At 52.8% G+C, this 286,209-nt stretch overlaps 2 protein-coding genes across 5 annotated transcripts; one reads left to right on the top strand and one right to left on the bottom strand.

Annotated features, from left to right (window-relative positions):
* The first annotated feature begins 17,104 nt into the window (after positions 1-17,104).
* On the top strand, positions 17,105-25,377 carry MYL10 (myosin light chain 10). Its single transcript, XM_087449222.1, has 6 exons — positions 17,105-17,197; positions 17,633-17,708; positions 18,617-18,721; positions 22,528-22,606; positions 24,820-24,868; positions 25,166-25,377. Exons 1-6 carry the CDS (start codon positions 17,162-17,164, stop codon positions 25,262-25,264), a joined length of 444 nt encoding a protein of 147 aa, XP_087305348.1. The 5' UTR covers positions 17,105-17,161; the 3' UTR covers positions 25,265-25,377.
* Positions 25,378-79,020: 53,643 nt separating this feature from the next.
* COL26A1 (collagen type XXVI alpha 1 chain) lies at positions 79,021-260,222 on the bottom strand. Of its 4 annotated transcripts, none has more exons than XM_087417689.1 (13): positions 259,927-260,216; positions 213,781-213,903; positions 183,614-183,717; positions 101,140-101,201; positions 93,910-94,066; positions 91,654-91,752; positions 90,867-91,019; positions 88,857-88,940; positions 87,626-87,678; positions 83,889-83,924; positions 82,544-82,594; positions 80,605-80,689; positions 79,021-79,754 (listed from the first exon to the last, which is right to left on the bottom strand). In XM_087417689.1, exons 1-13 carry the CDS (start codon positions 260,082-260,084, stop codon positions 79,594-79,596), a joined length of 1,326 nt encoding a protein of 441 aa, XP_087273815.1. In that variant the 5' UTR covers positions 260,085-260,216; the 3' UTR covers positions 79,021-79,593. The 4 variants fall into 4 exon arrangements, with proteins under 4 accessions (XP_087273815.1, XP_087273816.1, XP_087273817.1 ...); XM_004442174.3 differs by having other exon boundaries at positions 79,022-79,754; positions 183,614-183,711; positions 259,927-260,215; XM_087417690.1 differs by lacking the exon at positions 90,867-91,019 and having other exon boundaries at positions 259,927-260,218.
* Between the last annotated feature and the right edge of the window lie 25,987 nt (positions 260,223-286,209).

Below are 286,209 nucleotides of genomic sequence, written 5' to 3'. Positions count from 1 at the left end.
AGGGGAGCAGGAATTGACCAGTGACTGGTGGTAGCCAGGGGACAGGGCAGGTGGTGAACAGAGATGAGCCTCCTCTTGGACCTGCTCTGGGCTACTGGGTCCTGGCTGCAGGTTCCAACTGGCCCACTGGAGATAGGGGCCTCTATGCTCCATGTGCTGATGGAATGTGGAGAGCAGGGAGCGGGAGGAGTTGGGGCTGGTCCCAGCTCGCTGGCTTGGAAGGTTGGAAGGACGGTTCTCAGTGTTGAAGATGAGGTGGGAGCCCCTGACTCCCCAGTCTGGCTTTGAGGGGCTTCCAGGAGAGAGGTGTGGGCTGGGGAGTGGTCTGGGGTCCATCTGGAGGCGGAGAGTCTGCAAGGTGAGGCTGCCCCTCAAGGGATGGATGCCGGGGAGGCCTCTGAGGGCCTCGTTTACCAGCCTCCAAGCTGCAGGCAGGGCAGACGCCACGGAGCTGGGGGAGCAGCGCAGTGGTCACTTGCCCAGGGCCTGGAGCGTCTCCCTTACCAGCTGGGTGACCTCAGGAAGTCACTTAGCCGCCTCTGTAAATCAGGACCCCAACAGACCCCTTCCTAGGGTCAGGGGGGAGGTGAAGGGACCCAGCCCCGGGAAAGCACTCAACACAGTGCCCGGTCCATCCCAAGCCCCGGTGAGGCTGGGCCACCAGAAGGTAAGGCCTGGGGGGGGTGTGCTTGTCTCTTGTCCACTGCCGCACCCCAAGCACCCAGCGTGCCCTAGGAGGCGCTCAACAGATATTTGTGAAGTTAACAAAAAGGGAGCCACAGGCCAGCTTCCCCTGTCTCTCCATTGAGGTTACATCCTGCAGAGGATGTTGGGGTGCCCCTGAGTTAGAGGGAGTGGCCCCCTCGTCTGGGCCAGTCCAGTAATCCCTCCATTCTTGCCAGGCAGGGTGGAGGGCTGTGGGGCGGGGCCCCTCCTGCCCCCTGGGGGGCCGTGCCACTGGATCTCTGCCGACTTCTCACCGTTGGGCTTTGGGGAGGGGAGCTGTGGCCCCGCTTGACCCTGTGCTCCTGACTCACACCAGCTTCTGAGCCCACCCAGAACGACTTCCCAACCGTCGGGTCCTGCGCCAGGCCAGGGCCTGCCCCCATGGTTTACTCTTGGCAGATGAGACCTTCCTGTTTCTAAGAAAATGGCTTTAATTGGTAATTATCTCATGTCTTTATATCGCGTCTTTCATCCAGTTGCCTGCAGCACCCAGCTTGTTAAACGGAATCCTTAGAAGGTGCTGGGACTTCAAACAGGGCCCCGGTCCACTGGGGCGCCTTGCAGGCTCCCCACAGCGTGAGCACCCTGAGGTCAGCTCAGGGCATCTGCTGCACCTCTGCACCCCAAGATCAGGTGGGAGCAGGAGCGTGACCTTAGGAGCTTCCCTGAGAATCCCACTCTGCTCAGCACTGCGGGGGTGTCTGAGGTGGGGCAGAGGGAGGGAGACCCTTTTCTCCTCTCTGTCCTTGGAGAGTTCAGTTCTTGTTCCTCCCGCAGAGCTGGAGACCCCTCTGCAACCCTCATTCACTCACCATTCATCTGATGATATTTATTGAGCACTTACTGGGTGCTTGTGGAAGCGATGGGGAGCTCACTATCTTGCATTCCTTCCTAGGTGGGATGGAAGTCTGACTGCTCCCTCTGCCCCAGGCCAGCCCAGGCTCACCTGATTCCTGTAACTTTTCCTCCTACAATGCCTGGCCAGCTCCCCCGTCAGTCCCTGTATTGGTCAAGGTTCTCCAGGGAGAGAGAGAGATTTTAAAGAACTGGCTCACGCGATTGTGGAGGTACAAGTCCAAAATCTGCAGGGCAGGCCAGCAGCTGGAGACCCAGGGAAGGGCTGCAGCCCAGGTCCAAAGGCCATCTGCTGGCAGAATTTCCTCTTGCTGGAGGGAGGTCAGGCTTTGTTCTATGAAGGCCTTCAACTGATTGGATGAGGCCCACCCAACTTATGGAGAGCGATCTGCTTTACTCAAAGTCTACTGATTTAAATGTTAATCTCATCCAAAATACACATTCACAGAAACATCTAGAATAATGTTTCACCAAATATCTGGGCAGGTCTAGCCAAGTTGACACATAGAATTAACCATCACAGTCCCCAGGCAGGTGGATGGCGAGATGGGGACAAGCAGGCCAGAGACCCCCGCTGAGGCCACGGACTCTGGATGCAGGGCAGTGTGGAGGGAAGAAACAGAAAACACAGGAAACCCTGCACGGTTTGTCATAGGTAGAGACGTTTCCTCCGTGGGGAGGGCCCTGCTCCCGCCCTCCCTCTCCCTGTTCCCCTGTCCCCGGCAGCCTCCCTACCCCCTCATCGGGGTGTCTCATACATCCTGGCCCCTGCCTCCCTGTCTTGGACACTCCTCTTCGCCCCTCTGGAGAAAGAAATGCCCATCCTCTTGATTCTAGACCTGACATGGCGCAAGTGATGGCCTAGAGGGTCCTTAGCTCCCCCACCAATCTCTACAGGTGCCTTCCCTCCCAGCCCCACCTCAACCACCTGAAAGAGACAGTACAAATAAATCAGGGCATTTTTTATACGGCTGTAACTTCAGTGCAAATCCCCAAGTCCTTCCTTCCACTAGATCGTTGCTCCTAAGCTTCTCTGATAGAGAAATTCCAACCCTCTTCATCTGCCCCCTGCCCCCACCCTGTTCTGGTGCCTTGCTCGGAATGAAGATGGGCGCCCAGACCCAGCTCACGACCCTCCCAGAGAGGCCTAGGGGACCACCCTCATAAGACAAGAGCTCTGCACTTCTCACCAAGGTGAGCACCGTTTTCATGATTTCTTTCTCAGAGGTAACACAGGCCAATTTCACATCAAGGTGAAATACTTCTCTTGGCAGTACGCCCTTCGCCTGGCTCCCTTCCGAAGGGCGAATCTGCAGGTGAGAGCCCGGCTTGATCACAATAGAACCTGCTCTAGCAGTCAAGGGCTGTCTTCTTTTCCTGGCAGGGAATGGACCCAGCTTGAATTATTTAATTTTTATTCCAAGTCTGGGCCTAATAAAAGGTAGGGAGGTTTCAGTTCATCCAATACGTACAAAAATAGAACCATGCAGAATATTTTGCCACTTGCTATTTTTACTTATTATAATGTGAATATCTTTTTATATCATCGTATCCACCTGAATACGATTTTTAACTGCAGTATAGCGTTTCATCGTGGGAATTTGACATATTCAACTTCTCCCTGTTATAGAACGTTTAGTACTCAGTTGGTATTGGTGTCATTTGCTATTAATAAAGAAACCCCAAGAAACACCAAACCTCAAACAAAAGATGGAGAAATTTGGCTACATTAAAATTGAGAAATTTACCAATCAAAAGACATACTAAAGACAATAAAAAGACAAGGTACAAACTGGGAGATAATGAGAAAAAATCCAATAGAAAAACAGCCAAACACCAGAATAGGCATTTCACACAAGAAGAAAAAAGAAGACCAATACACCTAAGAGCATACGTTGGACCTCACTACATAATCAGGTAAGTACGAATCAAGACCCTTGTGTGTGCTGGTTCCCAGGGGCTGCCGTACCAGCGCCAGCACTGGGGGTCTTCAACAACTGGAATTTGTGGGCTCACGGTTCTGGAGGCTGGAAGTCCGAGATCAAGGTGTGGGCAGGGCTGGTTCCTTCTGAGGCCGTGAAGGAGAATCTGTTCCAGACGTCTCTCCCAACTCCTGGTAGCCGCGGGCGTCCCTCGGCTTGTAGATGGCATTCTCTCTGTGTCTTCACCTGTCTTCCCTCTGTGCACGTCTCTGTGCCAAATTCCCCCTTTCATAAGGACATCAGTCATATCAGATTAGAGTCCACCCTAATGACCTCCTGTTAACTTGCTCACCTCTGTGAAGACCCATCTCCACTTAAGGCCACAGTCTGAGGTCCTGGGGGTTGGGACTCCAACATACCTTTCTGGGGGGAACACAATTCCCCCACACACCATGAGATACCAGTTAGAACCCCTGAATGGGCAAGAATGGACGAGTCTGAGGGCGGGTGTCAGAGAAGATGTGATCAACGGGGTCTCGTATACAGCTGAGAGGGAAAATTCATCCAGCCACTTGGAAAAGCAACTTGACACTATCTTGTGAGGTTGAATACGTGCATTTCTACTTCAAGTTATGTTCCCAACAGGTATTCTTGCACGCACGTTCTAAGAGACATTTATAAGAGTGTGCAAGGCAGCACTGCTCCTGAAAGCAAAAGGGCACCCATCAACAGAGAACCTGACACGTGAGTGATGCTGTAGTCACACGGTCGAGAATAAACCACGCATAGCCTTGTGTGTCAACATAGGTGAACTTGGGTGTAACCGTTAGCTATTGCCGCGGTGATGGGGCAGAACGAATTACCCCAGGTCTCCTGTGGGGAAAGCAACTATGTTAATTCTCAGGGATCTTCAGCCTGGCTGTGGCTCGACTGATCCAGACTGTGCTTGGCCGGTGCCCCTGCCTCAGCTGCTCTGCTCCAAGACATCAGGAGATACTTGGATTTTTAGGCCTTACAATGACATCGCCAAGCTCCAAGTCTGGGGAAGGGGCCCAGTCTGCCTGTGACAAGGCCGTGGCGAGGGTGCCGTCCTGGGGGCGGGAAGGACTGGAGCCGGTCATTCTGTTTCCTGTGCTTACTAACATAATGTCGAGTGAGAAAGGCAGGCTCAGAGACCTTGGCTGCCCCTTTGTATTAAAGTTTAAAAATAAGCAAAGCCAAACAAAATATTATCTAAGCACACATGAACGTGTAACACAATAAAAATAAACAAGAGAATGATAAACACCAAATTCAGGCTGGTTGTTTCCTGGCTTGGAGGAGGACGGGGTATAGCAAGGTAGAAGTGATGTGAGTTATTGGTGATGGTCTAGTTATTGGTTGTAGGGTGCGTTCACGGGTGTTCATTGTACCAGCCAATCAAGCAAATGGAGAAAAGGAAAAGGCCAAGCATGGGCCAGTGATGAGGGGATCCCGTCAACCAAAGTTCACAATTAATCCAATTCTCTACACTTGAGGTCCAAGCAGTTCTGCTGGGCCATCTGCTGACCACAGGCCGCAGCCAGACCTGGACAGTGTGGGTCTGGGTCCTCACCATCTCCCGAGTTCCTGGAATCTCTCCTTCAGCGTATCTGTTCCTCTCCAAGCAGGCCCAGAACTGTACTCACAACTCGAGGATAGCACCCAGCCAGAAGAGAGGAGAAGAGGGGGTCCTCCCCTGCTTCACAGAGCACATCTTCCTTCCGGGATTATAGTCTCACAGGAGAGGGCAGCTGGGTGCCTGGTCCTGTGCTCCAGGACATGTATCATATTTAGTTGAGGGAAGAAATTGAGAATCTGTGCCTTGGAGAAGGGTTGCCAGGGACAGCTATTCAGGTTGTGCACTGCTCAACTGCAGTGCTGAGGCTACCATTTCCATTTTGGCCAGGCTCTAGGTCATCTCAGTATTTGCGAGTGGCCCCCCTGGAGCTATGCCTGGCGGCCCTGCCTCAGTGACCGGCTCTGGAGTTGTGGGATTCAAAACTGAAACATGAGGGTCCCTGTGGGCCGTGTCTGAGGAACCCCAGTCTCCTGCAGCAAGGCAACATTCAGAATCACTGGACACCTGGGAGTCTAGATCAAGAGGACTGGCCAGACGGAGGCATGGAGCCAGACAGAGGCCAAGAGGGGAAGCCAGGGCTCCAGCAAAGTCAGGAGGGAGGAGAGAGGTAAAGGGCTGGAGCCTGGCAGAAACAAGGCCTGACAAGCCCCTTGGCCTCCTCTCCTGCCCCCTTCCCACAGCTGGAGCTCTGCACAAATGCAACACCCCTCATCCCTTGAAAGTGGCAGGGACAGAGAGGGAGAGAATCAGGCGTAAGGAAGCAGCTCCTCGCTGGACTGGAGGCCCCACTGAGGGGAGCCAGGCGGCCCAACTCCCTAAGCTGGGCTTCGCCCCAGGCTGGCCCAGTAGTGGGGGGTGCGGTGGGGGCCTTTCTGGGGACATCAAGCAGAGCCCCAGCTTTCAGGGGCCCCCTGGCACTGCGGGCCCCATCTACCCAGGAGCCGTGTGGACTGCCGTGTGGGAGAGCGAGGCGTGAGGCCCGGTCTCCCCTGTGGAGCCGCGGTGCGGAGGGTTTGGAGGGCTGCGGTGGCCCCTGGCCCCCGGAACAGCCCTTGGGGCCAGGCGGGCCAAAGGTCCAGCCTTCGGTGCTCAGACGGGTGAGTGGACAGGCCCCGGAGTGAGGCCGGGCCCTGCTGCCCTTCCCAACCAGGGCTGTCGCAGGCCGAGGGCAGCCTGCCCCCATCCCCCGCAGGGCCCCCGAGAGAAGGGAGACGGAGGCGACTCAACAGTACATACTTCTTGTTTAACTTGAATTTGTCAGACTTCAGCACGCACCGCGGTTCGAGTCTGTAGTGAGAGCTGCGTGGTTACAGTGACACAGGGCTTGTCCCTCCTCCCGCCCCATTTCTCCCCTGCCTCAGAGGCAACGACTCCGTTCTCGCCGGTCCTTTCCGTGGCTCCCTCCATAGCACTACATAACAGGCTGGCACTGCTGTTAGTCGGCCTCTCCGTGCCGGCGTTTTCTGTGGATTTCCCACGACGGGGGTGGCCTTGAGCCCCCACGCGCCCCGACCTGCATTTCCCGCCCGCCATCCCCCGATGTCCCCGCGCTCCGTTCAGTCGAAGATGGCGGCACTGCCTCATCTCACCAGCAGGCATCAACGAACAGCTTCCCACAACTGGGTCGAGCTGGAGCTCATCGGATTCTTGAACAGAGGCCGCGCGGGCCTGGCCTCTGCGGGTGAGCCGGTGCTTGTGGAAGGAAGCAACTGGAAACACAGTCCACACAGGTTGGTGGTGGAGCGGCTGCTGTTCCCTGCTGTGCTCGGGAGCGGGCCGTCCTGGGGGGAAGCAGGCCCAGTCAGCGTTCCCGTAACGCCCCATCTGGAAGTACAGCGACGTGGCCCTTATGGGCGCTGGGCACCCCCCGCTGGGATGGGTGGGCCATGTGGTCTGGAAACTGGGGGCGACCTTGTCGCTGACAGCCATGTCCCCTGCCAATGACCAGACCGGGTTTGTAGCCACAGTTATAAGCACCAATTGCTTTCCAGGCACTAGCCTCTGATCCTCATAACAAATGTTTGAAGGCGACATGACCAGCTCCGTGGTACGGGTGGAGAATCGGAGACCTTGGGGAGAACAGGGGATTTGCAAGGTCACGGAGCAGGCAGGCCTGTGGGACTCGAACCCAGGTCTGTCTGATTCCGTGTTCCTTCTCTAGTCTTTCCACAGCCCCAGAGCTGTGGGACGCAGACTGTGGCCTCGCTGCGGATAAGCCCACGGATCTGGGCACCAGGGAGGGATGCCTTCCAGGGAGGGCCGTCCTTTGTCCCCTCCGCTGCGGGTGCCCTGGCCTGTGGGGCGGGTGGGGTTCTGGCTCCGAGATCTCCCTCCGAGCGTGGTTGAGGTTCGGCTGGGGCCCGGGGCGACTAGCTGGGGAAGAAGCCCCGTCTGCAGGCTCATTTCAGGGGGAAGGGTTGTGGCGGGTTTAAAAAGTGCCCCCCCCCATCCCAGCTTCTGATTGACCCGACCCCTAGCCAGGCTGGGGTGGAAGCTGCTGGATGCTGAGCAACCTGGCTAATTGCTAAGCCAGGGTGGCAGGGTGTGGCTTGACGTAATTACGGCTTGTTCTGTCACCGCTGGCCCGGCTCACGAGGGGAGGGTGAGGCAGCTCCGGGCGCAGAAAGCGCCCAATAGCACAGCAAATCGAGCTTGTTCAGCATCCTCCAGGCCCCTGGGTGCCCCGAGTCCAGAGGCTGCCTTAGCCACCCTCTGCTGCCAGGACGCCCCGCGTCTCGGGGGAGGCCCATCGGGACCTCCCTGCTGCTCGGCTCCCAGGTGTCCCTTTGGGAAGGGGTGTAACTCTTAGAGTGGCACCTTGAGCCAGCCCTTCCCGACTCTGGGCCTCAGTTTCCACATCTGTCCAGTGGGATGAGGGTTGCCTGTCTCTTGGGGGAAAGAAAGGGATGTGCTTTGTGAGCTAGGGAGCCTGGCCCCCACCATCCACCATGGCCCTGCTTGTTCCCTGTCGCCTCTGTCAGGCTGACCTCCTGGACTCTTCCCACTGCAGGCTTCTCTTCTGCTCCAGGGCCCCACTGAAACGCCCCCTGAGACCTGGGGGGCTGCGTGTACCTGAGCTCCACATTCCTCTCCCGTCGCCCTGTTTGTGGACAGCAGGGGTCTGACACACAGAAAGAGCAAGGGGCTGGGAGCAGCTGGAGGTTGGTGCACTGCCAGCCGAACACTCCTTAACCTCTCTGAGCTCAGTTTCCCAACCGTCGAGGACAGTGGGGTGAGAGGAGGCAGCATCCAGGGGCTCGGGGAAGGGCAGATGGGGACGCCAAGATGCAGAGAGTGAAGTCCAGGTCCAGGCCGAGTGGGGGGCTGGCAGAGGATGAAGGCTGGGCCCACCCCGAAGGGGCCTGACCTCCGTCTCTGCTCTGGCCCCTTTCCCAACTCAGGCCTCCCTGGCTGCGGAGAGAGAGTGACCACCTGCCACGCTGCCCAGCCCCAGGGGAGCTTCCCGGCCTCCTGGGCTCACGCACCTGCCTGTGGGACAGAGTCCCTTGGGCCTGGATCTGAATTCTGGCTCCTCTACCCACCAGGTCTGTGACCTGAGGCCACTTTCCGAGCTCCCAGAGCGCAGGCTGGGTGGGAGTGGCGGCTGTAAGATGTGTCAGTGAATTCTTTGCCACACCCTGTCGAGAGGCAGGGTCTGTGTCATCTCTCCTGGCCACCGGGCAGGCCTCAGTGACACCTCTGATCAGGAGAGTGGGGTAGAAGTGCTCCTACGTGACTCCTGAGCCTGGTCACGAGAAGCCGTGGAACTCTCACCTTACGTGCTGGGCTGTTTGCGCCGGGGCCGCGAGCCGCCACGGTAGAGGCCTGACTGCCATGGCACCGCCGTGCTGGGAGGAGCCCGGGTCACAGGGAGAGGCCGCGCGTGGGCGTCTGGTCAGCCGTCCTCGACTGTGAGTCTTCCCAGCCGGGACCCCAAACACGCGGGTGGTCAAGCCTCCCGGTGACTCCGGCACCAGCTGTCCAGCGACCCTCAGCGTCCAGTCTTCCCAGCTGAGGTCCCAGACGTTACTGAGTGGAGACGAGCCATCCTTGATGTGCCCTTCCGGGATTGCTGACCATAGAACTCGCCAGCGCACTGCGACGTTTGGGGTGATTCTTTAACAACGCTAATAACCCAAACAGTGGGATTTAAATGGGGCAACAGAGGGAAGGCTTTTCCCAAGGGGCCGAGCTTGGAGAGGGGCCGTGAGCCTGGCTGCCAACACCAAGAGAAAGGAAGATGGTGGCTACAGAGCTCAGTGCTGGTCCCAGTTGGGTAGAGATACAGACCCTGGCCCAGCTGCCACAGCTGCCACAATTATGCTCCCCAACAAGGCTGCTCCTCTCTAGCTGACAGCTCCCAACCCCTTAGCCACAATTCATAGGACTAAATGCTGCTATCCTCCAAAACGCCTTCTGCACAGAGCACAGTACTAGGACCAAGCATAAGTCTTCTGTTGTTTGTGTAGGTCAGCAGAAGATAGACTTGTCACCTCTCTGGATTGAGGACCTAGACCTCTGTTAATGCAACCCAAGAATACATTCACTTTTGCAACTACGTGTCTGAGTTGAGGTCAATCCCTGGCTGCTCCTGTGCTGCTGAGCCCTTGCAAGTCCTCAGCACAAGCTGGTGCTGGGTCCTATCTGGCTTGTGGCTACTGTGGCTGGGAAGACAAGTCACCATCACTCTCTGGGGAGTGATGCTGCACTGTGACGCCCCCACCCCCACTTCCACCCCCAGACCCCTGGACTGTGGGGTGGTCTGCCCCAGACTCCTGGCTGTGGCCTGGCCACCAAGCCAGCCCTGTCCACCTCTGCAGCCACTAGGCTCTGAGGAGGGCGATGTGAACATGTGGGAAGGCTCTCCCCGGGGGTCTGGAGAGGGAAGTTAAGCCAGGGGTCAGGAAGTCTGGGTTCTGATGCCGGTTCTCACCATCCCCCAACTCCCCATTGCTTTCTCAGTAATGAGATCAGAGACTGGGCCAAGGGGCAGGTCCCCTCCCCCAGGAGGCTCCCCAAATAAGCCCTGGGAGGCGGGGCCCTAATACCAGGGAGATGCCTACTCCCTGAGGACCACCCTGCCCACTCAGAATGCAGACCAATAAATCTGGCATTGAGCCGAGGGACATCCAATGTGTGCCACTGGCACAGTGTCCCCCGTGCTCGTGGTGAGAGGTCCCCCACTCCCAAGGGACCAGGGTCCAGAGTGCGGGTCAGCCAGAGCAGCCCCCACCCTGCGGTTAATATCAGGCAGAGCCCAGACTAGACCCAGCTAGCCTTTTTCTCCCTCTTACCCCAAAGGAAATTGCCTTTTGCGTCCAAGTCTCTAAGCACCAGATGGGACGACCGAGATTTTGAGGACAATTACGGGAGGTCTGTCTTTTCCCAAACTCCCCAGTGTCCCCTCCTCCACAAGCCCGCCCTGTCTGGAGCCTTCCTTTAATTTGGAGCCACTTAGAAAAGACGAGGAAACCTTTAAAGCTGAGAAGAATGTCTCCCGCCTGTTTTATAGCTGCGCTGCTGACAGAGCTGGCGGGCGTGCTCGTTCTGCAGGAGCACGAGAGACACGCCTGTTCAAGGGGCCTGTGGCCGCAGCATCTTGCTATAAAAATAGCTGCGGGTTTGACGGCTGGAGGAGGACAAAGGGCAGGATTCGTCTGCTCAGCGGGCCAAGAGTAGCCCTAAACCAGGAGAAGAGGGAGCCCCCAAGCCGGGTCTGGGAACTCTGTGCTGGGTTCCGCTTGGTCACCTTTGAGGTCTTCAAGGTCACCCCTCGATGGTTCGGATGCCGCATCCTGTCCCTTCTGCTCCCCTCTCCTGCCTGACCCTGGTCCCTCACACTGTGTGACTTCGTATCTGAGCCGCTCTGCGGGTGCCCCGGGACATCTTCTTCCTCCTTCAAGGCCGGGTCTGTTGGACGCAGCCCACAAGGCCCCCTCTGAGCAGGTGGTGGCGCTTTCCGTCTGGGTCCCCTCACTCTTGCAGCCACGGTTGTTTTGCACAGCACTGTGTCTGCAGTGCCCAGTGCTCAGAAGGACTCCATAAACATCTGATGAGTGAACGAACTCAGCACATGTTGTCTAAATTTCTAAAATGGTCCAAACCCAGGCATTGTCAAGACGAATTCTTAGTCCCCAGAACACCCAGTGTAGGGCCACAGCAGACAATCAATGAACATTTGCCAATGTGAGTTGCCTTTGCTGGAGAAGTGATGAGCTCCCCACCACAGGTGGTATGTAAGCCAGGGCCACTTGATGGAGAGGCTGAAAAGGACACTCAGCATCTAGCAGGGCTGGACTCAGAGGGCTGATGGATTCCACTGGGCTTCTGAGATCCCTCTGGCCGGAAAGTCTGTAACAACGATTCCGCATATGGAGGGCGTGTATGAACAAGTCCCTGGGAGCCTGCATTTCTGAGGCCCCTCTGTGGTCCCGGAGGCCAGGTGGGTGGAGGCCGAGGGGCAAAGGTGGTGAGACCCCAAGGTCAAGAGAAAGGCACGCGGTCTTTGCTCTGCAGAGTGGAGGTCGGAGGGAGGTGGTGATTCCAGTGGGAGAGGGACGCCAGGGAAGGCTTCTGGGAGGAGGTGAGAGGTGACGGAAGGTGGAGGGATGGGGCGTGAAGAGGGAGGGAGCATGTGACGTGGGCAAAGGCTTGGAGGAAGGACAGTGGACAACAGTGGTGGTCAAGGTGGAGGCCGGTGGGCTGTGGGTCTGGGAGGCAGGTGACTACCTGCTGACCATGAGGGGTTAGAGGCCGAGGTTAGGGGTGAGGCTGGGGAGTGTGGCCACGTCCTAAGGCAACTGGTCTCTTTCAAGCTCCCTTCCTGGCTTGGTCACCCCAAGACCTCAGGTTGCCCTCTGGACAGTGGGTGCTGTTCACAAGGGGCTAGGTACTCCTCTGAATCACCCTGGCTGACCTGGAATTCCAGTTCTGAGGCTACTTGCTCCCGGGACCCCTGACTGGGAGCACAGACCCCTCAGGGCTCTCTCTGACCCTAAGGACTGGCCTCACCTGTGGTCAGTTGACCCAGACTCACAGCAGCCCCTTCTGGCTGATAAGGGATCGTAGCTTGCAGAGGCTGTGAGTTTTGTCAAGGACCCCATCCACGTTGGGCGTCTGCCCTCCAAACCCAGGCTGGTGACCACCACGGCTCTTTCCCACGGCACTGGGCTGCTCGATGGCAGCTTCCAGGGGGCTGGGCTGCTGGCACCACATCTCAGATGGGGAAAACTGCGAGTCTGTGCGTTGCTGAGCGAGGGTCCCACAGCAAGGGCAGAACTCAGAGCTTCCCCCGCTCAGGGCCATTGCAGCCTCCCCGCACCCACACAGCCTGCCCTCCAGGGAAACAAAGTTTTCCCAACCCTCTTTCCTGGGGGTTTCCATGGTCTCCACCAGATTTCTGACTAGCTCTTCCTGCCTTCGTCATCCCAAGGAGAAGGAGCCAGGGAAGGAAACCGGCGGGACTCATTTGCTAAGCCCTTGTAAGCTCTGTTGTGACTCACCCGGCTCTCTCCCTGAAACCCCCTCACATCCCCCTCTTCAGGGCAGGCTGGGAGGCTCTCCTGGCCCTCAGGAGCCCTTCCGTGGTCCTGGGCGGTGATCCCCCGAGGCAGAAGCTTAGGGGCACCCAGTCCTTCCAGGAGGAGGCCCCCGGCCAGCAGGAAGGAGGTGCTAAAGTCCCAGATGGTATACGTCTCCCTGCTCAGCAAGCCCAGAGCCAGGAGGCCCCAGGGCCAGGCTCGTGGACTGGGCCAGGAAAGCCTGCTCCCCGGGGCTGGTGCGCAGTGGCCACCTGCCCTTCCACACGGGCCCAGAAAGGGGCAGGTACCTGCCACACCCACACAGCCTGTCTCCCGCAGCAAGTCGAGGGGGTGCTGGGACTGGAACCCAGGGCTCCTGCCCCCCAAGCCAGTTCCCCTTCACCCTGGCCTGCTGAAGACCTACGGAGCATGTGGCTGGTCCCTGCTGGGGCTACAGCATGGTAGGGCCTGGCCCCACCTCAGGGCGGAGGGTTCTATCACAGGTCTCAGAGGGGTGGGAGACAGCTAGTCAGTGATGGCTGGGGGGTGGGGGCGCGGAGTACTACGGGAGGGGAGCATTTGGATTGGCAGAACCTTCTGGAAGCTTCCTTCTGGAATCACTAGCAAGAGGGGCTCTCATCCTGGCACCATCACTTATCAGCCTTGAGCGAGTGACTTAACCCACATGTGCCTTAGTTTCCCTACCTGGAAAATGGGGTCAGGATTGACCGTGAGGACACACGTCTTAGAACACAGCCTGACTTTCTACGTTTTACAAATGTTAGCTACTCTTCTTCTTGTTATCATCATCACATTCCCTCCCCCAGGCAGGGATCAGCCGTTCCGGGGCCCGGAGGCCTGAGGCCAGCTCCGGGGACAGTTAAGCTGTCCTGCGCCTGGGGTGGACTCACTGCCTGAGCCCAGCACTGCCGGCCCTGGCAGCCGATCAGACGTGGTGGGCCCCGGGCGGGGGCGACTGGCTGGATGGACGGGGCAGCCGGGCTGCACTGGACACACAAGAGGCCTGCCAGGGGCAGGTGCGGGCCCGGCTTGGCACATGTCCTGGAGAATTCTGGGGCTAGGCTGGGCCTGGTGGGGACGGGCCACGTCCGGGTGTGTGTGTGGCCGGAGTGGGATGGGGCTCTGAGTCTTCAGTTCTCCTTCAGCAGAGTCACCTCCATCGTTCTCTTGTTTGTGTCTTTGCTTTTTCAACTCCCTGGGCATTTCCAACGGCCTGCGGGCCCCTGGCTGGGTGGATAATGGTGGCGTTGATAACCACAGAGCAGTAGTCGTATTGGTTGAGGGGCCCCGGGGGGCCGGGCTGGTGCAGAAACCCTGTCCACGAGCTGACCGGGGGTATCACGTGCTCCCCATTTTTATAGGAGAGGACTGAGCCTTCTGGAGGATGGTGTCCCACCCAGAGTCACCCAACTCGAGGGGTCGGGCCACGTTGCCGCCCTGAGTTTCCCTAGCTGGCGGGGTGGCCCTGCCTTGGGAGCTTTTCTGACCTTGCATGGCCCAAGGCCAAGTCTTCCCAGCTGGTTCCAGGCCTCAACTTGCTGCATCCTCAGCCAGGAGCCCCATCCTGTGCCGCGGTCCCTTGGCTACAGAGATCCGGTTGGCCCAGGACCGGGGGAAATGCTTGCGGCTCAGACAGGCTCTGAATCCCACAACCCCACCCACGCTGAAGGGCCCCAGACAGGTGCCTGGCAGGGAGGCCTCCATCCCGTCCTTTGACACCTTCCGAACTCTTGTCCGGACCTGGAGCACTATTTAAAGAGCTGTCCCTCAGCTCCCCCAGCCCTGCTGCAGCGCGAGGGAGCATCCAGACCATGGTAGGCTGGGGCTGCCCTGCCTCCTGCCCCTGACCTCATCCCGCGGCCTTGACTTCGTTTGTGACTCTGACCTTCACCTCATTGCCTGAACTCACCCTGACCTTGACCTCGCTCCTCTCACTGACATCCTTGACCTTGACCTGATGTCCCTGGTCCCGATCTTTTCTTCCCCCTTGGTGTCGTCCCCGCACCTGGGCCCCCTGGGCTGCCCTTATGGGTGGCCAGTCCGTCCGTGTGGGTCCTGATTTGGGTCTCTGCTTTCCTGGACTCGGTGGAGGCTGCTGAGCGGGGCGGGGGTGGGGTCGGTATTCCAGGGCAGCGTGTTCCCATGGCACCGGGCCTGGGGCCTGCCCTGCTCTCTCCCCTTGCGCCTGGGCTCCGTGGCTCTCCCTGCAGGCTCTCAATGGCGGCAGCGCTGCACTGCTAGTTTATGCCTCTGTCTCACACGCCCTCGCCAGTCCCTCCTGGCCTGAGAGCCCGGACTCAGTGTCAAGCCTCAGCTCAGAAGCTGCCTCCTCCGGGAGGTCTGCCCTGAGTGCCCCAATGGCAGAGGGGCTTCTCTGTGTTCTCAGCGCCCATCCCTCCCCCATCACTCTCTACTGACCGTCCGTCTCTCAGCTGGACCGTGAGCTCCTTGGCGACAAGGATGGGGCTTGATTCAGCCCTGGGTCCCCGGGACTGGGCATAGGGCCTGGCTGGATGTCAGCAGGTCCCTAATAAATGTCCTGATGCTTTGAGGTAGGCATTCTCTTGGTTTACAAATGGGGAAACTGAGGCTCAGAGCAGGCAACTGATTTTCTTAACATCACAGAGGCCGTGAGCGCTCGGGTCTGGGTGACCCCCTTCTGCCCTGAGGTGTTCTTTTGGGGGGATTTTTATTTTTTAGGGGCACGTTATAAAAGGGAATTTCCAAGACAGCTGGGCTGGAAAGAGTACTGACTGGGAGATCAGACGCCTGGCCAGGACCCTGGGCCTCAGGGTCCCCTGTGTAGTCAGAGAAAACAGTCTTTCCTCCCTTGCAGGTTTCTGGAACAGGGCCTGGCACACCGTAGGCGATGATTCACCAGATGGACGTGAAAGGCTGGGTCGAGGCAGGGATGGGGACACGGAGGCCGAGGGCAGGTCTGAGGAGAGAAAGGGCAGAATATCCCACAGACAGAAGCGATTGTTTTTACTAATCGGAGGGAAATGCGTATGTAATTATGTGAGATGAACTCTGCGGGGAGGTTCTTTTCTTTATGATGTCTGGAGGGATTTATAAATATTACAGAGGTTTTACAGCATCATAACGTCCCGGCTGCCCTGCCAGCCCCTTTCAAAGGATTAGTGGAGACAAAGCACTCAGGAAAAGCTAATTATAAGTCGACTGGGTGCTGTTGCTCCTGAAATGAGCCTGGGAGCCGGAGGGCAGTGGGGGCGAGTGCGGGGGTGGGGGAAGCTGGGGTAGGGGACAGAGGTGAGCTGCGGGGAGGGGAGACCACACAGGCACTGTGTGGGGGGCAGGGGAAGCCCATTCTCTGGGGTGGGGTAGACAGGGGCTTGGCAAAGAGGGTGGTGCAGGCAGAAATGGAGGCCGGAGCTGGGGGTGGGGGTTCGGCAGTGGGGAGCCCGTCCGCATCTGTTCCACCCCTCCACCTCTCTGAGCCAATTCTGGGACTCCTTGCGCATGGGGTCCCTAGTGATGGCCACTGAGGAAAAGGTCCCTCGGGGGGTCTCGGGGACCCAGAGCTTTCAGCGAAGGCCCAACAGTGGACTCCTGGGCACCATGACATCGTCAAAGAAACGTGAGGCAGGCAGGCTGGCCAGAGGCCCCAGAGTCAGTCCCCGTGGGTGGTCGCCTGCTCCACCTGCTGAGGAGTGCCCCGAGCTCTGGGCAGCTATGTTCAGACTGACCCCCAGTCTGAGCCAGGCCCAGGTCGGGGGGCAGGGAGGTCGGGCAGGGGAGCCCAAGGGTGGGACGGACACAGGGAGATATGGAGGGCAGTACAGGGAGTGCTAGGGGGTGTGGCTGCCCAAGACCGGTGGGGAGGGGGGAGTGGGGAGGAGCCCTAAGCTGGCCTGGGGGTCAGGGAAGGCTTCTCAGAGGAGGCAGCAGAGGAGTTGAGCCTGAAGGATGAGGATTCTTCCAGAAGGAAGGCAGGGAAGGCATTCCAGGTAGTGGGAAGGGCAGGAGCAGATGTTGGGAGAGAAGGAAGCTCAGGTTTGGGGCAGAGTGGGGGACCCAGGTGGGTGGGGGTGGGAGCTCTGGGAGAGGGACAAAGGACAGAGCTCGCAGGCTGAGGGGCCCAGATGTTATCCTGAGAACACTGGGGAGGGTGGTAGGAGAGGAAGGGGCCCCACGCAGGGTCTGATGCTAGAAAAGATGCCCCTCTCTGCTCCACAGCCTGGGCGCAGACCACCCGCCTTCCGGAGCCCCGGGGCCCAGGTCAGGAAGCAGCTGTCTGGCCCTGTGGGGTGGGCTGGGAAACCCCTCTGCTTATCTGCAAGGCTTCGTTAGGAGCCTGTCTGTCTGCTGCGGGCCCTGAGGGAGGGCAGTGTCACTCAGGACGGTGACGCTGTGGGAGGTGAGGCATGAGGGTTGGGGCGGTGGGATGGCTGACCTCCCGAGGGCAGGGCTTCTGCAAGGCCTCACCTGGCCCCTCACAGGCGCCGAGAAGAGCCCGGAAAAGAGCAGAAGGTGGAGCCAGCTCCAACGTCTTCTCCATGTTCGATCAGTCCCAGATCCAGGAGTTTAAAGAGGTTCGTCAGTGTCCCCGGGACCCCTGGGGGGATTAATGTCATGCACGGAGAGCACTCAGGAGCCCGCAAGGCGTGGGGTCAGCCCTCAGCCCCGGGGGGCCGTGCTGTCACCCGTGCTCCTCAGGACCTGCCTGGGCAGCCCCGCCCCTCTCTACCGGAGCCTTTGCTAGCTGTGTGACCCTCTCTGTAAAATGGGGCTGCTGTGAGCATGAAATGGGGGACAACTGTGAAGCCCCAGCAGCGTGTTGGTGCACAGTAGGCGCTCAGGGAGGGTCAGCCATCACTCTCACGCTGCTGTCATGCTGGGCGGAGTACCCGGGTGGCCAGAGGGGCCTGCACTGCTGTGCAGGCAGCAGTTCGCAGGAGGACAGCCCCTTGGGACGGGGGCTGGGCTTGAGCAGGTGGGTGGCCGCTCAGAGCCCGTGTCTCTGCCAGGCCTTCACCATCATGGACCAGAATCGAGATGGCTTCATCGACAAGGAGGACCTGAGGGACACCTTTGCTGCCCTGGGTGGGTGACGAGCAGCAGGGGAGGCTTGGGGCTTGGGGCAGAGTCGAGCCCAGGCCATCCAGACAGAGCAGGCGGTTGGGGCAGGCCAGGGCAGTAGACGCAGTGGCTGTGAAGGGCTTGTGTGCTGTGGGGGGCAGGAAAGGGGCGGCCACTGCCCGGAAGATCAGGGGAAGGCTTCTGGGTGTTAGAGGAGGACTCACCAGGGAAGGCGAGAGGGCATTTTAGGAGCAGGAATGGCCTGTGCAAAGGTGTGGAGGGCCAGGCTGGGGTGAGGGGTCGAGAGAGCGGGGAGATGCCGGGTTTGGTGAGGGGAGGAGGCTGGAGATGTCTCGAGGGTAGAAGGCTTTGGCTGCAGGGGGAGGCTTGTGCGTTCTCTAAGGCCCAGGGAGGGGCCTTAAGGCACAGGGTAGGGGTAGGGGTGAGGTCGGGGGAAGGGGGCATAAGCAAGTCATGTCTGGACTGAGCTTTGAGCCTCTGGAAACCTGTTGTCCACTGGGACCACGCGGAGTCCCGGAGTGCCCCCTCCAGGCAGCCAGCTGACCCCTCCTGGGGTGTGTGAGCCCCGAGGCCCAGGTCCCCCAGGCTCTGCACCTCAGCTGCTCTTCTTTGAGCCCATTTCCTCATCTGTAGAACGAGGACAACAACCAACTTGCTCTCCCTCCCAGGGAGGCCGAGGTGCTGGCTGGGGCGGGGAGGCTGGGGCAGCCCCATGCTGACTGCATTTGCCCCTCCCGAGGTCCCCAGCAGGTGGGCAGGGCCTCAGGGCCGCGTGGGGGCAGGTGTGGCAGTGGAGCTGGGCCATGGCAGGACGCTTTGTGGTCCGAGCTCTGCTCTCCTGGGCCCCGCCGGCAGGGTCCCCTCTGACCCCTATCTGGATCCCTGGTGTCCCCGCCTCTCTCCTCCCCCAGGCCGCATCAATGTGAAGAACGAGGAGCTGGAGGCCATGGTGAAGGAGGCCCCCGGGCCCATCAACTTCACCGTCTTCCTGACCATGTTTGGGGAGAAGCTGAAGGGTGAGTGAGGCCCTGGGGAGCGGATGGGTGAGCGGGAGTGCGAGTGCGCAGGCTGCGCCCCATGTGCAGACGTGCCCCCCACCGATGCACACCACAGCTGGGAGTGTGGTGTCTCCCCCAGACACCAGCCCCCAGGTGCACACACCTTCCCGGGCCTTGCTTTAGTTTCCCTCTACACCACAGAGGGGGAGTAACTGTGAGAACTTCCTCCTTGTAGGGCTGTGAGGGGCCCGGTGGGACGATTTGTGTGAAAGCCCTTTGTACACCATCAGGACGATGCCCCAGCCCCACCTTCCTGCCCCTTGGCGTATCTTCCCTGCTCTGCCTTACTGCCCACTGCTGATGGGAGGAGGTGGTACCGGGAAGGGGGTTCTAGAAGCTACTGTGGCTGGCCCCACTGCAGGCCGGGTTACTCACACAGCCTCCAGGGAAAGCATGGAGGGGCCTCGTTCATGAGTGAGGAGACTCGGGCTCAGAGGGATCCCCACACCTGCCCCAGGTGCCCCATCAACAAAGTGACAGGGATGGAACCCTAACCCAGACTCCTGGCTCTAACCATTGTGCCTCCTGAGACCCAGCATCACCCCCACGGGGGTGGGCGGGGCTTAGGGTAACTCTGTCCGGTTCTCTCTGAGCCCTGAGGAGCTCTCCCCTCCCCCTGGGCTCGAGGTTTCCATGGTCAGAGGGAAGGGCCAGCCTGGGCTGCGACTGCCCTGGGAGGTGGGCCTCCTTGTCACCCTGCCCTGAAGCTGCCCCGGCCTGATGCCCTCCCTTGGCCTCGGCTAGATCTGGGTTCAAGACTTGGCCTCCCACTCGCCCCCAGGGTGACCTTGGGCGAGGCTTGCCTGCTCCCTGCACCTCAGCTTTTTCGTCTGTACAAGGAGGGTTGTGCTAGTTTCCCAAGGCTGCTGTACAAATGACCACAGGCCTGGCTCAAACAACCAGCCATGTGTTCTCTCAGTTCTGGAGTCTGGAAGTCCCAAATTGGGCAGGTCGTGCTCTCTCAGAGGCTCCGAAGGAGAACTGTTCTCTGCCTCTTCCAGCTTCTGGTGCCGTGTGGCTCCCGTCTCCACCGCTGTGGTCCACTGGCCCCCCTCTGTCTGTCTCTCTCCCCCGCCTCACTCGTATGAGGACACTTGTCATCGGATTTAGGGGCTACCTGGATAGTCAGGAGGCTCTCCCTGTCTCAAGATCCTTTCCTTACATCTACAAAGGCCTTTCTCTGACTGAGGTGGCATTTCCAGGTTCTGGGGATGAGGACATGGGCCTATCTTTAGGGGGCCACCATTGCACCTATGACAAGCAGGATCCTACCTGACGTCACAGAGTTTATTTGGTGAGAAATCATAATCCTCTCATGGGTCGTGACCTGCTGGAAAGTACAATAGCCTCACGCACACTGTCCTGGCCAATCCCAGAGCCAGAGGGAGGCCAATGACTGACCTATGACCAAATAGCCCCGCCCTCCGCATTAGAGAGGAGGAAACCGAGGGCCTGAGAGGGGGCAGGCTGGGAGCCGGGGGCTGTCAGGCTGACTCAGCAGTGCCATTGGGCCCCCTCCGGGCAGCTGTTAGGGGTTCTTCCCGGGACCCTGGCCACCTCCTCAAAGAGCTCAGAAGCTCAGGGGGTGCACCCCCGGGGACAGACACGTGTGCTTCAGCCAGTGACTTTAAGGGGAGGCCCAAGTCCGTGGCTGAGCTAAGTGCTATGACCCAGGACCAGGCGGGGCCCACAGGGCTGCAGCTTTTTCTCATTTTTTCGGGGACTGGGTCTCCAGCTGAGCCTGTCATGAGAACTTGGTTGAGCCTGCATGCTCGGCCTGCGGTGGGGATAGGACCCAGGGCTGGGGCAGGCACCGCCTCACCCTCTATTGGGATGAGGACACTTTGTCATGAGATTCCCAATGGGGGTGCGGAGGAGCAGCCACTCAGTAGCCCACGTGACGAGGTTGGCTGCCCGCAGAGCAGAGGCGCTCTCTGGGAGGAGAGAGGGGAGGGCTGGGCTGTGGTGAATGTCCTACCCTGGGCCTGAGCCCAGGGCTGCTGGTCCACGTGCAGCTGGTCCTCAGGAAGGTGGCTGGAGCCAGCCTGCCCCAGCAGTGAGGCCTCTTCAAAGACCCTGGGAGGCTGAGACCACGCACCAGCCTCCCCACCATAATCCCTTGGCCATCTTCTCTGCCTGCAAGGCCAGCTGTGAGGGCCAGAGCTCTGCCCCAGCTGGACCCTGGGCTGAGCCTCTGGGCTCCCTGGTGCTCTGCCCAGAGGAAGCCCATGGCTCTGCCCTCCAGCTCCCAGGCCGGTGGGGCCAGTACTGTGCCAGGCTTGGTCACTCTGGGCCAGCCTCAGAGATGCCGGGTGACTCAGACACTATCCTGTCCTGGATGAGCTCCCAGTCTGATGGGGGAGATACAGGTGGCCTTGACTCAGTCTGATGAGGGAGACACAGCTGGCCTTGACCCAGTCTGATGGGGGAGACACAGCTGGCCCTGACCCAGTCTGATGGGGGAGACACAGCTGGCCCTGACCCAGTCTGATGGGGGAGACACAGCTGGCCCTGACCCACTCTGATGGGGGAGACACAGCTGGCCCTGACCCAGTCTGATGGGGGAGACACAGCTGGCCCTGACCCAGTCTGATGGGCAGGAGCACAGAGTAACAGAACAAGCAGGGGACTCTGGAGGTCCAAAGAGTTGGCTTCAAACCCTTCCTCCCCTTATTAGTAGAGAGCCTCTCTGAGCCTCAGTTTCCTCTTTGACAAACTGGGGACATCAGTATCCACACATGGGATGTTCTGGGGGTTCCATGGGATACAACAGTGAAGCTGCAGGCTGGAGCCTGGCACAGATCATGCAGCTGTGTTTGCGGCCGTGATGAATTAACGATGCTTGAGACCCTCACCATCAACGACCTGCTATCTTTACTGATCCGGGAGGCGGGCAGCCATCAGCACCGTTGTCTCCATTTCACCGATGATACCGCTGGCCCTGAAGCAGGAGGGGGACACCCTGGTCCACAGTGAGCAGGGGCAGTGTGACAGAGGGGCAAGAGCACCAGGTCACCTGCTGTCATTCACACAGTCTGTGCAGCCGTGGGTGAGACCCTTCCTCTCTCTGGGCCTCATTTTCCCCATCTGTACAACCTGGGGGCTGGGTATTCAACCCTGTTGTGGGAGTAGAACCATTTCTTCTCATGACAGCTTTCCCACAGCTCGCGCTATGAAAGTGATAAAACCAGAAAGGCTCTGGCTGCGCTGCCCCCACCACTGCCCCCACCCCGCAGCCTGTTGGCCTGCCTGCCTGCCCTGCCTCTGGCCTGGACAACCTTGCACACCCCTCCAACGCCACTACCCGAGCCCCGGTCTTCAGCCCCTGTGTGCGAAGCTCTTTGTCCTCCACCCACAGCCTCTCATGCACATCTTGGGTGACAAGAGCCCCCGAGTTGCCCCCCAACCTCACTAATCACACAGCAGCAGCAGCTGCAAGAACTTGGACAAGTCAACCTCTCTGAGCCTCAGTTTCTTTGTCTGTAAACTTGGGCCGATCATCAGGAGGCTTAAGCACATAGTAAGTGCTTAGTCGGGGTCTCCATGGACAGTTGTGCAGGTTGTTCATAACTATACACAGCGCCCTTGGCTATCACTGCTCTTCCTTGTTTCTCTGAAACCTCCAAGTGGGCTCGGCCCTCACCGTGGAGTGGAAGTTGAGGAGGAAGCTCCCCAAGCCATTGCCCTCCGCAGGGCCCTGGGACCCACTCCTGTCTGTCCTCTTCATCCTGGCACTCTCCCTGCCTTGTGTGTGCTGCTTCTAGGCACAGACCCGGAGGAGACCATTCTCCATGCCTTCAAGGTGTTTGACACTGAAGGGAAAGGTTTCGTCAAGGCTGATTTGTAAGTGCCCCCTGCCCCTCATTTTGGTTTTTCTTTCCACAAAGTCTCAGGGAATAATGAGTGGGGGTGGGGTCAGGCTGGGTGGCAGCCCAGCCTCCTCTCCCACCCAGAACTCAGCCATCGCTTGACATCCCTTCCCCTTTCTGGACCTCGGAGTCCCTGTCTCTGTGTGGAAGCGTACCAGGAGAGTGCGGTCACCAGGGCCGGGCTTCCCAGTGGTGGGGGTGGGGTGAGGTAAAGGTGGGCCTTGAAGGATGACTAAGGGTTGCCTGGGCTGGGGCAGGGAACATTCTAGATTCAGGAACTTAGCGAGTGAAGGGCCAGGGCTTGGAGTGCGTGGTGTTGGTGAGGAGGAGTGGGCTTTGGCTGGAGGGTGTGGGCGGATATGGGTGGGGTGAGCACAGAGAGTAGGCAGGGTGTGCCCTGGGGGCATGGGAGAGCCCAAGAAAGAGTTAGGCAGGGGCAGCACGAAGGCTGAAGGAGGAGGAGAAGAGAGGCTTGCAGCCTCCATGAGGGGATGACCATCAGGATGGAGGGGAGTGGATGGATACATGAAGCCCCAGGGGCCAGCGCCCGTGGATCCAGGGTTTGGGGGAGAGAGATGGGCCAGATGTTAGCCAGAGCCTTGAGTGGATACCGGGATGGAGGCGGGGCCCCGGGAAGGGAGCGGCTCAGCTGGGGATGCATAGAGAGTGAGGTGGCTGTGGGCAGCTGTCTGGCAGGCGACTGGGCTGGCACTATGGCCACCTAGGCCTGCTATGCCTGAGAGTCTCGGCCCAGCGAGAGCACTGGGCAGAGGGCCACGGGGTGCAGGCAGGGGCGGGCAGGGCGGTGGCAGCCTGCCCAGGGGCCCGGACCCAGTAACTCTGATGCTTCAGGCCTCGGCTTTGAGGCCAGCTTTTGCTGCCTGTTAGAATCATCGTGCAGTGGAGGTGGGCGCAAGAGGGCCGGCAGGCAGGGGGAGTGGGGAGGGTCTGTCTTGCCTCTCCGATGTCCTCACCGTCTCCCACCCCCAAAGTTGTCAGTCACACTCTCCCCAGGGGTAGGGAGGGGCTGCTGAGAGTTTCTCCTGGCTGCAGCCCTCTCCCACTTCACCCCTCCCTCGGGGTCCATGGCTCCCACCTCTATCTTGGGGATCCGGGAGGCACCCCCTGGAATGGCCTGAACCAAGCCCTCTTCTGCCACCCACCTTCTCGCCCACTAGTGTAAGGCAACGGCTGGGAGGAACTCTTTGGGGACCCAGTTTGGGAACCGAGGGTGCCGCTCCCGGGATGTGGGACCTGGAAGACACGGCTGCCCGCCAGGCAGGCCACAGAGCAGGCTCTGGTTGAAACAGAGTCTTGTGAAAAGTCCCCAGCTTGGAGAGTTGGAAACTGTGACTGTCCTGCAGTAACGTAAATAATGGAAAATACGCGTCGGTCCTCAGCGGGGCCAGCCGCTGCTGGCGCCACGGGACACTCTGGGTGCTCAGGGCCCTGCTCAGCCCTCAGATCCCATCCCGGCCCACTGCGCCCCCTGAGAGCCCTTCGGGGCCCTTGGAGCTCCTGGGGGTGTTGGTCCCTCCCACGAAGCCTCGAATGCAGCATCCACGCCCCACCTCTGGCCGCTTCTCCGGGCCCAGGCAGCTCTAGCCCCTGTGGGCAGCTGCTCTCCTGGACCACCCAGGGGGCAGACCCCACCCTGCCACTGCAAATCATTACCCTTCCTGAACCTCAGTTTCCCTCTCTGTAAAGAGGGTAATAGTACTCACTTCCTGGGGCCGTGGAGAGCCAGTAAGACCTGCAGGCCCAGGAGGACGCGGACCTGAGTAGGGGACTTCCTGTCCTGTGGCTGAGTGCAAGCAGCTTGCTCCCTGTAAAGCACTGTACAGACGTCAGAAAACCACAAGCTAAGACAGCAGTGCTTCTAGAACTGAGGCAGTGACCTCCCCTCACTGACCAGGAGGCCGATTATTAGTGCATGCTGGGAAATCAGAGTCCCCCAAGGTCATTTCATTTGGACCCCGCCTGATGCTGGGAGGAGAGTCCACGTCACAAAGGAGGAAACTGAGGCTGAGTGCTGAAGCGGCCTCCCGGGGCCGGAGGGCCAGTCTCCGGGTACTGTTCTCCTGGGACAGGCCTTCAACCTCCACCTGCGCTCATCACCCCTGGGATCTGCGTGTCCACGTGGGGTAGCCCTTCCCCTGAACACGACCGTTTCTCTCCCTTGCGCAGCATCAAAGAGAAGCTCATGACGCAGGCTGACCGGTTCAGCGAGGAGGAGGTGAGGGCCGGCTTTTCGGGGTATGGCCAGCACTGACAGTCCTCCAGGGAGGCGCAGGCCTGCCCTTCTCAGCCCCCATAACTCTTCTTTAGATGACGTCCCCCTTGACTCCTTGGATGGGAACATGGATGGGGAGTGGCTGTGGGACCCTGGCCTGCTGGCCTGGCCTCTGTGCCCTCCCTCCTGATGCCTTCATCTGCAAAGAGGGGGAAAACGTTCTGCCTGACAGCCTTGGGTGACCCCTGCTCCGGCCTCCACTCGGCCCAGGTCCTGGCTGACTCCCTGCTCCCTCCCCAGGTCAAGCAGATGTTTGCTGCTTTCCCGCCAGATGTGAGTGGCAACCTGGACTACAGGAACCTGTGCTACGTCATCACACATGGCGAAGAGAAGGACTAGGAGGAGACCGCAGATCCCCCCACATTCAGAGCCAGCAAACACGGGGGTGGGGGCAACTGTCGGGGAGCTCTGCTCCCCTCGCCCTGTGTGTTGGGGGCGAAACAAGAATAAATAATGCTAACGAGGTCTGAGTCTTGGTGATGAATGCTCTGGCTGGGGAGAAAGCTGAACATTCCTATGTTGTTGGTTTTTCCGAAACTTTTTACTTCCCTGGCTTTGCTCAAATGTTCCTGATGAGCTGGTGTTTAGAACTAATTGACAGTTTTAATGATCCCCAGCTGGGCCCCAGGACACGGCCTTCATTTATCAAGGTTTTATTGAGCATCTAATTCGTGCCAGACCTGGTGCCAGGCCCGGGGACACGGAGACGAGCTAGCCCGGCCCCTGGGTGGGAAGATCATGCAGTGAGAAGGACAAGACCTGGGGAGGAGGGAGGAGCAGCCAGGAGACACCTGGCAGCTAGGAGCTGGGCAGAGGCAAAGAAGGTGGAGAGGAGGGGCGGCTTCAAGGGATGTTTAAGGAGCAGGTGAAGATTTCTCAAACAGGACACACATAGCACCAAACATAAAAAGTGAATAAATTGGACTTCGTCAAGGCAATGTGCAGGGCTGGAAAAGATATTGGCAACACTAGATCTTGATGAAGATTTTATATCCAGAATATAGTTTTTAAAAACCCTACATATCAATAAAGGAAAGATAACAACCAAAAAAAAAAAAATCAGGTAAGTGACAAAAAGGATATCCACATGGCCAATAAAGACCTGAAAAGATGCCCAACCTCATGCTTCATAAGGAAAATGCAAACGGAAACTGCCATAAGGTGCACACCTGCCCCCAGGATGGCTAAAGTGGAGAAGATTGACAATACCAAGTGTCAGCGAGGATGTGGAACAAAGAGAACTCTTAGATTTTGGTAGCAGGAGTGTAAACTTGTCATCCACTTTGGAAAACTGTTTGGCAGTGTCTACTAAAGTTAAAATATATGTTCAAATATTAAGTTAAATATCAAGTTAAAATAAGTTGACCCAGCCATTCCACTCCTAGGTATACACCACCAGAGATGTCCATCATCTATCCTTCCAAAGATTTGTATAAGAATTGACAGATTTATGAGTCCCAAATTGGAAACAAGACAAAAGTCCATCAAGAAGAGAATTGATAAATAGAGGATAATACGCTCCTGCACTGGGACGCTACACAGCAATAACAATAAACTACTGATACACACCACACATGGTGACGCTCACGTATATTACATTGCATGGAAGACAGACACACAAGAGAGCATACTTTCAAAAAACTTTTTATTGAGATATAATTCACAGACCATAAAATTCACCATTTTAAAGAATACAATTCAGTGGCTTTTAGTACATTCACAGTTATGCAACCATCACCACTATCTATATCCAGAACATTTTTATCAACCCAAAAAGAAATCCATCAGCAGTCAGTCCCCACCCTTCTCTCCTCAGCCCTAGGCAACCACTAATCTACTTTCCAACCCTATGGATTTGTGTATTGCAGACATTTCATAACCATGGAATCATACAATATACGGCCTTTTGTGTCTGGCTTCCTAGTACAATGTTTCACCATTGGTCTGTGTCATAGTACTTTATTTCTTTTTATAGCTGAATAATATTCCATTGTATGGCTACGCCACATTTTGTTTATCCATTCCTCTCTTGATGGACATTCGGGATGCTCCCCCTTTTTGGCTATTATGAATAATGCTGCTATGAACATTCATGCACAAGTTTTTGTGAGAACATGTTTTTGATTCTCTTGGGCATATACCTAAGAGTGGAATTACTGGGTCATATGGTAACTCTATGTTGAACTTTTTGAGGAATTAGCAAACTGCTTTTCAAAGCATTTTTTCTTTCTTTCTTTTTTAATTTTTTGCTGAGGAAGATTCGCCCTGAACTAACATCTGTGCCAGTCTTCCTCTATGTTGTCTGTGGGACACCGCCACAGCATGGCTGATGAGTTGAGTAGATCTGCGCCTGGGATCCAAACCTGTGAACTCAGGCTGCTGAAGTGGAAGGCACCAAACTTAACAACTACGTATGGGCCCGGCCCCCGCAAAACATTTTTTCAAAGCGACTGCAACTTTTTACATTTCCACCAGCAATGTTCAAGGGTTTAATATCTTCCTATCCTCGCTAACACTGGTTATTTTCTGGGTTTTATTTTTCTTTATTATAGCCATCCTACTGGGTGTGAAGTGGTATCTCATTTTGGATATGATTTGCATTTCCCTAAGAATTAGCGATATTGAGCATCTTATCATGTTATTATTGGCCATTTGTATATCTTCTTCAGAGAAATGTTTATTCAGGTTCTTTGCCCATTTTTAAATTGGGTTTTTTGTCTTTTTGTTGTTGAGTCATAAGAGTACTTTATATAATCTAGATACTGGACTCTTTTTAGTTATATCATTTGTAAATATTTTCTCCCATTCTGTGGGTTCTCTTTTCACTTTCTTGATAGTGTTCTTTTATGCCTACGTTTTCTTCTGAGAGTTTCATAGTTTTAGCTTTCACACTTAGGACTTTGAGCCACCTTGAGTTATTTTTCTGTATATGGTGTGGGGTAGGGATCGAACTTCATTCTTTGCTGTAGATATCCAGGTCTCCCAGTACCATTTGTTGATAAGACTATTTTCCTCCCATTGGATGGTCTTGGCATCCTTGTTGAAAGTCCATTGATCATAGATGTATGGGTTTATTTCCAGACTTTCATTTCTAGTCCATTGATCTCTATGTCTAAGAGAGCATGCTTTTTGATTCCAGTTATGTGGAGTTCAAAACCAGGCAAAACTAATTTATGAAGTTAGAAGGCAGAATAATGGTTACTTCTGGGGTGGGGAAGGGCCATGAGAGAAACATGGGAGCTGGAAAGGCCTTGTGTCTTGATCTGGGTGGTGGTATTCAGGTGTGAACATATATGAAAGATGATCGAGCTGCACCATCAGGATTCATGCACTTTATGCACTTTACTATATTTATGTTATAGCCCAATAGAAAGGAAGGGAGGAAGAAAAAGAAAGAAGGAAAGAAGGAAAGAGATAGAGAAAAGATGGCACAGTCAGGAGGTAGGAGGGTGGAGATTGGTGGGTGTGGAGGAGAGTTGTGGGGACTCTGCTTTGGTGACTGATGGCACAGCGCCCTGAGGTGGAGAACTCGGAGAATAGCCTCTGGGGAGAGAGGCCGAGTTTGGTTTGGGGTCTGTTGAGCATGAGGTGGCGCAGTCCAGGAGGCAGTGGATGCTATGTCTATGGCTCTAGGGGGCAGCGGCCGTTGCGGGATGGAGAGCCAGGCGTGGGTGAGCCTGCGCAGGGAGAGCACGCAGTGGGACAAGAAGAGGCGGTGAGCCAGCCCCGAGCACTGGAGCAGGAGGGGTAGCAGGCAGAGATGGGTGGGCCGCCAGGCCGGGAGGTAGGAAATGAGGGCTGGAGGATGTGAGGAGGCTGGAGATCAGGTGGAGCAATGTCGACAACACTGCATCCCAAGCGCCAGGCCCAGGCTAGGGCTGTGTGTGCTCTTATTCATCCCATCCCTGTGAGTACAGAGAGGAGACTGAGGCACAGAGCTTGCCCAAGGTCACTGGGGAGCTAGGAGTGGAATCCAGGCAGCCTGGCTCTGAGCCTGCACCCGTAAGCCCTACCCCACACGGCGACCCAGTGCAGCGGGACCTGGGGGCGGGGACTGAGTTTAGGGTCATCACAAGGAGTTCCCTTTCCTTGTCCCTTGTGCTCCTGAGCTCCTTGCTCCCTTTGGGGGAGGTGGGGAGAGCGGAGTCGCCTCAGCCTGGAGCCCTGGCTCAGGACACAGGGCGCAAGATCAGCGAGCAGGGGCTGGGGGAGGCCGGAGGCCGGGTGGTGGGAGGGGGAGAGTATTCCGAAGGAGCCCTCCGTCTGCCTGCTGGGCCCTGCTCTCTCTGCTCTCTAAGAGTCTGGCCTTCCTGGAAATCAAGGACTCAGCTGCTGAGGAACTTGTCAGACCTGTTTGTGTCCACAGGAACCAGGTCAGAGCCAAACTGGAGGGAGTGGGCACCACAGGCACCTGCTCGCTACGTGGCAGCTCCAGGCTGCCCTGCTCCACGACACCCGGGTCTGCCTGCCCTGCAGTGGCCTGGCTCCATGAGGACACGGCGGCCAGTGGGGAAGGCCAGAGGGGCTCCATGTGGCTCAGGAGAGGAGACTGGGACCATTTCTTGGCTCATTCATTCCTTCGTCCTTCAGTCATCCATCTACTTACACCTCCTTTGTTCCAGGGCCCAGAGACGATCAATAACGCCAGTAACAGCCACCTCGGTCGTCAAGGGGCTCTGGGTGAGGGCTGTGGGGGAGGAGCACAGGCACGAGAGTGACCTGGCTCCAGTGGCCTGGGAAAAAGAAGGCGGGAGGTGAGTGGTGGCCCAGTTATGAGGCTGCTGGTGGGTCCTAGGCCCTGACCTCTGCGTCTCTTGGCGTCTCCCCAGCACTGCTTGCTCATGGCCCCTCTCCTCCAGCTGTGGTTCACTGGTGGTCTTGGCTACACCTGACCCAGGCCCACCACCAGCTACCTTCAGTCTCCATGACTCTCCCTCCACTTCTCAAGGGACACGTGAGGCTCCACACGACCCTCATATGGGTTCCCCGGGTCCTCCTCTGGTCCAGGCTGTTGGGTGGTCTACAGAGCTGCCCCTTCCAGGGGTGGGGACTGAAGCTCCTGAGAGCCAGAGAGAAATTGGGAGGAGCACACGTGTTGATGGACATATCAGCTCTCCTGAGCATATCTGGAATCACCTTTTTAAAGATACAAGATCTCCTTGTGACCTCCCCAACCTCCTCCTGTGTCACCATCCTCTTGGCTCTGGGCTCCAGCTGCACAGCTTCATTCCACTCCTTGAGTGCCCTACATTTCCTCCTGCCACAGGGCCTTTGTATCCCCTTTTCCTTCTGCCTGGAACTCTCTCCCACCCAGCACCACCCCCTCCTTTGCTTAATTACCCACTCTTCAGCTCTCAGCTCTGCGTCACGTCCCCAGGCCCCTTCTGTGCACTTTCATGGCGCCAAGCACTTTTGCTGGGGAAGTCTGAGTGGTCTTTGTCTTCCCTACAGGCTGGAAGCCTGGGAGCAGCTTAGATTTTGCCCATCACTGTACCCCCAGCCCCTTGACCAGGGCCTGGCACATCAGGACTCTTGGGAAACACTGAAATGACTCCAGGAGGCCTGGAGAGCTAACCCTGAACCGCACGAGGCCTATGGAGGCAGCTTCCGTGGCCGGCCGCTGCAGGCTCTGGGCCTCCAAGAGGACATTATGGGCCGGAGGCTGAGGCCAGTCCAGAGCCGTCCCTGGGACTCCCTAGGGCTGCCCTGTGTGTCTGGGCCTTAATCTCCCCACAAGCAGAGCGGGACCTTGTGGCTCTCAGAGTCCCTGGGCAGCAGCAAACACCGAGGCCGTGGCCATCCCTGGGCCTGTCTGGCTGTGCTGTACCAGAGGTGACCTGTCTCGTGAGCGGCCAGACTGGGCTGTCCTGGAACTCTTGGTGGCCCCAGCCCGGGCCTGGTAGGTGACGGGCAGGAAGCCCAGGCACGGCTGTGGCAGGCCTTCCTATCCCCAGGGAGCCAGCTGCAGGGATCCGGCCCCACCCAGCCCCGCCGGCTCCCCAGGCCAGCTGGGTCTCATTGAGGGTAATTGGCCCAGCATTTTCCACTGTGATCCGTCAGCGGGGGCCTTCGGACAGTGGCCCCCGTATAAATCACCACGGGGTCCCTGTTAAGAGAAACGGCAAATTCCTTCCACTCGTGTGGCTGACTAAATTGACTCTGAGAGCAGATTCCCTCCTGGCGCTCACTCAAGAATGGCCGAGTCCTTTGAAGGCCCTTCCAGGACGGACCCCAGGGGCCTGGAGCCGGCTGGGCGGGAATCTCCCTGGAGCCTCTGCTGACCGCGGCGGGGCGGGGCCCCTCCAGGACGGCTGGCTGAAACCCTGCCTGACGCTGCTCCACCAGCGCTCTGCGTCTCTGTGGCAACCTGGGGGTGACTCTGCACCTTTTTCACAGCCAGGAAGTGGCTGGAGTGGGGTGTGGGGGAGCCGATGGTGTCCTCTGCCAGGGACACCAGACCTCAGAGCAATAAAACGTCCTGGTGGAATTTCAGGCCTCAGGGTGGTGAAGGCCTGCGACGAGGTTCTCAGGAGGTGCCCCAGCAGCCAGAGTCTGTTTGGTGAGAAATTCTACTCCGTTCCTGCTGCGAGCTGAGCCCTGGGCTGGGCCAAGACTGCAGTCTGGCCGAGGGTTCGTCTGGGCCTCCAGGACCCCCAAGTGCCTGTCTGTGTCTGTTTCTTTCCGTCTGTCTCCTGCATAAAGCTCACACTTGACAAAAGCAGAGAAAAATCCTGCAAGGGAGCCGGTTGAGGGTAGGTGTGACCTGTGCTGGCTCTGGCGCCCCGAGGCCTGAATTTGCACCGGACTGCACCACTTCTAGGCGGGTCACCCTGGGTGGTCACTAACCTCGCTGTGACTCAGTTTCCCCATCTGTAAAATGAAGATCATGGTGGTGCTAACCTCACAGGATGGCTCCTTCTTTTGTGCGGGCCAGGCTGGGGATCCAATGGTGGACAGACAGACGTCATCCGGGCCCCACTGAGCCTACATCCAGGGGAAGGCGGGCATCATGACCAACGACGACATCATGACGCAAGGACTCCAGCCAGTAGAAAGGTGGATGGGCCGGGGGGAGGGGGAGGGAGTGGACCACCCGTGTAGGCCGTGGTAAAGTTTTGTCCCAGGAGTGGGGACACTTCCATTCCATTGGGAGTGGCATGATCAAAAATGCAATTTAATAATCCAGGGTGACAAGTACAAAGTCCGGAAAGGCCTATGGAACTGAGGAAGCCCAAAGGAGATGTCCAATCCAGGCTGGAAGGCTTCCTGGAGGAGGTGATCACCTGAAGAATGGGTGGGAGAAATGCAGACAAGGAGGCGATGATGATGGACCTCCAGGTGGAAGATGGAGAAAAGGAGTCTTCTTCCAGAAAAGTCCATTCCTGATTACATCAAGGGAGAGGCTCAGTTTGGTGCCAGTGGGTCTCTGGCCAGCCCATCACCCTTTTTAACAATCAGGGAGCAGACCACAGGCCGAGAGCCTTTCTTTGGCCACAGTAGCCAGTTTGACTTGAACAGCATTGTTTTCACTGTATAAATTTTTATGGTCATCTTCTGTTTGTGGCACGTGGGACTAGCTTTTCATTTTTGGTAGTGAAGTTTTTATAAAAGCTTTCTTTAAAATAAATGTAGGTACATGAGTTGATTTAAGGAAACAGATTAATGTAAGTAATATTTAGGGGCAAAAATCAAGAAGGTGGGATGGGAATCACTGACGTTTGGGAAAAGCTGAATTCTAGGGAAGAGTCTCTGAGAGATGATTCTGAAGGGGAATGTTCCAAAATCCCTATGCTGAAATCATCAGCTTTCAGTCTTAAGTCCAAATTCCCTTGAACAAAGAAGCTCCATCTTGGACCCCAAACCAGTAGGGTGGGGCCAAGGGAATGTGGCTGCTAGCTGACAGACAGACAGACAGACAGGCTCCCAGCCATATGACAGTTTGTTGCTGGGCACGCACACAAGCTCAGAATTGATCATCATGAGGCCAAACTCCCTGGATGATTCAGGTGCCAGCTCAGTCCTGGCATCCAGGGCCTGCCCAGGGTGGCGCCTGTGGCCCCCACTCCACTGCCCCCTCTGCCCCAGCCTGCCGCAGCTTCACGAGGATGGAGCAGATGGGATGTCAGACCTTTGTTCTTGGTTCACTTGAGACCACCCAGCCTCTCCTTGGGGTCAGCAGGCCTCAATGACCAGAGGCTGAGGTCATTCAGCAGGGGGCTGTGGCAGCCAGAGGGGCTCTCAGCATCCGTGGCTGCATTCATGGAGTGGCCTCAGCCCACATGCAGGAGGGGATGGTCCTGCTCACCCCAGGAGGGCTGGTCCCCCACTCTCTGGGGGGCAAAGACAGGGCAAGCCCAAGCAAGGAGGCCGGGATGGAGCAGGGGGAGGAAGCTGGGGACAGTGTCCTGTGAGCCTATCTTCAAATCCCTGTCCTGGGGCAGAGGGAGGGACTGGCTTAGGTGCCCCAGAGGGCAGAGCGGAGCAGGTAGCTGGGAGTGACAGGGACTCAGTCCTTGGACTGCCCTGAGGAAGGACTTTCTGTCAGCCTGAGCCATCATGGGGACAAGTGCCTCGGTTCAGAGTGAACAGTGACTGGAGGAACGCAAGCCAGGACTAGTGATCACGTGGCAGAGATGGGGCAGGCTAGCTTTTAGAACCCGAGTTGCTCCTGGGGGCAGAAAGATAGGGGCGCGTAAAGCACGCAGCCTGTTGCCTGACACACAGTGGGTCTCCCTCCCCTACCTTCCCACACCTGCTTGGCCTCAGTGTGGCCCAAGCAGCATCAAAGAGCCCATGGCAGACTGAGCCAGAAGGACCCTCCGGGGTCCCTGGGTGCCAAGTGCTCTGTGAACAGACGAGGGAGCTCACCCTCCCCAGCTCCGGACCATCCACATTCCTCCCCTCTTCCCATTGGTCCCGCACCCCCGAGCATGCTCAGGAACACACTTCCATCCAAGACCTGTTACTGGGGTGATGGATGCTAAGCAAGCATGTCGCTGGGCCAGGCGGAGACAACATGTTGACACACGGCCTCTTGGGGGAGGACAGGGCTGGGGGCTGTGGGGCAGGATTTCAGGCCCCTGGCATGTCCTGGAGGGACTTGGGGCTCCTCAGTTAGCAGGGAGAGGGCTTCCTGAAGAGGGCTGTGTCTTGCTGAGCAGGTCTTTCCCTCTCTGGGCCCCAGACCTCTTTGTGCCACGAGGACACTGGACTGGAGGGGGGCCGTGGGCGTGGGCCTGGCGACGGGCTGGGAGGGACAGGCCAGCCTGGAGCCGCCCTAATCTGGGGCTTAGCTCTGACTTCAAAGCCGGCGGCTTCAGCTTCGTTGGAATGTCCAGCCATGGTGGGGGCAGAGGGGGGACGCCTGGTTCCCATCAAGCTCCAGAGAATAACTGTGGCCTCTTGGGGGCCGTGAGGGTGGGGTGGGTGGCATGAGGGCAGGGCTGGGATCTCAGTGGGGCATCTGGGGTGGGAAAGCCCCAGCCCCTTATGGCTGTGTGACCTCGGGCCAGTGGCTTAACCTCTCTGGGCCCTCGTATTCCTCATCAGAGAAACAGGCGAGTGGTACCTCCCTCCCAGGGCAGCACCTAGTGTAGAGTCTGGCCCTGGCGTAGGGGGACACCAGTCTGTGCGTGACCTAGTGTGTGAGCACACGCTTTGCTGTGAGGGGGGCCCTTGTGGCCCCACAGTGCCACCTACTGACGGCTGAGCAGCTGCGCCTGGCTCCAGCTTCCCCAAGGCCTCCCTGGCCTGGGCATCTTCTGGGCAGCCGTGGGCACAAGGCTAAAAGCGCAGTTTAGGGGCAGACAAGACTGAATGTGAGTCCCAGCTGCCTCAATTTCCGGCTGAACGGCCGGGCAAGCTCCTTAACCTCTTTGAGTTTCAGTTTCCTGTATAAGACAGCCTCAGGCACTTAGAGAGGGTCACCGCGCCTCAGAGGCTGTACTTTATATGCATCCACACTCATACTTCTCCTAACAACTGCATGAAGGGGAGCTTATTACTATCCCTTTTTCACAGATGGGGAAACTGAGACCAGAGAGGGTAAGACACTGGCCCTAGGCTGCACAGCCAGTAAGTAGCAAAGCTGGGATTTGAATCCAGGCAGTCTGACTCCCCAGCCCTTGCTTGTCATCACCAGGCCACGTACGACACAGCTGGTGCAGCTGCCTTGCAGGGTTGCAGGTAAGAGTGACTCCTGGTAATTCAGCTGAAATATCTTGGCTCAAGGTGGTATGTTCCGGTGACTCCAGCACGGGGTTTGCGGTTGCTCTGGGTTTGCATCCTGGGTCCTCTACTTACTAGCTGTGAGACCTGGGCAAGCCACCCAAAGCTTGGTGCCCCAGCGTCTCATGGATGGCTTGGGGCAACGGTCACAGATGAAGAATGGAAGGGACGCCCGGCGCCTGGCGACAGTGAACTCCTTATTCTCACGTATCGGCGATGTCCTTGCTCTGAGCAGATGGTCAGCTCTGACCTGCTGGTCCCTGTGTGCCTGGAGATGGTCCAGGAAGCAATCCTCATGCTGCCACAGTCCTGCATCCCTGGGGCACGAGAAGGCCAGCAACTGGGGAGGGCGCTGGATGTCCAGAGGGAGGGACGTTCGTCCTGGTTCCCATGTCAGGGGAGGGACTGAGGCTGCCTGAGCCCTGGGTCCTCAAGTGGAGGGAGAAACAGCCGCGCAGGGGCCTCGCCTGTCGGAGCCTGGTTCACATCTTCCTCCACGTTTGTGGGGAGAAGCTTTCCTCTCTATGTGGGCCTCCAGTGGGTCTCTTTGTGGGCACTCAGGAATCTGGGGGTCTCCCAGGACAAGGACCGGGTGGGAGGAGATGGCTGCCACCCCCTGTGTGACCCGCTCTGCGATCCTGTGTTTTCTGCTCTCAAATGGGGTTACACTGTACCTCTAGCCACTTCCAGCTCTAAAACCCCTCCGACCTTTCCCTTCCTCACCCAGCGTGCCCGTCAGGGTGTTGGCCTAGCCATGGACACGGGTCCTAGGCCACCGACACCTCCACTGGGGAGGGACTTGTCTGGGGAGTTTGACAGCTGAGAGGGCGAAGCAAGCTTCCCGGCCACCATAGTTGGGGTGGAAGGGCCACGGATGAGGCCACAGGCTCTGGCTCCTGGGACGGTCGTCCCGGGTCCAGCCTGCCCCCTTTCCACGTGGGCCTCCTGCTCAGATCACTGAGCCCTCCCGGGACTGTCCTCAGCGGCTGTGTGATTCCTGGCCTGCCTCCAAGCTTCATCAAGAGTTTGCCCGCAGACAAGAGTCTGCTGAGCAGGCTGGAGGCCTGGGCTGGCTTGAGCACATCCAAATAAAAGGAAAGGGAAGCGGGCCCCCAGAAACCCGCCGTCCAGCTTGGGAGACTTTGAGATGGGACCGCAGATCAAGCCGGGCCCCGAGGAGCCTGGCTGGACCATCATCCAGGGAGGTACTCCTGGAGGGCGGCTGTCTCTACGCAAACCTGCCAGTGAGTGGGGGAGCTCTCCACCACCGAGGGCTGGGGGGCCTGGGCCACCTGCTACATAGCCCTTGACAATCTCCACGGCACTGGGACCTCCACTCTGAGGGTCAGACCTCCACTGGGAGGTGGGCCAGGCAGGCAGGAGGCCCATGTTACAGATGCGGAAGCTGAGGCCCAGAGAGGAAAAGCAGCTTGCCTTGGGACACAGAGGTAGGAGGTGGCAGAGTGGAGCCCAGAAGCTGAGGATGAGGACTCCGGGCCCAGGGCTCTCCCCATTGCCTGCCCTGGGGGTCCAGCCCCTGGCTCTGGTCTGTGTCCTGGCGGCTGGGCAGAGAGGACGTGGGTTCCTGAAGAGCGCTCACGGTTGGGGCTGTTGTGGCTTGGGAATGGGGCTGGTCCTGGGCCCCGAGGCCGATACCCGGGGCAGAGGGCAGGCCTGGGAGGAAAGGGCATTTTAGATGGTCTGGGGATGGAGCAGAGAGGTGGCCCCTGAGCGGCAGGCGGTGGGAGATGCCCGGAGCTGGAGGGGACTGCCCCCTTTGGAGCACCCGTGTGTCGGGGCCTGTGCCTTGGACTTCCTGTGGTTGGTCTCTCTGAAACCTTCCTCCAGCCCTGTGTGGGGTTGCAATAGGTCTTGACAAAGAGCTCACACCCTGAATATACTTTTAAAGAATCCTACGTATCAATGGAAAGATAACAACCAAAAACCCAAAAAACAAAAAAAACAAACCAGATGGGTGGCAAAAAAGGATACCCAAATGGCCAATAAAGGCCTGAAAAGATGTTCAACCTCATTCCTCACAAGGAAAATGCAAATTAAAAATTCAGTAAGGTACCCTCCTACCAGCATGGCTAAAATGAAAGGATGGGAGCTAATTATGCCCACGCTGCAGTGGGGGAAACTGAGGCTCAGAGAAGCTAAGATACTTGTCCAGTGGCCAAGGACGCCCAGGGCCATCTGTCCTCCCTGCTGCCATCTTTCTGCTCTGAGAGTGTGGTCAGGCTGCCTTCCGCTGACCAGAAACTTCCCGAATGCATCAGTTTCTTTGCAGACCACTGGTGGCGCCTCCTTTGGCCAGGCCTGTGCTGGGCACGGGGAGTCAGGGCCAGCTCGCCCCAGCCTCTGTTCCTGAGCAGCTGTGTCCAGAGAGCAGGGGCACATCCGCAAACAGCCCGTGGCAGGGGCTACGCAGAGTCTTGGGGGGCCCAGAGGAGGGAGGAACCCTCGCTGCCAGGGGAGGAGGGAGCAGCCTGGGCTCCGAGGTGCTGGGCTTGCCAGAGCAGAAGGAGCTCTAGGAGGCAGCAGACAGCCAAGCTCGGCGGGTGGTCTGGAGGCGGCCCAGGGCCAAGAGTGCCCTCCGGGGCAGGGCCAGGGCCTTGGCTCCAGCCAGAGCTGGGTGGTGATCCTGAGGGCACAGGGAGCCACCCTCCAGGGCTTGGGGGCCCACATGGGCACTGCGGCATAGCCTTCCCTGCAGGAAATGAATGAAAGGCCCGTGCTGCTGGCCACAAAGGTGACGACAGAGGCCACTGCTAGACACGAGGCCGGGCACAATGAGAGGGGTGTGCATCGTCCTGGACTCCTGCCCTAGGAGTACTTGGAGAAGCTAGAGGCTGCTGCCCCGTCTTTGTGGCAGAGCCAAGAATGCATGCCAGGAGGGCAGAGGGCAGCGGCTTCTCTGGCCCTCTGAGGTCCATTTCCTCTGGTCGGTTTTGGCTCCTAGGCCATGTCCCGTGAGCTCATGGAGAAGTAGGCCCTCCTGTGAACGGCAGGCCCAGGAGTTCTGGCTGATTCCATCCAAGATGGAGCCAGCTGCTCCCGCTGGCTGGGCCCTTCCCGAAGTGAGCTGCCAGCCATCGGGGGACAAAGCCCAGGCCCAAAGTCCCTTTAGCTCCAGCGCCAGCTGGGCCCAGTGTGACGAGGCCACTGATCTGGGGCGGTGTATGTCTGCCTGGTGTCACCAGTCAGCTGTGCCAAAGCCAACTGACAGAACAAACGGGCTGCCATGTCCCGGGGGAGCAGAGGCCAACGGGGCTGGGCTGCCCGTGGGGTCTGGGCCCCAGTCGGGCCTGGGCTGGCAGTCCAGGGTGGACACCATGCTGTCTGCCCACGCACCGTGTGGTCCCACCCATCTGCACCCCTCTCAGGACTCAGCCGTTGGTTCACGGCCGGGGTGTCGGCCAGGCCCGGGAGCCTGCGGGCCTGTGACTCGTGTCCCTCACACTGGGTCATCGAGGCCTTTATGAGGCCCTCCGGCAGCCCCCCGGGTTTCCGTGAGGTGAGATCACGCACCTGAAAGTGGGGCCCGCCCGCCTGTGCCCCGAATGGGCTTCTTGTTCTCCGGGACCCAGGGGCAGCGCCCGGCTCGTCAGTGGGAGGTGGCTGCCGCGGCCGCTCCTGCCCGGCCACAGGCCCTGCCAGAGGCCAGGCGAGGGTGGAGGCAGCTCAGACTCGGCCCTGAACGTGCCCGCCGGTAGGGGGGGCCTGCTCCTCTGCACTGCTGGTCCTGGTGGGCGGGAGTAGGGGGGGGTGCCAGATCAGAGGCCTGCACCGTCCGGCCCACTCAGCATCCTTGGATTTTCTGATACCCAAGCGCTCAGTAGGGGCTGTGGGGTTCCTTCACTCAGTGGGTGGGCTCTGATGCCTCTCCTGGGGCCCAGCCACTACCCTCGAGGTGCTTCCAGCCCGGGGAACGGAAGGACGAGTAGGTGGGTCTCGACATTATAACATGGCAAGTGGGATCTTAGAGGGATGTGCATGGAGAAGCCTGTGACGGATGCGGGGTGGAGCAGGCAGGACGGACGATGACGGACTTCCAGGCAGAGAAAGGGGCCTGGGAGGGCAAAGGGAGGGGTGAGGGAATCTGCGCAGGACCGAGGTGTGAGGGGCCTGGAGCACCGGCCAGGAGTGGGGGGGAAGGAGGCTGCAGGGCTGCAGCACTGGCCTTAGGGGGCGTCCCCGTCCAGCTGGGTCTCCTGGCCAGACCTTACTCTCTTTCTTCAAAACCCTCAGGTCTCCCCATCATTGGGAAGTTTCAATTTGATCTCTCCTTGAATGCTTTCCTGGCATTCCTCCCACAATCTGAAATTTTTGCACAGTTTGGCCATTTTTTAGACTTCTTAAAACTTTCAAACTTTTAACTCAATAAACAAATAAATAAGCAGAAAAGTCCACAATGTTTTTTTTGTTTTTTTTTTCTTAGTAGACTAAGTAAATAAATGCTCAGAAACACATACAAACCCTTTCATGCAGTGATTTAAGTTCAAAATGGTGATACACATTTAATGCTTTGCAGCAGGGATTGGAAACTTCCTGTAAAGGGCCAGAGAGTAAATCTTTTAGTCTCTGCAGCCGTATGGTCTTTGTTGCAACCACACAAGTCGGCCCTTGTCGTGCGAAAGCAGCCGTGGACCGTACGTCGTCGAATGAGCGTGCCTGCATCCCAAAGGCACTTTATTTATGGAGACCAAAATCTGAATTTCATATCATTTTCACACAAGGGTCACCGAATAATATTCTTTCAATTTTTTTTCCAGCCACTTAAAAATGTAAAAACCATTCTTACCTTCCAGGCTGTACGAAAACAGGCAGCTGGCTCTTTTCCATAGTTTTTTAACTTCCGTTTCATAGCATAGACAGGCTAATCTTTTAAAAATAGTAAATAAATACTTAGGAATGCATGTACATCTCATGAATGGGTACACCATCTATTTTGGTTCCCACTGCTGCTTAATAAACTGCCCCAAAACTTAGTGGCTTAACACAACAACCATGTTACTAAGTCTCACTATTCTGTGGGTTGACTGTGCCCAGCTGGGAGGTTCTTCTGCTGCATGGATGTTCGCAGGGCTGCAGCCATCTGGGGGCTCGACATGCTGTGGAGCGTGGTGGCTGGCTTCTGAGAGGGAGTGCTCCCAGAGGGAGGAAACAGAAGCTGCCAGTCTTCTCCAAGGCCAGGACTGGAACGGGCACAGCATCCCTTCCATTGCATTCTGTGGGTTAAGCAACCACGAGGCCAGTCTAGACTTGAGGGGAGAGGAAGTAGACCCCTTGAAGGGAGTGACAAGTCATCTGTGGCCATCTTTCATCCACCATGCCACTTGTCAAGGTCAACATGTGGATGGATGACCCGGTGTGGATTTCATGTAATGGCCAGATGCTCAGATGTTCCTGGACTACACACAGCCAGCCGGACAGTGGGGACATGTTCCTAGCCAGGTAATGGCTAACATTTATTGGGTACCTACGATGGGCTCCTTGAAAGTATGATATTGTTATATCTCGTAATACCCTGTGAAGCAGAAACTGCCATTACTCTAGTCTCACAGATGACAAAATAGGGACTTAGAGAGTTCCACGTGGGACATGCTAAGCCGCAGCGTCTGTGGGACACCTCATGACGAAGCCCAGGTGGCAGGGGATGCAGGCTCTGCGGCTCAGAGGGAGATCAGGGCTGGGGGAGGCAGCATGGTTTAGATGGTGGGAAGTGACCTGTCCAAGGTCACCCCCAGCATCGTGAGAGGAGCTGAGACCAGAACTGGGGCTCCTGCCTCAGGACCCCAGCCCAGCAGGGGCTCACTCTGCGTCACTCCCGGGACACAGTGGGGAGAGCTCTGCATTTTCATTCAAGCTTGCAAGGTGGACCAGTCAACTTCTCTGAGCTTCGGGTTCCTCACCAGCAAATAGAGCAGGTAATGGCTTCCTCTCAGAGCTACGCAGAAGGTCACCACCGCTGTCATTTTGGAGTGCTGAGGCTGGGTCCTTGGGGCTGGGCAGATGGGGAGGACTCACTTGGCATTCCAGGCCCTGTAGTTTTCTCATCTATAGAATGCGCCCAGGCGTTGTGAGGATTAGGTGAGATAATGTGTGTAGTGCACAGAGCAAACACCCCCACCCCCAAGCTGGTAGAGGACAGCAGCTCTGTCCCATTGCTACGTCTCCGGCACAGTGCCTGACAGATAGTAGCATTTGACATATGTTGAACACGTGAAGGAATGAAGGCCCCCTTGAATCCCTGCAGCTCCTAGAAGAATACAGAGGAGGAGAGCGTGCGCACAGAGGAGAGGCTGGCAATGGGAAAGTCCCCTGAGGATCCCTGTCTGCCTCTTGGGAGGCTTAGGGTCTCTGAGGTCAGGCAGACCCAGGACTCTCCCCCCATGGGGGCTACAAGACTCTGGAAAGAGGAAAAATGAAGGGCAGATTTAGTTGTGTGCTCGAAAATGTGGGGAAAAGCCCCAATATGTAGCATTTACCAATTCCCCTGGTATAAATACTCTCACTGTGGCTGATTTCAGGATATCATCATGACATCAACTGGCTTGCAACATACTGAGAAATTAACAATCTGGAGCTGGCATGAGCAGGTTCCAGGACCACTGGGTGAGTTTTCTCCCCATCCTCCCGCTCCATGGAGCAGGGTAGAGCGAGGTGGGTGTGCATGGAGGTCCGTGGTGTGTATAACGGGAGGAGGAGGCTAGCGACCACGAGGGAGAAAGGATCCAGATGTGGCCATCCCCTGAAACTTAGGAGGGCTGGCTCGTTGCTTTATTTATTTATCTCTACTCTCCCCAAAATAGAATCCAGGCATTTTACAGCAATGAAGACAAAGCAATAAGATGGAGCCATTAAAGAGGATTGGGAGGCTGATAAAAGCTAATGTTTGGGAGGAGTAGAGCAAGGTCAGGGATGAGGTTAAGACCCCAAATTAATGTCACAAGGTACTTTCCTTCCTCTGATCTCCTGGGCTGCCTGGCCCCAGTGATGCACTTGGCCTTCCATGCCAGACTGACAGCTGGGAGGTGAGAGGGTCTCAGGGGAGGCGGGAGGGGGTCCCTGGCCGGGGAAGAGAAGGCTCAGGGATACCACTGCTATCTTCAAGTTTCTGCAGGGACATTCTGGGACAGCAGGAGTGTACAGGTCCAGAGGACAGAACGAGGGTCAGTACGGACCTCCGTCCGAGAAAGAGCATTTCACAGTCAGAGCTGTTCACAGCTCTGTTCCCAGCCGGGGCCTGGGAAGTGGTGAGCTTCTTGTCAGGGGAAGTGTGTAAGCAGATGCTGGACTGCCGCTGACTGGAGGCTTTCTGGGCACTTGACTTGAGGGCCCGTTAGTGCAGGCTGTTATCAGCCAGTACAACGCAGAGGTGAAGAGCGTGGCTCTGGGCCCATGGCCCAGTTCAGCAGCTTCCTAGTCACGTAGTTAGATTTCTTAACTTCTCTGTGCCTGGCTTTCCCCATCTCCTCACCTCCACCTCCACGTCCACGCCTGCAGGTACTGCCCTAACCGGGCTCCTGGTGGAAATGTTCCTGGTCTCCCAGGGTTCCCAAAGCAAGCTGAGCACCAGAGGAGCAGCGCATTAGCTGCAGTAAGAAGGAGCAGCGCTCTGGGGCTGCACTCTGAGACTGTGGGCTCAGCCTTCCCCCCTCAGCTCCTGCCTGTGCCTGTCTGCTGCCACTGATGGCCTCTCCCTGGGAGGGGGGTCCTGGAGGCAGGTCCTGCTTCTGACCCCTCTCTCTCCCCCAGATCTCAATGCAGACCTGGCACATAGGAGGCCTCATGAGTGGTTGTTAAATGAATGGACAAGAGAATGGATGGATGGGTGGGTGGATAGATGGGTGGGTGGATGGATGGATGGTAGACGGATGGATGGGTGGATAATTAGATGGGTGAACGGATGTGAGTGGATGGATGGACGGATGAAGAAAGGAAGGGAGGGAGGGGTAGTACATGGCCCTTCAATACAGTTGCAAAGCATTCTCAACTCCTTTATTTTGTTTTATCCTCACGACTCTGTTTTGAAGGCAGGGCTGGAACTATTAATCCCATCTACAGAACCGAACACTGAGCAAAGAACTGGTAATGCGACTTGTTCCTTGTCACATGAAGAGGAAGTGACTGACGCACGTGTCGAGGTGAGTCTCTTGACACTTTGTTCCTGGTGCCTTTTCCAATGAGCTCCACACACTCCCTCATTCATTCATTCATTCATTCATTCAGGCAGTCATTGTCCCCAGGTGTCATTCATTCAAGCAGAAGTGTGCTGGGGACCACTCAGTGCTGGGGACCCGGGGATGAAGCCTACCTGCTCCCTGGCCTTGAGGAACTCTTAGGGAGCAGGGCCATGGATGGTTTGATGGGCTCGGGGCAGAGCCTGGGCTAAGTGGTGGGGCACCACCAGCTCTGGAAGGTGGAATTGGAGTCAGCGTTTCTGAGGAGGTGAGGCAGGGCTGGACCTGGGAGGAGAGGCAGGAGTTGGCCAGGTCGAGAAAGATAAGGCCATTGACTTTAGGCCAAGGCTGTGCAGGACCCTGGGTCACAGCAGCTGGGCTCCCGTCCACGACAAGCCAGGCATCCTAGGCAGCTGAAGAGGGGGATGAGGGTGGAGGGGGCAGGGACAAGGCCAGGGAAGCTGGCAGGGATGGATCTGTGGGGCTTTGAGTGCCGGGCTGCGGAGCTGGGACCTGGTCTGAGGCAGTGGGGAGCTGCCGAAGGGAGAGGTGTGAGGGGGTCTCCCCGCTGAGAGAGAGCAAGGGCCTCCCCCGCCAGGCTTGCCCTCGACACCATGCGCCCCCACTGTGACCTCAGCCAGGCCTGGGCCCCAGTGCCGCCCCCTCAGGCAGCGGAAAAGCCAGCCAGGGCAGAGGCCCACCCACGACTGCACACCCCGGGAGCGCGGCCCTCGCGCCCGCCGCCCTGGAAGCCCCCGGGGCGGGGTCTGGGGTTGCGGCGCCTGCGCAGCCGCCTCCGCGCGGCCGCGACGCCAGGTGCGCCAGGGGGCTTGTTAGGCCGCGGTGCGCGGCGGCTCTCGGAGTCTCCCCGACAATCCCCGGAGAAGAAAGGAATCAAGGCCGGGGATTGAAAAACAGGGATGGGAGATATAAAACAAGATTTCTATCGGACTAATTTCTTCTAATTGCTGGTAAGAGACATTCATTCGCTTTTGAAGCTCCCCGCGGCCCCGGGCGCCTCGGGACGTGCCAAGATGGCAGCCCGTCTAGCCGGCTGAGCTCCCGCCCGCCCGCAGGCCTGGCCGGGCGCCCACCGCGGGGCGGCGGCGGGCTGGGGAGCCCGGGTGGGGAGCCCGGGTGTGCTGCGCTGAGGGTGGAGTACAGGGGCCTTGGCGGCTCTGCGGCCCGGGCAGGCCTGCTGACCTCACTCCACCCGGGGACAGGTGAGCCCATGGCGTGGACCCTGCGATGGACACGGGAGTGTGGGGGCCTAGGAGGCTGCGCCCCTCTTCAGTGCTGTGGAACCGCTGGGCCGAGGCGAAGGGGACTCATTCTGCCCTCTCCTGCGCCTGACTTTGGCCCCCTCGGTGGACAGAGCCAGGTGAGGCCAGCATGGGTGAGGCCGGGCCGGGAGAGGCCGGAGCCAGGCCCCGCCTGTCCACAGATCCTCACTGCTCTCCTGGGGGAAGGAGGCCTCATGATGATGCCCGTTTTACAGATAAGGGTGTTGAGTTTCACGTCCGGGTCTAGGTCCACTGTAAGAGGGAGGCTGAATGGAGCTTCTGTCCCCAAACCCCGGTCCTCAGGTAGCCACGGGGAAAGGGCAGGGGAAAATCCAGATTCTTCAGCGGTGCCTTCAAGGCGGTCCTCATCTGTCCCCAGCTCTCTCATCTGGTCTTTCTCTAATTGTCCCTTGCCCTGTTCCCTCCATCGGCTGGGCTAGAGGCCTCCTCTGAGTTCCCCCAGCCCCGGGCTTTCTCTCACAGCACTGGTCACAGCGACTGCCACGGCCCCTCGCTGGCTGGTGCTCCCTCCTGCCTGCAAGGACCCCCGGGGTGTGGGCTGCGTGTGGGCCGCCTCTGTGTCCCACGCCCAGCCTGGGGCCCGCACCCATCAGGGCGCACAGGGGACACTGGGTGGAAGGAAGGCCCCACAGCCCAAGGCAGCCGCGTGGGTGTGTCAGCTGGGGATGAACTCACACTGTCTTCTACCCTGAGAGGTTTTTCCTTCCCTTTTGATCCCTTGCAATTTATGAAAAATAGAACGCATGTGCTCCTGATTAATTTCTACAAAATCACGGAAATGTTGACTTTTTTAAAGAGTCATTTTATGTGGAGGCTCCTTTTAGATTCTTTCAAGACTTCCTTTGCTGGGAAAATTGAGTTTGGGGAGGAGAAGGACCACCCCGCGACCTCTAACTTCCCATCAACACAAGGAGAAGCGGCACTGTCACACAGGGTGTCCCAGGGTGTCCCCAGCTCACTTACATTCCTCCTTGGCTCCCTGTGGCCTTCAGGATAAAGTCCAAGCTCCTTAGCCTGGCATTCAAGGCCTCCAAAACCCAGCCCTCCTGGTCTCTCAGGGCCCTTGCCTCCTCCCTAATATCCAGTCTTGTCAAACTTCTGGTTGCTTCCAGAACATGCCAGTCCATCCCTCTCTCTATCCCTTTGCACATTCCCTCTGCTAGGAATGCTCTTGCCTCACTTTTTTCACCTGACAGACTTCTACTCAGCCTTCAAAGCCCAGGCCCAGTGTCTCCTCATCTGATCAGCATTCGCTGCCTCCCCCAGGCGGCCCCTGTGCTTCCCCAGCATTCCAAGAAGCAAGTCCTTATTTGACCAAAGAGGCCTGGACACACCACCGCTGGCCTGCCTCCCGGGGTCACTGCCCCAGGCACGCAAAGATGAAAGGCTGGTATGTCGTGGTAGTAAGTCGTAAAAAAAAGGAAAGACAAACCCTCCCCAAATGAAAGCCATGCACGGCGTTTATTTTTGGTATTTTATGGGGTGCTTTTGAGGATGGGCGATGGAGAGGGGGAGTTCCACGGGGACAATAAGCAGATTTCACCCTTGGGGCAGGAGGAAGGAGAGAGGAGGAACGGGCCCTCTGGTCTAGTGCTGACCTCTGGGTCCCGCCTGATTCCAGAGGAGCCGGAGTGGCGGCCGCAGCCCAGAGCTGGTCACAGGCGGGATTTCAGATGCTAGCAGAGGGTCCCTCTGGCTCTCACACGCTCCACCCCCACACCGAGCCCCTTCTCCAGTGCTTTCTAGCTAACCTTAGAAGACAGGCAGGATGAACATGATCCCCATTTTACAGATAAGCAAGCTGAGGCCCAGGCATGAAAGGGTTGACTTAAGGCTACATGCTAACTTAGCAGCCAGGCAAGGACTAGAACTTGGGGCGTCTGCCCCTACAGTTCAGGCTGGCTCGCTCTACCTAGCTGTCTCCAGCCATGGGAGAAGGACCCCAGGGGTCTCCGACCTCCTGCTCTGATAGCAGAGGGCACCATATCAGTCGGTTTTCTCCAGCCACACCAGGCCCTGCCCTCCTGGACTTCCTGCTTGCCTACCTTATTGTGAGCTGCTGCTTCTGTGTTTGAAGAGGAGGGCAGACCATGCGTGTGGAGTTCCAGCCGTGAAACCACATGGCCCGGCTGTTCAGTGCGCGGGCGGGCCCCGGAAACAAGGGAGGCCTTCATATGCCAGATTGCCTCCTCATCATCCAGCCACAGTCCAGAGGATCGCCAGCAGCCTACTCTCTCCCCATACTCACAAGAGCCAGGGAAATCCCAGAGGGCTTCCTGCAGGCAGGGCCCGGCTGTGGGCGGGAACCTGCCTCTTGTCCTCTTGAGTAATGGGCGCCTGAAGCCACAACAGAGACTGGGAGGAGCCAAGGGCTAGAAAGGCCATGGGTGCTGCTAGATGCCAGCCCAAGGGAGGGATGGGTGGTGGGAGCGTGAAGGGGAGAGAGCCCAGCCCTCAGGGAGCATGCTCGTTGTATCACGGAAAATGCCGTGGCCTTGAATGACCCCCACTTCCTGAGCACCCCTTAGAAACCCGGCTCTGAGCCCTTTATAAGCATCACAGAATTCTCATAGTGACATCATTGGCCCCATTTTATATAGAAGAAAACTCAGAGGGCTGGGAAGGGTCCACGGCCCACCTCGGGCACAGAGTGAGCCAATAGCAGATCTGGGACTTGAACCCACGTCTACCTGACCCCAGAGCCTGTGCTGTGACCCACAGGAATGGCTCTGAGTGGTAGGAGCCTCCCAGGGCCCTCCCCATTGGCCAAGGTTGGGGGAGAGGTTGCTGACCTGGCCCAAAGAGGCGTCCCAGGTTTGTGGCCTTGTGCCGCCCCAGCCGGGCCCCACAGGAGGCATGATGGCAAATGCTCTGGCCCTGAGCAGGGACCACCATTTTGCAAGGGAGTTGGGTGTAAATCAGCCGATCCTGATCTAGATTCATCTCTGACATCACACGGCTCCGCTGGAGCCCTTCCTGCCCTCTCCTGTGAATTGCATTTAATTAAACACTCACCACCACCCTGGCAGGGATGTACATGCTCCCCAGTTAGCCGTGTGCCTCTCTGTTTCCCAGCATCCTTTGTGATTAGCCCAGGCCACATGACTAGTTCTGGCTGATAGGATGTGAGCAGAGGTGACCCGCATCACTTCCCAACTGAAGTGGTTACCCGGCCATGAGCTCTCTCCGTCTGTCTCTCCTGCTGCAGCAGTCTTGGAGGGACACGCTTTCCAGATAATAAAACTACAAGAGGAGGAAGGCCTCCATGTCAGACTTTGGGGGGGCAAAACTTAAACTTGGTGTTGGGTTAAGCAGCTGAGCTTTGAGGCTTTCTCTAATGTTGATTACCTGAATATTATTACTCTGAGTAATACAATCCTGGGAAATAAGAATTATGGTCTCCATCCTGCAGATGAGCACGCTGGGGTCCAGAGAAAGCTGAAATCTTGAGTTACAGAGCCACTTCAGCTCACGGTGCCCGACTCCAGCCCCTGTGAGGTTTCCCCTGCCCCTTGCATTCTTGGCCTGCTGCAAATAGCCTCAGAGACACAGGCCCAGGAGGGGAGAGAAAGGAGCGGCTACAGCCTGCTTATAAAAAGTTGCGTGTTGTTAAAACCTCTTCAGACTCATGCAAACCATGCTATGCAGGGCGGCTGCTGTTTAGAAGAGCACAAAGGAGGACTAAAATGGGACAGACTTCTGGGTCCCCCAGGACGGTGGCGGGATGTGTGAGGGGCCTAAGGGCAGCATGTGGGGCCAGCTGTCAGACGCTCCACCTGCAGTGTAATGGATGGCAGGTAGGGGCTGCCAGGGTGACAGAGAGGAAGGCGGAGATAGGGCCTGATTTACAGGCGCCAGGGAAGAAAATGCAGCCAAGATTTATGGGGGCTCAAGTGACTCGTTGGAGCCAAGTTTATTACCCATCATGTGCATCTGAATGTGTATTTATGGCTTTCCAGATGATCCTGTCTCGTTGCAAATTATGTCCAAAGAACATGAACAGCAGTTCTTCTGCTTTGAGAAGGGCTGGTCCAGAGTGGAGTTCAAGACGGCTCTCCTAGCTGTGCAGGGAGGCCTGGGGCTGGTCTCATTTGTGTGTGCACAGGTTCGAGAAGGGGACGCAGGCCAGTGGACACTCTGGCCAGGCCCTGCACTGGAGCAGCATGCAGAGAGGCACCCATCTCACGGGGCCTTGCCTGCACCCCACTGTGCCAGGCACTGAGCCGGGTGCGGATCTCACAGGCACACTAGGAGGCAGCCCAGAGGGAGGGTGAGAATACTAACTCTGTTGCTGAACTGCTGAGTAACTCTGGGCAAGTTGCTTGCCCTTTCTGAGCCTCAGTTTCCTCATCAAAAAAAATGAAAGTAACAATGATGAGTACTCCAGAGAGTAATTAGGAGACATTCAAGATACTGCATGTAAAGTGCTTAGCACAGCTCCTGGCATTCAGTAAGTGCTCATAAATGTTTTTTTCTGTTATCCTCGTGATTATTACTCTAAGCATCATACATGTTTGGCACAACCTGACCATCAAATCAAACAAAACGACAAATTTCTGGCTGAAGCCCATTTGGTAAAAGAATGACCACTTACCTGCTTTGCACACACTGGATTCCAGGGAGGCAGGCCCAGCCAGTCAGATAACCACCTAAAAGGGGCTTTTATCTTGGAACTTTGTGAATACATGGAAGAACTGGTTGTGAATGACTTAACCTGCTCAGGTCTCAGACCTGTAGATACTTAACAAAGCCCTGAACTTTGACATAATTGGAAACAAGAGCTGACATTCCGCCAGTACGTGCTAGTATGACCATCCCTTCCAGATGTGTCGGTAAATAGCAGCCACCCTCAACAGTGGAAGTGCCTCTCCTGCTGCCCCGGCCATCCTCGCCCCTCAACCAGGACCTCCTGATTAAGGGATGTCTTAATTTGGATTGTCCCCAAAGCAGAACCGAAGACAAGGTCTTAGGAGTTGGGAGTTTATTTGGGAGATATCTTAGGAAATAAGTGAAGGAGTAAGGGGTGTGTTAAGGAGAAAGATGAAAAGCCAGTGTCAGGATGTGTTATTGTGGTCACTGCTCTCAGAAATGGGGGCTTGGTTCTGTAGGGACCCTTAAGAAGATTACAGAATTCCAGAATTGTCCTTCTGGAAGAATGAGGATCATGCACTTTTCCACTGTCTCCTGTGCCCCAGTGGCTGAGAGTTTCCCTTGGGAGGATTGACTCTCCCACACTTCTGCGTAGTGCTTGCTCATAGACCGAGCAGGCCCTTGTTGTTGGAGAAGATCCTGAGCCAGAAGGGAAAGACACACGTCACATGCCTGACATGGGACTCTATCACTGTGCCTGAGTTCATCTATAACTGTCCACCCCAGCTGCTGATGAAATCAGAGGGAAGCTGAGGGAACGTGACATGGGGCACCAAAAAGCATCTGCTACAGTCCACCCCTTGCAACACTTGGGTCTGTTTGTGCCCACAGTAAGTCCACTGTGATACTGAGCCTTCAAGTGGTGTACAGACATAATCTGTAAGAAAATATGGGATTCTAGAAAGATGGTGGAGTAAGAAGCACCAGGAATCTATCTCTCCACCTAGACAACAATTGCATTGGCAAAATTTGTCTGATCTAACTATTTTGGAGCTATGGAATCTATTGAAGGCTTGCAACTTCCAGGGCAAGGCTTAGACAGTAAATTGCAGTTGATTTCAGCTCTTAGCACAGTAGCAGCTACCCACCCCTCACCCCCAGCCACATGGCAGGCAGCTGTGCACACGTTCCTGGAGCAGCTTGCACACAACTGGTGAGAGCCAGAGTGGCCAACTGTTGAGGATCTGTGTTGTCATTGCTGACTGCTGCTTCCGATCACAGACATGCAGGCAGAGAGGTGGGCGGCCGTTCTTGTTGCTCCTCGCATATTCTTGCAAGCCCCTCCTCCTCCAGCTGACGTGACTTCCAGGAAATTTAAGGAGCTGGCACTCCTTATGCCCTCTTCATTTTTTGCTTTTTTCCCCACTGGGGAGACAGACATTAAAGAATAAGACATTCAGAAACAACCACATGTACTGGGAAAATTAGAAAGTGACCATGCAGGCCCAGGGAAAGGCTCAGAAAAGACCAGAGAAGACTTTAAGTTTACACCTCAGGCTGATCCTCAGCACAGAGACAGCCTACAACAATTAAACAAACAAACAAACAAACAATAACAGAAAACAGCAAACCCTGAAAAGAGGAAGAATATGATTTCCAGAGTTACCACATAATTAAATTCAAGTGTCCAATTTTCAACAACAACAAAAAAACACAAGGCCTACAAAGAAACAGGCAAGTATGGCTCATTCAAAGGAAAAAAATAATTCAACAGAAACTGTCCCTGTTAAAAGACCTCATGACAGATATACTAGACAAAGACTTTAAAACAACAGTCTTAAATATGCCAAAGAATTAAAAGAAGATGTGGAGAAAGTGAAGAAAAACGACTTGTGAGCAAAATGTAAATAATAGAGAGACAGAAAACCTAAAAAGAAACCAAAAAGGAATTCTGGAGCTGAAAAGTACCCTAACCAAAATAAAAATTCACTAGAGGGATTTAAAGGAGATTAGAGCAGGCAGAAAAAAGAATCAGTGAACTTGAAGACAGGAAAATAGAAACTAGCAAGGCTGAAGAACAGGAAGAAAAATGATTGAAGAAAAGTGAACAGAGCCTAAGAGACCTGTGGGACACCATCAAAAGGACCAACATACACATCATGGGAATGCCAGAAAGAGAGAGAGAGAAAGGGGCAGAGAGAATATTTGAAGAAATAATGGTTAAAAACTTCCCAAATTTGATGAAAGACATGAATATAAACATCCAAGAAGCTCAACGAATTCCAAGTAAGGTAAACTCAAAGAGCCCCACCCCAAGACACATTATAATCAAACTTTCAAAAGACAAAAACAAAAGGAGAATCTTGAAAGCAGCGAGAGAGAAATGAATCATCACACATAGGGATCTTCAGTAAGATTTTCAGCAGATTTCTCATCAAAAACTTTGGAGGCCAGAAGGCAGCAGGCCAATATATTCAAAGAGCCAAAAGAATAAAACCATCAACCAAGAATCCTGTGTCTGGCAAAACTGTCCTTCAAAAATGAGGGAGAAATGAAGACATTCCCAGATAAACAAAAGTTGAGAGTCTGTGACCACGAAGCCTACCCCACAAGAAATGCTCAAGGGAGTCCTGCAGGGTGAGATGAAAGGACGCCGGACAGTAACTTGAAGATGTGTGGAGAAATAAAGATCTCAGTAAAGGTGACTACACGGGCAATTATAAAAGCTAGTAGTGTTGTAACAATGGTTTGTCATTGTACTTTTTGTTTGTTTTCTACATGATTTAAGAGACTAATATATTTAAAGAAAAAACCCACCTATTAGTGTAAAGCTTATTGTTACTGTAACCTTGGTTTGTAACTCCAAATCTTGTTTTCTACATAATTCAGGAAACTGATGCTTTTAAAAGAATTACAAGTTTATGTTTTTGGCAACACAAGGTATAAAGATGTAGTTTTCTGATGTCAGCAGCTGAAAGGGGTGGGGACAGAGCTGTAAAGAAGAGTTTTTGTATGCTGTTGAAGTTAAGCTGGTATGAATTCAAATTAGAGTGTTATAACTTTAGGATGTTAAATGTAATCCCCATGGTAACAACAAAGAAAATAGCTATAGAATATACACAAAAGGAAATGAGAACAGAATTTAAACATTTCACACAAAAAATTAACTAAACACAAAAGAAGACAGTAATATAGGAATGAGGGACAAAAAAACTATAATGCATATAGAAAACAAATAGAAAAATGACAGAAGTTAAGTTCCTCCTTATCAGTAATTACTTTAAATTAAAATGGATTAAACTTTCCAGTCAAAAGACGGAGATTGGCAGAATGCATAGAAACATGTGATCCAACTATGCGCTGTCTGCAAGACACTCACTTTAGATCCAAAGACACAAATAGATTGAAAGTTAAAGGATGGGAAAAGGTATTCCATGCAAATAGTAACCAGAAGAGACCAGGAGTGGCTATACTAATATCAGACAAAATAGATTTTAAATCAAAAAAGTTTATGAGAGACAAAGAAGGACATTATATATCAATAAAAGGTTCAATACAGCAAGAAGATATAACAATTATAAACATTTATGCACCTAACGACAGACCAGCAAAATATATGAAGCAAAACTGACAGAATTGAAGGGAGAAATAGACAGTTCTACAATAATAGTTGGAGACTTCGATACTCCATCACAAGAATGGATAGAACACCCATTCAGAAGTTAGGTAACAAAACAGAGGACTTAGCACAATAAACCAACTGGATCTAATAGACATATATCTACCACCACCAACAGCATACACATTCTTCTCAAGTGCATATGAGATATTTTCCAGGATAGACTTTATGTTAGGCTGCAAATTAAGTCTCAACAGATTTTAAAAGATAGACATCATACAAAATATCTTCTCTAACCACAACAAGATGAAGTTAGAAATCACTAAGAGAAGGAAAACTGGAAAATTCACAAAATTGTGGAAATTATACAACATATTTTTAAGCAACCAATGGATGAAAGAAGAAATCACAAGGGAAATTAGAAAATACTTAGAGACAAATGAAAATAAAAACACAATACACTAAAACTTATAGGATGAAAAGAAAGTGATGCTAAGGGGGAAATTTATAGTTGTAAACACATTAAAAAACAAGAAAGATCTCAAATCAACAACCTGACTTTACAACTTAAGGAACTAGAAAAAGAACAAACTAAACTCACAGCTAGCAAAAGGAAGGAAATAATAAAGATTAGAGCAGAGATCGATGTAATAGAAAATAGAAAAACAATAGAGAAAATCAATGAAACCAAAAGTTGGTTCTTTGAAAAGATCAACTAAATTGAAAAACCTTCAGCTAGATAGACTAAGAAAAAAAGGGGGAAGATTCAAGTTACTAAAATCAGAAATGAAAGTTGGGACATTACTCCTGATTCTACAGAAATAAAAATGGTTGTAAGAGAGTACTATGAACAACTGTGTGCCAACAAATTAGATAACCTAGATAAAATGGAAAAATTCCTAGAAACAAAGTGTACCAAGACTAAATTACAAAGAAATAGAAAATCTGAATAAACCTATAACTAGTAATGAGACTGAATCAGTAATCAACAATCTCCCAACAAAGAAAAGCCCTGGACCTGATGGCTTCACTGGTGAATTCTACTAAACATTTAAAGAACTAATACCAATCCTTCTCAAACTTTTCCAAAAAGAGGAAAAAACACTTCCTAACTCACTCTATGAAGCCAGCATTACCCTGATATGAAAGTCAGACAGAGACACTAAAAGAAAAGAAAACTACATGTTGATATCTCTTATGAACATTGGAGCAAACATCCTTAACAAGATACTAGCCAACCAAATGTAGCAGCATATGAAAAGAACTATACACCATGACCAAGTGGGATTTATTCCTAGAATGCAAAGATGATTCAACACACGAAAATTGGTTAGTGTAATACACCACAGTAACAGAATGAAGGCAACAAAACCCACATGATCATCTCAACTGATGCAGGAGAAGCATTTGACAAAATTCAATACCTTTTCATGATAAAAATACTCAAATAACTAGGAATAGAAGAAATTACCTCAACATAATAAAAGTTATATATGAAAAACCCACAGCAAACATCATACTCAATGGTGAAAGGCTAAAAGTGTTCTTTTCTAAGATCAGGAACAGGGCAAGGATGCCGGCTTTCACCACTTCTGTTCAACATGGTACTAGAAGTTCTAGCCAGAGCAATTAGGCAAGAAAAAGAAATAAAAGGTATCTAAATTGGAAAGGAAGAAGTAAAATTATCTCTGTTTGCAGATATGGTCTTACACGTAGAAAACCCCAAAGATTCCACACACACAAAAAAACCCTGTTAGAACTAATAAATGAATTCAACAAGGTAGCAGAATACAAAGTCAACACACAAAAATCAGTTGTGTTTCTATACACTAACAATGAACAATCTTGAAATTACAAACACAATTCCGTTTACAATAACATCAAGAAGAATAAAATACTTAAAAATTAACTTAACCCAGGAGGTAAAATACTTGTACAATGAAAACTTCAAAACATTGCTGAAAGAAATTAAAGAGGATGTAAATGATGGAAACACATCTAATGTTCATGAATTTGAAGACTTAATATTGTTAAAATGTCGATAGTACCCAAAGTGATCTACAAATTCAATGCAATCTCTATAAAAGTCCCAGTGACTTTTTTTGCAGAAATAGAAAAACCCATCCCCAAATCCATATGGAGTCTTAAGGGACTGAAATAGCCAAAACAGTCTTGAAAAAGAAAAAACTGGAGGACTCACACTTCCTGATTTCCAGACTTACTACAAAGCTACAGTAATCAAAACAGTGTGATCCTGGAATAAAGACAGATGTATAGACCAATGGCATATAATAGAGAGTCCAGAAATAAACCCTTGCAAATATGGTTGAATGATTTTTGACAAGAGTGTTATTGCCATTCAAGGTGGGAAAGGACAGTCTGTTCAACAAATGGTGCTGGGAAAACTGGACATCCACACAGAAAAGAATGGAGTTGGGCACTTGCCTAACACCATACGCAGAAATTAACTCAGAATGAATCAAAGGCCTAAATGTAAGACCTAAAATAATAAAACTCTTAGAAGAAAACATAGGACAAAGTTTCAATACGTTGGATTGGGCCATGATTTCTTGGATATGACACCAAAGGCACAGGTAACAAAAGAAAAAATAGACAAATTTGAATTTATGAAAATTTAAAAACTTTATGCATCAAAAGACATTATTAACAGAGTAATAAGGCAACCCATAGAATGGGAGAAAATATTTGCAAATCGTATATCTGATAAGGGATTAATATCTAAAATTTATAGAGAACTCCTAAAACTCAACCACAGAAGAACAAACAACCTCATTAAAAAATGAGCAAAGGACTTGAACAGACATTTCTCCAAAGATATATGAATGGCCAATAAGCACATAAAAAGATGCTCAACATCGCAAATCAAAACTACAGTGAGATACCACTTCACACCCAGGAGGATGGCTATAAAAAAACTACTGTTAAAAAAACTATTTACACAGCAATAAAAATATAATGACGTATACCTGAAATTTATGTAATGTTATAAACCAATGTTACTGCAATAAAAAAGAAAAGAAAAAAAAACTATTAAAAAAAAAACACCCAGAAAGTACTGTTTCCGCTATAAAAGAAAAAAAAAAACACAGAAAACAACAAGTGTTGATGAGGATGTGGCGAAATTGGAACTCTTGTGCACTGATGGTGGGAATGTAAAATGGTACAGCTGCTTTGGAAAATAGTATTGTGGTTCCTTAAAAAATTAAAAATAGGACCAGCCCCAGTGGCCTAGTGGTTAAGTTCAGCATGCTTCACTTCAGCAGCCTGGGTTTGGTTCCAGGCACGGACCTACACCACTTGTCTGTCAGAGGCCATGCTGTGGCAGTGGCTCACATACAAAGAGAGGAAGATTGGCAGTGGATGTTAGCTCAGGGCAAATCTTCCTCAGGAAAAAAAAATTAAAAATAGGATTACCATATGATCCAGTAATTCCACTTCTGGATATATACCCAAAAGAATTGAAAGCAGAGTCTTGAAGAGATATTTACACACCCATGTTCATAGCAGTATTATTCGCAATAGCTGAAATGTGAAAGCAACCCAAGTGCCCATCAACCAATGAATGGATAAGCAAAATGTGGTATATATGTACAGTAGAATATTTTTCAGCCTTAAAGAAGGAGATTCTGTAATATGCTACAACACGGATGAACCTTGAGGACACTATGCTGAGTGAAATAAGCCAGTCACAAAAAGACAAATACTGTGTGGCTCCACTTATATGAGGTCCCTAGAGTAGTCAAAATCATAGAGACAGAGAGTAGAATGGTGATTGCCAGCGACTGGAGGGAGGGGGGAATGGGGAGTTAGTGTCTAAAGGGCATAGAATTTCAATTTTACATGATGAAAAGAGTTATGGAGATGGATGGTGGTAATGGTTGCACAATATTATAAATGTATTTAATATCACTGAGATGTACACTTAAAAATGGTTAAGATGGTAAATTTTATGTTACATGTATTTTACCACAATAAAAATATTTGGAAAAATCCCACTTTAGTACAGAGGTTTATTGGAACAAGCTGCATGCTTTGCTGCTGCAGCTGGTCACCAGTTCATAATCAAAATTCATCATCCGTCGTCTCCAGCACCCGTGCAAGATTTCCTGCATGCTTGGCCGACACTGCAGCAGTCCATGTTGCTTGCCTGCTGGGGTGACCCCAGCCCTCATCCCTGAGGGATCTGAGCCTTTAATTGCTTTGCCTTTGTCAGGCCATGATTGCCACCTGTGCACCGTATCACCAGGCATCGATGCCCCAGTGAAACCTCAAGTTCCAGACACACTCCCCACCTGCCCCACTTTGTGTGGAACCCAGCTTCCTCACAATAATCAATGATTTCCCCCATCAGCGTGATAACTCCTTCCTTTGCCTGCTATTCCACTAGCTTGAGAAACCCAAAGTGACAGATGACATTTATAGATGCAGGTTCAGTGGAACTTATAGTGGGTTTGCTAGTGAAAATATCTCCCCAAACCCTGGGAACAGGGCCCCAGGTCTGGTGCAGCACAAATTCCACTACAGTCACTGGGAATGTGAGAGGGATTGATCCTTGGTTCCTGAATGTCTGAATTCTAGCTATCGTGGTACAGCATGTCAGTTGTTGGTTCAATGCGTGTACACTCATGTGCTGCATAATGATGTTTTTGTCAACGATGGAGAGCGTATACAGTAGTGGTCCCATAAGATTAGTACCATATAGCATAGGTGTGTGGTAGGCCATACCATCTAGGTTTGTGTGAGTACATTCTGTGTTGTTCACACAATGACAAAATCTCCTAAAGAAGCACTTAGAACATATCCCAGTCATTAAGCAATGCATGACTGTACCACGTTATGGAGGACAGCTTGGTATCAATCATATTTTTTATTTTCTGTATTTTATGAATGTTTGACATCTTAGGGCCTTGCTAATCTTAGAGAGACTGCCCCTCCCAGGACTAGCTAATTCCTAGAGATAGTAAATGGTTTGCCTTTGAGCACACTGTTGCTATGCAAACCAACCAATCCACAGCCTGTGCTCTGAACCACCCCCTCTGTCTGGCTTTTACACTCCACAAGCCCTAATCCTCCCAGGACCAGGCATCAGGCAAGTAGGGGCGGCCCTGACACCCCAGACCCCTCTAAAATTATTTAAACTAGACAATCTCAAACCTAGTCAGCCCATTCCCCCTGCCTCACCCTGTGCTTCTCTTGAAAACCACAATAAGGCCTTTTGCCCACGTTTCCCCTGTTCTTTCTGCCTCCCGACCAACCCAGGTGCTTCTCCATGTGGCCCTGCATGGTGTGCCATGCTTCCTGTTTCTAAAAACTTCTTCCTTCATGGCAGTCTTCTCCTGCTCTGTTGGCCTCACCATACCTGATTAAAACAAATCTTGAAAAATTTTAACACAAGCTGCCAATCCCACAAGACATCATCCTTGAACTGGCACTTTACTGGAGCCTTAAATAGGCAATTCCAATGATCAACTAGGCTGGCTGCTTCCAGGTGATGTGGTAGTTGGTAGGAACAATGGGTCCCATTGTCATGTGTCCGTTCTACTGTAAAAGAGGCCTCTTGGTCCAAGGCAAGGTTGTGCAGGTTCCAGGTTGGGAAATCGGTCACTGTACAAGCCTATGTGTGGTGCTGGCATGCCGGCAAAGATGGCAAACACATATCTGGAGTAGATGGATGCCTGCCTTCTCTTGCCCTTGGACATCGGAGCTCCTGGTTCTCAGGCTGTTGGACTTGGACTGAATTATACCACTGGCTGCCCTGGGTCTCCAGCTTGCAGATGGCAGATTGTGGGACTTCTCAGCCTCCATAGCCACATGAGCCAGTTTCTATAATAAATCTCCTCCTATCTATATCTAGATATCCTATTGCTTCTCTTTCCCTGGAGAACCCTGACTGCTTCCACTGATTGTCCTTCCCCTTGAGAATTATTGAAATTTTCCTGGTTCTTTGTATATTGAGTAACTTTGGATTTTATCCCAGAATTTTGAAATTCTGGGTCCTATTAAAATATTCTGATAAACGTTGATTTTTTTAAAAGAAGAAAATCATTGTGACTAGGTTCAGACCCCAAGTCAAGATCCTCCTTCTTTGAGCTGTGATTCCAATGCAAGTTACATTTTTAAACCCTTTGCAGTGTTATTCTGGTCCATCTCATGGTGCACTACCCAGAGGCCAGTTTGAGAGCTTGACAGTGGTCCACACTAGAGGTTGGCAACTACAGTCCACAAGCCCAATCCAGACTGTGCATTGTTTTTGTAATGGCCCCATGCAATAAAACTGATTTTTATATTTGTAACACGTTGTAAAAAGAAAAAAGAAAAAATATGTGACAGAGAACATATGTTACCCACAAAGCCTAAAATACTTGCTGCCTGGCCCTTCACAGAGAATTTTCTGACCTCAGTTCTCAAAGCCGTTGCTACACTGTTTCGGGTCAGTTCTATGCACGCACAACTCAAGACTTACTACTTCTTTTCACACATTTAAAGAATCCTTTCTGCCAGCTCCCACCTCTCCCAGACTTCCCCCACAATCTCCATCTCTCCAATCTTCTTTTTCTAGGGTTAGTCTCTCTGTGCTGTCACGCATGTCCTACAACTGGGTCCATCTCAGGGAGACATGGCAAGAGAAAAAAGAGAAAAATACGGATTCCCCACCGGCTTCAACTCACAGGAGCCACTTGCCCAGTGTCCCAGATGAGAGAGGAATTTTTCTCTCAGAGTTTATGTGCATGTGGGACTGCTACCACCCCAGGACCGCAGATTCATGCCTGGGGCTTGCCTCGGGACGGGGACAGTTAAAAGTGAAAGAAAAGTCAGGATTTCCCACCATGTTCTCTGTCCCACAAAATACCTCATTCCTCCTGGTTCTCTGGCCAAAAAGACAGGGTTTTTCTTAAAGCTTATTCTGTTTCCATCCACTTCACAGTTCCAGGATTTGGTCTGCGCTCTAGTTTAACCCAGGAGTTGTGGAGGAAAACAGGCAAACCACAGAACTCACAGCTATTTCCGTCATTTTTTTAGCTAATTGGGCAGAAACTTCAGTGGCTAAACACAACGAAGAACACAGACTTTGCAGAATTAGTCCAGGAAAGCCACTAAAGAAACCAACAGGAGCAGTAGCAGCAACAACAATGAATAACAGTAATAACAAACTCTTGAGAAGTGGGTTAGGGGGTGAGGAATCTGATTTCCAGACTTGCCACATTATATTATTTCAAATATCCAGTTTTCAATGAAATTTTATGAAACATGCAAAGAAACAAGAAGGTATGGCCCATTTACAGGAAGCTGTTCCTGAGGAAGTCCAAACACTGGACTTACTGGACAAAGACTTTAAATACACTGTTATAAATATGTACAAAGAACTAAAGGAGGGGCAAGCCTGGTGGTGTAGTGGTTAAGTTCACATGCTCCGCTTTGGTGGCACGGGGTTTGCAGGTTCGGATCCCAGGCATGGACCTACGTACTGCTTATCAAGCCATACTGTGGCAGGGGTCCCACATACAAAGTAGAGGAAGGTGAGCACAAATGTTAGTCCAGAGCAAATCTTCCTCAGCAAAAAGAGGAAGATTGGCAGCAGATGTTAGCTCAGGGCTAATATTCCTTACCAAAAAAACAAATGAATAAATAAATAATTTAAAAAAAAAAGATTTCTTCGGGCAGACCTGGTGATGTAGTGGTTAAGATCACATGCTCTGCTTCAGCGGCCTGGGGTTCACAGCTTCGGATTCTGGGCGAGGACCTATGCACTGCTTGTCAAGCCACGCTGTGGCAGGTGTCCCACATATAAAGTAGAGGAAGATGGTCACGGATGTTAGCCCAGGGCCAATCTTCCTCAGCAAAAAGGGGAAGATTGGCAACAGATGTCAGCTAAGGGCTAATCATCTTCACACATGAAAAAAAAAGAACTAAAGGAAACTGTGTCTAAAGAATTAAAGGAACAACACTAGTAACCAACTGAACCTAAACAGACATCTACAGAGGACTCCATCCAACATCAGAATGCATATTCTTCTCAAGTGCACATGGGACATTCTGCAGTATATACCACATGTTAGGCAATAAAGCAAGACTCAATAGATTTAAAAGGATTGAAGTCATGCAGTGTATGTTCTCTGGTCTCCACAAAATGAAATTAGAAGTCAATAACTAAAGGAGATTTGGAGTATTCACAAATATGTTGAAATTAAACAACAGATTCCTAAATAATTAATGGGTCAAAGAAGAAATCACAAGGAAATTAGAAAATACTTTGAGATAAATAAAAGTAAAAACACAGCATACCCAAACTTGTGGGATGCAGCTAAAGCAGTGCTTAGCGGGAGCTTTACAGCTGTAATTACCTGTATTAAAAAAGAATAAAGATATCAAATTAATAACCTAAATTTCTACCTTAAGGAAATCAGAAAAGAAGAGTAAACTAAACCCAACACAAGCTGAAGAAAAGAAATAATGAAGATTAGAATGGAATAAATGAAATAGAGAATAGAAACACAATAGAGAAAAAACAAAACACAAAAGTTGGTTTTTGGAAAAGATCAACAAATTTAACAAACCATTAGGTAGAGTGACCAAGAAAAAAAGAGAGACGACTCAAATTACTAAAATCAGGAATGAAAGTGGGGACATTACTACTGACTTTACAAAAATAAAGATTATAAGAGAATACCAGGGACAATTGTATGCCAAAAAATTATATAACCTAGATGAAATGGACAAATTCCTAACAAGACATAAACTACCAAAACTGACTCAAGAAGAAATAGATCATCTGAATAGACCTATAACAAGTAAAGGGATTGAATTGGTAATCAAAAACCTTCCCACAAAGAAAAGCCCAGGCCCACATGGCCTCACTGGTGAATTCTACCAAAAATTTAAGGGAGAATTAACTCCTAATCTTCACAAAATTTCCAGAAAATATAGGAGAATGGAATACTTCCCAACTCATTCTATGAGACCAGAGTTACTCTGATAACAAAACTAGACAAAGACATCACCAGAAAAGACCAGTATCATTTATGAACGTAGACAAAAATCCTCCACAAAATACTGGAAAATCAAATCCAGCAACATATAAAAGGATTATATACCATCACCATGTGGGATTTATCCCAAGAATGCAAGGTTGGTTTAACATCTGAAAATCAATCAATGTAATACAACATATTAATAGAATAAAGGATAAAACACATATGACCATCTCAATAGATGCGTAAAAACCATTTGACAAAATCCAACTCTGTATTAAAATAAAAATACTCAACAAACCACGAATATAAGGGAACCTCTTTAATCTGATAAAGGGCACCTATAAAAACCCCACAGTTAATATCATACTTAATGGAGAAAGACTGAATGCTTTCCCCCTAAGATCAGGAACAAAACTAGGATGTCCTCTCTCACCACTTATATTCAACCTTGTACTGGAGGTTCTACCCAGAGTAATTAGACAATGATAATAAATAAAGGCACCCAGATTGGAAAGAAAGAAGTAGAACTATTTCTATTCACAGATGATATGACAAAATCCTAAGGAATACACACACACACACACACACACACACACACGCAAACTTATTAGACTAACAATAGGTTCAGCAAGGTTTCAGAATACAAGATCAGCATAAAAAATCAATTTTACTTCTGTACACTAGCAATGGACAATTTGAAAATGAAGTTAAAAACAAGTGCATTTACAATAGCACTAAAAAAGAGAAAATACTTGGGAATACTTAGAAAATACTTGGGAATGACTTTAACAAAAGAAATGTGAGACGTACAGTGAAAACTACAAAACATTGCTGAAAGAAATGAAAGAAGAAATAAATGGAAAGACATCTCATGCTCATGGATTGAAAGAGTTAATATTGTTAAGATAACAATACTCTACAAATTGATCGATTTGTGTCAAAATTCCATTTGGCGCTTTTTTTTTTTTGCAGAAATTGACAAGCTGATCCTGAAATTCATATGAAAAGTCAAGGAACTCAGAATAGTCAAAACAATCTTGGAAAAGAAGAACAAAGTTAGAGGGCGCATTCTTTCTCATTTCAAAACTTACTATTAAGATGTCATATTTAAAACAGTGTGAACCTGGCATAATGACAGAGATGGATCAATGAAATGGAATTGAAAGTCCAAATATAAACTTATGGTCAGTTGATTTTCAATAAGGGTGTCAAGTCCATTCCGTGGGGAAACAATAGTCTTGTCAACAAACGGTGCTGGGACAGTTGGATATCCACATGCAAAGAAATGAAGTACACCCTGTATTAGTTTCCTTTGGCTGCCATAACAAATTACCATGAACGGGGTCGCTTAAAACAAAAGAAATTTGTTGTCACATAGTTCTGGAGGCAAGAAGTCCAAAATCAAAGTGTCATGGCAGGGCCATGCTCTTTCTGAAGACTCAAGAAGGATGTTTCCTTGCCTTTTTCTAGCTTCTGGCGGTTGCTGGCAATCCTTGGCTTGTAGATGTATCACTCCAATTTCTGCCTCTGTCATTGTCACAGGTGTTCAATGAGGGTTCTCCCTGTGTGTCTTTGTGCCCCTGTGTCTTCATATGGTATTCTTATAAAGACATCAGTCATTGGATTTAGGTCCCACCCTAATCCAGTATGACCTCACCTTATCTTGATTACATCTGCAAAAATTCTATTTCCAAATAAAGTCACATTCACAGATATTAGGAGTTAGGAATTCAACATATCTTTTGAGGGGACACAATTCAACCCACAACAGACCCCTACCTCTCACCATATAAAAAAATTAACTCAAGATGGATTATAAACCTAAATATAAACCTAAATATAACCTAAATATAAATTTAGCTCTAAATATAAGAGCTAAACCTATAAAAATGTTAGAAGAAAACATAGGTATAAGTCTTTGTGACCCTGGATTAGGCAATGGTTTCTTTGGTATGATGCCTCAAGCAAAAGCAACAACCAAAAAATAGATAAATTGGACTTCCTCAAAATTAAAAGTTGTTCATCAAAAGATACGATTAGGCCATCCTGGTGGCATAGTGGTTAGGTTCACGTGCTCCACCTCAGTGGCCTGGAGTTTGCAGGTTCAGATCCCAGGTGTGGCCCTACGTGCCACTCATCAAGCCATGCTGTGGCAGCATCCCACATGCAAAATAGAGGAAAATTGGCACAGATATTAGCTCAGGGACAATCTTCCTCACCAAAAAAAAAAAAAAAAAAAAGGAAAAAGATACTATCAAAGAGTGAAAAGACAGGCTGCAGAATGGGAGAAAATATTTGCAAATCATATATCTGATTAGGGAGTAGTATCCAGAATATATAAAGAACTCTTATAACTCAACAGTAAAAATGTAAACATCCCAATTAAAAATGGGTGAAGGATTCCAATAGGCATATCTTCATAAATATACAATGGCCAATAAGCAATGAAAAGATGCTCATTATCATTAGCTATTGGAGAAACACAATGAGCTGCCACTTCACATCTACTAGAATGGCTATAATAAAAAAGACAGACAATAACAAGTATTGATGAGGATGCAGAGAAATTGGAATCCTCCTATATTGTTGGTGGGATTGTAAAATGGTGCAGCCACTTTGGAAAATAATTTGGCAGTTTCTCTAAAAGTTAAACAGAGTTACCGTATGACCCCACAATTCCTCTCCTAGATCTGCATCCAAGAGAATTGAAAACGTGTCAACACAAAAATGTACTTGTGCAAAAAACGTACTTGTACAAAAATGTACATAGTACATTGTACATAGTAGCATTATTCATGATAGCCAAAAAGTGGAAACAACTCAAATGTCCATCAATTGATGAATGAATTTAAAAAATCTGGTATATCTATATAGTGGAATATTCATTCAACTATAAAAATGAATGAAGTACTGATACATACTACGACGTGGATAATCTTTAAAACATGCTAAATGAAAGAAGCCAGACACAAAAGGACGTACATTGTATGATTCCATTTATATGAAATGTCCAGAATAGACAAATCCATACAGACAGAAAACAGATTAGTGGCTTCCAGGGGCTGAGGGGAGAGGATAATGGGAGAATAACTCTAATGGTATAGGTTTTGGGGAAGAGTGATGAAAATGTTTTACAATTAGATAGTGAATTAGAAGATTGCACAACTCTGAATATACTAAAAACCACTGAATTGGAGCTTTAAAGGGTTGGATTTTACGGTATGTGAATTACATCTCAATAAAGCTGTTATTGAAAAAGACAAACAGGCAGGAGCCAGCTTTGGGCCATGGGCAGTAGTTTGCTGACCCTCACATCAGTGTTGTCTAGGGCCTCCAGTACAAGGTGGAGTGGAAGTGGATGAGTCTATATCCTTGTCTTTTCCCAACCACAGGGGAAAGGCATTCACTAGATCACCAGTAAGTTTGATGTCAGCTGTAGTTTTTTTATATACTCTTCATCAGGTAAGGAAGATTCCTTATATTCCTAGTCCAACACCATAAATAAATGTTGAATTTTACCAAATGTTTTATCTACATCTTGGGGATAATTCTATTTTTGTGTGTTTTGGTTTTTTTTTTTTTTTTTTTTTGAGTTGGATGAGAATTCTTTGGTTAGATGACAACTCTTTATCATGTTTATTCTGTTATGGGGAATTATGTCAACTGATTTTCAGATGTTAAACTAACCTTGCAGTCCTGGGATATGATATATTATCTTTCTGATATATCACTGAATTCAATTTGTTAATAACTTGTTTCATATTTTTGCATCTATATTCACAAGGGATATTCATCTATCATTTTCTTTTATTGTAATGTTTTGGTCAGGCTTTGGTATCAGTTTTATGCTGACTTTATAAAACAAATTGGGAATGTTCTCTCTTTTTCTATTCTCTGGAAAAGTTTGTGTGAGATACGTAATGTTTCTTCCTTAAGTATTTGGTAGAATTCACCAGTTATTTGAGGCTGGAGTTTTCTTTGTGGGAGTGTTTCTAATTATGGATTAATTTCTTTAACAGATATAGGGCTATACAGATGTTCTATTTTTTCTTATGACAATTTTGATAAATTGTGTTTTTCAATGAATTTATCTGTTTCATCTAAAAATTGAAATTATTGGCATAAAGTTGTTCATGATATCCTCTCATTATCTTCTTAAAGTCTTGAGGCTCTCTTGTGACACCCACTAACAGTGATAATTTATATTTTTCTTTTCCTTGATCAATCTAAGGATTTATCAATTTTATTGATCTTAATCTTTCAAAATATCAATTTAAAATTTTCTTTATACTTTTGCTTTCTATTTTATTGGTTTCTGCTCTCATTTTTTGTTATTTTCTTTATTTTTCTTCTAATTTCATTTGCTGTTCTTTTTCTGGGTTCTTGAGTGTTATGGGCTGAATTGTGTCCCCCCAAATTCATATGTTGAAGTTCTAACCTCTAGTACCTTGGAATGTGACTGTATTTGGAGGTAGGACCTTTAAAAAAGTTAAAATGAGGTCATTAGGGTGCGCCGTAATACAATATGATTGATGTCCTTATAAGAAGAGGAGATTAGGACACAGACACAGGCAGAGAGAAGATCATGTGAGGACACAGCAAGAAGGGGGCCCTCTACAAGACGAGGGGAGAGCCCTCAGGAGAAACCAACCCTGTCGATACCCTGATTTTTGGACTTCCAGCCTCCAGAACTGTGAGAAAATAAGTTCTGTTGTGTAAGCCACCCAGTCTGTGGTACTTTGTTATGGCAGCCTTGGCAAACTAATACATTGAGATAGAAGCATAGAATATTTTTTTCTACCTTTTTTCTAATATATTCTTTTAGATTTGTAAATTTCCTTCTGAGAGCTGAACTAGCTGCATCTCACAATTTTTGTATGTCATGTGCTTATTTTCATTAATTCAGAATACTTTCTAATTTCTATCGTGATTTCTTCTTTGACCTATGGATTATCTAAGAGCATGGCTTAATTTCCAAGTATTTGGATATTTTCTATTGTTTCATTGTTATTGATTTCTAGCTTAATTTCAATGCAGGCAGAAAAGATACTCTCTATCATTTTTTTTTAAAGGTTCAGTGCATGGTTGTGTATCCTAGTTGTTACTTTTAATTCTTTATGTGAGCCGCCGCCACAGTATGACAACTGACAGACGGGTGGTGTGGTTCCACGACCAGGAAAGGAACCTGGGCCACGGTGGTGAGAGCGCTGAATCTTAACCACTAGCCCACCAGGGCTGGCTCTGTATGATTTTAAGCATTTGAAATTTGTTGGAATTTCTTAATTTGGTTAGCATCTGGTCTATTTTGGGAAATGTTCCATGTGCACCTTAAAAGAACAGGTATTCTGTAATCAGTAGGGGCGTGTTCTGTATGTTGTCCACTAGGTCAAGTTGGATAGTTGTATTCTTCAAATATTCTATGTTATCACTGATTTTTTTCCTCCTTGTCTTCTTAGTTAGAGGTGTGTTAAAATCTCAACCATAATATAATTGCATATTTGTCTGTTTCTGTAAACTTTTGCTTTATATATTTTGAAGCTGTGGTGTTGGTGTACAGAAGTAGCCTCCTATTGCATTGACCTTTATATCTTTATGGAATATCTTTCTTTATCGCTAGTACTACTTCCTGCCTTAAAGTCCATTTTGTCTCTTAATTTTGCTACACCAGCTTTCTTTTGGTTAGTATTTGCGTGGCATATATTTTCTGTTATTTTCTTCTTTTCTGTGTTCTTTTATTCAAAATATGTCTTTTATAAACATCATATAGTTGGGATTTAAAAAACCCATCTCCGGGCCGGCCTGACAGCCTACTGGTTAAGTCTGCACGCTCTGCTTGGGCAGCCTGGAGTTCGAAGGTTCGGATCCTGGGCGTGGACTTACGCACCACTTATCAAGCCATGCTGTGGCAGGCGTCCCACATATAAAATAGAGAAAGATGGCACAGATGTTAGCTCAGTGCCAATCTTCCTTAGCAAAAAGAGGAGGATTGGCAACAGATGTTAACTCAGGGCTCATCTTCCTCACAAAAATAAATATATATATATATATCTCCATCTCGCCCTCATCCCTTTGGGCTCTAGCTTATTACACTCTCCCTTCTGGGTCTTCTACATTTCACCTACACCTTTAAAATTAGTCTCCTTGAAATTAAATCTTCCTCAAATTATCCTAATTTGAGCGTGCTGTTTGCTGTTGGAAGCCCAACAGACGCACTTCCTTACATTTCCCAGCCTCCATTGCAGTTAAATTGTGGCCACGTGACAGGGTCTGACCAGTGCACCCTGCGGGGGGACGACTGGTGTCTCCCTCTGAGCCTCCTCCCTGCCTCGTCCCTGCAGGGCAACCGAGGAGGCCGCGCGCTCCAGAGGGGGCGGTGCGAGAGGAGAAAGGCTGCCCAGCGGTGAAGACCTGCGTTGGTGAGTAGGAAATACTCATGGAATGGGTGAGATCACTGCGGTTTCAGGGTGAACTGTTAATTCTGAATCGCCTATTCTACTTGACTTAGGGTCGTACGTAGGTTTACTTTTGTATCCTCCCTGTGATGAATGCTCGCTTTTTTCCCTTCCTTCCTTGCTCCCTCCCTCCCTGCCTGTCTGCCTTTCTTCCTTTCTTCCTTCCTCTTTCTTTATCTTTCTTTTCTCTATTTTCCTTCTTTCTCTCTTTTTCTTTCTTTTCTCTCTTTCCCTTCCTCCCTCCCCCTTCCTCCTCCCGCCCTGTCTCTTCCCCTCTCCTCTGCCCAGCACTTGAATCACTGAACTCTGTACTTATGGACCGAATTCCCCACTGTGAATCCCCCACAGCGGTGCCTTCCTTCCACCAACAGGTGAAACGGCCAGATCCCCGGCCTCTCCTGAGCCTGGCCCCTCCTCTGACTCTCTGTCTCTCAGCTCCAGGGCTGCACCTGGCTTGACCACCAGGCCTGCAGGGGCGGCCTGGGGGAGTGTACTCTGCAGAGCAGGACTCCAGCAGCTTCCTCACCAGAAGCTTCCTGATTCCCCTGTGTTTGTGGCTGTCTTGCTGCCTGTTTTCTCAGTCCTGTTCTCTCGTGTTCCTGCTGATCTGAGGCCTCCAATGTTCTCCCAGAGAATTCTTCTTCTGCTTTATCCAGGCAGCCAGAAGGGGTTTCAATTGCCAGCAGCTAAAATCCCAGTTCATACACTATTTTCCACTTAACATTGTACCACAGACGTATTTCCATGCTATTCAATATTATTCAAAATATTGCTTTAATGGCTGCACAATATTTCCTCATATTTGTGCCATAATTTATTTAGCCACGCCCTAGTGTTTGAGTAAATTATAAATTTTTGTTAAGTATTTACAATGAATATGATTATATTTGCATATTTAGCTTCAATCTTGACTATCTCCTTAAGTTGTCTAAGGAGAGAGAGTTACAGGTTACTGGGATGAACATTTTAAAGCTCTTGTGGCATAAAGCCATTTTTTCCCCAGAAAATTTATACCAATTTGTACACTCACGTGTATATATAACCCTCAAGTTAAGGATGCTCAATTTCACTCTACCCAGCAAGACTGGGTGTTATAATTTTAAACAATCTCTGATAATCTGACAGGGGAAAATCTCATTGGTGTTTCAGTGGACACTTCTTTGATTACCAGTGAGGCTGAATATTTTAAAATATGTTTATTGCATATTTTTATTTCTTCTTTTGTACATTTCCTGTTGAAGAACAAGAAATTTTTCTTTGGAATATTTTTATTGATTTGTAATTGCTTTTTATATATTAGAGATGTTAACTCTTTGTCATATTTGTTGCAACTATTTTATCCTTGTTTGTAGTTCCCCAATAAATTTAATTAAAAGGTTCCTTAACACATAAAGAGATGTAAATTTTTATGTATTAAATTCTGTCTTATTCTTTGTTATTTTTTCCACTGCTTTTATGTTTAGAAAATCTTTACTCACCCCAAGATCAAATATTTGTCTCCAATTTCTTCTAGTTTTTTTATGATTTTCCCTTTTTACATTTAATTCTTTAAATCCTCTGGAATTTATATTGGAGTCTGGTGTGAAGGAAAGAGCTCGTTTTATTTCTTTCCAAATAGCTAGGCAAATGTCCGGGCATCATTCATTGAATAGCCTGTTCTTTCCCCACAGATCTGCAGCGCCACCTCAGTAAACTGGGACGCTGTGGTCACCATGGTGACGGGGCTGCCTTCAAAGCGTTTGTTCTCACAAATTGGAGGGCGGGTGCCCCGCAGGGCTCAGTCTGCCTGACTACAGTCCTCCCTAATTAAGATGCACCTTTTGGTTTTGTCTTTTAAAAATATTCTCCCTGTATACCCACGATGCAGAAGGAAAGTGGAGACCAAGGCTGTTTCATGCCCCGCCTCTTATGAGCTGGGCCTGCCAGGGTGGTTGGAGCACGGGAGGAGCTGGGCAGCCAGGTGAGAAAGTGGACAGTGATTTGCTCCTGTCACATCCTGAGAAACTGGAGGGACGTCATTAAGGTCCTTGAAGAGCTGGACCTGGTGGGGGCCGGAGGGTGACGTTCGAGAATGCGGTTCTGATGTAAAACACAGCAGAGGCTGCGCTGCTGGCCCAGCAGGAGCCCAGCTTGGGGCCCTGAGCATCCCTTCCCCTCCTGGGATGGCAGCTTCTGCCGCCAACAGGCAGCAAAGCCTACACTTCCCGCTCTCTGGGGCTTCCGGCCTTCGGCCCCCGGAGTCCTCCTCCTTATCAGGAGTCTGTGTCCAGACTTGCGGGGGATGAGACCTGGGTCTGTGCTCATCTGCCAAGAAGGAGGAGAAGGAGGCCTACTTTGGGGAGGTCCCGGGGAGCCTGAGCGCTGGGGGGAGACAGTGAAGATGCTTGACCAGCACTGTGCGTGCTGGTTGACTGCAAAGGCACCTGCTGCAAGGGGAGAGGCGGCGAGAGGCCGTGGCGAGCCGTGGTGGGAAGATGCAGGGGCTACGAGGCCGGAGGCAGAACCCAGGTCGCGGTGAGAGGAGGGATGGACACGCCACAGAGCCTTGGGACTCAGCCACCTCCTCCCCTGCTGAGGCCCCAGGGCTGACTCAGATCCCGCACTGTTCCCTGGGGCCTGCCCCTATCCCTGGGGTCCCCGAGACCCTGGAGCTTTGCAGTAAGCCCCTATTACTTGAGGCACTTGGAATGGGTTTCTCTTGCTTACAATCAAAGCAGCCCATGTCCCAATCGGCACGAGGGGCCTGGGTGGCGCCCTTGGCACGTCTGTAGGCAGTGCTGTTGGTCCTGGGTCTCCAACCTTAACAACCTCCCCCCTCCCTCCTTCTCCCTGGGGACCCAGGTACCAAGGCCTGCTGGAGCCTGGTCCAGGTGTCTTTCCTCTCATGCCCTCCCTCCCCCTCCTCAGCCGATGACAGAACAGTCTGAAGGGCTGGTCAGGGAAGAGCCAGCACCTCTCCTCTCACCCCACAGGAGCATCCTGTGGTGCAGACCCCGACACCTGAGATCAGAGCTACCCCTGCGCTGCACATGGGCTCCAGGTAGGCTCAGGAGTTGGTCCCTGGAGGATCCCAGGGCGGTGCTGGGATAGCCAGAGACCCCAGGCTGGGCATGCCTGCCGGGTGCAGCCCTGGCTGTTTACGCCAAGTGCTGTGCAAATATCCTGCTCTCTGTGAGCCATGACGTAAGACAGCTCCAGAAGCTCTGCCCCAGGTGAGGGCAGAACACTCCACTTCAGGGGTGACCAGGCATGATGGCTGGCATTCTAGCTCGCCCACTGGTGCCTGGCATCACTGGGGTTCTTGCTGTGTGGGAATCTTGTAAAGAGAGAGGACACTGCTGTGGGAAGAGGGGTGAGAGATTCTGTCCCCCCAGTCCTACACAATCCTTGCAGATCAAGCCTCAGCGTTTGGCTGAGATTTCTGGAATATGCCACTCCTACAGAAAGACTTTCAGAGCTGCTGGGGACCTTACAGTTCATCATAGTGGTTAAGAGTGTAGGCTCCTGTTTGGCTGTGAAGAGAAATGAAGCCCTGACACAAAAGGCCACGTTGTGTGATTCCATTTCTATCAAACGTCCAGAACATGTGAATCCATAGTGACAGGAAGTAGATTAGCGGTTGCCTAAGGTGGGAGGAATGGGGGATTGGGAGTATTACTAAATGATACAGGATTTCTTTTGGGGGTGATGAAAATGAACCAAAAGTGAGTGTAGTGAACTCTGAATATACTAAAAACTACTGAATTGTACGCTTGCAATGGGTGAGTTGAATAGGATGTGAATTACAGCTCAATTGAAAAAAGGTCAATTACACAAAAGGGAAGTGTAGGCTGCAGGGTCAGGTGGCCTGGGTTCCAGTCCTGCCCCCCTGCTTACTAGGTGGGCGACCTTGGGCAGGTCACCTAACCTCCTTGTGCCTGAGTTTGCCTGCCTGCAAAATGAAGCTGATCGGCCTGCCTGCAAAATGAAGCTGATCGAGCACCTGTTTCGTCGGGCTGGCGGGGGGTTAAATGAGTAACACGCGTGGCGGGTCAGAACAGGGCCTGACACCCGGTAGGAAGCTGCTCACGCTGGTTCAGTGAAGCAGCCCTTTGTTGGATGAGGTGGAAAATGGAAGCCCCAAGAGGTTAAGTGTCTTGTTGAAGGTCACTGTCATAGGCTGAGGAACAGACCCCAAAATATATGTCCAAGTCCTGATCCCTGGAACCTCTGCGTGTGACCTTATCTGGAAGGAGGTCTTTGTGGATGCGATTAAGGATCTTGAGATGAAGAGACCCTTCTGCATTACCAGGGTGGCCTGAAACCCGACAAGTGTCCAGGCAGGTTCTGTGATCCCGTTTCACAGACGAGGACACTGAGACCCCTTTGTCACTTATCCATGTCACACACCATCACTGTGGGGAAGGAGGAGAGACTGGGACGTGTGAGCCAGGCTGTCCCCTTCAAGGCTCAACGGCTCATTAGATTTACCAGCCTGAGAAGGTGTTTAATTCGCCTTTTACAATGCACCGATTGCAAGTTAATTAACTGCCAATTGAAAGTTATAGGGGGCATTAAATTTATTAATAACATTGGAAATAAATCTCCCTGGAATTCAAGTAATTGAAAATCTCGTGAAATTGTTTTTTGTAATCCATATAACAAGGCTGGAAGAGAGGTGTTCCAGAAACCCTGGGTGTGGTTGGGATTGCAGGTGTGGGATAGTCGGGGTGGGGAGGGGGCTTCTCTTCTGACCTAGGCCAGTCTTGGATGCCCGCCTGCCCCCGCCCACCACCTCGGCCCCTGCCTCTTAGGGTTGCCTTTTGGGAACGTCCTGTGGCTCACTGCAGTGATCAGAGCTGGGCTCTGGGGACGTATATGGGACCCTGGCCACAGAACATCACAGCCTACTGGGGGCAAGAGAGCTGTGAGGGCACATTTTTGATCCAGGGAGGTGAGGGCTGGGGCTGGGAGACCCCACTGGCACTGGACTGCCTCTGGCTAGCGCTCGGGCCCAGTCTGGCAGTTCCTGCCCATCCGGCAGGAGAACAGCCCCTTGTGGGTGTTTGGAACATGCCACGCACAAGATGCGAAGAATGAGCCCCCTAAATATCCTTCCCGTCCAGTCTGGAGTAGGCCAATCTCGCCTGGTGCATTCTGGGAATGGCGATGCTCAGAAGTGGCCCAGAGTCCCTGAGGGTCAGGCTAGTGTCTGATCAACTTCCAGTCACGCCCCAGTTCCCTCCTGGTCCCAGGAAACAGGTCACACCGTGTTCTCTTGAGTTCCAGTCCCAAGGGGGTGCAGCAGGAAATGTGGGGTCCTATAGGGATGCCCAAGAGGATGCCCTGCTGGGGCTGACCAGGGCTTCTGGCCCACTTCTGAGTTTTTGACCAAGGCCATCCAGCCCCTCCACTGGGAGCTCCCCTGTCCCAAGGCAGCGCATCACATGGGCTGCGAATTTCTGCCTGAGGCCATGATGTGTCCCCAGGCAGAGGTAAAGCGCCCTGGAGGGGGGTCTACAGGAGGGGCTGGGATGGTGGGGGGCCCGTGGGGAACTGGGGTCAGTCAGCGTAGGAGTGTTTCAATATTTTAACAACAGGTTTGGCTGCCCTGGCGGGAGCCACTAGGAGTCAACCCAGCCCAAGTCCCCTCCACACTGTGGCCGCCACATTGGGGCACTTGCCGGAAGTCACCGACCGTCTGACTGAGGGGATCCTAAATTTCTGCTGGCCCACTGGGGTGGGGCAGGCAGGGGTCCCTGGCTGTGGGCTGAGGAGCGGCAGTCAGGTCCAGACTCAGCCGCACACCTGCCCTGCCCAGACCCGGGGGGCCCCTCACAGAGAGGGGGGAGGCCCCAGTCAGGGCCCCGCCCGAGCCTGCACTCCTTCTGGGCCTTGTCCCCCTCACCCGGGGCAGGGGGGCGCTCATCTGGGCTGGGGGGTGAGGAGGAGAGGGTCCCACGACTGGACAGTGCAGTCTCAGGCCAGGGCCACGGGGGCAACAAAGACTGTGGTTGCTCAGGGCCCTGGAGGATGGGCCCTGGAAGGGAGGGTGTAGGACGTGCCGTCAGCCTGTCCCACCGCGCGCACACACACACACACACGGGTGTGCATGAGTACTCTAGCACGTGCACACACACGCACACCTGTGTACCCACTAGTACATGTGCACACTCACACACACTCACATATGCACACACGTACCAGGGGCTGGAGCCCGTCGGCATCTGAGAAGAAACATCGGGTTTGATCTGGACTCTGGGGCCTAGGAGAGAAGTGTGTACAGGAAGCAGCATCTGGAGAGGGGCTGGGGTGTGCCTGAGAGTGAGGGTGGCAGGGCGGGTGGAGAGCAGAGCAGACTCGGGGAGGAGACAGCTGGAGTTGGCTGGGCTGGGCTGGAGTGGGCTAGGCTGGGGTGGGGTGAGGGGGGTGAGGGGGTGAGCCTGTACCAATTCTCCCTCACTAACCCCCTGGGTGGCCCTGCAGGCGGCACAGGAGTGGGAGCTCAGGGAAGCGGGAGCCAGCGGAGGTCTCACACACTTCCCTCACTCCCCCTGCGCTGGGCTGACCCTCGTGAGCCCCTCCCCAGGGGCTGGGGGGTCACTCCTGGGCAGAGGAGGGTGGCTGGCCCTGGAGGCCCAGTAGAGTCATCCTAGCTGGGGGCTCTGGGTGGCCTGCTTCACCTTTCTGAGTTACCACTGGGACCTGGAGGCTGAACGTCGAGGTGCAGGTTGGGGTTTCCACGCATGAACACAAAGATGCTCATGGTGCAGGACAGAACCAAGGGCCAGAGCGGCCCGCCCTTCTCGTCGGGCTGCAGGGGCAGAGGAGGTGGCGGTCTGAGGGTTTTGCACAGCCAGGAGCCATGCTCCCACTGGGGTTGCAAGTGCCCAAAGGCGCTCGGCTCCTCCCGACCTGCTCTCTCCACGTCCTGCAGGCACCAAGCACCGCCATGTGGCCAGGGAGCCAGCACCCACAGGCTGGACAGAGACGAGGCCAGCCAACGAGAGACGCTCCTGCCGGACTCCCGGGCTGAGGCTGTGTGCAGCCAGCAGCCAGGAGGACAGGGGCCTGGGTGACAGCGCCAGGTTGCAGAGCCCAGGCTGGGGACCAGGAACAGGGGAGCCAACGCAGAGTCATGAGCAAGGGGGCAGTGCTGGCAGGCTTGCGTTTCAGTAAAAACCTTCCAGGGGCCAGATGGAGGGGAGAGGCCTGACTGACCATGAGAACCTGCCCCGGCTGCCTGTCCCCTATGGGTCAGTTTCCTCCCCTCCAGCGTTTGGGGTCCTCCCAGATCCAGCGCTGGGCAGCTGCTTCAGTCTCCTGTGAGAATTCCCTCTGCTCCCCACCCGAATCCACTCTGCCCAGCCTCCACCTCTGGCCTCTGCCTCCGGCCTTGCTCACTCTTGCCCCTCCTGGCAGTGCCATCCCTCTGTCTCTCAGTTTATGTAAGCTCCACTCTTCCTTCCAGAACCACAGCAGCTGACAGCACAGCCTCCCTGAGTCCCCCAGACCTGATCTGAAACCCAGATTTGCCGCCAGCTGGCTGTGTGACCTTGGGCGAGCCACTCAGTGTCTCTGGGGCTTAGCTGACTCTCCAGAGTGAGGAAGACAGCTGTGGCGTTGAAGGGAGGTGACGCCTGCCGCGTATTTAGCACGGTGCCTGGCCTCCACCTTAAGGACCAGGGGAGACCCACGCCTCCGGCCCTTGGGGACCAGGACCTCCTCTGGGGTCCACAATGCCTGCTGCCCGGGCCCTGTCCGGCACACTGCAGACTTGGCCTGTCTCTGCTGTCGGGGGCTCCTGTTGGAAGCTGGCTCCTCCTGCACCCTTCTGCTCCTGGCAGCTCTGAGGTGGGCCTAAGAGCACCTGGGCATCCAATTCTGCTCCCTAACTGGGGGTGACTCCAGACTCTGCTGGCCCCCACCCAGCCTGCCCAGACAGTGCAGGACCCAGGGCTAGGGCACAGAGGGGGACATCCCACATGTCTGAACATTTGGCAGTTATTTGTGGAGTTAACCACTGTTACATAAAACACGCCTATGCTCCCACCTTGACAAACACCCTGTATGAGGGCCTGGAAGGCCCGGGGACCAGACTGGGACCTTGTAGAGTTCTGTGCTGGAATGCGACGGCCCGGGGAGAGCCAGCCCCCAGCCCTTTGAACCAACCCACCCCCTGCTCACTCCTGTCCTGCGCCGAGGGGCTGTGTGTGCACGTGTGGACACCCACCCTGCCCGCCCGTGCCCAGTCCCCACCCTCTGAAAGCAGCAGCCACCAGTCTAAGGATGCAGATGTTGGTGGGGATGTGGTCTGCCCCTCAGACATTCGGAGGAGAGGCCCACGCAGGCCCTGGGCTGGGGGCACTGGGGCAGCACATTTGGGGTCCTGGGCAAGGCAGGACAGGCTATCTCTCAGGGTCCCACGTCTGCTGTTGGGTCTGGGAGAATGAAATGCTCTGGGCCTGCTTCAGCGAGGGGTGGAGGACTCAGCTAGTCAGATGGCATTTGGTCCCATGGGAGCCCCGGGGGGTGCACTGCTCCATGGATGAGGTTTCACCCAACAAAGAGGGGGTGCTCGGGGTGGGACGGGGGGATCCAGTGAGCAGAGAGAGTGGGGCCTGGAGAAGAAAATGGGGCTCAGCCACCAGGGGAAAGGAAGCACTCACGCCTCTGCCCGGGCCTGCCCGTCCGTCCTCTCCCTCCCACATCCCTGCGTGTCCCCTCTGTGTCCACCTCGCAAGAAGGGTTACCAACGAGCCACCGCCTTTACCCTCCAGGCCTCTGCCGATGCTGCTCCCCTGCTTGCAGCGTCCTTTCCCGTTTAGCCGAACCCCGCTGACCCATGAAACCCCTTTCTCCTCCACGGCTCCTCCTCAGGCCCCCGGCGGATTAGCTGCCCCCTCCGCTGTGTTGGTGTGGCCACACGGCCATCCCCCACCATGCGTGTCACACTGGCCAGAATTCACCTGTCCTCGTATCCTGCCACACTGTCACTAGATGTGGGCCTTCCTTTCAGGGACGGCCTCCCGCGGCACCTGTGGGGCACCAGGGGCGGCCTTGGCGCTGGCTCTCTAGCTGTCACTAAGCGTTCTTGTCATGTCATTGGGTCTGTGTCCCCATATGGAGGATGGCATTCCTTATTAGAAAACTGACACCTCGCCTGGGCCAGACTCTGTGCAGGGGGCTGGGAGGACGGAAGGCAACCAGACCAACCCTGCGGTCAAGCTCAGGGATGTCTCTGGGATGAGGATACGCCAGGGGCAATGTGGGGGCCAGAGGTGGGTGCCCAGTGTGAAGCTTCCAGGCAGGAACATCGGGTCTCGCCTGGGCCCTGGAAGCACGGGCCTTCCCCCGGGCCGGGGCTGCAGTCAGAGCAGAGCTCCCCGGCCCCCTCAGGTGGGGGGATGGGGGGATGGGGGCCCCACGAGGCCCTGAGTCCTGGCTGGGTGGCATCCAGTCCAGTCCCCACTGAGCTGAGGGCTCCGGGAAAGGACCCGCCACTGGGCCTCAAACTGGGTTTGCGCCTGAAAGGACGTATCCAGGACCCAGGCCCAGGTGGAGCCGGGGCCCGGTCCCTCTGCCCAGAGCCTGGGCCGCCCCTCACCCCCCACCTTCAGAGCTCCGCCAGGCCCGGCCTCGATGTCTGAGGGGCTTCCTCACTCGCCCAGCCCCCCGCGGGGTTCCTAGGGGGCAGAACCCTCTGCCTCAGAGGCCTCATGGGCCCCTTGGCTCCCAGGGGCTCCCGGCAGACCCCTCCCGGGGCTGGGCCTGGTGAGGCTGACCAGGCACGCCGTCAGCAGGGCGCAGCCGGGCCTCCCCCACAGCTGCCCCCACGACACCAGACCCACGTGGGGAGAGCACCTTTATTTCAGTCTTACAGACTCCTGCCTGCCTCCGACTGTCCCTCCGTGGAGACAGGCCCACAGGAGGCCACACCTTGGCCCCCGGGCCAGCCCTGCCTCACCAGGGGCAGTCAGGGCCTCGAGGGCAGGGAGAGGTTACCAGGATCCAGGGACCAGGCCACAGCCTTCCAGGAGGACCAAGGGTATTGGGGACGGTCACTCCTGCCTGAGGGGACACACGCCGGGGTGGCGCCAGCGCCTGAACCTCTGAGTTTGCCGTCATCTCTGCAGCCCAGCGAGAGAGAAGCACCAGGGCTGGTCCGCGTCATGGGACCTGAGACCCCTGACCCCTTGCTGGCTGGGGTCTGAGACACTCTGGGCGTGTCTGCTGTGGGGCCTGCCTGGGCCCACGCCCTGAGGGCAGGAGCGTCTCTTCCCAGCAGGTCCTGGACGCTGGAGCTCTCCTCCCTCCAGTTTGTCGAGGGGACATTGGCCTTGCCGTGTAGCAGAAATGGCCAACCCTACAGATTACCCGAGAGCCTGGGGGAGGGCAGGCTGCACGTGGTGGCCCCTGGAGGTGCACATTCCATTAGACTCTCCCTCCTCCCGGCTCAGGGGACGGGACGCCAGGTGGGGTGTGCGGGTTCAGAGAGATTGGGGTGCAGTGGTGGGCAATGCCAATTTGGTTTGAGGGCCCTTGCACCCCAAGGCTCCTCTCTCATGGTCCCCAAGTCCATGTGACTGTCATGGGCTCATTCCAGGTCTTCCTGGCCTCCGAGAGCAGCTCCAGGCCAGCTGCCCCAGCCCTCACAGCAGACCCCGAGTCCGGGGGGGGAGTGGAGGAAGGAGGCCCAGGGCCCTGCAGTCTCAGGGGTGCTGGGCAGGGCCCCACCCCCCTCCCGGCTGGCCGGCCCAGCCTCCCCGCAGCCCCATGCCCACCCTGTCTGTTTCCCCCCTGAGGAGGGGAAGCTGGCCGGGTAGAGAGTTCAGGAATGAGGGGCCTGGATTCACATCCCACCCCAGCCGTCCACCGTCTGGCAGCTTATTCGTCCTCTCCAAGCCTCCGTTCCCCCAGAAAGTGGGGTAACAAGCCTACCTCCTAAGGGTTAAATGAGACAATGTAGGGAAAGCTCCCAGACAGGCCCAGACCTCACAGGGACTCAGTAAATGGTGGGGATCATGGTCATTCTCACACCCCGCCCGGCCTGCCCAGACCCTGTCTCCTGCAGGGAGTGGGGGGTGGGGGAGGGCGGGAACCAGGGCTGGGCTCTGCCGAGGGTGCTGGGCCCCTCTGGACCCTGCCCCTGGAGGTGCCATCTGTCCCCAAGGCCCCCAAGCCCCAGGACCAGGGTCCCTCATCATCTTCTGTGCCTGGATCCCGGTCCCACTCGGGGCGCCTTCAGGAGCCAGCGGCAGTACAGGCCCTGGGGCTGGTCTCTAGGGGGGCCGGGCTTGTCTTGGAGAGCTGGGCCCCTACTTCTCGCTGCTGGCCCGGCCAGCGCTCTTCTGCCCGGGGTCGGGGCCGAGCAGGGCAGCGAGGGAGCTGTCGGGCGGGGGGCCGCCCCGTTTCATCTTGAGGTTGGCTCTCAGGGCAGCGTCCTGGCTGGAGCCCCCCTCGGGGGAGGCCAGGGGATCTGGAAGGAGAGCAGGAGTGGGGCTCACGCAGGGCCTGGGAGCGCTCCAGGGTGCCTCCAGTCACAGGCCCTGGCCAGCAAGGGAAGCCCTGTACCCTCGAGGACAGGGCCAAGCCGCAGCCTGCTTTCTCCTCCTCAGGCGTTCACTCACCCAGTCATTCATTCACCCATCCATTCACTCAGTCACCCATCCATTCACCATTCATTCACCCACCCATTGACTCATTCATTCACTCATTCATACATCCAGTCACCCACCCATCCATTCATCCACCCATTCATCCATTCATCCTTTAACAAATGCTGACCAGGGCTGGGCTCTAGGCTCTGCAGAGGTGCCAGTCACCACTCTGCCACAAGGGACTCCCAAGTGCCTGAACCCCATGAGGGACCAGAATGCTCTGCAGAGCACCGTGGGGAGAGAGGCGGGTGGCCTCACAGAGGAAGGGGTCTTTGAGCAGGTCCTGAAGTGGAGCTGCTGTTCAGCAGGCGGAGGGACCGGCCTGAGCAAAGGCACGGACGGAAGTGGCAGGGGGCTGGGTGACTAGGTGGTGGCTCTGCGTCACTGGGCCCCAGGCTATGCTGGGGAGGGACTTGGTACTGGATCCATCTGAATGCCGGTCATGGGCAGCAGGGAGCCACTGAGGGTCCTGGAGCAGGGGAGGGACAAGGTCAGACTGGGGTCTGGGGAGGACCACCTGGAGCCAAGTGGAAGGTCATGGAGGCAGGGAGACCGGAGACCAGAGCAGCCTCCAGGAGGGCGGCAGGGAGTGGAGAGGCCGGCTGTGGGCCCACCCGTCCCCAGGACTGTCCCCGCCCCCCCACCAGTCCCCAGGAGGTCATGACTCACCATGGATCCCGATCATGTGCTCCAGAATGAGGACTCTCTCCGCCAGGATCTTCAGGGCCTCCCGCAGCTGCTGCACCCCCTCACTCTGCAGGGACGGGGCCAGGGCCATCCTGCTTCAGTGTACGTGTTGTCCCAGCCCTCCCCACTCCCCCCCTTCCCTCCTGTCACCATCAGTACAAACAACCATCATCTGCTATGTGCCACAGATGGGGTTCGAGTTCTTGTTGGCAGACAAGGGACCTGAAGCACAGAGAGGGTAACCAGCGTCCCTGTGGTCACACAGCCTGGAAGTGGCCGACCAGGGCTTCACACCCAAGACCTGTCTGCCTCGAGCCTGGGCTCTTCCTGCTCCCACGGCTGCCTGGCTGCTTCCCTTCTGTGCCCCTCTTCCCAGAAAATACCCTGCTGAAGGCAGAGCACCTCGCACGGGCCCACAGGTGGGGGTGCATTGCTGGTTTCCTTCCTGGCACTGCCCACCTGAGAGCCCTCTGTTAACACCGCAGAGCAGGCCCGGGATGGCCACCCCGGCAGGAAAAAGAGAAGGGAGAGCTGGTGATTCCGGAGCGCCGGCGGGAGGGCGCGATGACGGCAAGGCTACACGTCTGGGGCCCGGCCGACACACGGGCAAAGGGCCTTGTGCGTCGAGACACTTGAACGAGCTGATGTACTGAGAGGACAGGTGTCAAGGCCACTTTGAAAAGAAGTGTGGTGGTAAAGTACCAAGGCCCCGCCCCGGGTCAGCAGCAAAATCCACGCCTTTTGCGGCAATAACACGGCAGCTCTGACATTCAGATTAATTTAGCAAAAAAAAAAAACCACAAGAAGAAACTAAAAGCGTGCTACTGGGTTACAGGAGAGAAGTCTTCCCATGAGAAGCCACGCTGTGGACAGTGTCTGGGATGCAGCAGGGGTCCAGGCCCTCCATCAGGAACCCAGCGAAGCCCCACGTGCCCAGGCCACAGCTTGCAGTCTTATGGAAGGGGGAGGGGGAGTCACAGGGAACCTCTCAGTCTCCCCTCGCAAGTGACCTGTGACTCTGTGCTCCTGCTGCAGCATCCACATCTTCCCGCTGCCTCCTGTGCCCACACGGCTGCTGTGGCTTCAGCCTCTTCCCCTCTCTCCACTCCTGCACGTCCCTCCCGAAGGTCCACCCCAGCCTTGCCCCTTCAACCCAGCCCGCCTCCCACAGCTGTCTGCCGCCAACGCCACCTCCCACCTCAGACACTGCCCCACTTTGAACCTCCCCAAGCTCCCTCACTTAAGGGGTACTGGGTGCCCCCTGTGCTGGCTGGCCTGGCTGAGCTCTGACACAGCCAGGGGACTCCTATTCTCAGCTTGCAAGGCCTCCCTGCCTGGCCCCACTGCCCTCTCCCCCTTTATCCATCACCCTTGTCTCCAGTACCCCCGCCCGGCTCCTGGAAGGATTGGGTCTCCACGGCCATGTCCTGACCCCTCTGTGCCCCCTCTCCACTCCATCTTGCCCTGACACCCTTGTGCTCCCAACCTCACTCCTTCGTCTGCCCTCTCCCACATCCACCAGCCATCTGTCCCCCTGCCGACGTGTCCTTCAGTGCAGCAGCGCCGTGACCCTGTGGGCACATCAGTGCACCAGGCTTCGTCACGTGAGAGTGGCCCCTGGAGAGGGACCCCACAGGGTGAAGCCTCCTTAAATGGGGTCTGTTCTGCAGGGCCATGGTTCCCCCTGCCCTCTCTGGCAGGCCTCCCCCGCCCCCAGCCCCTGGGCCAGTCGACCCTCTGTGCCACCCCCGCTGCAGACTCTTCCCACTATGCTGCCCCCACTGCTTCCTGCATCTGTCTCCGGCCTGGGCGGGGACCCCATCCTCCCCGTGGCCGCGTGGGCTCGGGCTGATGGGTGTCGGCACAGATCCGTGGGGCCCGCTCTCTGCTAGGACCCACCAGGCGGGCCCACAGCAGTTACCTCCGCGGTGCCGCTCTCCTCCTCCTCCTCCTCCTTCCCACCAGGCTCGCCCTGGGGAGAGAGCCAGGCGTCAACAACCGGTGTGGGTGGGGGACCCTCTACAGCTTCTCGGGCAGACCTGCGGCCTGCAGGGAGTCAGGGGCAGGCAGGGCCCCGTGGGAACTGCCCTGCGGTGAGCAGAGCAGGGGAGGCCAAGGCCCCGGGCACCCTGCACAGCCCAGCTCTGTGGCCTTAGGGCCTTAATTCTGCTTCTGGGGTGGGGGGTCAGGTAGGGAACCCCACCAGCTCACGTCTCGGCTCTTCCAGGGATCAAGCCCCCCGCCTCTCAGGACTCCGCTTCCCTGTTTCTAAAACGGGGCCAGGAACCTCAGCCTCACAATAACACCCACGTGGCCACTTGCTTCCGTGTGACCTCGAGTGAGTTACATGACCTCTCTGTGCCTGTTTTCTCATCTCTAAAATGGCAGTAATAATAGTGCCCACCTCGTAGAGCCGGGAGGAGGATTCAATAAATCAATTTCGGTAATGAGCTTAGACTGGTGCCTGTGCCTAGAAGTGCTGTGAAGGTGGGCATCATCACTGTTATTCCTTACTAGACAGGAGCCCGGGAGGAGGCGTGGCTCTGGAGGCTAACACTCCTGGGTTGAAATCTTGGCTCTACCGTTGCCGAGTTGTGTGACCTCGGGCAAGCTACTTAACCTCTCTGAGCCTTAGCTGCCAGTTCTGGCAAATGGCAAAAATAAAGCGTGGTCTCGCTGGGTCCCTGTGAAGCTTAAATATACTACGGATGAAGAGCACCTCATTTGTGGCCGGCACACAAGACACGCAGCAAAGATCCTTCCTTCCTCCCCTGCCCCGTGCCCCAACATAGGGCACGAAGGGGGTGCTGCCTCCTTGGCCCTGGAGGCAGGAGTTGAGACAAATTCTTGTTTCCGAGAAAAGAAATTAGAGGTCAGCTATCCACTGAGAGGTTCAGAGAAGGGAAGGGTCTGCAGGTTACACAGCGTGTTAACCCAGGGCTCTGGGCTCCCTGGAAGAGACTCAGGACCCTCATCCAACCCTCCCGAGGTTGCTGCCCCTGGGCCCCAACAGGAAGCTCCTTCAGTCCTCACTCACACTCCGGCGAGGGTCTCCCCACCCCTTCTCCACTTGGGCAGCTGGGACTGGTTGCCCCGTCTCTCGCTCTGTCCCGGCCTGGCTGGCTGGGACAAGGCCGTGTTTGTGGAGGCTGGGGGCTGAGCTCAGGCAAGGCCGCCCGGCACAGACGCCCACCCCCCTGGTGCCCTGGGCCTGCACGGGGGCCCACCGCCCAGGGAGTGGCCCCTCTACACGGCCCCACACTTACAGATGGCCCCGTCGCGCCCCGCTCTCCAGCCAGACCCTGTGGAAAATCACACAGAGATTAGGCCCGGCCTGCCCTCGCCAGCTCCTCAGTCCACCCCTCGCCCTCCCGCTGCACTGGGCTCTGGGTCTGAAAACCAGGACGGGAGGAGGATGGCGTGGAGCAAATGGGATGGACACACTAGGGGCTCCCAGCTCCCAGAGCCGCACTCCGCTGGCTCCTCAATGAGCCCGGGTCTTTTCATCCGCGAAATGGGGCCGTGCCAAGGATGGTATCACTCGGAGAAGGGAACGGATGGCCGAGCGCGCAGCCCCGCCAGTGGAGAGAGGGCCCCAGAGGATGAGTGATGGCAATGGCCATTGTGAGGGCCCCACACTTGGACTCCCCATCAGCGCTGAGGCCCAGCTGGAAGGCTTCCCAGCCCCCAGACCTATGGTCCGGCCGTCCTCCAGCACCCCGACCCGGCTGACTGGGAGGCGCCCATCCACCCCTCCAAAGTGGAAGCCCTGGCTCCCCCCAAACCCGTCCCACCCCGAGGTCACGCTGCTGCAGTGCACACCTTCCCTTTCCCTCGCTCCCCAACTCATTCCAGCAGCCAGACCCGTCAGCTCCACTTTCTAAACACGTCCTTCGCTGTGCCACGTCCACCGCCACCACCTTAATGCGAGCCACCTTCACGTGCCCTCCGCGCTGCCGTGGCCTCCTCCCTGCCTCCCTGCTCCACTGCCCCCGCCTCCCACGCCCCCACAACAGCCAGACGGGGCTTTTAAAGACAGATATCAGATCATGGACTCTCCCTCCCTGACACTCAGTGAGTCCCCTTCCCAATGTGACAAAATCCACACTCCCGCCTGCAGGGAGGGCCCCGCCCACTTTGCCTCATCTCCCCCACAATCGCCTTTGCTCAGTGTGCTCCAGCCTGTCCCCTGCCCCAGGGCCTTGGCACTCACTCTTCCCTCTGCCCGGATCGCTCTTTCTTGGCATCTTTGTGCTGCTCTTTCTTATTCCTTGGGTTCAGCCGAAATGTCACCTCCTCGCCTCAGTCCCTCCTGTCGCAGGAGCCCCTTCCCAGTTACAGTCCAGGGCCTCCTTCAGTTCTCTCACGACACTTCCTCCCTCACTGCGCACTGTCTGCCTCCCCTTTTAGACTCTCAGCCGCTGGTGGGCAGGCCCCACGGCCCTGCTCCTGTGCCCAGCACAGAGCCTGACGCTGCGAGGCCCGGAGACATTTGGTTGATGAGCAGCATTTGCGAAGACCTCCTCAGGGCCTGGCGTTTTCCAGCTCATAACTCCTTTATTCCTTGTGAAAAACCCGCCCAGCAGGGATTTTTATCCTCATTTCACAGATGGCGAAACTGAGGCCCAGGGCGTCAGTGACTTGCTCAGGCTCACCCAGCTGGAAACCAGCAGAGCTGGGCTTCAAACCCCGGTCTGTCTGTGCCCCTCAGAGAAAGCAGGGGCCACCTGGTGCCTTGTCACTGCCCCATCTCACTCCTTTCTGACCTCTGTCTCGGAGCCCCTGTGCCCAATCCTCAGAGGCCTTGACTCGTTGGCAAGGGAAGGAGACAGCAGCTGGGTCACCGGATGCCCACCATCCACAGTGCAGCCACGGTCTGGCCCTTCCGGGGCAGCGGGGAGGCCGGTGGCCATCCCGGCACAGTCAGCATTTGGGCTCCTCTGGGAATCTCTCTCCACCCTGCGGTGTGGGGCCTGGGCAGGGCCTGGGCCCTGGAGCTGGGGACAGGCCGGGCCCTGCCTCCTGCCCTCTGGCATCCCAGCCCTGGCACAGGCCCCCAGCCCAGGGAACGACCACAGCAGGGAGAGGAGGGGTCAGGAAGCCAGCATCCCAGAGACCCTTGGCTGATGCCTGGCCACACCTTCTGGAGGGGGCTGGGCCAGCAGCTCTGACTTGGTCCCCTTGAACCTCCCTGGAATCTTGCAGGCCTGGGTCCCCACGAGGACAGGGTCTGCACAGCCACCTGAGGCAGCCCTGCCCGCAAGGGCCTGGAAGACCCTGGAAATAGATATCTGGAGGGTGAGGCTACTCCAGATCACCCACTGCTTCCTAGGCAAGGGCCAGAAGCAGCTGGAGGACGCCTGAGAGGGGCCTGGAGTCCCCCGGCCCTGCCGGGACCCCTGCTCTGCTCCCCTGCTGTGTGACTCTGGTGAGTGACGGATCCTCTCTGAGCCTCCACTTCCCTGTGGCTGTCGGGACTAGATGATGGGATCCCCGAAAGCAGCTGGCATGAGCAGGTGGGGAGGGGTTGGGAGCAGCGACGGCCCTGACCTTCCCTGTTGCTGTGGGCGGGACATGTGGAAGCTTACCGCACAGAGCTCCTGCGGCCTGTCGCCTGCCGCCAGACATCTCTCTGCCCCCTCCCCACCTCCTAGTCCCCTGGGCCTCTCTGTCCTTCTCCATAGGCCTGTCTCCGTCACTGTCATTCTCCCTTCCCCACCCCCACCCTCTCTCCAGGGCCGTGGGTGGGGGCCGAGGGGCCAGGAGGATGCCCCTGGGGTGCCTGACTCTGGGGGGCCTGGACTCCCAGCTTACCTGGCGACCCCCAACTCATGAGCAGAGCAGGCCAGAGGGCCTCCCGCCCCCTGCAGCCCCCGCCCCACCCCAGCCCTGCCCGCCAGCCTGGGGGACCACATGCGCCCTCGCTCTACCCTGTGCTGTGCCTGGCGTGTCTGCAGTCAGAGCTGCCGTCCACCCTTTCCCACGGCCTCGCACCCCGCCCATCTCTCCACGTTGCCTCCTCCAGGTGTGAAAACACTCGGGGGACAACAGGGAGCAGACCAGGGGTCACGGACACCGGTCCTCTGACGCCTAGAACGTTAGCTCTAGGGGGCTGGACTGTGGCCCCGGGTCCGGCCGGTGTCCTCAGCTAGTGGTGCTCGGAGACCATCTGTCAGGTGACTAAAGGGGTGGGCGCTGGGACCTGGGACTCCCCAGGTCCCAGCGCCCACGGGCCAAGGCCCAGATCCGCGCCCCTTGCAGTGACCCCGCCCCACGAGCCTGAGCCCCAGGGACAGCAGAGCCCTCGGTCTGGACGAGGCCCGGTGGGGGCTGCAGGAAGCTCCGTGCTGTAGGACACGCCCAAACACCTCCTTCTGTGTCTCCACAGGGCGTCTTGGGCCCTCCTGCCCGGGGAGGGGTTTTCCTCCCAGGCCCCAGGGCTCCTGCAGCACAAGGCTCTTCCACATGGCACCTCATTTCTCTTTCCCTCCCTCTAACAACCCACGAGGGAGGCCCTGACTCTCCATCTCAGCAGCCGAGGAAGCCAGAGCCCAGAGAGGCTGCCTTTCCGCCCAAGGTCACACAGGTGGAGAGGCAGAGCAAGCTGGGGTTCGAGGCCACCCAGCCAGGCTTGGGGGTGCCCCCTCCCACTTAGGCGATCCTTGGGGAGGAGGGGTGACAGGCTCGGATGGACATTCTGTGATCCTGGCCTGGCTCCACCATGCCCTCTGTGCGACCTCAGCAGCACCTGGCCTCCCTGGCTCTCAGCTCATCTACGGAATGAGAATGATGCTAACACCTCCCTGACACGGGGAGGGGGCCGCAAAGGGACACTGCCAATACAACCAGGATTCCCACCTACCTTCCCCTGTCCCTCCTGGGCCCAGCCAGGGACATGCCAGGCGGGCTGGTTCCTTCCTGAGCAAGTGTTGGTAAGAAGCCTGGCTCCTCCTCTCCTGGGGAGACAACGCCCCCTCCCCTGCCAGAAACGCAAAGTCCTTACCTGGGATCCAGGTACACCTGGGGGGCCTGGGGGACCGTGGGGTCCAGGAGGACCTGTTGGCAGAGGCACAGATGGTCACAGGGGCCAGAGAAGCCCGTCTCCCCATCAGCTCTGGAGAGGAACCGACCCCCTCCAGCCCCAGCCCTGCCCTGGGTCTGCCTCCATGGTGAGGAGCGGGGAGCGCACACTCTCCTGGCCTCCGCTGCCCACCCTCAGAGCCGAGACCCACCTCCACTCGCTCTCCCCCTGCAGCTCCCACACCCCCTCCCAGGGTCTCGCCCACGGGGCCGTCCCGCACACCTCCCCAGCCAGCCAGTCCCCTGGCCAATCTCTCAGGTCTGCGCCTCCGAGGCCATCCTCGCCTGAGTTCCTACAATGGCTAACCGACCACCCACCCTCCCTGTGGCCACCCAGAGCGACCTTTCAGTTAGGTCCCTCTCAGCCCAGCCTCCTCCACCCCCATCCCCCAGATACCCTCCAGAAAGTTCCTCCGCTTCTGTGCCTTTGCCAATGCTGTCCCTCCCTCCTGGAGCTTCTCCATCTCCTCCCCACCCAGCAAACTCCTTCCTGTTGGTCTTTCCTACTAGTCTCAGGCTGAGCATCACCTCCTCCAGGAAGCCTTCCTACTCCCACCTCTCCACTAGGCAAATCCAGGACATGGACCAGCCACTACCCACCGCCTCTGTCGGTTTCCGTGTCTGTCTCCCCATGGGCCAGGGAGTGCTCAGGGGGTCAGGCTGGGTCTGAGCACGCAGCACGGGGAGCGGCATTTGTGACTGAACTTCCCACACGCCTGGAAGAGTGAGGCCCCTGTCCCCAGTGCCCGCACAGGCCTGTGCCCTCCGGGCTGCAGGGAGCCCCCTGCTATACCGATGTGCCCCCTATGCCTGGGGAGGACCCACAGGAAGGTCACCTCAGGTGGGGCACAGATCTGAACTCAGTCTAGTTAGAAAATGAACACCTCCCTGCAGTCCGAACAAGTCACCTGAGGTCCCCAGTTGCCCCCCCAGCTCACTGTCACCTCCTTGGGCCTCTGTTCAAATGCCACCTTTGAAACCAGGCCAGGAGCCTAGAACACCACCCGGCAGGTGGGACGCGCTCCTGAACACTTGTGGAAGGCACCTTGCCAAGGCCACAGGCCCCAACCGGCCCCTCGTGGCCCCAGGGCCCAGGCCAAGCCCAGGAGGGGCACTGGTCCCGGCCGGCCTGTGCTGCTGCGCTCTGCACTTACCTGGAGGGCCGGGGGGGCCCCGGGGCCCTGGGACGCCTGCCAGCACCGTGTCCACGGCAGCAGAGGCCAGTTGTGCATCTCCATCTGTGGGGAGAGCAGAGCCCCCTGTGATCTGGCAGAGCCGGGGGGCTGGACCTGAGGCGGCATCCAGGCTCAGAGCCGGGAAGTGCAGCCCCGACCCCGCTGGGCCCTGGCAAGCAGACGCTGATGCGCTCACCGCTCAGAAGAGCACAGGGAGGCCGGTCAGAGGGCAGGGAAGCCTGGTGGCCTTCATATAAAGACAGTTCCTTCCTGAACATTCCAGGCCCGTAGACTCTGGCTGCACCCCGCTCGCCCCCCAGTGCCCGAGGCTGGCACTCTGTTCTGGGCTCCACCCTCATGCCCGTGCCCTTGCACACAGCTGGCTTACTCCTGCGGGGCCTCCTGCTCAGGGAGCCCTCCCTGCCCACCGCTCTGGGCTGCAGGGCCCTGTGCTGCCTCCATCAGGGCTCTGGGCAGTGCTGAGGTCTCCCGTCTCCTCCAGGGCAAGCCCCCTGTGACTTCACCTTGCCGCGTCCCCAGAGCCAGGCCCAGAGCAGCCAGGCTCAGGGGATGTCTGGGACAGGGGTGGCTCCTCTGCCCTCCCTTCACACACGGAAACCTGGGCTGTCCTTCCACAGGCTGCACAGCAGGTGGCCTGCAGGTGCTCCGTCCCGCCGAATGTCCCTGCTGGGGCACCCCACTCTTCCCAAACGCTCATGCCCTGGCCCCGCAGGACGGCGCCCTCCCTCGGGGACCCCAGGGCTAGGGGAAGAAGGGTCCTGTCTGAGGAGAGCTCCGGGCATGGGAGTGGCAGACGCAGGGCCTCATGCCCAGGCCAGGGCAGGCTGTGGCCCTTGGAGGGCTCTTCGTGGTCCAGGGTGCGGCCACTGCGCTCTGAGACCCCCAAGTACATCACAAGCACCTGTCCTCTCCCTGCCCAGGGGGCATCACCGAGCCCCCTGCGTGTGAGGAAGCGGAGGCTTCAGTGTTCACACTCGCTCCAGATGGCCTGTGAGAGCGAGGCCCATCCCAGGCCCCCCCGCTGCACGCCTGGCCCCCGCACCCACTGACGGCAGCCCAGGACCCCCTCTGCTCAGGAGTGTCTTGCTCCTCCAACCCCAGAGCAACTCCATCAGGGGGTAGTACTGCCCAACATTACAGATGGGGAAACTGAGGCTCAGAGGAGGACAGTGTGATTGAGGTCCAGGCGAGGCCTGTGCTGCCTGGGGTACAGAAGCACCAGCAGGAGGGGATCCAGGTTTCTCTGACAGATGACAAAGAGGTCCCAGCCCCCACGGCGCCCGGGACGTCACCCACCCAGCCTCTCTTCTCAGAATTTGAAGTCAACCCTGTCACTGGCCTCTGAAAACCCTTCCCCGGTTTCTCAGGGCATTTAACAAAAACGGCGCCCCTCACGGGCAGTAGGGTCCCTCTGCCTGGCCGCGCCCCCAGCTCGCTCTCCAGCCTCCCCGTACCGCCCCCTACGCGTGGCGGACGTCTCTGTGTGTTCCGAGGCCCCCTCTTGCACCACCCTGTGGCCCCCGAGGGCAGGAGTCTGTCTTGTTTGCTCCTCGCTGTGCCCCAGTGACAAAAACTGTGTGTGTGACACACAGTAGGTGCCCCAGCAACACTTGTCAAGTGACCGACAGTGAGGGGTCTGTGAGAAGATGCCATGACGGATAACCCTGGGGGTGCTGCCGTCGCCAGGCGGGGAAACCGAGGCCAGGCCAGAGAACAGAGTGACCTCTGGGGAGTCAGGACCCAGGATCAGGAGCCGAGCACTGAGGCAGGGACAGGCCGCACTGGGGCCGGGAGCAGGGTTGGGGGCCAGCACCAGCCCCCAGGGCCCCTCCACCTGGCCGGCAGAGCCTCACTCCCACCCGATGCCCCACTCCCTGACAGGTCCGCATCCCCGGGGTCCCCTGGGGAGGCTGACCCCCCAGAAGACAGTGGCTCGGGCCTGCCCCCGCCCCCAGGCGTGGCACTCACTGTCCTTGTCGGTGGGCGGCTGCAGAGAGTACAGGACGCCTCGGGGGCCGTCTGGAGGGAGGCCCGGGCTGCCGGCCGGGCCAGGGGGACCAGGGGGGCCGGGGCGCCCCGTCTCTCCAGGAAGCCCGCGGGGCCCTGGCGGCCCCAAGAGGCCTGCACGGGGAGAAGAAGAGTCACATGAGGGCTGGCCTGGCGGCCACATTGCAGACAAAACAGGCCGCGAAGGGGACAGGGTCGGAGAGGGTCAGTGGTGGCCTCCAGACCACAGTCTCCCTGGAGGGCTGTCCTGGGATGGAAGTGACATGGTTTCCCCTTCCCTGCCTGGGGCAGAGGGGACAGCAGGGCAGCTGGCGGGAGTGAGGGAAGCAGGGATGAGGAATCAGCGAAGGCTCTGGTCAGATGCTGCCCCCTCCAGGGACCTCAGCTCTGGGGCTGGGGCCTCGAGGGTGGCGGCCAGCCCTGTCCCTGCCCTGACAGGACCTGTACCTCCCCTGCAGGACCCAGGAGGAGTGGGGGGCTCTCTGGAGGTGCTGTTTAAATGGCTAACAACCCCCAACCCTGCAGCCCCACCCCATGCCCGGACCCACAGCTTCTGGAACCTTCTCTTCTCCCTGCAGCCCAGGGTAAGACCAGGCCCTAACGTGCTTGGGATGGGGCAGCAATGGGGGTGTGGTGGGAGGAAGTGAGGCTGGAGCCCCCCAAGATGGCGGGGTATATGGGATGCCTCGCCTGCTCAGACAGGGGAGAAGCCTCTTCCCTGGGGGACAAAGTCCGGTGGGGTCCTTACCGGGAGGTCCTGCCGGGCCCTTCTCTCCTGCCTGGCCCCGGTCACCTTTGGAGCCTGGGGGGCCTGCAGGCCCTGGTGGTCCCATTTGCCCCGGGGGCCCTGGGGAGAGAACAAGGTGAGGCCTGAGGCCACTGTGGCCCAGCTGCCTCTGTGGCTCCAGGCCTGACCACCTGGCTGTGGGGTCAGACCTGCCCCGGGAGCAGGGACCACCTCAGCTGGCCTCAGTCATTTGTTGTACAGACCGTGTTTGTATCTATTAACTTCTGTGATCTCAAGAAATACTTTTCTCCCTACTTGACAGGTGGGGAAACTGAGGCTCAGAGAGTTGTGGTCCCTGCTCAAGGTCATAGAGCCGGCCGCAGGGGAGTCAGGCCCTCCCTCCCCGTCCTGCTGTCCCCCTGCTCAGGGTCGGGAACTGGGCTTGTGGCATACCTCCCCAGTAAGTCCTCCTTGGAGCCCCCGGGAAGCCCTGCAGGACATGCCTGCCCAGCTCCGGGGTCTCAGGCCTCAAGGTGGGGGGAGAGGAGAGGTAAGAGGCGGGCTGTATGGCCGGGGACGGCCCCTCTCCCTCCGGAATGCCTGGAGAGGACGCTCAGACACGCCTGCTGAACTGATGGAGGGACCTGCGCCGGCTCTTCGGGCCCCTCCTGTGCCGACTGCACGACTGTGGTCCCGGAGCAAGGGCTTGATCTCGACCCGGGCTGCTGTTTGGGGATTCCCACCCGCTCTCGGGGAGTCCACGCCTGGCTGGAGTATCACCATTTGTAGGGGTTGTGCCCCACCTGGTGGCCATTTCTTGGAGCTGCACATTCCCTGGTAAGGAGGGAGGTCTGGCCCAGGACACGCAGAGTCCCTCCTAGCCTCCTCCCACGGGGGGTTGGGGCCTGGGTCCTCCAGGGGATGGGAAGTCACCTTCCTCCCCAGTTCCAGAAGAAGGATTTGAAGAACATGGGCATCAGATAGCCCCCTGGGGTGAGACCTTGGGGACAGTGGCTACAGAAGTGGGCCCCCTGCCCTCCCCCCAGAGGCTCCCCCGACCCCCATAGCAGCCTGAGCTCCGCCCCCCACCCAGCCTCCAGCCCCTTGGATGAGCGCAGAATGTCTCCTCCTCCCCTGGCGCCAGGACTGGCTGCTGCAGGCCAACTTGCCCACACCGGGGATCTCCGACCCCGCTCTGCTCCCTCTCCCCGCTGGACAGGCACATACAGGCACAGGGCAGAGGCGGCAGGGGAGGGGACGGGCGGGGGCTCAGAGCCGAGACAGGGCAGGGCTGCTAAGAAGCCGGGGCTCGACTGCGAGAGAGGAGAGGGAGAGAGGGCGTCACCTGCAAAGGGCTTTCGTGGGGCCGAGAATCACGGAGACAAAATGCCCCTGGATCACTGGCTGACCCCAGCGTCACTCTCTGAACCTCGGTTTTCTCCTCTGTAACCCCCAGCTTTATGGGCTTACTGGAATGATTAGAAATAATATCCGTACAGCCTAGGGTGACATAAAAATATTTAATAACTGGCACTGCACACATACTGACCAGTGAGAAGGGACATCAGCCTTAACCCTGAGTCCAGCCATTCTGACAGGTGCCAGCTAAACATCCGCCCGGGACAACAATCCTAACGACTGTTATTTCAATTATTATTACTATTCTGCCATCCCAGAGGGCAGAGCCCAATGGACGGAAGCCACAGAGAAAAACAGTCACCCCTGACTTTGCAACGTGGCGGGAAGGGAGAAAGCAGGATGGCAGGTGTCCTCAGACTCTAGTCCACTCTAGAGTTCAGCAAGGAACCCCTAGAAGGTGGTGGGAGGCAGTCAGCTCCCTGTAGCACCGAGCTGAGCAAGGATGGGGCTGGACTGGAGGCCTAAGTGCAGAGCTAAGGGCAGGTAAGTGCAGAGCAGTAGGGCAGGTAAGGAGGACAGTAGCTGAACTGTGATACAATAAGGAATGGTGAGGACTGCGGCAAACTGCAGAGCTTGGACAGAATCTGCGGGAACAGCCGTGACTTGGCTGCAGCCAATTGTTTCCATGAGGGACTGCCAGCCCCCAAGGCCAGATCTTCCATTTTTCTAAGAGGAGCTAAAAATCCTGATATTCATGTGAAACTCCCCAGTTTTTAAACGTTAGCTCAGTTTTTCAAGATGCCACATGGGTGTGTTTGACCCAGAGGGCCTACTGTGGTGACCAGGGTGGAGGCCCTGGGAGGCCATGCCCGGGGCCTCTTTGGCTGGCCCAAGCCCTCGCCCGCAGGCCTCACTCACCGGCTGGGCCCAGGGGCCTTCTCCTGTGGGGCCCCGGGTGGGCGAGGGGGATGGCGTCGGGGAGGAAGTCCTCGTTCCAGGGCGGTGGGGTACTCTGGGGGGCCGGCAGGTCATTGTCCGGGCCTGAGGGCCGCTCCGCTGCTTCCAGCAGGAGAACCTGGGCCGGAGAAGGGCCGGGGGTCAGGCCCCAGGCCAGACCAGGGACACGAGTGTACAGGGATGCGTGCCCGCTGTGGGCATGGGTAGTCCCCTCCCCAGTGGGACCACTGCCCCCTTTGCCGATGCTCTCCCGGCCCTGTCCCCCTCTCCTTGCCCGCTGGACCCTTGGGCTCAGGCACATCCCCATCGGACACTTCCGGAGTCCCTGTGCTTCGCTTCTGGAGCGGCTGTCACTGGGATTAGGGACCTGTGGCGGTTGGCTAACGACCCCGGTCACCCCCACTTCACTGGCCCCTCCCAAGGGGGGACTAGGGGATCGTCCCCCACACTGCCGGGCTCAGGGCACCAACAATGGGGTCAGGAAATGTTTGTGGATGGATGGAAGAAGGGAGGGAGGGAAGAGAGAGAGAGAGAAAGGAAGGAAGAGAGAGAGAGAGAGAAAGGAAGGAAGGGAGAGAGAGAGAGAAAGGAAGGGAGAGAGAGAGAGAGAGAAAGGAAGGGAGAGAGAGAGAGAAAGGAAGGGAGAGAGAGAGATAGAGAGAGAAAGGAAGGGAGAGAGAGAGAGAGAAAAGGAAGGAAGGGGGAGAGAGAGAGAGAGAGAGAAAGGAAGGGAGAGAGAGAGAGAGAGAGAGAAAGGAAGGAAGAGAGAGAGAGAGAAAGGAAGGGAAAGAGAGAGAGAGAAAGGAAGGAAGAAAGAGAGAGAGAGAGAAAGGAAGGAAAGAAGGAAGGAGGAAGGAAAGAAATAAAGAAAAAGGGAGCAAGAAAGAAAGGGCCCAGCTAGGTGCCTGATTTTTAGTAGGAGCTCCAGGAAAACAAACAGTGGCCGTGGTCACTCAGGGCCTGGAAAGCAGCCCTGTCCTCTACCCCTGAGGGAGGCAGGAGTCAAAGAAAGGGAAGATCCCAGGAGACTGTCTTCCTAACTCAGATGAGCTGGGAGCCGGGCCTCAGAGGCCCCTACGAGCCCCGGCTGTCCCCAAAGAGGCTGGCAGGGGGCGCTGCAGGCCCAGGATCTGCACAGGGCACAGGTGCTGAGAGCCATGGTAGCCCCCCGACCCAGGGAGAGGGGACCTGGAGTCCCTGTCACGTGGAGCCCAGCTTCCTGCTCCCACCCACGTGTCCCTGGTCTTAGTGCCCCGACCTGCCCGACGGGGAGGAAGAAGTCCGGGGTCTCAAGGTCCCCCCAGCTCTTGGGACCCAGATCCTGCATCCTCCTAGATTCCCGGACTGGGCCTCCCCGCTTCCTGGAGGGTCAGGGCCTCCCCCAGGCCTCCCCCAGTGCCCCTCGGTCTGCCTGCGGCCCTCGCTCAAGCCACATCTGGTCTCCTCAGACTGTAGCAGCCCCCTGCCTCCCCCACCTCGGCCTTCTGCTCCTGGAGCAGTGAGGTGGAGCCCCCCTCAAACCACACAGGAGGCCGTCTCGGCCTCCCTGCCCCTCCCGGCCTCCCTGCCTCTCCCTGCGCTGCTCTGCTCCAGCTGCCTGCACCACCCCCAGGGCCCCGAGGGCCCCGACTTCCCCACCTCCAGGCCCTTGCTCCCGCAGAGCCCTCAGCCAGCCCTGCCCTCCCCTCCTGAGCCCCTGCAAGACCCAAGTCGCTGAGCGTCCCTCCCCCCTGCAGTCTGTCTGACCCTCTGGGCAGAAGGGGCCACCCCCTCCTGTGTGTCCCCCAACCCTGCACCATCCCTTTGTGCCAGCAGCCGGGCGGGGGAGCAACTCCATCAGCCCTGCCCTCAGGAGATGGGATCATGTGGGGAGTGGGTGCCCTCCTTGCTCTTGGTCCCCAGAGCCAGGCACGTGTTAAGTGACACGTGATGGGGGATGCTCAGGCCCTGGTTCCTCACAGGCCAGTTTGAATCCTGGCTCTCCCACGAGGCGGCCCCTGTGTGACCTGGGCAAGTGTCATGACCTCTGTGGGCCTCAGTTTTCCCCTCAGCAAAATGGGGGTGATAACGTTGACCCACAGGGCCATGAGAGAAGGGAGTGCGCGGCCCACGGCACCCTGGTTACCCCGGCTGATGCCGCGGGGTCCCCGGGGACAGACAGCTGCCTTCACAGCACCGGGCCTGGGTGGGGCTGAGGTTTCGTGGGGGCGTGGCAGAGGGTCCCTCTGGGCGCCCCCTCCCACCAGTCCTGCAGTGTCCCCGGGCCTGCGTGACAGAGTCTCCGAGGACCCTTGGGAACCACGTACCACCCCTGCCCCAGGTCTCAGGGCCTCCCTCTGTGTAGGGTGGGTGGCTCCTGTCCTGTGAGGCTCCGGTGACCCCCAGGCCACTTCTCTGAGCTCCTCCCCTTTCTGGTCCTCGCAGGGGCCTGTGAGGCAAGAAGGGTCACTGTGGCCACATCACAGGTGAGGCCGAAATAGAGGCTCAGAGACTTGCCAGCGACTTGCCCAAGGTCACCCAGCAAGTAGGTGGTGGGGCCAGTGGGGTGCCTCGTCCACCTCCCCACAGCTTGGCCACAGCCTTGGCCATGGCGGAGCTTCTGGGAGGCACGGAGAAGGGGAGTGGCTGGCTCAGGTCACACAGCAGCTCCGGGTAGAACCCCGTCTCCTGACGCCCAGAATCCCTGTGGGGAGGGGAGGGTTACCATTCCTGTCCCAACTGCTGAGTGTCCACTGGGAAGCTGACTGGCCACGGCCAAGGGTCAGGGCTCTGGGGCAGTGGAGGAGCTGGGTGGGGGTGAGGAGACTTGGCTGCCGGTGGGACGTGGTGGGGGACCCCGGGCAGTGGGCCTGAGGGTGGGGGAAGGCAGGAGTGGCTCCCTGTTTCTGGCCTGGCTCCGGGGACGGTGGGACTGCCACCAGTCAAACAGGGGCACAGAGAGGGCAGGTCCGGGGTGAAGGTGGCCAGTATTGGGGGTGGGCTGCAGTGTCTTGGGGACCTCCAGATGGACACATCCACCAGGGAGCAGTCAGGAGCGGCAGTGCGTGGGGGCAGTTTGGAGGGATGAGGGGAGGGGCACGCGCCCTGGGCTCCTGGGGCTGACCCCCATGTTCTCCTTTCAGGCAGGGGTCAAGGCCCCCGGGGGACCTGCCGCCTGCAGCCTGGCCCCCACACAAAAGGCCTGGCCCACTTCTCCCTGGGCAGCTCCCACGCAGACACCAAGGCCCACAGCCCCGGGCAGAGGAGCGCTGGCCACGGCCAAGCTAGCCTCAGCCCCGGCCAGAGTCCGAGCCCCTGGCCCGGCCAGGCCAGCCTCCCGGAGACGCTGATCCCATCCCCAGCGGGCATGAGCTCACCAGGCCGGGCAGCCGTGGGCGTGGGACTCAGCCCAAGAAGACCAGACCGCGGCCAGCCTCCGAGGGCAGGGGCCCTGACGTCACTGTGGCCTGGCTGATTGGCCAGAATGCCGCCCTCCTGCACCAGAGGCCAGCAGAACTCCACAGCTCCTGCGACCCTCACGAAGAGACATCCCCTCGGGCTCCCTCCCACTCTGAGTGGCCCGTGAAGTCAAAATGTGAACCGAGGGGGAGGAGAGGACGGAAGGTAGGACCTTCCCTGCTGGCCTTCCACCCCACTGCCCCCAAGAGCCGTTCCAGCCTGCCCCAGGGAAAGGGGGTCCTATGGCAACTCGGGCACCGCGGGGAGTGAAGATGGAGCAGACCCTGATGGTTGCCTGGCCCCCAACTGCCTCCTCTTCCCTGGCTCCAGAACCCCTATTGTATACCTGTGGGTGTCCCCAGAGGAGGAATCATGATTGGCTTGGTACTCATTTTCCCATATCCCTGGCAACGAGGAGATGGGCATATAGCCCAGTGCTGGCCAATGAGACATAATGAGTCTGTTGGGGTGCTCTGCCTCACCCTCTACTTCCTGCCTTTGTACACGATGTGAGGATGTGATGCCTTGAACCATAGCAGCCGCTTTGTAACCATGAGGCACTGACCATGAGGACAAAAGCCAATTCACTAAGGAGGTGCAGGGGAATGCTCCTGGGTTCTTGAGGCACCAAACCAATCCCAAGACCACCTACTCCTGGACTTTTTGTTGAACAAACAACAAACGTCCTTAAGGAATAAGCTGCCATTAGCTAGGTTTCTGTTACTTGCGGCTGACACATCCCTCCTGACACACCAAAACAGGTTTCTCATTGAGGGAGCAGAGGCCAGTTTCCAGGCCTCTGGGTTGCTGTTCTCTTATGCCAGCTGCCCTGTTTCTGACTCCCCGTCTGGGGTCTGCCTGCCTGGCTCTGCCGTCACCCGCCTGACACCAGCCTCTGGCCTGGCTGACCCCAGCTCCGTGTTCTCTCTGACTCCTTCAGGCTCACCTGGCCTTGGCGCAGCCCCAGGGCTGCTGGGCTGTCCTGACAACTAGCCTGGCTTGTGTCCCCTCCCTCTCCAGGCTGCTTCCTCTCAGGGCCCTCTGACCCAGGCCGGCGAAGCTCCCAGTGGCCCTGTCTCTCTAGGGGCCACAGGCACGGAGCAGGCAGGTGGCAGCTGGAAGGTGACCCGGACAAGAAGCAGGAGCTGAGACAGGAGGTCCCAGCCCCTACTGGGAATCCAGAAGGAGGGTGGGCCGCTGAGCCGGAACCCCCAAAGGAGGGTGGTGGCAGCCACCTCTCTGCACACCCCAGACTCAAGCCACCGCCCCCACTCCCCACCTGAGAGCTACCTGAGCTCTCCCCTGGGTACTGGCCTCTGAACGACCCAGGGAGGGGCGGGGAGGTGAGGCCTTCATGTTCCATTTTACAGGGCAGGTCCGAGGCCAAGCTGAGACGGGGCCTGCCAAGGCAGGGCTATTGCAGGACGGGACTCCTAGCCTCGGCCCCTCCAACACCTCCTGCTGTCCCTCCCCGACCCCAAGGTCCACAGAGGCTCAGAGTCCTCACCCTCAGGGCCACAGAGCCGGCTGCCGAGGCTGTCGTGCCGGGACGCGTCAGGGCCAGAAGGACCGGGGGTTGGAATGGCTCGTGGCAGGAGGGCGTGGGCCAGGGCCAGGAGGGCGCAGGACAGCTGGCACTCTGCCAGCGCTCCCCCAGAGCTGTGACTGAACGCCCCAAGGCGCTGGGCTGGGGCCAGGGCAGGCTGTCGGCCGCTGCTCTGCCAAACCACGCAGAGGCTTCGGGGGCCTGGGAAATGTCCATCAGGTTGGCTGGCCTGGGACCCCCTTTCCTAAAATCTGGGGTGCCAGAAGCTCACTCCACACCCCCCCAGGGCTGCCCCAGCCCCGGCTTGGCCCACGTGGCAGCATCTGCTCCCTGAAGCCTCCCACCCCACCCCCAGGAAACCACTGACTCCCAGGAGCGCACAGCCCCCCACCTGTGCCCAGGACCCCTGCTGGCAGAAGGGGTCGAGGACAAGGGAGGCCACTCAGGGGCTTCTCATGTCCTGTGCCCGCACGGATGTCTCCACACACTTGTGGCTTCATCTGTAGGAGGGGACAGCGACGTGGCGTAGACGGTAACATGGACCCTCACAGCTCTCTGGCCCTGGACCACGTCCAAGGCCGGCTCCCACCACTGTGTCACCTGAGGCCCCGCTGCCCTATGAGGCTGGTACTTGAGTCCCTTCCACAGATGAGGAGGCGGGAGCTCAGTGAGTCACCAGCTGGCTCGTGCTGGCCCATGTGTGTCTGACTCCCAGTGACAGTCACCTGCGCCCATCCGACCGGGCAGGTGTCCTCCCAGCCTGGCTTTCAGGGCAGGAGGCAGGGCCAAAGTGCGGTGTAGGGTTGGCAAGGGCTGCGTGTATGTGTCTGTGTGTCTCTGTGGTGTCTGTGTGTGTGAGTGTGTGTGAGTGTGTGTGGGTGAGTATGTTGGAGTGTGTGTGTCTGTGTGTGTGACTGAGCGTGTGTGACTGAGTGTGTTTGAGTGTGTGTGTGAGTGTGTGTGTGCCTTCAGGGGGGACCCGCCTGTCAGGCCCCTGGGCTGGGGCCCGACCCCTGGGCCTGCTCTCAGGGCTCTCGCCGCGGCGTCTCAGCGCACCGGGGGCTCCGGCCTCCCTCTGGCCTCCGTGCCCGCGGGCTGCACTGGCCCCGCTCCTCGGCCAGTTGGCTGGCCCGGCCACTGCAGTTCTGTCCGGGGGAGCCCTGCCCGGGCCTCCCTGCTGACTCCGGCCGGGGATGGTGAACCCCACAGGTTCGCTGCCCCAAGCGGCTGCACGTGAATCGGAGGCGCAGTGGCCTTGGCCCCCGGCCTGTCCTGCCCCAGGCCCAGCCCTCTCCTGTCAGCAGCGCTGCTCTCAGACCCTCTAGGTGCGAAGGAGAATGGGCGTGTCCCCAGCCAGGGCACCGCCCGTGGCTCCCACGGCTTTATGTTGGCACCTGCCCAGAGCTTTCTCCGGCCACAGGAGTGAGCGTGGCGGGCACAGGGACAGGCCAGAGTGACAGGGACTACCAGCCAGGAGGAGCCTCGCCTGGTGGGGGACGGGAGAGACCGCGGCGTCCTCGGCCCTCGGCAGGCCCTCGGGAGTGTGCTTGGCACCGTCTCCCAGAGGGCCCGGGGTTGGAGCCGCAGGTGCCCACACGGGTAACCTGCCTGCTCGCACGCTGCGCATCGCACATCCGGCCCTCCCTGACTCTTCTCTCCTCCCTCTCTCCTCGCCCGGTGATGCCTGGGGCCACTCCCAAATAAATTCCTTGTCCTTTATCCAGTTCTTCTGCCTCTGGGGTGACCCATCCCTCCCCTGGTGTCGACAGGCCAAAAGCTGGCTGGTGCCCAAGGCTTCTTCTCCATCAGCTCCTCTGGGCCCAGCTGCATACCAGACAGAAGGAGGAGGTGCCAGAGTTGGGCACAGCAGCCCTGGGAGGACAGCGACTCCTTCCTCTTTCCACTGAGGGGTCGACTTCTAGGCGTCCAACCTCCCAGCCCCTGAGGCCTGCACCCAGACCAGCCTGCCGCCTGGGACCTACAGATTTCTTGCTCTCCCCACCCCACCCCCCACCCCAGGAGGCTGGCCCAGCCCAGAGAAGGCCACTCAGAGCCACCGAGGCCCCGGCAGCACCCAATGCCTGCGACCAGGCTGCTCAGGCCGCTGGGCCTCCTGGGGTTGGGGTTTCCCCAGCCACACCCTGCAGGTGCCTCATGCATCCTCCCCCAGCCAGCTCCCCTGGCCCAGGCTCCCCAGGCTGTCTGACCTTGGCCTCCAGCGTGGTCAGCCGCTCACTCATGTTGCTGAGCCGGGTACAGTTCATGCATTCTGAAAGAGAAGAGGATCCCAGGTGAGGCTAGAGGATAGACCCCGGGGAGAGAGCAGCCCAGCCACCAGGACAGCCTCTGGGTAGCGCAGGGAAATCTCTGATCAATGTGCCTGGAAAACTCCTACTCATCCTTCAGGGCCTTATCCTTAGCACCCCCTCCTCCACGCAGCCTGCCCGCCCTCCGAGTCTCCTTTCTGAGCACCCACAGCACATTGCACCATCGTTTATTCAGCACAGTGTCTGAGCCGGTGCTGGGCCAGCACCCGGCTGCCTTGTCAGTCTGTGAGTGTCATGAGGGCAGGGGTCTCTGGCTATTTTGTTTGCCTGTGAATCTCAGTACCTGGTTCAAAGAAGGGGCTCCAAAAATATCTGATAGTTGATGAATGGATGGTAAATGAGACGCACTCCCCGCCTATGAGAACTGTAGTCTGGGGAAGGAGCCGGGCAAACAGACACAGGCTGGTAAGGGCTATGCTGGGGCTGTAAGAACAGAATGTGCAGGACAGCATCATGGGGAACGCCCAAGCCAGCCCGCGGTGGGGGAGGGGATGGTCAGGGAGGACATCCTGGAGGCAGCGGCATCTAAGGTGAGGCCTAATGGAGGCACAGTGATTGGCCAGGTTCAGCAGAGGGGTGAACAAGTGCTGAGGCCTGGAGGGGAACAGAACAGGGGTCTGCCAGCAACCTGGCCAAATCAGAGCTCCCTTACGGGCCCCCCCGAGGCTGGAGCGGTGGGCTGGGCCCTAACACAGGAGGCCTGGCGGGAGGCGCTCAGCAGGATCCTGAGGCCAGTGGGCAGCTGTTGGAGGGGGTGGAAGTCAGGGTCGGATTTGCATTTTTTAAAGTTCACTATGGCAGCAAAGTGCCCAGTGGGCAGGAGTGGGAGGGACTGGCAGCCGGAAGGCCAGTTAGGAGAGCAGTGATGGTTAACCCCAGAGGCACGCAGCCCCGGGACTGTAATTATCCATTTCTGCCTGTCTGTCCCCGAGACCCGGAGATCTCTAATGAGGAAATAGATGGTTCAAAGCTGTTCTAAAGAGCTTTTATTGCTCTCGAAGTCAAGGGACGCCTAAATTCCTCTGTCAGTTCAAAGCCTGACCCTACAGGAACCCTATTCTGGTGAAACAGACACAAGACCCCAGAGAGGGCTGACCACCGCAGCAAGGCCCTCACGGTTCCCCACAGAGTCCCCCACACCATCGGTCTCCCCTGTCCTTGGAGACGTCCCCCAACTTCGTCCCTGAACATGAACCACCTCGCTAATATCCCTGTTCTAAAATGGTGACTGCTCGGTGAGAGATGTGGGCCCGCGGGGGTCTGGGGACCACAGGAACAGGTGGTTCAGGCTGTGTCCTCCGCAGGGCCGCCCAGCCTCGGGGCGAGGGAGGCCAACACCGCCACTTTCTGCCCACCAGCCCCACGTGGGTTTACGAGACTCACCAGGGGGGCCCCGCTCCCCTCGTCTCCCTCCCCTGCTCCTCTGGGCTGGGCCCAGTCAGCGGTTTATAAGCATTTTTTTAGGACCAGAACTCTTTCTCCCCCGCAATAAAACCTTCTCAGTAACCCCGATACATAAAACAGATTAAAGGCTGAGGTATAAACACTGCAACTTTAAAACAACCAGAAGAATGTACACAGTTGTCTGACTCTTCGATGGGGCAGGACTCGCAGAGGACCAGCCAGAGTGGGGTGGTTTCTGGTTAAACTAGAAGGGGACTGAACACACGTCTCCCTCCGGTTCCTCCCAGGAGAGGGATGGTGAAGGAAGAAAAAGGTACAAACCACAAAGCACAGCGAAGGGCAGGGAGACGCCACAGGGGACCAGCGCTGCCAGTACAGGAAACGCACCCCAGCCAGTCCCAGCCTAGAAGATGGAGGGGAGCAGAGCCTCCAGGCTCCCCTGAGGCTGGAACAGCCCAGGCGGGAAGGGTGAAGGGTCCTCTCTGGGCACAGGGACCCGCCCGAGGGGAAAGGCCCACCGGCACAAGAGCCCCCAGTCAACAAGGCCAAACCACATGGAAAGAGCCCCAGGGGAGTCTTACGCCTCCCTCTTAAATACAGACAGCCCAGGAATCCCGGGCCTTTGCAAGAAGCCTTTGATGGGAAAAAAACAAACAGGGTTACATTTGCCCACCCACCCACCCTCCCCTCCACCCATCTACAGCTCCACCCCCACTCAACCGCCCCCCACCCATCTCCTCCTCCACCTGGAGGCATGGTGGTTGCTCTGTGCCCCTGAGTGACCCTGTGCTAATACTGATGGGGTGGGTGGCAGGGCAGTACAAATGGGGCGCCTGCCCTCGGAGCAAAGGCCCGTGGGCTGTCCTGAGCAGCCGTGTCTTATGGGGCACAGGCGCTGACTCTGGAGGAGGACCCACCTGGAGGACTTTGAGAAAGCGACTCCCAGCTCCCCTGTCCACGCACTGCACTGGGGAGGGCATGGTGCCTCCCTGCGGGGCGGCAGGAAGAGCAGGAACAGGATGGACAGGATGGACATGGGTGAGTTGTAAATTAGATCCCCAACCCCGCCCAGAGAACATTCTAGAGGCATTTAGGGGCCATGGCCAGAGCACTTCCAGGGTCTGAGGCCACAAACAGGACTCCCTGCAGGGGGGGGTCAGCGGAGGGAGGGGTGAGCCCCCGGATCTCACAGGAACCTATTTCTGGAAAGTGTGCTAGGCCTGGGCCCAGTTTGCTCTGGCACTGGGCACCCTGCTTGGCAGTTGACAAGCAGCTTGGCTGTCGGCAGGCACAGGGGGTCCAGCTCCCCAGCTGTGCAGAGGCCCAGCCAGCGAGCAGGGGCAAGGCCGCCAGCTCGGCCTCCCAGTGCCACCTGCCCGGGCCGGCGCTGGGACCAGGTGGGTTTCATGGTTCTCCTGGCATCCTGTCATCAATTAAAGCCTGTTTGTCTAACTTGCTCTAATTATCCATTGGAACGGTGGAAACATGGCAACGGCGCTGATGGGGCTGATCCTGGCTCTGTGACGGGACGAGGCCCTGGCCGCCTGGCTCTGGGCCTCAGTTTCCCCTCGCTAAGATGAGGGCTCTAACTTTCTGGGGTTCTGAGGATTCCCACGTTCCCAGCACACACAGGCCCACGAGCCTCAGGGCCACAGCACATTTCTTGGTGGCCAGGACACAGATGCAGAAACCTGTGTTGGGAAATCTTTGCCAATTCGGTATGTGTGTATCAGAAGTGTGGACGTGACAGGCAAACCAGTGTGTATGTGTGTGTGTGTGTGTAACAGAAAAAGAGAAACTAACTGCTTGGTGCAGTCAGTGAAAAGAACTCTAGAGGCAAGGCCCTCTTTCTCTCCGCACCTCAGTTTTCCCATCTGTAAAAGGGGTTTATGCTGGATCAGCTCCAAGGGCCTCAGGCTCCCGGACTCTGCTCCTGCCACCTGCGCCCTCGCCCTCGGGCTCTCACTGCTGGGCTCTGTCTGCTGCAGGACAGTAGCTGCCAGTCCATCTGCCACTTGCCTTTGGCCAGCACTACTACTGGCGATGGCTCCGCACCCAGAACTCAGGACCCGCCTCCTGAATGAGGCTGGATTCCTGAGGCCTGGGCCCTGAGAGGGGCTTTGCCGATAGGGCAGGAGTTGGCTATTGCAGAGAAACCTAAAGAGGCAGAGTAAGTCCACTGTGAGGCTCGGGCCGTGAGACCCCGACCGGGGAGCCAGGGCACACAGCTGCTCCTGTGCCCAGGGGCCCAGCTCCCTCTGTGAGAGAGCTCAGAGATGGGTCTGCAGGCAGAGGCATGCGCAGGGTGGTGTCACCAGCAGGCCAACCCAACAGGGCCCAGCTGGAGGAGAGCCCTAAATTCCCCTGGAGACCTTTGACCCTAGCCAAGACCCCTAGGTCCTGTTAGGAGAAGAAAGCTCCATGAAGGTCACTGGGATCAGATGCCGTGGGGATGGGGCAGGGCAGGCCAGCTGGACTGGCCATGAGTGCTCACAGGGGACCACAGGAACAAGGAGGTCCTGAGTGGCCTCAGTTTCCCCAATATGACAAGAGCTGGGCTTGGCCCAGCACAAATACATTTGTCTTACTACACACGGGGTCAGCCTTGGCCCACATGTTCTTTTAGTGACCCCCTCGCCCACTGGGACCTGGGAGGTCACTTAGGACCTTCCTCCACTGGGGAGACCTTGCTCATCTCACCCTCCGTGAGAAACGCTGAACAGCTCCCTGCGCTCAGGAAAAGCTCCTTGTCTTGGACTGGCTGACCGTCCCTGCCTGCCAGGTCTCCTGCCTTCTCTCTCACTACCCCCCCTCCACCCAGGCCACACTCCCAGCCAGGCCACACCCCCTCCAGTCAGGCCACACCCCCTCCAGTCAGGACACACCCCCTCCAGCTAGGACACCACCCCTCAGCCAGAACACCTCCTCAGACAGGACACACCACCAGCCAAGCCACATCCCCTCCAGCCAGGACACACCTCCTCCAGCCAGGACACACCCCCTCCAGCTAGGACACACCCCTTGCCAGGACATACTTCCTCTAGCCAGGACACACCTCTCCAGTCAGGACACACCTCCTCTAGTCAGCATATACCTCCTACAGCCAGGACACACCCACAACCAGGACACAACCCCAGCCAGGCCACATCCCCTCCAGCCAGGACACACCTCCTCTAGCCAGGACATACCTCCTCCAGCCAGGACACACCCCTCCAGCCAGGACACACCCCTCCAGCCAGGACACACCTCCTCCAGCCAGGACACACCCCTCCAGCCAGGACACACCCCCTCCAACCAGAACACACCCCCTCCAACCAGGACACACATCTCCAGCCAGGACACACCCCTCCAGCCAGGACACACCCCCTCCAACCAGAACACACCCCCTCCAACCAGGACACACCCCCTCCAACCAGGACACACATCTCCAGCCAGGACACACCCCCAGCCAGGACACACCTCTCCTGCCAGGACACACCTCCTCCAGCCAGGATAGACTACCTGAGCTTTCCCCAATGCGCAGAGGCTCCCTCCAGCCTCCAGGATAGAGGTGTTCTTCTGAGGGAAGAGGATTTTCTGGCTAAGATTCTGTACCCAGCTCAAGTATCCCTAAGGTCTGAGGGTATAATGAAGGCATTTGTAGACACACGTGGCCTCAAAACACTTACACTCCACATGCCCCTTCTCAGGAAGATGTTAAAGGATGTACCCCACCAAAACAAAGGAGTAAACTAGAGAAAGGAGGATGCAAAACAGGGACACACAGAGGCAAGAAGTTCAACATGGGAGAGAGATACAGAGACATCCTGAGAAGGGAACTAAAGGAATATCATGTGATGATAGCAGGCCTAGAGCACAACCTGAGCACATTAGACCGGGAGACAGAGGGTTCCAGAAAGGAGAGAGCCCCTGATGTGTGTAAATGTAAGGAAGGGAGAAGTAAACCTCTTTTGGGGAGTCCGAGGTGGACTGGTGATACACCGAGTAGTGCACATCCACTACGTGGCATAGACAACTGAGCAAATAAAAACATGAACTATTAACTTCCACGAAAATGACAGGTCTACAGCGAGGAGCAGACCCCGGTCTACTACCCGAATCAGCTGTGAATATTATTGCTTTATTAGAATACTCGTCCATTGTCTATTGACCTAACCCAAACTGTGGTACAATTATTTGGGAGGAGGAGAGGAGGAGAAGATGTGGAGCGTGGGTCAGTGGGGAAAAAGGCACCAGAACTTTCCACAGGGGGAAGTCTACAGAAAATCTCTAAGATTAAAAGCCAAGAGAAATAGCAATGTAGAAACATTAGTTAGCGCCGCAAAAAGCTTGACTACAGAGAATGAAAGTTGGGGGTGAAGAGGGGTACAGGGGACCACTCTTTCTCATTGTAACCCTTGAAGGACTGCCTTTTTAAAAACAATATACATAATATAATTAAAATTTTTAACTGGGTAAAAACATGGAACATGCTCCTTGTGTTATGTGAAAAATATACAAAATTGCATCTGTATTCTGTTTATAATTATATAAAATATGGGTAGTCAAGGAAGGGAACGTGGAAAAACAAAAATAGCTGCAGCGGTAGGATACGGTGAGTTTGCCTTTGCTTTTGTAAGATTTCTGGGTGATGTCCTATTGGTTTGGATCAGTTTCCTGATCTAAACACGGGGCCAACCATCCCTACCTCGTTAGGGTTGCTGTGCGGGGTAGGAGATCTGAGGGGGGGGTGGTCTGCCCTGCCCTGGGCCCTTTGCCCCAGGCCCTGAGAGGCAGAGCCAGCTTCCAACAGCGGCTCCCAGGGAGGGACCAGTGCCTGGGCCCCCGGCTTTCCCACCATCTCCAGCTCTGAGCTCCTGGCGACCTCTCCCCTCGGGGCCACCACTACGCTGAGGGCAGCTCCCTGCTCAGGTGGGGCTGGTGGCCTCTGGTTCCCCTCTGCATGAACCCGGCTATAGTCCCCCATGTCAGCAGGTACACAGCAGGCTCTTAATAAACATCCGTGGAGTAAATGAAGCAGCCACCCCTTGAGGGTCATTTGTTCACAGCTCTTAGTCTTCTGAACGGAGCAGAGCAGACCTTGAACATCTTTTACACGTAGGGACGCTGAGAGGGAAAGGGAGTCAACCAAGACCACGGCCTCACGGCAGACGAGTCGCACTTGGCCCCCAGGTCTCCTCCCTCAGTCCAGGGCCCAACTGTCCACCACAGGCCGTGGGGCCCCTCGTCGGTTTCCGGGGGGTTCCCACATGGGGAAGAGATATATGCATATGTCCTGAAGGTGAAGAAGAATCTAGAGATTGGCCTCCACTTCCCAGCCAACACCTTTGCAAAGTTGTTGAATGTCGGAGCCTCAGTTTCCTCACCTGTAAAATGGACATGATAATCTCTCCCTGATTCAGCCCTGAGAATCATGATGGCCTCTCAGAAGAGACCAACAGGAACATGCGCTACAAAGTGCATGAGGGGCTGGCTCTGAAGCTCACATGTCTGATCTAGGTGAGGAGGAACAAGTTCCCCACACCTGTGGCCCCTTAGGGTGAGCGGCCTTGAGACTCACTGGGGCTGAAGAGCTGTTGGAGGCCTGACACATTTCCTGTGTCAACTCGGCTAGACTTTGATGCCATTGTTCAGTCAAACATTGGTCTAGATGTGCTGTGAAGCTATTTTGTAGATGTGGTTAACATCTACAATTAGTTACTTTAGGTAAAGGAGGTTACCCTGGATAATGTGGGTGGGCCTCATCCAACCAGTTGAAGGCCTTAAGAGCAAAAACAGAGGTTTCCCAGAGAAGGAATTCTTCCTCAAGACAGTGCCATAGAAATCCTGCCAGAGTTTCCAGCCTGCTGGCCCGCTGTAAGGATTTCGGACTTGCCAGCCCCACAATTGCATAAGCAAATTCTTTAAAGGGATACATATATAGATATAGATATACATTTACACACACCCTATTGGTTCTGCTTCTCTGGGGAACCCTGAGTGATGCAAGGCCCATGGCACAATCAGGTCCGAAACAGACTCATCAACCAGGGGAGGGTCTCCCGGACTCTTAGGAGTGTCTCGTGACTAGCTCCAGCCACCTTAAAGATAGTGCTGCCAGATTTAGCAAATGAAAACGCACTGTTTCATCGCAGCCCTGCTCAGTACCTTGTTCCTTCTCCAGACACACCAAGGCCTTCTCTGTGACGGCGGCCTAGGGACAAACATCCTCACCCATGATCCTCTGGACTCATAAGCAACCATGCTGAGGGGCACTGCCCGCTCGTGTGCCTCTCTTCTGCAGGGTAGGGCCCACTCCAGCTAGGGGAGACCCGGAGGGCTTCTCAAGGAGGGGGCACCTGAGCCTGACGGTTGCTGGTGAAACATCTGCTGAGCACCTGCCCTGGGTCTGGCCTGGGCCCAGCCCTTCACACCCGTTCTTCCTGTGTAAGCCTCTCAGCCACCCTGAGCCGGGCACTGGATGGCTGTCCCCATTTTGCAGATGAGAAAGGTGAGGCACAGCAAGGTTAGGCAAATTTGCTGAAAGTCTCCCAGCCAGAAACTGACCCGGAAGCACATGTTCCGGGCTCTTAATCACTGAACCGTTTAAGGCAGGAGCTCCCCACGCGCTTGCTCCCCTCAGGCCCTGCGCGAGGCACTCTGTGTGTACTGACTCTTGAAATCCTTGCATCAGCCCATGAGGGCCCCTCATGGGGCCCTGTTGTCTCTCTCGCCTGCAGAGGAGGAGGGTGACACATAGTGAGTGAGGGGGCGAGCTGGGACGGGTACCGGGGGGTCTGCTCCCGACCCCCACTCCTCACCTGTACGAGATTCTGCCTGATCTCGCACTGGCAGCCAGCCTAGACAGACCTCACCCTGCTCCCTGACCTAAGCTTAGGGACCAGGTAGGAATCCAAGTTGCCTTGAGGGTTGAAGACGTGGGGAAGCAAGCCAGCTGCAGGCTAGAGTTCCGGAGTCTGCAGGGGTCCCCGGGCCCCAGGGACAACCGGGCACAGTAATTCTCGATTTCTCCAGGCCCGGGGGCTCCAGTCCAGCCTGCAGCTCGAAGGTGCCCTCTGAGCCCAGCCCCATGGGTAGCAGAGGCCCCGGTAGGACCTGTGCCTGGGAAGCCCCCTTTCCAGTCAACGTCTAGAGAGCCGCTTGTCTAAGTTGGATTTCTCTATGCCACACACCCTAAAAGGAAGTGTGGAGGGGCAAGGTCAGGCCGCAGGTGGCGGCGCTTGCCCCGTGCTTCCCCTATGCTCCCCAGTGCACGCCAGAGCAATGAAGCCCGTGGGGCCGGGGAGCCTGCTGGTCGGATAGAGCTGTGGCTGCGTGCAGGCCCAGCCGTGGGGTTCATGGACAGGACAGAATAATTAAATTCCATCCTTTTCTATATCAAGGATCACAGAGACGGCAAGATTTTTCAGGAACTTCTGCCAAGACGTTTACTGAAGAGTAACTTGAGTTCCTTCTTGGAGAGGGGCAGCCTCACATGGGTGTCTTCACTGGAAACACAAATCCACGAAGGACCAGCTGCCCCGAAGCTTCTCAGAACACCATGGTGGCTGGCGACCTTCACCCCTGCAGCTGGCACCCACATCAGCAGCCCCTGGCCTGCGGAACTTTCTGGCGACGTTCAGAAACACCCCACGGGGGAAAGGGACAACAGTGGTGAGTGAAATCGATTCACTAGTGTGTATCAGGCACCTACTGGGTGAGAGGCAGAAATACCCTGGCGTAGTGCCCTCCCTTTGCGAGTGAGGAAGATGAGATTCAGAGAGGTTTGGCAATGTACTCAAGGTCACACAGCTTGTCGATTAAAAGCCAGAATCAGAACCCAGGTCTTCCCTTCCCATAAGGCCATGGTGGGCTGGGCTAGGTGCCCTGGCTGAGGTAGCAACTCTCAACGCAATCTGAAGACAGCGCCTGAACCATGGCTGAGCACGGGCAAAGTCTGTGACTTCTGCACCCCACCATGGCCCTAAGCTCTGCTGACCTGGCTGGCCGAGTCTGTCTTCCTCCCACTCTGCCTCCACATCCAGCACAGAGGTCAAGGTCGATGGGTCTTGCACCATGGCTGGACCAGAGCCCAAAGCATCTTTCCCCCAACAAAATCTAAAGAGGAATTATTAGAATTATTAAGTTAATTTAGCAAGGTTGCTGGAATACAAAGACAGTTTACAAAAATCAACCGTATTCCTATATACTGTTGATAAACAAATAGAAAATGAAACTTTAAAATACCAGTCACAAAAGCATCGTAAAGCCTCATTATCTAGAAATAAATCTACTGAAAACTATAAAACATCATTGAGAGAAATTAAAGAAGATCTAAATAAATGGAAAGATACACTACGTTCATGGATTGGAAGACCCAATATTGTAAAGATGTTAACCCTCCTCAGTTGTTCTAGAGTCAGTGCAATCCCATTCAAAATCTCAGAGGGGGGTGTGTATGTGTGTAAATTGGCAGGTTGATTCTAAAATGTATATGAAAATACAAAGATCCAAGAATAGCTAAGGCAGTCTGAAAGAAATAGAACAAAAGTGGAAGACGTATACTGTCAGACTTGAGACCTATTATAAAACTAAAGTAATTAAGACTCTATATTATTGGTGCAAAGACAGACAAATGGACCCACATTTACACAGTCACCCAGTTTACAAATAAGGCACAAATGCAGTACAGCAAAGGATAGACTCTTCAATGAATGGTGCCGGGTCAATTGAATATCCAAATGGAAAAGAACAATGAAAGAATTGGGCCCCTAACCCACACCACATGTGAAAGTCAATTCCAGATGGCTTGTAGATCTAAATGTGAAAGGTAAAACAACACAGCTTTCAGAAGAAAACGTAGTGACTACCTTCATGACCTCAGAATAGATAAAGGTTTTTTAAACAGGACATGAAAAGTAGTAATATTAAAGAGAACTGTGATACAGTGGACCGCATTAAAATTGAGAATTTCTTTTCGTCAATTAGACACCATTAAGAGAATGAAGAGGGCTACCACCGAGCAGAGGAGGAAGCTTGGAATTCCTATATCCACAAGGTGTCCAAATGGCCAATGCAGAGGGGCTCAACCCGTCAGCCCTATCAGGAAATGCCAATTAACCCACAGTCCATCCTCCCACAGACCCACCAGAATGGCTACAGTGAAAACGATGAACAGTGCCGGTATTAGAGAGGAGGCACTGGAGCTCAGATACATGCCCACTGAGCGTCCGTGGTATCATCACTTGGAAAAACCGTTTGGCAGTTTCTAATTAAGCTGAATAGAAGCCCACTCTATAATCCAGCAATTCCATCCCTAGATATAAATCCAGCGAAAATGAATAAATATGTTCACCAAGAATGTTCCCAGCAGCGTTGCTCATGATAACCAAAGGTTATAAATAACCCACATTCCCATTGATGGCTGCCTGGATAAGCTGAGCATTCACAACATGGAATTCCTCACAGTAATAAGCTTGCAAAGACCGCACGCAGTCAGGGGGACTAAACTCACGAAGATGACGCCGGGTGAAGGATGGCAGACCCAGAGAGCACACACTGTGTGGTTCCGCTTGTCAAAAGCCCCAGCACAGACGAGGCCCCTCTACGGTGCTGGCCTTCAGGTTAGTGGTCACCTTGGGGAAGGCGGTTATTGGAAGAAGCAGGAGGAGGGCTTCTAAGATGATGAAAATGTTCCCTTTCTCCATGTGGGTGCTGGGACACGGGTGCGGTCAGTTTGAAAAACATGTCGAGCTGTCCGCTGCTCATCTGAAAGCGCCAGTCTGACATGTCACCCCCCAGTGCTCCCCATTGCCCTGAGGACAAACCCCACCAGTGCTGTGCTCTGAGCACCTCTCACTCTTCCAGGCCTTTGGCCTTAGCCTGTCTTGTTATCTCATCTAGAAATGGCTCCCAGCCCACGTCATTGATCAGCTAACGCCTACTTAAGCACCATCTCCTCCAGGAAGCCTTCCTTGACCGCTCCAGACGGACTTAGGCACCCACCTTCCCATCAATGCCACGTGCCCTGTACACAGCTTGCTTATGGCACTTGGGACCCTGGGTGGGGATGACCTTTTGTGTGCCCCTCCTCCTTGTGGGCTGTGAACCCCTCGAGGGCAGGGGCCATGTCTCATCCATTCTTGTATTATAAAAAAATGGGGGGAGGCATAGTCCCCCATCAGATGGGGCTGAAAAGATGCTCTGTGTCCTCCTGGGAGGTGGCAGAGCTGCCCTTGGGGGGCGAGCAGAATTGGAAGGGGCCCCCCAGCTCACTGTCCAGGCGGCCTGCCCTGGGGAGGACCTCAGGGGACCGGGAGAGGGTGGCGTCTGCCCCAGGTGCACCCTGGCGGCTCCGCGCCTGCGCTTCCTCACGTGCACAGGAAGGGCCGCAGCCCGAGCAGCTGTTTTCCATTTCCACCCAGGCCAGCAAGAGCGGAAGGGGCTTAAGGTAGAGATAAGGCAGCCGTTTTGATGCTGCAGTTCATTACACTCTGGCTCGTGTCGCCATGGGGGGGAGGAAGGGAGGAAACGTTCTCTTCCGATTTCACAAGAGCGGAGGGTCTGGCCATGTGCGTGATGCAGGGCACAGTAACGATCCAAAGCGGGGACGGCAGCTCACGTGCGTGGAGCACTACACACGTGCCGGACGCCATTCTAAGGGCTAGACCTGTGATGATGCCCCACTTTTCGTGTAAATTCATCTAATTCCTACACTAACCTGTTGAGGTAGGGACCATTATTATCTCCATTTTACAAATGAGGAAACCGAGGCACAGTGAGGTTAGGTAGCTTGCCCAGAGTCACACAGCTAGTAAGTGGCAGAGCCTGGATTCAAACCCAGGCAGTCAGAGGGCGGCACCTGGCTCTTGGCCAGCACCCCAGCGGGCCTCAGGAACTGGCCTGCAGGCAACGCCTCCCGTCCCAGGGGGCTCCTGGGGGCCCTGGCCTCTATGGCTTCCTGCTGGCTCCAGCCCCCACCCTGCTATCCTCTGGAATTCCTAGCCCTGCACAGAGGGCTCCGGGCTGGGGCTCCTTGGCCTCTCCCCAGATGCCATCCTGGCCCCTTGCCCCAGCTAAGGACACCGCAGCACTTCCTTTCTAAAACATTAGGGTCCTCGACCTCTGTGGGGAAACAGCAGGAATTAAGTAAATGCGTTTCTTTAGGAATGAGACCCCATCCAAAGTGAGTTGTGTCGCTTTGCGATATGGGGTTGACAGAGTCCCTTTGCCCTTCTCCCCAAGAGGGCAGCTGGGTCCGACTAAGAAGAAACCCCAGCCAGCCGTGGCATGGGGTGGGGGCTGCAGGGCCAGAGAGCCTGGCACCTGGGGAGGGGCCTCAGGGTGGTATCAGTGGCTCCGGGAGGGTCAGGGCACTGCTGAGGGGGCAAAGAGGGAGACGAATCCACGTGTCCACACGCCATGGTGCAGACACGTGAGAACATGTGTGTGCACACGTGTGTGTGTGTGTGTGTGTCCCCAAATGCAGGGAGTCTACAGAGAGTGTCTCTGGGCATGGACATTGTAGGCACCTGTGTGTGTCTCTCTGGTCCTGTCTCTGACACGTGGGTGAAGCCCAGGGGCAGCCTCCCCTTACATGGCCATGGTTTACAAAGCCCTTCACACCTGTGACCTCACTCGGTACCTGTGCGGCCAATGAGGCCCCACAATTCATGCTCCCAATTTATAGCTGTGTCAAGGGCAGATCAGAGAGGGGAGAGGACTTTCCCAGGTCACACAGTGCCGCGACAAAACCCCAGCGTCCTCTGGGGAAGGCCAGGGGCCCTCCCACCCCACCAGCACCCCACACCCACGGCCTCTCCTGCAAAAGGACCCCAAATGAGCCACAAGAGGCTACAGGAGGAGGGGCGCCGAGGCCAGGAGACCTGTCCCCTGCTCTGTGAGCACGGGCCCTCTGATGGATTGGGAGTGGGGTCGGGCATCAGGAGCTGCATTGTGTGTCCTCAGGCAGGGCGCCGCCCTCTCTGGGCCTCAGCTTCCCATGGGTCAGACACAGGGACAGACTGGAGGCTCTTTCATGCCCTGTCAGCCCATCGTTCGTGAGTCAGCAACCATAACTGGAGCCGGCAGGTGCACCAGCTGGGCATCCACCTTCGCCTTCTTCCTCCTGTGGGCACAGGAGCCGGGCTTTGCTTCCCGCGAGCGGAAGGATCACCTCGTGGTGGCTCATTCTCAGGCTTCTGTGGCAAAATGTGAGCCCCTGGGAAGCAGCCAGGGCCTTCCGTGAGCTGAAGAGGCCACCTGATCACTGGCGAGGTGCAGGCAGCCCGCAGCCCTGGTGAGGAGCGGAGGCCCTGGTTCCATCTTGGCTCCTTCACCCCCTCTCAGTGGGCCCTCAGCTTTCCGCCACCATAAAATGGGGCAACAGTCCTGCCTGTGTGGCCAGGAGGCCGGGTCCAGACCTGTGCCAGTGCTGTGGCTTCGGTGCCCGCTGTTTGCCCAGGGAGGATGTGCAGGGAGGGGACGAGCTCTCTCTGTGTCCGTGTTGGGCGTGGCAGCTGCCCAGGAGCATCTGGGGGCTGAAGGTGGGGGTCTGAGGGTCTCAGGCCACGCTCCTGGGGGAAGCCCACCAAAAAAGCCTGTCTGGGGCACACAGGGCAGGACAGCCTGGGGCGGGGGTGGTGGCACAGAGCCCTCGGGACCCTCCAGCGCTCCAGGTGGCAAAGAGCCGGCCCTCTGGCCAGCACAGCCTTTTGTATTTGGACTGTTTTGGAGAGAAACTCGTCTAAGAAGTACCTGACCGCCATGCTGTCACACAGAGGTTAACTGGCACAGCTTGAGGTAAGTTGATCACCTTGGACAGGTGAGTTATGGCAGGTTACGGCAGGTTTGTTTGACTCAGTTAACGTATTTTCATCGGCACTGTTCCAAATGGGCTGTGGAGTGGCTTCCCTGCAGACTGGCACGGCTGGGGGCAGTCCCCAGAAATCAGCGGCCTGAGTATGGAGGGGCCAGTGCCTGCGGGATAAAGCACTTCTTGGCCCTAGGAGGCCGGATTGGGGTCCCCGCAGCTGGGGTGTTGGGGTGAAGGTGGCTGTGCTACAGTTTGCTCAGTGGAGGGATTTCCAGTCTTTAGGAACATCCCCTTCAGGAAGGAGATTTCATCACAACAGAAATAAGCCATCCAGTCTCTGCAGCCACTTGGGGGAGCGAGAAACCGGTGGGGCGGGGGTTGCCCCTGCGTATGTTTTATCTTTCAGGGTTCAGGGATTCGGCTTCCCTCGGGGGGATTTCTGAGGATCACGTTGTTAATCTGAAGTTATTGTTTGAAGCCCTCATTCTTTTTTCCTCATCCAGAAAGAACTCATAAATATCTCCAGGGTCCCATGAAGCTGGCAGGCGGTGCTGCCTGGGCCTGAAAGATGACACCAGGCACAGCCGAGGGGGATACGCTGCGACGCCGGAGCCCATTGGACGTGTGGAGTCGGGGCTGCCATCGCTGTGTCACTGGGAAAGAATCCCACTTACAGGGCTCCAAGCCAAGGTCAAGGTTCAGGGGCCATAATGCAAAGCTGGCTGATCCGGGGCCTCCAGACCATGGGAGGGGGCTGGAGGGGCACCCCCAGCCTTGGACCCGGGGTGGGGCCTCCCCCACCTGCAGCGCTGGTCAAGGCTCAGGAGGGGGCGATGAGCTTTCTGGGGGAAACAGAGGAGGCACCCAAAATGACAGCGAGCCGGGGTGGGGTCTCTTGGTCACTGGGGCTTCCAGAAGAAATGGTAGCAGAGTTTTAAGGACTAAAGACCAAGTCGCTGGCCCATCCGGGGAGCTGGGGCTGACAACGCAGCGCAGTGGGGGAGGAGCCCCGGCAAAGAGGAAGGAGGTGGGGAGCAGGTCTGCACCTTTCTCTGCAGGCACCTGCGCAGGTCCCTTCCCCTCCCGGGGGCCCTACTCCTCCAAAGGCAAGGTGAAGGCCCGGGGTGGTTTCAGCTTTAATTTGGGGCACAGCTGGACTCCTGGGAAGGCCGTGGTCTCCTCAGGGGACCACCTGCCTCGCGACGGTTGTTTAGGGGAGCTGGGAGGTGGGCATGGGGGCCCTTCCTCTGACAGGGGCCTCCTGAATTCTCCATCAGAGGCCGAACCCCAGGCTGGAGGGACCATGAGTCTGTCCCCACGTTGGAGAAGGGCTCAGAGCAGCAGTTTTCAAATGATTTTTTAAAAGGAAGAAGTCTTTTTCCTACACACAATTGCTTCTGGGACCCTGACAAACAACAAATCACAAAGAAGCTGCTCTGATGCAGGGAGTGGGAGCCCAGAGCCCCCGAATCAGCAACCCCCTGCCTCCTGGGCTCGGTGCCCCCGCCCCCAGTTCTCAGACACTGAAGGGAGCAGCTTGCGCTGAGGCCCGTCCCACGTCCGGGGGGCTGCGGCGCCCACACAGAAGCTACCTGCTTCTTGGCATCCGGCAGTCTGAGCGCAGCTCTCTCAGGCAGCGCCTGGGGCTTCCACACTTCTGGGTTTGACCTGCCCCCTCCCTGCACACCCATCCCTCAGGGGCCACCATCCACTGGTCAGCTGCCCCCTCTACCCCTCCTAGGGATAGGAGGGACACAGAGGGAGGAGGCCGGGAAGAAGTGGGCAGGTGACACGACTCCTGACTCTCGGGGTCAAATCTGGACCACGCCTTTCCCAGCAGGAGGAGGTTGCCATGGCAACTAAAGGACCACTTGATGGGGTCCCTCACCTCACCAGGCACGGACCCTCACTGAGGATGGATCTTTCTGTTAACTGCCTCTGTTTTCCAGCCTGGAGGATCACTCGACACAACCTGGTTCTTTCTTAGACACTTTCCCTCCCTCCCACCCCGCCCCAATACTTTAAAACACATTTGAACAACACAAAGGCGTTTGTGCAGGATTTACAGTGGTCGTCTAACAGCTTAAGGCTTCGTCATCTCTCTGAACCCTGCCCCTGACAAGCTGTGTGACTTTGGGGAAGTTACTTAACTCTCTGAACTTCAGTTGCTTTGCCCAGAGGACGAGGATAATCAAGGCCGCCTCCTTGCGCCCTTAACCGGTTAGAGAGGAGCAGGGTGTACAAGGAGTGCATGTCCCAGAAAAGGCGGCTGTTATTTGTACTCTTACATTGGAAAGAAAACCTCCCACACGATTGTAAAGACTGGAAGGATCTTATGCCATCTTGGCCAGCCCTTTCTTTGTACTGATTAGAGAATGGATCTGGAGTGGTTAATGGCTCACGCCCACAGTCACACATTTGAGATGGTGGCCGACCCAGGGCTGAAATCTAGTTCTAGGCCTGTATCCGGCAGCCTTTACACCCTCCCCTGGGGTGGGCACTGCATGACTCTCCCTCAGTCACTTACACCATAGTGAGAACTGAGGTCACAATGCTTTACAAAGCACTCTCCCATCCCCCTCTCCTGCCAGGAGAGCCCGAGAAGATAATATTATCCCCAGAACTAAGGAAGGGTGAGAGAAAGCCCTTAGGTGAAAGGTGGTCTGGGATCCGGAAATGCGCTGGTCAGCGGCTGCATCTGTGTGCCGGCTCAAGGAAGGGGCCGGGAAGCCTCTGCCCGGGCGCAGAGTGCGGTGACTGGGTGGGGCTCCTGCTGGCTGTGCTTTTCAGCACCCAGGTGCTGGTCTAGAGCAGTGGGAGAAGCTCATGAACAGGTCTGGCGTCTACACCGGTCCTACCCTAGGTCTCTGGGGGCCCAGCTGGACTCACCAAGTGGCAGAGCAAAGAAAGGTCAGGCCAGAAGCACAGCCGTTGCAGGGGAGCGGGGAGGCCAGCCGGAGGCCGGCCTCAGCATCTGATGCCTGCGCCCTGCTCACAGCGGGGCTGGAGCGTGGGGGCTCAGAGAGCCCCAATCTCCTCCCTTCAGCCTCTCTGAGCTTTAGGGATATGGGAGGGGCTGGGGGTGCAGATTCTCTCGGGGGAGGGCTCTGATCTACTTTACCCCCAGTCCCCTTCCCCCTCTCTCCTGCACCCAGCTCTGCAGACCAGACCCAGGCACTGCAGCCAGAGGCACATCTGGCTGCCTGGGAGGCAGGCCCTGCCACCAGCAGATTCCAGGGAAGCAGTCTTAGGGTGGGGATGGGGATACAGGATGAGGAGGGCCTGGGGAAGGACGCAAACAGCACAGCTTCGGGACTGCTCACTGTCCCAGCCGGAGCCAAATCCTGACAGCAGACAGGAGTCAGGAATGAGCCTCCCTATGGGGGGAGCATCCAGTCCCCTGCCTCCTCCACCACCACCCCCAGCCCCTGCCCTGGAGCCCCCCCGGAACCTCAAGAAGCAGCCCTCCAAGACTGCAAAAGTCTGCCAATCTGGTGGGTATGAAACGCTATCTCGCTGTGGTTTGAATTTGCATTTCCCACATTGCTAATGAGGCTGTGCATCTTTTCACGTGTTTTTGAGCCATTTCTCTCCCCCACCCCTCTATGAAATGCCTCTTTGCCTTCTTGACTCATTTTTCTATTGGATTGTTCTGTCTTTTCATGTTGGTTCACAGGAGTTCTTTCTGTATTTCCGATACCAACCTGTTGTCGATTTCACATGTCACAATATCTCCTCTCAGTCTGTGGCTTGTGTTTTTGCATTGGTGACACTGTCTTTTGTTATACAGAAGTTTTCCAGTCTATTTGCCTTTTATTCCTTTAACTCCAGGTATTGCGTGAAGTCCTGATAGCAACCTCTGAATCCCATTCAGGACTTTGAAGGGACACTTCTAACGACTCACCCTAGTGTGACATTGGCTGTGGGACTGGTGGCTAGGATCTGTGTGACCAGAAGTTCTTCTCTCTGCCTAGTCTGCCAGGAGTTTTCATCATGAATAGGCGCTGAACTGTATCTTTTAAACTCTCAATGAACTGAATTACATGAATAGATGTTCTAAACTCTATTGGGTCATGATCTATTACTTTTGTGTGCTCTGATGGATTTGAATAGCTAATATTTTATTTTGGATTTTCCACTTTACTCATTTATAGCTCCAACCCGGAACCAACTTTGTGCCACAGAGGTGAGATAAATTTCAGTCCTGGATCTCTGGGAGGTAGAGGCCTACGGCTCTGATTTCTCAGGCTTATTTCTCTCCATCCAGAGTCAGACAGACAAGCTTCCTCACGGCCTTGTGAGGCTGGAGTGGACTTTTCCTGTCTCCTCTTTCTCTAAGTCTCAGCTCTCACGTCCTGCAGTACAGAAGCCTTCCCCTCCCCTGTTGTGGCTCAGGTGTAGACCTCGGTCCCAGGTTCCCGAGACCCACGTCCCCACCCCCACCACCTACCATGGGTGCCCACAGCAGCAGCAGCAGAGCCCTCTGTCCCTTTAGGTGACCTGGACACTGGAGCCTGAGGGTGCCGTAGTGCCAGAAGGGTCCTGCAGGCCCCCGTCCTTGGCCCCTCCCCTGGAGTGGAGGCAGAGAAGGGGCCGGCAGCCTCATCCCTGCTTTTTTTTTTCCAAGCTGAGGTTGTATATAAAATGTAAAAGAAATGGTTCTTGAAAACACTGATCAATAAAGCAAAGGATACAGTGCTCTCGTCCTGTAGTCAGCCAGCCCATCCGATACAGGGTAATATACAAGACTCAAGTGCTGGTAGAATTTCCCAGGGGGTTAGTGTTAAGAGACCATCTGTACCTAGATGACGAAACAATTCTCAGTGTGTGATGCTTGGTTCCGGGGTCACAACTTTATGGGGCACGGACAAGGGCTCCTGCTCCTTGGCCACAGCCAAACCCCTTGGGCCCAAACTTCTTTACATAGCACACATATACATAGATACATACATGTATAAGTATGTGCATACATTCACAGAATATGATGTCCAAGCTCTGTAAGGGCATGAATACTCTGCTGCTGGGATCACACACACGCACACTCACATGCGTACATGTACATGCAAACATACACATTCACACACATACACATACATGCACACTCACAACATGTGCATGAGTGCACACACAGACACACACCCATCATGGTGCTCTCTTAAGCCTTCCTTTTAGGACATTCCAGGCTGAGACTTGATTCAAAAGCTGAGAGGTGGGACGTCCCTCTCTTGGCCCCCAAGATCCGTGGAATGTGAGGGTCCGGGGAGCCAGGCAGGCCTGTGGCCAGCTCCAGGAGGCAGGCTTGAGGCTGTATGTGAAGGGGAGGACAGGCTCTCAGCATCAGCTCCTGGAACATTCCCTGGATGGAAATGACCTTGGAAAATTCTGGAGCACAGAATCCTGTCTAATGAAAGTAAGGCACTTACCACCACCCAGCATTTGGAGCAACAGATAGTAAATGACCTCACAGATATTCATTCAACAGACATTGCCAAGCACCCTGGCCAGGAAGCACTGTCCTGGGCATTCGGGATTCAGGGAGTGAGAACACAGACCCAGCCCTTGAGAGCTCCACAGCCCTGGGAGAGACAACCCACAAGACCACTGTAACAGCAAGCCAAGGAAGCCAGGAGGGTAGGGCAGGGTATTCAAGGAAGCCTTCCTGAGGGTAGCAGCACCAGAATATAAAGAACAAGTCGGAATTACTGGAAAGGGAAAGTGGTACTTAGGTAGTTTCCAAACCTAATTTCATTAGTAATTCACATGACGATGCCGGAAGCCCGATGCTCCAGTTCAGGTCTGCCCAGGGCTCTGCCAGCTGCCCAGTGGTCTGAAGCAGCAGGATCTGCCCCGATGGTCAGACCCCTTTCCCAACAATGGGGGCTGGTCTGCATTCCCAGGAGGTCCATGAGGGCTGTAACCACAGGTGGTCCTTCAGCGGACATTGAGGCCAAACTCCATCTTATTCAGATGGAGACAACGGCCCAGAGAGGGTAGGGATCTGCCCAAGAACACCCAGCCAGTCAGGCAAAGCTGGGCCAGAGCCTGGGGCCCACAGGCCAGTTTCGCAGGGCTCAGGCCTCTGCCAGTTCTCAATCCCAAAGCCGTCCTCAGCCCAGTCAGGGTTCCCCAGGCCATTACCAGCTCCCTTAATGCAAGTCTCCAATTCTCTGGACAACGGGCTCCCCACCACCTCTGGTGTAAAGTGCAAACTCTCCAGCTTGCCCTTCATGGCCCTCGCAGTGCGGCCTCTGCACCTCCCGGGCCCGTATCCCCACCTCTCCCCCTCCCCACTGTCTCCCTCTGCACCCCGAACAGACCTCGCTCTTCCCTGACTCCCGGCCTCCGCACGCCATCCGTGTGACGTGGGCCTTCTCGTCCCCTGTGACAGATGGTGAAACCGAGGCACCCCAAGGGCCCCCCCACCCCAGGGAGCGTGGCAGTGCCACCGTACAAGCCCAGGGGGACTCAGCCGGCTCCTGGCTCTGCCTGGGATGCAGGCCCTAGAGGAGTGACCTCTGCAATGACCTCAGCCCAGTGGTCAGTTCCACTATCTTCTGATTCACTCTGCTGGGATAATAATAATAATAACAGCAGCTAACACTCACAAGCACTTACCACGCGCCAGGCCCTGTTCTAAGCACATCGCATATACTAACCCATTTAATCCTCACAACAACTCTATGAATTGGGACCCATTTTACAGAAAGGGAAACTGAGGCACAGAGAACAAGCTAGTAAGATGACACTACTTGTCACACAGCTGGTAAGATGGCTACCATCCAAACTGTGCCTGATAAGCTCTGACTTGACTCCAGATCAGGCACATTCAGGACACTGTCGTCCCCAGAGGACCAGGTCCACAATCCAGGATTTGCTCCGGGTTCTCAGTCTGTGGCTCTCACGCTGAGCACCCCGGAGTCCCGGCCATCAGATGGGGTCCAGTCCTGCTACTTGCCTCCTCAGAGACTCCCCGGTCCTTTCACCCAAGGGGGCTTTGTCTTTCCAAGTTGGAGCCTTCTGAAGGGTTCCGTGTGGCCAGGCCACTGGTGGCACGGAGAGGCCCCTGCCCACGTGCAGCTGCCGGCGTCCACTTGGACTCAGACGGGAGCACTCGTGGAAAGAGGCGAGATGCTCAAGTGCCTCTGAATCACACCGTGTGGACAGCTCAGAAGAGCTCCCCCCGCACATGTGAGAAGCCAGAAGCCGCACCCTGTACTGCTGGGAGCCTGGGCTCTCAGCTCCGTCCTGCCCACCACAGGCCCGCCTGGAGCATCCCGGGCTGGGGCCTGCCAGGACCTCAGCAGTCCGAGCCTTCAGCTGGCAACGAGCCCCTGCCTCCTGGCCAGATGGAGTCTCCTGTTAGCAAGTTCACCGGCCCCGAGCCGTCTTGGTTCTCAATGCAGGGAGGTAATCTACACATTTTGGGCCCAGCATCCAGGCCCTGGGGGAATCCGGTAGCATGTTGGGCCCAGCTTGTTCTCCAAGAACACATCTTTGGAGGACAGTTGACAGCATACAAAGCGTTATTCCCTTGGACCCAAGACGGTCACAGTACTCCGAGCGTCCTTATTATATAGGTAGGGAAACCGAGCACGGACAGGGGTTAGTGCACCCACCAGAGTGGCAGGACGAAGGCTCTCGCTCCAGTTCCAATGCTCTTTCTGCTGCAGGCCGGTCCCTCCATGAGCAGAAGAAGCCGCCAGAAGCCTCAAGGAGGAGGATACAGAAGCCCATGGCATGTGTGCCTACGTGTGTGTTTGCACATGCGTGTGTAAATGCGGCACATTCCTGGTGGCCCAAGCATGCAGATGCACACGCGCACATGTCTGCAGGGGCTGTGTTTGTGTGTGCCTGTGCTTGTACACTTGTGTGTGTTTTGTCCGTGTCTGTCTCGTATGCGGGGCTGTGGGTTGTAGAGTGAGCCTGTGTGTGAGCGTGTTCATGCGTGAGGGGAAGGGAAGAGGCTGCGTCTGTATGCCATCCTCCCACACACCTCAGTCACGGCCAAGCAAGGGACATGGAAGGATGGGGCCTATGTGGGAATGTTGGGGGTCCCAGGGGGCTTCAAAGAAGCCACCGCCCTTTGATGCTCCGGGTGAGGGCTGGGCTCTGCCCATATTTAGCACCATTTGTTTACAAGGAGACTGAAGCCCCACCCCTGGGACAAGACATTGCGGCTGTGGGCTTGATCAATGGCTGCAGAAGCCAGGCCAAGTGCAAATTCAAGAAGAGACCCAAGCATCCTTCACTTTCTATGTGAAAAAGGAGGGGGAAGCTGTTTATCTCCACTAAAGATAAAGAAATAGAGCCTCGGAGAGGAGGTGGAGTTAGCCAAGATTACCCAAGAGAAGCCTGGCCATGAACTTGGTCTGCCTAACTCCCAGTCCAGGGCTCCTTCCTCCATCCACACTGCCTCCTCAAGCCTGGGGGCTTGGGCCGGGGTCCTCAGATGGAGTGTCAGTATCGCCGGCCTGGACCAGCCATCCTGGTGCAGGATGCAGAACCCCTGAAAGCTTTGCACTAAACCAGGCAGAATCAAGGGAGCCCGCTGCTCTGAGCCTGAGAGGGGACAGTACCACCAAGCGTCATGTCCTGCCGATGGCGGAAGCCTCAGGAAGCATTTCCAAGCAAGAGGCTTCCGTCTCCAGCATCTGCGCTGGAAGGGCTGCCTCCAGCTCCATGAATTCTTGGAGGCCCGGCAGCCAGAGCCCAGCTGGGGTTCCCGGCAGCTCCAAGGGATGCAGAAGCTCGGCGGCTGGAGCCCTTGGGGACCTGTGAAGGGAGGGGACGTCGGTCTGGTCCATCCTGGGACATGCACGAGGCTGGGCAATAGACCAGCATCACACCTCCATCATCACGAACCTGGGGCATCTGGGGCTGGCAGGGAGGATGGGAGGAGGGGACGACTGCTCAGGGGTGTCCACATCTCACACCCCTCCCTCCAGCTGGGTTGAGGGTGCTGGGTCGCTAAAACTATTGGAGGCTGGGGGAGGGCAGGATGGAGGAGCGCTCAGGGGAATACGTCTCCCCGGAAAGGCAGGGGATAATTCCCCTAAATGTGTCACCTGGCCACACTCAGCATGGTGCAGGGACACCCCACCCAATAGGCCTGACTCGGCGGAGGCTCGGCAGCTGGGTTAAGGCCAGTGGAGGGCTCGAGGCAGGACAGGAGCACAGCTCAGGGTGCTTCTCCCTCCGCTTTTTCCACATTCAACCTTCCATCAGTCCATTCACTCGGCAGAGGCTCACTGTGCCCTGCTGTGTGTCAGGGGCTACGGCACCCGGTGGCAATGGGCCTAACACGCTCCTTGCCTTCAAGGAGCTTTGAGTTTGCTGAGGAGACACGGGTCACCAGAGAGCCCCTGCAGTGTGCAATGTGCTATGGTGGCAGTAAGGACAGGCCATCTGGGGAACAGGGAGGGGGGCCTCAAATCCAGGCATGATTTATGGGTGGAGGCCCCCAGAGCGGGAGCGGGCAGGTGGAGGGGCCCGCCCTGCAAAGGCGCTGAGCACGGGGAGAGCTTGGCATGTTCTGGGTCAGGGTGGCTAGAACACAGTCTCAGCTTCATCACACCAGGCCCTGAGAGCCTGCTAAGGTGCCTGCTATCTATCTTCAGAGTGGCAGAGCTGAGGAAGAATGTTAAAGAGGGAATGAGAAGCAGAGGGACCTTCACCATAAAGCTTACACTTCTGGAACCTTCACTTGCAAGGGCTCCTTCAAGACCCCAAGAGAAACTTGGGCTAGGTGTTCACATGTTTTTATAAAATTTGCCAAACTAGGAGTTTTCTACATATTCTTTTTATTTAAAAGCCCCTCAAGTTGTATAAGCATCAGGGCCCACAAACCTGGATCTGCCTCTGGATGATAAGATCAGATGTGGTTGTTGGAAGGTGCTCCCAGCCTAGAACGTACACCACCAAGAATGAGCCCTCATGTCAACTATGGACTTTGGGTGATTGTGGTGTGTCAATGTAGGTTTATCAGTTGTCACAACCGTGCCACTCTGGTGGGGGACGCTGACGGGGGAGGCCGTGCATGGGGCGGGGGTGGGGAAATCTCTGTACCTCTTGCTCAATTTTGCTGAGAACCTAAAACTGCTCTAAAAAATAAAGTCTTAAAAAAACAATTGCAGCGGGAAGGTGCTCCAGGCTGAGTGTGACGGGTGGATGGGCTCCACTTTCATAGAGGAGGGTCTTGCCCACTTCTGGACACAGTAGGTTCTTGGCCTGCACTGGGTGTTCTGGAAAAGCTTGCTGATGGAGAGGGAACTGCTCTTTCCCGTTGGAAAAACCTTTCCCAGCCCTGCACTTAGGTGGCTACCGAAGGCTGAGGGCATTTCCTACAGAGAAGAAAGGTTCCCACACTCCCAGCCTCAGTGCTGCTTCTGGCTAATGACTGTGACATCTCCCCGGCCCACACCTGACCCCCTGGGACGGGGCAGCTGCAAGGAGCTGGTGACAGAGCCAGCTTGGGAAGACCAATGGCATCTAATATTCAGTCTGACATCATCTGGCTGCAGTTCCCAGAGACTACAATTAGGCAGAGGAAATTTAGGATGCTGCTTCAGCTTTCCAAAGAAAATAGGAGTGAAGGCCAGAAAAACGGATCATAAAAGGATTTTTGTGACTCAGTCCCAGCTAGGGAAAACAGACATGAGCTCCACTTATGGGAAGAGGCAGAGGAACCTCTCAACCCTTCACTGTAAAGGGAGACTCAAGCTCCCTGGGTTGGCCTGCTCCCATCGGAGGTTTCCCGGTTCAGCCCCATTTCACCAACGGAGTGGAGAGATGCCAGGCCTTGTCCAAGATCAGCTGGAAGCTGGGGGAGCTCCACGCAGAGCCCCTCCTCAGTGCACTGCTCTGCTCTCAAGAGCACTGCTCTTCCCTACTTATGAGGAGTGAGGGGGTCCCGAAATGTCTGCTGCTCCGTCTAAGTGTGTTTATCTCCAAGGACCAGCTGAGAAAAGGCCACTCTGGTGGGCAGGCAAGTGCCTGAGAATTTGAAAAGCGCCCCCGACCCTATGTGAAATGGGGCCCAGCAAGGGTTAGGAGTCTCTCCTCGTTCCTCCACCTGAGCTGAAAGACCTTCAATAGAAGCTTCTTAATGAGAGATCAGGGAACCCCCAAGGTTTTCACAGTCTCTGAACCCTGGGAAACTGTAAGTGAGATTATCTGTGCCTGGGCATGTTTCAGGGGAGACTGTCCAAAGGTTTGTCCAACTCTCAGAGTGGGGGATCCACGACACCCTACATGTTAAGACCGTTGCCTTGACTGTCCAGTTCAATCTCTCCTTTTCCAGATGAGGAACCAAGGGAGGACTGGCTGGAGATGCTGACACAGGTGTGTAGCACAATAGGTGAAAACCAGGTGGAAAGACAGAGGGGAGGAAATACCAGGCAGAAAAGTCAGATGAAGCCAGGGGGAAGTGAGGATATAAAAATGGAACTAGGAGAATCATCAGAACTGTCAATCATCAGATACAAAGGGGGCTTTAGGCTTTCTAGAAGGTGAAGCAGAGAATCACTTGATGTCCACAACACCTCCCCAGCATAGATCCACATCAGCGCTTAAGGAAACTCTCCCAGGGCCTCCCAGGGTGAGGGAGCGCCCTCACCTGTCCTGTGGGCCATCCTACCACCCTCACATGGCCATGAGAGAATTACAGGAGCGAGCTGGCATGAATCTCCACTCCACCCCACACCCAGCCTGGCCCAGAGTTAGCAGGCACTCTACACAGATGTGAGTTTTTTTCCTAGATAAGAAAAGAACAGGACAGATCACCGCCAAGCACTGCTGTGAGGGAGGGAGGTGCGGGGTGGGCATTTGTTAGGGCTTGAATTTTCTGGCATCTTCAGGACTGCAGCAATCCCGGCACACCCCCCAACAGAACTGTAATCCTGGCAACACAGCAGAGACTTGGGCCTGATTTGGGGATTTCACTTCCCACTTAATGGGCAAATTCTTTCAGAGTTGCACAATAAACAAACAGGAAGGTGGATGGGAAGACTAGCATCCCCCCAGAACAGCAGGTTGAAAGTCCAGCTCCAATGCAAGGGCTGCGGGAGACTGAGCTGCAGGAGGCTGTGGGGTCCCTGAAGATTTCCAGTCGCTACACCAAAGGGAAAGGAAATGTACACCCTGCAGAGGCCAGAGAGGAATCAGCAAGAAGTGGGGGCAAGGAAGGGGTGATCCCCACCCCACACTGGCAAGGGCAACTCAGCACTGGCCCTCCCAGGGCAATTGCAACTCAGAATGTGGGGCCTTCAGAACAGATACACAGCCTCAGTGGTGAGTAAACCCAAGATTTCCATTTCACAAACAAGGAAACGGAGGCTCTGAGAGAGTAAGGCCCTCCCCACAGCACACACTGGGAAGTGGCAGAGCCAGGGAAAACCCAGGCTTTAAAAATAAACCAGAACCACATTGCTATGGCCAACTGAGTTTCAGCAAGGGTGCCAAGATCATTCCTTGGGGAAAGAACAGTCTCTTCAACAAGTGTGCTGGGAACACTGGCTATCCACACGCAAAGAATGGAGTTAGACCCTTACCTCACACCATATATGATAATCAATTTGAAATGGATCAACAACCTAAATACGAAAGCTAAAACCATAAAACTCTTAGAAGAAAACACAAGTGAAGGACCTTGCATTTCAAGAGATTCTTAGATATGACAACAAAATCACAAGCAACGAAAGAAAAAATAGATAAATTGGACTTTGTCAAAATTAAAAATGTTTGTGCATCAGAGGACGTTATTGAGAAAGTGAAAAGACAACCTACAGAATGGGAGAAAATATTTGCAAATCATATCTCTGAAAAGTGTCCAGTGTTCAGAATATATCTCACATCTCAACAACAAAAAGACAAACAATCCAATTTAAAAAGAACAAAGGTCTTGAATAGACAGTTTTCCTAAGACGATATACAAATGGCCAACAAGCACATGAAAAGATGCCCCACATCATTAGTTATTAGGGAAATATGAATCAAAACCACAATGAGATACCACTTCACATCCACTAGGATGGTTAATAATTTTTTAAAAAATTTAAAAACCAGAAAATAACAAGTGTTGATAAGGATGTGGAGAAATTGGAAACCTTGCACATTGTTGGTGAGAATAAAAACTAGTTCAGTTCCCATGGAAAACAGTTTGATGGTTAGTCAAAGAGTTAAACATAGAATTACCATATGACCTAACAATTCTACTCTGATATATACCCAGAAGAATTGAAAACAGGTACTCACACAATTACGTGTACAAACATGCTCACCACTCATAGCAGCTCTACGCACAATAGCCAAAATGTGGAAGCAGCCCAAATGCCAGTCAATGGAGGAATGGAGAAACAAATTGTGGATTATTCACCCATAAAAAGAAATGATGTACTGATACACACTACAACGTGGATGAACCTCCAAAACATTATGCTAAGTGAAAGAAGTCAGACACAAAAGGTCACATATTGTGTGATTCTATTTATATGACATATCAGGATACATAAGTCCATAGAGACAGAATGTAGATTGGTGGCCGCCAGAGGCTGGGGAGAGGGGAGAATGGGGAGTGACTGGTAATGGGTTAAGGGGTTTTACTTTGGAGTAATGAAAACATTCCAAAGCCAGAGAGAGGTGGTGGTTACACAACATTGCCAATATCCCAAATGCCACTGAACTGTTCACTTTAAAATGGTTAACTTTATGTTATGTAAATTTTACCTCAATAAATTGTTGAAAATTTTAAAAATAAACCAGAAAATTTACTATAAACCACAGAATATGTTTCCCTAGTCTGCATCCTGTCTCAGGCCCCTGAACCAGTAAGTTTTCTCCAACCACCCCATGGAGAGCTCACGCCAGCCTTCCCCTGAGCTGAGCCACTAAAGGACACGTCCAGCCGGACCTCTTGGGCTTTGCCCTGCTGCCTGGGCCCCGCCTCAGGAATGATAGACAAAGTCATGCCCCAATAGGAAAGGGTCTTGGTCTAAAATGGCCCCACTTCTGGTTTGAAATGTCAATCCCCCAGCCCCAGGCTTCCATCTCCTTTCAAAAAGGTATCTGCCAACCTCACAGGAGAATCTTGCCCCACAGACACTGCTTCTCTTTAGGGCCGATTTACACAGCCTTTCTCACCTGCTGCCTGCACTCAAGCCCCACGCAAACGTGGTATTAGCATGAGGAAGCGGAGGCTCAGAGAGGTTAGCGACTATCCCAGGGCCACGCAGCCAGTGGCAGAGCTGGCACAGGAACCGAGGCTTCTGACCCCCGGGCTGGTGTGATACCCCATGCCCATTTCACTGTCTGCCTCCCAGGGTACAATCCCACAGCTCCCACAGGAATGGCCACGATGCCAAGACAAGGACTCAGGGGGCAAAGCCCTGGGCATGGCCCTTCCCACTGCACCTGCCTTACCCTGTCCCTTCCTCTGCCCCTGGGGCTCCAGGCCCTGCCCAGCCCCCATCACATTCCCTAGACTTCAGGGCCAGAGCCAGCAGCCTGCAGACTTGCATGCTTCCCCATCTCTTCTCCCAAGGGTCAGATTCCACCCCTGCAACCCCTCAGACCCAGGCTCCAATCCAGGGTCCACCCCTTACTGGCCTAGGGGCCTTGAGCAAATTCCCTAACCTCCCGGGCCTCAGTGTCCTCTTCTGTAAAATGGGACTATGAATAGGGTTGTTGGTGATCTTGTGAGAACACAACAAGGGAAGACACGTAAGGAGCTCACAATATGTCAATTAATGTTAGTTGTTATTATTCACTTTTCCCCTCTAGCTCCCTTTTGTAAAAGGGCTTACTTACTAAATAAATGACATTTACTAAGGGATATTTATTTTACCATTTTGAACTGAGATCTCATATAAAGGCTACTTCACTTAAAATCAGCATTCAATAGCAAAATGCTCAAAATGATCTGAGGTGATTTTCATTACCAGCGTTGGGAATTCCTACTCTGAAGCCAGCATTAAGTCAGGCCTGAACATTCAGACCCTAATAAGACCTCGTTCGTGCTGGCAAGGAGCTCCCAACACAGGGACATCTAAGGGACAAAGGCAGCTCTTGTTAGAGCCGTGCCCGAGGATGGCCCAGGGACTGAGGGAGCAGGGGAGGGGGAACCTGCCTGGCCGTGGTCAGGAAAGGCTTTCTGAGCCTCGAGGTGTGATGAGAAGGTGACCAAGCGGAGACAAGGCAGAGCGGCGGGCGGGGGGGGGGGATACCCCATGTGGAAAGAGGGCATGTAAAAGGGCAGAAGTGGGAGAGAAGGGTAATAAAGGAAAAATACTAATATAGCATGTCTATGTGCCAAGTCCCATTTTAAACATTTTACAAATACTAACTCCTTTAATCCTCAGAACCGTCCGGTGAGGAGGGCCTTACTATTACCCCATTTCACAGGTAAGGAGACTGATTGGAGGCAGAGGTTGAGGAATTTGACAGCAGGTATGCGGTAGAGCTGGGATTCTGTCTCTCAGGTCCGCATTCTTAACCTCCACACTAGGGTGCATGTGGAGCCTCACTCAGCTCCATATCATTGGAGGGGGAGATGTGAGTGGGTAAAAGGGGCGGGAGGTATGGGGGTCCTCAGGGTCTCGCATGCCCCGAGATGTCGGGATTCAGGACACTGTGCATGCACAACCCTAGAGGGCGCCATCACTGCATGGTCATCATTGATTTGTATATTCATTACAACTGTTTTCCAGCAGACGGCAGTCGAGTGCCTTGAGGAAGGGGCGCCTTTTCCTAATCGGCACAAAGACACCACATGTGCTAGTGGTGGTGCTGTTTGGCTTATATCCAGAAGGGTCTCAAACAGGGAAGGGGGATGTTTAATTTCCATCTTGGACTGGAGGGGCCTGGGGCAGTCCAGGTGATAGGTGGGCGAGGTCTAACCCAAGAAATCAGCAGGGGCCAGAGAAGAGAGGATGGGTTCAAGGGCTGTGTAGACTGAAGAATTCACAGGACTTGGGGATCCCGGGAACTGGGGTGCAAAGGAGAGGAAAGCGTTGGGGCTTCGAGGGTTCTGGGTTCAACAGCTGACAGATGGAGTGATGCTCTCTTGCCCCTGAGCAGGGAGAATCAGAAATGGTTCTAGGGGTGGTGATGAGCAGCTTTTGGACATGCAGGGAGTGAGGAGACCGCAGGAATCTAAGAGGGGCATCTGGAGGGGACCGGATGTAAAGGAATCAATCTCAGCATGTGACCCATCAAGGCAAGATACTAACACTGGCTGGGAATCCCATAACGGTGCAAACCATCTTGCAGAGCTGTGGTGAGAAACCTGGGGGGGACGGGAGCCTCCTGTGGTCTGGGAGCAAGCCGAGGTGAAGCTAGGATGCCCTTCCATCCCACCACGGTGGGACCCTGAGTCACTGGCCCCCTCCTGCGCCAGAAAGATCTTTCATATACCCTCTCCATGGGGGCTGCAGGGCCTGCTTACTAATCAGAAGGAAGTCATGTTTCTGGGAACAAATGGAGTCTGGACGCCGCAGGAATCTCTTGCAGTGATGAACGCTGCAGCTGGGCAAAAGGAAGAAACAGATCCAGGATCCGGCAGCCTGGATGCAGTGGTCCCAGGGCTGGCACCGAGGACCCACCTCCAGCTTCTGGACCAGCCACGCGGCCCACCCATGGTCTAGGGGCCCCTTCTCAGCTCCCACGAGCCAGAGCCGCTGTCTGAGGGGACCGGGCGGGCAGGTCTGGCTGGGACCGGTTTGGTTTCTGCGAAGAGGCCCCCACCAACTCTTTGATTAGCAGCCAAGACATGCTTCTTTCCAAGTCAAAAATAAAATAAAATAAAGCATGTAACAAAGTGATTCCCTCTCCTCCAGCCCATTTTAATGTGGTTTTCAGCCTTGGTTTATTGTGAGCAGCCCTGTGCACAGAAAACATGTGCGTGCAATCTGGCCTGTCACCGTCGGGATTTCAGGAGGCCGCCGGCCGGCCGGCCGTGCAATCAAAACCAGCAGGAAGGGAGCAAAAGGCGCGTCTGTGAGGACTAGATAGTTGGGGACTCAAATATTTGTGCTAAAGGCTCTGAATGGGTCTGTTTGGGCCCCTGTCCTTTCCCTCTATAAACCCAAGGCCTTCTCGAGCCTGGCAGAGGGAGGGGGAAGGACAGGGTGGGAGAATTCCAGGGCTGGAGCATGGGGTGGGAGGGGGCAGCCCAGGATATGGCTTCTCCTGTCTTAGGGTCCTCGGAAGTGGGACGAGGGGGAGGGCGGAGCTCTCTGGGAGGCCATCAGGAGATGGATCCTGTAACAACGTTCTGTTATCCTGGGCAAGTGCCTGTTGATCTCGGGGCAGCTGGGCCTCGGTTTCCCTGTCTGCAAGAGAAGGTGTTTGGCCCTGATGTCAAAAGGTGACTTCCGTCTCCAACATCCTCTGGTTTCTCTGGGTGGGGACAGTGGAGTTGGGCTGGTGGATGGCCGAGCCCCATCAGATCTTGTGGGGTCCTTGCCATTATACAGGGTCAGAGGTGCCCACCCCAATGTGCTCTTCGACTCTTTGCCTCAACATGCCCCGCCAACAAGAAACCCACTGCCTCTCCAGGAATCCGCCTCGGGTCATCTCTCTTTCTTTGTCCCTTGGTGCCAGGTGTGCCCGCTGGTCCTCCTCGAGAGACCCTGGCCCCCTTCCCCAACCATGACAGCCCCTTAGATGTCTGGGGAGCATGGACGAGTCTCCCCCGAATCTCTGTGTCCTTGGCCAACATCCCCCCCGACTGCAGCCTCCACCTGCAGGTGCTGGTGTCCAGGCCTGGCCATCTTGGGTGTGAACAAGAGCCTGTTCTGTTAACCAGCCCCCTAAGGGGGATGTCCGGAGGAGAGAAGGCAGAGGAGGCAGATATTTCTTGAGCACCTGTGATGTGCCAGACATGCTTCTCTCATCTGTCTGCCATTCTCTCCTCGTGGGTGCCCCTATTTTATAGTCGTGTAACTTGCCCATAGTCGCGTGCCTCGCATGGAGCACTCAGAAGGGCCCGGACGCAGTGATCCCAGTGGTTAGCACCCGGGTCCACGTCTGGCCTCACCTCTATCCAGCTGTGTGACCCCGGGCGAGTTGCTTAACTGCTCCGGGCCTCAGTTTCCTCTTATGCAAGATGGGGACAATATTCGTACCCACTTCCTTGGGCTGTGGTGGGATCCAGTTCCCGCAAAGCACCCAGCAGGGTGGAGGGCACCGAGCATCACAGTGCGGTGCGGGGCACCACGTGACTCGGTGCCATCGGACTGCACCAGAGTGGGGACCGGCAGCCACCTTCCAAAGGGCCTCTCTCAGGAGGAGGCCGAAGGTCACATTTGCTTCTTTGACAGATGACGAAAACCTACAGACTTGAGAAGACTTCACCGATGACCAGAGGCTCCCCGGAGCCATCAGCCAGGCCAACAGGCCCCACCTGAGGGCTCAGACCAGGAGTGGGGGCCCCAAACACAGATCCCGCCCTCCCTTCCTGTTCCCCTTCTTTTTGTTCTTTGGGATGCCCTGCCCCAGCTTACCAGAACATTCTGGGGCCTGCTTCCAAGGGAATTCCACTTGCCGTGGATGCCAAAAAGGTTTCAGGGTGGGACTCAAATCAAATGAAGAGCAAATACTGCAGTCTGTGGTTTCTGTGTCTCCAGGCCACTTCTGGACGGCAGGCAAGGACAAGCACACACATGTATGTCGTGGACAAACACTCATGTGCGCGCGCACACACACACACAAGCATGCACACAGTGCTCCCACACAGGCACATCCAGACCCACTCAGGCCCATCCACACATGAGAATGGACACACAGGCACATGCAGGTGTGTACACACGCACACACGCTGTGGGCGAGGCTGACTGTGGCCCGAGCCTCATCTGGACTCAGAGAATCTGGACAACAGTCAGGAACCTGGGTTCTGGCGCCAGGTGCCAGGGACCGTGGGCCAGTCACTGAATTCCTCTGGGCTCGGGGGCCTCGTGTGTGTAAGGAGCAGCGCTCAGAGCCCTGGAGAAGGGCCCGTGAGGCAGCAGAGGGGAGCTGTCTGGTGACTCACAGACCCCACATGTCAGTTCTCAGCAGCATCAGCGTCACCCCAACAGACAGGGATGCTAGAGCTTCTGGCGTGGAGAGGAGCACGGCGGAAACCCCCAGAATTAGGAATAGCATAGATGAGGGAGGGCACAGAGCCTTGGTCCCTAAATCCCAAAGTGTGAGGAGGGGTCAGCTTGAAGCAAAGAGGGGGCACCGGCTCACACGGGACAGTGAGCCCAGGGGGACTGGGAAGATGGGGTCCGCAGGAGACAGACAGACACGACTCGGGTCAGGACCGCCTTCCCCCGTCCTGGGCCCGCTGTGGAGGGAAAGGGTCACTTGGTGCCTTACACGCGGTCCCCTCCTGGAAATCGCCGTCAATACTGAAGCACTGTAAAACAGGAACTGACAGACCCTAGTCACCCAAACAGGCTTCTAGAAGACCTTTGGAGCTGTATTCAATAACCCGAAAGAGGGTTCCAGCAACGGACTCTCTAAGGAAGAGAACAAGCCTCGCCCAACCACGCCCTTCGGCCCAGCCCCTTGAACGGAGGGCACTCTCGTGGCTCTCAACCTGACCAGTCCTACGATTTCGGGCTGAAGGACGAGAGGCCCCGCGCCTGGCCCTGAGGCTCCCTTCCTTTGGCTGGCTGTTTCATCAGCACCTTTGCTACTCCAGGTGGGGTCCCCAGACCAGCAGCAGCACCTCCTGAGAGCTCGTTAGAAATGCAGGCTCTGGGGCCTCAGACCCAGCCAGTCCCAGTCTGCAGGGTAACAGGCCCCCAGGGGATTCGTGGGCTCGGGGGCAGTCTGAGAAGCTGGCTCACGCCTCATTTTCCAGCCATTGTTTCTGAGACACACAAAACCAGGAACAGTGAGACAAGCAAACAGGGCGGTGACTGCTGTGTTGCCACCAGCGCCCTGCATCATCGGGGACACAGGAAACAAAGCGTCGCAGGAGCAGAAGAGAGGGGAAGCCCAGCAGAGCCTTGGCGCCCAAGACCCAGTTCTAGGGCCTGGGATGAAGCCCCATCACTGATGAGAGAAGAACAGTGGAAAAGGTATGTGACAGGAGGGACTGTGTACATGAGGCCCAGGCCCTATCCTTAGGGGGTGGTGGACAAACTGGGGCGGTTCTGGGAGGAGCAGGCAGGCAGGGCCCTGGGGAGCCACAGAAGGCACTGGGCAGTTCACCCTGGGGAGGCGGAGGTGACACGGATCGTGTCTGTCGTGGGGCAGAGTCAGCAGGCAGGCCCCACTGGGGACCACCAGAGTCAGTGTGCAGACGCCACGCGAGGTCCCAGCCCCTAGTGGAGGAGCTCCGTGCAGAGAGCCAGGGCTGCCCAGGGAGGGAAGGAGTGAGCGCCCGCCCCTAGAAGTGCCCAAGAAGAGGGTGGACAGCCGCTTGGTGGGCATGCCGAGGGGAGGGCTCGTCCCCCAAGGCCTGAGGCCCCAGCGGGCTAGGCTGCCCACCCACAACAGGCCAGGGAAGGGAGCTCCCAGTCAAGCCGCCCTTCCAGGCTTCAGCTGCACAGCCCCATCCGTGCGTCCCTGGGGGTGGCGGGGCTCCAGCCCAACTCCCGCCCCAGTCCTGCGCTCCTCCCCAGCAGCCCCCGTCCCTTAGCAGGCTCAGCCTCAGGCTCTTCTGAGTTTCTGAGTCAGGGGCCAGTTGGTATGGAATGCCCAGTCCCTTCTCTGAGCCTCCGTTTCTCCATTTGAACAAAGAGGGGGTGGGCCAAATGATCTCTAAGGCTTTGGCAGCTAATATACCCCACATGCATTGCTCTAGACAGCTGCTTTGAACTAAGATTGCAGAACCATGTACACACAGCCCGTGCACACACACACACCACACGCACACACAGCCCATATACACACATGGCAATGTGTGCACACACAGCCCGCGCGCACACATCCTATGCATACTCACAACCCATGCACACCCACAGCCCGTGTTTGCTTACACATGGCCCGTGCACACACATCCTATGTATACACACAGCCCAAGTGCACACACATACTATGTACACACACAGTCCATGCTTGCACACCAGACTCATGTGCACACACTCACACACACGTGCACACACTCCATGAACAAACACCACTAGGAATCTAAGCACCACTGGGCACTGTGGGGATGAACACAATGGCCATCTTGCCAAAATGGAGCAGGTGGCTGAGCTGGAATCCAGGCCTGGGGCAGAAACAACAGGTAAAGGGTGACAAGGACCGAAAAGAGGGGCAGCTCCTAAAGAGCCTGGCTTCCCTCCAGACACTGGGGCAGGCATCCTGGAGGAGGTGCCTGTGGAATCTGGAAGAAAGCGAGGGAAGATTTTGGACTTGAAGACATGGGCCACCTCCAAGGGGCGTCACCTCTGAGCTCACAGCTCCTCCCGGCCTCGCCCCATCACTGCCGCAGAGGCAGGGAGCCCCTCCAGACCCAACAGGGCGGCAGTGGGAGCTGGAACGGGGCCAGGCATGGGGACGTGTGTGGGCGTCCCGGCCACCAACCCATTTCCTCCCTAATCCCGCAGGCTTAGTTCAGTTGCCAGATTCCTAAGCGACATTTAACAGCCTCATTTAGATGATCAGGGCAATTTTCTTTTTAATAAGAATAAAAACAAAACACCTCCGGATACGAGGCCCCACTCCTGGGCTTTGCAGTAAGAATCTGGTTCTAATGAAGCTGAGGGCCCCGCCCCAGAGGCCTGGCTCCACCCTGGAGCCGATGCTGCTGGACCAACGTGTGCAGGTGGTCTGCTTACACGAGGCACACTGAAGACGAGTATGACTCAGAGAGGGACCAAAGACCACAAACATGCACGAGGAGCAGCCTAGAAGTCTGGGATCGTAGGCTTTGCTGCCCAAGACCCCCATCCGCCCCTGATCAGGGGTCTCTGCATAAGGCCAGGCTCCTTGGGCCTCATCTTGACCTGCAAAAGATGCCACCAGCCGAGCAGGCCCAGTTCCACGCCCGGGCCACCTTTCTATGTGGCTCCTGGGTGTGTCGGCCAGTAGAAAGGGAGACCCCCATCGGGCATTTTTACACCCCCCTCCTCAAACATGCCAACTCCCAGGGGAGCCCTGAGACCCACGGAGACTCAGGAGGGAGGGGAGTGGTTCGCAAGAAGAACGCCACTCCTTCCAGCAGGAGCAGCCCAGCAGCCCAGGCTGCGCTGGCGTCTCGAGGCTGCCTCCGCCCCCATGGGCGGGTCGCTTCCTGCAAAGGGAACCTTGGAAGGAGGCAGATCTTGTTCTCGCCCTCACACTTGGATCAACGCAGAAAAGCTTGGTGGTAAACAAAGGCCTTGTTGTGACCGGTCACCTGCCAGCTGTGTAGCCTTTGGCAAGTTACTCAATCTCTCTGAGTCTCAGTTTTGTCATCTGTAAGTGGGGATATCAGTAGTAATAATATTATATCATATTGTTATATATTATATAATTACATGTTACATATTGATATGATATGATATAATATAATATACCAATAAGGCCTGACTTGGGGTAGTGTTGGGAGGCCCCTGAGAGACCACTTGCAGAGTGCTTCGCACAGTGCCTGGCAGGGAGAAAGTGTCCATTAACTGCGGTATTGTTTCCATCATGAATCAGGATGTTCACTGGAAGTTTCCACTGAGCGCCGAGCTGTCAAATACCAAAGTGACTTCAGAAACAAAGCGTCACACAGACAGTTCAAAGCAGGTGACCGAGAACCTAGGGGGCAACTCGCCCCCGTCAAAGATATAAAAGGGCTGTGAAGATTTTGAAGCTCGACTTGGAGGATGGGGTGAGCAGTGGAGCTGGAGAGGGGCTGCCTCTCGCCCCAAGTCTGGTGAGCGGGCACCAACGGACGGCTGGTGGGGCAGTCCGCAGAGCCGACGGGTGCTCCCTCAGTCACAGGACACAAGAGGCTTCAGGTGACCCTTGCCCTGGACAGCTGGCAGCTGGCTGCCCTGGTGGCAGAACCACCCAGGATCGGCTGGCACGCTCAGAGCTCTTCTGAGCAGAGAATGTGTGGCAGTTTCCCCTGGACCAGATATGGGCCGTGCACACAGCGAGCTGGCCAGCGCATCATCTCAGCTCCTGTCGGTTGTGGATGAACAGGCCTCAGCAGAAGTCAGAGGCAGCCTCTGAATTCCTGGAAGTTGAAAAAGCATCAGCAACTGCCAGAAGGAGTACATCTGCCCCGGTGACAAAGATGGGGGAGGTGTACCCCCAAAGAGAAAGGCAGCTCTAAGCCGGGCAGCCCCGAGAATGAGCTGTCACTCTCCTGCCATTCTGGCCTTGCTTCCACCCCGCCCCCCTGCCTCCACCCTGGGGAGATGGCGGTTGGAGTGGTGATGAGGCAGAGAAGGCGAGGATGCCTGCCCCGCTCCAAGCAGCCCGCCCACGGCAGGCCCCAACTGGGGAAGGGGGCAGATTTCAGTTAAATCCAGTTTAGAGTTTTGATGATTATGTGGAACCAGACATTTCTGGTTGATGAATTGAGACTGAATTTGTGATTTAAACTGACTGTCAAATGTTCTGTTACCCACTGAGGGACCAGAAAATCACGGAAATGCCCAGTTTCTGCTCAAGAACAGGGATAAAACTCCCTCTTTGAATGAATTTTAAAGAGAGCATAGGAGGCAATAACAAAGATGCGTCCCAGCCACATCCTCCAGTCCCGCCTCTCACGTTCCAGTTTCTAGAATAAAGACATCTGCCCCGGGAAGGGCACGCTCATTGCTTGCTCTCCAGCACCCATTCCCCCATCTTCAGGTAACAGCCCCCACTTATTTCAGGGACAGTCCTTCATCCTCCTGCCTCCGGAAGTGTGAGCTGCCATCCCCTTAAATACCCCAGCCCCCCTGGCTCAGTGGAGAGGCTGGTGGGCACGTGACCTGGCTCAGCCAATCGGAATCCTTCCCCAGGAGTTTTTCCTTCTCCAGCATCAGGAAGAGCTCCCTTTCCTCTGGCCTCGAGCGGTGAGCCTGTGAGTCTGCATCACTCATGGCCGTGCCCTGCGCGGAGGGAGGAGACTCCTCTGAGGCAATGAAGGGCACACACTGCAGGGAAAGACCCAAAGAGGAGAGACAGAGAGAGATCCGGCAGGAGGGGGGGGACAGGAGGGCGACACCCTGGTTCCCGCTCATCCCGAGGCCAGCTCCAGCCACGCCTCTTTTATTCTGGTCGTGGCACCCCTTGGTGTGCGTCAGGCTCCTGTCTCTTACAGCTGAAGGCCTGCAGATGAATCCAGCCCTTCCCAGAGAAGCAGGGAGGGAGCCTCCCTCTTGTCTGCAGAACCCGCCCTGCTGGTGGGAGCCAAGGTCACCTCCCCACCAGGACAATCACACCAGTGCCTACGACCCTCCTCAAAATTCTGTTTGGCATAGTGCTCATCAGTTTATACAGCTGTTTCAAAAACATGATGTCATTCTGTCCTTCTAACAACCCCGTGAGAAAAGTGTGATTATCTCCACTTTACAAGTGAGCAGGTGAAGTGACTTGCCCATATCTTATAGCTGGGAATTGTCATCACCTGGACTTGAACCCAGCTCTGCCCGCATCCCTGGCTGGCATCCCTCTTCCTCCCCCACAGCTGCCTTGGTGGGTACCCCCTCCCTGGGTCCTGGGCTCTTATCAGGAGCTCTAAATGGGGGGCGCTAGACTCAGTGATCTCTATGGTCCCTCAAGCGCCAATCTCTGAGGGCTCAGGTATTCCTCAATCTCTGAACCTCAGTCTCCCCATCTGCAAAGTGGGGCAATCATCGGCCTTGCCTCCTCCCAGGCCAAGGGGAGCACATGCAGGCATGTGGGGAGCTGTGGAGCTGGCCACACTCCCTGCAACATTGGGGGCAGGGTGATGGAGACACAGAAGAGCCCGTGCATGTCGGCTCCAACGCAGAACAAATTCAAGCAAAACTGGCCCAAACTGACCTACGAACAAACTTCCTTGAATGGCTTCTCCATTCCCCCACCATCCCCTTAGCCACCTGTGGCAGAAGGTCACCTTTCCAGATGCCTGTTTTGTCCATTCATTCATTCACTCATTCATTCATTCCCCAAGTATTTATGGAGCAACAGGATCCAGCAGGGACAGCAGTAGACAAAGCCCTAGAGGGGTCCACATTCCGCTAGAGAAAGATAATTAGCATAATGACTAAGTGAGTTCCGTAGCACTGGTGTGTGGGGGTGGGGAGTGCCGTGAGGAGAAAGAAAGCAGAGTAAAGAGACAGGTAGAGTGGGGGCTCGGGGCAGTGGCCACACCATTTAGATAGCGAGATAGGAGAGGTCACAGCTGGAGCACACTGTAAGTGCAAAGGCCCTGAGGTGGGAGTGGGCTTGCGGTGTTGAGGAATAACCATGGGGCCAGTGAGGCTGAGGTGGAGGGAGCAAGGGGGTCCATGGTAGACTGAGCCACAGAGGCGGGGACGGGGTGCCAGAGTTGCCTCATTTAGTGGCTGCCCCCCAGGGTAGGCAGAAGCCAAGTTGGAGAAAGGACCCATATACCTGAGAGCTGATCACACAAGGGTTGGGCTCTGGGAGGCAGGTATTCCCCAGTGCATTTCGGGGGCAGGGAAGACGGAGCCTGGGGAGGGGTCAGGAGTCCCCAGTCTGCCCCCACTCCTTCTGTGGCTCAGACCACGGCAAGTCCCGTCGCCGCCATTGCTCAGCTCTAAACCGAGAGCACTGAGGACTACCTCCCGGGACGGCTGAGAGGACACGGAGGTCACAGCGGTGGACGCGAGGCCCCGGGGCCAGCCAGTGGCCCTGCGTCCACGCAGAGAGGGGCTGGGGACTCCCACCCCTCAGTACCTACTGCGGCCTCCCCTTCCCAGTCCGAGCTTCCCGGGAAGGAGCATACCTCTGCTCCCCCAATCTGGAAAGCATTGAGGCCGAATGGCTCCATTTCAAGTGCAATTATTACAAACCCTTCAGGGAATGTGAGCTCCAAAATGAAATCTCTCTGTCAAAACTTTCATTAATGTGCCGTTGCTGTGCGGGGATCGGCTTACACCGCGCCCGTGAGTGCTCAATGGAGACCAGATTCTCGGGGCTGCCGCACGCAGGGAGCCCGGCCTCGCTGCCTCCCTCGAGTCTGCAAACACCAAAGAATCCGTCTCCAGCCTCTGCCTCCAAAAGACAATAGCCTTTGTCTTGGGAAAATGTCCACACAGATTTCACCAAGCTGGTGACAAATGCGTCAAGGAAGACACACTACCTGCTTGCTAGTTTCCACAAGCCCTCTCTGGACTCAAACCAGCATCTCGAAGTCACTCACAGGTGTGCAGCGTCTCGAGCATGCCCCGCATGTTCCAGAGAAGGAAACGGGGCTTAGAGGCACAGGGTGCTGTCCGGGGACCCAGGTTGCTCAGAGCCGACATGAGAACCCAGGGCTGCCCACCCCACGCCCTGCGCTGACGCCACAACCCCGGAGCCACTGTAGCCACAGCTGCATCTCCTCTCTCTCACTGTAATGCGACTTCGACAGCCCCAGGGGCAGGAACCCCGCACAGGAGGCGCCACAGTTTAGTTTTTCTATAAGGCAAACTAACGGCCTTTGTTTGGGGAAATTTCTGGACCAGAAGTCCCGAGTCCCCCCTTCCCACCAGTCCAGATGGCTCTTCTCAGATGGACCTGGTGAGAGAGGGGAACAGCAGAGCAGTGACCTCCACTGTCCCTGAATCCCCTCCCCGATCTGGAATCCTCCTCCTGGAACACCAGGGAGGTCTTTCTGAAACATGGGTCTGAGCTCTGCTCACTTCCTCGCTCACCAACCTTCAATGACTCCTGATTGCCGACAGGACCAAGTTCTGTCAGCCTGGGCAGGCAGTATCACCACGTCTAGCCTCAAGTTCCCTCCCTCCACCCTAAGCACCTTCACCTCAGGGCATGCAAAGAACCACTATCTTCTCCCTGAACCAGCCTCCAAGCCTTTGCATTTGCTGTTCCCTCCACCAAGAGAACCTTTACAACTCATTTCACCTGGTCAATTCTTCCTCGTCTTTCCAGGTTCACCTCCTCCGAGAAGCCCTCCCAGGCCCCTGGGGAGCTGGCCCCGCCCTTCGTTCTGTATTCGGCACCTGTTGGGCCGTGTCCAGTTTATCTTCCTCTGTGTCCGTCTCCTCGCTGACTGGCGTGAGCTCCTCGGGGACGAGGACTGAGTCTTATTCCCCATAGAATCTCCAGCACTAAGCACAGGGTCTGACAAAGAGATGTTGGCTACACAGCTTAGCGGTTCAGGGCATAGATCATGACAGGTTTGAGGTTCACGTCCCGGCCCTGGCACTTACAAGCTGGGTGAGTTCGGGCAAAATATTCAACTTCCCTTGGCCTTGAGAGACGAGCTTCCTCGTCTACAAAACGATCCCAGTCTCTCCTGATTGTTGCAGGGATTAAATGAGGATTAAATGCCTTTAAAGGGCTCAGCCTGGTGCCTGGCATACGATGTGCTCAGCACAGGTTACCCAAAATAAAATGAACACAAAATAGCACAAACTCCTGCTCCCTGAGCCGCAAGTCGTGGCTCCTAACACTGGGAGCACACAGTGACGGCCTGCCTCTCCCGCTGGCAGCCACACAGCAAGCCCCTACTTTCTTCCTGAATGCTGCAGACCCGGTTTGGTAACAAACCAGATGCAGAGAAAGACAGAAACAAAGGCTCAGGATGATGCAAGGTTTCCAGCCTGCCAGACAGAGCCTGCTCGTGAGCCACAAGTGTCCACCTTTTGGGGGCAGAAGCGCCCCAGGGGGCCCTTTTGCTAGGTCTCGCGCTGATGAGGCCATGGGGCCTCCGGTGCCTGGCAGGTGCGCCGTTTTTCCCACCCATGTTGGAGGCCAGTGTTCCAAGCCACTCTTTGCTCCTGAGCCCTGATGGCTCCTGCTGGGTGTGGCTTGCCATCAGCCCCGTGGCCCTGGCCACAGCCCGCTGGTCCGGGAGTCAGCTGGTTTGAGACCCTGCTCGGTGGGAATGCTCTGTTCTGGACGGTGGCAAATGATCTTGGGAAGTGTAATGTCAAGTTTGCCAGGAGATGTGGGACTGCTGGAGAACAGGCAGTTGAGTGACTCTGAGCCATCCCCCGGGACCAGAGTGTCTGGATGTGGTGGCACAGCACCCCAGGCTGCTCATAGAACCTGCCTGTGCCCTCACGCCAAATCTCACCACCAGAGGTCCCCTGGAAACTTGGGGAGCCAGCAGCTTCTCTTGGGAAGAAAGGGAAATCAAGGCCATGTGCTTTGGAAAGCTCTGTCTGCACAGCCTCCAGCGCCGGGGCTGACTGATGCTGGGCTGTGCTGGGCAGATAACCTCACATCGTTGTGTGTGGGTGACAGCCAGGGCTGATGGCTCCTCTTCCCGGACGGCTCCCCGATAGGCTGACATTCTCAGCGGATAGTGTAATGCCTCTTTAAGACAATACTCAATATGTTTTTTTCTCCAGGCCAGAATAGTATCAGGTCAATTAATTTCTAAAACCACAGCAGCTCCTTCAGGCTGCCTTTGCCAGGAGGAAGGCTGGGAAGCAGCAAGGAAGCCCCCACGTGATGAGCACAGCGCCTTCCCCCAGAGATGAGACGAATCACAGCCAGTTCAGGGCAGCCCCTGCTGAGCACTGATTCAGAGGGGCTCTCGCTTTCAGCCTGCAGTGCTCTGGGCAGCGTGTGCTCCCTATCACAGTGCAGGCCAAGCCAAGTCACGTTCATGCCATTAAACCAGCATAGCTGGAGGACCAGAGCCTGGGGACGGGTGAGACCTGGCCCCCTGCCACGCCTTCCTTCACTTAATTCACTCACTCACTCACTCACTTACTCAGTCACTCATTCAACAAACCCACTGTCCGCTAGATTCAGCTTGTCTGCGTGGTCCAAGCCAGGCGTGAGTCGAAATACTGGAAATGCAGACAAAACCCAACCCTGGACCTCTGGGATCCCTGACTCTGGAGCACAGGTTCTTAGCCAGGGTCCAAGTATAGGAATCAGGAGTTTACGAACTGTGATGGGAAATAGAATTACGTCTTTATTTTCACCAACCTCTAACCGACATTTAGCATTTCTTTCCATTACGAACGTACCAACAACATCAACAAGGCAGAAGTAGAAGTACCTGTATCTTTGTTTCCTGTAGAATTCACAGAATTCACATCACAACTGTAGCATCTAGAAACATCGTTTACGCTCATCACTACTTTGAAATTCTGGAAGTCATCAGACCCACTGTTAGGTCTTGCTGTCTGGGTGTTGGTAAAGAAGCACACGCATTATTCTGTATATAATTTGTAAAGACGTGCCAGCCAAGACACACAGCAGTTTCACGCAGTGTGGCGAGGACTCTGACTGATGGAGCAAACCCACCACTGAAGGATCCCCTGAGAGTCAGGGGGCTTCACGGAGGAGGTGATTTCTGAGCTGGGCCTTTGCAGGCAAGTAGAGCCTGCTGGGCACACAGGGAAGGGACGAGGTGGGAGTCCTTCTGCCTGAGCTTGGATGACCCAGGGAGCCCCTCAGGCATCTAATGTCCCCACCTCCAGGCAAGGACCCCACCCTCGTCAGCCCATCTAAACCCAGTGGTCTTGCGCCCTGTTACACCACAGTCCTCACACCCCAAAGGGAACAAGTGTCCCGAGTGCCCAGCACCAAACACCCACTACACATTCACACAACCAGTGGTGTGCTGGCAAAGGTTAACAACCAGTTCCCTGTGGGATCAATCCCTCATTTGTAGAGCTTACTGATTACCGTGGTGTAAATGCTCCCACCATGGCCAATTTCAAGCTACCAACGTGACATCACTGAACACAAAGGTAGGAGGTTGAAGGGGTTCAGAACAAGTCTCCCCAAGATGTACCACTTTGGCATGTGGCATATTTTGACTAAAGGCCATCAAGACCCCATGGGCTCAAGAGAAAATTTTACCCCTCCCTTAAAGAATTTAAATTGGGGGCCTTGCCCATAACGAGTTATTACCAGAAATAACTTGTTATGACCTATCTGTGTGGCAGGGAAAACCTCTAATTACTGAACATCTGCTCATCTTATCATCCTGTGAATTACTCTCCTCCCCTCTGAAGCCTCAGGCCCCATCCCATTCCTTAGCTCAGGATGGCATATACACCTTATTTTACCTTTTTGTCTCTGACCCTCTCGTGTATGTGGGGTTTCCGTACATACACAATTAAATTTGATTTTCTCCTATTAATCTGTCCCATGTCAATTTAATTCTTAGACCAGCCAGACGGATCTAGAAGGGTAGAGGAAAATTTCTTCCTCCCTCACAAGGTGATGTACAAAATCAGCTCTCATGAGCCAGCAGGAGGCGGCTTCAGCCCACAGCTGACAACACCTTCCAGGGAAGAGCACGATGGTCCCCATTTTACAGGTGAGGGAAATGAGGCTCAGAGGACTTAAGTTCATACACCTCGAGACCCTGAATCTGTGTCTCTGCTTTACCACAAGGCCTCCCATAAAAGTGCATTGTTTTCAGAATAGCCCTGGAGAGCTGGCAGAAGGACAGACGGACAGAGACAGACCGTGGGGGTGCTACGGTTGTGGGAGCCAGCTGCAAGGGGAGCGGCACCATCCACAGACCCCTGGAAGGGGCCCAGCCCCCGTGAGCCCTGGGCCCGAGGTGACCTGCCTGCTCAGAGACAGCTGCGGAAGGAAACGAGCCTGCAGGTCCCCCAGCGACAGATGCATTTTTCCAACCCAATGAACAGCCACCCAGCAGGCAGTGTTTACGTTTCTCCTGCAATGCTTTTTATTGTTTTGGTTTTTTCTTTAACGACTCCCTTTCTTCTGAACCAAACAAAATCTCATTGTCTGCGCAGTTCCAGGCGCCCCGGAATGTTGTGTTCCACTGGGGACCATTCGGGTCCCTCTGCCTCTTGACCCCCAGTGTCAGTGGGAGGACAGGGCTGGGGGCCTGGGACCCGTGCTGCTGCCCACCTGGCCATACTGTGACCTTGGGCTGGTCACTTGACACTCCTGAGGCTTGGCTAGTTCATCTCTGAACAGGAGGCAGTGCCCACACCCACGCCTCCCAGGGATGTCCAAGGGTCAACGAGAGTGGACGTGACCAGCTCAACGTGGGCGCTGGTACACAGCAGGTGCTCAGAGCCTGCTGGTCCAAACCTGGCTTCGGGGCCTTGGCTGTCGGGGCCTTGGCTGTAACATGAGTGAGTTGGTGAGAGGGTCTCAGGGCCCCTTCCGGCTCTGGCTGGCTGACCGTGTCATTGCTGTCATTTGCTCCCAGGGTGACGAAGGATGGAACATATCTGGCACCTCTTTCCCAGCTGGGCTCTAACAACCGAGAAGACGCAAGGCCTTGCCCTTCCTACAGCTGGGGAAAGGCCCAGCCCCCAGCCCCGCTCAGGCCCAGGCTCCCTGGGGGGCCTCCGTGTGACTTCTCATCCGTCACATCCGAGCACGTCACAGGTGCCCCTGAGGAATGAGGGCGAATCCGTGAGGGGTGTTCGGGGCAGCCGCAGCCCTGCTGAGTGTCCACATCCCAGCCCCACGTGGGAATGGGACTTTAGCTGAGGAATTTTAGGGCTTAAACCACAGCTCCCCCCAACTCTGCAGACGTTGTGAAAGGACCGATTCTGACAAAAGGAGAAATCATGGCTCCCATACAAATATAAAATGAACATGTGTCAAAGATTTTATTTCACGCATTCACGAAAGAGGGAATAAACCAGTAAGATGCTACAAACAGCTCAAAGCAAAACTCATAGAACCACCAGAACGTGTAGGCAGATGAGGAACCTGCTGGGAATTTACAAGGAAACGCAGACCGGGCCCAGGCCTCGGCCACACCCAGCTGCATTCCAGGGGACTCCATTACTGCACGTTGGTATGGACGAGAATCTTCACATCCTTCCTAGCGCTGTACAACTTCTCCGAGTTGTCACACAGCTCAAAGACAATGAGAGGCACAGACAACCCGGGCGGGTGTGCAGGACAGGATGCACGGTACACTTTATTCTCCCTTAAAAGTCTGAAGTTTAATTGGGATGACAAAAAAGTGCTGGACGAGGACTGCGGTGATGGCTGCACAGCAATGTGAACGTACTTAACGCCACTGCACTGTGTACTTATAACTGGTTAAAATGGTAAATTTGATCTTGTGTATATTTCATCACAATTAAAAAAAAGATTCTGCAGCCTAAAAGATATTGCAATAGCCCCAACAATGACACTGTAGTTTTGCTTCGTGGTCTCAAAGACCCCCCTAGGAGATGGGCTTTTCTGCCCAGAACCCCCCAGATCCAGCTTCAGGGGTGGGCTTTCCTCACACGAGGGGGGCCAACTACAGGGCTGGCATGCGGGCCTGAGGCCCTGGGGACAGTAGTGGCTGAAGTGACTGAAGCCTCAAGCCTGCACGTGAGCATGATGTCTGAGGAGGGCGGGGAGGCCCGGACTCCATCCTCCTCACAGACCCCGAAACACGCCCCCAGACAGGGAGGCTGGTCTTGAGCCCCTCCCCCGAGAGGACAGGCCCCTCAAGGGAGAAGGTGTCCAGGCTGGCTGGGAGACAGCACTGAGTGGCTGCAGCTGGATGGGACACAAGCAGAGTGGAGGCCACCCAGGAGCTCACGCCTCCTCCTCAGCCCCCTGCCTGCCCTCCCTGCATATCAACTGCCCTGGGGGCTGGAGGCCCCCTGAGATCTGCCCGGGCAGTGCACCAGTGGGCTCAGAGCCTGAGGAGTGTGTGCCAGATCTGGGGCCCAAGGCACAGGGCACAGAAGAGACCCTAGTGTTTCCCCGGCCCTCAGGGCCTGATCGGAGAGCGCTCCCTGGGCCCCATGCTCTCAGAGCCTGGGCACCTTTCTCTAATTCACACACAGGCACCCTAGGGGCTGGCTGCAGCCCCGCCCACCTGCTCAACAGGCAGGTGTGAGAGACCACCCCGGCTGAGGGTGTGCTGTGCAGTGCATCGGACACCACTCCGCCCTCAGGAACAAACTGCGGACTTCCAGAACTGACACATGTCCATAACATTTCCCATGTCTCTCTCAGGCTCGGCGATGGCTCTGGGCAGGGAAGGCCAGCCTCAGCAAGGGAGAGTGACCTCCCCAGGTTTAGCCACGAGTGAGGACTCGGGTCACCAAGTTCAGCCTCAGGTCCAGGCCTGGTGGCTCCACGGGCAGTGCTCTTGCTCACAAGGCCTTGCCTTCCTCCGAAAGGCACCTCCCTGGGGCTTCATCCCTGCTGGAGGCCCAGGGTCCAGGTTCTCTTCTCCAGAGGCTTGAAAACCGTGGTGCTGGAGGTTCTGCTCATTGCCAGGTTTTGAGAACATCTGTGCCTCCTCCTCCCAGCTCCGCATCCTCTCAGCTTCCTTTGTCCGTCCCTCCCGCCTCCTCTCCCACGCCCGCCTGGAATTCCCTTAATTGGGAGCTGTTGGCCTGGGCTCCCTTCCTCCCCCTCCAGCCCGGGACTGTGCTTGTGTTCCCGGTGCCTGTCTGATGGCCATGGGGGCAAATGTAGGGCTGCGGCCTCCCTGGAGATGGCCCAGAGACTTCAGAATTAATAGCACAGAGTCTGATTCCAAAATACCATAAATTACATCCTGGAATCCGTTACGTTCTGAGGCAGGAGGAAACGTGGTCTGTAGCAAAATAAAAGACGTCCTGGAACCCATTACGGACTCCGACCGAAGACAAAGGCAGCAGGAAGGACATCACGGGATGGACGTGCCTCACAGACGACGTGCTGGCATCCCCTCTCCCCGGGGATGCGGATTAACAACAGATGTACGACACTGATGTCGATTTGTATGCTAATCTAAAACAACTGCGGGGCCTTGGCAGACAGGAATTCTACAAATGCAGCCCGGCCCCTTCCCCGAAGCTGCCGGTGGCAGAGGCAGAGGCTGGGGGTGGGACTGTCTCCAGCCCTCCCCCGCAGAGCCACGCTGGGGGGACCCCCATGGGGCTCAGGGTCAGAGCCCCAGCCCCCGCCCTCCTCAAAGTCTCTACTGAGCCTGGCCTGTGGACCCCAAGACCCGCTTGAGGAGTCCTTGTGCAGTGACACAGGCCTCCTTGGGCTCTGGGGGGATGTGGCACCAGGTATTCAGCTGGTCCCTCCATGGGGCTGATGATCCCTGACCACCCCTTCCCCAAGGTTCAGCCAGGCCCGGAGGGTGAAGACAGATCCCAGTATCCCAGAGAATGTCAGACCCGCTGAGATCCCCCACACCACCATCTGGGATGAGAGTCATAGGCTGAGGGAGAGGATGTGGCCATCCCAAAGTCACGCGGATGCAGCACCAGCCCTCTCCCACTCCAAGCCTCTGTCCACTCCCCTGCAGCCCCGGTACATACAGGTTTGTGGCCACCTGCTCTCAGGAATGCCAGAACAGTCAGTTCTGTCCCACCGAAGAGCCTTTCCTGAGACCTCCTCAGGGCCAGGCGCTGTCCTGGAGACTGGGGACACAGACATGAATCAGACCCAGCATCCTGGCCAAAGCAGCCAAGCAAACAAAGGCAGCCACCGGTCAGGGGACAGAGGTGGGGACAAGGTACAGAGCAGCACAGAGAAGGAAGGGACCGTGAGGAACACATCTTTTCTGGTCCGTTAGCTCCCAAGGGTATGTCCCAGGGGAGCCTTGGTGGCCCCTGCAGCACAACAGCCTATGGCACAAAGGACCCAAACTCACACTTGTCACACAGCATTCATGCCCACTTTGGAATGTATCTCCAACTATGTGTGCGTCTGGCATGGCACGACCAGCCTCTGAGGCCTAGGGGTGACCACCTCCCACAGGTGAGCCGGAAGCTGATCAGGCCCCCTGCTCCTGGGGCTCACGTGGAGAGACAGCATCCCTCTCGGCACCAAATGCCCAGAGCTACCCCCTGGACTCCTCGCACCGCCCTGCGTGTCTCTGGCTCTCTTTCTCCCTGGTAGAAGTATACAATATGGAAGCAGAAGGTGGAATCCAAACTGCGGCTCTGCCACTAAGCGGACGCAGCATCTCGAGTGAGGACCTTCACCTCGCTGACTCTGGTTTCTGCATATGCAAAGCCTCCTTCAGCGCTGCTGAGAGTTGAGAGAGAAGGTGGGAAACGTGCCCAGCACAGCGCTGGACACTTAGAAGGGGTTTGAGAAAAGTTCATTTCTTTCCATTCTGCCTGTGGCAGAGACAGATGTAGTCACCAATAACCCATTTTCTTCCTTACGTTTCCGTGACCCCTCAGAGTTGACCAGGGCCACAGGACTAGTTTGGGCCAATAAGTTGTGAGAGGGTGGAGTGGGGAAAAGTCCACGTGCAACTTTCCAGCCTCCACCTGCTACAGATGGTGCAGCTGCAAGATGGTGGAACTTCTGTCAACCTGGAGCCCTAAGGGGCTCTGTGATGCTGGGCCCTCTGCACTGGACATGTAGCTTGAGCAAGAAAGAAACCTTCATTGGGTCAACACCCTGAAATCTTGGGGCTGTTTGTTACCAAAGTGCAACCTGGTCCATCCTGACTGCTACAACATCCTCCATCATGGGGTTATTATAGGGATGATATGAGATAACATATATTAATGTAACTAGCATAATACATGAACACTAACTTTTAGTTTCATTGCTTTTTCCCTAGGTCCTTCTCAGGATAAATTTGGCACGATTAAAAATCACAACTTACATTGGGAGAAAATTGGCTATTTTATTTTCAAAGGCCACCAGGAGGGCCACACAAAAATGTCAACAAAGAGAAAAAACACATATGATATCAAGGTAATAGTAATCAGTATTGCTCACATTTATTGAGTGTTTACCATGTGGCTAGATGGTTTATGTAAATCCTTACCCAACCCTGATAACTCTTTGTAGAAGACAACATTATTCCTACTTTATAAATGGAGTAAATGGAGCAACTGAAGCTCAAGGAGATTAAGGAGAGACCTCTGGTTCTAACAAGATGGTATATAAGAAAATCAGAAAAACCTTTGCTACAAACAGTTAGAAATGCTGGATAAAATATAAAAAAAATTATTTTAAATGCACAGCTGAGTTCCCAAGAAAGAAAGGAGGGGCTTACAAAAATAAAGAGGAAACTGAATATAGAGTAGGTAACGAAGGGGCAGCTGCTGTCATGGACCTTGGTTATCACCACAGTAATCCGGCTTCTTCAGTGTGGGCTTTTCCATGAGCTCTGAGCGTCCACAACGTGAGCAAGGGCAGCCGTCTCCGTGAAGGGTTTGCTAGAAGACTACCTGCCCGTCAGCACAGGAGGGAATAACGAAGCTTCTCCTTTTTGCCCGAGTTTAAACAGTAAATCTCCTCTGATACATCCGAACCTCAGGCCTGTACCTTGTGTGGATCCAGGGTTTGAATTAATCTTAGAAACTCACAAGAATTTATCCAGAAACCCACAAACCAAGAAATTAACATGAAAATCTACTCCTGCCCAGAGATACTCTGAAGTGCCTTGTAAAACTTTGCAGAAGAACAGTTCTACATCCAGGCCACGAGGGACTCCCACAGGAAAACAGACTGAGACAAAGGTGAGCTCACCAACAAAACGTGCAAAACTAACCAGGAGACAAGCTGCCGTGAGTGAGAGGACAGACAGACAACCAGGAAGAGGGAGCCCAACAGCAGGAGAAAACAGAACCCCAACACACAAGGACACACGAAATACACATAAATAAGTATGTTTTAAAACATTAAAGAGCTGGAAGAAGGAGTTGAAAATAGGACAGAAATGAAAAAAGAACTAAATAGAACTTATAGAAATTAGAAATATAATAATTAAAAATGAAAATTAAATGGGGGCTGGCCCAGTGGCACAAGAGGTTAAGTGCGTGCACTCCACTGCTGCAGTCCGGGGTTCGCCAGTTTGGATCCTGGGTGTGCACCGACGCACTGTTTGTCGAGCCATGCTGTGGCGGTGTCCCATATAAAGTAGAGGAAGACGGGCATGGATGTTAGCCCAAGGCCAATCTTCCTCAGGGAAAAAAAAAAAAAGAGGAGGATTGGCATCAGATGTTAGCTCAGGGCTGATCTTCTTCCCCCCCCCAAAAAAAAGAAAATTAAATAGACAGGTAAAAAGGCATATTGGGACACTGCTGAGGATAAGATTAATAAAATCAAAGCTAGATCTGAGGAAATTACCCCAAATGCAAAAGTGAAACATAAAAGGATAGAAAGAATGAGTAGGTTAAGAGACATGGAGGATCGAATGAGGATTCTATGTGTCTCAAAGGAGTTCCAGAAGCAAAGAATGGAGAAAATGGTAAAGAGGCAACATCTGAAGAGATAATGGCTTGGGTTTTCTGGAACTGATTTAAAAATATATGGATCCCACATATCAAGGATTCAAGGTTTGTAATGAGTCCCAAAGAGATAAATAAACCAATCCATGTCTAGAGAAGTCAGAGTGAATCTGAAGAACACCAAAGACAGATGAAATGTTACAATTAAGCAAAGAAAAAAGTTGAGGGCCAGACCCCACGGCCAAGTGGTTAAAGGTGCACACGCTCCACTTCGGCAGCCTGGGTTTGCAGGTCTGGATCCTGGGCGCAGACCTACTCCACTCACCAGCCATGCTGTGGTGGTGACCCACATATAAACTAGAGGAAGACTGGCACAGATGTTAGCTCAGGGCTAATCTTCCTCAAGCAAAAAAAAAAGAGCGAGAGAGAAAGATTGGCAATGGATGTTAGCTCAGGGTGAATCTTCCTCAGAAGAAAAAAAAAAAAAAAAGAAAAGAAAAACATTGAATTATCTCCAAAGACACGTTCAGTAGACCTCTCAACAGCAACAATAGAGGCCAGAAGATAATGGTATAAAATCTCCAAAGCACAGAGGGAAAATAACTGTCAACCTATAATTTTATACCCAAGTAAACTATTATTCAAGAGTAATGCCTACATACAATAATTTTTGGACAGACAAAAACCAAAAGAAGCTGAAACTCAGATGTATGAGGGGAATGGAAACCTTTAAAACGTTATACAATTTCTCAGCCATGAGAGTACAAAAAAATCATGTCTGATAACACCAAATGTTGGCTAGGATATGGAGCAACGGGGAACTTCGTACACTGCTGGTGAGGTGGAAACTAGGACAATGAGTTTGGAGAACAATTTGACGATATCTAGAAGAGTTACAGATAAGCATTTTCAGTCTGAGCAAGCCTTTGCTCATATGCACAAAGATCCAAGGGGATTCTCTATAGCCCTGCTTGTGATGGTGAAAAAGTGGAAGCAATATGTCTTTCAGGAGGAGAATGATAAATAAACTGTAGTATATTCATGCAGTGGAATACTATAAAGCAGTTAAAATAGATGAACTAGAAGTAAAAGGGTCAATATGAATAGATCTCACAAATATGTTGAGTGAAAAAGCAAACTGCAGAAGGATGAATTCAGCAGAACACGCATACAAATTTTAAAGCACATAGTCATATGTATTATTTAGATATAAATATACATACATAATAATAGTACCAAAGTTTGCCCGAGAATGACACACGCCAATCTGAGGTTAGTGTTCTATGTGGGATAGGAAAGGAGAAAAGGCACGGAGGGTGGGGCTTTAACTGTACCTGACTTTAGTCATACCCGTTAACATTTTATGTCTTTAAAATACATTATGCTGAATCATTTTAAAATAAAAAGTTAAAAAGAAAAAACTATTCTAAAGCAAATACGACATAATGCTAACTGTTTAATTTTAGTGTGGGCACAGAAGTATCTTATGGAGTGTTTTATGTACTTCTTAGTTAGTTTGAAATATTTATCTTGTAAATTTTAAAAATTAAGAGTTTAATTTGAACATCAGGATGGCAAGAGGTACCAAGGGTTGCTGAACAAAATTGCGCTGTGCTGTGACCTACCTCCACAAGGGGTAGCCAAAGGACATTTTCCTTGGCTCATCACACAGATGGCAGATACACATTGACCAACACACTCTCCTGAAACCTCCCCACTAAAGTGACAGAAAGACTTGGTTTTTTTAAAGGTATAAACTGACAATGATAAGAAAATAGGAGAGGAGTCAACAGCAGCAGAAATATGGGAACTGCAAAACAAATGGACAAATGGTAGCCAGCTTTGCCAATCCAAGAATGTTGAGTCCTAAGTCAGCATTGAGAGACCAGAGAAAAGCTCATTACCCCGCAGAACCCCCTCCCCAAGATGGCGGCGTGTCGGGTACTTAGAAAAGTGAAGATATACGGAGGTGCTGAAAACAGGACAGGTTCTGAGTCTATGAGGAGGAGGGTCTCCAGGTCCTTACACTCACTCAGGCAGAAAATTGGAGACTTAATCTCTGGAGAGAAACAAATAGAGGCTCTCATGATGGAAGGATACCAGGCACGATGAGGGTGAAGGAGCCACAGTGAAAAACATGGCTTAAGTGCAGGTTCACACACTGAATGTCGAGACACTCCCCACCCAGCCCGCCTCTCCCGCTCAGCTTCCAGAAGGCAGGTGGCCAGATGTACACCTTTCAAGTACGAATTTAGACACGTTTTCTGAGGAGAATCTCACCAGTCCAAGAGAACGTCACCCAGGGCTTACCACACACTCACAGCACATCTGTATACACCACACACATATATAAACCTCATACTCTGCCCACGAATGCACACACACAAACACATACGCACAAACATTACACACATAATTCACACTGACTACACCCAGAGCACAATACACCCCACAGTCCCACGATACGCTACAGTCCACACCCCCCACATGCTCACACACATATCACGCACACCCACCACGCAGACAGTACACGCCCCCACACACGTGTACACACACTCACGTTATGTATACATGGACAATATGCATGGTCACCACACACATCCTATACACACTAGGCACAGGCACACATCATAAACACAACACAGATATGCACAATGCATACAATATACATACACACGTCACACACAGACACACCCCTGCTCCATGAGGCCACCCTGTGACCAAGTGGCCCTGAAATCCACTCTTGCCCTTGGTCTCAGAACAAGGCCTCTGAAGACATATTCTGTTACCAAACCAACCAGCTGGCCACCTGCTTCTCTTCACCGTGCCCAGGCCTGCTCCCCACAGCCCCGAATCCCAGTGCCAGCTCAGCAACAGCGCAGCCCCATGTTAATCTTATTCGTCCATTTCCTCCTCAGTGAGTGTGGCGCAACAGAAAGGCAAGATGTGGTTTCTGGTCCAGGGTCAATCACTTACCACCCATGAGGCCTTCATCTAACCGTCTAATGTCCTGAGTGCTCACCAGCTGCTAGGAACTGGGCTGGGCACTTTCCAGAAGCCTCTGGGCCTCCTACCACACCTGCAGGGTGAGCCCTATCCCATTTCATTGATGGGGAAAGTGAGGCTCAGAGAAATCATTTGCTCATCCAAAATTTCAGAGCTAGGAGGTGGTGGGGCCAGATTTGACTATAGATCTGGAGGCTACAAACCCCCATTTTTTTTCTCCTCTGGGGGAGAGGGGTCCTTGAAGACCTAAAAACAGCAGAGAAAGATCCAACTCTCAGGCAGCTCACAGACTAGTTGGGAAGATAAACACGTAGGCAACTGAGAGGAGAAGAAGAAGAAGAAGAAAACCCCAAGCCGGCGAGAGAAGCATTGAATGAGTGGTCCAGGCAATAAATAACAGTTCAAAGCAGACCGAGGCACAGGGATTCTGGAACATTCCAACTTCACGTCAGGAAACGCAGCCCCTCCTGAGGAAAACTCCAGACAATGCTTGGCTATAAAGAACATTTAGGAGGCTCTTGTGGGAACAGGGGACCCAGGGCCAAATGCACTACCCCCGCGGAGCTTGAGGGTCCCATGGGACCCCATAACATTTCAGCTGGAAGGAGTGAGGGTTTGCGCCATAGATTCCAGTGTTTATGGGCTCCCTGGAGCGTGTGGGCATTTCATAGTGCAACTTGTGGTGAGACCGTGGGCTGAGGGGAGGGCTGCCCTCACCCTAGCTGCTCCATGGTCTCTTGGAGGTCACTTTCCCGTGGCATGATGAACACAACTCCAGTCCACGTGTTCTGGGATCCTCAGCACACATGGATTACTATCGTGTGGCACCCACGTGTGAATGATTGAATGGGTCTGCCTACACAGTAAAACCACGAGTATCACGCCACCCCAGCCACCCTGTTCAAATGCTCTGCCATCCCTCAGCCACGTGCATGGCTGGAGCAGAGCCTTGTGCTGTGATGTATATGACATTCGGGAACAGACGCCCACGTTACGCCTCAGGGCTGCTGGCACCGGGAACGACATTGCCAGACACCAGGGCCCCCTCTACCCCAAACCTAAGGCCCCAAGCAGGCACTTTGAGCACAGTCAGTAGATCCAATCCCAGCTCGGAAGGCCTCAGTGTCCATGGTATAATAAAATATATATATTTGGGTTTTGTTCCCAGTTCCTGGCACAGAGCTCCTAAACCCCTTGGAATTTCCTGAGTGAGAGGAGCACCTCTTGTTATTCACAACCAGCCCCTTTTGACCATACCTGACCATATGGTCAGGTAATGGTCGCCGCTAATGAGGCGACTCTTGGTGGAGCCCTAGATGCTTCAGGGTGGAGGCTGGTCACCAGAGGAACCAACTGTGTGATGAAGGGTTGGAACTTCCATCCCCACCCCCACCCTCCCCATTCCCCGACTTCCGCCTCCGGGAGGGGGAACAGCTGAAGATTGAGCCCCATCACCGATGGCCAATGATTAACTTAACTGTGCCTATGTTACGGAACCCCATATAAAAACCCTAAACAACGGGGCTCAGGGAGATTTCAGGTTGGTGAACATATCCAGGTGCTGGGTGGCAGTGCCTCTAGAGAGGGGATGGGAGCTCCATGCCCCGTCCCCGTCCCTTGCCCTGTGCAGCTGTTCCACTTGGCTGTTCCCAAGTTGTATCTTTTACAATAAAACTGTATCATAAGCCTAGTGCTTTCCTGAGTTCTGGGAGTCACTCTAGTGAATTATGGAACTTGAGGGGCGTATGGTGGGAACTCACGAATTTGTAGTCAGCAGAGTGGCGGATGTGCCGGTAGCCCGGGGACCTCACTTGCAGCTGGCGTCTGAAGTGGGAGCAGTCTTGTGGGACTAAGCCCTTAACCTGTGGGTCTGCACTAACTCTGGGTAGTTAGTGTCAGAACTGAACTGAAGTGTTGAACACCCTTCGGCGTCGGAGAATTGGAGTATTGGTGTTGGAATGAAGAATTTGGTGTCAGAGAAAAAAAACACAAGTGTCCATCTTTTACACAAAAATATCCCCCAAACTCCTACCGGCATAGCTTTTAGCCCTTTCAGAGAAGGAAACCCAAGGATTTCCAGGACAGGTCCCCTCGTGTCTGTACGGCACTTTACGGACTTCAGAGCTGTTCCTCTGTCTTGCCAATTTGCTCATCACCATGGCCCCAGGAGGTGGGTCTTAAACTCGAAAAGGCATTCCTTCTGCTTGACATGCGTGTCTACTGATTCGCTCTGCCAGGTCGCAGAGGATCAGGAGATGGAAACATTTGTGCCAGAAGATTCTCTCTCCCACCCCCATTTTACAGATGAGGAAACTGAGGCCCTGTGAGGCTGTGACTTGCCCAACGTCCACCCAGCTCAGCAGGGCAGAGGTCCAGCTACCAGGGCGCTGGAAACCAGCACTGGGCACTTCCCCCTGGGAGGAAGCCGCCATCTGAGACCAGAGTCTCTGCTGAGTCCTAAGGGCCCTGCCTCTGAGGCGGTGCCTGCCGCCCACAGGTGGTGGAGAGGAAGTGCAGAAGGAAGTAAGGCCTCTCCTCTGCCCTCCCAGGACAGGCTTCCCAGCACATGTTCAAGTCACAGAAATCTCTCGTTAAAGTTTTACAGTTCAACCACTGAACATGCTACTTTGTCTCCATAATTTATACCTGACCAGGGTGTCTAGACATGACATCATGGTAAGGTATGCCTCGTTCTGCGGGAAGTTTACAATAACCAGAGCTCAGCATCACCCTCACAGTGGCCTTCCTCCGCGGCAACAGGGAGCCCCGCTGAGCGGAGCGCAGAGCCACGGGCTCGCAGACCTCAAAGGCACCCCGTCCCCAGCAGAACAGCTACTAGGACCCCATTTCCAGAGGAGAAACCAACAGCAGGTGACTTACAAAGCTCCCATGGCCGGGAAAAGTCACGACTTCTGGCCTCAAATCCCAAGCTCTGTCCACACCACCTGCCATCTCCCCAGTTCCATTCACAGCATCCCTGGCGCTGATCGGGTGCCTCAAAGGGGAATGTGGTTGGACCCCAGACCCCAGCTGCTAATCTCTGCCCCCCAAAGGAGAACCGCACCTTCGCCAGTGAGGTCACTCACCCCAGCCCTCAGCCCAGGGCTCCCAGCGCTAGCAGCACGCCACAGACTCCTGATGCCTTCCTCCTGTTGGGGTGCTCGGGGTCACTGGCAGCCGAGTAAACCCCACTCCTATGGCCCCTGGTGTCCAGGGAATCTGTGGGCCAACCTCATGCGGTACTCAGACCCCGGTTATGTTCAAAAAAGTATTCTCTCTCTCTCTCTCTCTCTCGTGTGTGCGCCCGCGCGCACGCGCACACACACACAAGGACATAACAAAGATTTTCAGGTCCATTTCAGTTCTAAGCACCAGTATTCTGAAGGCGAAGACACCAAAATCAGTCAATGTGTCTTTCTAACACCATTGTGCCTAGCACTGGGCAGGTTGGGAGAATCATGATAGTGGCAAGAACCATTTATTAAGGGCCTACTATGTGCCACGGTCTCTGCCACATCAGGTACTTTTTTCCCACCTCATTTGATACACAATAGGATAAACAATTCTGCAAGGCAGGTATCACTGTGCCCACTTGACAGATGAGGACACTGAGGCTCAGAGAGAGGACATGACTTGCCCACAGGACGATTGCGTGGAGCCAGGATTTCAACCCTTGGTCTCGGTTGAAGCCCGTGGTCTTTCCACTGTCCAAGCGAGTGAGGGATACAGAATCTCTCGGCAGGGATAGACCCATGGCTCGAGCATGCTGGGCGTGTGAACGATACACCAGCCAAGCCCAGATTCCGCTCTGGGGGCTCTCTCGGGGAAACAGAGCCACCACAGGAGAAACCAGCCAGTCACACAACAGTCAGAAGGGGGAGGGTGGAGACCCTTCTTCCCTCCGCGCTGGGTGGAAAGTCCCCACTCCGAGGTGCTGCGGGGCGCTCTTGCCCTGAGCCAGCTGGCCTGGCTCAGTCCCACACTCCGGGGGTGGCGTGTGGGCCCCCCCGGGAAGTGAGACTCTGTTCTCCATTCTGCTTGTCCTGGTTGGAAAACCACCACACTCTGTCCGTGGGCGTCTGGTTACACAGGAAGGGGCCTGACGCCTTGCGCCACCCCGATGTCCTGCCCGGGGGTGGAAGAGAGCCAGTGGACTGGCTGGGCAGCCAAGCCGGAGCTCCCCACCCAGCAGCCCAGGACCCAGCAGCCGTGACTCTGTTAAAATGGTGCAGAGAGAACATTCTAGGCTTCCAGTGGACCTCAAGCTGGCCTTGGTCAGTCACGTGGCATCGGAAGAAAAATGTTTAAATGGAGCCGGAAGGCAAATCAGAGGGAAGCCCCGCCCGCCAGTCATGGTGTAGTTCAAGCATCACATGCCCCAGGACAGGAGAACCAGGCAGAGAGGCAAGGGTGGAGGCCACAGTGGCCTGTCTGGTCTGAGAAAGGATTCTGGTCTGAGAAAGGATTCGGTACACTGAGCCCATGCAGCAAGAGAGATGCAGAGATACTGTAGGACGGGGGCCTGCAAATACACAGCAGGGCTTACGCGCAGACACGAGGCCAGCGGGTGGGACTCAGACAAGATATAAAAGCAGCAGCCTCTCTGAAGGCAAGCGCCCACCCCCCCAGGATGTGAGGACCCTGGTACCTCTGTGTGGGGGCTGGGACCACAGCTTCTCTGGAGGCAGGAGGGGCCTGGGCGGACTCCCCAAGCCGTCCAGTCCCTGCCTGAATCCCACTGTCAGCCTTGAGATGTCACCTTGGTGGTCGAGGGCTGGGGGCAGGGACCCAGCTGTCCCTCTGCCACCTGCCAGGGAGTTTGCAGCTGGAAAAGCACCAGAAGCCTTAGAGCAAGGGGTTTCTTGGGCTGAACCCCCTCGGGAACACCTGCACCCTCAGAATCGGCACTACTTCAGCTCTGCAGGCCCAGGCTTTCTGGAGGGAGAAACGCTCCTCTGTGTGCATCTGCCCCCAGCGAAGCTCACGACGCAGGGAGAGAGGGCCAACAGTGCAGAGGATCTAGAAATGCCCCACTCTGGCTCGCGCTGCTGTGGTCACCTCTGGTCCACAGGAGCCCCTGCACCCCCTTTGCCCTCCCAATTCGGGTGCAGGCCACCCTCCAGGCCACCAGCCCTGCCTGTCCATCCCAGCAGCCACCAGCCTGGCCTCGGCGCTTCAGTGGGAAGCAGACACAGGCCACTGGGCAGCGCTGCAGGAGGACTCAGGAATGCGAAGTCTCCTTTCAGGTCCTCTCTCATACCCTACAGTGAGGGGAACTTGGGAAGGGGTGGGGGACCCACAGTTCTCAGACTTTCTCCAAGAGGCCCTCCTCGTCTCCATCCTGCTGGAGCCTCCCCGTGAGTGAGGATTAGAATCCCACCCACGAAGAGCCCCTCCAGACTTTTTGCTATCTCACTTTGAATTGCAAGGATGAACTGTCTTTGTGCTTCGACTGAAACTTCCATTCTCATATCCTGATCCATTTCTTCCCCTCGGCACATTTGATGACAACAGCGACCGTCTGCTGAGCGGGGAGGGCTGCTGTGTTGTCTTCACCGCACCCTAGTGAAGCAGCAGGCTTTGCCTGATTTACAGGTGCGACAGCTCAAGCTCAAGGTGCAAGCAACTTTCCAAGGGTCACCTGATGTCGAAAGAAATTGGAGGAACCAGAATTCGAACTTCGTGCTGCCCATCTACTTGATCATGAATTCTGTGACCTTTCACGTGGAGAGCGACAAAGGTCCAGCTTCGGCCACTCCTCTGTGGGAACTGGGACATTTGGACAGACCACAACGAGGGCCTTGGCTACGGCACCACCGGGATCCCCCTTCAGGACATAGGATTCACGCCCCACTGCTGGGAAGGTTGTGGGCTGGCAGCTTGCCTCGGTCAGCCGCTTCAGGACTTGCCTCAGCAGAAGACAGTCTCTTCAACCAGGATCACAGTCCTTCCCGGGCAGCCACATCCAACCATCATCCAACCTGAGAGCATACAGGCCCAACCACTTGGCCCCCAACTCAGGGCAGTTCTGAAGGGCCATCTATCTCAGAGTTCCCTTGGGGTAGGCCGAGGCCTTCAGTGAGGCTGCATTGTAGCCCAGTCTCTCACCTCGTTCCATCCGTCCTCTTCTCTTGGTATAACAGGTATTGATCCTCAGACCGTCCCCAGTAAACCACCTGCACAACCTCCCTCCCAGAGTCTGTGTCCTGGGGAACCCCACCTGTGACAGCTCTCTGGCCTCCCCACTTTCTCAACTCATGTGTGTTTGGCCCCATGATCTGACTTGGCCTTCTCGGGCCACAGTGAGTAGGGGTGGGGGCCTTGTCTCACAGACTGTGATGGTTAATGTTATGTGTCAACTTGGCTGGGCTAAGGGATGCCGACATAGCTGGTAAGACATTATTTCTGAGTGTGTCTGTGAGGGTGTTTCTGGAAGAGATTAGCATCTGAATCAGCAGACTGGGTAAGGATCACCCTCACCAATGCAGGTGGGCACCATCCAATTCTTCGAGGGCCTGAATAGAACAAAAAGATGGAGGAGGGATGAACCGGCTCTCTCTCTGCTGAAGCTGGGACATCCATCTTCTCCTGCCCTTGGACACCAGTGCTTCTGGCTCTTGGGCCTTCAAGTTTGGACTGGAACGATATCGTTGGCTTTCCTGGTCCCCAGCTTACAGACAGCAGATCGTGGGACTTCTCAGCCCCCGAATCACATGAGCCAATGCCTTCTTCTTTTTTTTTTTTTTCCCCTAAGGTACAGATTTATTAAAATAACTTGTCCAATGTCAATAGACAGGTATTAAGCGTCATAGTTAAGATTTGAACACACGCATTCTGGTTCCAAAGCTGATGACTTCAACATTTGGATATGCAATTTCTTTTTTTTTTTTAATTTTTTGTTTATTGCAATAACATTGGTTTATAACGTTGTATAAATTTCAGGTGTACATCATTATACTTCTATTTCTGCATAGACTACATCATGTTCACCACCCAAATACTAATTACAACCCATCACCACACACATGTGCCAAATTATCCCTTTCGCCCTCCTCCCTCCCCCCTTCCCCTCTGGTAACCAGCAATCCAATCTCTGTCTCTATGTGTTTGTCTATTGTTGTTATTATCTACTACTTAATGAAGGAAATCATACGGTATTTGACCTTCTCCCTCTGACTTATTTCACTTGGCATTATACCCTCAATGTCCATCCATGTTGTCACAAATGCCTGGATTTCATCATTTCTTATGGCTGAGTAGTATTCCATTGTGTATATATACCACATCTTCTTTATCCATTCGTCCCTTGATGGGCACTTAGGTTGCTTCCAAGTCTTAGCTATTGTGAATAACGCTGCAATGCACACAGGGGTGCATGTATCTTTACACACTGGTGTTTTCAAGTTCTTTGGATAAACACCCAGCAGTGGAATAGCTGGATCATATGGTAGTTCTGTCCTTGATTTTTTGAGGAATCTCCATACTGTTTTCCATAGTGGCTGCACCAGTTTGCACTCCCACCAGCAGTGTATGAGAGTTCCCTTCTCTCCACATCCTCTCCAACACACGCTGTTTTGTTAATTATGTCTTGTTAATTATGGCCATTCTGACGGGCGTGAGGTGATATCTCATTGTAGTTTTGATTTGCATTTCCCTGATAGTTAATGATTTTGAACATCTTTTCGAGCCAATTCCTTCTAATAAATCTCTTTCTATGTATCCACCTATATCCTATTGGTTCTGTTTCTCTGAAGAACCCTGACTGCAGGGTTCTGGATAATACATGGGCAGAACATAGTCTGACAATTTTTTTTCTTTTAATTAAGAAAGCAAAATGCTCGAAGATTTTCTCTTCAGAGCTGCTCTCAGTGGCCCCAGAGGAGCAGCCTGGCCCACAGGGCAGGGGTCCAGGAGCGTTTCTCACACCCCTGACCTGGACCACCTGCAAGAAAGACCTTACCTGGGAGGTTGTTAAACACACAGATACTTGGATCTGCCCCCAGAGTTTCATATTCCGGAGGTCTCCATGTCTCCTCTGCTCTCTAGGTGATTCTGAGCCCCAGGTGGGCCAGGGAGCCCAAGACCATGAGGCACCCCCAGCCCCCTCGTCAGCAGTGGAGGCTCCAGCCCCACAGCGAGGAAATGAAAATTATATTATCTAAGCTTCAGGGGGATGCTGCCATCTCTTTACCTGAAAACAAGTGTCCCGCAAAGCCCAAAGGACTTCAGATGTCCAAAAGAGAGCTGCCCGTTACAACCTGACACCATCTAATTCTATGCCACTAATAGAAGACTCTGTGCTATTGATTTCCTTTAATAAGAATCAGAGTCACTGATAACAGTAAATAACATTTTGCCCCAGTTTCGCTCCACAAAGTTCTTTCTTATATGTTACCTCGTATCATCTTCCAGACGACCCCAAAGGGTGAGGTAGGTCAGGCACGACCCCAGTTTCTGGATGAGGAGACTGAGGTGTGGATTCGACCCTACATGTCTTAACCCATATGAACCCCAGTCCTTCCACCACACCTCAGCGCCTGTCTGGAAAATAAAAATCAGATGGAAATGCATATTTGACTCTGACGCGTGCTTTTCTCACTGCGGAGAAAGCTGAAGGGCCCCTTCCTGCTCCCAGCCCCCACATTTGAAGGCCATGTGCTGTTGGCCATGCCTAAGTGACCAGTGGCCCAGCTAAGGACAGCCAGGAAGCGGACTCAAGGATGTGCAAGTGATTCTCCCCTCTCTTTAGGCTGTTCTTCCCCCTGGGGGAGAACCCAAGAGCCCTGAGCCCAGAAGTGCAGGACCCTCGGGCGGGCTCTCAGGGACGGGACCAGAAGCGTGCCTCCCTGCTCCTCACGGCCCTGGCAGCCAAGCCCTTTACTCCCCAGCAATGTGAGGATGGCCCTGGGGTATGTCATTCCTCCCCAGTGCAGATCGAGCCAGGCACACAAGAAGGCACACAAGGGAAGAAAAGCCCGCAGCTCCGTCTTGGGGACCAGATTGGGCAGGGTGGGTTGGAGTCTGGAAACCTCCAAATCAGAGGGACAGGGAGGCAGTGGGGTGGTGAGGATTTTCCATTCAGATGTGCCGTGGGTGGGTAAACTACTTGCAGGAAAAGCAGAGAGGCAGTGTGGTGCAGTGGAGTGCACAGGGGCTGGGGTTCAGTGCGCAAGTGGGGCTTATGTTGCAGCTCTGTCACCCCCCTCCCAGCTGGGTCACTTCATCCCCATTCATCTCACACCTGTTGTTTGAGTCCTGGCTGGACAGAGGGGACTCAGGGATGAAAAGGTTGGCCCATGTCTTCCTCACGTGGTGGTCCTGAGGGCTATATGGCCCATGTCCATGACAGCCCATGGCCCCCAGCATTAAAGGCCTGCTGGATACAAATGTATATGAGGCCTAAGTGAGAAGTGGACTGATGTCTGCAGCTCACTTTGAAATGCACCAAAAAATAAGATGGAGCAAGGGATGGAAAGATGGATAGACCTGTCACAAAGCAGATATTGTAAAATGGTAAATGGTAAAGTCTAGATAGTGGCTATAGGGTGTTACCTGTAAAGTTGTTTTTACTCCTATGTATGTTTGAAATTTTTCATTAAAAAAGTTTGGGAGAGAAGAAGGACAATCTTTTCAACAAATGATGTTGTGAAAACTGGACATCCACATGCCAAAGAATGAAGGTGGACCCTTACCTCACACCATATACAAAAGTTAACTGAAAAGATTAAAGACCTAAACATAAGACCTAAAACTAGAAAACTCCTAGAAGAAAACAAAGGGAAAAGCTTCATGACTTTGAATTTGGCAATGATTTCTTGGATATGACATCAAAAGCACAGGCAACAAAAGCCAAAATAGACAAATGGGGCTACATTAAGCTTAAAACCTTCTGTGCATCAAACAACATAATCAATAGAGTGAAAAGGCAACCTACAGAATGGGAAAAATATTTGCAGATCATGTCCGATAAGGGGTTAATATACAGAATATATAGAGAACACCTACAATTCAAACAAAAAATACAGACAACTTTATTCAAAAATGGGCAAAGGACTTGAATAAACATTTCTCCAAAGATGATATGCAAATGGTCAACAAGCACATGAAAAGATGCTCAACATCACTAACAATTAGGGAAATGCAAATCAAAACTACAGTGAGATATCACTTCACACCCACTAGGATGGCTGAAGAAAGAAGGAAAGAGAGAGACAGAAGGGAAGAAAGAAAGAGAGAGAGAGGGAGAGAGAAAGAAAGAAAGAGAGAGACAGAAAATAACAAGTGTTGGCAAGGATGTGGAGAAAGGGGATCCCTTGTGCACTGTTGGCGGGAATGTAAAATGGTGCAGCCACTATGGAAAACAGTCTGGCAGTTTCTCAAAAAATTAACAATAGAATTACCATATGATCCAGCCATCCCACTTCTGGGTATATACCCAAAAGAACTGAAAGCAGGATCTTGAAGAACTATTCGCACACCCACGTTCATAGTACTATTCACAATAGCTAAGAGATGGAAGTAATCCAAGTGTCCATCGATAGATGAATTGAAAAACAAAATGTGGTCTATACATACAATGGAATATTATTTAGCCTTAGAAATGAAGGCAATCCTGTCATATGGTACAACATAGACAAACCTGAGTGCTAAGTGAAATAAGCCAGTCACAAAAAGACACATACTGTCTGATTCCACTTACACGAGGTCAGCGGTCAAATTCATAGAAACAGAAAGTAGAATGTCAGGAGTGGGGAAGGGAGAGCTGTTGTGTATTTGGTATAAAGTTTCAGTTTTGCAAGATGAAAAAGGTTGGAGATTGGCCTCACAATAGAGCGAATCTACTTAACACTACAGAACTGTACACTTAAAAATGGTCAAGAGGGTAAATTTGATGTTACGTGGTTTTTACCACAAATAAAAAAAAAGCTGGGGGAAGAAGAGGCCCAGGCTGGGTATTAGCTGTGTGGTCCAGGACGGTCCTGGCCCAGAATCCCGCGCCTGGAGGAGGCCGGGCCAGAGGCACCTTGCACACGGCTGCGTCTAACCCGCCCCATTTTACAGATGCGGACACAGAGCAAGGGCTCGCCGAATTCCCATGGACACCGCACAGCTGCGCGGACACAGAATCCTCAGGGCCCGGGCCGGATCTTCCGGGCAGGGGCTCCGTCGCTGCAGGGGAACCCCAAAAGCCAAACTTCCGTGATTTAGAGAGCTTTCCCGGAGCACCTCCTGCGTGCTGCGCCCTCTGCCGGCACAAGGACACAATGGAGTCGGACTCGCGCCCTCGGGAGCTCACGGGTTAGCGGGGTAGGGGTCCAACAAGGAGTCCAATGACTCGCCGTCCGCTGTGCTACCTGCGGTTGGGACGAGCTCGGGGTACAGAGGCGGCACAGACGATGATCACGCTTCTCTTGGTGGTGACAGGATGGGGAAGGCTAACAGAAGGAAGGGGCACCCACGCAAGGGTTTAAGGGATGATGAGGAGTTCCACGGTAAGCCAACGTGGGGAAGGGCATTGCCGGCCTGGGAACAGCCATGCAAGGGCAGGGGCAGGAAGCAGTCTGATGTGCTTAGACTGTTAAAAGCTGCTCCATTTTGCTGGAGCTTCAAGTGTGAGGGGAGGAGACCCAGAGCTGAGGCCGGAGAGAGACAGGCCTCAGGGGTTCGGTGTCTTCCTGTGGAGGAGAGGAGGGATGGCGGGTTGTCAGCAGGGCAGCGGCCAGGTCCGATCTGCCCCTTAGCGGGTCCCACCACAGTCATGTGGAGGATGGGTTTGAGGGTGAAGCCTGAGGCAGGCTCTCAGGTGGCTGCTGAAACCCAGATTCTCATCAGCAGTGATTGCTTAGACCACGGGGCTCCCTGGGGACTCTGGGCCAGAGGGCGGCTGTCGCCCAGGGGCCAGGCCCCCAGGAAGCCTTGGGGGGGCAGAGGCTCCAGTTTGCAGGGGCTGGCCCAGGCCCTGGCTCCCTTGGCATCACTGGGAACACCAGGGACAGGCCACGTCCACACGCTGGCAAAGGGGGATGCCAGTGGCCAGGTGTCCCCCTCCCACCTCTGGCTGTTCAGGACTCAGGGAAAAAGGGGTGCTAGGGACTGAATGTGCCCCCCTAAAATTCACGTTGAAGCCCTGACCCCCAAAGAGATGGTGTTTGGAGATGGAGTCCTTAGGAGGTGATTAGGGTTAGATGAGGTCATGAGGGTGGGGCCCCCATGATGAGGTTAGTGCTGTTATAAGAGATGCCAGAGAGCTCCCTCCCTCTCCCCGTCCCTGCCATGTGAGGACACAGCAAGAAGGTGGCCAGGAAGAGAGGCTCACCTGGAATTAGATCTGCCCGTGTCTTGATCTTGGACTTCCCAGCTTCCAGAAGTGTGAGAAATAAATACCTGTTACTTAAGCCACCCAGTCTACAGTATTCTGTTGTAACAGCCAGAGCCAAGTCAAGCAGAACAAAAGAGAGCCTGGCATTGTGGACATGTGACTACAAACTGTGCTGTCACCTCGTAAAGGGAAATTGGCTCAAGCTTCTCCAGGGGGCACTTGGGCAGCCCAGAGGGTGGCTCTCCAGCCTTCCTCGGGGGAGGACAGCCCAGCCACCCCTCTCAGAACAGTGCCCAGTGGGGCTGCATCGTGCCTCCTCAGGGCCCAGGACACAGCCTGCAGAGGTGGAAACAGTGGGCTTGGTGACATCCAGGCAAGACACAAGCACCCCTGCCACCTCCTGCCACGAGACAACCCCTCCCTGCTCCAGGCCGACACCCCAGCTCCAACGTGGCTCGTGAGGATTATGGTCGGCACCAAGAGTGCTGGCTCACCCCTCTCTGGCACATAACACTTTGCAAAGGGCAGCTGATTCTGCAGTTCCCGGAGCCTTCACCTCCCATCCACCCTTCTCACCAGGGAGGCCCAGGTCTGCCCTCCACTGGAAGTTCTCAGCCTTGTGTCCTGAGAGCCCCACACTGAGATCAACTGCAAGAAAATGGCCTGTCCAGCCTTCAGGAGGGCTGGATCCCTATCCACCTCCTGCTTCTTTCTAGAAAAGACTGAGCTGAGGGCCAGGCTAGCAGCAGGCTTTAGCAAGGAAAGCCCTAGTCCGATGAGCCCACTTCTGGCTTGTTGATGGTGGCTTGTCCTTGCCCTCTTAGAGGTGTGGACCCTTCTTCTGGGAAAAGAGAGGGTAGTTCCCAGCCACATCACTCCTTAAGGTCGAGGGTCATCGTGGGGAACCCTCCCCGCAAGACCTCTCCTCAGCTCGGGCGGGGGACTCGTGGTTTGCTTTGCCCAGACTCATTGTGGATGCTTCTGTTCTCTGCTTCTTGGTGCGTCCCAGTTCTAGGACTGTCCAACCCTGCCGCCTGCCAGCCCCCCAACCTCCCACGTGTCACTGGGGCCCAGAGGCATGGAGGTCCCAGATCAGCAGTATGGGGAGCTGTTGATGATGCTGCAGTCCTGGAGGCCCCAGGAAGAGAGGCAGAAATATCTAGAAGACGGAATTGTCAAGTTAAAAGCGCTGTCTGGGTGGGGCCCATCCATTACCATCCACCATAACAGGCCAAGGATCCTGCTAAGCACAGGCAGGCCCCAAACAATCAACCCCATAGTCCCCGAGGGTGGCACTGGGGTGGACCGATGGCCTCTGCCAGCCACTGGCTCTGCCCAGCCTGGGCAAGCACAGCATAGACCCTGAGCTCAAGGCTGATGACATTGGCCAAGGCCCTTCCCTTCTCCCAGCCACAGTGTGGTTGTGATGTGCTCACTGCCTGGGACCCCAGCCTCAGCCAGAAGGTTCCGGAAATGCTTCCCTGCAGTAGTGGGACAGGTTGAGAATTCTGGCAAACCCAGTCCTCTTCAGTGCATTGGCCCTGGCAGCTATCGTAGCCTCTCAAAGCCAAAGTGTGTAACCTTGAGACCCAGTGTGTGGCCCTGGCCCTAGAGAGGATCGTAATTAGCAGGGGAAGGAAGAGGAGGAAAACAAACAGCTCTTGATCTGCTGAATTAGTATAACCACCCCTTTCTTTATGTTTTCTCCTGTTTTCCTAATACAGCTCCCACTTCTCCCCACCAACATGCAAGCCATGCTCTAGAAAGCCCTCCAGTCCTCTGCTGAGTGCTCTGGAGAGAAGCCCCCTGGCATTTAACAGGCCATTTGGGGGACTGACACAATCTCCCTAGAGCCTCAGAAGCTAATTGGGGGACCCTGTCACCCCAAAGGCTGTCTTGGCCCAGCCACTCAGCCAAGTAGAATGCACATCTGCTGCCCTTTGCCTGGCCCCCCTTGTCTTCCATCCACAGCTCCCCCACATCTTACCCCCAGAGCATCTGCACCGTGCCAGGGTTCAGGTTGTCCAGCTCCTTATCCCTGGGCTAGCCTGTACTTCACCTCTCAAAGAGCAAGAGAGAGTGACTTCCCCAGGCTCCACCTCGCCCTTCCCAGACCTCAGCAGAGGCCCCCATCTCCCTCCCAGCATTCAGCACACTGGAATGAGTAACAGGAAAGCCTTGTCTTACACCTGGAGCCTCTGCCGCGGAGAGATGCAGATCCCTCCGGCCAACAGGGAAATGCCCAGGTTCCCCCTGAGGCGGTCTAACCCTGGCCCAGAAGAGTCTCAGAAAATTCAGGAGCTTAGCAATCACCTCCCGGGGCATCACCCTGGCCCCTGCCCCCACCCCCCCACCCACCCCCACCTCCCCCCGGTGACATGCCCGTGGGTGAAGAAGCTGCCCCGGGGAGTGCTGAGAGCCCTCCGGACATCAGACAGCCCAGCAGCTGAACAGCGCGCCTGTGTCCTGGCCAGCCCCAAGCAAGGGCCTTCCAGAAAAAGAAAAGGCAGGTGACATCTGTGGATATTTACAGCCCCACACAGCATGACGGGAGGTGCCGAAAGATGCTCGCCTGAACAAAACCCATGCCGACGGCTGGAACCACTCCAGGCTGGGAGGGAGTATCAAAGGGCCCGCATCTCATCAGCGAGGCCACACTGTCAGTCCAAGCTGAGAGCAGGAACAGATGCTGAATGGAACAGGCCGTCCTCCCTACCAGGCCGGGGCCCAAAGTTCACCGAAGATGCCAGGAAAGAGTGCTAGAAGTGACCGAGTGGTCAGGCTGTATGAAATGTCCTCTCCAGCTCAGCCAGCCAGAGAGCTGGCAGCAGCGATGGCGCCTTCCTCTTCCAGTCACTCGGCCTCCACCTCCCCCCTGGCTCCAGCAGGGCCTCACATAAACACTGCCAACACTTCTCTAAGCCTCAGTTCCTCGTCTATACAGTGGGGACAATCGTTCATCCACCATCTGAACCTCACATCTCACACACATGAAAATCGCCTTTGCTATCGTTCATTCATTCAAGAAACGTTATCAAGTTCCAGCTCTTTGTCAGTGGCTGGTGCAGTAGAAATAAGTGTGACAAGGACGCAACCTGCATGGAGGTCACTCAGTGAGAAGACTCTCTGAGTGGTAGGTGGGACAGAGGTCTGACCTCACCGGTTGGAGAAGACCCTGGAAGCAAGGAAGCTGAGTTGGGGAAGGTGGGCAGCTCTTCCAAGAAGCTTGGCCAAGAAAGGTAGCCCAAGATGGGGTGGTGGCCAAAGGGCGATGCAGAGTCAATAAGATTGTTTCCTTAAAGATGAGGGATGCTTGAGGTGTTCACGGGCTGATGGGAAGGAACCAGCGGATGAGAAAGATGGAACCTACAGGAGAGGGGGGATGCCCAGTGAAGTGGAGTCCCGAGAATGTGAGCCGAGTTGAGTCCAGAGGGCCAGGCCTTGAGCTGGAGGAGCCCCCCAACTCCCTGCCTCTGTGGGTCCCACAGAACCTCAAACATGCCTTTAGCAAAGCCCTTGTTTCACTGTCTTAGGATTACTTGCTCACTCCTCTGGCCCCTCCCCACACACACCCCACCTGTGAGCTCCCTTTTCATCAATGTGACCCAAGCATCTAGCACAGTGCCTGGAACTTCCCAGGCACTCGGCTAATTTGAATAAATGGCTCTACTTGCTTGTCCCTCCCTTTAATGGCAGCCACGGTAGGCAAGTCTCAGAAACATCACCAGATTCCCAGAGAATCACTTCCCTCAAATGCTGAGCTCAGCAGACTGGCCGGGAGGCTGCGGCCTCCTCTCAAGAGAACTCCTTCTGGCTTTGAACCCTCAGCCATTAAAAACACAAACACACTCATACACAGAGCTCAAGCCAGGGGTCAAATGTCAGCATCGTCTTGGACTCAAATCAGTCAGCTCAACACTTGGATGCACTAGCTCAGCCACCTCGCCCTGGGCCTGCCCTTACCCATATGGGGGCTTAGGGGATTCATTTCCTGTCCTGGCCAGGACTCCAGCTGAAACAAAAAGAAAAAAAAGAGGAAAAATCTCCTACTTGAGTTAAACTTATCATGTCCTGATGGTTGAGTCCATCAACTTTGTGGCAAATCTCCTCCACAACACCAAGGCCACGTGAGACCTGGCCTCTAAAACACTAGAAACCAGGCCACCTCAGGTATTGCAGGAAGGAGCCAGCCCAGAGTCCAGTTCACCTGTCCTTTGTGCTGGGACAACTTTGGGTGGGACTTCCCCAGACCTCAAAGGTCCCACGTGGCTTAGAGTAAAAAGCACTTAATCAGGAGCAAATGACCCAGGTTCTGGTTCCGCACTGACCACTTCTCAGCTGGATGACCTTGGCCAAGTCTCTTCTCACATCTGAGCCTCTTTCTGTGTCTGTCTTAGTCCATTCGGGCTGCTATAAAAAAACACCATAGACTGGGTGCTTATAAACAACAAACATTTATTTCTCACAGTTCTGGAGGCTGAAGTCCAAGTTCAAGGTGTTGGCAGATTCAGTGTTTGGTGAAGGCCCACTTTCTGCTTCCTAGATGGCCGTCTTTTCATTGTCTCTTCACATGGCAGAGGGAAAAGGAAGTACCCTGGGGCCTCTTTCATAAGGACACTAATCCCATTCATAAGGGCTCCACCCTCATGACCTAATCACCTCCCAAAGGCCCCACCTCCTAACACCATCACATGGGAGAATAGGTTTCAATATGTGAATTTGGGGGGAACACAAACATTTAGTCTAAAGTGGCATTTATACCATGGAAATATAGAATAACGTGGCCGAAAGCTCTTTCCAAAGTGTAAAGTACCCTTTCAAAGGTAAGAAATAATAACATGACGATACGATGTTGATAAAGGTAATGATGTCGCCTCTGCTGCCAGCCGACCGAACTAACAGAAAGGACATCCACTGGTGGAATGTGGCTTAAGGAACTACTTGTAAAATTAAATCTAGTGGTGGCATAATGGCTCTGTATCCCATGCATAATGCTGACTCCTTTGACCAGCACTGCAGAAATCACATTCTAGGTGCAGAGTCAGTCAACAGCTGTGACAGAACCCTAACTAAGGGCCAGGCACTGTGTTGGGCAACGCAAAAGGAAAGAGATGACGACAACACCCTCTGCTCTCCAGAACCTCTCAATCTGCCCAACAGCAGTGTAAGGACTAATTGGCAATATGATTCAAAAGCTTTGATGTGGTGTATGCCCCTTGACCCAATAATTCTGCATAGGACATAGGAATTTATCCTAAGGAAAGTGTTAAAAGTGTTGACAAAGATCTAGCTAAAAAGATGTTTACAAAGTTCCAGTTCTAGTAATAATCGAGTAGCTCATATCAAACTAACTCTACTTTAGATAAAAATTATAAACTCTAGATAAATTTTTTTAAACAACTACTTGAAGGCACTAGAGAGCAACAAAAAGCCAGCAAAAACTGGAGGAAATTCAACCCTTGCAAAAAGGGAATAAAACTAAGTGAGTTCTACATTACATGGCTTTTCCCCTGAGGGCACACTTCAGTTCAGGCAATGTAGGGTGGCCAGAATTTCAGTCAAAAACTGCAGTTGCTCTGGCTTAAGGCTGCCAGAGGACCTGGAAACTGAGGGAAGAAATCTAACAGGGGAGGAGCCACATAGAGCAGAGAGTCCCAAACTCTGTGTGCAGACTCCCCTGACATCCTTGGCTGATCCCTGAACTGTGCACGTGTAGGGGAGATGCCAATGAGCTCAGCAGAGAACAATGGTGGGAGGCTACCAAAGCTGAGCAGAGGTATCAGCTGCTGCCCAACAGAAGGAAGATGATTTAGAGCTTGAGTCTCTCCAAGTCAGGGGGCTTACTTAACACCTAGGGCTTGTCTTTGAAACCACATAAAGGCTATGCCTTAGGAGTAAGAACCATCTCTCAGGTGTAAGGGATTTACATACCCACCCCATAAAGTATAAAAACTAAGCCTTCACAAATTTACAGTAATTAACTGCTTGCTAGAACAAAAATCCACACTCTTCAAAGAAACTAGAATCTCTATAACATATCCTCCAAAGTGTGCAGTACATAAGCAAAAGTTATTAACATGGAAAGAGAGAGAAGAAAAAAGAAAGAGAGAGAGAGAGGAAGGAAGGAAGGAAGGAAGGAAGGCAGGCAGACAGAAGCAATTGTGATCCAAGTCAAGAAAAAAGTATCAATACAAACAAACTCTAAGATGACCTAGTTGTTGGAAAAAGAAGATAAGGACTTAAAAGCAGCTATTATATATAAGTTCTAGGACATAAAGTAAATTATGGTCATAATAAGTGAATAGATGGAGAAATCCTATAAGGGAAATATAAACCAAAAAAACCCCCACAAAAACCCAAAACCACACAAATGGGAATTCTAGAACTGCAAAGTACAATATCTGAAATGAAAATTTCACTGGGTAGGCTTAACAGAAGATTATAGACATCAGAAGAAAGAGTCAATGAACTTGAGGACAGATGGCCTAAAGAACAGAGGGGGGAAAACAGAACCTCAATGATAATATCAAGCAATCTAACATGTGTTCAAGTGGAATCTCAAGAGGAGAGGAGAGAATGGGGCAGAAAAAATATTTGAAAAATAATGAACAAAATTTTCCCAATTTGGTAAAAAAAAAAAAAAAACAAATTGACTTATAGATCCGAAATGCTCAAAGAACCCCAAATAGGATTAAGAAAATCCCACCTGGTAACCTCACAGTCAAACGGTCGAAAGGTAAGGATAAAAAAAAATCTTGAAACAAACAGAGGGAAAAAAAGACACATTCTAGAGAGGAAACTACAATGTGAATACAGCAGACCTCTCACCAGAAACAATGGATGCCAAAAGACAATGGAACAACCAATCTGTTGAAAGTACTGAAAGGAAAACTCATCAACCCAGAAGTTTGAACTCAATGAAAATATTCAAAAATTGGAGTACTGGAGTACTGGAGATGATGTGGAGAAACTGGAACCCTTGTATGTTGCTAGTGGGAATGTAAAACGGTGCAGCCACTATGAAAACAGTTTTGCAGTTCCTCAGCAAGTTAAACATAGAATTACCATATGACTCACAAATCCCAATCCTAAGTATACATCAAAAAGAATTGAAAACAGGAGTTCAAACAAAACTTGTATGTGAACGTTCACAGCAGCAGTATTCACAATAGCCAAAAGGTGGAAACAATCCAAATGTCCATCAACTGATGAATGGATAAACAAAACTGGCATATCCATATAATCAACTATTATTTTTTATTCAGATATATCCCACAACCTGGACGAAGCTTCAAAACATTCTGCTGAGTGAATCAGCCAGACACAAAAGGTCACATATTGTATGATTCTCTTTATATGAGATATCCAGAATAGGAATCCATAGAGACAGAAAGCAGATTTGTGGTTGTCAAGGGCTAGGGGAGGAGGGGAATGAGGAATGACTGCTTAATGAGTATAGGGTCTCCCTTTCAGGGGATAAAAAACGTTCTGGAACTACATAGTGGTGATGGTTGCAAAACGTGAATTATACACTTTAAAATGGTTAAAAAGGTAAATTTTATGTTATGTGTATTTTACCAAAAATAAATAAATAATAAATAAATAAATAAATAAATAAATAAATAAATAAATAAATAAAATTAGGGCAAAATAGATATCAAAAAGTTTTTTTAAGTTGAGAGAATTCACTGCCAGCAGACCTGCACTACAAGAAACGCTGAAAGAACTTCCCGGGGCTGAGGAGAAAGGACACCAGATGGAGGCTCAGAGCTCCGGGAGAAATACAGATCACTGGAAATGATAATGACGGGATCAACAGAAGACTATTTGTTTCCTCCCTTCACTTTTTAAAAAGATGATCTGGTTAATGCAAAAATTATAATGTTGAATTGTGAAGTTTATAACATACTTAGATTTTAAACATATGACAACAATAGCACAAAGGCTGGTGGGGGTAGATAAACAGAAGTGCCCTGTTTTTAGACCTACTAAGAAATGATACAGAGGAGCATAACTAAAAATCCAGTAAAGGAAAACATGCAATCTCCGCTTCCAGTCATGGTAGACTAACTCCTACTGAACCTGCCCCTCCCCCATCATAAACAACCAGAAAATTGGACAAAATTTATGAAACAAATGTTTACAGACACTGGACGGGAGGCAATTCAGAAAAGTGATTCCTGAGGGAAGAAAAAAAAAGGTGACTCCTGGAGGCACCTTCTGAACCTAAGCACATGGAGGAGGGATGAAGCAGAACATGGCAATCTCTCTGAATTAAAGACAGAGAAATCAGAGTTCAGGGCAGCTGAGGCAAATTTGCTGGTCACGATACAAGAGAAAAGAGAATTATGTAGCAAATTATTCATGGAGTCAAAACTTATTGAATGGTATACTTGTGGTGTGTGTAAATTATATGTGTGTAATAATTTGTATGTAAATTACACCTCAGTAAAGTTAACTTTTTAGTGCATAAGTAATTATTAAATTAAGAAATAGAAAACATGTATAGCCCTATGTCTATTAAAGAAAATGAATTTGTTATCAAAAACTTCCCCACAAAGAAAACTACAGGTCCAGATGGTTTCACTGTGAATTCTATTAAATATTTAAGGGAAAAGTAATATCAACTCTACAAAAACAAAAACGCTTTCAGAAAATAGAGGAGGAGGGAAATTTTCCCAATTCTTTTTATGAGAATAGCATAACCCTATAACCAAACTGACAGACATTATAAGGAAAGAAAATTACAGATAAATATCAAATACGGAAATATAAAAAAGAATAAAACATCCAAATGAGGTTTATCTCAGTAATAATAAGGTTATTCCCAGGAAAGAAAGATTGGCTTTAGTTTTCCAAATCAGTGTAATTTGCCACATTAACAAAACAAAGGGTAAAAAAAAAGATCACCTCAATATAGAAGCAGAAAAAGCATTTGACAAGATTCAGTATCTGTTCTTGATGAATACTCTCAACAACCTAAGAATAAAAGTGACTGTCTTCATGTGATAAATGGCATATATGAAAAATCTACCACTAACAACATACTTAGTGAAATATGGAGAACTTCGCCCCTCTGATCAGAAACAAGGCAAGTATATCTATTCTCACCACTTCTATTAAACATCTTACTAGGGGGCCGGCCCCATGGCGTAGCAGTTAAGTGCACACGCTCCACTGCTGGCGGCCTGGGTTTGGACCCCGGGTGCACACCGATGCACCACTTGTCAGGCCATGCTGTGGCGGTGTCCCATATAGAGGAAGAAGGGCATGGATGTTAGCCCAGGGCCAGTCTTCCTCAGCAAAAAGAGGAGGATTGGCAAGGATGTTAGCTCAGGGCTGATCTTCCTCACACACACAAAAAAATCTTATTGGAAGTTCTAGCCAGTCCAATAAGGCAAGAAAAAGAAATAAACGGCATAAATATTTGAAAGGGAGAAGCAAAAATGTCTTTATTCACAGAGGTCATGACAGTTTATGTAGAAAATCCAAAGGAATCAATAGGTAAGCTACTAGAACTAATAAATGAATTTAGCATGGTTTGCAGATACAAAGTAAATATTTAAAAATCAAATATATTTCTATATACTAGCAGCAAAATAATAAAATGAAATTTTAAAAAGCAATACCACTTTTTAAAAAGCACTGAAAATACAAAATACTTATAAATAAATTTAATAAGAGACAAGCAAGACCTCTACTCTGAAAGCTGCAAAACACTGCTGAGAAAATGAAAGAAGACCTAAATAAATAGAGAGCTATACCATGTTCATGAATCAGAAGACTCATTATTACGACATCCATTCTCCCCAGATTGGCCTATAAACTCATCACAATCCTAATCTCAATCCCAATAGACATTTTTTTGGTAGACATTGGTAAGTTGATTTTAAAATTTTAATGGAAATTAAGGAAACCAGAGTGGTCAAAACAGTCTTAAGGGGGCCAGCCCAGTGGCGTAGTGGTTAAGTTCACTTACTCTGCTTCAGTGGCCCAGGGTTCGTGGATTCGAATCCCAGGCGCAGACCTATGCACCACTTATCAAGTAATGCTGTGGCAGGCATCCCACATATAACATAGAGGAAGATGGGCACAGATATTAGCTTAGGGCCAATCTCCCTCAGCAAAAAGAGGAGAATTGGCAACAGATGTTAGCTCAGGGCTAATTTTCCTCACACACACACACACAAAAAACAGTCTTAAGAAAGAAGAAATTACAATTCCATTCGATTTCATTCCCATTAGAATGGGGAAAATTAAAGAGACTGACGACACCAAATGTTGGCAAGAATGTGGAACAAGTGGAACATACTTTGCTGGTGTAACCTGGTAAAACCACATTGGAAAACAGTTCAGCTCTTTCTTATAAAGTTAAACATACACCACAACCTAGCAATTCCACTCCTAGGGATTTACCCAAGGGAAATAAAAACATGTGTCCACAGAAAAACATATAGAAGAAAGTTCACAGAAGCTTTGTTCACAAAGCCAAAAACTAGAAACAACCCAAATATCTACCCACAGGAGAATGGATGAATAAAATTGTGGTTATTTATACAATGGGAGAATACTCAATAACAAAAACAAAAAAACTACTGATACTCATGTAACAACATGAATAAATCTCAAAAACATTATGTTAAGTGAAAGAAACCATACTCAGAAGAGTACACAATATATGGTTCCATTTATATGAAGCTTAAGAATAGGTAAAACTGATCTATGATGATAGAAATCAGGCAGAGGTTGCTAAGGGGTGGGAACTTTCTGGGAGGTGATAACACATATATGCATTATCAAAACTCATCAGGTTGTACACTTAAGATTGGTGCATTTCATTGTATGTAAATTTTTCCTCAATTAAAAAAAAGACATTTACAGCAATATTATTAATGATTAAAATTGGAAGCAACTTAAATATCTTGTAGCAGGAGTTTAGTTAATAAAGTGTACCCAAATTCCACAGCCACTAAAAATGATACTAGAGAAAGCTATCAGTTGACCAGGAGAAATGTTCATGGCAACTTATGTGAAAAGGAAAGTTATTCCACAACTCGTAAGCACAGAAGGTCTGGAGGCCCTTCACCAAAGTGAGAGTCGAGGGCACCTCAAGAGGTGTAATTCCGGGTACTGTCACTGTTTCTACACTGAATATGTACTTGTTTTTGTAATAAGAAAAAATTATTTCCAGGTATAGACATATAGTTATAGCCATAGATACATAGACACAGCTAATTCTCGTTCTTCACGGCAGTTCTGTTCTATGAAGTCACCGGGAACGCTGAAGGAGCGAATACCGAGCCATTGCTCCCGGGAGAAATACAGGGTTAGGCTGCTGCGAGCGTCTGGTCACAACATTTTTGTCAGCCGATCAGTTTGTAACCTTGTTTTACGTGTGCTCCGTTTAAAGACACCTTGTTGATGCATTGACGTGGAACTCACAGCCAACAGCACTATAACCAACGCCCAAACGAAGCTGATTTAACACACGTATTTTCTCCGTAAGACACATCACAGCCTTTTCACACTTGAGAACGCTAGACAGCACTACGCTTGGGGACATTCTAAACAATGAGATCACAAAAAAGCACAATAATGCGAAAAACATGGCACTAAACAGACCGTGAAAAGGACACTTGTTTGCAGTCTGAGAGCTGAAAGCAGGAAGCAAAGCAAGGCCCTGTTTGACCTCAGCTGGGAATGTGTGTGTTGGGCAACTCAAATTTTTTGCTGCTCTGCACATTTCTGTGAATGACCACGAAAGTGTCACAAGCATTGATTTGGGGGTTACAAATAAATTTTAGCAAATAGGCGAATTCACAAATACAGAATCCTCAAATAATTAGCGTTGACTGTATACAGACATATCTACAAAGGAAGGCACCCCCCCAAGCCTTCAGCCTGCACTCCTGGGCGTCCAGGGAGGGAGGAAGGAGGGGGGCGATGGGACGGAGGCCCTGAGGAGACACAGCAGGGGGGAAGCAGGCCCTGAGAGAGGCCACGGGGGAGGCGGGAGCCACCTGCCCCTAGGCAGTCACAGCCCCAAGTCACAAGACAGAGAGGTCTGAACACTTGGAAGGAAGACCAGACGCAGCCAACGAAAAAGCGCTTCCCCTGGGGGACCTCACCTGAACCACAGCAAACCCACTGAGGAGAGCAGCCCCGCCCTGCAGCCTTTCCGGAGAGGCCGCCATGGGAACCGAGTGGGGACCGTCTCAGGAATGTGCCTGCAGTCACAGACACCGCCTTGATTTCGCCTTCTGTCTTGACCGGCATATCCGGGAATGTACAGTCTTTACGAGGGCTCTCAGGAGCCAGTGCCAGACTCAGCCGGGCCCTCACTCTCACCGTGGGAGGGGGCCACTCGACCCTGAGGCTCTCCGAAAGAGGCAGCCTCATCCACCGCCCTGAGGGGGAGAGCACTGATCCAGGTGGGCGAGTCTGGAAGGTTCCCCCACCAGGGAGCGGCTGGCAGAGGCTCTGAGGCTGAGAGTGTCTCCAGAGGTGCCGGCGACTCTTAATAACTAGCCTGGGGAGCCCAGATGCTTCTAGCAAGTGTATTGATCATCGATATCGATGAAGTTTATCAGATAAGAGCTCTCTTCTGGAGGTGAGGTGCCAGGCTTTCAAGGGTGGCACCTTTGGGGGCATTTGACCAGCTCATAGTCACCCCATCTTTTCTCTTGAGAAGGGCAGTCCCACAGCCTTGCTTGAACCTACGCCTGCAGTGATGGGCAGAACCTCCCGGACAGCAGGGCTCGCCCCCATGGTCCCCCGGCCTGCTGCACTTGGTCCACTGGCTCTGCGAGAAGAATCATCCACACCCTGGAAATAGGGCCAAAAGGTGATGGCCTAACCTTTTGATGCCATGCTAGAGCACTCTCTACTGGGCCCGCTAAGTGCCGCTAAGTTGATGCCCCGGGAAAATGGCACTTTATTTACTGTTGACTACGCATGACAGCCCAGGTTCTGAAAAGCTGGACGGCAACTTGTACAAAACGTAATGATTTCTGCTCAGCAGAGAGGAGAACCTGAAGGTTTTGTTTTTATCATCTTGTAGGACCTAACTTAGTGACCTCACTTTACCTTCTTATTTCATATACATATGAAATGTATTTATGTCATGTATTTTCATATAGTTCATATACATGAAATATATTTCACATTATATATGTACATATTCACATTATGTATATAATATATGTGATATATATATATATATATATATATATATATATATATATAGGTAAAAGATTAACTTTACCCACAAAGAGGTTTGGCGCTTGCTCTTGGCTCCCGGAGCCCTGGGCCACCCAGACAGTCTACACTGACAATGTGACGTATAAGGGCATCCTCGGGCTACGCAGGGCCAACTCTACCACCCGAGGGCTAGAAGCAGCTCAGCCACGCACACCCACCACATACACACCAGCTAGTCCCACTAAGAACTCTGGTCTGGGGGCTTCCGTGGTGGGCAATTCTCCGTGCAGATTGTCACGTGTCGTTGCTGGAGACGTTAAGCACCATCCACACCTCCACTGGGAGGGGACCACCGGGAGCTCTGAGTGCGGACCCCTCCTGGATTCCGCCCATGCGTCTCTGCCCTTGGCTGACTTGAATCTGTATCCTTTCACCGTAATGCACCATCAGTGTGGGCATGGCAGCTTTCGAGTTCCATGAGTTCCTCTAGTGAATTATCAGACCAGGGTGGTCTTGGGGCCCCCCAGTCTGCATATATATCAGTTTTTGTAATCCTCTTTTGAATCAGCTTTGCCATTCTGCTGCTCCCCTCATTAAACGAGTTCAATAAAACACATGCTCACCAGCTCCTTGTGGGAGAATCAGGACTTAAACATTTTGAGATTTCTACTTCATTTAGGAGTTCATTCGTTGCCTTAGTGAGGAGAATATAAAGAGAGATGAAACATATATATGCTCAAGCACTTCAGTGGCTTCCAGCAGAAAGGGGAAGGGGCGCCACTTGGGCCAGGCCCAGTTACCCTTAGAAGAACCAGACAGCCCCGTAGGGTGGCGACGGGCAGTTGAGAGGCAGACGTGAAAACACACGATTATAGTCGGCTGAGGCGATGATGGGGTGCGGGAGGGCTCAGCAGCTCTGTGAGCTGAGAGAAGGGCCGGAAAGCCTTCTTAATGCCGAGGGAAGGCTTCTAACGATGAAGCCTTGACAGTAAGCTGCTACTTCATTGGGTGGAGCCAACGTTGCTGATTTTATTGATCACTGAAAAGCACTCAGTCGGTTGCTCAACGGTACATGAATCAACTCCCTAGAGTTCCGTCTCCCCAGCCCCCCACAGAGTCTAGCCGGCAGGGCTGCTCTGTTCTGTGGAGGGACCGGTGTCTCTCCCCATGGCTGTGGCACAGACAGGAAAGGCAGGTCCACATCCTGGCTTTGAGGGCCTCAGACCTCAGTGAGGGACCTGGTGCAACCTGTGGTCATTCAACACAGAAAGTACGGGGTCCTGCCCCCAACACCTCCACCGGGGGAGCCAGGCCTCTCCTCACCCCCACCCCTGACCTCCCCCCTGCTCTTCCCCGAGCAAAGGCCCTGTGGCCCATGTGTGGCCCAGCCCCGGAGGCCACCCATTTCCCCTCCCACGATCGGCACCTCGTAAATCAGGAAGGGCACCACCATCGGACCCTTTTACATCCCAACCCAGTCCTTCGGCTCTGCTTTGGGCCACTGGCCCACTGAAGCATCGTCACCATCATTAGTATTACTGCTATTTCTGTTGTTATGTTATTATTTGTAACCCAAAGTGTTTTAGGCAGTTTACAATAAAAGCACATACCTAACTTATATTACAACTTATTATAACTTTATTATAACCTAACATATATATATGTATATGTGTACATATATATGACAAAAATGAGTAAGTTAGGTAACAAAAAAAGATGAGAGAGAATGATTTTGTCAGAAAGTCAGAGCTGAGAAGAGCTACTGCTTCCAAATATAAAACTGACCCCTGAGCCTCTGGACGGACTAGCTATTCTGGGGAACAAGGTGGGCTGCAAACCTGTTCGTCAGGCAGGCCCCGCCTCCCCTGGCCCTGAGGGACTCCCACCTGAGCGCTGCTGTCTGGCCCCGTCGGGCTCCAGAGCCAGGCTAAGCCCAGCCCCGACCTCCCGCCCTCCCTCTGGACACCAGCTGAGCAGAGGGCAGGGGCAGCGGGGCCAGGCCTTCCTCCTGCAGCCTCCCCCAGGTCTGTCTGCCTCGTTCGTTCTACAGCAGACTTCAAGGCTGGTGGGCCCTGGTCCGCATCTGCTCAGACCCCTGATACCCAGCTCTGTCTGCCCCACTTCCAGGTGAGGGGGAGCCAGAGTGGAAGAAATAGGCCGTAAGTTGAACCTGCTCCCCCAGGCCAGGGCTCACGATTGTCCTCCATCCCCCACCCAAGCAACTCACACAGGACCCCACCTCAGTGCCCACGGGCAGGGTGGCAGCCTCACCCCTGTCTGGCCGGTCCAGAGCATTTGATTCAGAGGTGCTTGGGCAAAGGAAGGAAGGAACGTGGAGGAACGGAGGCCTGACTGCAGGAGGAGGGCAGACAAGGAAGGAGCACCCAGAGACTCTGCAGCCCAACCGGGCCAGCGCTCGGCCCCCCGCCCCCTATCCCCCAGCAGACTCACCCTCATCGCAGTTGCTCCCGGTAAAGCCAGGGCAGCACCTCCACTCCAGCGCTGTCACTGTGCGGTAGGACACTCTGTATGTGGGTCTGATCAGGGTCCTGTAACTAACACAAGGGCAGCGTCAGGACAGTGTGAGTGCCCGCCTGCCCACCCCCGACTCCACCCCTGCAGAGACGGCCCAAGCAGGGCTCTGGGAGCCACCCGGGCAGTGGAGCCCCTTGCCCCAGCTCTGTGCCCACTGGCTGTGTGGCCCTGGGCAAGTGACCACTCATCTCTGTGCCAGGTGAATTCTGAAGTCCCTTCCAGCTCTGCCTCTGTGCAAGTGTCCAAGCATGGCCACCTATGCTGGGGAAATGTCCTGCACACTGACTGCTATGGACTGAATTGTGTCCCCCAGAATTCATATGTTGAAGCCTACCCCCAGCCAGTGTGACTCTTTGGACATAGGGTCTTTAGGAGTTAATTAAGGTTAAATGAGGTCATAAGGGTGGGGTTCTAATCCAATAAGACTGGTGGCCTTATAAGAAGAGGAAGAGAGAGATGTCACTCACACGCACGCATTGAGGGAAGGCCATGTGAGGACACAGTGAGAAGGTGGCCATCCGAGGAAATAAATGTTGTCTAAGCCCCCCAGTCTGTGATATTTTGTTATGGCAGCCCGAGCTGACTGAGACATTGACCAAGATAATGAATGAGTAAAAGAAAAGTCTCATTAGAGCCTGCACAACTTCCAACCACCCGAAAGTCACTGGACTCCAGCCTTCTTCCCAATCCCTTATTTCTTTTTGTTGACTCATCCAGCAAATACTTATTGAGCGCCAACTACATGCTATACTGTACTGTGGTCACAGATTGATAAAACTGAGTCCTCATCCTCGAGAAAATCACAGTCTGGTGGCCGAGAGAGACACTTCAACGGAAACTTGCAACCCAGCAGTGGGACCCTCGCTGCACTAAAAAGCTCTTGCAAACCGCTGTGGATTGCATGATAAAATTTCATGCTCCCACAGTTTTGAAATTTTTCTTACAAATACGTTTTTACTATTTTGTGAAACTCCAAAAATAGTGAATATAAAATACACGACCAAAATTCACAAGAGGGATAAATTCAGCTTTTATTCTTCGCTTTACAGGCATCATTATAACTTTGCCACTTGATCAAGTTGGCACAACTCCCTCTTGAAAACAAAACTGTGTGACTTCACAAAATCTGAATCTGCTGACACTGAGCAACTTAATCTGTGAATGGAAAAATCATGAATTAATTGGTAGCAGCAGGCGTGACGTTTTGAGATGCAATGTTGACAGGAAAACATACGAGTCACGTCTTGAATTTCAGACAGACTGCGCTAAATCTGAAAAATCCTGTTATACTAATTTCCCTTTTTCAAAAAAATCTTCTCACTCATGTTTCATAAATGTTCTGGCAAACCAGCTTCCTCCTGGAGATCTAAGGGGGGTATGGCTGTGTGCCACCAGGGGCTGGAACCTTTGAGTGAGGAGCCAGAAGTCCGCACGGAGAGGTTCCCACAGCTGGGAGCTGGAGAGCGAACCCAGGCCTTTGGACTCTCACATCCCCCCAGGAAGCCCCTGATGTAGGCCTAGGGGGGGTAGGGAGGTGGCAGAGGAGCAGTGTCACCACCACCACTCTTACAGCAAGTGGCCTGGTGGGACACAGGTTGGTTGACGAGCCTGGGTCCAAGGAGTACAAAGAGAGTGCATAATAAACACACACACACACTCATACACATGCACACTCACACATGCTCACACACTCAACTGAAGCAGGTCCAGCTGGGAGAGGGGAGAAGCTTTAATTTAGATAAAAGATGCCAGTTTTAAAACTAATTCCTGAAATAAGATTGTTGCTCCAGCTGAGAGAGACCAGGAAAGGTTTGGAATCCAGCCGGGGCAACATGAGGGCAGGAAAGAGCTAAGCCGTTTGTTGCTTGAGTCTGCATCTGATGCCAGACATGGTCCCTCCTATGACCTCAGCACCCTGGGGCGGATGGAGCCCTGGGCTGCGGGGCTCTGTCCCTAACTCTCGATGTGGACTTGCAAAGGTTACTTAACCTCCCTGAGCCCATGTCCTGGTCTGCACACTGAGGACACCGTGCAGACGGGATGCTGCTGTGAGGCTCGCTGGGAGGGCACGTGTGCGAGGCGCCGAGAGCAGAGAGGGGTGTGCAGATGTTGGGTTTGCAAAACGCAGATCTGACCTCATTCCTCCCGGCCTGCACCCTTTGGCCGTCCCCGCTGTGGTCAGGAGAGACTCTGCTTAGCCACGTGTGCTGGCGCTTCTCCAGCTGACACGGACCCCTGTGCCACAGGCCACCCCTCAGCCTCCAGCCCATGAGCCCTCCAAATGCCCCGGTCATTCTGCAGTCCACAGCTTGAATAACAGTGATAATAAAAGTACTAATAGATATAAGCAAAGCTTTGACTGTGTGCTCAGCACATGCCAGGCACTGTTCTGAGTGTTTCATGTTTGCTGATGCATAACAACTCTAACAGGTGGATACTATTACTATTCCTAATTTACAGATGAGAAAACTGAGGCACAGAGAGGTTAAGTAACTTTCTCAAGGTCACACTGCTAGAAGGTGATGAAACTAGGATCCACCACCCAGAATTGGCAGAGCCTAGTAATACTAGTTTGTGTCTGATGGGTGCAGGGGAACGTTTTTCCTCCCTACATCTGCTCAAGGTGCTGATCTCAGGCCCCTGAACCAGAGGGAGAGCTTGTCCCCCAGAGAAGGGCTCTTTCTGCCCCTCCTCTGAGGGCCTGCCCCAGTCTGGGACCAGAAGGAAGCAGACGGCCTGTGCAGTGCAGGAGCAGGGCGCACCAGTAGGTGGCGCTGCTTCACCAGCCCAGCAGGCCAGGGCTCCGCATGGCAGACGCTCCAGTTTCACCTGAAGGCCCAAGGCAGGCTCAGTGTTGGTGGCCTGTCCCCAGTCTGGGCAAGAACCTGAGGGAGCTTCCCCTTCCCACGTCCATGAAGAACTCCCAGCCCTTCCGACGGGGTCCGGTCTGCAAACCCAGGGATCTTTCTAAAATGCAGCTCCAGTTTTGTGACTGGCCTCTCTCAAAAGCTGCCTTGGCTCCCAGAGACTGAAGACCAAACACTTTAGGTCAGCAAACAAGGCCCTGCTTACCTTTCTACCCTCCCTTCCCGCTACACCACCAGCCGAGGCTACCTTTCTACCCTCCCTTCCGGCTACACCACCAGCCGAGGCTACCTTTCTACCCTCCCTTCCGGCTACACCACCAGCCGAGGCTACCTTTCTACCCTCCCTTCCGGCTACACCACCAGCCGAGGCTACCTTTCTACCCTCCCTTCCGGCTACACCACCAGCCGAGGCTACCTTTCTACCCTCCCTTCCGGCTACACCACCAGCCGAGGCTACCTTTCTACCCTCCCTTCCGGCTACACCACCAGCCGAGGCTACCTTTCTACCCTCCCTTCCGGCTACACCACCAGCCGAGGCTCCTACCACCACAGCACAACAAGCAGCTCTTCCTGCCTCCGGGCCTTTGCACGTGCAGGCTCCTCTGCCTACCTGCCCCTCCTCCTTTGCTCTGCCTGAGAAAACCTCCAAAGCACTTCAGGGTGTGACTCAAAGGTCCCCTTCTCCCACCGGAGTTCACAAGCTCCCTCCGCAGCCCTCCCACAGCACCCTGTACAGAGCTGGGTTTTGACCCAGTGCTCATTCGTGTACTCAGCAGATGCGTCCCGAGAGCCTGCTCTGTGCCAGGCACCGGGAATACAGACTGAGTACGGCAGCGCAGGCTCCGCTCTGCCAGGGCTTGTGGCACTGATCGTATGATCACACGTGTGGACGTATGGCTGCACAGAGGCACTGAGTTCATGCCCCACATTATAACGGAATGTTTTTTCTCATTTTTAAAAATGTAATTTACATGCAATAAAATAGATCAATCTAATGCTTAGCTCAATGCACTTTTACCTCTGTGTACAACATTCCCCTCACCAGAAGTCCCCTTGTGGCCCCTCCAAGTCAATTACCCAGCCCCCAGACATAAGCATTCTCCTGACTTCTCTCACCAGAGATTCGTTTTGCCTGTTCTGGAATTTCCGATAAATGGAGTCTTACAGCAGGCACTCATTTGTGTCTGACCTCTTCCACCCATTATGTCCGTGAGGTTCATCCATGTGGTTAAGTGTAGCTGTATTTTGTTCCTTTTTATTGCTAAATAATATTCCTTTAGATAAACATACCACAGTTTGTCAATTCTCCTGTTGATGGACATTGGGGTTGTTTCCAGTTCTGACTATGATGAATCAAGATGCTGTGAGCATTCTCTTGTGAACACAGGTTTTCACTTCTCTAGAGTATACACCCAAGGAGAGAACCGATGGGCCACGGGATGGGTACATGTTAAACTTTAGTAGATGCTACATACAGCTGTCCACCCACGTGGAGGAAGCAGTGTGCGTGCCTAGCAGCAGTGCCAGTTGCTCCAAGACCTCGCCAACATTTGATACTGTCGGTCCTTTTCACGTCAGCCATCCTGGGCTGTGTGTAGTACTCCTTTATGGTTTTAATTTGCAATTCCTGTTGACTGAATAAAGTGAGCTCCTTTTCATGTTCATCATTTGGATATCTCTTTTGTGAAGTGCCCGTTCAAGACTTTTGCCCACTTTTAAATTGGGTTTTGTGTCTTTTTCCTATTGATGTGTAAGATATAGATATTTTTTGTAGACCTTTGTCAGATATATGTATTGCAAATGTTTTCTCCCAATCTGTGACCTGCCTTTTTATTTTCTTAAAAGCATATTTATGATGATTAGTTTTTAATTTTGGTGAAGCCCAATTTATCATTTTTCAAATTTTATTATTTGTTGGATAGGCGTCCAGGTTCGTTGTTTTTCATGTGGATATCCACTTGCTCCAGCACCAGCTACTGAAAAGACCCTCTTTTCCTCCATTGAATTATTTTAGCGCCTTGTCGACACCAAATGATTATTTAATGTGTGTTTCTTTCTGGACTCTCTACTCTGTTCCATGGATCTGTTTGTCTATCCTTGCACCAAAACCATGCTACCTTAATTAATGTAGCTTTATAATAAGTCTCACAACCTGGTAATGTACGTTTTCCAATTTTATTCTCTTTCAGGATTGTCTTGGCCGCTCTGGGTCTTTTGCATTCCCATAGATTTTTTTTAAATTGGCTTATCACTTTCTCCAAAAATCCCACTATGGTTTTGATATAGATTGCACGGGATCTATAGATCAATTTGTAGAAAATTGACATCCTAAAAATATCGAGTCTTCCTACCCATGAATATGGCATAATTTTCCATTTATTTAGGTCTTCTTTCATTTTTCTCAGCAGCGTGCACGTTTTTTGTTAAATTTACTCCTAGGGATTTGCATGAGCCCGCTCAGGCTGCTGTAGCAGAATACCAGAGACAGGGTGGCTTAAACAACAGAAATTTATTTTCACACTTTTCTGGAGGTTGGGAAGTCCGAGACCAAGGTTACAGCCAATTCAGTGTCTGGTGAGGACTCTCTTTCTGACTTGCAGACAGCCACTTTCTGTGTCCTCACATGGCCTTTCCTCGGTGTGTGTGCGCGTGGAGAGAGAGAGAGAGAACTCTCTGGGGTCTCTTCTTATAAGCACATTAACCCTATCAGATCAAGGCCCCACTCTTATGACCTCATTTAACCTTAATTCCTTCCTTTGAGGCTCCATTTCCAAATACAGCCACATTGGGGGTTAGGGCTTCCACACAGGAATTTGGGGGGATGCAAACATTCAGCTTATACCAGTATTTAACGCCTTTTATTTTACATACATGGGGAGGTTTTTGACATTTCATTTTCCACTTTGCTTCTGCTGGTATATTGTTACTCATTTTTTGTGTATTAACTTTGTATCTAGTCCATTTGGGCTGCTGTAACAGAATACCATAGACTGAGTGGCTTATAAATAACAGAAGTGTATTTCTCACAGTTCTGGAAAGTCCAAGATCAAGGCATCAGCAGATTTGGGCTGTAGTGAGGGCCCACTTCCTGGCTCGTAACAACTGTCTTCTCTCTGTGTCCTCACAGGGCAGAAGGGGGAGGGAGCTCTCTGGGGTCTCTTTTTTAAGGGCCCCAATCCCATCCAGGAGGGCTCCACCCTCATGACTTAATCACCCCCCAAAAGCCCCGCCTCCTAATACCGTCACATTGGGGGTTAGGATCTCGACAGATGAATTGTGTAGGGACACAGACATTCGGTCGATAGCACCTCGTATCCAGTGAACTTACTAAGTTCACTTCTTAGTTCTGGCACCACTATTCCTTTGGATTTTCTATGTACCCAATAATGTCATCCTTGAATAGAGTTCTGCCTCCTTGTTTCTGATCTGTGTGCCTTTTATTGCTTCTCCTTGTGTCATGGCTAACAGAACAATGTGGAGCACAAGTGGCAATAACAGACATCCTTTTCTTACTCTCAAACCAAGGGGAAACATGCACAATATTTCATTAATTAAGTAGGACATTAGTTGTAGGTTTTATAGTAGATACTCTTTACTAGATTGAGGGGGTTGCCTTCTGTACCTAGTTTGCTCAGACTTGTTTTTTTTTTTTTCTTAATCATTCACTCAGTGGGTGCTGAATTTTATCAAATGATTTTTCTACATCTATTGAGATGATCATATGATTTTTCTTCTTTATTCTGTTGTTTTGATGAATGACATTAATTGACATTCAAATGTTAAACCAACCTTGCATTCCTGGGTTAAATCCCACTTGGTCATGATCTATTATCCTTCTCATATCTCACTGGATTCTATTTTCTAATATTTTTGTTTTGAATTTTTGCATCTATATTCATAAGGGATATAGTTGGAATCCTTTATCTCTTGGGAAAAAACACAAGAAACTGATAACAGGGATGGCCTCCAGGGTGGTGGGGAGGAACTTTTGTTTTCACTGGATATTTGTCTGTGTTTTTTGGATTTTGAATTTTGTACTTTTTCAATCAATTGAAAAAGAATAAAATACAAATGCTAAATAAAAATCTTAGATGATGCTGTTATGGAGTGAATGTCTGTGTCCCCCCAAAATTCATATGTTGAAGACCTAACCCCCACTGTGATGGTATTTGGAGGTGGGGCCTTTGGGAGGTAATTAGATTTAGATGAGGTCATGAGGGTAGGGTCCCCATGATGGAATTAGTGCCCTTAGAAGAAGAAGAGAGACCAGAGCTCTCTCTCTGTCTCTCCTCCACAGGAGGACACAGAAGGCAATTATCTACAAGCCAGAAAGAGGGTCTTTACCAGGAACCAAATCTGCCAGCACCTTGCTCTCGGACTTCCCAGCCTCAAGAACTATGAGAAATAAATGTCTGTTGCTTAAGCCACCCGGTCCATGATATTTTGTCACAGCAGCCCAAGCGGACTAATATAAATTTGCATTAAGTGCTTAACACAGTGTCCAGGGAGGAGACACAAATGCTAATAAAAGTTAGCTATTGTGATGGTTAATTTTATGTGTCACCTTGGCTGGGCAAAGTGATGCCTGGATAGGTGATAAGACATTATTTCTGAGTGTGCCTGCGAGGGTGTTTCGGGAGAGACTAGCATTTGAATTGGTAGACTCAGTAAAGAGAATCACCCTCACCAATGTGGGTGGGCTTCATCCAATTTCTAGAAGGCCTGAATAAAATGAAAAGATGGAGGAAGGGCAAATTTGTTCTCTGCTGGGGCTGAGACATCCACCTCTCCTGCCCTTGGACATCAGCACTGCTGGTTCCTGGGCCATGGGACTTGGACTGGGACTTCCACCATCGGCCCCTCTGATTATCAGACCTTCAGGTTTGGACTGGAACTACACCACTGACCCTCCTGGGCCTTCAGCTTGCAGACGGCAGGTTGTGGGACTTAGCCTCCGTAATCATGTGAGCTAAGCCCTCATAATAAATCTCTCTCTCACTTTTTTTTCTTGTGAGGAAGATCGGCCCTGAGCTAACATCTGCCAATCCTCCTCTTTTTGCTGAGGAAGACTGGCCCTGGGCTAACATCCATGCCCATCTTCCTCTACTTTACATGGGACGCCGCCACAGCATGGCCTGACAAGCGGTGCACCGGTGCGCACCCGGGATCCGAACCGGTGAACCCCGGGGCAGCCCCATAAATCTCTTTTTATAAATGTATATATATCCTATTGGCTCTGTTTCTCTGGAGACCTCTGACTAATGCAGCTATTATTACCAATTATAATAATGAGAATGAAACTATTTATTCTTTATTTAGTAATTGCCCCCTCCAGACTAGGAAGTCCTCCCAAGCATGACCTCATCTGCCTCATCTACTGAGCATAGTGTAGTCACATCAATAAATAACTGATGAAGGGAAATGCAAATCAAAGCCACAGTGAGATATCACTTCACACCTGTTAGGACGACTATCATCAAAAAGACAAGAGATAACAAATGCTGGCGAGGATGTGGAGAAAAGGGAACCCTCCTGTACTGTGTGGGAATGTAAACTGGTGCAGCCACCATGGAAAACAGTATGAAGGTTCCTCAAAAAATTAAAAATAGAATTGTCATACAATCCAGCAATCTCATTTCTGGGTATATATCCAAAGGAAACCAAGTCAGTATCTTGAAGAGATCAGCACCCTCTGTTCATTGCAGCATCATTCACAATCGCCAAGACATGGAAACAACCTACGTGCCCATCAGCAGATGAATGGACAAGGAAAATGTGACATGTATACACACATACACACAATGGAAAATTATTCAGCCATAAAAAGAAGGAAATCCTGCCATTTGCAACAATGTAGATGAACCTGGAGGACATTTTGCTAAGTGAAATAAGCCAAACACAGAAAAACAAATATCTCATGATCTCATATATTGAACCAAAAAAAAAATGGTAGAAGTCACAGTAACAGAGAGTAGAGTAGTGGTTACCAGAGGCTAGGAGGTGGGGGAAGGGGAGATACTGATCACAGGGTACAAACTTTGAGAGTTATAAGATGAATAAATTCTGGAAACCTAATGTACAGTGTGGTGACTGAATTTAATAACAATGTATTATATACTTGAAATTTGCTAAGAGAGTAGATCCCAAATGTTCTCACCACACACACACACACAAACTGGTAACTATGGGAGGTGACGGATATGTTAATTAGTTTGAGTGTGGTCAAAATTTCACAATGTGTATATGCGTATATCAAAACGGCACCTTGTACACCTTAAATATACACAATTTTTCTTTGCCAAAAATAAATAATCAGTGAACGAAAGTACAAACAGACACACACACATACCTACACAGTATTGAGGGCCCGTGTGAGATAAGGGGGTGATTGTACCATCTGTTGCTGCTTCAAAACTATTCCCAAGGGGCAGACTCCCACCCTACTCCCATCCTTCACCCCAGGGAGCAATTCCTTTCAAATCAGAACAGCCCTCCAGACCGCCTCCACAACAAGACAAACAACAATAATTCTGGGGTTTACAGATTTCACTCAACCTCTGAGAGCCTCAAGACCGTTCTCAGTTGAGGACACTGAGCTCCAGGAAGAACCCGGCTTGCCCGAGGCTCCCCCGAGAGGCTGCACCCCTGCGCAAAGATTCGTCCACATGGTAGTGTCAGCCTCTCTCCTTGGCAGCAGCATCCAGGGCCAAGGATGAGGTCCCACGTGGGACCACACAGAACCAGGAGCGTCCTCTCACCACCAAGACGTTCACGACTTATGCAGATGGAGAGAGAGAAACAAGATTGGCCTCTGAGGCCTGGATTCTCCCAAGGTGGAGATGCCCCACCATCCCGACTTCCTCCTGATTCTGTAGTGCCTCAGTGTCCATGGGAGATGGTGGACAAAGTCCACATCATGGCCCAAGAGCCCTGCATGCTCTGGTCCAGTGTCCACCAGGCCACTCCAGTGCCCCTTGTGCCCCTCACTCACATTTCCAGTCACACTGGCTCTCTCTCAGATCTCCAATGTACTACGCTCCTTAGGAGCCTCTCTCTCTCTCTCTCTCTCTCTCTCTCTCTCTCTCTGTTATCCAGTCAAGGCCCAATCACCTTCATCCTCACCTCAAAGGCCCTCTCCTCCAGGAAGCCCTCCTGAGGCCTCCAGCCAGATCTGCATTCCCAGCTGGCTCCCAGTGCCCTGCCTTCATAGCACTGACTCCAGATTGCAAACTGTATTCCCACATTTGGCTATTAATTGATGCCTGTGTCTCTGCCGCACCACGGGCTCCAGGAGGGCAGAGACCCTGTTTGTGCCTGGCACGCAGTAGGTGGGCAACACTATGGATGCACTGACTGACCATTTACTGCCTCCTGTGGCATGGCGGTTCTCCTGGGGCCTGCTGGCCAAGAGGCCCTGCAGCTGCGGGAACGGGCAGAAGGCGGGGAGCCCCTCGCTGGTCCACAGAAAGTGCTCTCTATCCATGCCATTACAGATGGCAAAACCAGCTCTGAGAAGGAAGAGGGGTGGAAGGGAGCTGTAGCCACTGAACACCTGGGTGCTCAGCCCACTCACACTGGGGTATTTCTGTCCCAGTGGATACTGGAGTCTCTACGGACGAGGACACTGAGCCCCTGCCTGAGCTGTGCGGCCGGTGGGCCTCGGAGCTGCGACTCACTCCACACCGTCAGGAAGTGGGGAGCCAGCGTGCACCGCTCCCCACCCTCGACTGCACATCACCAGGGTCTGTCTTTTCATCGGCTGCCACCCGCCTCCCACCCTGGATCCATGAGGTCAGGTGAGGCTTCTCTGGATCCACTGGCCCAGCAGAGATGGGGACACAGCAAGGGAGACACTGGGGAACAAGGAAAGATCCCGGTAGACCCAGGTCGAGGGGAGCAAACATGCCTTCAGGCGAGACAAACACGGGGCTTTCCGGCCGCTTTGCTTCTAGTTGATTCCAATGCGTCTCTGCCCATCTGAGAGCCCTTGAGCGAGTCCTGCCTCCCTGAGCCCCCCAGAAAGTCTGTCCTGCCTCTCTGAGCCCCCCAGAAAGTCTGGGCTGAGAGGCAGCACCCTCAAAGCTCCCTTCCCGCCCTAGACCCTCCAGATGCAGTTGGGAGTCTCCATCCGGTGTCTCCACCTCACCAGCCCTGGGTTTTTTCCCAAGACAGCCCAATTATAGGGAATTCTGATCTCTCCGTGTTTGCTCCCTGACAGGTAGATCCTGGGGCTTCCCTCACTGTCACATGGCAAATTCAAGGACAGAAATTCTCCTGGGGGTTGTCATGCACTCAACAAATATCCATGGAAACCTTGACCCTCCCCCTGTCTGCCCCCTCCCATCACCAAGTTCAGGGACTTCTACCTCCACCATGTGGATCCTATCTGCCCTCTGCTCTCTGCCCGTCCCACCCCGTCCAGCCCCCATCACCGCCCTCCCCGACGGAGGCAATGGCCGCTACCCAGCGCTCCAGCTTCCGCCCACACCCCTAGTCTCCCGGTTTCCACAAGGACACTCCAGAGATGTCATCAAAGCGAAAATTTCCTCCATGAACTCTCCCAGCTTCTCTTCAACCTTAGGACAAAACCCAAATCCGCAGTCTGACCACGGGGACTTCTCAGACCCGGCCACTGGCCTCCTGGCTGCCTCCCGCTCCCCCTCCCTGACCCCACTCAGAACTCCAGCGCATCGGCCTTCGGGTCTAGGAACCCACAGACCTCCGTCCCACATCAGGGCTTGTCATCTGCTGTTCCCCCTGCCAGAGATGCCCCCTAACTCCAACGCAGCCCCCAGGGCTCCACAAAAGTGCCGTTCCCTTTGAGAGGCCCTCCCTGACCAGCCCATCCTCAGTTCCCCCACCCCACCGCAGGCTGGGTCCCCTCCATTTACACTGTCGTAGAACCCTGACTTCCCTCCCAACACTTATCACCCTTACAATTATACATCCATTTGTCTGCCGCAACCAGTTGTCTGATGTCCTTCTCCTCCACTAAGCCGCAGGCCTAGCTCAGGTGGGGCACATCGTAGGCACTCAATAAAGATCGGTGGAATGAATGAAACCATCAATGACTCGTGTGCCAGATGGCGTCCCAGGCTGGGAACTGCAGCACTGACGAAGACGCAGTGGCTCCCCGGAGGAGCTCAGGGTGTCAGGCTGGGGAGCATCCATGGAAAGGGATAGGGGAGCAGGGCACGGCCACTTCCCCAAGGAGGGGCCAAAAAAGGCTTCCCACATGTGGCGACACTTGAGGGAGTCTCCTGAGCTGAGAAGGTGAGGGGGCAGCTGGCACCAGGAGAGCAAGGAGGTCATCTGGGGTGAGATTTGGTGCCCTGACAGGCAGACAGGACACAGAGGGACAGCTGTGAAGGCTTCGAATGCAGGTGAGGAGCCTGGCCTGGGTCTGTGGAGACTGACTGTGCTCTCCCAGCTTTCCAGAGCATGCTCCTGATCAGCAAAATATTTTTGAGTCTGCGATATATGCATATTAATTTATAGATGTATATATACACGTATTATTTACTGTCTTTGCATATATTAAAAATCACTAGAGCTTAATTTCACAGATTAAAAAATAAACAGAAGACTTGATGTGGTTTTTCCACCCCTCAACAGACAGTCTTGTGTACCCACTGGGAGACCACCCCTCCCGGCCATGGGGAGACCACCCAGGGACTGTGGTGCAGAGGAGCATGCTGCTTCGATCTGCTTTCAAGAAAGACCCCACCCGTGGCGGTGTCCCACCTGTGACAGTGCGGCGGCCAGATGGAAAGGGAGAGGTGGGAGTGGGGAAGAAAGTCAGGCAGCTGCTGGTTGAGAAAGGGGGGTGGGGCAGGGATAAATGGCCTCACTTTACAGAGGGGGAAACTGAGGCCAAGGAGGATCACGGGGTCAGACTCCAGGTTATAAAGCGGCAGAGGTTTTACTGAACCAGGTCTCCTGATGGGGCTGGCATGTTCAAGTCTGCTCAACAATGCACAGAAGCTTCCCCCCACCCTGAGCACTTGGAGCAGGGTCCCCCAGGACCCTCTCAGGGAGCATGGAGGGCTGAAGTCATGAGATCCTCCGAGGGGCCCCAGTGAAGTCCTACAGCCATTCAATGACCATCCTGGAAAGGGTGCAGACGTGTCCTGTGTGTTCCCAAAGGTGGCCCTGGCTGCACAAGGCTACGTGAGAGGGCATTTGAAGAAAGGGATCCCAGGAGGGGTGAGGTGCCCGTCACCGGAGGTATGTAAGCAGAGGCTATGGCTCTCTGGACTGCAAAGGTGATATCCCCAAACCATCACGAGGTCCCTCAGTGGGTGCCACGACAGGGCCATCGTCCAGGCATTGCCTGCTCAGAATGACTGCCAGACCAGAGACCTCATCTGGGGGAGCGGGTGCCCCCTCCGTCACGAGGCACTTCAGCCTGCAGGCCTCAGCTCCTGCCCTGGCCCTGCTTCCTCACCAGGGACCACCGCAAGGAAGACCAGACTGGGAGGTACCGAGACAGGCTGGAGACTCAACAGGAAACGGGAGTGGGGGTTTCAGAAAGGGCAGCAGTAGGTTATTAATCTCTTGATTAATAGCAGCGGGTGGGGAAGGGGCCGTCCCACCACAGATCCAGGGCGGGAGGTGGGAGTCTGCAGCCTCTGGCCTCCCCAGAATCCAAGCCAGTCAGTCCTAAGTGCCAGATGGATGGGACAGCGGGACCGGCGGGCTCCCCTCTCACTCAAGCCCAGGACCACAGTCCACTTGGGGGGCCACGATGGGGGAGACGGACGCAGCCCACACAAGCCCCACTGCTGGGGGTGGGCAGCCTTGGTGGGCTTTCCCACCCACACAGGCTGGCTGCCGGGGCGGGCAGGGAAGACAAGCCACGCTTCAGAAAGTGCTAAGGCCAGGACTTCATGTGGCCTTGCTGGCAGCAGGCGACCCAACCAGAGGCGGGAGGCTGGCTGGCAGGGGGCCGTCTGGTGGAGGGGAACGGAGGAGGCAGATGAAGGCCCAGAGAGTTCCGGCAAACCTGCCGCTCAGCACATCTGGAAAAGGTTGGCTCTAATGCCATCAAAGAGCTTTGAGGGGCCAGGAGATGGCCCAGGGCAGGGAAGCCAGGCTGAGGAAAACTTAACCCCCGGTCCCTGGGGTCCTCCTTCCAAATCTGTCAGGCCCTGCGGCCCGGCCCGCCCCTCCAGGAGCAGACCGAGGGGCTCTGGAGGGCAGGGGCAGCGTCAGGAATACCTGGCATCCTGCCACCGTAAGCAAGGCACAGCCAGGGGTGTATCTTCCACCCCAGAGCAAGACGGGGGGGTTGTCCCCATTTCCCAGAAAGAGAAACTAAGGTACAGAGGGGCTAAACGTGGCTTGTCTCCTCTGCCTTCCTTCAGGTCCCCAGCTGGTTCTGAGGGCCCCTGGCAGGGAAGTGTCTGGGTCCAGCTCCCCCACTATGGAGCTGGCTGCAGGAGCCAGCAGGGAGGGGCCCGGCCCAAGGTGCCTGCCTGGCCCTCACAGGCTGTTCCCTCTCCCATCCAAACGCCCTCCCCTCATGAAATCCTCTCATCCCCCAGACCTCTGCTCAGATGTCACTCCCCCAGGGGAACCCCAGGACCAGGCCTCAGAGCAGGGGCCCCACTGCTGTGAGTCTTTGCTTGACATATGCCCCCTCCCCACCCTCCCCACACACAAGCTCTGTGAGCAGGGTCCGTGTTCTCTTTGCACACCAGTGCCTGGCACCTGGGTGCTCGATCAGACCAAACACACAGTCTGAGAAACCTGAGGCAAGGCTGCGGTTCCCTGAGGCCGGACCAGGCCAGGCAGGACCCACTGGCACTCTCTCCACACCAGCTGTCACTCTCTGGGCGCCTGGCCGGGTCCTCTGGGCCTCATGTGTGTCTGTGACCGATAGTTGTGGGTGCCTCCCTCACTCCCACCTCCAACACACACACACACACACACAACAAAAACCCAATACAAAAAAATCACGGAATGGGAAAATCCACACGGGACGCAATGGTATTACAACTTTTTTGTTCGTTTAACAAGAAGATGGATGCAGTCCTTCAGTGAAGGTCGTCGAGCACCTGAGTGCGCCGGGCCCTGCGATGAGCCCTGAGAATAGTGGCTGGGGACATCGTGGTCCTGCCTTCCGGGCGCTCGTGAGTTGGCGGAAAGGGCCCCGAGGTCAGACAGTCTCAGCATCCCACGGGAGTCCCCGCACGGGAGATGGTCTGCTGGCCTCTGCTCTGAGCCCACCCTCTGGGCTTCCCAGCACCTCACCCTACAGCTGTCCTCTGCTGCCTGCGCCACCTTCTCCTGTCGCCCGGGTCACCGCTGGCAGTTTACGGTTTACAAACAGGCTTCAAAACAAACAAAGCGCCTCCCTTGCCACCCCCCCCCCACCGCTTCCAAGCCGCACGCCACCGCCCTCCTCAGCAGAGCTTCCTGACAGGGCCTTCCGCTATCCGAGAGTCCACTTTCTCACCTCTCATTTCTCGCCTCCGCCCGTGGCGTCTTGGCCTCCATCCCCAGCTCTGAGGCTGGGGGCCCTGACTGTTCTGGGATCAGCACCCCTTCTCCGTCTGTTCATTCCCAAGTTCACCTCCAGCCCCGCAGCTTTAGATACCGTCCATGTGTGCCTGATTCTCAGTCACGCCCAGATCGTCACACTTACCATCTCTGACGTTGGGATTCATGTTACACTCGGTGGTGCGCTGTAGCTTAATTAGCAGCATTCTTGGCGATCACAAGATAACGCACTTCTTCCTACCAAAGGCATCTTAGAGCCCACGAAATACAACACGGTCCCAGCCCCGGAGTCTTCCTGGCACTCCAGACCTTTGTCTTCAACCTCGTACTTGCACCTCTCCCCCCACGGATGTCCACTAGGCATCTCAAACTTCACTTGGCCAAAGGAGAGCTGTTGGTTTCCACCTCCTATGGCTAACCTCCTGCCACTGTCCCCAACTCAATGAACGGCAGGCCCAACCAGCCAGCTGCCCAAACCAAAAACTCAGGGTTATCCCCGATGCCTCCCTCCCCTCATGTGATCAGACACTCCTGTCATCTCAGCTTCCAGAACACCTCCCGAATCCACCCACGTCTCTCCACTCCCCCAGCTATCATCCCGGCGTGCGCCACTTTCAACTCACCCATCTCCATTCTCCCACAGCAGCCAGGGGTCTTTTCAAAACCTAAATCAGCCCACCTCGGGCACGTCCAAAAAGGACGGAAAAATAAACCCAAAGCCAGCAGAAGGAAAGACACAGTAGAGACAACAGCAGAAATCAATGACATTGAAAACAGAAAAACAATAGAGAAAAAGCAATAAAACCAAAAGCTGGTTTTCTGAAAAGATCAGTGAAATGGCAAACCTTTAGCAATGATGACAAAGAAAAAACAAAGGAAGACACAAATGATCAACATCAGGAATGAAACAGGGAATATCACTATACACATAAATTTAACAACTTAGAGGAAATGGGCCAAGTCACTGAAAAACACAAATTAGCACAACTCACTCAATATGAAATCGATCATTTGAATAGCCCTATAACTATTAAGGAAATTTAATTTGTAGCTTAAAAACTCCCCCAAAAGAAATCTCCAGATCCAGATGGTTTCACTGGAGAATTCTAACAAATTAATTCTTTAAGAAGAATACCAATTCTACACAGTCTTTTCCAGAAAATGGAAGAAGAGGGAGCACTTCTTAGCTCATTTTATGAGACCTTGATACCAAAAGTCAGAGAAAGACAGAGCAAAACAAGAAAACTACAGACCAATATCCACCCTGCATATAGACACAAAAATCCTTAATGAGGGGCTGGCCGGGTGGCGCAAGCGGTTAAGTGCGCACGCTCCACTGCCGCGGCCCGGGGTTCGCCGGTTCGGATCCCGGGCGCGGACCGACGCACCACTTGTCAAGCCATGCTGTGGCGGCGTCCCATATAAAGTAGAGGAAGATGGGCATGGATGTTAGCCCAGGGCCAGTCTTCCTCAGCAAAAAGAGGAGGATTGGCAACAGACATTAGCTCAGGGCTAATCTTCCTCACAAAAAAAATATACAATTTAAGAACTATATTATTTAAAATAACTCAAAAAAAATGAACACACCTTGTATGCTGAAAACTACAAAAAGTCAAAGAAATGAATGAAGAAAGATGAAAGAAATAAAAGAAGATCTAAATAAATGGAGAGACATCCCATGTTCCTATATTAGAAGACTCGATATAGTAAAGATGTCAAATCTTCCGCAAGTGGATATACAGGTTTAGTGCAATTCCTATAAAGAGCCCATCAAGATTTTTGGCAGATACAGACAAGATTTTTCTAAAGTTTATATGAAAAGACAAAGGAACTATAGTAACTAAAACAATTTTGAAAAAGAAGAATAAATTGAGAAGAATCTGTCTACCCAATTTCAAGACATTATATAGCTACAGCTTCCACGACAGTGTGGTACTGGCAGAACGGCAGACACATATATCAATGGAACAGAAGAGAGAACTTAGAAATAGACTGATGCAAATATGCCCAAATAATTTTTGATAAAGATGCAAAAGCAATTCAGTGAAGGAAGGACGGCCTTTTCAACAAACGGTGCTGGGGGGACTGGGACATCCACAGACAAAAAAATGAACCTCGCCCTAACCATCACACTGTGTGCAAAAATTCACTCGAAATGGATCATGGACTTAAATGTCAAACATAAAACTATAAAACTTTTAGAAAAAAACGTAGGAGAAAATCTTCAAGATCTAAGACTACGCAGAGTCCTTCAACTCAACCCCAAAAGCACGATCCATAAAAGGAAAAACTAATAAATTAGACTTCACTGAAAATTAAAAACTCTTGCTCTGCAAAAGACTGTTAAGAGAATGAAAAGACAAGCCACAGAGTGGGAGAAAATATTTGCAAACCACATAACTGACAATGGACCATATCTGGAATATATAAAGAAAACTCAACAGTAAAAAAAACAAATAATCCAATTAGAATATGGGCAAAAGAAACGAACAGACATTTCACCAAAGAAGATCTACAGCTGGCAAATAAGCACATGAAGAGATGTTCAACATTATCAGCCACTAGGGATATGCAAATTAAAACCACAATGAAACAGAGCACACAGAATGGCTAAAATAAAATACAGAGACAACACCAAATGTTGGCAGGGATACAGAGAGACTGGGTCACTCAGACATTGCTGCTGGGAATGTAAAATGGTACAGCCGCTCTGGAAACAGTGCGGCAGTTTCTTAAAAAAACTAAACATATAACTTCCATACGACCCAACAATTGCACTGGGCATTTACCCAGAGAAATGAAAACTTATGTTCACATAAAAACCTGAATGTACATTAGTGTTTATAGCAGCTTTATTCATAATAGCCCTGAAATGGAAACTACCCAGATGTCTTTCAACAGACGAATGGTTAAACTAACTGCGGTACCTCCACACCATGGAATACTACTCAGCAATAAAAAGGAATGAACTATTGATACACCCAAGAGCCTGAATGAATCTCCAGAGAATTAGGATGAGTGAAAAGACTCATTCCCCAAAAGGTTGCATACTGTATGATTCATTCCTGAAATGACAAAATTACAGAAATGGAGAACAGATTAGTGGTTGCCCGGGGTTCAGGAGAGGGTGGGGGCTGGAGGAAAGGGCAACGTCGTGGGTCGCTGTGGCAAAAGAAATGCCCTGCATCTTGCCTGCGTCAATGTCCACATCACAATAGCCTGGTTGTGACATGGTGCTACAGTTTTGCAAGATGTTACCATTGGGAGGATAGGGTAAAGAGGACACGGGATCTCTCTGTATTACTTCTTACAACTATGTGTGAACTTACAATTGTCTCAAAATAAAAAGTTTACATAAAAAAAAACATAAATCAGATCATTTGTCAGCTCTACTTAAATGGTTTCCCAGTATGCTTACAGTAAAATCCAAACTGAAGCCCACTGAGATCAGTCTCTGCCTGTACTCCCCTCCTCTCCTGCTCTGCTTCTGGACACATCTGGATCTCCTCTCTGGTTCTTCATTCAGGACCTCCCTGCCTCAGGGCCTTTGCACCAACTATCTTCACCCAGGCTTCATATGGAGGCTCTTTCTCATCACTAATTGCTCAGCATCAATGTCATCTCTTCAAAGAGTCTCTCCCCCACCTCCTCCAAAGTCCCCAATTCATGCTCAGTCACATCACCCAATTTTAATTTCCTATACTCACTAAGAGGGGAGATTTTTTCTTGTTTTCATATTTAGGTAAATATAAACTCCATGAGAGAGAGGATTTGGCCTTATTCTCCATCATAGCACCCCCGGCACACAGTAGGCCCTCAATAAGTATTTGTCGAAAAGCTTGAGTGAATGAAGAAATGTAAGATAAGAGGCATCTATGGGGTTCCTGGGGGCATGGGGGGTATTGGGGGCACACGACAGTCCTCTAGCACATTCTGAATAGGCTTCAGTGTGCCCAAATTCACATTTTCACAACCACAGCCTCCCTTCCCCCACCTGCACACTTTTCTCATCAAAATGTCATCAGGATGTAATGAGATAACATGCTGACTCCACAGCACTCTGCAGAGAGAGGCCCCACTGAGGATGACGGCCACACTGACCCCCAAATCTAACTACACAGAAATGCAGAAGCCCCTCCTCCCTGCGTGGCCCTAGCCCAGAGTCCGCACTGAGAGGGGTGTGCCGCAGGCGGATGCTCATGCGGGTGCCCCAGCACATGGGCAGCAAACAGCTCTCGCGTTCTCTCTCCTGCCACTGTTTGCTCACTTGATATTTAGACCTCTTCTCAGAGACCCGTAGTCAACACTTACCAGGGGCTTATCACAAGCCAGACACTGGCCTGGACGCGCCGTAGCGGGGCATTGAACTCCCCGGTAACTTCACTGGGCAGGCCCTGCCGTCATTTTTACAGACAAAACAGGTAAGACCCCAACCCCCACCTGACCCCAGCTCCATCCTACACCCTGTGCGTGGACCCAGCCCACACATCCCAGCTCCATCCACACCCCTGACTCCCACAGATAGCCACCTCTCACCTGCCCCCTGGAGTGCAGAATGTGCCCAGCACAGGCACAGTCCCCCAGATTCAGGGGAGAGACCAGCACAGGCCTGGAAGCCCCTCAGGGCTGTTTAGCCAGGTACCCAGAGAATGGTCTAGAAGAGGGGTGGAGGCTCCAGATGGACACATCCCCCTGGCCTCATGGACTCTGCCCCGTGAGAATGGGCATGGTTGGAGAAGGGCCAGAGTGGCCTCCCTGAAGGGTGGGGCCCAAGGCAAGGGTTCCCCTTGCCTGGGTGAAGGGCCATATGCCCCAGGAACTCTGCTCTGTAGGCCAGGGTGGCAGGCAGGCTCCTGGTCAGGCCGGAGTCCAGCTCCATCTCCCACAGCTCCAGAGGTGGCAAAGCACGGCAATCTTGCTCCTCTCAGAAACCCAGAGCTCTGGGCAAGCAGGACCCTCCCCAGCGCCAGCGTCGTGGGCAGAGGTTCTCACCCACCTCACCCTCCTTTCTGCCTCCTGCCCCTGCTTTGGGACCTTGCTGCCCAAGATGCTCCCAGCATGGGGGAGAAGGGAGTCCCTCCACCAGCTGCCGGCAGGAGGGGGTGAGGAGATAATCATATTTAACTGGAGGCTGCTGGATGAGGCGCTGCAGAATCCAAGGGCATGACCAATGAGCCCAAGTCCTCAGCTGGGTGCAGGGGTGCTGAGGCCTCTCCTGCTTCACGTGCCCCCACCATCCCTCATCGCCCAGCCCATGCAGGGGCCTGGAGCCCCTGAACCCCTCCCACCACGGCCCCCTGTGTGCCAGGGCTCCAGCTGTTCCCTGCCTTTGCCTGCCGGGCCCCACCTCAGCTCTGATGTCACCTCCTCCCAGGAGCCTTCCCTGAGCCCCCCGTCAGGAGGAGGTGACCCTCCTGCAGCACCTGGCTTACCCGAGACCCCAGCCACCATTTGGAAACCACCCTGTACTTGCCCCTGGAGTGCCATCTCCTCGAGGATGGACAGACAGACAGACAGACAGCCGTGTGCTCTCAGCTAGCCAGAACGTGGCATGCAACCAGCCTCCAGGAGACGTGAATGAACGAATGAATGGATGGAGGAATGAATGAATGGTGAGTGAGTGAACAAATAAGACATTCCAGGCACCCTGGGAGGGGATATCTGGGGGCGGGGGTTTTCTTAGCACCCCAAAATCACATTACCCATTTCTAGGCAGAGCTAAGCTCATCTCTAGGAGAAAGAGGTGTGACGAGGCCATCGCTCATTCTGAGTGGTAGGAATGTGGCACAGCCCTTGTGCCCCAGGAGAAGGTCCCCAGAACCCAACAACTCCAAGGAGGGGACGCCCGTGGACAGCCGTGTCCAGGTGATTGTGCTGGCCCATCCACAACCATTTATTCAGCTTGACTCCATGCCAGGCCACTGCCCCGGTGGGGCTCATGGTGAGCGAGTGGAGTCGGGGGACAGGGATGGGCTAGGGTCCGGGACCAGACCCAGAGACCCAAACCGGGGAGAAGGCAGGAGGAGGGCAGCAAACAGCCAGGGATGAGAGCAGTGCTGACTCAGCCACAGGCCCAGGCAAGCCCAGGACTCAGGACACATGGACCCAGGCAGCATCCAAATACAGATCACCCAGAGCCCCTCGGCTCGCACCTCCTGTCCCCACCTACCAACCGGCCCTTCCCCACTAGCAGGCTCTCTGCCCTGAAGCACAGCCAGGTTAAACCGTGACAAACCAGTGGATATCTCCTCACAGGGGCTGCCTCCGCGGGGCTCACACTCAACAGCTACCCCCACCCTGGGCTTGGGGCCCTCCTGGGCCCACTCCAACTTTGCTTCAACAGCCTTTATTCTTCATCCCTGAGACTCTTCCAACCCTTCTCCATCTGGGCTCAGCCACTCTCTCCTGACAACTAGGCTGAGGTCCCATGTCCTCCCTACTGGTCACATCGTCACAGCCACATGAGAGAATTAGGACGGAGCCACCCTCACCCTTAAGCCCTGTTTCCAAACACAGCCAGAAGAAGGAAGATAGAAACGCCCGTTAGGGTTCTCCAAGCTTCCTTGGTCATGTTTATTCTTTTCTGGTTGGACTGCCCACAATTCTACACGTGACCAGGTGGGGCCTGGTCCAGGAGCCCTCAGTTAAATATGAATTCTCTTGAAATGTGGTGCACTCCTGGCTAAGGGACCCAGCTAGCTGAGGGAGGCCCTGGGTGGGAGCACCCAGACACTGGGGGAGTGGGGACAGGAGGCAGAAAGGAGAGGGGAGGTGGGCAAAACTGTACCACGTTCGTGATAATCTTCTCCAGGCACTTGCAAAGCACCAGGAGGACTTAAAGGTGAACACTAGACTTCCCCTGCCCTCGAGGGACAGACTCTGGCAGGAGAGATAGACAAGCAGACAAGTAACTAAAACAAGCCCAGCTGTGTTCCATGAAAGGGCAAATAAGATTCTGGGGGAACACGACTGAAGGACTTAACAATTCTGCCTGGGAGGGTGCAGGCGACAGCTTCAAAAAGGGGAGGCTGCAGCCGGACCTCCAAGGGAAGAAGGAGTTCACCGGCCAAGGGGAAATAACAGTTAATAACAGCCATTACCACGTCCCGAAACCCACCACGCACACAGCACTAACTAGCACTTTCTCTCGTGGAATCCTAACAACCACACTATCAGACAGGTGTCTCTGTGTTTTAGCGATAAGGCTCAGAGAGGGTAGGTAACTTGCTCAAAGTCACACAGCTGGTCTTTTTGATTCCAAAGCTGTACTGCCCCCTACCCCCATAACAGGCCGGGAAAACTGTAAGGACAGCAAGAAGTGACATGCAGAGAGCAAAGATGTTGACAAATATCTATTCAAACACGAGCATGTCTTCCTCTCAGATGCTGCATTCGGCAGGTGCTCGAGCACAGGCTGAGCTGTATCAGCCCCAACCCAGAGGCGTGACAGGGACCCTGACAAATCTGCACCAGCTCCCACGAGAATGAGTCACTTCTCCTTTGTCCTTCTGGTGTTGTCGTGACAAGAAATCTAATTATGTGACGTGACGCAGGTGTTAGCTGACGCTACTGTGGCAATCATATTGCAACATATAGACGGATCAGACCCTCACGGTGTGCACCTCAAACTCACACAGTGTTATGTGGCAATCATATGTCAACTTAAAAAGAAAAAAGAAAAGAACTCTAGGATGTATCCACACCCTAACGATTGCAGCAACGGTAAAGCAGGACGACACGGACCGCAGGGAGAGCAGAGCCGGAAGCAGCAGTTCACAGTCCTGCCATGATCGTATTCCGTCTCGTTTTCCCTGCAAAAGTTCTGTGTGAACATAAATGAAAGCACCCAGAATGTTTCAAAAGATGAAGGGAACAAGAATCAGGCCCCACACAGCTTCAGAAAATGGTGAGGGGACACAGACAAGAAATACTGAAACCTGCATATTTCCACGTAAACGCTGAGATTGAAATGTGGCAAGATGCGCTGAGCAGCCAGGATTATAAGCCACAGAATATGCACAAGGTGGTGACGGGGGGCTCCGCTGGGGTTTGCCACCCTAACCTCAGAGTGAGAAACGCCAGCTCAGATATGCCCAGGCCCGAACGCCCGCTGGGAGCTGCTGGGGACAATGTGCCCGGGGTCTGCTTCATGGCTTCATGGCTCAGCCACGGCCCGGCCTCAGCTCGCATTCCCAGAGCGCTTCTTACAAAGGCCCTCTCCCAGATTTACTGTCAGGTTAATAGGCTCTGTTATTGAAGCCTGCTTTGGTGATGTTGTCTATTGCTTTCAGCCCCAGATACGGTGACACGTGGGGAGACAGGAGCATAAGACATAGTCCCTGCTTTAAAGTGCTCCCAGGGCCCTGCTCCTCCCAAGTTCCTTCCACCCTGAGGCTCTGCTCAGGGAAATCAGCCCAGCACAGACTCCTGCAGCATGCAGACGCTCCAGAAAACTATGCTGAAGAAAAATGACACTAAGAAGCATGATAACTGCCCTGGGACAGGGCTATACAATCCTGAGCCTTTTCTTATCTCAGCAGCACCCCTCTCCTGTATACAGGAGGAGGTCAACAAATGTTTATTTGCAGGAGGAAGGGAGCTGGGCCTTGAAACCTCAGGAGCATCCTGATGGGATCTGATTGGGATGGGCCAGAGTCAAACCCAATCCAAATGCACGGTGACGTTGGGCACGTTCCTTTGCCTCTCTGAGCCTCAATCTCCTCATCACAAGTTTGTAGATCAGTTTATAAGACACGGACCTTCCTCCACAATGATCTGCATTCACAGTTCACCATCATGCACTCACTGTGCACCAATTCAAAGTGTTGTGACATCTTTGGTCTCATTTCATCCTCCTGGCACTGAACCATCAATTCAGTAACATCTCCTGAGCCCCTGAACACCAGGCGCTGGGGGTACAGACATGAGGGAGACAGCCCTTGCCCTCTTATGGCCCCCAGAACGGTGGGCAGGGCAGACGATGGACAGACTGACCCCAGAATAGACGCTGTGTGTCAGAGAGTGACAAGTGCTAAGAATAAAGCAGGATAAGGGGCTGGAGAGGGGCGGGGGCGTGGAAGGGAGGCAGTGGAGCAGAGAACTGAATCACATGGGGAGACGCAGCTGAACAGGCGAAAGCTGTCTGAGCAGAAGGACAAGCAAATGTGGAGGCCCCAGGAGGGACGGAGCCTCCAGGCCAGCAAGCCCTGTGTGGCCAGAGCCCAGGGAGCGGAGGAGCCTGTGGAAGGCTCTGGGGTCAGGAAGGGAACAGGGCCCATGTCACACGAGACCTTGGTCGGCCACAGAGAGGGATGTGGACTTTAAGTGAAATGGAAGCTCCTGGAAGGTTTGGAGCAGGGCAGTGAGAGGATCTGACAGACGGAACTGGAGGGGGCCAAGGGCGGAGTGGAGAGACCACTGAGGGGGCTGCTACATATACGATGCCTCTTATGTGTGAAACCAGCAAAACAGGGACTTGAGAATGCACGTGGTACCCCAGGTCACCAGGGAGCTGGTGACAGCGCTGCAACCCCATCCTTCCTCTGCCGCCTGGCCACCACCCCCGAGGCCACGCACTGTAACTTAGATAGGAGTTACTGGTGAGAAAAAAAGTGTATTAACCCCTCCTTCCTTAACAAATAATGATAACAGAAGGAGCAAGGATAAGTAAGTCCAGAAACACAGAATTCCTCTCAAGAACGAGAATTAAGCTCTACTTAAAGTTCCTGCTAACCAAGTTTTGAAGGCAAAAGGAAAGCTCATGACAAATGCATGTCTGCTCTGATGGGACATTCTGTTCTCAGCTCCTAAGGCCAAGGAAAGGGAGAGAAGTCCCCGGGGGGCCTGGAAACACCCATACTGAAGACAAGACCCCAATGCGTCTGAAACGGTGTTTTGATAATTGCTTAAGTCACAAAGCAAAGGGCAGTTGTGAAAATTAATGATCATTCGAAATTTTCTCAGTCGAGGTCAGCGATTCAGTAGTTAGCTTGTTCTGCTTTTCTTAAAGGTGGCTTATTGTATTTAAGAAGTATAAAAACCTCAACTTGTAATTTTGACATTAAGAAAGCCAGCCATTCCTTCCAAGGTTTTTCAGTAGAGGGAATCCTGACGGTTCATTTTCTAAACCCAAATACGATACAATGGCGCACAGGCGTGTGTGTGTGTGTGTGTGTGTGTGTGTGTGTGTGTGTGTTTTGCTTCCACCTGGTAGCTGACTGTGGGCTGTACCCAACACATAGGATTGTGGCTGAAGTCCAGTTTGATTAAAATCTGTAAGAAAAAAATAGGAATACACAACTTTTCGAGTTTACGTCTCAACTCTGAAGACAATATTAGTTCGTTGAAATCAAATTCCATATCTTGAAAAGAGCTGTTTCCGAACTTGGCTCCCCCAGGCAAAAAGCAAGACTGGTGGGAGTCAAAACTGTGAGACAGAAGCGTAGCCTCACTTCTCAGGGTCTGCCTTCCAGGCCGGCCGGCCGGCTGCTGTGTTTAAGGAGGGCAGCCACTCACACTGAGCTGGGAGCTGAGGTCCACCCTGTCAGGTCACTTACAGACCAGATTCCGAAGACCCTTTTTCTCAGAAGATGCTCCCAGGATCAAGAGGTGGTGACCTGGTCATCTGAAGCTCCCTGCTGATGAGAAAGGCTGGAGGGTCTTGGAATTCAGCTCCTAGGGGCACAAGGGAGGGAGGGAAAGGGGGGTCCCTGTGCCCTCTGCTGAAAAGGAAGGGAGGTCGGTATCTTTTTCTTCATTACGAGTCCACTGGCCATCCCTCCAGCACAGCATTGAAAGCAGTCCTTTCCGTTAAAATTTGAAAGGGACATACCCATTTACTTAGCCGTTCCCCTTGCAGAAGGAGCTATATAAAAACACTTGTGTACAATAGGGACCTCAAGTTAAGAACCTCTACTATTAAAAAATGATGGAAATAGAAAATCACCATTTGGCAAACACCATAGTAATAATTATCGCAAGCAAGAATCATCAACTGATGCTAAAATTAGCAGGTGAAAGTAGATGAGAAACAGGATATTTGTATAGACTCAACATATCTCCCCACAAGATACTTATAAATGACAAAGGAAAAATAGTTACACAACCGTGGAGAAATCTGGCAGACTTGATCACCAATGATCACCCAGTGATCAAAGTTAACATCACCAGTAATGAGACGTGTCGATGTGCTGTACCTCTTAATATGCTGCACTGAGATGGGCACCACATCGCTTGTACAGTTAGTTTCCTTGCTAAAAACACATAATCTCAATCAAATCACGAGGAACATCAGACAAACCCAAATGGAGGAACAGCTTCAAAATAACTAGCCAGGGCCGGCCCCGTGGCTTAGCGTTTAAGTGCGCACGCTCCGCTACTGGCGGCCCGGGTTTGGATCCCGGGCGCGCACAGACGCACTGCTTCTCCGGCCATGCTGAGGCAGCGTCCCACATACAGCAACTAGAAGGATGTGCAACTATGACATACAACTATCTACTGGGGCTTTGGGAAAAAAAGGAGGAGGATTGGCAATAGATGTTAGCTCAGAGCTGGTCTTCCTCAGCAAAAAGAGGAGGATTAACATGGATGTTAGCTCAGGGCTGATCTTCCTCACAAAAAAAAAAAATAATAATAACTAGCCAGTGCTTTCACAAGTGTTAAGGTCATGAAAGACAAAGTAAGACAGAGAAACTGTCCCAGATTGGAGGAGACTAAGGACACAGGATGACTTAAATGCAGACTGGGATCCTGGACTAGATCCTGGACCAGAGAAAGGATATTAGTGGGATGGTTGGCAAAATTTGAATAAGGTCTAAACTTAGTTTATAGTATTGTATTATTGTTAACTTCTTTGTTTGGATAATTGTGCTATGGTTATAAAAGATTTTAACCTTAGGGGAATGCTACAGACTGAATGTTTGTGTCCCCCACAATTCATATGTTGAAACCTAACCCCCAACGTGATGGTGTTAGAAAGCAGGGCCTTTGGGAGGTGATTAGGTCGTGAGGATGGATGGAGCCCTCACGAATGGGATTACTGTCCTTATAAAAGGGGCCCACAGAGCTCCCTCACCCCTTCTGCCACGTGAGGACACAGTGAGAAGACAGCTATCTATGAGCCAGGAAGCAAGCTCTCACCAGACACCGAATCTGCTGGCACCTTGATCTTGGATTTCTCAGCCTCCAGAACTGTGAGAAATAAATGTTGGTTGTTTAAGCCACCCAGTCTATGGTGGTTTGACATAGCAGCCCAAGCGGACTAAGACAGGGAAGTTGAGTGAAAGGTAAAGGTATACAGAAACTCTGTCTACTACTTTTTGCAACATTTTTTAAATCTAAAATTGTTCCAAAATAAAAAGTTAAAAAAAAAAACACTTGTAACAATGTTAAAATATATATATACTATGATGCTGATTAAAGTATAGCCTGAAATAGCTAAAACTAGGAAACCACTTAAATAGCCATCAATTGAGGACATGGGAAATAAATGATGATCTTTCCTACAATGGAATATTACACACCTGTTAAAAATGAAGTGGCTCTATGGGAACTGATTGCAAAACATTTTTGGGGGGAAAATCAAGTTGCAGAACAAAGTAACATCATCTGATCTTTGTTTAAGAAAATATGTATTTATGTATAAGTGGAGGAAAAAAATCTAGAATGATACACTCAATAATAATAATGGGGTTAGGGAAGTGGACATGAGAGAGGAGAGAATGCTCATTTTTTTACCTTATTCAGTGCTGTAATGTTTGGATTTCTTTTTTACAGTGAGTATATATCACTACCTTCACTATAACAACAACAATTCTGGCCCAAGGCCAGAATCTCTGCCACATTTGTCAGTCCCACCAGTTCACACTGCAGGCTAATTCTGGGCGTCAGCTCCACGCCCAGGGGGCTGTAGGGGGCAGCACTGTGTGGGCACAGGCCTTGACTCATGGGCTCACTCTCCATCTTTAACAATGAAAACATACCCAACTTATGATGATCCTGTGATGGTGAATTTTATGTGTCAACTTTGCTAGGCCGCAATACTCAGATATTTGGTCAAATGCAAATTGATGTTGCTGTGAAGGTATTTTTTTAGATGAGATTAACATTTAAATCAGTAGACTTTGAGTAAAGCAGGTTACCCTCCATAATGTGGGTGAGCCTCATCCAATTAGTTGAAGGCCTTCAGAAAAAGACTGACCTCCCCTGAGGAAGAGGGAATGCTGCCAGCTGACTGCCTTCCAACTCCAGCTGCAACATCAGGTCCTCCCCGGGTCTCCAGCCCATCAGCCTACCATGCAGATTTTGGACATGTCAGCCCCCACACTCACATGAGCTAATTCCTTAAACTCTAACAATCTCATACATAAATATATACACACACACATTCTATTGGTTCTGTTTCTCTGGAGAACCCTGACTAATACAGACCCTGTACAAAATGTCAATCCAGGGGGGCACAAAGTGCTCCCTTAACACAGAGGAAGAGACGGGATTTGGAGTTTGAGGAGGGTGGTCCCAGGCAGAGATGGGGAAAGGTCTTTGAGGTAGAAACCCGGGGCTGGACAGGTGTGGGGGAGAGTGGGAAAAGGAAGCCACTCCCTGGAGCTGGAGCACAGCCTGGAAGAGGAGAGGATGGGGAGGTGGGCGAGGTGGGGGTCTCAGAGACCGGGAACGTTGGGCTACACGCTTAGATCGCTCCCTCTGAATGCTGAGGAGCTGCTGAGGGCTTGGGGGAGGAGTGGTGAGAGAGGAGGGACTGTGGAGGGGCAGGGCTGTAACACGGATGGGTCTGTGAGAGACGCAGAGCTGTGACAGGGGCAGGGATGAATGAGAGGGGAAGCGCGTGAGAGGGGCGGGGCTGTGAGGGGGCGGGGCTGTGAGAGGGGCGGGGCTGTGAGAAGGCAGAGCTGTGAGAAGGGACAGGCTGTGAGAGGGTGGGGCTGTGACAGGGGACGGGCTGTGAGAGGGGCGGGGCTGTGAGAGGCAGGGCTGTGAGATGGGAGGGGCCTTGAGTGGGCGGGGCTGTGACAGGGGGCGGGCTGTGAGAGGAGGGCTGTGAGAGTGGTGGGGCTGGGAGAGGGTGAGACTGTGAGAGGGTGGCGCTGTGAGGGGGCGGGGCTACGAGATGGGAGGGGCTGTGAGGGGGCGGGGCTGTGAGGGGGTGCTGTGACAAGGTGGGGCTGTGAGAGGCGCAGCGTCTATGAGAGCGGCAGAGCTGTGACAGGGGCCGGGGTGAATGAGAGGGGAAGGGCCGCGAGAGGGTGAGGCTGTGGGAGGGGCGGGGCTGTGAGAGGGCGGGGCTGTGGGAGGGCGGGGCTGTGAGAGGGGAGGGGCTGGTGGGGTGGGCGGGGCTGGAGGCAGGCTGGATTTGCAAGGGCATCATAGGCCCTCATTCTCCTCTGTAGCCCCAAGGCTGGCTGGTTCCTTCTTCAGCCACACCTGGCCCTTCCCCACCCACTCCGTCCCCTCATCCCACTCATTGACCATTGCTGGTTTCTCCCCATCAATCAGCCACTGGATGGTGAGGGAGCACGTCCTTTCATCTTTGCACACACACCCCCCCATGCCCTGTACACAGAAGGTGCTCCAGAAATGCATGTTCAACTCTTGTTTCCGAGCGTCAACCCGCCTCCCCCGGCAGCTGTGCTGGGGTTGGATTCATCCCAGGGAACAGAAAGGAAGGGCAGAGCTGGCCAGCCCCATGGCGTTTACCTCACGAGGTTGGCGCAGGGCCCCGGCCACCGGCAGCTCTGGTACACACGCTGGACCACCGTCTCCGAGCCATTCTGCACCTGGCAGGACACCGTCCGTGTCACCGTGTGATGGCACCAGTGCCTGTGGGGAGAGAAACAGTCACATCAGCCCTGTCTGTCCCTGAGATACCGACTGCCAGTCAAAAGCACATGCTGGCCTAGAAGGGGCCTCTCCACAAGCCTGGGGGGGGGGGGGGGCTCGTTCTCTTGGGTAAGGGGCCCACTAAGACAGGGTCTAAGGGGAAGAGAGAGTACCCACATTCCTCGGCCACCAAGCCCTGGCATCATTTCAGTCACCAAACACTCCATGTGGAATCAATGAAAAAGGCTGAATGCCTGTCCCCGGGCCATCACACTCTGGAGGGGAGACAGACGAGACGATCACAATGCACAGGAACACGGAGTCATGAATACAACCACATGATGAGCACAGGGAGCTACGGGGACAGAGTGGGGCACCCAACCCAGGTCCTAAGAAAGGCCAACCGGCTGAGTACTGAAAGATAAGAGTCAGTGACCAAAAGTGGAGGCAGTGAGAGGGGTCAGCATCAGCAGAGCAGGGAGCAGTGTGAGCAAGGGCACGGAGGTGGGAGAGACACGGCTTGTCCAGGGACGCATGTGTAAGTGGACATGGCCAGATGGCTGGAGGAAGGGGAGGAGCTGGGAGAACGGGAGAGGCATGTTACCCACCAGGCTCCATGTGGGTCTTATCATGAAGGCACTGAAGGACTCTGAGCAGGGGGATGACCGGATGGGTCTGATTTTAGAAACGTCCCTCTGGTGCAGCGTGTAGGAGGTGAGGAGGCCTGAGCTGGGGCATGGTAGTGGGGAGGAGGGGACATATGCAGACAATGTGGTGACAGGATCAAGATGGCAGACAAGCACATGCTCCCATCCCCAGATCCCAGAAATTTAAAATCTAAAAATAAGTCCCTGCCATGACATCAGCAAGATGGTTGGGATAGAGGTTCCCCACTCACATCTCCCCTCAGTAACAATCATTTGCAGCCATCCACAGACAAAAACGCCTTTGTGGAAGCTTTGGGATTTCTGCAAACCATATATCCGATAAGGGGTTAGTATCCAAAATATATAAGGAACTCATAAAACTCACTAGGAAAAAAACAAATTCGGATTAAAAATGGCCAAAGGACCTGAGTAGATATTCTTCCAAAGAAGACATACAGACGCCCAACAGGTATATGAAAAGGTGCTCAACAACACTAGTCATCAGAGAAATGCAAACCAAAACCACAATGAGATATCACCTCACACCTTTAGGATGGTTATTATCAAAAAGACATGAGATAACAAGTGTTGGCGAAGGTGTGGAGAAAAGGGCCCTGGCTCACTGCTGGTGGTCATGTGTGATCCAGGAATCTCACTTCTGGGTATATATCCAAATGAAAGAAAATCAGTATCTTGAAAAGATATCTATACCCCCATGTTCATTGCAGCATTATTCACAATAGCCAAGATGGAAACAACTTAAATGTCCATTGCCAGACCAATGAATACAGAAAATGTAGTATATATATACAATGGAATATTATTCAGCCATAAAAAAAGAAGGAAATTCTACCATTTGTGACAACATGGAAGAACCTGGAGGACATTATGCTAAATGAATAAGCCAGACACAGAAAGACAAATACTGTATGATCTCACTTAAATGTGGAATCTAAAAATGCTGAACTCATAGAAGCAGAGAGTAGAACAGTGGTTGCCAGGGGCTGGGAGTGGGAGAGATGAGGAGCTGTCGGTCAAAGGGTACAAACTTCCAATTATAAGATGAATAAGTTCTGAGGATCTAAGGTACAGATTAGACCTATACATGGAGATTATAGTTAATAATACTGTATTGCATGGTTGAAATCTGCCAAGAGAGTAGAAGATCTTAAGTGTTCTCACCATAAAAAAAAAAGGTAACTCTGCAAGGTGATGGGTGTGTTAATCATCTGTGGTAATAATGAACAGGTATATTAAATCATCATGTTGTACACCTTTAAAAAATCACATTGTACAACCTAAATACATACATTTTTATTTGTCAACCATAACTCAATAAAGCAAGAAAACAGGAAGCAAGTGGGCCAGAAATTTTGAGGAATCCTTCAGAGACTAAGTGGGACTAAATTGAAGGAGGAAGCCAGAGGGAAGAGGACTGGAGCTAAACGTGGGTGCGAGTTAGCAGCAGCAGATGTGGCTAACGGGATGGGGGAGGGCCCCAGGGTGACTGTCAGAGGACCACAGCAGAAAGAGCCAGCCAGACAGGACCCAGATCCCTCTCCTGCTGGGTCAAGAATCAATGGATTCGCCTGTTTTGAGGCTGGTGTGGTCAGAGTGGGAACCTCAAAAGCTGGTGACCTCCAGAAGAAACAGACACCCTCTCAAGGTCAGACAACTGAATTCTTGCACACTCTTTCTCTACCTTGCACCTGTAGCACCAACCCTCCAAGAGGAAACGCAGCAGCAAACAGAGAAACAGAGACAAGCCGATGGAAAACCCCAAATACCAAGAATTTCAAGTCATTTGAGAAAAAAAGGCCAATACTGTGAAAGAAAGGCACCAACTCAACAGACAAGACATCACACCTCAGGACAAAACAATTAATAAAGCTAATAGATGGAGACAATTTTTAAAGCATAATTAATGTCCTCAAAGAGAAAAGAGAATTTTTCACTCATAAAAATATTATGAAACGGAAAAACTAGATATCTTGGAAATGAAATGTATGACTGAAAATAGAACGCTCAAGAGATGGGCTGAAAAGCAGAAAGGACACAGCTGAAGGGCAAGCAGCTGGTGAGCTGGAAATCTGAGCTATGACTTTCCAGGGATGCACTGCAAAGGGACAGAGAGATGGAAACTGTGGGAGAAAAGGTGGGACCTAGAAGACAGACCAAGTTCCAACATAGATACTTGAAAAAATAATAAAAAAATTTCCGAGAGCTGAAGAAAGATGTAAATTCTTAATTTGAAAGGGCCCACTGAGTGCTAAGTGAGATAAACAAAAACAGACAGACATACTGTGGTATCATACTGTCATCCTCATACTCAGGATGAGGAGAAACTACCAAACACTACAGAAAGAAAGGAAAACAGATTCCCAACAACAAATTGAAATCAGATTTCTTATTAGCAACATCAGAGTCAAGAAGATAGTGACACAATTGCTTCCAAGTTCCGCGGGGAGATATTTAGAACACAGAATTCTATACCCAGGCAAAATTTTTCAAAATTTTGACAATTTTCTAGGAAATTTTATATTACTGCTATTGGCACAGTCAAAAATGCCATAGAAGGAAATGAAAAAACAGTCAAAAGTCGATCCCTCTTTCCAAAGGCACCAAGAGACCTAGTTCATAACCTGGTTCTGCCACCAACCTGCTGTGTGACTTCAGCAAAGTGATATGTCTTCTCTGAGCCTCAGTTAAATAAAAAACTCTACCTCTCAAGGTTCTTGTGAGGACTAAATGAGCACATCCAGGTTAATGGTGTGTAAATCGGGAGGCACTACATAATTCAAGTTATCGTTATTGATTTGCTGGCTATCGAAACCCCACAATGTTTATAAGAGCAAAGGATTGTCCTTCCTATTTTGCAGATGGAAAAAAAAGTCCTGGGAGGTTAAACCTCATTGCCCATAGCCCAGACCAGAGGCTGAGCTGGGAAGGGAATCCAGCCTTCCTGCCCACGGGACCAGCAGGGTCCCACCTACCCAGTACAAACCACAGCTCCTGCCTCTGCCAGCAACTCTGGGAAACTAGGTCTGGAAATTGCGTGAGATATCAGCCGCCTGGGCCCTTCCTTCCTCTCTACCAGGGAGCATGGGCGCCATCTTAGGCATTAAGTGCAATTCTCTTCAGGACGAACTACCGTCCAATCCAGGTTCGGTGCTCCACCCGAGATCCGCCTCTGCAGGTCTGGAACAGACCAACCGTCCAGCCATCTCAGAATCACTGGGTCCGGACTTTCTATAGGGAAATGAGCTGTGAATTGGAAAACACTTTCAAATGCTTCGATTCATCATCTCCAGACACTGGATCTTTTAATGGGCTGTAAATGGCTTCCCAAAATCAAAACCTGGCCAACAACAACAAAGAAGGCAAGCGGAGACAAGGAAAGAGGGCTCCCGGCCTTTCCAGATGGAATTAAAAACCACGTTCATCTCCAGACACCTGAGGTTCCAGGGAATCTTGCTCCCCGGGGAGTCAGGCTCCCTCTTAGGATCCCTGTGTCCTGAGCTAAGTCTACGTCTTCTACCCATCCCCACCCCAACCATCCACGGTGGGTGCATAGTGGTGGGTGAACAGGGCTGTATGGGCTGCGAAAAATCTCCACCCAGAGGCTGGCTTGGGAGGAGACATATGTCCCTTTTACGGCCCTGGAAGGACTTTGGGAGTGGTCCTCAAACGGCCTGGGAAGTGAAGGTGCCCTCAGCGCCTTCATCAGGATGGGAAGGGACTGGAGTTATCTCTGAGCATCATCTCAGCAACAGCCCTACGTCAGCTCCTCTCCCCTCCCCAGCTGAGCTCGTGGAGTGCAGGATGGGAAACTCTTTCCCAGCCTTGGGGACGGATCTGCTCCTCTCCAGGTCCTGGTCTTTATGAGAAGAGGCCCACTCCTGAATGGGGAACAGCGACTGACCTGGCTAAGTGTTTGTCTCAGTGGCTTGGCCAAGCTGTGAAATCCTTAATTTAGGGTCCTTTGGGAAAACAAGTGCTAAGTGGCTTCAGGAAATTATGTCATGATGGAATGGAGGGGCCTCTAGGGCACCCCCAGCCCATGCTCATCTCTGAACAGAACTAACCGACAGGTCTCCAATGCTGCCTGCCACAGGGGGAGCGCCACTGCATCCCCAGGACCCCGAGTCTGAACCAAGCCCCTGGGCTTTGAGGGCCCTCCCCCTCCGTGAGGAGACCTCCCCTTCCATGAGGACCACCCAGTCTGCCCCCATTTCCCTGTCCCGCGCTCTGCTCCACCCCGACGTGGAGTCACCTCAATGCTTCTTCTCAACCCCAACATATGTGCCCCACTTGCCTGGACAGTGTCACATCATCATAGCCCATGGGACACCTCAAAACACACCATTTCAATCTGTCCGGTAATGAACCCATCACTAACCAACCCCAACTCAATCCATCTCGGTGACCAGCACCACTAAGCTCCAGGTCTCCTTACCCGGAAACCCCCAGGAGCAAATGGCCCGAGACTCCACCTTCTCCTTCCCTCCCTCCCCACTGCCAACTAGCCGAGGGGCCAGGCAAGTCTACCTCCTGCACCCCTCCCCCAGCCCTGGTCCCACAGTCCTGATTCTGGGCATGTTCATCTTTCACCCCTCAGCCTCGCCCCTCCTGGTCTCCCAGCCTCCCGCCCTGTCTCCCTGCAGTCTTCTCTACGTGCCACTAGAGGGCGCTCCCTAAAACACAAATCTGGCCCTGAGGCCTCCCCTGTTGAAACCCTTTCTTAGCTCCCCATCATGACCCCAGGGCTCCCACCCACCTCCCTGGTGCCACCTCCCCCCATGCTCCATCTCGCCATTTACACTGTCACGTTGTCCTCCCTGGCATGCCATCCCACTTTCTGTCATTCGGCCAACTCTTACCCTACCAGTGTGCATTCAGGCTCTGGCCTCTCCGGGAAGCCCTCCCTGACCCTCTGGCCAAGAAAGGACTCCTGCCTCCTGCTCCACAGGCCCTGTGCACACCTCTATCTTAGCCCTCATCATACATATACAGACAGGCTCCTAGGGACATCAGGCCTCATAGAGCTGTGCTGATCTGACCCCAAACCCCACATCCCAGAATCTTCTCCCATCCACATTCACTCACTCACCAAACACTGCGCCTCAGGCTCTGCTACGTGCCAGGCCCTGAGCCCCGGCACGGTCTGCTCCCACGGCTGCTCACGGCTGGGGGTGTCCAGTTTCAGGCCCCTCTCCACCTGCCCCTCATTGTTCTAATTACCTGGCCACCCCCTGCCCGACCCAGAGAGGCCAGCTCCAGGGGATTGCCTGCCAACTGGGCTCAAGAAGCTTTGTGAGAATGAAGGTTGCAGCCTGAAGACAATGGCCAAACAGATGGAAATCCAGATGACTGAGGCCACATCCACAAAGCAGTGCCCATGGGGCCTTGGTTGGTCCCCAGAGAGATGCAGGCAGAGGAGCCAGCTTCCAGCCTGTACGAAGGAGAGAAGAGAGAACTCTGCACAGAGTCAGCCCGCCTGCCTGCTGACCACACTGAGACTCTCTCCCACAGGCAGACTCAGACCCAGCACCCCAGGACCCGTTTTTTGATTGCAAAGCAGTTTCACATACTGTTATGAGCAGAACTGCGCCCCCCCGAAATTCATACATTGAAGCCCTAACCCCAAGTATCTCAAAATGTGACTGTATTTGGAGATAGGGTCTTTAAAGAGGTGATTAAGTTAAAATGAGGTCATTAGGGCAGGTTCTAATCCAACATGACTGGTGTCCTTATAAAAAGAGGAAATTTGGATGCAAATATGTACAGAGGGAAGACGATGTGAAGACACAGGGAGGAGGCAGCCATCTGCAAGCCAAGGAGACAGGCCCCAGGAGAAACCAAATCTGCCAACACCTTATCTTAGACTTCCAGCCGCTAGAACTGGGAGGAAATTCATTTCTGCTGTTGAAGCCCCCAGTCTGGGGAGCTGTGTTATGGCAGCCCTAGGAAACTAACACATACGTGACCTCATTTAATCTTCTCAACAATTCTCACGTGGGGACGTTGCAGAGACGGAACCTGAAACTTTGGAGGAGACTCACGGTCGTATGAGGAGTATGTGGTCAGTTTAGGTCTTGAATTGCAAACCCCATGCGCATCCACCTTGCCAATGAGCAAATACGATGTCGCCGGGCAGGCCCTTATTAGCCATGTCCCCCAGGGGACCATCTCACATGCAAAACAGCAAGCAGGAGGAACAGCCTCCACCCCATGTGTGAAACCATTAGGACAACAGCTGAGGGCAGTTCAGGCCACAGCAGGGCTGATGGGGTGGGCTCCCAGCCGGTCCCGCTCCCCGCCCCCCTCTCTGTGGCTACCTGTCAGACCTCCCATTCATCCGCACACAACCCTGGGCAGTAAGGACTGTTATTATTCCACTTTACAGATGAGGAAACCAAGGAACAGGGAGAGGGTACATAACACATCCAAGGCCACCCAACAAGTCAACAGGCAACCAAGATTCAAGCTCAGCTGTTAGCCACTTGACTACATCACAGGTAACTTGAAGCTCACCGCAGAGCACCTGCGTCTTGGCAAATGGTGGTCTCTTCCCGTGGGGCCGTGCCCCTGCACTGCACACCGTGATGGAGGCAGTGGGCTGCTGCTGGAAAATGCGGAAGACTAGGAGCTGGCAAACACAGGGGCCTGGGTCTTCGGAGAGAGTCGGGATCTGAGCTAGATCTCCCCAGTCCGGAGCCAGGAGCCAAATCTAACCAGATGAAACATGAGCGGGCGAATGTGGAGTCCAGCACTGCAGCCCAAACCCAGCGGACGTGCCGCAGATGGGGCGTAGCACTTCTCGCTGATGACAGGTTCAGCGTGAGTCACTGGTGTGAGCCGTGGCCCCCAAAACGCAGAGGGACCCTCAGGCTGTCTCAAGAGCAACACAGCATTGAGAACACCCCTGCTCCCCGCCCCCGCACTGTCCCACGTGTGGTGGACGCCGGGCTATGCCACCCGGAACCCCTCAATGAAGGGCCAGAGGTCTGCCAGCAGGTCTTATTCAGTGGTCAGCCCTCCTGGTACTGTCTCAGCTGCCCAGAGCTCTTCCCGGGGCGGCCCCTATCCAGTGCCTGGCTGTCAGGACAACTCTGAAGGTCTATTCTAGCCGCAGAGCCCCCCAGGAGGTGGGTGGTAGCTGTCATGGGGCCTGCATCACGGCTCAACGTCTCCTGCACACTGCTGCTTCTGTCCCCTCCCTTCCACGGACATCAGTCCTAAGAGCCATCCCTAATACGCATCCTCCATGTTGGACCCCACGGCAGAGTCTGCTTTGTGGGGACTCAACCTGGTGTCTGCCATGAGCTCCAAGAGAAAAGAGACAAACTGACATCAGGTGCACTGGGAAGACAGGGCTGCAGCCACGGCCCCACCATCAAGAGGTGACAGGGCTGGGAGGAAAGGGAGGCTGACCTGCAGAGCAGTGAGCGTCCATGGGAAGAGGACAGGTCAGAAGCCCAAGATTTGGGCAGGTGGAGGGGAAGGCCCCGTGGCCCTTGGATTCACATCTGCCCTCTCCAGCAGGCGAGGGCTGCCGGCCATGGGTCCTTCAGACATACGGAGCAGAAATAAGCCGAGGGCTATGGTGGGAGAAGGCAGTTCTGGGGCTCCAGACAAGACTTGTTCATGTGGCCCCAGAGGGCCTAGATTCAGGCCACAACATGACCGCTCTTAGGAGACAGACTTACACTCAAGCTAAGGAGGTGCCTGCTCCCAGGAGAGCCGGCCACGGGTGCAACAGCTGCCCACAACGGTTGTAGTGGGTGCCCATCCTGGGAGGGGTGAGCAGAGGCAGAACACCCACTCGGTGGGTGGAGGGTGAAGATACACCATCAGTCCATGAGGAGCTGGGAGACTCACCCTATTGGAAAAGAGGCGGTGAAAACACAGAAGGTTTTTTAAGGAGAGGGGAACTGGGTCAGTGGGGTTCCAGGAGGTCCCTCCGGTGGAGGGAAGGGGCAGAGGCTGGAGGCTGAGCTGGGTTCAGATAAATGGACACGGTCCATGAAGGTGCTCATGGCTGCCGCCGCACAGCAGCCCACCTAGAAGTCTGCTCCCTCATCTGTCCCCTGTTCAGGCAAACTGGGTCTGAATCTGGCCAACCTGTGGATGGCACACAATTTCCCAACACAATAAGTGTGTCTCCATGGCTGATGTTTCTCTCCATCTCTCATCCACCTAAGCACTGTCCAGAGTTACAGTTTTGTTTATATAAGGATAACTGACTGTATGTTATACTAAGTCCTGATCAGTTTTTTTTGTGTGTGTGTGTGAGGAAGACCAGCCCTGAGCTAACATCCGATGACAATCCTCCTCTTTTTTGCTGAGGAAGACTGGCCCTGGGCTAACATCTGTGCCCATCTTCCTCTACTTTACATGGGATGCCGCCACAGCATGGCTTGCCAAGCGGTGCGTCGATGTGCACCCGGGATCCGAACCAGCGAACCCCGGGCCACTGCAGCGGAGTGCGCGCACTTAACCACTTGCGCCACCGGGCCGGCCCAGTCCTGATCAGTTTTTAGGGCACAAAACCCAGTAGGAGTGTTTGCATAAGCAGAGAAATTTGCCTGTGTTTCCTCACAAGAGTTTTTACTGGAATTGTCCATTTCCAGGCAATACTGGGGAGTTTAAGTAAATGTCAGGTCGCTGACTTTTGGAGGGGAAGTATGCCGATCTGAAAGCACTGGGGCAGCGGACCCAATCTCTGCAAAAACAGGAGGACGAGGACACGGACTCCAGGCCCAGCACGGAGGCCCGACAGGAGATGCGGAGTGTGGGTTCGTGTCAGTGGGAGGGGGGAGCCAGCGCACCCCTAGAGAACACGGCTGTACTGCAGGCAGCCTCTCGGCCTCCTCCCACTTCAATACCGTCTGCGCTCATTCTCTAGCACCTTCCACGGCAGCGGCGAGTTCCGGAGGCCTCCCCCACCTGAGAGAAGGCTAGAAAGAGCCCTGCATGGAACATCAGCCACTTACGGATCGAATTTCCCATTCCAGTGGGGGCAGCTAAGGGAGTATATGATTTGGCCGAACAGACTGTGTGGTTTTGAGCATTTCGAAAAGATCCACAGCTTCTCCCGTGGAGAGGAGTGCCACAGTTGATAAGTTGTCAGAAGACAGTGCCAGATGCCATCCATGGGACCAGCGTTCCCGCACACGCTTCAGGAAGCCATGTGCTGAGAAAGGCTCTGGCTACGCAGAACCCACCACCACAACGGGAACCGACCGGCACTCTTCCCAAGGGCCCACCGTGCTCTGGGAAGGCGCTCTGCACTGGTTCGGAAGGCCGATGGTTTCCATGTCCAGCATGGACTCTGATGCATTTGGCCAGCAAGTGACCTCTGCAGAAACTGGAGCTTTCTGGGTGTCCAAGACCAGGACAGGACCCAGCAGTGGTGGTCCTCGGTGGTCTTTCTCAAATGTACCATCTCTCAAAACCTCCCACTGACTCGGATTCTGTGGGGACAGACCCACGAATATGCACATATGACAGGCTTCCCGGGGGACGCTGATGCCCACCGAAGTAAGGAACTTGAGGGAATCAGAAACTAAAGCAGGAAGAAGAGTAACCAACGTTTCCTCAGCCCTTACGAGGTGCCCGGCACTGCGGCCAGCCTCCGACACTGCTCCATCCTGTCATCCTGATCAGACTCCACAAGGTAAGAACTCTTCCCACGCCTGTGTTACAGAAGAGGTCAGACAGGCTAACACACTCCCCCCAAAAGAAAAGTGTCTGCTTAGCAACAGGGGTGGTGACCATGCTGGTGAGAGCCTGCTCTCTCCTCACAGAACACACTCTGAGTAGCACGAAGGAGACGGCCTCCTTCTGGCCCAGTTCTGTTTCCCAACACAGAGAGAGACTCTGGCCCAGCTCCTCTGTCCACTCCAGGCCCCAGCAGGCCCAGCTGCTTTGGGTCAGACGCTCACCCCTGGTCCAGTCAGCTGTGGGGGAGTCACATGGTACAAAACAGGGGGCCTAGGACCCCCAGTCACAGGCACTCTGGGAGACCGTGTCCTTTAGAACAGACTGAGAGAGGCAGGCACATAACTGACCTCTCATATATGACAGGTGTGTCCCCAACAGTCATCTCCTCCTCCTCCTTCCTTGCTAACAGACCCCTGGTTTTCTTAAGACTCCAGGCATCAGTAAGTTCAAGAAAGGTAGGCAGGATCTCATTGGTTGAGGCGTGGGCATGTTCACTCAGTTCTGGTCAATGAAAGTAAGAGGAAGTTGGCTGAGGGGCTTCTAGAAAACATTATCCCCTATGGGGGAGGAGGAGATGCAAAAAAGATAAGCTCATCCATATTTCTGGACATAGTTGTGTGAGGACGTGATGCCTGGAGCTGTGGCAGCCATATCAGAGCCATGAGGGAAGACAGCCTGGGGAAGGCAGAGCAAAAGGCATGGTCCCTGAGCATGTGATGCTGCCAAATTGGCCAACCCTGGAGCCACTCATGTATTACTGTGTGAAATATTAAATGACCTTGTTGTTTGAGCCCATGTCAGTAGGGTTTTTATGACTCACATCTGAAAGCATTCTAATGGAAACAACCTGCTGTCAAACGGTACTATCAAGGCATAAGAATGTGAGACCAGGAGGCCTAGTGTGTGTCCTACTTGCACCGCTTACCATCCAAATGCCTTTGGGCATGTCTCAACTTCAGAGCCTCAGTTTCCTCACCTGCAAAATGGGAGCCCACCTTCTGAAACCTGCCAAAAGTCTCAAGAGCAATAACATCTGTATGAATGTGGTTTGTGGACTGCAAACCTGTAGGCAGAGGGTAGATGTTACTATTAAACCATAAATGATTGTACTTCATAATGGAAATATAATCACGATCCTGAACTCATTCAAACTCTTCTGGAACAAAAGGAGACTGTGGTCTCTACTCATATGGTCTCTGTATTTTCTTCTCCACTAGGTTATGGACAGTCTCACAGACCCTATCGGGGTCAGTGAGTCTGACTGCTCTGGCTTGACCACCCCCTTGGTGTCACTTCCACAAACTTCAGCCTAGTGTGTGCCTCGGGACTCCCACCACTGACAGCCGGCTGAGGTGCTGCCTCTGGATGGCGTGGGCCAAGGTGGCATCACCCACCAATTCCACAAATTTTCACGGAGCCCCTGCCTCACGCGAGGCCCAGACAGGCTGTGTGGCCCGTGTGCCCTCACACACTCTGGGATGGTGGAAAGTGCCCAGGATGTGGGTGGATCGGGAGAGCCAGGCTCCAGTTCTGCCTAGCTGAACTGGCTTCACAGCACCTAAGCCCCGACTGCCCCATCTATGAAATGGGAATAATGCAGCCCGGGATCCACAAAAATATATGAACGCGTAAGCAGTTTGTAACTTGTACAGGAACATCAGTGGTAATTACTGTCATGGTTGTTATTGTAAATAGGTATAGCCAAGGCCATACAGCTGGTTGCTGGGCAGGGAGGTCCAAACTCACTGGAACATTCCCCTGAGGATCCGGCCCCTTGGAACTCGGAATGCCAGTCTCTGAGAGTCTTAGCTGCAGCGTTTCAGGGGAGGAATGCTTCCTCAGGAGGGAGGGGACACATGGAAAGGCCACCCCTCTGAGGCTCCCGCTGCTCCAGTGTGCTGCTGGAGGAGTCCCCCGCTCTGGGAAGCAGACAGGCTTTGTTTAGGTATATTTTCCAAAAAGCGGCTCGCTAGGGACTTGGATGGAGAATTATGAAAGTTTTGCACGGCAGGGGGTCTTGCAAAGATCATCTCGTTCCAATCCCCTCTCCAGAGGAGAGAGAACAAGGCGCCAAGGCCCCAAGGTGGCAAGGCGAGCTGGTGGCAGAGTCGGGACGAAAGCCAGGACTCCTGTTTCTAATTTTCTCCCACCCTCCTGCAATCAGCGGGGAGACTGGTTCCCAGTGTTCACTTGAGAAAAAAAGACTGATAAGAATCTGAGGAATGTGACTGCTGAAAGGGCCTGCCTGTGGAATTCGGCATTTGATACGCGCTAGAGGAGCACACACAATTACAGGCGAGCCAGTCTCCCTGAGCAGAGCACCTTCTGGACCTGCGTCCGTTTCCAAAGGAACGGGCTCTGGGCCTAGACTCCGGGCCCCGCCGGGCGGCACCCCTGCAACCCGTAGCTGTCTTTGGTCTCTGAGGCATTCCTCGGTTCCCCTGCAAAGGACAGGCCTTGGAGAACCTGAAGCAACTGGGAATCGGGGGAAAGAACTCGGCATTCCGAATTAAAGCCTGCTGTTTATGAAGTCCACCTTTTCTTCTGGATTGCCACTTCTCTTCAAACTTGCCTTTTCTTCCTGCCTCCTAGAGGCGTCTTACTGCTGCACGAATTGTCAGCAGCACATTAAACCCCCCAGCAGGTAGGCGGAAACACTGGTTAAACTCCACTGGATCCTGCACTTTCCGTCTGAGATGAGCCAGGCGGTTCCAGAGGTCTTCCTCCCAAGAGCTTCCAGAGCCCTGGGCTGGGGGTCCAGCTGCGGGAATGGCGTGTGGCCCTGCACAGGCCCGTCCCCCCCTGGGCCTCCGCCTCCGCCTCCTCGTCAGCAGATGCAACAGGCCAGGCAGCAGTAGAGCTGGGGCGCTTTGAGAGGCCACCACGCTCACCTGGGCAGAAGGACCCGAACGATGCTAACTCGTGCCCAGAAGTCAGTCGGGAAACCAGACTGGCCGAGCCAGTGGCCTCTTCCTGTCCTCCAGCTGGCCAGGGCCAAGGTACCACCCCACCATGGGGCAGGAGGTCAGGGAAAACCTTAGCACCGTGCCCTCTCCAGGCAGGTAGTTCTGCAAACACCTGGGTCGGCAAAATCACCCCCAAGCCAGGGGCTTGGTGAGAATTTCCTGCAAAACCGAACAACCTGTGTGCGGCACGTCGGGTGCAGACACGTGCTGATGTCCACCTGCCCCGCATGACTGCCGGCTTCCGGAGGGCAGACACCCTGACCTCCCGTCTCCCGGGCACCTGGCCCATGTTTAGCACAGGGTGCACGTGAGTAAAAAGGCATCGAATGAACAAGTGAATGAAGAAAGGAGGTGCAGAGATGGTGTGGACTGAGGTCTAGGAGGGACAGAGCCCACTCCTGCTGCCACCCCCTGAGCATCTGCTAACTGAGCCCTGTCTGGCCCTCCAGTGGCCCCCCCGGGGCTCCCCTGTAACTGGGCCCCTGCTACCCTGTGCCCGGGCTGAGCTGTGCCCCTCCTCTCTCTGGGCCTTCAGCCCACAGTAGCCTCTTCCGGGAACGCCCCCTCCCTCTCCATCCGGCCCCTCCTCTCTCACATCTCTGCTATCCCCTCGGGACAAGCTTGGCCCTCTCCTTTTGGTCTCCCCAACTCTGCCCCCCACTCACAGCCACTGTACCCCCCTGGGCACTTGTGTGCTCACACCACCATCTCTTTCTCTCTCTGGTCCCAGAGAGCAGAAACCCACTCGACTTGTCTCTGCACAGCGGTGTCTGCATGGAGTGGGTAGTAAGTAAGATGTTTGCGAATGAGTGAGTTAGTAGAAGAATTAAATGTACGTAAACTGTGTATCGGAAGAAACAACTTTCAGATTCTTACTCTCAAATTTTAACATAGTTGACCATCCGATTACTTCCCATGGGACAGCGTCTTTGAAATTAGAATGAAAGCTCATTGGAAGTAGGATTCCTTATCGGAATATTTGCGTCACCCACATTTGGAGACTGTGCAATGCACAGATGTGTTCGAGGAAGAACTGTGGCTCTGACTGGGCCGCGCACCAAGAGGGGCCCGCCCTTTCTCTGACTGTCATATGACCGTGCCCTCACCCCGAGGGCACCCTCAGCAGCTGGGGCACCACGAACAGGAAGGGTCATGCAGCAGGGGTCCCTCCCTCTCCCTCCTTGCTCCGCTCTCCTCACCTGTAAAGCAGGTATAACCCGAGGCATCTGGGACAGGTGACAACCCCTGTTCACAATCAGAATAATAACAATGCCACAAAGGGCCGTTGAGGGAACTGAATGATTCAGTCCTGTGGGGCACTGGGACGGGCGGGCACTCGATAAGTTCTCAAGAAATGGCAGCTTGTTTCGTTCCCACTCATTATCCGCGCCTCCCAGTACTGTAATCAGGCCTCGGAGGGACGAAGCACCTGGATGTCCACTGTATCCTGTTAGCTCTACACACATCGTCGTCTCTAATCTAGAAGATTCCAACTCTGGATGCGTATTTTAGAGCCCTGCCCACACCCCGGGGGCACACTGTCCCACCCCCCCCACCCCCGCAAGCAGCCTCCTCCACCTTCCCCAGGGCTGAACGGCCCAGTCCTCCCACACCCACCCCAGCCAGGAAATTGATCAAATCAGATCAATGACAATTCGATTACCCAATTATGACCTAACAATGAAGGGCCTCAGATCAGCGAAGGCCACACCCCTCCCCAGTGGGGTCCCTCCGAGAACTCTACATGCTGCTTTGGGGAGTGGCAACAATTAGGGAGGGAATTGGGGACACGCTTCCCAAGGCACGGACAAGGAAGCAGGGATGAGAGGATCACTAGCGCACAGCACGTAAGCCCTCACACGTAGGGGCAGGGAGAAAGGCTGCTTCTGCTGCCAATCAGTGCTGTGGCGGGGCAGGAGGCGAGAACTCAGACACCCTGGAGACGGCTCAGGCCTCTGTGGCCCGCTGACTTTCAGGGGGTCCCAGACGGTCGAGCATCGGGTGGTGTGTGGACTGGCCTCCGTGCACCCAGGAAGAGGCACCAGGGGACTTGGCTGCTGAGGAAGCTCCGGAGTCTGTATTTCTGCCCTCTTTGGGGGACAATCCCCGGCCTGTGAATCAGGAAACGGGGATCTCATGCTTGTGACTCTTTGGGTGACCTTGGGGGAGTGACCCCTAATCTTCAGTCTTCGGTCTCCTCATTTGGAAATGACAGGCTCGAGCAGAAGCTCTCCAGCTCATATTCACCAACAGACTGTAAAATGGGGACGGCAGGAAACTTCCCACATGTCCAGCAAGAGGAGAATGAATAAAGCATGGAACCCACACAATGGAATACTACACAGCAGAACAAAACTGACGGCTGCCTCAAGGCGAGTAGATCTCACAGGCAGAGCGTTGATCAAAGAAGATAAGACAGCACGAGTGTGCACCGTACAATCCTGTTCACACGAAGGCCAAGAACCGCAGAGCTGTGCTATGGTGAAGAAACCAGAATAGTGGTCCCCTCTGGGGGTGCTACCCGGGCAGGGGGCTTGGGGGTGCTGGACATGCTCTCTCTCTGGACCTGAACGGTGGCTACTTGAGTGTGCACGTACGTAGAAACTCATCAAGCTGTAAGCACTTTACTGTATTTAAGTGACGCTTTGAAAAAAAAAAGTTATAAAAGAAAGAAATAACAGGAAAGGGCGATTCTAAGCCATTTGGTCAATTAACATTAAGCCCTCTCTAGGCGCCAGACTGGCTGACGGAGCTGACAAGGAGACCTGCGATCTGGGGAGAGGACACAGGTGATGCAAAGGACCCCAGAAATATGAGGCAGGTGACAGGAACAGGCAAAGACCTGGGCTGCTGGGAGCCCTGAGGAGGAGGTGCCCGGCTCTGCTGGGGAGGGATGGGAAGGTCAATGCCCCCCCGCCCAGGGCCTCTGACGCCCACAGCTCACCCCGGCATCCGTGGCCTCCCAGCTGTCTTTACTCCTTGCTCCTGCCCCTCCTGGTCTTGCAGCCCTGCCGACCCAACAACGCCCTAGGCCTGGGCTGCTGATGGAACATCCCCCAACCACACAGGGTGGAGGCCCCAAGAGCCACAGCCCTGCCAGGGCACAGCCCTCCATGCTGCTGGCAGTCGGTCTTCCCGACCCCCCTCCTTTCCTCCCGCCTGCAGGCAGCAGCGCCTCCCAATAGCCCCGGAAGGCTGAGACACAGGGGAGCACCCCCCGGCCCCTCCAAGCTCCCCTTCCTGATCATGATCACGGGCCTTAGGGAAGCAGGTGCCCTCGCCACCTCTCAGCCCACCTGGATCAGGAGGCTGAGCCAGGAGTCCTCCACCTCCCAGCACTCTGATTTCCATGCTGTCATGTCTATTCTCCACGGGGTCTCACTCCAGCGATCCGCACACTCCGGAGTCTCCCATCAAACCTGGTCCCCACACCCCAGGATTACTGGCTTTCTCTCTCCTCCTCTTCTTGGGGGCCACAGTTCTCAACAGAGGAGTCCACACCCCCAGACAGCTTCCTCCCCGTGGACTCACTCCCGGCCTGCTGGACCCCTGTGCCCTCCCCTCCACCAGCTACCCCTGCATTGTCCAGCCAGCCTCTTCGTCCTTCTCTTCCTCAGCCTCTTGGTGACATACACCTCTCAGTCCCTGCCTCCCGAGTCCCCCTCCTGATTCTCTGAGCTCCACCAGCTCCTGCTTTTCCTGGGGCCCCAGGTCCCGTGAACCCGTCCTCCTCCTGCTCTGTGCCCTCCTTGAGGGAGCTCATCCACCCCAGACCTCTCCTGGGAAGGCCCCAGACATCCTCAGAGGGCGTCCCAGCACCGCACCGGCCCACAGCGGCACGGCTGCCCTTCCTGTGGCCCTTCTCCCGGAACAGCACCATCTCCGGGCATCTCCTCTGGCCCCTCGCCCGCACTGTGGCTACGTGCTGCCGCCTTAGCACCACTTGGCCCCCGCCTCCCCCCCTCACTCCTGCCGCCCTCAGGCCAGGCCTCCCAGGACACAGGAAATCCTGCTTCCTCCAGGCCCCCACGCTGGCGGGGGGAAGGGACAGAACAGACCAGATCGTGCCCCACGACGTGGTACCCCCAGCATCCAGCATCAGCCTGACTCCGAGTAGAGGCTGAGGAACATTCATGAGGAGGAGGGCCATTCACAGGGGCCTAAAAGCTCTGGAATCGACGGAGGAGCAGCTCTGTGGGGCAGGGAAGGAGGATGAGGATGGAGAGTGGGCCGGGAAGAGCCAGACCACGAAAGGCCTTGAAGCCACGCACCAGGTTGGAGCCTTGGCCTGAGGCCAGGGGAGCCATCAGAGCAGTTTTTAAGCAAGGGCAGGATATGAACAGAGCCAAGCTCCAGAAAATTTTCTCCAGCAGCCCTTGCGGGCTTGACCCTGAGGCTGAGACCCCACCTGGAGGCTGCAGCCTCCAGAGAACCCCGAGCTGCCTGGTCAAAGGCAATCCCTCGGCCCCCTTTGTTCTCAGCTGTGATTGAAGGCAGATGTCCCTCCGGTCGGGCAGCCCACCTTCCCCTCACCTTTCCCCTCTCATCTGGCGGCTTCGCCCAAGTCCTCCAGGCACTGCAGGGCTAGCCACAAGAAAGGCACAAAATCACCGGAGAGAATTTGCAACTCTCCCTGGGCATCCGGCGGAGAGACACTCTTTCAAGTTCCTGGTTTGTTTCTGCAGAGCCATTTGCCCTGCAGCCCCGCTGATTAAAGGGCTTTCCTCCCAGGAACCCCTGCAGACAGGCGGTTCCCACAGAGCAACCGGAGGGGTGGCTTCTGCACCTCGCCGGGTCCCGGGCACGGCTGCCAGGGCCGGGCGGCTAATGCGCTTCTATTTGATTGTGGGTTTCGCAGTGGGATCAAAAAAGAAAATTAAATCCATCGCGAGCTGCAGAATGCTCTGAACCAGGCCACCCCACAGTCGTACATGAAAAAGCTGAAAGCTAATGACTTGCAGTTTTCCTGCTAGAAAGGTTTCTTTTAATCAGTCTTGTGGTAGGATTGCTGCGTTTTGGGTTAGAATTCCTCAGGAAAAGGTTTTCTCTGCTCCAGAGGAGACCTCACAACAGGACATTTGGAACCATACGAAAGCGAAGCCCGGAAACCTGCTTTTTTTCTCCTAAACCACTTTATTGAGGCATGGTTGACATACAAAAAGCTGTACCTATTTAATGGATACAACTTGATGATTTCAGAGATCAGCATACACTCCTGAACCATCACCACAGTCTACGCCATAAATATATCCATCACCTCCAAAAGTTTCCTCCTGCCCTCTTATTATTATTATTATTATTTTGTGATAAGACCACTTAACATAAGATCTAGCCTCTTAGCAGTGTTTAAGTACACAACACAGCGTTGTTAACTGTAGGCACTGGTCTGTACAGTAGATCTCTAGGGCTTATTCATCTTGTAAAACTGAAACTTTGTACCCTCGACTAGCACCTCCCCATTTCCCCCTCCCCCCGACCCCTGACAACCACCATTCCACTCTCTGCTTCTGTAAATCTTGCTATTTTAGATTCCTCATATAAATGGGATCATGTAGTATTTGTCCTACTGTGTCTGGCTTAGTACACTGTCCTCCAGGTTCATCCATGTTGTCACAAAGGGTGGGATTTCCTTCTTTTTTAAGGCTGAATAATATTCCGTTGTATGTAAATACCATATTTTCTTTATCATCCATTGATGGAGGAAAACCTGCTTTATGGTGACAGAAAGTTCTGGCAACAGCCCAGACGACCGGAAGTTCTCCTGCTTTCTGATCCTCAGAGACTCAGAGTCAGGACACGGGTGCTGTGACCACACTACAGGTGAAGACTGTGGTTGAGAGCGGGGACACGGTGCACTCATTTCCTGTTGCTACTGTAACAAATGACCTCCAACTTGGTGCTGTACAAGGATACACGCTGATTACCCTACAGTCTGGAGGTCAGAAGTCCAAAGCCAGTCCCACTGGGCTCGAGTCAAGGTTTCCGCAGGGCTGGTTCCCCCTGGAGGCTCTAGGGGAGACTCTGTTCCTTGTCTTTTCCAGCTTCTGGAGGCCACCCACATTCCTTGGCTTGAGGCCCCTTGCCCGCATCACTCCGACCTCTTGCTTCCATCACCACACCTCCACTTCACACTGATCCTCCCGCCTCCCTCTTATAAGGACGCTTGTGATTAGGTTGGGGCCACCAGGATAACCTAGGATCATCTCCCAAGTCAACGTCTTTAATTAATCACATCTGCAAGGTCCCTTTTATCAGGTAAGGTAACACATGCACAGGCTCCGGGGATTAGGACATGGACATCTTTGGGGGCCATTATCCTGCCTCCCACACATCACTGGCTCCAGACCACACAGCCAAGAGGTGGCCACACTGGGCCTGTGGAGGGAGGTGCAGTTCAGACAGGTAGGCACTGGACCAGGAGTCCTCGTCACCCTCTTGGGGTTCCCAGACGTCACCATAAGCCTGGTTTTTGGAAACTTGGTCCCTAGTTAATATGGACAACGTGTGGTTCAACATAACTGATGTGAAAAGGACCTGTGCGAAGTACCTACAGATGGGATGCCGGAGGTGGGTGCAGATGGCTCACAAGTGTCAGACCCGCTGCCCTCAGGGCATGTCTGCTCCTGCTGTTCCCACCAACCAGAGGGCCCTCCCCCCTCTGCACCCACCTCCCGCATCCCCGCTCTGCTATGAAACCCACAGCAACTTCTCCCTCCTTTGCCTACAATGACCTCCTTCCCCAGCCACTTACGTCCTCCTGCCTCTCAGGCCTATAGCCCTCCCACCCCCTGCCTCCATGCTCTCACACTGCTCTGCTTTACTCCAGGAATGCACCCAACAGCCCACTATGGGTGCAGACACATGTGCGCCTGGCCCTCCCCACCCTGGGCAGACCACGTCACCCTCGTCTGGCATCCTCCATCACTCATCCTCCACTCTCAAGCACCAAAGGGTCAGGTAGCACAGTGGCTAAGGGCAGGAACTAAGCACAGCCTGGGTTCAAATCCTGGCTCTGCCCTTGTTAGCTGTGCGACCTGGAGCAAGCTGTTTAACCTCCCTGTGCCTCAGTTTCCCTACCTATAAAATGGGGCTAGGGGCCGGCCCGGTGGCGCAAGTGGTTAAGTGTGTGCGCTCTGCTGTGGCAGCCCGGGGTTCGCCGGTTCGGATTCCGGACGTGCACCAACGCACCACTTGTCAAGCCATGCTGTGGCGGTATCCCATATAAAGTGGAGGAAGATGGGCATGGATGATAGCCCAGGGCCAGTTTTCCTCAGCAAAAAGAGAGGGGGATTGGCAGATGTTAGCTCAGGGCCGATCTTCCTCGCAAAAAAATAAATAAATAAAAATAAAATAAAATAAAATGGGGCTAATGATAGCACCTCGTCTGTGGGGTGATTGTGAGGAATAAGTGAGTTAACATACCTAACATACATAGAATACCTCCTGGCACAGAAGAAGCACTAATTAAGTGTCTGCCATTGTAATTAGGCATCCAGGATGTTCCAGGCACTGTCGTGGGCAGGAGAGACCTGGTCTCTATGCTCAGGAAGCTTATGTCTAACAGAGAACACGGACATTAAGAAAATAACTGGTTAGGGCATGCCCCGTGGCATCGCGGTTAAGTGCGTGCGCTCCGCTACTGGCGGCCCGGGTTCGGATCCCGGGCGCGCACCAATGCACCACTTCTCAGGCCATGCTGAGGCCGCGTCCCACATACAGCAACTAGAAGGGTGTGCAGCTATGACATACAACTATCTACTGGGGCTTTGGGGAGAAAAAGGAGGAGGATTGGCAATAGATGTTAGCTCAGAGCTGGTCTTCCTCAGCAAAAAGAGGAGGATTAGCATGGATGTTAGCTCAGGGCTGATCTTCCTCACAAAACAAAAAGAAAATAACTGGTTAAATAATTACTTACTGAGTTAAAATGGCACGTAGCGGTGATGCGTGCCCCCGCCTGTCTGAGGTCGCGTGGTCCACAGCAGCCGTACCTGCACTTGCCTCTGAGTCAGCAACACTCAAACGGCACTGGCACAGGACCCTGTGTATCAGCCGTGCTTCCAGCTTCTGTAAACTTGATGCTTAACATCGCCTCCATGCATATGCCAGGCACGCCTTGCTCTGGACAGCCCCGCCACATGCCCAAGTCACCTTGTCTTGGCCGCCTGCTCCCTCATTGCCGCCGCCACCAAGTCCTGCCCCCAGGGCAAGCTTTTCAAACACAAATCAATCAATCCAGAGTCCACACCCCAACTACCTCTTCTATGGGCCTCTCACACTTGGGGCCACCACCACCTGCCCAGGGCCAGGCACCAGACAGCTAGGGGCAGCCCCTACACCCCAGAGCCTGCTGATATTATTCAAACTAGCCAATCCTAAGCCTGCTCACCCTCCCTCACCTGTTCCTTCAGGTGAAAACCACAACAATCGCTCTCGCTGGACCCCACCCCCCCACTCTGCCCCCTGACCGGCCCTGGAGCCCCACCCCCACCCCGTGTAGTCCCGTGTGGCCTGGCATGCCCCTCCTCTTGGAAACTGTGAGTAACAGACATCTAACCTCACATTGTCTATTAACACTCTATATCTTAGAACACCCTGCCACTCCATCAGCCCAAATACAGACCCTAAGCTGCATGACGCACATGATATGAAGCCAGAAAACCCAGATCCCAGCCCTGGCCCGGCTACTCTGGCCTCGTGACCTTGGACAAGTCCCTCTTCATCTCCCAGCCCACTTCCCCATGGTTGGGGAGGACAAGACCTGCCCCTGAAATGAGGAGCAAAGGCAGGCAAGCGTGGTCAGCCTCAAACTACAAAGGGTAACGTTCAATTCCAGACTGAAGCCTGCAGAATCTGGAAGGCCTCTAAAATTGGGTCCAAATGCAGAGACGGCTCCCTCCCGAAGAGTCCTGGAGAAGACCTACGAGGACTGACGAGGAAGATGAAGGCTCTCCTCTCCTCCTGAAATCTCCTGGTCCAGCCCTCACTCCACAGGCCCTGCACTCACACACACTGACACACCCGGGACACCCAGGGCCTGGGTGTGCGTCACGGCCCCTGCGTGAGATGAATTCACAGCCCAGACAAAGTCAGGCCCTCAGGAAGGTAAACAGCAACAGAAACCCCATCAGGCCCCAGCGCTTCCAGCAAAAAGGGGGTGACCCACGCCCCACTACACTCCCACATGCGCTTGTATGTAAGCAAACTCCCGAGGCCAGAGAAACTCCCATCTTGTGCTAGGACCGGACCCCCAGAGAGGCAAACAAGCCCGTGTTTTTCTTCGCCATCTGCTCCAGCTCTGAGGGCTCGGCTCCCCCTCCCCCTTTCCTTCCGCTGCCCCATCCCCCCGAGTCTCCCTTTACCACGGCCAGGCAGCGCTGGCCTCCACACAGAAGGCTTTCCTTAGCAGGTCAGGCCAGAGAGGCAGGGTGGGGCAAAGGGCGCAGGCCAGAGGGGAGACCTGAGGAGGGGAATGCTCTCCCGAGGGAGCCCTGAGCCACGTGGGGAGGACAGAGGGGTGCAGAGCTCGGAGGGTCTGTGGGAGGCCTGTCTGCAAGCGCCCCTCCCCTCACAGCCAGACCCCGGGACAGCCCCCCGCAGCAGGCCCTCAGCTTCCCAGCCTCAGAGAAGCAGTTCCCAATCTCTGAGACTTCACCAGATATTTACACTGAGGCTGTCTCAAGGAATTTTCTGGAAAACTCTTTCTTCTCCGCCCACTCCCACTTCAAAGGGAGAAGCAAGATCCCAAAGCTGGTGGCCTCCTTGGCTTCTTTAAAGTGGCTTCTGGAAAGCCGGTCTGGTGGGAACAAAGTGCAGACAAGGACCTCACTCCAGGAATTCCAGACCTGCTGTGGAGGAGGGGCGAGGGCGTCAGTTTCCCATTGCTTGCTTTTTGTCCCCCCCAGTTTGCACCTGTGACTGAGCATTGCATCTGGCCCACATCACTTCCCTCCTTCCAGGCCTCCAGAGGCTCCTTGTGGCCCATGATGATCCACAGCTCCTCCAGCTGACAGGGCAGGCCCTCCCTCAGGGGCCACGCTCACCTCCACCCTTGCTTCCCACCTCCTGTTCTCAGAGCCCTGGCCACGCAGTGCTGGGCCCCCTCCCATGCCCTCTCTGGGTTTTTGCTCACTCCCCGTTCTTAGCCTCTTCTTCCTCCAGAGTGAAGCCTCCCCAGCGCTCCTGGGTACCTCTGTCTCCTCATATCCCTCTGTCCAGAATGTGTGACTCCAGACCTCTGTGACCACTGTTCGTTTGTTCTCCTCTATTGGACGTTGGGGGCAGTGACCCTGTCTGAATCATTTCTGCCCACTCGGCAACTGACACGGTCCCTGGTCAACCGTGGGCGTCTGGAATATCTATGGAATGAATGGAGACCACTCCATTGAGACTCCTGGGTACATGTGTTAAAAGAAAAGGCAAGAGCTCAGACTAAATATAGTGACCTTCCTCCTTAATATAGCCTGTGACCTCAACTCTGCAAAGTATAAATAAATAAATAAGCACACACAGAGCAAAGACCAAAAAGAAATATGCCTCTCAAAAATGGAATTATAGGGCTGGTCCCATGGCTTAGCGGTTAAGTGCGCGCGCTCCGCTACTGGCGGCCCGGGTTCAGATCCCGGGTGCGCACCAACACACCGATTCTCCGGCCATGCTGAGGCCGCGCCCCACATACAGCAACTAGAAGGATGTGCAACTATGAAGTACAACTATCTACTGGGGCTTTGGGGAAAAAAGGAGGAGGATTGGCAATAGATGTTAGCTCAGAGCCAGTCTTCCTCAGCAAAAAGAGGAGGATTAGCATGGATGTTAGCTCAGGGCTGATCTTTCTCACACACAAAAAAATGGAATTATATAGAACGACCACAAGATCCAGCAATTCTGCTTCTGGGAATATATCCAAAGGAAACAAAAACACTAGCTCAAAAAGATATCTGCACCCACATGTTCACTGCAGCATTACTTACAATAACCAAGATATGGAAATAACTTAAGTGTCCACTGATGGATGAATGGATAAGGAAGTTGTAGTATATAAATACAATGGAATATTATGCAGCCATAAAAAAACCGAGGCAATCCTGCCATTTGTGACAACATGGATGGACCTTGAAGGCATTATGCTAAGTGAAATAGGTCAGATGAGAAAGAAAAATATTGTATGATCTCACTTATATGCGGAATCTAAAACAAAAACTAAAATCATAGAAAAAGAGGTCAGACTTGCTGTTACGGGGGGAGGGGGTGGAATTGGAGGAAGGCAGTCAAAAGGTATAAACTTCCAGTTATAAGATAAGTAAGTGCTAGGGATGTAATGTACAAAATGATGACTACAACTAACCCTTCTGACTGATATATAGGAAAGTTGTTAAGAGAGTAGATCCTAAGAGTTCTCATCACAAGGAGAAAACTTTTTTCTTTTTATTGTATCCATATGAGACGATGGATGTTAACTAAACCTATTGTGGTAATCGTTTCACAATATATGTAAATCAATCCATCATGCTGTACACCTTAAACTTATACAGTGATATATATCAATTATTTCTCAATACAACCGAAAAAATGGAATTACAGAGAAAAGATAGTCTTTTCAACAAATGGCGTTGGGAAAAGCATGAAGTTAAACTCTTACCTTACACCACGTACAAAAATTAACTCAAAATGGCTCAAAGACCTAAATGTAAGACCTAAAAGAATAATAAAACTCTTAGAAGAAAACACAGGGCAAAAGCTTTATGACACTGGATTTGGCAATGATTTCTTGGATATGACATTAAAAGCACAGGCAACAAAAGAAAATATAGATAAATTGGGCTGCATCAAAATTTAAAGCTTTTGTATATCAAAGGACACAATCAACAGATTGAAACGGCAACCCACGCAATGGGAGAAAATATTGCAAATCATATATCTGATGAGAAGTTAATATCCAGGATATGCAAAGAACACTTACAACTCAACAACAGCAACAAAAAAACAACCTGATTTTAAAAACGGACAAAGGACTTGAACAGACATTTCTCCAAAGGTCGTATACAGATGAAAGGATGCTCAACATCACTAATCATTAAGGAAATGCAAATCCAAACCACAGTGAGGTGCCACTTTACACATATTAGGATGGCTACTATCAAAAATAAAAAATAGGGGCTGGCCTGGTGGCATAGCAGTTAAGCGCATGTGCTCCACTTCGGCGGCCCAGGCTTTGATAGGTTCGGATCCCGGGCGCGCACCAAAGCACCACTTGTCAAGCCACGCTGTGGCGGCGTCCCATATAAAGTAAAGGTAGATGGGCATGGATGTTAGCCCAGGGCCAGTCTTCCTCAGCAAAAAGAGGAGGATTGGCAATAGATGTTAGCTTAGGGCTAATCTTCCTCACGAAAAATAAAAACAAAAAACATAAAAATAAATTAAAAAAAACAAGTGTTGGCAAGGATGTGGAGAAATTAGAACCTTTTTGCACTTTTGGTGGGAATGCAGAATGGTATAGCCGCTATGGAAAACAGTATGGCAGTTCCTCAAAAAATTAAAAATAGAACCACCATATGATCCAGCAATTCGACTTCTGCCTATATACCCAAAAGAATTGAAAGCAGGGACTCAGAGAGATATTTGTACATCCATGTCATAGCAGCATCATTTACAATAGCCAGAAGGTGGAAGAAACCCAAGTATCCCTCAACGAAGGAATGGGTAAATGAAATGTGGTATGTATACAATGGAATATTATTCAGCCTTAAAAATGGAGCAAATTTTGATACATGCTACAACCTAGATGAAACTTAAAGACATTATGCTGAGTGAAATAAGCCAGTCACAAAAGGACAAACACTGTATGATTTCACTGATATGAGGTCCCTAGAGTCGTCAGATTCGTAGAGACAGAAAGTAGAATGGTGGTTGCCAGGGGCTGGGGGGAGGGGGAACTGGGAGTTAGTGTGTAAAGGGTATAGAGTTTCTGTTTTGCAAGATGAAGAGGGTCTGGAGATGATGGTGCCGATGGTTGCAGGACAATGTGAATGTATTTAATGCCACTGAACTGTACACGTAAAAGTGGTTAAGACAGTACATTTTATGTAACGTGTATTTTACCACCATAAAAAGAATAAAAAAATTTAAACTTAAAAACATGGAATTATAAATAATTTCTTTCTTTCCACTTTTGCATAGTTTCCAAATGATCTATAATAAATATAATCAGGAAAAAAATCAACTTAAAAAAAAAACGAGTCAGGCCCCTTTCACCTAAACATGTGTGCTGGCCACTGCAGCTCGAGCCCGCCCCCTCGCCCCCAGGCCTGCTGGGCCACAGGCTTCCATCAGCTTTCTCTACCTGCCACCAACATTTGGTTCCCATTCCCCACTCTTCACATGATTCTTGGAGATCAGCTCCTGCCGGTCTCGGGTCCAGCGGAAGGAACGAGGCCCTTGGGAAGGTCAGCTTGCAGCCCGGGGGTGGGGAGTGGCTCAGCCCGTGGTGGGCTGCCGTGCCCAGACACCCCCGGCCCCCAGAGCCCATCCGTCCTGCAGGCTACCCACCCACTGTCAGCAGGCAGGCAAATTTCCCGGCGCGGTAAGCCAAGCTCCTCTGCGCTCCCCACGGGCACGGCCAGGCTCTGTTACTAATCTGGGAGCAGATCCCGTGTCCAAAGCTGAGGCAGCTGTCCCCACGTGCAGCTGCCCCAGGCCAGCAGGCGGACCACTTCCAGCACTACGGCCTCCCTGCCAACAGCCAGGCAGAAAACTGGGCTTTTCTGCCAAACCCCTTGCTCACGCAGCTGCCTGGACCCTCACACAGCACTGGGGTCCACTTGGCTCTCTCTTCACTCCCCGGGTCACTCCAGGTGAGAAGGCGGCCCCAGGCTCATGAGCTCCGGACTGACCTGGACTTCTCGGCCTGAAGAGTAAACACAGCGGTGTCCTGCTTGGTCCTGTTGTGGTTGAATCAATAAGGGATTGTTTCAGCCCACATTCCACGCTCAGCCCTGGGTTACCTGCCGGGCAGACAAAGCCATCTCGGGGTCGGCTGGGCTCCTGACCCCAAGGGGCTTGCAGCCCAGCTGCAGAAGAAGCGCATGAAACAAGAATGAAGCCAGCCAGACAGGACAAGGGGAAAGCTGCTCACGGCGGACACTCGACCAGTGCTACACAATCCGGAGTGCAGCACGAACAGCTCCAGGGGCCACTGTTCACACTGGATTCCCAGTGCAGCACACAGCCCTCATTCACACGGCTCTTTTAATGCTCCCACAGGAACTGGCTGCGATTAGTCCCATCTCACAGATGTGTAAACTGATGTAAGTTGACAGTAACTTGCCCACAGCTGGAGGGGAAGCCAAGATTCTGACCTAAATTTGCCTGACTCCACAGTTCTGAGGATTCGGTCTCTGCCTTTGGGCCCACCTACCACAGCCCAACTGGGCTGCACCTTCATAAACAGACCCGCCCGCCTACTCCCAGCTGGCAGATGCCCACCCCACACGAGCCTACTTGGCCGTGTCACCTCTTCCTGGCTCTGTATCGATGCCAGGGATACAGTGATAATCCAGACAGACAATCCCAGACCCCCCGAAGCTTCCCTGCTAGGGTGGCCCAAAATCCTAGGCACTCACGATTTTGGCCCTCTGTATTCTCGGGGACACAGCTGTAACTCAGTCCTGGCTGTCTCTGTGATCCCCCCACAAGCACCCCAATAGACACAGAAGGACCAGAGTCAGCGTACACGGCAGGCCCCAGCCCGTAGGAGGTGACTGGACAGCCAACACCTGGACTGAAAGACGGCTGGCATCAGTCTATAAGACTGTCATGCCCGTCTGAAACCCTGCTTTCTCACCCTTAGGAATGCTTTGGGCCACCTGCGGTTTTAGGGGGGCACCGTCTACCTGGGACACCTGTGTGGAAGGATGTAGGTTTGTGTTCTTAGCTCTGCTAATCAAGATGGCCCTTGGTTTTCATTTTAATTGCATTTCCCAGCATAGGACAAGGCAGGCAAGGGCAGGAAGGAAACTCACACGCTCCCCACTCCCAGCTCAGCGTTCAGACCCCTCAGACAGATGCTGGCCTCTGGTGGGGGAAAGAGAAAGACCAAACAGGCTGACCGCTCACGGTCTAGGTCCAAGGCTGTTTTCAGGAAGAATAAGGAGTTGCTGATGGGAGGGTGGGGGACAGCGGGGGATAATGGCAGAAACAATTGAGCCTCAACTCAGAATGATTGGCTCAGAATAACGAGGAGTCTATAATCCACAGTCCATTATCAGGCTCTTTCTTTAATAAATGGGGCGAGGCAGGGGAGGGAAAGGTGGGTGAATCCAGGGTCCTCTGACTCCAAAAAATATCCTATCTATAAACCAAGAATCAAGGCAAAGATATCGTCATCTTTTAACCATGTCCTGGATCTACACACCATCTGCCTCTCTTCAGAGTGAACACGGAGGAGGAGAGAAGAAGGAGCAGACAGGCGACTCTGGGTGGGACCAAACCATCATCCACTCTCCAGACCTCCTTTCTCTCTCCTCAGAGCCCGCGACCTGTCACCTTTGTAAGAAAGATGAAGCGCCATCCTTCCAGCTCAACCAGGGTTTTCACTTAGACAATGACCAACACACACACACACACATTGGGACCCTATAGGATTCTCTACCCCAAAAACCAAAAACCTTAGAAAATCACCTAAAAACCAATAAAATAATTTTTTTGTGTGTGTGAGAAGATTGTCCCTGAGCTAACATCTGTGCCCATCTTCCTCTATTTTGTATGTGGGACACGGCCACAGCATGGCTTGATGAGCAGTGTGTAGGTCCACGGCCGGGATCCGAACTCACAAACCCGGGCTGCCAAAGTGGAGCGTGTGAACTTACCCACTACACCACCAGGCTGGCCCCAAAATAATTTTTTTAAATGCATGAAGGTAGCTGGATATAAGATCAACATGCTCCAAATCAACAGCTTTCCTAGTTGCCAGACATAAACTTTTACAAATGTCAAGGAACAAAAAGAACTCGTTCACAATAGCAGTAAAACTACAAAATGCCTGAGAATAAACTGAACAAGATCTAGATAAATGAAGCAGTATACCTTGTTCCTGAAAAACACACAAAATTATAAACATTGATTCTATTAATCCATTAAGTCAACACAGCCTAGATCAAAATCCCAACAGCATGTTTTACAGAACTAAAAGAAATGATTCTAAAACTCACCCTAAAGGAAAAATGTAGAACAGCTAGGACTATTTTTATAAAGATGAACAGCGAAGGAGGAATTGCTATATCAGCTAACAAAACATACGATAAAGACATAGTGATGGGGCTGGCCAAGTGATGTAGCGGTTAAGTTCTCACATTCTGCTTTGGCGGCCCGGGGTTCACTGGTTTGGATGCTGGGTGTGGACCTACTCACTGCTCATCAAGCCATGCTGAGATGGCGTCCCATATAGAAGAGCTACAGCTCTACAACTATGATACACAACTATGTACTGGGGCTTTGGGGAGAAAAAAGAAAAAAAAAAAAAAGAGGAAGATTGGCAACAGATGTTAACGCAGGGCCAATCTTCCTCAAAAAAAAAAAAAGAAAGGAAGAAACGGCAAATGGGTTTCATTAAAAGTATTGTATTAAAAAAAAAAACAGGGCCGGCCTAGTGACACAAGCAGTTAAGTGCACATGCTCCGCTGCAGCGGCCCAGGGTTCACCAGTTCAGATCCCAGGCGCGCACTGACGCACCACTTGTCAGGCCATGCTGTGGCAGACATCCCATATAAAGTAGAGGAAGATGGGCATGGATGTTAGCCCTGGGCCAGTCTTCCTCAGCAAAAAGAGGAGGATTGGCAGATGTTAGCTCAGGGCCGATCTTCCTCAGCGAGAAAAAAAAAAAAAAAGACATAGTGATGAAAATAGTGTGGTTTTGGCACCTGATCAGAGTAAGAGTTCAGAAAAAGGACCATGCATATAGGGAAATTTAGTATATCACAAAAGTCATATTTCAAATTACTGAGAAAGGATGGATTATTCAATAGAAGTTGAGGGTGGGGAAGAACTAAAGTTAAATCCCTACCTCAAAGCCTATGTAAAAATTTTGGTGGGAAGGCCATGATGCTCTTAATATGACTCTTCACACAAGGCTGACTCTTAACAGGCTTTTGATGCTCAAAGCCACTTTCAGTCTTAATACTGTTTGAAATCTAGGATCAACCCAACTCTCCAAGGCCCCAAAAGTCTGCTGTGTCTCTCTCTTTTCATTTCCGTTTGTGTGGTGGGTTAAATAATGGACCCTCAGTGATGTCCTCATCCCAATCCCTGGAACCCGTGTTATCTTACTTGGCAAAAAGGACTTTGCAAGTGTGATTAAATTAAGGATCTTGAGGTAAGGAGGTGATCCTGGATTATCTGGGTGGGCCCAACCTAATCACAAGGGTCCTTATAGGATGGGGGAGTGCGGTGCAGGAGGATCAGAGTCAGAGAGAGAGGAAAGGTTGGAAAGAGAGGTTAGAGGATGCCCTTTGCAGATGGAGGAAGGAGATATAAGTCAAGGAATGCTGGCAGCCTCTGAAGCCAGAAAAAAACAAGGTAATGGATTCTCCCCTGGAGCCTCCAGAAGGACCAGTCCTTTGAATAGCTTTCAGCCCAGTGAGATCTATTCTGTACTGCTGAGCTTGAGAACCATAAGATAATAAATTTGTGTTGTTTTAAGCCACGAAGTTTATGGCCATTTGTTTCAGCTGCAACGTGAAACCAATACAGCTTGCAAAGTGGTCAGTCCTTTCCTGGGTCTTCTCTGTGACCCAGGCACTCTGCAAGAACCTAGAGATTCAGTGCCAAACAAGATGGATGGGATCCCTGCCCTCGCAGAACTTACAATCTCACAGTAGACAACTATTAACTAATTATCAGTCAGCTGGTTATAGGACTGACTGACAGTTATCATGAGCCTCTAGGTCCAAGAGCAAGCTCAAGGGCATTTAACAAAGGGACCTGACCTAACCTTGGGGAATGGCAAAAGGTTCCCTGAAGACATGATGTTTAAGCTGTCTTTGAGATTTGAGCAGGAGTTAGCTAAGCCAAGAGAAAGCAAAGACTGATCAAGGCAGTGCAAAGGCCCTGAGGCAGGAAGCAGTTTGAGATTAAAAGGCAGCTGGTGGTGAGCAGAGAACCCAGAGAGACAGGAGCAGGTTAGGCGGGGTCTGGATGAGCTCCCTCCGGGCCCCTGATGTAGGGGTCTCTCCTGCCTGCTCAGCTGCCTCTCCAGGAAGGCACACATGTTCAGGGCTCTTGCGTGAAGAATTTCGGGATCTGAGCTAATTGTCATCATCAGCCATGGGACAAAAGAGAGGAAGAGCCTGGCAAACCCTGAGGAAGCCCAGGAGCCCATCGCCCCAGAAATAGTGGGTGTCCAGACAGGCTGAGACCTCTCGGATCTGGAGAATCCGCCGTGTGGCCAAGTCAATCACAGAGGGTCAGGAAGAGAGAAGTGCTGGTCCCCACAGAAGCCCTTCCAGGGGAGCAGGCACGACAAAAATGCCAGACGCCAGAGGCAACTGGCCAGGGCGCAGACAGCCAAAGCCAAACCAGAAGGCAACTGCCACCTTCTCCGCAAAGGCTTCCCAAGGGAGACAGGGGTGCGGAAGGCCCCGGCACCTTCGGGGGCCTACAGGGACCGTGGGGCCTCATTCCAGAGGCTGCTCCCCAGGAGGAGGGAAGCCTGAGCCTTTCACGGCAGCTCCAAGCAGGGCAGACCCTCTGCTGCCCTGCTGAGCGCGAGGAACTGGGGGGCTTTCTCAGCCAACGCCACACAGTCCCTGTCGTTTCAGAACAAGGAAGGGGTGGGGGGCTTCCAAACAAAGACATAAAATATTTGGGCTGCAAACCTCAGCCAGTCACGGGTGCAAACAACTGACACACACACACACGCACTCATGCACACACAGCAGCGACCATCCTCCTTTGAGTGTTGGTGGCCCCCCAGTCTTGTTCTGAGAGGTGGGAGTCGGGGCAGGGAGCTGCAAAGCCGGGGCCCTCATCCAGTGAGCGGGAACACGCTGAGTAATAATTAGTCTGCATATTTCACAAACACATTTAATCATTTGATCTCGGCCCAATGCCATTAGTTTCATGTTACTTGTGAGTCTACAAAGAGAAGTACTGGCTGGACTGTGGGTCCCCCTGTGAGTCACGACAGGCCCGCTGCAGGAGACACCTGCCAGAGAAGCCTTTCCCCCATTCCGGGGCCACATGGGGTTCCCTCAGCTGTCACACCCCCTGGGATGCGAAGCTCGTCAGAGCTCTTCAGCCTCTGACCTCGCCATGGGCATCTCAGGCCCCCAGACTCTCCGGCCTGCTCCCCAATTGCATTCTGGGGGCGACGCTCTGTGCTCACCCCCTCCAGTGGCTGAGGTTCAGCTGCGCAGACAGACAGGCCCCCACCGCTCACCTGCAGCCTTGGAAACCTGGCTAGGGTCCCCAGGGATTCAGAAACTGGACAGGACCCTCTCGTCTGTATTTCTCTGGTTCCCCCGCAGCACGAGGGTGGGCGACTGCGGGGTGAGGTTGGAAATGACCCTGGGAGAGAGCTCAGGAGGGCGAAGGGCACTGTAAACTGCTGAGACACCTAACCTTGACCCCTAGGCCAGCATTTCCCAAAGTATGGAGTCTGGAACACCATCCTAAGGAAAGGCTCCCTTTTAAAGGATCCCAGGCCTCAGACGTCTCTGAGGCTCCCCATTTCCCAAGCTATGCAAGGCCTGTCAGCACACACCCTGTCTGGGAAAGCCTTCATCAATTTACATGGCTGCATAGAGCGTTTGCTCAATATTGTTCTAAGCCTTTTATTAACATTAACTCATTAAGCCCCAGAACAACCTGATGAAATAAATACTAAGATCATCCCCATTTTACGGACAAGGAGACTGAGGCACAGAGAGGTCCGTTGACTCTGTCAGGGCCACCCAGAGCTGGGAATCAGCCCCAGGCAACCTGGCTCCAAAGCCTGCTCTTCACACCCTCCCTCTGTATTAAGGAAACTCAAGCTTGGTTCATAAGCGCTCCCTAAGCTGCTTCTCACAACTTCTGTTAACACCTGATGCAACAAGTTCTAGAAATACCGGGCAGGGGGAGCTGGCAAAGGTCACAGGCAGCACAGCCAGCTCTGGCCTTCGTGCAGATCCCTCTGGAGGCAGCTAGGGGTGGGCAGACAGAGAGGTGCAGGAGGTGGGCGCCCCGCCTTTCTCCCGAGTGTGACAGAATTAACCTGGACTGGGTCCAGCTCCTCTCGAGGTGGTCTCATACAGGCCACCAAAGAAACGCCTAGACCTGGGTCTCTGGGAGGCAAGAAAAGGAACCCCAGGCAAGGGAGGCTGAGGACCCCGACTCCCGGGAGAGGAGAACAGTGCGCGTGTGTACCTCCCGGCATCGGCTGCAGGATTCCCGAAAATCCTCTCCCAGTTAGTTATTGTTACTCCATTCCCCCGCCCCAGGCGGAGCTGGTCAGGGGCCAGCTCACACACTCTTGGGGCGGCAACGAAGTGGCAGACGAGCTCAAACCAAGAGAAGCCTGCAGCAGGGTTCTTACTGCCGTAGGAATTGTTTCTCTGGGAATGGATTTTAAAATAGCAGACAAGCTGGGATGGAGGAGAGGAGCTGGGGATGAAGGGAGAGGAGATTCAGAAAACCCTGGGGCCTTAGTGAAAGGCCTTGCCAGATATTCATATCGAGGCCATTTCGTGTACTAATTCAAAGGAAGAAGCAGGACCCCCTAAAGCAGGTGGCCTCTGTGGCTCCTCTAAAAGTGGCTTCCAGAGCTGGCCTGGTGGGGACAAAGTGCAGACAAGGCCCTGTGAGAACAGCAGAACTGCATGGGGGCAGAGACACCGCATGTGCGAGTCCTCAGTCACCATGTAATACTCAGTATCCCAGAGGCGAGAGGTCAGGCATTTGTTCATTCATTCACTCAACAAACAGCCCTTGAATACCCGATGTGTGCAAGCCCAGTGCGAGATGCTAAAATTCGGCCCCATGGAGGAAAAATTGTACAAAAACGTGAGGTGCGGCGACGCTGTGCTTTGCCGCCTTTTCAAAGCTGAGAAAACACGGCAGTCTTTGCAGTGTTCCAAGGAGCAAAGCAGCTGGCTCCGGCGTCCCGTCTGAGCACTGGGACAGCCGGGAGCCGCAGCCTGCAGCCCGTCCCTGCCTACGGCGGCCCACCAGGTGGCCAGGCGCTACCACCGTACAGACTCAGCTCCCTTCTCCCCGCGGCGCAGGCCCACTGCTTCGGCCGACTCCGGGCCTCCCTCCTCCGCTCTCCTTCCTCTGCCCGTCTCCTCCGCGCCAGCAAAGCCGGCACAGGACCCACTATGGCCATGCCTTGACATAAAGCGCAAGCTCCTTCGGGTGGCAGAAAAGGGGCTTCGCACTCAGGCCCCAAAGGGCCAGCCTGCCCCACCTGCCTGGAGCCACAGGCCAGCCACTCTGAACTCAGCCGCACTAACGCACACGTCAGGCTCTGCCCCACTGCTGAGCCAGGACGTGGCTGCTCTGTCCGTCTGAAACGCCCTCCCCAGTCATCGGCGTCAAGAACACTCCTGCTCACCCTACAAGACCCACATCAAACATCGTCTCCTCTGGGAAGTCCTCGGCAGGTAGCCTTGGTCCACTAGGCCAGCGTTTCCCAAAGTATGGAATCTGGAACACCATCCTAACAGCAGGATTCCGTGGCCTCATACATTTGTGAAGCCCCCCTCCTTGCCCCCTTTGCAAGGCACATTAGCACTTTACACGTTACATGTTTTCCTAAGCGCTTTATTATTAACTCATTTAAGCCCGAGAACCACCTCGTGAAGGACACACTATGAACACCACCATTTTACAGAGGAGAAAACTGAAACACAAAGATGCCCCAACTCCCACACACCCACACTCCCCTAGACAAGTAACTGCTCACACGCCTCTTGCCTGTCCACCCCACACTGCCCCCTCATTAGTGTCACAGCAAATTCCACACTTGCCCGTGGGTCTGCCCCAACCGCCTCTGAGCTCAGCAAGGACAGGAGCTGGTTCTGAATCTTCGGTCACCTCACTATCCCCAGCCCCCAGCATGCAGTAGGTGCTTAATAATAACTTCTTGAAGGTAAGGCATCAGGGAACCTGTGATCTAGTGGCAGGGACAAGCCCCCTGTGACCACTCGCTCCCCCAGAGTTTGCAGAGAGCCTCCCTGCAGGCCTCAGGGCAGAGCACCCCTGACCTCGTGGTTGAGTGCCCAGCTCCAGCCTGCCTACTGCGGGCTTGGTGAAGGTCAGGGGGTTAAATGCCTGTCCCGATAAGCTCACATTCCCAAGAGGCGGCATGGGCAGCGGGCAGTGCGGGCTCACGCACTCCTGTCCCAGGTGGTCAGGTCAGGGCCAGGCTGGGGAGTAAACAGGAGAAATTATGCCATCAACAGGGAAGGAAAGTGGGAAGTGAGTAGTCAGTATGAAAACCACAAGCAATCACAGAGACAGGAGGCGCAGGGGGCCGCCCACAGGGAGGTGGGCAGAGCAGTCCAGGAAGACTTCCTGAAGGAAGGGCGGTTGTGACTGCCCCAGAAGAGGGTGGAGCCGAGGTAGGGGGCAACGAGGGGACAGGCCAAGCACCTCAGCTCGGCTGAAACAACAAGAAAGAGACTTCAGAGTCAGAGAGAGTCTGGAGGGCGAGGCAGGGGATAGGAGGAGATGAAGAGATCCCCGCATTCGCCCCGGGCATGGGGTCTCCCACAGCAGGTCTTAACCCAGAGGGGCTGTGGAATCAATTTTCTGAGTCTTGGCAAGCACTTTTTTATGAACTAGATAGACTACAATAAAAAAGAGAGTATCACATATGGTAACAGTAAGTATTATTTTGTGAAACTTGTTTCAGATGTGTGTGTGTGCGCGCATACTCAGTCACCATATAAGAGGTATTTCTTATTATGGGTCATGGCGAAAGAATCTCAAAAAACTGTTCTCCACACAGTGCTTGCTAAACCTGGCTGCACAGAAAAACCACCTGGGGAGGCCACTAAAACACCCATCTCCAGGCCCTGGCCTTCCGGAGTCAGGCCCGGGGCTGGATGTCCCATTCTTTTGTCTCCCCACTTCATCCTGAAGAGCCAGTCAGCACCCTGCTGTTCAGAAGATGCTGGAGTAAAGCATGGGGCAAGGCCGGCAAAAGAACTTGTGGGGCGCAGCACAAAACGAAAATGCAGGCCCCCCGTTAAAAAAGCTGGGAGAAAAGTGCCATTAAAGGTATTAAAATACAAAGCTCTTTTCCTTTCTTCCGAGGTGTCTCTCTCTGGTTATCTGTCTACTGTTTCACTTGTGGAGTGCTCGAGGAGCAAGTGCAGACCCTTACAGGCGCCCTGGACCCCTCCCTGCAAACCCAAGGTGTGCGAGCGCACACGTGTGCAACTCTTCCCACCAGCCACCGGACGGAACCACGGGGCCCCGCCTGGGGGCAGGGGAGTCAAGCCAGGCATCTCCCCTTCCCCAGGGCCCACCATCCTATAGTGGACAGGCAACCCTCAACGGTATTGCACTCTCTGCCCCAGGACACACTAGGATCCGGGTGGCGAGAAGGTCTCCCCTGCTGAGTGACCCACTTACCACGCTATGGCACTGCCAGCCCAGGGCAGGGACAGCAGTCACCATGCCCCGACCCTCCCTGAGCCAACACCCAGGCCCCAGCCAGAGGCAGGGTGACAGTGGCCACTGGGCAGGGGTGGAGAGGGGGAGGCCAGGTGGTCCTGGGGTGCCGGAGAGTGGGGAGTGAGCAGCAGGGAATCTACCCCAGGGGGGTGGTAGGAGGTAGAGATGGGACAATGGACGGCATGAGCTGAGGCTCAAGTCCCCAGAGTATGCTCCATTGTCCCCTCAGACTTCACGTACAAAGCACAAATTTAAAGATGAGCGTTGAGAATTTCAAGACGGTGCATGCAAAGCATAATTCCCAAGCAGGGGACCCTTCTGAGCAACGGGCCCTGACGCTGGCCCCGCCTGGGGAGACATGAAGCGGGGAGGGGGAGGGAAGAGTCCGGATCCACCAGTGTTATCATATCAGGGATCAGACCCTTTCCAAAACTGACTTGCCAGAGTTTCTAGATGGAAAACAAAAAGCAGTCGCAAGTTCTGAATTCCATTCCATCTCTTCTTAGAATAGCCTGAAAATGGGTAAAAACCCTGAACACTGGGCCAGAATATAGCTGTGTTTCTACAAGAGCAGAAACAAGTCCCCACGAGCAGCCCTGGAGCCTTCCCTTTCTGACGCTCCTTGTCATTTCTGAGAGGGGTCTGTAGGTCCAGGGCGACCGTGTGACCAGTGCTGCTGGGACCGCAGCATGAACTTGGTGGGACCCACATCCTCTCTAGATTCAGGGCCTCGGTGGGTCCTTGGTAGATGTGGTTCAGTTCACTCAACACAACTGGCAGAGTGCAACTCTATTCTAAGCCCTGGGCTGGGTCCCAAACAGGCGGGTGACATCCCCCTGGGTGCTCACAGTCCAACGGGAGATGAAGAGCGGTTACCGCAGGGAGGTACTAGAAGGGAAGACGACACTGGGACGCACCCGTTTAACTCTGTCACTGTTTGTGACTTGGGACGTTTGGGGCAAGGCCATGTAACTCTCGAGGATCTGGGGTGCTCCTATCCTCGTTCCATCTCTGAGACTCACTCCACGTCTCCCCAGAGGTGACATTTACACAGAACTGACCTTAACGCTGGGCAAGAGGAGCTCCCACCCCGGGCGCTGTGCTCTCGAGGGCCCCTCTCTGGCCCCCTCCAGCCACGCTCCTCCTCACAGGGTGAGGAGAGCATGGGGCCAAGGGGACATGACCCCCAGAGCCCACAGCCCCCCTTGTAGACCAAGCGCAGGTACCCAGGGGCCTGGAATTCCCTCCTCAAACAGGTGGGCTCGAGGTACAGCCAAGTGGCAGTTGTCAGGGTTGGGGAGGGGCGTGGACTGGGGCGAAAGAGCCCACAAATGTGTTCACAAGACCCCACTAGGGACGAGGTGTTGGGTGGGAAGTGGAGGGTGGCTCTCCCTGCACTGCCGAGTTCCAGCACAAAATCCAAAGAAGCCAAGAGTTCTAAACGCAAGCCTGGCCCCCCAGGTCATTAGAAGGGTGTGTCTGCCAAGGTCGATGACAGAATATATTTCATTTAACAGTTTGCAAGGTTGATTTACAACTTTTAAATATTTAGACATATGGTGGGTGCGCCTCCATCTCTCCTCTTGCCTCAGGCCCTGCAAATGTTAGAGTGGCCCGGGCTCGCAGGTGGTACAGGCCAGGGAAGTCTGCTCTCACCCCTGCAAGGCCATTTGACCCAGCATCACTCAAATGGTGCTTTAAAATGTGCCCTGAGGAAAAACTGCTGCTGGGAATGCAAAACGGTATAACTCCTATGGTGGGAAATTTGATGCTATCTGGTAGAATGATGCATGCATTTACCTTTTAACTCAGAAAATCCACTTTAAAAAATGTATCCTAAAGATTCATTTGCAAAAATATGAAATGAATAATGCATGATAACAAATAGTGTGGCATCATACGTGACACAAAAGGTTAGAACAACATCATGTCTGTCAATAGAAGCCTAGTTGCTTCAACAAACAAATTGCAAGGAAAAGAGAGAGAAGAAGAAACCTGCAGACAGTGGTGTTCTCGTGAATGTTTAACTCCCAACGCCCCAGGACAAAAAAAGTCACATCCTCCCTATTAGTCAGCTGGGGCTGCCCTAACAAAATACCACAGACTGAGTGGCTTAGACAACAGACATTTATTTCTCACAGATACAGAGGCTGGGAAGTCCAAGATCGAGGTGCCGGCGATTGGTTTCCGGTGAGGACCCTCATCCTGGCTTGCAGGCAGCAGCCTCTCGCTGTGTCTTCACAGGGCAGAGAGAAAGAGAGCTCTGGTCTTTTCCTTTTCTTAAAAGGACACTGATCCCATCACGGGGACCACACCCTTATGACTTCATCTAAACCTAATTACATCCCAAAGGCCCCACCTCCCAGCACCATCGCAGTGGGGGTTAGGACACCAACATATGAATTTGGAGGGGACACAAGCATTCAGCCCATAACACCTCCTGATAAGATATGGTAAACTGGGCCAACCAGGAAGAATTCTTGCCTCCCCTAAAAAAAGACATCCTAAATCTAATCAAATGCTTACATCTAATCTCCAACATGGAAGAGATTCAGGGGGTAGAAGATCAAATGAATTACACCTGGTAATGGTTGGAAGCAACCAGCCAAATCTAGAACATGGGCATTCTACAGGACAACTGGCCTTTCTTAACAAGTCAATGGCATAGGGAAAAAGCATTCTTTTAAAGGAGAGAGGACTCTCCTGCGACGAAAGAGACTAAAGAGACACAACCAATACATGGACTTTATTTAGGTCTAGATTTGACTAAACTGACAAAAAAGAAACGCTTTTTGGACAATTGGAGAAATCTGAACATGGATCAGATTTTAGATCCAATAATAAGTAATAACGATTAATAATAATAATAAGGAATGATTTTAAGTTTGTTAGATGTGATGATGGCATGGGGGTAAGGAATCAGGTGTATACTGACTATTACAAGTGAAATGTACATGAGTCTGGGATTTGCTTTAAAATATCCTACATACACACAAAGAACACGTGGGGGGCTGAAATAAGTGTGGAAAATGGAATGGTTGGCAAAGCCCTGTGAGGGCACCTGAGGATTCATCTTACTCCCTATTTGTGTGTAGGCTTGAAAAGTTCCAGGGAAAAATTTTTAAATACAATATTTCTTAATGTCCCCCAAAGCAAAACATTCAGCTTCAGAGAAAACAGTGGCTCATAACTGGGTGCAGATTTTGTCCCCTAGGGAACACTGGGCAGCATCTGGAGACATTTTCGGTTCTCACAGTTGGGGGTGGGGGTGTGCTGCTGGCATTTAATGGGTGGAGGCCGGGGATGTTGCTAAACATCCCACAGTGCACAGGACGGCCCCACAGCAAAGGATTATCCAGCCCGAAATGTCAAGAGTGCCCAGGCTGAGAAACCTTGAGACAGAGGTAAGCAGAGTGTTCTGGGTGCTCAAAGCAGGGCGTCTAATTCAGCAGGAGAAGGCAATCCAAACAAAAGATGCAGCATACACAAAGAGACAGAGGCATGATGGAAATAACTAACACAGTGTAGCTGGTGTAGAGAGACAGAAGACGGGCTTTCCAAAGGCAGCCTTCACACATAATGCTGGATGGGGTGGATTTTACCATGAAGGCTGGGGCTGCAGATACATCACATCTGCCTCCACTTTCCTGTCCCCCACTCACAGTGACATCGCTCAATTGTCCAGGCACTCCTTCTCACTGAACTCAGGCTCCACCTCAGAATCCTTCTTTTTTTTTTTTTTTTTTTTTTTTTGTGAGGGAGATCAGCCCTGAGCTAACATCCGTGCTAATCCTCCTCTTTTTTTTTTTTTTTTTGCTGAGGAAGACCGGCTCTGAGCTAACATCTATTGTCAGTCGTCCTCCTTTTTTTTTTTTAACCCCCAAAGCCCCAGTAGATAGTTGTATGTCATAGTTGCACATCCTTCCAGTTGCTGTATGTGGGACGCGGCCTCAGCATAGCCGGAGAAGCGGCATCGGTGGGCACCCAGGATCCGAACCCGGGCCACCAGTAGCAGAGCGCGTGCACTTAACCGTTAAGCCACCGGGCCGGCCCTCAGAATCCTTCTTAACACACTCACCTGAGCAGCTCCTACCAATCAGTGAAAGTTGACCTAAGAGTTGGCCTTTCTGCCAAGCGGATGTAGGAGATAGTAGGACATCACAGGGCTTTAACCTGGGGAGAGAGGGTCTCTACTGCAGCTGAGAAGTGTCCATCGGGCAGCAGTGTGGAGGAGAAAGACAGATCATTGTAGAACTAAATGGGGCCCCATCAGACAGTGGCTGGGTTGGTCACAGACTGTGCTACTCAGTTCCCCCATCACAGGCTGGCACTTACAGCGCCCTACGCCAGCGAGTAAGTGATGGAGTGAATGATGGGGGCAAAAGGGCGTGAGTTCCAAGTTTAAGATGCTGAGATATTGTATGAGGTTCCTGTGGGGGAGCAAGAGCGAGGGGGCAGCCAAGGAGAGTGAGGGGGGCTGAGGAAGAGGTCTAGAATGTGACACTGGGTGTGGGTGAGCCACACACCTGGACGGGGTGCCCAGAATAATGGCAAAATGGGGGAGGGGAGGAGAGGGAGAGGGCGGCCTGGAGGGCCGTGGTGAGGATGACCAGTTCCCGCAGGTAAAGCACCAAGACAGAACAGGCCCTCACCTGGTGAGGGGTCAGGAGAAACTGTCACTCACTCATTAGTTTCAGCATCATTAAAGGTGTGACCTGGAGCAGAGCACCCAGCGCACCTGAATGACCCACAGGAGCAGCCGGTCAGCCGGGCTGGAGGCTGAGGGGTGGCCTGCGGCACAGGGGGCCGTGTCAACTGGAGAAGGGCCAGCACACGTGGCTAAGCAGAGTCTCTCCTGACCACAGCAGGGACGGCCAAAGGGTGTGGGCCAGGAGGAATGAGGTCAGATCTGCGTTTTGCAAACCCAGCATCTGCGCACCCCTCTCCGCTCTCGGCGCCTTGCACACGTGCCCTCCCAGCGAGCCTCACAGCAGCATCCCGTCTGCACGGTGTCCTCAGTGTGCAGACCAGGACACGGGCTCAGGGAGGTTAAGTAACCTTTGCAAGTCCACAACAAGAGTTAGGGACAGAGCCCGAAGCCCCCACCTCACTGAGGTGAGAGGAACAGTGGTCCTTAGACCCAGCCCAGGGGCCCTGCCCTGGGCCGTACACTTGAGAGGACTCTGCTCTGGAATCTTCCAGCCATGACCCTCCTGTGGGGTGATGAGTCTGTGGGGCCAAGAGGATGTGCTCACCCAGGCCCCTGCCTCCTTCTAGACCTTGCTCTCTGGGCTCAGGTTCCCTGCCCAAATGGCTGTGAGCCCACTTCCAGGGCTCACCTTCACAGGCCCGCCTTCCAGGGCAGAGCCCGCAGCCAGTGTGCCCGCTGCTAGGCCAAGGGGTGTGGTCTGAACTTGGACATGCAGGCTGAGGGGTCCATAACCCTGTGCATGACGCCCCTCACAGTGTGGGAAGAATCCAGGGTAGACGGTGGGCCAGGGCCAGCCCTCCCTGCCACCATTTTCCAGAGCAGGCGTCTAAGCCCTCCTCATTTGAACATGGCTTTCCAGATCATTGTGAAGGGACGCTCTTCAAGGCTGGAGGACACAACCTACTTATTTAACTGTTCATTAGCTTGATTCATAACCTGTAGAAACGCGGCTGGAGTAAGTGGTTTATGGAACGAGCGCCATTCTTCAGGGGGAAGCAAAACCAATTTTGTCCTTTGTCTCCGGCCCCCCCAGGGCATATTCAGTCCTTCCTCTGCTGAAACCTGGGCAGGTCCCACAGTTCTTCTGGTTTCTCTTAGTCTGAAGAACACTCCAAGAATTAATATTAAAACTTCATCTTTTATCCAAATTAAAACCTCTCCCTCCTCCAGCTGGGAGCTGTGCAACAAGGATGGCGTGCGGGGCCCCAGCTCTAGCTCCCACTCCCCACGCCCTGATGGGTTGCTGCTGTTTTGGCCTCTTGAGGGTGGGATATAGAGGTGAGGAGGAGACAGCAGACAAGACCCCTAATACACATCTGTGAAAGGGGGGTGGGGAGGGGAAGGTAGGAGGGAAGGAGACAGGAAGGAGAGAGGAAGAGAAAGAGGGAGGGAGGCAGCGAGGGAAATGAGTGAGATTTGCATACTTTGAAGAGTTTCACAAATGCTTTACCCTTGCTAGGATGGAATGGAAGAACTGGGCCGGGGAGTCGAGGGGCTCCATCCTCGTCCTCGTGCAGCCCTCCCAGTCAATTAATGCTGCGTTTCCCTGCAACTTTTATTTGGCATCTGAACAGCTCTGTGGCTGACAAAAATCATTAGTGGTCCATACGCAGGCTGCAAGATTCTATTGGAAACAGCCCTCTAAGAAATTGGGGTCCTCTTTTTTGCTAAAATAGCTTAAACAGAAGGGTCCACCCTGGGCTTCTGATGGAGGTGACCAGAGCAGAGCACCCCTGGGTAAGGCAACAAGCCCCCAGCACACGTCAGACCCAGACACCTGACCCAAGCACCCCACACATGCACACGCACGCACACACACACACACACAGAAAGGAGAACACAAGCCACATCCAAAAATCAGACGCCAACAAGAGCAACCACCACGAAATAAAGGAAGACTATTTGTCAAGAAACAGCTCCATCGCTTTGCCCATCGGTGGAGACCAAGCCAATGTAACCACACGTATGGAGCTAAAGCTGTGAGGAGCACTGTGCCATACACTGTTCCCAAGCCTGGGGCTCTTGAATTTCAGGGACATGGGCCACTTGTGACTGACAGCTCATGAGACACAGGAACGTATGACACCCAGGCCAGCTCTAGCTTGGAATGCCCACACTGGGCTTTCCACAGAAGGGCTCAGTTACACTCCAAAGCATCCGTCTCAAGCATCTAGAACCTGCTCCAAGCCTCCTTAAGACCGCCTAGTATCCTACTTGGAAATCCATTTTCCCCAAATTCACCCAGATCCTTCCTGAACCAATTAGACCTTCTCCCTCCTCCCATCCTGGTGGAAAGAGTTCTGGAAGATTACCACATTTGTTTGGGCCTCTTTTTATTTGTGCTAAAAACATCCCTTCCACATTCCTGCAGAGGTCCCCAAGTTCCAGCCCACCGAACGCCAGAAGCCCGGTCCCCATTCTCTCACTCCCTTCACAGACTTCACCACTGGCTCCTCTCAGCATGCATCTTCCAGGCTGCAGGAGCCGCCTTTTTTTTCCTTCCCACACCTTTTAATTACAAAAGCAATATGTGAATATATGCTCCTTGCAAAACATGTAAACCAGACACAAGCAGACAGAGGAAAAAAATAGGAGTCCTCTCTTGCTCTCTCCCCTGGTCCCACTCCAGGTCTGTCCACATGGGTAACTGTCGAAAATGGTGTCCTACAAACTTTTTTCCTGGGCATAAATATGCGTAGGTATAGATCAGAACTGTTTTTCATAAACGAGATCATGCTACACATATCATTCTGCAACTTGAAAAGCTTCCTTTTTAGACTATTCTCGTGTGGAAGCATGCAGAGGCCACACTACTGTGGGTGTTTGGAGAATAATACTAATAGAAGCCTTGGCAAGTATTTCCAAACAAAATGAGGGAAATAAAATTGTATGCAAAGTTTTCCAGAAGCACTTTTATGCTTTTCTGAGTCTCGCCTTATCCAGCCATTAAATGTACATTCTTCCCAGCACAAAACATCCCTGTCTCCCGGCTATAAGACGTTGCCAGAATTCATCTGGGTAGAGGGGGAGGGGCCGGCCCTGTGGCTTAGTGGTTAAGTGCCTGCACTTCGCTGCTGGCAGCCCAGGGTTCAGATCCCAGGCGTGCACCAACCCACCACTTCTCCGGCCATGCTGAGGCCTCGTCCCACATACAGCAACTAGAAGGATGTGCAGCTATGACATACAACTATCTACTGGGGCTTTGGGGGTAAAAATAAATAAATAAAAGCTTTAAAATATATATATATATCTCGAGGGGGAGGAAGAGAAGAGCTGTCTCTGGCTTTCCTCTATAACGATTCGCAGAGTGTGCCGTAGACAGCACGGGGTTTGCAGAAAGAAGACAGGAGGTCAGGCCTGAGTTGCCACCGACTTGGGGACCTCTCTCTGGGCCTCTGTTTCCTCGGTTAAAGGAAAGATAATACTCTAACAGCACTCCTGGAGTGGTTTTAGGATCGAGAGAGAGAGAGAGAGAGTACGAATGCAGGTTGTGTGTTCTAGAGAGCTGTTACAGCAAACGAGGCGTTTGGCAACTTTTATTTGCGTGCTTTCGCGTTTTCTGGGGGAATGCAACCGCTCGGTGAGGACACGCAGCCCTCCCCGTCCCGGGGTGGCCAGGGCGCCACCTGCCGGTGCATGAGGAGGCCGCCGTGGGTCCCGCGGGGACCCCGCTGCTTCTCCGACCCCATCGTGGATCCATCCGAGCCGAGCCGCTTCCACGTCCCCAGGTGGCTGGGGAGCCGCAGCCGAGGCTCCTCCGAGGCCCCAGCCCCGAAGAGCGAACGGAATTGTTCCCTCCAGTGTCCCTGGGCGGGCGACAGGAGCGGCGGGGCACCGGGACGCACGGCCTTGGCAACCCCGGAACCTGCTCCCCAACACAAAGCCGCGGCCGCGCAGGTGAGCGCGGCGGGGTCACGTGAGCCGGTCAACGTCCCGGGACGCCGCCACCGAGCCCCCGCGAGCCACCGAGCCCCCGCCGCGCGCCCCCGCCGCAGGTTTGAGCCACCTCCACGCGGAGCCGGGAGCCAAAGGGGCGAAGGGTTGGAGAGCAAGGAAAGGAAGAGAGAGGGTGGGCGCGGCCAGAGACCACCGCTGTCCCAGCCCCGCACCTCAGTCCCTCCGCCTGGCGCCCCCAGGCCCCCCAGTCCATGGCCCCGGCCCCCGACCACCCCGCGCCCTCAGCCCCGTGGCCCCGCGTCCCCAGCCCCGTCGCCCCCACGTCCCCAGCCCCCCGGTCCTCGATCGCTCTGCGTCCCTAGCCCCCAGTTCCACCGCCCCAAACCCCACCCCCGCGCCCCCAGCCGCGCCTCCCCTCGCTGCTCACCGGCGGCTCCCGTAGCCGCTGCCCGGAGAGCCGGCGCCCGGCTCGGGGTAGCTGTGCTGCTGCAGGGCTGCGGCCGGGAAGGGGTAGAGGAAGCCGGTGGCCAGCGCCGACCCGCAGAGGCAGCAGCACGCCCAGGGCAGGAGGAGGGCCAGCTTCATCTTGCGCGGCCGGCCGCGGGGACCCGGAGTCCCGGGCGGAGGACCGTCGGAGCGCGGGGCGACCGGCGCGAACCCGTGGCCCCCGCCGGGAGCGGAGCGGGCGAGCTGGCGAGCGAGCGGAGCCCGGCTCCGAGCGCGAAGAGTCTGGGGGGCGCCCACGCCTCTCCGGGCCGCCTTTTCAAATTGGGCGAGGTGGGCTCTGCGCCGTCAAAGGGGGCGTGGGGCTTTTTCATTAACCCTCGGCGGTCCGGGGCCGAGGAGGCGGCGGTGGCCGTTGACATCCGGTTCGAGCTCTGCAGGAGGTCCCGCGTGCCTCGAAAGCCAGACCTTGCGCTTGGGACTCTGCACACACGCCCTTTACAACCTTACCAAGCAAACCCTCTTCGAGCCCGCAAACGCCTGTGGAGCACCCACCCTGTGCCTGGCAGTTCCACCCGGGCAAACATGTTTCATCTCCACACCACTGGCCTCCGTATTAGGTAGTACCATTCCCAATTTTCAGAGGTGGAAACTGAGGCTTAAAAAAGTTGAGCCAGAAAAACACTGGCTCGTTTTCAGGGCTCTTTGGACCAAACGGAACGCCCAGGCTTCCCCAGAATCCTCTGCTCTTCATCTCCAGCCCCTACCTTGCCAGCTGTCTCTCCAAGGTGAGAAGTAGCTGGGAATGAGGGAGGCCCTGATATGGGGTGAGAAGTTGTTCCTAGAATCATAGATTCATGAGGCATCTGATCTGGAAAGGAGCTGGGAGAAGATGTAACACAATCCCACCTTTTAGGATGGAAACGCTGAGTCCCAGATCACACGCTGAGCCCACGGCCAGACGGCTAGCCTGGCCCCAGCTTGGTCTTTTCTGGGCTGCAGGATCCCCACAGCGCTTTCCCCCCGCACAAGGGACAGGTGAGCCCTGACATCCAGCCTGTGCCCCACTCCCCAGGGTGGGAGTCTTTCTGATTCTCCCAAAAGCATCCTAGCGGCTGGCAGAGGCCCTGAGACTGGAGAGAGGCCATCAGGTACGGAAGTGCTTAATGGGCTGCAACACATCATGTAAAAGAGTTGTGGGACTGTTGGAGGAAGGCAGGAAGATGCTGTTGAAAATGTGGAGGGAAAGGCCCACTCCTGTGGCTCTTGCCCTCTTGTTTACTTATCCCAACATGTCCCCATATGTACATCTCCCATCTGGACCCTCTTGAGTATATGTCCCAAGATATCATATCCAACCCGCTTCGCCCTCTCCCCAAACTACCCATCCTTATCCACTCAGCTCCCTCAAATCCTGCTGGGGCCTTTTCAACAGCACTTCCACACTTCCCAAGTCTGGAGTCTCCCTCTAGGACTGGGACAGACAGAGCCCACCTCCGAGTGGACAGCCCCTAATGGGAAATGTGACCTAGGCCTAGGAGCACTTCCTTCATCTCACCCTCCATCCTTCTCTCAAGGCCTAAAAGACTTGGAGAATTTGGGTTGTCAAGGGATTTTCAGTGCCTCCCCCAAAAGGAATCTGAACTGGGCTCCTCAGGCAGTTGGCCAACCCCCAACAAAAGATGAGGTCATTCCCCCCTGGGGATTTGTGAGCACTCTGTCTCCCTCCTTCCCCTCCTTTACTTGCATAATGAGATCTTCAAGACCTGAGGAATTCCAGTCGCTGTAAATTGGCTTTATGCTGCAGGCATTAGAGTAAGGGAACAAGAGTTTAGTATTTATCTTAAACCCGTTTTTCCGGTGCCAAGGGCTGCACCCAGGCTAGAGGGGCAGAGGAGAGGAAGGGATGACACCACCCCATAGACCGCAGGATTCTTTCAGGATGAAAAGCTTGAGGCAAAGAATTAATCCATCCCAGTAACTTCGGGACTGAGGAGTGGTCCAAGTTTGGTCTTCCCCTTCACACCTAGGACAATAAAGTCATTCTGGCCCCGTGAATGTGCACCGGGAAACTTGTGTGTGTCCAGCCCTGTGCTGGGTGCAGTGAAGGCTGTAAGAGAAGCAAATAACATGGTTCTCACCCTCGAGGTCCTTACACTGTTCTTTAGGAAGCGTTAAAAGGGGCTTTTTTCCTTCAGAAGATAGCAAGCAGTATGGACAAATGTTCTGCAAACAGGAAGTTCCATTTAGATGGTGAGGGATAAAAAGACCAAGATGCATAAAATCAAGAAAAGAAATGTGAGGGCCGGCCCTGGTGGCCCAGTGGTTAAGTTTGGCATGCTCTGCTTTGGCGGCGCAGGTTTGGTTCCTGGGTGCAGACCTACACCACTCTCTGTCAGTGGCCATGCTGTCGCAGTGGCTCACATACAAAAAGAGGAAGATTAGCAACAGATTTTAGCTCAGGGCAATTCTTCCTCAGCAAAACAAAAAGAAACGTGCTATCACCCAGACCCAGAAGCCCAGCTCTTTTCCTGGTTCCTCCACTGACTTGCTGAGTGACCTTCAGTAAACCCCTTCCCTCTCTGGTCCTCCCCAGCATCTTCATTCGTAAAATGAAGAGTGGATTGGCTTGTCTCTGAAGACCTTGCCAGCTCTGGCCTTCTGTAATTCACTTTTCCCTTCATCCTCCACGCCCATCTCCAAGGCAGCTAAGGATGTACCCAACCTCATTAAGCCGTCACTCTTATAGGCAAGATTTTCAGCTGCAGCACCCACCAGCGGGGCCGTGGGAGCCAAGAAGAAGGGAGAAGGATTCCGTGGCATCTCAACCTAAAACCCCCCACCACCAAAGCTGCGGTTAGTAGTCCACCTCAAATGTGTACCAGCTGTGTGACCTCAGACAAGTTACCTAACCTCTCTGAGCATCCTCTTCTGTAAAATCAGAATAATAATAATAGCACCTAATGTATGGGTTTGCTAAGAGAACTCAATGACTTATTCACATAAAGTGCTTGCAATGGTGCACCTGACACATTACAATGCTCATTAAATGTTCATTATTATTATTATTTGCAAGGCTTTGGTGAGGGATAAAATTAAAGGCCATCCCCTTCTCAAACCCCCAGGGTGAGGCCGGCCAGCAGGTGCCTACCAGGGGTGCTCAGAGCTTTCGCAGACAACACTTGGAGCCTCAGCAGAAACCCTGTCCATGTTACTCCATGGTCAAGAATTAAAATAAAACTTCATTTTAAAACAAATCTGGGACTATTATTGGCTCGAATGTGCCATTGTGTGATTTTTCAAGACAAAACATACTTGTGGTGGGTGGCAAAAAATGAGAAAGTTTGAGCAGCCCTGAAATACAGGGCGGGCGGTGCCCTCCGAAGGCCTCGTGCGCCCGGAGGGTCTCTGACCAGCGCTCCACACAAGCGCTTGTCGCTCTATATCAGATCTGTGCCTACGGCCGTCCCCAGTACATAATAAACTTCAGGAGAGGCAGAAGCCACTGTTCCCAAGACCCTGAGAAATCGAGCGTTAAAGGCTTGGGGTTGGGACCCGGGTTGTAGCGCCCGCTCCTTCCTCCTCACTTCCTTGAGGACCTTGCTAAAATGGAAACTGGACAAATAAGGGTTGGTGGGGCTTCCCTGAGCCATCCTCTCCTCCACCGCTCACCACAGCCCTGACTCGGATACACAAGAGTTCTCAGCACCCCATTTTTCAGACAAGGAGATGAGAGGTGAAGCCATGTGTCTGGGATTCTGTGCTCCCCCCGTTCCGTAAGTTCAAAAACGCCTGAGAAATGGGGTTGTTTGTACAAAGAGGGATCAGATTTCTTGGTGGGAGAAGACAAACCCCCTGGCTACATCAGAGAAGCGGGCTCCTCCGCAACTATGTTTCCAGACCTTTCTGATAAGAAAATATCGGTCAGCATCCTCTTTGCAGACAAAAAGCAGATCTTCGCTTCTGCTGAAGTCAGCAGAGAGCCACTGAACAGAGAAGTAAATACTCATTAAGCCGAAGCCAAGGTAAATATTGACCTTCTGGCATGATAAATCCTCCTGTTAATCTAAAACAGAAATCTCCCCCTCCCCCTGATTGCCCTATAGGACGTGGATTCTGCAGTTCTCCCAAAGTTCGGGGAGCAATGTAGGAAAGGAGTGATTTTCACTCTGATTTCTCTAGCAGACCGTGCTCCCAGCTGTTCCAGACCCCAGGATAGCACAGGAACCGACGGGAGGTGACACGGGGTGGCGGGCGGTCAGGGGCTTCTTTGTTTTGCTCCAAGCTTTCTGCACTCGGCCGGGGCAAGACGCAAGCAGGACACGGATATTATGGAAGATGCCGACCTGAATTTTCTTTTCCTGGACACCCCCAAAATTCCACCCAGGCCCGATGAAAGGGAACCCCTCTTTGCTCGGCATACCTACAAGTGTAAGCCTCTCTATTCCCACAAACATTGGCAGTGAAATAGACATCCAGAAGACAGCAAATTAGATGGCGACCACAGTAGCCCATGATCTCAAACAGAAGTTTGAAAGGAAAAAAAAACGTTGAAAACAAAACCCAAGAAGCACTCAAAAATAGGGAGTCTGCCCAGTCGCCAACGCTGGAGCCCGACTCAAAGGTGATAAGAAGTTTGCTCACTAACCTAGCCCCAGGAAACAAACGCTTCCCGAGGAGCTAATGAGATCGCCTGGTGATCAATGAAGAAGAGGGCTGTCCTTGTCTGTTCAGCTGCTGTAACAGAATATCGTAGATCAGGGGCTTATAAACAACGGAAACTGATCTCTCACAGTCTGGAGGCTGGAAGCCCAAGGTCAAGCAGATTTGGTGTCAGGTGAGGCCCCTTCCTGGCTCATAAATGGCTGTCTTTTCCCCATGTCCTCAGATGTGGGGAGGAGGTCATTTAGAAGGCACTAATCCCATTCGGGAGGGCTCCACCCTCTTGACCTAATCACCTCCCAAAAGCTCACCTCCTGATACCATCACACTGGAGGTTAGATCCCCACAGATGAATGTGGGGGGACACAGACATTCAGTCTGTTGCAGGGGACTAAAATTACAAAATAAAGAAGAGACACCACCCAGGGCAGTGTTAGCCTTACAAATTTTACCCTGGGCCGGGCTTGAAGACAGTAGGGGGTTTAGACACAATGAATCCAAGTCACACTGTCCCTCCCAAAAGTGCCCTGAGCTGGGAGTCTGTGGTGGGAGGTCTGCCCAGGGCTCCTCATCCCGGCTCCCCACACCCCCTCCGCTGCCCAGTACCGCAGTTCATCACTCGGGGCTCCTGCGTGAGAGAGGATGGTACAACAAACCAGGGGTGAGTGAAGAGGAGAGCCCCAGGGCAGGCAGGAGCTGGGCCATGAGAAGGATATTGGACTTGAAGGAAAGACTGAGGGAAGTGATCCAGATCTCCCGAGCCAGGCAGGAAAAAAGAATTAAACGTTCTCTGAGCCCCGAGGATGAATCGGGGGCTGATGGGTGGACGAGGTCTGCTGAATATAAGGAAGAACTTTGTCAGAGTCAGGCTGGCCACAGCTGCATGGGGATCAGGGGTGAGTTCCCCATCACTAGAGGGATCCGGGCAGAGTGGGGTAACATCTGGTAGAAATGTTATAATTAAGTGGAAAGCACTACCTATGGCCCTGAGACTGTGATTCTAGACCCTAGAGGCAAGAAGGACATCTACTCAGCTCTAGAATTTTCCCCAAAGGGCATGAATAAGTATGGTAGACTTCACTAGTGCTCACCAAAGTCTGGACCTCCTGTCCTCTCTGGGCACAGGGAAGACCTCTTCACCATCCTCCCCTGCAGCTAGGCAGGGCCATGTGACTAGTTCGGGCCAAGGGGCTATGAGCAGGAGGGGCCTGTGCCATTTCTTGGCCGAAGAGAGAAGATGGGGTATGAGTTCTCCAAGCCTTCTCTGTCCCTGCCATAGCAAATGTTCCCTGGGCTGGGCCTTTGTCAGCCTGGATCCCTGAGCAGAAGACTCCGCCGCCCACTCCATCCCCTAACTAGCTTTGGGCATCCTTTGTTTTGCTCTGTCGTTGAGATGTCAGGGGTGAGTTATTGTGGCAGCATCACCCAGCCTTTCCTGATTAATACACTAAGGACATGGGTGTGGTTTGGTGGCTGGTACACAGGGGTCTTTGCCCCGAGGAAGCTGTTAGAACAGGACATCATGACTGCAAGTTTGGAGATTCTGATGCCTGTGCACCTGCGTTTTTGCAGGACCTAGGTCACTTCCCTCTCTTTCACTTTCCCACCTGTGTCCTTCATGCTCCCGGGGCAAGCCTTCATCCGTGACAAACCAGATTATACTGGTGAGGCTTCATGCTGGGCCCTGGGGTACCCAACCAGGTTAGACATCATTTTCACCCTCGGTTGGACTTAAGGATCCTTAGGAAGAATGCACATAAAGACACATTGTCCCTGATGCCACATGACCCAAAGTTAGCAGCTGGGAGGAGCGAGTGGAGGCTGGGGGTCTGGAGGCGCTGTGGGCAGGAGCGTGGCCACGGGTCACAGGCGGGATTATGTGCTGTGCTGAAAGGCTGAGGAGCGGAGCGGAGGGGCTGGAGTGGAAGGTGCGTCCCCGCTCAACACACCTGTGTGCACACCAGGTGCACACTTGTGGGTGCAGGCACAAACCCCTCCACGAGCTGGAGATCGGCCGTCTCCCACGGGCAGCCGTCCAGGTGAGCGAGGGCTCTGCGTTGCGATGCCGTCAGCCCCCCAACACCTTCTCTCTCCCTCCGCCCCCAACTCTAGGATTCCATCCTCACCTCCAGCTCCACCATGGAAGCCCAGGGCTCGTGCGCAAACCCATGAGGAGGAGTTGTTTGGGGCCTTGGGGAACCAGGCTCAGGTGAGAGGTGACAGTAGGGAGCCACGTTCTTCTTACAAAACAGATCTCAAGTCAGAGGCCGAGTGCGGGGGGGGATTGCAGATCCAGGGAGAAAAACCAAAGGTATGTGCAAAAGCAAGAGGGCGATGGTGCTGCCACCATGCCATCCTGTAACTCTGAACTCCCCCAAGTCGTCTAAGTGTCCCTAGGCTGCTGCCACCAACCACCTCTCAGACATCAGCATCCTCACCCCCCGGGGGCCCTCAAATTCAGCAGGTTAAAAGCTGAACTCGGCTCTTTGGGGCCCCTGCGAGCCACACTTGTGCGAGTCAGAGAAAGGTGACTCCTTTTTTTCTGGGTGGACACAGCCCCCCGCGGGCTGGGCCAGAAGAGCCCAGTCTGCACGTCAGCCCCAACTCGCCCATTCGCAGAGATACCTCCAGCCCTGCGGGCCAGCCCCCGCCCCACCTGCTCTCTTCCACGGGGACTGAAACCCCCTCCCCCTGCCCCGTACCTGAGGGCTCTCCCAACTTAACTCTTAAATCCACTCCCAGCACACTCCCGTCCCTGCCAACTCTCAAAGCCGCTGCCAAAGCCCTTGTTCCGCCTGGCCTCTGTAGGGTCCTCTATGGGCTTCTAGAATAACTCCCCAAGAGGTCCCCTGGCCTCTTGTCTGCCCTCCGTCTGCCTTTTCTTCTGAGTGGCTGCCAGAAGGCTCCTTCCAAAACATGGTGTGATCCCTTGACTCTGGCTGAAGCAGACCTCTGCTGGCTCCCCATCCTCTCCTCCTTGACTGGGCACTCAAGTCCTCTGCCACCTGTTCCTGGCCTGTCTTCCCTGCCTCCTCCCTGACTCCTCCTTCACCGCGCCCCCTTCCACACACTCTGTCCCCAGGCTCCAGCCACAGAACATCATTGGCATCCCCTCAGTGCGCCGAGATCTTTCCCCTTGCTATGACTTCACACAGACTGCTCCCTCTGTCTGGAATGCTCTTTGCTATAGACTGAATGTTTATGTCCCCCCCACATTCATCTGTTGATATCCTAATCCCCAACGTGATGGTGTTAGGAGGTGGGGCCTTTGGGGGGTGATTAGGTTGTGAGGGTGGAGCCCTCACGAATGGGATTAGTGCCTTATAACAGACACCCCAGAGAGCTCCCTCCTTTCAGCCACATGACGACACAACGAGGAGATGGATGCCAACGAACCAGAAAGAGGGCCCTCACCAGACACCAAATCTGTCAGCACCTTGATCTTGGACTTCCCAGCCTCCAGAACTGTGAGAAATCAATATCTGTTGTTTCTAGGCCCCCCAGTCTACGGTATTTTGTAGCAGCCCGAACTAAGACACTCTTCTACCCTCCTCTGTCTCCTCCTGGTGAGCCCTTTTCAGGATGCAGCTCCTCACCAACCCCTCCAACTGGGATTGACACCCACTCTGTGCTCCCAGAGACCTTTCCACAACCTGTGGCCACACCCCCTTCCCCTTGCCATGCTTACTTCTTAACACGTTTGCTGTCTTTCCCACAACACACTGCACACTCTAAGACTGAGAGTAACTTCCCACTTGTCACTGTCTCCCTGGACCTAACAGCATCATGCGCAGTCAAAGCTTAATACGTACTAGCTGGATATCTGAGTAAATCAGTGACTCATTCGGTTCGTCCTCCCAAACTCCCAGGAAGAGGAGAGCTAGAGGCCATGCTGCCCTCTAAGGGGTGGCGTCTGGAGGACATTCATTCAAGTTTTGGGCCTTGAGCAACACAGTTGTTTACTCTGTCTTCTTATTTCTTTGTATGTGACAAAGAAAAAGAGAGAGCCACAAATGGAAACATCAGGTTGGTCCTTAGATGACCAGACCAAAGAAGGAACACTCATTCCAAGAGGGACTGATCTCCCTCATATCTCTATCCCAAATTAGTGAGTTTAGCACTGAAGGAAGGACTGTCACCACACGCAAAGGAAGAAGTGAAACTCTCACTGTTTGCAGATGACATGATTCTATATAGAAAACCCTAAAGAACCCACCAGAAAACTATTAGAAATAATCAGCAACTACAGCAAAGTTGCAGGGTATAAAATCAGCTTACAAAAATCAGTTGCGTTTCTATACACTGATAACAAACTAGCAGAAAGAGGAGTCAAGAATACAATCCCATTTACAATTGCAACAAAAAGAATAAAATATCTTAGGAATTAATTTAACCAAGGAGATGAAAGACCTGAAACTGTAAGACATTATTGAAAGAAATTGAAGAAGACAATTTCTTCATGGAAAAATATTCCATGATCATGGATTGGAAGAATAAACATAGTTAAAATGTCCATATTAACTAAAGCAATCTAAAAATTCAATACAATCCCATTCAGAATCCCAATGACATTCTTCACTGAAACAGAACAAAGAATCCTAAGACTTATATGGAATGACAAAAGACCCCGAATAGCCAAAGCAATTCTGAGAAAAAAGAACAAAGCTGGAGGCATCACAATCTCAGACTTCAAAATATGCTACAAAGCTATAATAATCAAAATAGCATGGTACTGGCACAAAAACAGACACACAGATCAATGGAACAGACTTGAAAGCACAGAAATAAAACCACACATCTACAGACAACTAATCTTTTGAGAAAGGAGCCAAGAACATACAACGGAGAAAGGAAAGTTACTTCAATAAATGGTGTTGGGAAAACTGGACAGCCACATGCAAAAGAATGAAAGTAGACCATTATCTTACACCATACACAAAAATTAACTCAAAATGGGTTAAAGACTTGAATGTAACACCCGAAACCATAAAACTCGTAGAAGAAAATATAGGCAGTACAGTCTTTGACATCTTAGTAGCATCTTTTCAAATACCATGTCTACTCAGGCAAGGGCAACAAAAGAAAAAAATAAATAAATGGGACTACATCAGACTAAAAAGCTTCTGCAAGGCAAAGGAAACCATGAACAAATGAAAAGGTAATTCACCAACTGGGCGAAAATATTTGCAAATCATATATCCGACAAGGGGTTAATTTCCAAAATATATAAAGAACTCATACAACTCAACAACGAAAAGATAAACAATCTGATCAAAAAATGGGCAGAGGGGGGCCAGCCCGGTGGCCTAGTGGTTAAGTTCAGTGTGCTCCACTGTGGCGGCCCGGGTTCGTGGGTTTGGATCCCGGGCGCAGACCTACACCACTTGTCAAGTCATGCTGTGTCGGTGACCCACATACAAAAAAATGGAGGAAGATGGGCACAGATGTTAGCTCAGGACCACTCTTCCTCACCAAGAAAGAAAAGTGGCAGAGGATATGAACAGAGGTTTTTCCAAAGAGGATATACAGATGGCCAACAGACACATGAAAAGATGTTCAATGTCACTAATTGTTAGGGAAATGCAAATCAAAACTACAGTGAGATATCATCACCTCACCTCCATCAGAATGGCTATAATTAACAAGACGAGAAATAATAAGTGTTGGAGAGGGTGTGGAGAAAAGGGAGCCCTCATACACTGCTGGTGGGAATGCAACCTGGTGCAGCCACTGTGGAAAACAGTATGGAGACTTCTCAAAAAATTAAAAATAGAAATACCATATGATCCACCTATCCCACTACTAGGTATTTATCCAAAGAACACGAAATCAACAATACAAAAAGATCTACACACCCCTATGTTCATTGCAGCCTTATTCACTATGGCCAAGACGTGGAAGCAACCCAAGTGTCCATCAACAGATGATTGGATAAAGAAGATATGGTATATATATATTTACAATGGAATACTACTCAGCCGTAAAAAAAAACAAAATCATCCCATTTGCAACAACATGATGGACCTTGAGGGTATGATGTTAAGCGAAATAAGCCAGACAGAGAGAGAAACACCACATGATTTCACACATATGTGGAAGAGAAACAAACACATGGACAAGGAGAACAGATTAGTGGTTACCAGAGGGGAAGAGGTGGGGGAGTGGGCGAAAGGGGTGAAGGGGCACGTATGTACGGTGACAGATTAAAACTAGGCTATTGGTGGGGAGCGTGCTGCAGTCTGTACAGAAACTGATATATAATAATGCACACCTGAAATTACACAATGTTATAAACCAATATGACCACAATAAAATAAAAAAATTTAAAAAAAGAAAGGATTGTCAGATGCGATCTTCAAACCAAAAGTCTCCCAGTAGCCTCGTAAATATCAGCCCGCCATCATCTTAGAAGGATTGAGCACGGAAGTCTCTGTTGCACATAATCACAGTACCTTTCCTGTGCTTCTCAGAAGGCATGTTTTGCTGAAAACCAGAGAGGAATGCAGACATGTTCCCTAAGGGTGGCTTTGCATTGATACTAAGACCCAGAAGAAAGAGAAGGAAAAGGTTGTTCCACTTGATAAAACCTTACTGCAATTCACTATGATGAAGTGTCTGTTTGAAGTCGAAACAAGTTCTAGATAAGCCCTTCATCGAGAGACCAGAAAAAAGGGGAGGGGAGAGATAAAGCAGTCAGAGTGGAACTCTGATTATAGAGTCATTAATTAAGACCATGAACATCTGTGGAGTTTCCTTTGATTGGAAAAATAGAAGACTGTGGAATTAAAGGCTTTGGGGGAAAATCTTTTCATGCTTAAGGAGAGCCAAAAATTATTTCAAGGATTTTTAAATTGAGGCACTATTTAAGCTAAGGCGTTGGTGGTGACTAGAAGACCCTGTCAATTTAATCAAAATCTTATGGGGAGGAGGGGGACAAAGGAAGGAACGCATTTCGTTGCAAAGCCCTGTGCAGCTGTCTGATTCCACTTGCAGGCACTTTCGGTCTGGTCTGTGTGCCCTCCCAGAGCCACCCAGAGGGACTCTGCCATGGGGAAGCAGCCACATCGTCCAGTGTGCTGGGACCCAGCTGCATGCTGCTCAGGGGTCCCGGTAATAAACAAGAAAACAACACAGGAACTCCATTCTCAAATTTCAGGTGTTAAGAGGGATGGAGGACACTGCTTTCGATGGAGAGGTGGGGGCAGGCCTCCAGGAAGAGGTGACATTGGAGCAGAGACTTTAACAATGTGAGGAGTGAGCATGAGAAGCTCCAAGCAGAGAGAAGAGCAAATTCTAGAACATGACATGTTCAAGCAAGAACAAGAAGACTGGTGCGGCTGGACTGGAGCAAGCAGCGCGGAGGGGAGGGGGATCCAGATGGTTCTAAGTATCGTGGGAGGCCAGAGGAGGGACAAGCAGAAGCTGGAACCATGTAGGGGTGGAAGGGAGCACTGCCACAGACTAGGAGGGAAGCTGGTGGCTTGACCTGGATTGTGGTATGCCTCTCGGGGTCCACAGGGCCAAGACAGGTGGTCCATTCTGAGGGGGCCTGGGGACTCAGGGGGCCCATCCCAGGGTCCTGACCCTCATCCTGTCACCGCTGGCCACCTCCATGCCCTTCACACACCGACCTTGTCCTTAGGTACCTCTGTCAGGGTCCAGCATGGTTTAGGAAAAAAAAGGCCCGGATATTTAAAAACAGTTGTGACCGGAATGAAAGAATAGTGAGTTGTAAGGGGTCTTAGATCTAATATCCAAGCCCAGATGCCCTGAAGTGCTGGGTTTTCTGTCTGGCAACCCCTTCCACATCCACCATCTGCCCTGCTCTGCCCTGCTCTGAGGCTGGGAGGCTGAACTCCATGGATGGCATCCCCTGGCTGCCTTGGGTCTAGCCAGAGGGAGGAATCACAAAAGAGAGGAGGCCAAGAGGAGAGTGAGAGCGAAATTAGGGCATTTCTTCCTGCTGCCTCCAGTCCCAGCACCCGTCTCTGGCAATAACCACGTCTTCCATGGCTCCAGCTGCTGCCAGGGGCCCCTGCACGCTCAGCTCTCAGTGGGAGCATTAGTCCCAAAGTGCCACCCCACCCCTTGTTTGCTCCCTTAACCCTGCCCACACCTCTATAAGGGCTCTTTCACTGAAGCCTCTTCATTTGAACCATCTGGGGTCTGTTCTGTTTCCTGCCAAGTACCGGTCTGGAGCAGCCAGTTCATAGGAGATAAAACTGGGACCCACAGAGCACTCTGTAACTTCCCAGCGTGGCCACATACGTTTGTGGAGGTTGCAGACTGCACAACTGCAGAGGCTGTCATTCGCTTTGCAATCTAGGGGAACGATTCACCCTGGGTTATGCAGCACACATTCTGCATTGCTGAACCTGCTGGCCCTGAATGTCCAGGGTCAACCAGATCCTGGCGCTCAAGGCAGGATCCTGATCCGTGTTCCATGGCTGTTGCACCACCCCAGGCCGGCTCTCTGCTCTGCCATATCTCCCCCCAGATGAGCTGAGTGAAGCTTCAAGGTCCATTTCTCCTCTCGCATTCCAGGCACAGCTCAATCCCTGGCACATCTGCATGTGCAGTGTCTCTCTGAAGAGGAGGACAGAGGTGGCCCATCTTGGTTCTTGTTTTGCAAATTTATTACCATTGATAATGATGAGAACATTTGAGTGTGTTTATTTTAAGAGTAGAATGACTAGCATCCATACTTTGCCCCTGATAAGAGTTGATTAGAAAAACATTTTACCCAGACATCTCAAAAAAAATCTGTCTAATCCAAAAAAAATACTAACTCAAAGAGAGAAAACTTAGTTTTTGAAAAAGTGCAATGGTGGATAGAACAAATATGTCATGTGGTTCAACAAGATCCTCCAAAACTCATTGAAAGTGGGACCTCCAGACATTGTGTGCCTCGTAATGAGATGCAGCAGGAAGCACATGGCACCATCCACGAGGACTTCCTGTCTGAGAAAGAAATGGAACCTCAGTCTAACGAAGCCACTCCCTCTAGCCAGGAATTTATAAGAAATACGGGAGACAGAGGAACAAGTTAACCAACACCAGAAGGAGGCAATCAGCCAAGTCCAAATGCAGAACATTCCTGGGGCCCGTTGACCTGGTTTCTGCAGACATCAATGTCATGAAGAAAAAAAAAGGAGGTGGGCTGTTATAGGTTAAAAGAGACTCACCAAATGCAATGTGGTGTCCCGGATCGGCTCCTGGAACAGAAAAAGGACATTGGTGGAGAAACTGATGAAATGCGAATAACCTGAAGTTTAGTTAATAGTAATGTATCAATGTTAATTTCTCACTTTTGTCAAATGTATCATCGTTGTGTAAGATATTAACATTAAAACTGGATGAAAAGTATATGGGAACTCTGTGCTAAATCTAAAATTATTCCAAAATAAAAAGGTTATTTTTTTTTTAAGAGAGAGAGACTTAAAAAGTATAACAGCCACATACAATGGGTGGTCCTTGTTTGAACAAATCAATTGTAAAAACATCTTTAAGACAATCAGGGAAATTTGAATATCGACTGGATATTGGATGATATTAAGGAATCGTTGTTCATTTTATTAGGTGTGATGATGATGTGGTGGCTATGTTTTTTAAAAAGCCTCTATCTGTTAAACACATGTATGTACGGGTGAAATGACACGATGTCTAGGATTTGCTTTAAAATACTCCAGGAAAAAACTGTGATGAGGGTAGATAAAATGAGATTGAAAATGGTTGATGATTGCTGAAGCAGATGATGGGTTTATATTTGAAATTGTCAAGTTAAGAAGAAGAGAGAAGAGAGGAGGAGAAGGGGGAGTGAAAGGAGCAGGAAGAGGAGGAGGAGGAGGGAGGGGAGGAAGCCTGTGTGCCCCTTTCCTGGGTTCAGAGGCTGCCCTCTGAGATGGAACAGTCTGGTCACCAGCTTCTTTGTCTCCCTCATCAAGACGCGCTGCCAAGCCACCAAGTGACCTACTTTCCACCGTAACGATGGCCCCACCGAGGTGGCAGTTCAGGGTAGTGGCGGGGAGCTGGGTCCTGCATCAAACAGCCTTCATTCACATCCTGGATGGCCTCAAATAGGTTAGTCTCTGTGCCTTGGTTCTACCTTCTATAAAATAGAAATGAAGGTAATAATAGTTCCTACCTACTAGGTTGTTGAGACTGTTAAGGGAGTTGATATGTGAGAAGTGCTTAAAATTGAGCATGGCACCGAGGAAGGACTCCACAAATGTTAGCTGATTTCATCCCCCTTAATACAGATGGTGTTCTCCGCCGAGATGCCTCACATCCCGCACCCACTACAGCGTGGTGGCCAAAGCCTTCCTGTCTCCTGCTTCCCAGCCCCTCCTTGGCTTCGTAACACATCCCATATGGATGCTAAGAATTGCCTCAAGTCATTTGGCCAGAACTGTGCCTTTTCGTTTTTGCATGCTCCTAATTTTCAAATTAAATTCTCTTGTTTTCATGGTCTTTGTCAGAAACAATTTGATTAATCCCCTTCACCATTTTGAGAGCCTTCAGTTGGGTCAAAGAGATCTCTTTTCAAACAAGAAGTTGCCAAACCTCTCTGGCCTTTCCTTAGGAGTAGCTGATGACAGAAGTAATGGGTTGTTGATCTCCGATGGCTCATTTCCCCCGGGGGGCCTCATGTCTGCTCATCCTGTGGCACTGGGTGGGCTCTCCCGCCATGTGTGGAGGAGAGAACACGCCTCTGATTTATCATGTGTTCTGTCATCCTGCAGCAGCATCCTGTCCAGCCTTTGCGCCACAGCTGCGCCACAGATCAGAGCTTGTGAGGGACGTTCAAAGGAATCTTCTTCTGACATATTAATCCTCATATGAACACACTTGCTCTTTGCAGGGCAGGTACTTAGCTCCTTGGTTTACATTTGATGGCACTACACAACACAATCAAGCCATTTCTGCTCCTCCTGTGGTTCTAATTTGTAGTGATCTGAAGTGCCTTTCTTTGCAATTTTTCATGCCTGTGGAGAAAGACCAGTTCATGAAACAGCACCACGTTGGTCTTGGGCCAGGTCTGCACAGTCATAAAATCTGACGGTGATGGAGCCCCGCCCAGGTGCCAGGAACTGAGCTGAGTTCCTCGGATGAGTTAGCCCGTTTGTCCTCATACCAGCCCTACAAAGCAGAGGCTGTTATCATGGCCATTTTACAGGCAAGAAAACTGAAGCACAAAGCACTTAAGGAACTGGCTCAACGCCACCCATCTGGGAGGTGGTGGAGCCAAGCGCTGAGCTCAGGCCATCCAGCTGCAGAGCCCAAACTCCTTGCGTGCCCGTGACTGCCCCACACAGCTACCCAGCCAACGACAGCCGGGGACGGCACGCTCCAGTCTGAGTCGTTGTGATGTTTTCCTGATGGTCACTGAACTGAGTGGATCAAACCATTTTGTTGCTGTTGTTGATGATGATGACAATGATGCTGCTGCTATTTGGTTGTTTGGTTGTTTGGTAGGTTGGTTGTCGTTTTGCCTGAATGAATTAATATCTGGCTGCGATGTGTCAAGCATCTTCATCTCCATTATCCCATTTTATCTTCCCAGTAATCCCATGACATACAGATGACTATTCCTGTTTTACAGAGGCTCAGGCAAGACTTACTCTTACCCAAAGTCAGATTGCTGGTGTTTACACAGAGTCCAGAAAGCCCGAGGTGCCAATGGCTATGGGCAAGCACCTTCAGCTCACAGACTAGGGAGCATGACTTCCAGCCCCAAAAGTCTACCAAGAGATTCCAAGAGAGAAGGCGGGGGCCACAAGAGAGCAGGGCTCTCCCAGAGGCGGCCGACGGGAGGAAAGCCACAGGAGACCTGCCTTCTGCTCCTCGCCGCATTGCCTTGTGCTATCCTGACTTGCAGGCACCGTGACATGAGCAAAACCGTCTTCCCTTCCAAAACCTGCTCTGAAGATTGATTACATAATGGCAGCAAAGTGCTTTGAAGAGAAGTGATATAGGAAACGCCCTGTGTCTGGGTTTGGGTTGATTCCCAGGGGAGTTGGACGAGATTAAGGCCAATGAATGTGTCTGCTGAGGTCGCTGGGCTGCTTTGTGTGAGAAAGGAATTGTTTCCCAAAACACCTAGAGGGGCTGCCAAAATCACCCTGCTCTGCTCCACAGCCAAGCGTGTCTTCCTTCAGCTTGGCAGTCACACAAGGAGGAGGAAACTTACACAGTCAGTCAACCACAGACTGCTCCAGGAAACGCTGACACGCCGTTACACTCGAAGTGTGCCTTTGGTGAAAGACAATTACCAAATGTTTTCGGACATGACTCCAACGGGTAAGTTTTATCAGGAAGGAAGAAAAAAATGAGATGAATAGATACGGCATATCATCAAATCAGACAATCAGGCTGGAAGGAACATCCCAGGACATTTAGTCCAACCCCATCCACGGTCAAGTCTATTCTTCCCCTCCCAGACTACTTCCTGCAGAGGCCAGGTGGTCACCAGCCTGTGTCTGAACACCTGTGCCCACTGGGCAGGTTCTATATGAATTACCAGCTGATAAGTAAGAGAAGAAACACATTGTAGAAGTTAGCCGATGTTTTCAACATAAATATCCCCACCCCAAGCCATAAGCATCATTCTTTGAAAGTTAATTTTATAATATACTCTGTTGATGACACTGTAGGGAAACAGGGATTGTCATACATTGCTCGTGGAAGTCCAAAATGGCACAGCCTAGATAGAGGGCAAATTACTTCTATATATTCAAATTAAAAGTGCATATACCCTTTGACCCAGCAATCCCACTTCTGGCGATTTATTCTGCTTATACACCAGCACACATCAGAAATGAGATACATATAGTGTTATTCATTGTAGCATGGTTTACAATAAAATCAGCCTAGAAACCACCAAGTGTACATCAAAACAGATCTGATTAATTCAAGTGTGGTACATCCACAAGGTGGAATGCTATGCAGCAGTGAAAAAGGAGACGAGAGCTCTCCCTGCACTGATGTGGAAAGATCTCCAGGCTACATTGCTAAGTGAAGAAGAGGGAGGTGCTGAACAGGATATGTAAAAGATGATACCTTTTGTTCAATAAAGGAAGAAATAAGACCATATATTAATATTTGCTTTTATGAGGAAACAATGCATGGACACATGAAAAACTAATAAAAGTGGTTATCTATCTGGGGGAGGTGGTGGGGAGTGTGGTGGATGGAAACAGGGTGGGAGAGAGACTTCCTCAGGATTTATCTTGTTCTAACATTCTTATTTTGAACCGTGTGAATTTGTTACCTATTTAAACACACACACACACACACACACACAAATAAACACAAAATAAATTTAGTCTTGAGATTTTTGTGTGTGTGTGAGGAAGATCAGCCCTGAGCTAACACCCGTGCTAATCCTCCTCTTTTTTCTGAGGAAGACCTGCCCTGAGCTAACATCTATTGCCAATCCTCCTCCTTTTTTTCCCTTTTTCTCCCCAAAGCCCCAGTAGATAGCTGCATGTCATAGTTGCACATCCTTCTAGTTGCTGTATGTGGGACGCCACCTCAGCATGGCCAGAGAAGCGGTGCATCAGTGCGCGCCCGGGACCCGAACCCCGGAGCAGCGGAGTGCACACGCTTAACTGCTACACCACGGGGCCGGCCCCTAGTCTTGAGTTTTAAGGAACGAAGTTGGTGAGCAGATGTCAGAGTATCCATTTAACCCCAAGTCTCCTGAGCTTTCTCTCCTCAGTCCCCCATCATCCAGCCTTCCAGCTCAGCATCCGCCCTGCTATGGAATCCTCCATCCCCTCCCACAGGGAGAGGAGACCTTGCCCTTCTGTCCCTTCTTGGGTCTTGCAGTCTCGAGAGCCTCAGGCTTTGTCCACAGCCCCCCAAGGCACTGTCAGGTCTGGGGCGGGTCTGGGCTCTGGTCCCGGGACTGAGGAAGGCTGCGGGGTCCCTCTCCAGTTTCCCCACCAGCCAGCCTTCTGGCTGACTCCTCCCTAATCATTTACCCAGTGAGCACAGCTCGCCAACTCAAATAGCAATTGTTTTAGGAGACAATGCCATCTAGGCTCAGAGGAGGAAAAAGTGTTCCTCCTGTCCCTCAGGAAATGATGACCCTGGCATTGTTCTGCGAGGTCGCCTGTGATGTTTCTCTGAGCCTGGCCTGGGGTGCAGGTGACCCCATGAGGAACCAGCTGTTCACAGCTCCTCTTCCCCTGCAGTGTGCCAGGCAGCACCCCTCCAACCAGGGCCTTCCTGATCCCAGCTCTCCCACCTGTGAAAGAAGGGCTGAAAGAGCCTTCCTGCACGCCATCACACAATAGTTACGTCTCCAGATACAACCTGTTAGCAGATGGTTTAAATATATGCTATTAAAACAACAAAACCTTCAATCTATACTGAGCAGCAAAAATGAAGTCTATAAAAATAATGACCTTTCTTAAAAGTCAAAAGGTACATTTGGGGCTGGCCCGGTGGCATATTGGTTAAGCTCGGCGCACTCTGCTTCGGCGGCCCATGTTCTCAGGTTTGGATCCCACATGTGGACCTACTCCACTCATCAGCCATGCTGTGGCGGCGACCCATATACAAAATAGAAGAAGACTGGCACAGGTGTTAGCTCAGGGCAAATCTTCCTCGGGGAAAAAAAAATAAAAGTACATTTGATAATATGTTAACCAATATTAAGTGATGGGCTTTTGTATTAACCATGTGTTTCTGATACTTGACATCTGGGCCTTGCTGACTCTGAAGAGACTGCCCCTCCTGGGGCTAGCTAATTCCTAGAGATGGGAAACCACTTGCCTGTTGAACACGCCTTTCATGTGCAAACCAGCCAATGCAGACCATAACCCAACCACCCCTTTTATCAGGCTCTCACACTGATACCTTTGTCAGGGTATCAGACCACTACCCACTGCTATCCCACTATCCCATGATCCTCATCACCCAGGGCCGGGTACCAGACAACTAGGGGCAGCCCCTATGCCCCAGAGCCCACTGAAATTATTCAAACTAGCCAAACCTAATCCTGCTCACCCTGCCTTACCCATTCCTCCTGCAGAGACCACAATATAGGCTCTTGCCCACAATTTTCCATCGCCCTCTGCCTTCTGACCAACCTGGTGCCTCCCCGTGTGCCCCTCTACCCAACCCCAGGGCAATGTGCACCCTCCTCTTAGGAAGGGTGAGTCACAAGCTATTTTTTCAAAGGCAGTCATCTCCTGATCTGTTGCCCTCACTATACCTAAATAATAATAAGCCTATATTTTAAAATAGCTTTATATGAGGGTAGCATTTATGCAGAAAAGAAAGCTTTAGAATCATCGTGGTTAAATTTCAGATTAAAGCCTTGCCCAAGAAGAGACAACGCACCAAGTTTTGAAACTGTATTAGGAACGTAAGCCTTTCCGTGAAGGTGTCAAGTTTGCACCCTCCATGTGCAGACCTCCTAAGCACCCTCAGGTGTATTGGAAAAGCAGGAAATTAGCTAACTTTGGCAATCACGAAGTAACGATGTATAAAGAAATGTCAGCAGGAGTACACCATGCGTTAGAGGCATTACTTTATTTGTCACTGGTTAAACATCTAGGTGCTCCTTCCTTAAAAAAAGCGGGGGGGAACCATGAAGTTTTAGTGCTCAGCAGGTACACTCAGTGTAGGGGAAAACTCTTATGATCAAGGGCCGGAGAGGGTGAGTGGAAGCGTCGCAGAAGTGTTGTAAAGGCCTGACAGTGCTACAAGTGACGTGGTACCAGGTCGCTCTCCGACTGTGCCAGGATGGGGCTAGATTGCTGCTATGTCTCATCTCATTCCATCCTCCTAACAACCCTATAGCATTGGTTTAGAAGCCCCATTTCAGTGGGTGGGAAACTGAGGCTCTGCATCAGTCGTCTATTGCTACCTGACAAATTCCCCCCAAACTTAGCAAATTAAAGCAACATTTAACATTTGTTATCTCATGTAGTTTCTATGGGTCAAGAATTTGGGAGTAGCTGGGTGGTTCTGCTCAGGACCTCTCATGAGGTTGAAGTCAAGATGTTCGCCAGGGCTGCTGTCATCTGAAGGCTTGACTGGAACAGGAGGACCCACTTCCAAGATGGCTCGCTCACATGCCAGCCGGCTGATGCCAAGTGGTAGGCAGGAGGCCCCATTTCTCACCACATGGAGCTCTCCACAGGGCTACTCGTGTCCTCAAGACGTGGCAGCTGGCTTGCCCCAGAGTGGTTGACTGAAGAGAGTGGAAGGCATGAGCTACAATGCCTTTTTATGACCCAGCCTCAGGAGTCACACATTCCTCAAAACATCCTATTGGTTACACAGTCAGCCCTATGCAGTGCAAGAGGGGACCACACAAGAACAGGAACACCAGGAGGTGAGAATCGTGGTGGCCATCTTGGATGCTGGCTTCCACTGAGCCCAAGAGTTTAAGTAATTTTCTTAAGATCACTCAGCTACTTTCAAATTCTGCCTTACTCCAAAACTAGCACTCTTTCCACTGCACAACTGCCTCCCCAAAGCCTGCGTGCAGGACACGCCAAAGGAAGACAAAAGGCCCTGCCTGGTTAAGCCACGTCCCTGTTTCACTGTTTTTGCCTTAAGTTTTTATCTTCAATCTGCCGGGAAATGTTTTTTTTTATATTGAGAGCATAGCTCAGGCTTTCTAATGGGAACGATGAAAAATAATTTTCACTTTATTGCTTTTGCTCTAAACCAAACTCACTGAACCTCATCCCGAGCTAGAGGTTTCTTTAAAGAGGGGGATGCCTGTGTGAACAGAGGACAAGATATCTCCAGGTTACAGACCATTTTGTGATCATTCCATCTACGAGAGTTGAACTGAATATGTTCAAATCTCTGTATTGGAGAAAGAGGTGATTGAAGGGCATTTCTATTCCCTCGAATAACAGGAAATCCACCATTTATTCTTCAGTAATAAAAACTGCATGTGTAAGAATTGGGACCATGGAAGGTCAGCTCAAATTAAAGATTTTACGACTGGCGGTTATATTAAATCTTTTCAACAATTTATAGAAAGGATTGAAATATGTCAAACGTATTTCTTTAAGTTTTTTCAAGCGAGAGATTTTATTGCATCCAGTCGCAGAATCAGGAGAAAACCTTCTCTTAGGTCATCCAGTCCTGGCCCCTGCCAATGTCATATTGCTCCCTTCAGAACCAAAGGCCAGGTATTAAGTCGTCTCAAGTCAACCTCTCCTAATTAAAATGAAAGTCATAAAGCAAAGCATTTCAATAATCTACAATAATAATCCCGAATTTATATAGCACATATATCCAAGAAACGTAAAGCAGTTCACATGTTTTATTTCTCTCACCTGGAAACAGAAACTAAAGCCCCAAGGCAAATGTAAGGGAACATTCATTAACCCAAATATTTACGGAGTAAATCAACGTGTCTGTCTGTCTGCACGTGTGTGCCGGGGGAGAGGGGGAAGAAACGGGCATTTATTGAGGACCTACTGTGTACCAGGCTTTGAACTCGGTCCAGGGGACCCGAACATGAAGGAGACTCTTCAAAGAAGTCACGGGTTGTTAAGGGATTCAGCAATTCCCAGTGTGATTCAGGAAACACGGGGGCGAGGCAGAGCCCACTCTGGACCCGACACAGCTGGGGCAGACGGAGGGGCAGAGCCAGTTCTGTGCGCAGAGGAGACACAGCGTCTTTTCTCGTAGAAAGGAGAACTGCAGCTGCTGTAAAGCCTCACGGTTCCTGCCTCCTCCTTGACATAACTCGCCTTCTAGCACCAGCTCCTGTCTTGAATTAAAATGAGATCACGTATCGGAAAGCATTTGACACGGCGAAAAGCGCTGTGCAGGCTGGTCTCCCCAAGGAGAGGAGGAGCTCCCTGGCGGCACGCACCGGCAGACCCACACCGGGAAGCCAGCGCCGACCCAGGCGTCTGGCGCGGCTCCTCCCAAAGCCCCAGCCGCAGGTCTAAGTATGCCTCATGCCAAAAAGAGGGGGGAGGCAAAATTCCCCCCAACTTTTCCAGGTGTGAAAAGAAACCACTTTTTTGAAGTTCCTTGGTCTTTTAAAATTTTTAATTGTTTTAAAATGTACAAAAAATGTGTATAATATTTGATGATTATGAGGCAATACTAATAAAATAACCACCTGGGAACATGTCATGTTGCCAAAAACTAAGGAAATGCTCACAGAAGGAGAGAGATATTTCAAAAGGACACAGAAAGCAGCCTGAAGGGGCTCCCAGTGGCCAAATCAAGGACTATTTGAGCATCAAAATAAACAAAAATGGTAACAGATTATAACCGAGTGAGTAAACTAGGAAACCAGGAGCCAGGACAGTGAGTGTGAGTGTGTGTGTGTGTGTGAGAGAGAGAGAGAGAGAGAGAGAGAGAGAGAGAGAGAGAGAGAGAGAGAATCAGATGACCCAGCAATTCCACTCCTAAGCATTTACCCAAGAGAAATTTAAACATATGTCCACACAAAGGTTTATTTCTAGCAGCTATGCTTATAATAGCCCAAACTAGAAACAGCCCAACCCAAATGTCCATCAACAGGTGAATGGATAAACAAATTATGGTGTATTCATACATGGAATACTACTCGGCAATAAAAAAGAATGAACTATTAATACACACAACATGGATAAATATCAAAAATATTATCCTAAGTGAAAGAAGGCAGACACAAAAGAGTAAATATTGTGTGATTCCATTTACGTGAAATTCTAGAACAGGCAAAACTAATTTATAGTGACAAAAAGTACAACAGAGGTTGCCTGGGGCCAGGGGTGGGAGGAAGTTGACTGCAAAGGAACATGAGGGAAGTTTTGAGTGATGGAAATATTCCGTATCTTGAGTAAGATGGTATTTATGAGTCTACACATTTTGTGAAACTTAAAGAACATTTAAAATGGGTACACTTTATTATATGTAAATTATAACTAAATAATATTGATTTTTTTAAAAGGATAGACTCAACCAGAGAAGTATTTGTTCTTGCCTCTTCTTTCCTTAATTGCAGGCATGATGTCTGGAGGCACAGCAGCTACTTTCTGACTATGAGGTAACAAACATGAAGACAAAGACTAGACCTAAGGATGGCAGAGAAAAAAGGTAGAAAGACCCTGGTGCCTGAGGCATTTTTGAGCTGCCATTCCATCCCTAGACTCTCAACCTCCACACCGTCTTGTTGCCACTGTAATAGGGTTTTGTTATTCCAGTCAAATTAATTCCCACCCAAAATACAAAGCCCCTCCATCTGGATTTTTTCCACTCCATCTTCATTTTTGATCAACTGAGAATGCATCCCTCCCTCTCCAGAACCCCAAACTAAGGATTCAAGCATATAATCTTCAAAGGTGCATTTTGAAAATGCAGGCTAAGTGATGTTAATTAAGCTGATCCTCAAGATTACTGTAACTATCTCAGTCAAGATGACTAAATACAGATATAGATTCCAAAGGGCCAAGAAGATGCTAACTCCATTTTCCCAGCTTCTGACTTATATTGAATTATATATACTATATTATAGTATACATAATCAATTTGTTTTATAGCTTATATATAATAGATACATTACATATTTAGTTACAGAATTAAATGTAAATCTACACATAATACTTAGAAGAAAATATAATGTATTTTTTTTTCCTGAGGAAGATTTGCCCTGAGCTAACATTTGTGCCAATCTTCCTCTTTTTGTATGTGAGCCGCCTCCACAGCATGGCCACTGACAGACAAGTGGTATAGGTCCATGCCCAGGATCGGAACCCAGGCCGCTGAAGCAGAGCACGTGAACTTAACCACTAGGCCACGGGGCCAGCCCCTGTAATATGTATTTTTAAACCTAAGAGGATATTATTATTATTCTCATTATATCATGTTGCCGATATTGAATAAGTTTATCTAGCTACCTACCATCTTCAGTGCTCTTCATTTATGTCATTTATGCTTCTCCAGGTCATTGTCCTTCTGTCTGAAAGACACTCTATTATGTCCTTTAGAGCAGGAGTGCTGGTGATTCCCTCTCTCACTTTGTTTACTTGAAACTGTATTTATTTCACTTCCTTCTTGAAGGATATTTTTGCTGCATACAGATCTCTAATCTGGCTGTTATTTTCCTTGTGCTTTAAAGATGTCACACTGTTGCCTTCTGGCTTCCCTCGTTTCTGTCTAGAAGTCTGGCTAGAGTCTGATGATTGCACTTTTGAAGACAATGTGTCTCTTTTCTCTGGCTACTTTTAGAATCTTCTCTTTGAATTTTGTTTTCAGCAGTTTTACTCTGTTTATACCAAGCTATAGCTTTTTAAAAATTTATCCCACTTGGGTTTTATTGGGCTTCTTTGATCTATGGCTTGATATCTTTCATCAGCTTTGGAAAAATCTCAGTCGTGAGCTCTTCAAATATCACTAACTGTGCCCCATTCTGTCTCTTCTCTTTCTGGGACTCCAAATACACATACGTCACAGCCTTCCACTGTGGCCTCTCTGTCTTTATCCTCTCCTCCAATTTGCCACCCTTTTTTCTCTTTGTGCTTCAGTCTAGATGCTTTTTTCTGACTTGACTTCCTTGTCACTAATTCTCTCTCTTTTTTTTCATTCCATGATTTATTTATTTTCTAACTGGACTAATTCTTTCTTTAGCCTTTCCAATTTTCTGTTAAAACCATCTATTTAGTTCTTAACTTTGGTTTTTCTATTTTTTCAGTTATAGAATATCTACTTGGTTTCTTTTACTTATGAATATATATAAACGTAAATATATATTTATATAGTTTCAGGTTTTCTGCTAAAATTCTCAATCTTATTTTTATCTCCTTTTCTCCTTACTTCATCTCCTTATTTTTTAGTAAAAAATCCTATCATATAGTAAACATAAAAAGTAGAGTCATTTTAAAGCCTGTATCTGATAATTCAATAATCTGAGGTCCTTTTTGTATGTTTCTATTGTTTTAGTTTATGTTTTTTCTTTCTATGTCACTTTGTCTTTCATGTTTCTGATTATTTTTATTATGTGCTGGACATGTAAGTACAAAATTGTACAAATAATTTATGGCCAGGATGATGTATCTTCCTCCAGAAAGGATCCATGTTTCCTTCTCCCAGGTACCTGGGGCACTAGCAATCTTGAGTCACCTTTACACAGACCCAAGAACTGTGAAGACATGAGGCTGAGCCACAGTCCCTGTCAGGACCTGTCTGCTTCCAATCTATCTTGATCCTGGGGTTCAGCTCTTCAGGATCTGAGCTCCAAATGGGGGAGGTTCATCAACACCTCTCCCCAGTTGGCAGACCCTAGCCTCCATTCCAAGGCCCCAAGTCCCAAGAAGCCCTATTGCTCAGTCTTGCAGCCTCTTGGCTGTCCCCTCTGAAATAGACAAACATACCCATGGGAAGTCCTGCCCCAAATATGGGGCTCCCCTCCTTGGGCCTTCATCCTCCTCTGATCCCGGTCAGGTAATTCTTCACTATTCTGTTCTTTCTCTGGTGCTTCCAGGCAAATATAATTTTTATATTTTTATAGCTTTTTAAATTTGTTCCACAGTAGAATAGTTGGTCCAAGTTATCTAGATTGCTTTTACAAGAAGCACAAACTCCTCCTTGTAATCAATAAATATGTTTAACATAGCAGTGGCTTTTT

This window comes from Ceratotherium simum, chromosome 26 (assembly GCF_057802395.1).
Source record: "Ceratotherium simum simum isolate JZ-2026a chromosome 26, ASM5780239v1, whole genome shotgun sequence".
NCBI classification, from domain to species: domain Eukaryota; kingdom Metazoa; phylum Chordata; class Mammalia; order Perissodactyla; family Rhinocerotidae; genus Ceratotherium; species Ceratotherium simum.
This window is presented reverse-complemented; position numbering and strand designations above follow the sequence as displayed.

Bases quoted from the DNA above. Each gene is read 5' to 3' on its own strand.
- COL26A1 (XM_087417689.1), bottom strand. From the start codon at position 260,084: ATGAAGCTGGCCCTCCTCCTGCCCTGGGCGTGCTGCTGCCTCTGCGGG. The intron at 183,718-213,780 runs GTAAACGCCATG...CCCTTGTGTTAG, and splicing joins CCCTGCGCCAACCTCGTGAG to TTACAGGACCCTGATCAGAC. The intron at 79,755-80,604 runs GTGAGTCATGAC...CTCTCCTTCCAG, and splicing joins GCACATGATCGGGATCCATG to ATCCCCTGGCCTCCCCCGAG.
- MYL10 (XM_087449222.1), top strand. From the start codon at position 17,162: ATGTTCGATCAGTCCCAGATCCAGGAGTTTAAAGAG. The intron at 17,198-17,632 runs GTTCGTCAGTGT...TGTCTCTGCCAG, and splicing joins AGATCCAGGAGTTTAAAGAG to GCCTTCACCATCATGGACCA. The intron at 17,709-18,616 runs GTGGGTGACGAG...CTCCTCCCCCAG, and splicing joins GGACACCTTTGCTGCCCTGG to GCCGCATCAATGTGAAGAAC.